Source organism: Lissotriton helveticus, chromosome 6 (assembly GCF_964261635.1).
Source record: "Lissotriton helveticus chromosome 6, aLisHel1.1, whole genome shotgun sequence".
Taxonomy (NCBI): domain Eukaryota; kingdom Metazoa; phylum Chordata; class Amphibia; order Caudata; family Salamandridae; genus Lissotriton; species Lissotriton helveticus.
In genome coordinates, this window is record NC_136067.1 from 805,086,147 (window position 1) to 805,374,504 (window position 288,358).

Here is a 288,358-nt window from a genome sequence, read left to right on the forward strand (position 1 = left end):
TGTAGCCTGGTCTCGAAGGATCGTTTGAGGGCTTATCGCAGTCATCCCAGCCGAGGATTGACTGCCGACCAGGTGGTAGCTGTGTTATTTAAAATTCCCCTGCTCAAAGTAAAGCAAAGTAAACCGGTCGGTGAGACCATAGTTACCCAATCAAACTCGAGGGTTCCTTCAACACTTGAGAACTTATAAGCACTGCATTTTGTCTACCTTGAAAAAATGCTTACAACTAGAAAAAAAACAGGAATTTTTATCGTTTTGGTCTTGTTTTGTTCAGAACATAATAAGCTATTTTTACAAACTGATGTGGAGTCTTTTTATGGTGTATGGATTGTGTTATTGTGTGTGTGTGTGGGTGGGTGTGTGTGTTTGGGTGTATTGCACAAATACCTTACACATTGCCTCTTTTGATAAGCCTGCCTGCTCTCTACTAAGCTACCAAAGGGTGAGCACAAGTCATCTCAGGTGTGCATTTAGCTTGCCCTGACTAGAGTGATGGGTTCTGCCTGGCTATGGCGTGTACCTTAAAGCAAACACAAGGAGATGATGAACAGAGCGCTGAAACTTTCCAGACACTCACCCCAGTCACAGATCTGGGTTAAATCCATCATCGTTCTTTAGCTCACTTGCCACCTCAGTTCAGACACAGCTATACACAAATCAGTCTTGACCCTGTGCCTCATGGGAACAGTCTAGCCCGAACTGCCAAGGCATTTCTTCTCTAGACTGGAAACAAGCATCCTGGGATCGGTTTCGGGCTAACAGCCCTCATCAGCCAGGCTAGCTTGAATCCACTGGCAAAGTGAGCAGGGGACCACATCTGGGCATACCCTGCCAACTTAGGATGAACAAAGCAAAAACAAGGAGATGATGGACGGAGCGCTGAAACATTTCAGACACCCACCCCAGTCACATATCTGGGTTGAATCCATCAACGTTCTTTAGCTCACTTTGCCACCCCGCTTCAGACTCAGCTAAATGCAAATCAGTCTTTACCCTGTGTCTTGTGGGAACAGTCCAGCCCAAACTGCCAAGCCATGTTTTTCCATGGACGGGAAAAAAGCATCCTGGGACCGGTTTCAGTGTAGCAGCCCTCATCAACCAGGCCAGCTCGAATCCAGTGGCAAACTGAGCAAGGGACCCACGTCTGGGCATACCCTGCAAAACTTAGGATGAAAAAAGAAAACACAAGGAGATGATAGACGGAGCACTGAAACTTATAAGACACTCTCCCCCAGTCACATATCTGGGTTGCATCTATCATTGTTCTTCAGCTCACTTCGCCGCCCCAGTTCAGACACAGCTTTATGCAGATCAGTCTTGACCCTGTGCCTCATGGAAACAGACCATCCCAAACTGCCAAGTCATGTCTTCCCTGGACCGGAAAAAAGCATCCTGGGACGGTTTCAGGCTAAGAGCCCTCATCAGCTAGGGTAGCTTGAATCCAGTGGCAAAGTGAGCAAGGGACCCACGTCTGGGCATACCTTGCCAACTTAGGGAGAACAAAGCAAGCACAAGGAGATGATGGACGGAGCACTGAAACTTTTCAGACAATCAACCCCAGGCACAGATCTGGGTTTGAATCCATCATAGTTGTTTAGTTAACTTCACCACCCCAGTTCAGACACAGCTATGTGAAAATCAGTCTTAACCCTGTGACTCATGGGAACAGTCCAGCCCGAACTGCCAAGCCATGTCTTCCCTGGACTGGAAACAAGCATCCTGGGACCAGTTTCAGGCTAACAGCCCTCATCAGCCAGGCTAGCTTGAATCCAGTGGCAAAGTGAGCAAGGGACCCACGTCTAGGCATACACTGCCAAATTAGGGTGAACAAAGCAAACACAAGGAGATGATGGACGGAGCGCTGAAACGTTGCAGACACTCACCCCCAGTCACAGATCTGGGTTGAATCCAGCACCATTCTTTAGCTCACTTCACCACCCCAGTTGAGACACAGCTATATGAAAATCAGCCTTGACCCTGTGCCTCGTGGGAACAGTCCAGCCCGAACTGCCAAGCCATGTTTTTCCCTGGACCGGAAATAAGCATCCGGGGACCGGTTTCAGGCTAACAGCCCTCATCAGCCAGGCTAGCTTAAATCCAGTGTCAAACTGAGCGAGGGACCCACATCTGGGCATACCCTGCACAACTTAGGATGAAAAAAGCAAACGCAAGGAGATGATAGACGGAGCACTGAAACTTATAGGACACTCTCCCCCAGTCACATATCTGGGTTGCATCGATCTTTGTTCTTTAGCTCTATTCACCGCCCCAGTTCAGACACAGCTTTATGCAGATCAGTCTTGACCCTGTGCCTCATGGAAACAGACCATCCCGAACTGGCAAGCCATGTCTTCCCTGGACCGGAAACAAGCATCCTGGGACGGTTTCAGGCTAACAGCTCTCATAAGCCAGGCTAGCTTGAATCCAGTGGGAAAGTGAACAAGGGACCTACGTCTGGGCATACCCTGCCCACTGAGTGCGAACAAAGCGAACACAAGGAGATGATGGACGGAGCTCTAAAAGTTTTCAGTCACAGATCTGGGATGAATCCATCATCCTTCTTTAGCTCACTTCACCACCCCAGTTCAGACACAGCTATATGTAAATCAGTCTTGACCCTGTGCCTCATGGGAACAGTCCAGCCCGAACTGCCAAGCCATGTCTTCCCTGGACGGGAAGCAAGCATCCTGGGACAGGTTTCAGGCTAACAGACCTCATCAGCCAGGCTAGCTTTAATCCAGTGGCAAATTGAGCAAGGGACCCACGTCTGGGTACCTTGCTAACTTAGGGTGACCAAAGCAAGCACAAGGAGATGATGGACGGAGCGCTGAAACTTTTCAGACAATCAACCCCAGGCACAGATCTGGGTTGAATCCATCATAGTTGTTTAGCTAACTACACCACCCCAGTTCAGACACAGCTATATGCAAATCAGTCTTAACCCTGTGACTCAGGGGAACAGTCAGGCCCTAACAGCCAAGCCATGTTTTCCCTGGACTGGAAACAAGCATCCAGGGACCAGTTTCAGGCTAACAGCCCTCATCAGCCAGGCTAGCTTGAATCCAGTGGCAAAGTGAGCAAGGGACCCACGTCTAGGCATACACTGCCAAATTAGGGCGAACAAAGCAAACACAAGGAGATGATGGACGGAGCGCTGAAACATTTCAGACACTCACCCCCAGTCACAGATCTGTGTTGAATCCATCATCATTCTTTAGCTCACTTGGTCACCCAAGTTCAGACACAGCTATATGTAAATCAGTCTTGACCCTGTGCCTCATGGTAACAGTCCAGCCCAAACTGTCAAGACATGTCTTCCCTGGACCGGAAACAAGCATCCTGGGACCGGTTTCGGGCTAACAGCTCTCATCAGTCAGGCTAGCTTGAATCCAGTGACAAAGTGAGCAAGGGACCCACGTCTGGGCATACCCTGCTAACTTAGGGTGAACAAAGCAAACCCAAGGAGATGATGGTCGGAGCGGTGAAACTTTTCAGACTCACCTCCAGTCACAGATTTGGGTTGAATCCATCATCGTTCTTTAGCTCACTTCACCACCTCACTTCAGACACAGCTATTTGCAAATCAGTCTTGACTCTGTGCCTCATGGGAACAGTCCACCCCGAACTGCCAAGCCATGCCTTCTCTGGACCAGAAAGAAGCATCTTGGGACCGGTTTCAGGCTAACAGCCCTCATCAGCCAGGCTAGCTTGAATCCAGTGGCAAAGTGAGCAAGGGACCACATCTGGGCATACCCTGCCAACTTAGGGTGAACAAAGCAAACACAATGAGATGATGGAGCATTGAAATATTTCAGACACTCACCCCTAGTCACAGATCTGGATTGAATCCATCAACGTTCTTTAGCTCACTTAGCCACCCCAGTTCAGACACATCTATATGCCAATCAGTCTTTACCCTGTGTCTCGTGGGACCAGTCCAGCCCGAACGGCTAAGCCATATCTTCTCTGGACCGGAAACAAGCATCCTGGGACCGGTTACGGTGTATCAGCCCTCATCAGCCAGGCTAGCTTGAATCTAGTGGCAAACTGAGAAAGGGACCCACGTTGGAGCATACCCTGCCAACTCAGGGTGGAAAAAAAACACAAGGAGATGATGGACGGAGCACTGAAACTTTTAAGGCACACCTGGAATGCAATCATGGTGTATATCTTTAGCAAGAAGAAACCCCATTTCTAACACATTTTTAGTCTACATTTGACCGTGGCCAACTTTGGTTGGTTTCTAAAGTCTTGCCTGAGCAAGTTCCTAATCTATGTGCCTATAAGACAGAATTATTCATCCTCTGTGGGTCTTGCATGTAATTGAAACAGCCTTATGTATCAGATTAACATTGCTTGATTGCAAGTTCCAGGTGTGTATATATTGTGCATATCTATCTTTTAAGTGCTTTGTGATGTGGCCCTATTGAGCTCTGAAGATGATGGAGAGCAATTTGTACTTTTTCATTGTGCCACCAGGTGCCATAGAAGGACTTTAAGTGCTGGTGTAGTATGTTGGAATGTTCTGAAATGTAAGCATAGCATGGCATCTTGGTTTTGCATTCTGTTGCATTTGTTGATCTGATATCGATGCCACTGTTGTAGTTGAGCATAGATAGCAGCAAGCCCTGGGCAGGTTTGATACACTATGTTGTCTGAGGAAATATATGCTTTTTTTGGATAAATAAGTATGGGCATGGGAAGCCCCTAAAATTGTACATCCAAAATCTTACCTCAACAGCATGCCTATGGTGGTGAATTAGAGATATTGTTAAACCTCAGTTTCATTAGGCGAGGTATCCCAGAGATAAGACACCAGACAGCATGTAAAATTAAAGTTAATTAAGAAGGATGAGACTCAATAATTGAATTCTAGAGCAGGAATACAATTTAAAGATGTATTACAAAAATTCAAAAGCTGTTGGGCAGATATGGTAAATGCAAATGCATAACGTTATTGCCGTTAAGGATGCCAACAAATAGAGGAATTCAGAATATATGCAGAGATCAGAAAAAATCTAAGTCCCAAGTAAATGACTTCTGGCTCACTATCAAATCGGGGGTTTATATATAGTTTTCTGGCATAGGAAATCATCAATTTCTGAAAAATACTCATAATGTGAGCAAAAGAAATATACTCTCTGCAGATCAAAGCACAATTCTATGAAACATCATATTGCCTTAGCATCTAAGCACTATCCAACTACATGAATATTGATTCTGCTCACTCTACTCTAATGTTATCCAGAGGGCAAAAAAAATAGTTACAATAACAGCAGCAAACTATTGTGAATGAATGCAGTCTATGGAGCTAAAGGAATGGACTTGGAAAATGCAACAATACTATGTCCATGATGGAAAGTTTTCTTAAAGAACATCAAGAACAACATAAATTGAAATAAACAAACATGACTCTGTTTGGCTGTGTGCTGTCGAAATAATGAACAGTCAACATGCAGGAGGAGACAACTATTTTGAACAAGATTGCATTGAGACCTAGATTGAGGCCTAGTTAACATAAAGGAAACCACACTCTAATAAGACATAACAAATTTGTTTCAAATTTTATAGCACCCTGTCAGTGCTTACATGTAATTTCAAGAATATATCCATATTCTGCACATTGTTAATAATGCATACAAATATAAATGCATAAAAAATGTAACGTGAGGTAAATATCAATCTACACCATGGAAAGGGTTTCAAATTACAGCTTTGACACATTCACACAACTGGCTGTCATCTTCATCCACAAAGGTTTTGAAACGCAATCTTTCTCCCCTGTTTCAAGGGTTATAATGCCCGATCATCACATCATTTTGAAGGTGATAATTACATCACTGTCATTGCTTGTTAATAAAAACTGCAAGGCTATTACTGCCCTTACAACCTGATACTCAAATTGAGGCGGCAGGCCCGGTGGGGTTGTAGGCAGCTTGCTGTGTACTCCCTTACCTAATCACCAGGGGCCAGATGTATCAAGATACACTTTTGCGATTCTCAAATAGCGATTTTTAAGGAATCGCTATTTGAGAATTGTAAAAATGGTATGTATGTAGAAATTCGCTATTTTTTAGCGATTTCTTAAAATTCCTTAATTGCGATTAGCAAATAGCTAATCGCAATTAGGGAATAATTTCCCATTCATTTCTATGGGCCAGGAATCCCATAGGAATGAATGTGAAATTATTCTCAATTTGCGATTCGCAATTTGCTAATCGCAACTTGAGAATAATTTCAAGGGTGCAGGGGTGTCCAAAGGACACCATGTTGCACCCCTGAAATAAGCATGGGTGCACATGTGGTGCACATACATGCCGTAAAGGGCATGTATGTGCATCACATGACACTTTGAAAAATGCCAAAATTGGCATTTTTCAAGAAATTCGCAAATTACCACCAACTTGAAGTTGGTGGTAATTTGCGATTCTTTGGGACAATTAGCAATTTTTTTGCATCATACATTGCATTCAAGGAATCGCAAATTTTGCAATTCCTTAAATGCAATCGCAAAATAAGGAGTCGCAAATTTTGAGATTCCTTCATTTGCACCACATTTTGCTTAATACATTCCATTTAGCAAATTCGCATTCGCAAAGGCTTTGCGAATGCGAATTTGCTTGATACATATGGCCCCAGATCAGCTAGGCGTTTGCTGTATCGCAATGCCTGCCCAAATGTGGATGTAGGCAGTATGCTGTGTTTCCTATCCTTTTGTCACTAATAAAGGTTTAAAACAAAAAAAAAACATTTGGAGTTGATAGCTCACACAAAGAAAATGTTACCATATAAACAATTGTGAGACTACAGTCTTGGCAAATTTGTATTGTCTTCTTTTCTCTTTACGCAGTGTTAGGAAAGTACAGAAAAATGGTGACATTGCTAGGGGAACTTAGCCAAATAGAAACATGAAAATGTTGTTACAGATAGTCTGAATCTGGTTCTTCACTGCTAAGATGTAACAACATTGAAAACACAATAGTTGCTTTACATAAATGCAAGTTACGATACTCCCACAGCTTCCCTATGATTCCAGAGAATAAAGTGAAGTTGGAGAATGGTTACTAAAGGTCTAATTCCCATTTTCCTACCTATGTTAAGTCTCCAGAGACCCAAGGGAGCTGCAAGAACATAAGCAGCATTTTGCATCTGCCAACCGCTATCTCTAATTTCAGCTGTGGGTCTCTGCATACCCACACTAACTAAATTCAAACCCACACTGATATGATTCTCCGAGGGTCTGTCAATGTGGTGACAGCTCTCAGCTCGGATGAAGAGAGAAGAGTGCATTTTTGGGTGGTAAGAATGAGGAATGCAGCTGAAGATGGTATGAGAGGGTTTCAGGATACAAAGTATTTTACATTGGCTAAGTGTGATGGGTGTATAGCTACAGAGGGAGGTAGGTAAGAGTGGCAGGAGAAAAGTGTATATTTTTTCCTAAAACAAAATCATGGTGGGGTGTTTTACAGGGTGGTGCTGATGGGTGGGAGGATGCCAGCTATATTATTGGTTTTTGATGTGGGGATAAGCACAAACAAGAGTGGGGACATTGGTGATAGCAACACCAGGTAAATGCTATTGTTTAGGCAAATTTGGGGAGATGAGTTTAGCGAGACTATGTTTCCTCTCGGGGTATTGATGACCGAATACCTTCGTTTAGGTGCTGCCCCAGCCAGTTTGATATTCAGGATTGAACCTTAAATATTCTTGGAGGAGGAGCAGTTCTGGGTGAATTGGAGTTACATCGCAAATAAATGCACCCGGGACTGGCTAATCCTGATTATCGACATGACCAAGAGACTTAGCAAATAATTATTAAGGGAGATTTTAGAACTTGAAGAGGCGATCAAAAGGGACTTTACCATCACTGATACTAAAGAACAGCTGATACGCATTCAGAATGATCTTGCTGACTATAAAAATACTGTGGTCATTCAGAAAATTAAGGGTTTGAAATGCAACCTTGACCGGTTTACACATGAATTAGCTTTTCCATATGTGGAAGACAAATATTATAAGCCAAGCATGAAACAGGCATACCATGGGAGCTATCAAAGAGGAGGACATAGTCAGGCTAGGAGAACCTCACAAAACTGGACTTTTGATGATACCAGCTGTGAGGAAAAGAGGCAAGTGAGCAACCCTCTAGGTCCAACCAAAACAGGGTCAGATTCAATCCACAGAATAGAACGAATGAAGATCTTGGGGCTCTTTTGAGGTCTTTTTTAGGCCAGAATCAGAGAGGCAACAGAGGGGGTGGCCAGAAGGGAAGAGGCAGGGGACGCCAAAATCCAAAGCAAACATGGCAGACATATTCGTCCCGGATAAACCGCAGCAGGGGCAGAACGCCCATTTGAAGAATATGCTGGTCAATTTGTCTGACCATCAACTTACATCTGGAGAATTGCAGGTTTTAAATAAAGGTTTATGATATGTAACAACTCCCAAACCTGACACCTTCAAATTTAGGTTGCACTGCAAAATTGTGGTATCCCGGTGCACACAAAATCAAATAGTTAATTCCTAAATATTTAAATAAATCTTAAAGTAGGCGCCACATCCGACGCACGTCGTCCAAACGTGCCTTAGAAATACTGGAGCTGTGGAGTGAGAAAAGCAGTTTCTCACAAAGATGTGCGCTCTAAATAAACATGAAACTGTGGAGTTTCTGAACAGTTCAAAATGCGGATTTATCCAAAATAAATGTTTCTCAATCAAAGCAGTTGATTGCTTTCAAAGTTTATTCCAAAAGTTTTCATTTCAAATGTTTTCATTCACATTTTGTTGGGGTACATTCCCAGATTATTGAAAACGTCTTCAATTTCAAATACCCAATGCATTTCGGGTCGTAAAGCGGGGACCCTTCATCAGGGGTCTATGGAAAGAGGAAATACAGGACCAGGGTCAGTATATAAGGTCGCTAGCTTACAGCGTGTGTTGCATGCTTAAAACGAAGGTGAAAAGACGAGAGAAAAGACTCGATACCCGTGCGTTAGGAAACACGAAGTGCGGTGGAATATTGTGTGACTGTAGTTTAAAAACGTAGTTTAAAAAAGTGAAGTACGGTGAAAAGTCCAACACCAGGCAGACTTGAACAAAAAGTAAGAGAAATAGATGAATAAATGAATAAATCAAGCCACCACCAACATATAACCATTAGGTCAGATGCGAAAGGAGTAGAAACTTACATTAAGGTCGGACGACAAGCGTCTCAAGCGTGTGCTCGGCTCAGCGACAGTTGAAAACACCCGGAGATGTGCAAAGTCAAGAGAGTTTGGCGTGTGACGTAGTGTCACGTGATCGGGAGTAGCGAAAAACGAACACAAAAGCAGGACTAAGAATAACTGGTGCATCACAGCAAAGGGACTAGAACGCGTCAAATACCGACGTAGCTTGCAACATGGACTCATAGTGCATAAAGTACTGCAACATACACAAAATAAAGCAAATATAAATGAAAACGATGCAAATATAAATGAATCAGAATATGATGATAAAGGTGAAGGTCAGCAAACATGTAAGACTGGCAATAACATTCACATGCGAAATGAACATACTACCAAGGGGGGTAAACAGATTAGACCGAAAAAGACAAGGCTGCATATTATAAAAAACAAGAGTATTCCACCCTGTCATTAATTCCGAACGGTTGTAAAGCATTCAATTTTTTAATCCAAAAATATTCGGCCTGTAGTCTTTGTTTAACCGGATCAATGTCTCTGCGTTGTGTGAGAACCTCAAGGATGGTGCAACGCAATTGAGCAATTTTATGCCCAGCTTCTTTCCAGTGATTGGCCACTGTGGATTTGGTGTTCAACAATCTGATGTTACTCTTATGTTCGGTTATGCGTACTTTGAATTTACGCTCGGTTTGTCCCACATACACTTTGCCACATGGGCATTTGATGGCATACACGGTATTGACCGTGTCACATGTACTCGAATGATGTAATTGGATGGGATATCCTTTGGTTGGGTGAGTGAAGTGGCAACATCTTCACTCACCCAACCAAAGGATATCCCATCCAATTACATCATTCGAGTACATGTGACACGGGCAATACCGTGTATGCCATCAAATGCCCATGTGGCAAAGTGTATGTGGGACAAACCGAGCGTAAATTCAAAGTACGCATAACCGAACATAAGAGTAACATCAGATTGTTGAACACCAAATCCACAGTGGCCAATCACTGGAAAGAAGCTGGGCATAAAATTGCTCAATTGCGTTGCACCATCCTTGAGGTTCTCACACAACGCAGAGACATTAATCCGGTTAAACAAAGACTACAGGCCGTTCGGAATTAATGACAGGGTGGAATACTCTTGTTTTTTATAATATGCAGCCTTGTCTTTTTCGGTCTAATCTGTTTACCCCCCTTGGTAGTATGTTCATTTCGCATGTGAATGTTATTGCCAGTCTTACATGTTTGCTGACCTTCACCTTTATCATCATATTCTGATTCATTTATATTTGCATCGTTTTCATTTATATTTGCTTTATTTTGTGTATGTTGCAGTACTTTATGCACTATGAGTCCATGTTGCAAGCTACGTCGGTATTTGACGCGTTCTAGTCCCTTTGCTGTGATGCACCAGTTATTCTTAGTCCTGCTTTTGTGTTCGTTTTTCGCTACTCCCGATCACGTGACACTACGTCACATGCCAAACTCTCTTGACTTTGCACATCTCCGGGTGTTTTCGACTGTCGCTGAGCCGAGCACACGCTTGAGACGCTTGTCGTCCGACCTTAATGTAAGTTTCTACTCCTTTCGCATCTGACCTAATGGTTATATGTTGGTGGTGGCTTGATTTATTCATTTATTCATCTATTTCTCTTACTTTTTGTTCAAGTCTGCCTGGTGTTGGACTTTTCACCGTACTTCACTTTTTTAAACTACGTTTTTAAACTACAGTCACACAATATTCCACCGCACTTCGTGTTTCCTAACGCACGGGTATTGAGTATTTTCTCTCGTCTTTTCACCTTCGTTTTAAGCATGCAACACACGCTGTAAGCTAGCGACCTTATATACTGACCCTGGTCCTGTATTTCCTCTTTCCATAGACCCCTGATGAAGGGTCCCCGCTTTACGACCCGAAATGCATTGGGTATTTGAAATTGAAGACGTTTTCAATAATCTGGGAATGTACCCCAACAAAATGTGAATGAAAACATTTGAAATGAAAACTTTTGGAATAAACTTTGAAAGCAATCAACTTCTTTGATTGAGAAACATTTATTTTGGATAAATCCGCATTTTGAACTGTTCAGAAACTCCACAGTTTCATGTTTATTTAGAGCGCACATCTTTGTGAGAAACTGCTTTTCTCACTCCACAGCTCCACCTTCAAATTTAGGACAGAGTTCTTTGAACTAATGAGGAAGATCAAACTACAAAAGTTCTTTCCAGACAAAAAGCAAGATTCCCCATCTGTCTTCTCAACAAATTTACATCTTCTCTCAATATTCTGTCCTCCAAGTTCCTCTGTTGGACCGGAAGTTCTGGTTTTTGAGCAACGGGTGCTCCAAGATATTGCTTTACTAGAGCAGTCTGAGAATCAACACACCTTATGCAAGACCGGCAGACAAAGGCAGAGCTGTGGTCGTGATGAACACCAAGGATTATGAAGCAGAGGTCCTCAAACTATTGGCAGTTAGTGCGAATTACCAACCGCTGACGCGTGATCACACGGGGGAGTTACAAGATCTGATCAGGGCTATGTTGGCAAATACAAAAGAAAAGAAGTGGATTACTCACAAAGAGGCTGATTTCCTTGTGAGCCTGAAGCCCAGGACACCGGCATTTTACATTTTACCAAAAATCGACAAGATCTAATGCCCGCTCCTGGGTCGCCCAATTGTAGCAGGGATCCAGTCCATTTTGGAGCCCGTGTCTCGGTTCGCAGACTTCTTTTTGACGGAATCTGTCATAACAACCCTCATTTGTCCAGGACACCACTGACATCCGAAACATCCTGGGCACTGTGGAGTATGATCCGGAGCACCAGTTTCTGGTGACTATAGATATCGAAACCTTGTATACCAGCATATCCCAAGATGCCACTCTTGTGGTAGCAGCACGGGCACTTGGGGGAGAATGGTTTTATGACACACTGCAATCCTTTGTGTTGCAGTGTGTGGAGTTGGCCCTTACGAGGATTTTTTTTGGGCAACAAGAACCAGCTGTATCTACAGGTCTCGGGGATCTCTATGGGGGCTATATTTAAACACTACATTGGTTGCCCGTGGTGCAAAGAGTGCATTTCAAGGCCCTGTGTCTCACCCACAAAATCCTTCATGGAAAAGCGCCATCAATCCTTAAGGACCTGGTTGTCCCATATACCACGTCCAGAACTCTCCGTTCTTCGAACGCTCATCTAACTCAAATACCCAGGATCAAGAAAGCTCGCTCCGGAGGCCGGCGTTTTTCCTATCAAGCGTCCAAATTGTAGGACGCCCTCCCCTTGACCTTCGTGCCCAACACAATCTGCTTCCTTTCCGAAGGCTTCTAAAGACCTGGCTGTTCCCGTAACCATCTGCTCCGCACTCGTCTAAATCCATCTTATGCATCTATTAGCGCTGGGACGCTCACGGGCAGCCATGCGCTCTAGAAATCTCATTACAATTACAATTACAATTACAATTTGCACCCAATTCACGCCTGAATTTATGTGGGCCAGTTTGAGGAGAATTGTGTCCATTGTGCCTCCAACACCTTCCAACAGAACATCTCGCACCGGAAGAGGTTTATTGATGATGTGATATGCATCTGGATGGGACCGGAGACCGAACTCCTGGAGTTCTTGAAATGGCTCAATGAGGCAGATAGGTGCCTCAAGTTTACATGGACAATCAGTACACATTTTGCTGTCTATTTAGGTCTGGACATTACTGCAATCGAAAATAAACTTCATACAGCTGTTCATCAAAAACCCACTGATAGGAATGCACTTCTACATTATTGCTCCTTCCACCATTAGGGCCCTGCGGGATAACCTTCTCATAGGGCAATTTTTACGATATTGTGGAAATTTTACATCAACAAAAATGTACATGGAGCAGTCTGAGAACCTAGTGATGAAGCTAGAAAATTGAGCCTATCCTCCTAAGGCGGTGAAAAAGGCTCACAAGAGGGCACTCAACACTCCCCGTGATGCCCTCTTGGAAAGGAATGAAAGGCATAAGGACATCTGCCTGCCTGTGGTCACAACTTTTGACCCGCTGTCATCGAGAATTCGACAGAATTTTAGAAAGCATTGGTCATTGTTGGAAAAAAGTGAGATTAAAATGCCACCCCCAAGGTTTGCATTTAGGTGAGCCCCTAACTTGAGAGACCGACTGTTCCATACCCGCTCCCCTCAACATACAAAAGAATCTGGAATACCATCAGGGCACTTCACTTGTGGTAGTTGCTCGGTATGTGATTTAACTAAGTCAACAAAAGTGCGCAGTTGGTGAATGGCAAGACATTGCACTTAAATAGATTCAGTAATTGCAATACCTCCAATGTGATATATAGACTTACCTGTGCATGTGGACTGCACTATATTGGCTTAACGTCCCGTAAAATCAAAGTAAGAATACAAGAGAATGTCAGCACACTGAAGGCAGGAAAGTTGACCACACGACTAGTCCACCATTACCAAGAACAGCTACACTGTTCAGGGACTTGAAATGCATAGTGCTTGAAAGAGTAGTGGGAGATGCACAGAGTATGAAAAGTATGCTGTCTAGGAAGGAGGCACGATGGATCTTTTCAGAGAGGGTGGACCAAGTTGGCCTGAACGATTGCATTAAGTGGAATAAAGCAGGCCGATAGCCCACTACAGTGGTATAATATCTGTTGTTTGAACCACTGGATGGGAGCACTCTGATCAGCGAGCATTGAATATAACAAGATGAATCATGGTATTGGGACCTATTAACTAAACAGGACCACTCAACCCAGTCCTATTATGGTGGCTAGTGACCGCCGAGTACTTACTCTGTACAATGAAGTATACCGGCGTACACCAACATACTGTAGCACTACCACACAAGTGTGGGTAATCAGTGTGAAGCCCTTTGGTGTAATCTTGTGATGGGATGTCATTAAGTGCAGTTTTTGGAGAAAGATCTAAATATAGGGAACATCTGTAGCAACAACACCCCTTTACGCATAATACTGGAACCTCTAATATCTTTGCCAAAAATGATGGTAGCTGTCCCTTACACCGGCAGTACCCAGTTGTGAAAATATTGTCAACATGTTTACAACTGGGTACTGCCGGTTGAAGAATAAAAATAATAGTTTGTCTGTAAAATGTAGCAGGAGCATGAATGTATTAGCGAGTATTACACCCATCCAATATGGCGTCAGAATGTACTGTATATGTGTAAGTGTCCACACCCCTTGAGGCCAAACACTGGAAGGTCTAGCGCTTCTCTCCCCACTGATGCAGTTGTTCCCTGCAGAACTTATAATATCTGTAACTGAGATTCGCCAATTATGAATATAAGTTAAAGCATCAGCCAGTCTGTAATAAGCATTACGAACATGAATTTGAATTTATGTACGTGCATTGTACATCTTCTTAATATGGCGCCGAAAGAGGAACATGTCAGGAAGTTGTCCATAGGCCAAGCGGTGGGGCTATCAGGGCCCTTACGGTAATCGCACTTGAACGTGTGCGCGGTTGTCCGGTGTGTTTGCGTTGAATGCAAGCTGGACGCACCCAGAGTTAGCGTTCAGAGTATGTGAGCATGAGGAATTGTGGAGAGAGTGCACAACGAATACTAAAGAGTGGCTGTAGACCTAGGTCAGCATGTTTGTGTCTGGAGGGTTCCTAGACGCGGGTTAGCATGCTCATGTGACATGCTTTGCTAAGTCGTGGTATCAGTGTCTCGGGGTCAGTTTTATTAAATCAAGATAATCCTAACCCAGTGACAGTATGGTTGAGTGTCGAATATGGGACACCGTACAATAATGTCTCATGTATGTTGTGATTTAATTGAGTGGAGGGTGACCTGATTGATTATTCCCTCTGTTGCTCCTTATTGTGCATGTTTACAACATACTCCAATGCCCAGTATCCTTCTAATTGGAGACTTCAATTTGAACAGCGAAGAATAACCCTGATAGTTCAAAATCTATACTGGGTAGTTCCCATTCAACACACAAGGGTAAATATTCACTGTAACAAAATGGGTGAATATTTCATAAACAAACTAGAATACATAGGCATGAGGGTGTAAAACAGTAAGAGTAATGACAACAGCCCACCGTATTTCATGTATCATGGGCCAAGCCCGCAATCAATTATTGACAGAGTTATTTCAGTAAGAACTCTTATTAAATTAATTTAAAATAGAAATAACTGTTGGCAGTGACACCCCCCCTTGAAGTCATGGAATTTACCTAGCTCAACCTAGGCTTCTGGCACCTTCCCCTCCCAGTCTTAACCAAATGAAGCAGGAAAAATCTAGTATAAGAAGCACTAATGGGAAGACAAGAGAGTCCAGTCAGATGGCTCTTACACCAAGTTACTTCCAATCAGTAAATAACATTTTTTTTAAACTTCTAGAAAATAGTAAATTAATTTTCAAAACCGACCAATTCCCTGATTAAGTCTCCTTTATGACTGCGGAACTAACCAGAAGACCTGCAACCACAAGGTACACTCTCCAAGACTGACATAAAACATCCAAGGCTGTCGCCAAAGAAATTCTTGTAGGCCTCAGATGTCAAACTCATCTCACAAGCGAGGTGGGATAGTGTCCTGGACCAAATGGTATTCCTTCTGCCATAAATAAAGAACACACCTTGTTTTGGGCCAGTAAACTAACCTCTCTTTTTAATCATGCGTTTACCTCCATGATCAACCCGATATTTGAAGTTGGTGATAGATCCAAATCACAAAATTACCATCTTATAGCATTGTTGGGCAATAAGGCCAAGTAGTTCACCTCCTATCTATTGGTAGACCTCACAGCACGGTCAAGATAAAATAACGTACTAATAAATCAAGCAGGTTTTTTAAAAGGAGCTGGCACTCTTTCAAACATTCTGGCTCTGGCACTCATCATCGAAAACCCCCAAAAAAAGAATGGTTCAAGGAAAACCATGGGCAAAGCTTGCAAAATGGGGTATACCTGCACCCCTGCTGAGATGCATCCAACAGCTCTACACAAAAACCTAGGCCAGCATAAACATAGGGAATGGTACTGTCTTTTCAGGAAAATAATAACAAACCAGGAACTCAAACAAGGATTCATGTTTGCACTGGTTCTCTTCAATCTTCTTATCAGACCTGCCAAAAGTACTTGACTTGATAAATTGCCATTCTCCACGGCTGGGATCATTTTGTTTAAATCACTCCCTGTACAAAGATTATGTCTTCCTATCCAGTTCTGCAAGAGTTGGTCTCCAGCAACTGATAGATGCACTACTTAAGTATGCTTGTAAAAACGCATTAGAAAATGATAAAAACAAGACAAAAGTCATGTCTATTACACGGTGATCAAAGTGTCATACATCATGGTCACTAAACAAGCAGCACCTTGATAATGTGGATACATATAAATACCTGAGCCACCTTATAGAAAACTAGCGGCCCGTCCCGACGTTGTCCGGGTATGAAAAAGAATGTCTGCAATGTCTGCGCCGGGAAACCCTTGGTGGGTAGCTGCTGCGCACAAAAAATGCAATAATAATAATAATAATGGTCAGAATAGGAAAGGCAAATTTATTTCAAAACTTCATGGTATACATGTGTGTGCTCTGCGGTTTGTTGTCCTTGCCGCAGAATGCGAACGTGTGTGTCCGCTCCCGCTGACGCCCCTGATCGGTCCTAGCATGCACACTGAGGGCGTGTGCCTTGGTAGGTTCATGCGCTCCCCCAAGATGGCGGTTCACGCACTCCCCAAAGACGGCGCGGTGCACTTAGACACTCCACATCGCGTCAACGGCAAACGCCACAACTCCAAGAACGCTATTCCCCCGCTTTGCAATACTTCCGGCGTCTCCGAAGGCACACGCCCACATCAATGCTAAATGACACGCCCACTTCATTTCGTGTCAGAACGCTATTCTCACACAGAACGCTCTGCTGAATGTCTCCGAAGGCACACGCCCACAACAATGCTAAACGACACGCCCACTTTAAGACGTGTCCGAATGCTATTCTCACACAGAATGCTTGTCACAATGCTGAATGCACACACCCATCGATTTAAGACGTATCCGAACGCTATTCTCACACTGAACGCTTTTCACAATGCTGAACGCTATTCTCACACAGAACGCTTGTCACAATGCTGAATGCACACGCCCATCGCTTTACAGCAGAACACCCACTACTTTGTCCCAAACGGTCTTTTTGCCTTCTAGTGGATATGTTGGGCTGGTGTATAGCCTATGTCCATCTGCTTATACTCACCTTTCCAATGCTGTATGCGGTGTTCCGGTTGGGGCTGTGGTTCCGGAGCTTACCCGCCTTAACGGTTTGGGCTCTCTCTTTATAATATTAGTATGGATAAAGGCAACTTTCTTCCCCAAAGGCAGCTACAAATAGGAACAGGTAACAAGCTTATTGCAGCCTTCTGCACACTTTCAAACAATTTAAAAGGTCCAGGTTTTCAGCCATACTGACCGTCAAGCAAGCAAAACTTCTCGTATGGTAGTGAGGTCGTCTTAGGTCGAGACTCAGGCTCTCTCGATGCTTTAGTTGTTGAGGCCTGCAGACGAGTCTTTAAGTTCCCAAAAATGCATCACCGGCACAGATTTGTTTAGAATTTGGCCTTTTAAGGCAAATAGTTGCCAGACAGTGTGATTATATAAGGTGTTGTTATAGGTTGAAGTACTCCAGTGAAAACTCCCTCAACAAAATACTTTAGTCAACCATACCCATTCCTAGAAAGTTCTATAGCAACACTTCAAGTGAAAGTTTAATGGGATCAGTTATTACCCTTTGAGACCTTTAAAAGGCTTTTAAACAAATTATCTCTGACAAAAAGACCACATGCATGGATGCTAGCCATTAGTTATAAGCATGCTTAAACTGGCCTCATATCTTACATTTACATATTCCGCCTTCATGAAGCAGACATTTTTGATCCTCCATTACTGTCCTCTTCGCTATTTGACAGAGAAAACATTATGGTAAGTGTAAAATGGCACCATAAATCTTGTCTCTGTGAGAAAATATCCGGATGTAACTTCCAATCGCTAGAATCCCTGAGGTATCTGCATTTCCAGTCTGCCCTTGTGTTCTGAAGCCCTGGAATGAATTTTGCTCATAACACTGTCTTCTGATCCCAGCAGAAAGACCAAATTTGTTCAGCTAAACTTGAAAGCATTGGTGATTTCGTTCCCCTAGACGATTTATATATGATACAGCTGAGAAACTGTCTAATCGAATCAGTGTGTTGGAATTTTGTAGGAAGGTCTTGAAGATCATAAGGGCATTCAGGCTGGCTAACATTTCCAAACAGTTTTTGTGGAGTGACTGTTCCTCTATGGACCATCTCCCTCCTGTTTCCAGATTGTCTAACCAGGCTCCCCAACCCCAGTTGCTCGCATCTGATTCTAGGACAAAATCTGGTACATTTCTGAATATGGCCTTGACATTCCATGCCTCTAGATTGTTTAGCCACCAGTTTATGTCTTCCCGAGCCTCTTGACTAAGGGTAATAGAATCTCCGTACCACTGGCCCTTCTTTAGACTTAAGGCTTTTAATCTCTGTAACCCCGTGTAGTGGAGGGGCCCTGGGGAAATTGCCTGAATCAAAGATGATAAGAGACCCCAGACTCTTGCGAGGTATTTCAGTATTACTGACTCTCTGGATAGGATTGACCTCATCTCTATTTTTATCTTTAATACTTTTTTGTGTGGTAGGATTAGTTGGGATTGAATAGAATTCAATTGTAATCCCAGAAACTCTATCTTCTGTGTGGGAATCATGACAGACTTCTCTGTATTTACAATGAAACCTAGGTTCTCTAAGAGTACTATTGCCCATGATAGGTGTTTTAAAACTTCTGGCCTGTCTTGTGACATTTATTTAAAAGGTTTTATATAGCGCTACTGGACCCAAGGGTATCAGAGTGCTTTACAAGGTCGGTAGACATATAAGAAAAAGTCAGTTGTGTGCATTATTCATGGAGGATAAAAAATTATACGTATATTATTTGATACATCACAAAAAGAAAACTTGAAATCCATATTTAAAATCCTAGATTGACAAAGATAATAATCATAAGATTGTAAAGTCAGTTGTGTGCATTAATCATGGAGGATAAAAAACAACACATTCAAATGAGTAGACGGTAGATATATAAAACAAAATTAACCGTGTGCATTAATCATGGATGATAAAAAATTTTTTAAAAAACATAGCATATAAAAGAGTGAATGGGCGACTAGGCGAACTCCCCTTTCTCTGAGATGACTGACCACTGGGCGTAGGACTTTGGTGAAGCACCATGGGGCCGAGGATAGACAGAAGGGTAGGCAGCGGAACTGGTAAGTCACACCTCTCCAGGTAAACCGTAGGTACTTCTGGCTGTCCCTGTCCATCAGTGTAGTAAAATAAGCATCTTTGAGGTCTAATTTTACCGGCTAGTCATTGACTTGTAAAATGTCTCTCAAGATGTATCCCCTCCATTTTGAAGTGTCGGTATAATAGGAACCTGTTTAATTCTTTTAGGTTCATGACAGGTCACCAACCCTTGTCTTTCTTTTTCACCCCAAAATTTGTACTTATAATATCCTTTATTTTTTCCTGATCTGTTGTCACTTGTATTAAAGTGCCTTTTTCTAACATCTGGGTCCACTCCTTGTCTATTAGACTCATCTTTTCTTCATCTAAGGATAATTCTTGGGCTCTTATCGATTGGACTGGGTATATCCAGAAATCTATCTTGAAACCTGCCGTGGTTTGCAGTATCCATGGATCTTTTGTTAACCTTTTCCAATTCTGAATGAATAATCTCAGTATTCCCCCTTATTTTCTGGTAGGAGAAATAGTATTTCTCACCTTGATATCCATGGTTTGAGGCTCCTCTGGCTCTGCCACCTCGGCTTCTCTGGTTTTTCGCTCCTTGAAGGTAGAAATTTGCGCTCTGATGGTAGCCCCTTCCATAATTGGTGAACCCTCTGTGTTCCTGAGGGCAAAACTGGGACCTGAATGTTCCACAGCTGGATGTCAGTCCCCTCCCGTGAGCCCTTCCAAAAAGGGGTCTTGATCCAAGCCATCTGTGCATATTGTTTTGTGCTTTGCTAAAGGCTGTAAAGGTGGACAAATATATCCCCAAGGTTTTGACAAAGTCATCTCCAAAAAGGAGGCCCTTGATCTCACCCTTATTTTCCTTGGTTGACAGGTCTGCAAGTTTGGGGTTCATCCCTGTTAAGAGGGCTTTTCATCTTTCTGTAATCAGCTTTGCGTTAATGATGCCTCCATATGGCCCGTTGGGCCCAGCCTCTTAAGAGGTCAACAGTAATAGTGGTCCTATTACCTCCAGTGCCTCTGCCATGTTGAAGATACGAGTAAAGGGTTCTACAATGTCCAGGACTTTGTCCTGGCATTGTTTGAGGCATTCCTCAATTCCCTTCCTAGGGTCCTTGCCAAATTTAAACAGAAAGTTAATAATTCTGGATCTAGATTAGGTGTGTTGCAAACCTTGTCCAGTGTAGAGTGTCTTGGGCATTCATTTTTAATGAGGATACAGGTCTTCCTGTCTAGGTTTTTTTAACCAAATGGGACAGATATTTTGAAACGTGGTCCATTGGCCACTGCTCCGCGCTTTGCAGATGTCTTATTTTAGTAGGATTAAAAATGTCGCCCCCACAGGGGTCTTTGATTTCCTGTGATGTAGAGGGCTGTTCAACATCCTCCTCTAAGCTTTCCAGGGTCTCATAATTATCCTGGGGATCGAAAATTAATTAGTCCATCTCATCATTATAAAAATAGTCCTTTTGTGCCAGGAAGGTCACTCTTTCTAGATATGCCGCTGAGGACACCTCTTCCTTGTGCCCCGTCCAGGTGGCCAGTCTCTCTTGTGCTGCTACGAACACCAACTTCCATTGCAGCTCGAGGGCTGCCATTGCCAAAGGTGTCGTTAGAAGCCTTATCAAGATGTTTTCACTTGTGAGAAACCTTTCCCCCTCTTTGGTGTTCGCCGTCTGAAAGAGAGCAAGAGATTTTCTCTACAGTGGAATCCCTCTTCCTCTTAGCCAATGCGGGTTCACCTCCTCTCTTACAGAGGATCTGAGCTCCTCCTCAAGTAATTTCTTAATGCTATCCCTCATTATATTTTGTGTATATTGGGTTGTAGGGTTCCTTTCTCCCATAATCTTTTTTAGTCAAGATAAATATAAATATAAACCAGATGAAGGTAAGTATTTATATAACCTGAGTAATATATACCAGATGATGGTATGTATTTATATAACGCACTGTTTTTTTATTCCTTTGTTAGTAATGTCAATATAGCTCTGTATGTTGATCGAGTCACTCAGAGCTGTGCTCCTTACGATCTCAAATTCTTGAAGAGGAAATCATTTCCTCGGTGTTTAATCACTAAGCAGCCATCAGGTGGCAATAGCGCGTTGTTAAAATATATATTTTTATTTCTTTGTAAAAAGGCGTTTCTTCGTCAGATCTGGGCGGCCGTTGCAGCTTGGGGAAGCTGTTAACCTGGCAACCGCGTTGCTAGTGTGTAGGCATCAACAGGGAGGAAGCACTACCGTCATTCCTGCCTATGCTGACATCTAAGAAGGGGCAGACGACGCGCAAGATGAACGAGACATGTCCCCACTTTCTGAATGCAGTGGGTGGAGACTAATTTACAAGTTTGAAGTTGATACTTCTTTCTTTTGACCCATAGGCAATGATTCCTCCATGGTAAAGTAGTAGGAAATTGTAAAAAGCATATTAAACTGGAGGATGAATAAGTAAAGCAATTTTTAAGTTTAATATGATTGTAAATTAAAATAATTAAAATAAAAAAAATGGTGCATAATTATTAAGGCAATTTTTCTAACATTGAATGACATTAAAAAAGAAATTCCGCAGATTTAAATGTGAAAAATCTCAGCCGACTATAAAATGTATATTTACATATTATTTAGAATAATATATTTAAAGTTGCATATAGAATTTATTTGAATTAAATCTAAGGCTGGGCGAAGTGGGCAGATTTGCTCCACGCAGAGCACCACGGAGTTGGCGAAAATCTCTGTGGAGCTCCGCCACGCCCCTCCCACCCCCTGCAATAAATATTTTCGAAATTCAATCTTCATATAATGTAAAATAAAACTACACTTACCTTATCACGGCATCCCGGTCTGCCCTCCTCCTCGCCGTAATCCATGGTAGGACTGCGAATACGCGTGCATGCGCAGTACTACCATGACGTATCACCAACGTAGGAGATTACGGTAAGGAGGAGGAGGGCAGCCCGGGAAGTTGGAAGTTTTGCAGAAACTTCCTGTCCTCGGCGGAACTCCGAGTATGCAAAATTCTACAAACTCCACTAACGGAGCGGAGTTCAGTACCCAGGGTTAATTAAATCAAGTTTTTTTTAAAAACAAATGCTTACAGTATTGTGCAGTTCAACAAAACATTTAAAATAAACTAATATTACGTTTTATTGATAAATCATTTTTTTTAACATCAAATTTAATTATTTTGTGTTTGTAAAAAGATAAAATGAGTTCCTATAGGCTTTTGTTTTCCGTTATCTTCTATAGGAAGTACCAGCAGTCGAGTTTATGTGGTACTGCCTTACTCCATCTCTGAGTTGGAGTACACTTACAACTGTTTGTGACTTCTTTTACTTTAGTAACTATAGAAGTGCAGTTTGTGAATAGCAGTCGGATTATTATTTTGTGAGTGGGTTCACGTGCCTCCATAAGCCTCTCTCTGGTCCTTCCTTCAACCTCTTACCCCTACCTCAACTCCGCCCATTTCTCTACATATAGTCCCCATTTTCCAGCCACCCCTCCATCTCTACCACATCTGAAATGTATACCTCCATGTGTGGAGATCTCTGCAGTTGAGGCGGAGATCTCCACACATAAAAGATAGGAGTGGCAGAGGGTTAGAACTCTACATGTAGATTAGTGATTAGCATTTTTTTCATTAGTAGTACTAATGTAGTAGTGAGAACGTATTTGAAAATGATGTTTGTGACCAGCTTCGTTATTTTTTCATGAATATTCTAGAAAAGGGTACGCACAAGTGCTCTGATTAGGCATAGTGCAAACTCCTCGTCAATTTTATGTCAGTATACAACAGGTATTTCAAAAGACATTCTTCTACCTTAGTTCAGCACATTGCCCCTGTGCCACCACTCAATTTATGCAGTGTATTACAGATTTCCCGCTCTCCAAGATGCCCCCCAACATATGCCCAACAACTGGAGCGGCCGGCAGGCGATACATGCCCTCTCCACCAATGATTATTTCAGACGCGAGCAGGCTGACATGGAGAAAAGGAAAGTGAGGAAAGGCGAGGCGGAAAAGGACGGAAAAGAAGACTGGCAAAGGATCCGAGCTACCAAAAAAGAAGAGGACACAGAGAGGACAGAGCGGAGCAGCAGAGAAGTCAGAGAATCATGGAGAGGAGGCGAGATCGATTCCAGGGAAATCGCCAAAGTACCCAGACATCCCGGAGGAGCTCAGGACACCGAGATACCCATTGCTGCTGTCCCAGAGGACCATGGCTCCAGGCAAGTGCCTTGGTTGAAGTATTTCAAAAGGTTGGCAGGGAGTGGGGCGAAGGGGGACAGAGCATGACCAAGGGCATGGTCAATTGATACAATGTTCCTCACCCCCTTTTCTCTCCCTTTTGGTGCTGTGTAGCTTATTGGTGATGGCACACACTCTGGGGAAGTAAAACAGGAGACTGACCCCTATTTTTGTTCTTATTCTCTTTTGGCCCTGCCCCGTTCCCTGGAAGACAGGAGTATCCCGGGAGCACAGGACATGCGAAGCCCCAAGAGGACCTGACAAGAGGGCCCCCCAGTTGGAACTGAGACCCACAAAGACTTGTATTGATAACTCTGCCATGCCATAGAGACTAAAATAACCTAAGGACTCTTGTTTTTTCCCTTTTGATAGTAGTGATGTTTTTGTAAACCAGCAGGAAAAAGCAACTGTTTTGTGAACCTCCCTATTAAATAAGTGAGCCCTGAAGAAGCCTTTTATTCCTAACCTCGAGTTTTATTGTGGCTTCACCCTAAAACTGGTAATCCCTTGCACAAGACCCTCCACCCCCACCTTTGGGCTGAAATTTACAACATGCACTTTCTAGAGGAGTCCTAATAAATATATCGTGCACAAAAGATCGGTGACCCTAAAGTCGTGATTATTTTTCATGGTATGTGTTGGCTAAGTATTTGTCTGCATATTTTAAGGACAAAATAATAAATGATTGATGTGAAATGTGCCTGAGCTTCCACATTGCTCAACTTGCCCAAAATGAGGGACTCAAAAATATAAATTAGAATACCCTTGATAAAACATTGGTGGTATTGATTGAGCAGTATTATGCTTCATAAAAAAGAAAAAGACAAATAAAGAGTCACACCAGCAGTAAGTGAAAAGTAAAAATCCTAAGTCCCCCTAAGTGGCTGGCATGTGAGTGCGTACAGTCAGATTCAAGTTGTAGGTTTATTGTGGTAGAATACGTTTGACTTTGGAAATCAAAATACATGTGAGGCAGAACCAACTTGGATGTTGTGTCCAAACAAAGCTACAATTGCTGCCAGGAGCCCTTCTGAAAAGCCCAACAGCTGGGTAAAAAAATTCAAGAAATGACAAATGGCAATTTAAGGGCAAAACATGATTTCATGTACACCTGAAATTTGTATCCCTGCTCAGTCAAATACTCTGCACCATGATGCCAAATAAGCAGGAGAAATTAACAAACACATATATGGACTTTTCACAAGCTTGAAATACAGAACCTTTTTGTCCTGCAAACAGGAAAAATACCCCTAAATGAGGGTTTTCATGCAAAATTAAAATTCCGTGTTAGTTTTCTTGAAGAAATCTTCTGCAAAGAATCAACAAGTTCTCAACACTCTTAGATAAAGTTGTTGTACTCTGCGCCATTCAGGACATGCAAGACCTGTTCTGCTAACTATTTCTCATTGTTGGATAGAATGCACTCCTATGGTGATAAAAGGGATATAATAGATCATGTATTTAAATGAAAAGTGTGCAATCACTCAGAAATATTGTTTCTTCTGTGGCCAAATGAATCTGCATTATCCTCATAGAATCATGAAAACATCCATGTTCATATTTCACTCATCTGTTTCCACATGCTGGCAGTCTTTCACCTTATATTTTTCAAACCTTGATACCATGAGGATAATGCAGCTAGCACAAGGCCAAGTATGAACTGGTGAAAATGGCTGTTTAAGTTATGGAATTGTTTACATTGCTAAAACTATGGAGAAAAAGCAATTGATTTTATTTGTAACGTTCTACAAGTAGAACGGTGATGGGTTAAACCCAGATCTGTTGACTGGGTGTGAGTGTCTGATTGGTTCAGATGCTCCGACCATCACCACCCCCTTTTGTACCGCTTTGTTCGCCATAAGTTGGCAGGGTATGCTCTGACGTGACTCCCTTGCTCACTTTGCCACTGGATTCAAGCAAGCCTGGCTGAAGACGGCTGTAATGCCAGAAAGCGGTCCTAGGAAGCTTGAATCCGGTCCAGGGAAGGCATGGCTTGGCAGTTCGGGCTGAACTGTTCCCATGAGGCACAGGGTGAGACTGATTTGCATATGGCCATGTCTGAACTGGGGTGGCAGAGTGGGCAAAAGAACTGTGATGGATTAAACCCAGATCTGTTGACTGGTTGTGAGTGTCTGATTGGTTCAGATGCTCCGTCCATTACCACCCCCTTTTGTACCGCTTCATTCGCCATAAGTTGGCAGGGTATGCTCAGACGTGAGTCCCTTGCTCACTTTGCCACTGGATTCAAGCAAGCCTGGCTGAAGACGGCTGTAATGCCAGAAACCGGTCCTAGGAAGCTTGAATCCGGTCCAGGGAAGGCATGGCTTGGCAGTTCGGGCTGGACTGCTCCCATGAGGCACAGGGTCAGACTGATTGGCATATGGCCATGTCTGAACTGGGGTGGCAGAGTGGGCTCAAGAACGGTGATGGATTAAACCCAGATCTGTTGACTGGGTGTGAGTGTGATGGAGCGAGATAGAAAACAAAATTTTGTTTAAACTCGCAAAGTCACATTTCCATAACATGAATAAAATTATTAATGATTTGTGATATGTTGTGCTAATACAACCTAGATTAAACTTTACACGTGGGGGGACTAACATGTGTGCTCATAAACGTGCATAAATGTTGCATCTTTTTGTTCGTGCAAAATAATAAAATAATTTATTGTTTTCGTTTTTGTCATTACTAACTGCTGCATATTTAAAATAAGCATGTGCTTGTTTTGCTTATTCTTGTCTGTATGATGTCATTTCTACTATTCTAGGTGCATATGGGTCTCATTGAAAAACGGAGACTGGTAAATATAAACGCTGCTTTATTTGTTTGCAATGGCTAGGTAACATTTTGATTAATCGGGTGGGTTAATTATTTAGTAAACCATGGGGTGGATACAGAATATACTTTATTTCTTACATTAATACTTTTCTTGTGTTTGTTTTATACTAGAAAACATAAGTTGCCTGCTTTTGGGCCTAACTATTTGAGCCGCACAAAAAGAGCTAATTCATATTTCTGCAGAAAGTCACGAGACGCCCATTCTGAATTAAAACGTTTATTGAAGCTGCATTCACAAAGCAAAAACTGATGAGCTGACATCATTCTGTCGGACATGGCCAAGGTCGAAAGTGAACTTTTTGTCAGTCCTTAACTTGGCATCCGCGGAAGTTGCACTGTAAGACTATGGAAGCTGCGAGGATGACTTAAAACAAAGTTGCAATCGCAGGAAGCCTCTGGCTTCACGTGGAAGAGACAATGGTCTTTGTAAGACATGATTTTGTGGAACTTTTTAAGAATCGGGTGACATGTCACTTGTCACTCTCAGCCAATGGGACGTCGAGTATTTCTGAAAACTTTCCTTTGCTAGTTTAGTTAGCGTAGAAAGGTATAAAAAGTCATGCCCTTAGGGTTGGGCTGGCTGCTGCTTTCTGACTTTCCGATGAGGGTGATGTGCTGCTGGACTTTGCGTGGAGCACGTAAGAATCCTCAAAGATCTTTACTTTAATTTCTGTCTATTTAGCTCAGTTAGGAAAATATGTTTTAGAAATGCTAAACTTTATATAATTCTTTGAAGTTAATTCAATTGCTTAAATTGTATTTTTCTTATTTCTTACCATCATGCTTGCTTTATTGCTAATAAATTTCATTTATAAAACTTTCAACATATATACCAAAATTTAGAAAATAAAATCTTACTTTTGACAAACAAGCTGGTCTTGGTTATTCAGAAGTGTAGGTTACCTTTAGCTAGATCACGTCGCCTATGGTGGTCGTTTAAATGATTGGGTTTTATTCTAATGACAATATTCTTTCTGCAAATGTATAAATATGTATATAGTGTGTAGATAATGTGTATATAGATTTATTCTGACCACCTGATTCAGTAGGCCCAAAATATATCAGGTTTATAAATGGGTCCATAATTAGTATAGAATTTTGTTTATAGGTTATGAAGTTGGGTAGCGTTGTTATGATATATTTTCTATAGCCCGCTGGATCAATTATCTGGTAGCAGAAATTGATGGTTGCTAAGGAGTAACCAAGGTAACATGTTGGTTGCTAAGGATTGCGTCATGGTATGCAAATAGGATTAATGTTTTAACACTTGTTAAGTTCGTTTTTCGTGCCTATCTGTAAGCTATACCGGTATAGATTGTGTGGCGAGAAATTAGTCACGCAAGCCATCTGTTCGTTTGTAGTGATATCGCCGAGTATCACAAGAGGTATCGCCGTGTACCATAGTGTTGTCGCCGAGCAGCACAGTTTTAGGGCTAGGTCTGATTCTTGTATAGTGAGGATTTTCTAAGAAATCAAAGCAGCATGAGAATAGGGACAAAGCGCCTTCCATAAAACTCACTGTGATGAGAGTATTAGTTATATCCAAGCTTGAGTGAAGGGTAAAATTTAACGTCGGTGCATGATTATCTATAAACAGGTTAGAGTCCTGTACGGGTACATGTTTCATATCTATAAACAGGTGAGAGCCCTGTACGGATAACGTCGTTATTTTGCTAACGGTGCATGATTTCTATAAACAGGTGAGAGTCCTGTACGGATTTCGTGTGTGTTTGAATTTAGGGAAATTTTCCGTGTAAAAGTGCGAGTTTGAATTGTATTTTATGTTCAAGTGGAACTCTTAGAACTTTCACTTCGCGGTGGGTTCAGAGCAAAGCGAGTTCATAATTATACGTGTTAGAAGGGTGGGGTAAGGTTACTCTACTGACAATTGAATATTATCCTTAGTGTGAATAGCGCCGTCTATTCCGAAGTGTGGATACTTGAATGTGTGTAAACTATCCTAATTAGTGAAACGAACAGATGTTGTCTTTATAAGTCATTGTTAAGAATTAATTTACACTGAAAAGTGTTCTTAAAATGGCGTTGTGAAAAGATTTTGTGAAGGAGGGGTAAGCGCCAGGAGTGAGAAGCGAGAAACCGCAGCTGCTGTGTACGTCACAGAGCCGCGCTGGGATTGGGTGACCTACGTCACAAGCTGTATTCTGATTGGCTCCTGAGTCTCTGACGGCCTGTGAGCTGATTGGTCCTTAGGAAAATCTCCAAAATTATTGGTCGAGCTGAAAAGTGACGCAGCTCAACTGCCATTGGCTTGTTGGTGTGTTTCGTGCACAGATTGGTTGTTTTGCGGAACATCCCGGAAATATTTTACGAACGATTTTGTGAATTAAATTTTACTTTTGAAAATGAGTTATCATTTTAAACATGTTGAGAAAAAGACAACATTATTTCAGAAATTTAAGAATTTATTTTCACCTGACAAGAAAATCGAAACGCGAGGTGGTAAACTACTTCATAAGTATAAAACACCTGCAGCATACATGGAAGGTGAATACGGATATCATACTGTCTTATGGTTCGACAGTTGGAAACGTTATACTAAAAACGATGGTGTTTTGGCTTGGCCTGATGATGGTTCATTTAATGTAAGAGTTTTAAGAAACTTACGAGAGAAAATGAATGCTCTTGTTCCAAAACCGAGACCAACTCAATTTGAAGCTTTAGTTGAGTGGGAAGATGAGATGTATCAGTTACAAAGAGAAGCTAGTGGAATTAAAAGACCTTCTAAAAATCCATCATGGAAAAGAGAAACTCATGAAGATAGATTGCGAATGTGGAGACAGGGAAACATGAGTGAAGGATTGTATTTAATTCATGAAATGGTAATGGGTTCTCCTACAGGAAAATCTATGGAAAGTGAATCTGAGGATGCAATTATGGAAGAAATATATACAACTGCTAAAAATAAACAGCCTAATCAGCCTTTGAGACCTCCTAGATCATGGTCTACTCCGGTGGTTTCTACTGAAACTTCACCGAGTGCACCTCCAATTAGTGAAGCTCCTAAACTTTATCCAAATAATAGTGAAATCACTGAAACTCCTAGAAGATCAGAATTTGAGAATGCTCGAAATGAAGGTAGACATTTTTCAATGACTCCAAGAGCAAGGGAACCTCCAAAAGATTATGCAAGAGAGACAAGAAATGTTGAGGATGATGATTATAATGAATACTTAAGGTCTAAAGAAGAATTAATTAAAAGAATGACTAAAGGCATGGAAGCTGTTACAGTTCCAGTAACAATAGGTCCTGTTCAGCCTGTATTTGAACAAAGAAATACAAACAAAACTGGATTAACTATTCCTTTAAATACAGAAATTCAAAAGCCTGCTGAAAAATTTTATTCAGATTTGACAGAATTAAACACTTCTAGATCGAGAATGCCTGATTTAACTTTCAATGAGGATTTATCTCCAAAAACACCAATGGGTGCTATGTCAGATGTAGGAAGTCCTGAAGTCAGGGTAACTACACCAAAGCTTGATGTGGCCAAATTAAAAGCAAATATAGAAGAATTAATAATTGGAACAATTGGCCCAGATAGTTTAAATTACTATCGGGATGATGAACTACTGTTCATTTGCAAAAGTATTCAGTGGAAAACGAAAAATAAATATGATCAATTAGAGGATCTAGCTGCAGAACTTGAAATCGATGTGAGTAAACAAAAGAATTTTGCAAAACATTACAGATTAGATTTCTCAGAAAGCGACATTGAGAGTTTGAACTCAATGGGAAGAATAGTTCACATTAAAGATTTAATTGTCTATATCAAAAAGCTAGGAGAACTGAACAAATGGAGAGTTAAATGGACCAAAAGAAAGGAAGATGAAAGATTAGAAAGAATGTCAAAACAATTTCCAATGAGAGAAGTTGCAGGTGGAGGATATGTTCATGTCCCATGGTCAAGACAGGACATTCTGTTATTCACAAATGACTTTCCAAAATTAAGAGAGAAACCTGTTGAGTGGTACAGGCAAGTCGATAGATTTATCAAAGTGTCAAAAGTTCTGTGGATTGATTTGGATGGATTTTTTGACATTGTTGTTCCATCTGATCTTTGGACAGAATGTAAAATATCTATTAGTTGGCCAAAAACAGAACCTGAGCGAATCAAAGAAACAGGTGCCCCAAATCCACTTGTAATGGATTTTTATGAGAAAGTAATTGTTTGGATGAAAAACAAAATTCCACCCAAGGAAGTTGATTGGGTTAAAATAGAAAGAACAGAGCAGGAAACAAAAGAATCAGTTCATTCTTTTTATGAAAGGCTACTGTTAATCTTTAAACAATACAGTGGTTATGAAAAATTAGATGAGAAAGACATGAGTCATTTTATCTATAGATTTGTTTATGGACTAAAACCTGAAATTGGAGAAATGATCAGAACTAGTATTGTCGGATGGCAAGCACTATCTATAGATGATATTCTGAGAAAAGCAAAATATTGTAGCGATGAATTAGAAGTAAAACAGAAGAAGCTAAAGGAGAAAGCCATGTGGGCACAGGTAAAAGTAGCTGAGCAACAGATTGCCAGCATGGGAAATAAGAACACTAATTTTGTTCAAACTGGAAATACGAACCAGATACAAGGAAAGTTTAAAGGTAATAATTTCCAAAAGAAATTTAGCCCAAAGATAGAAGAACTGAAACAAAGATTACCTTGTTTTAATTGTGGCGAAATTGGACATTGGAGGGACGAGTGTCCTCATCCTCCTAGAAACTTAAAGAATCCCTTATTGAATCCACAGATGCAGAATGGTGTTAACGTGCAGCAACAGCTACAGATGCAACAGGGGTTAAATGAATTTAATATTCAGCGACAATTACAACAACAGCAACAACAACAGGTGAATAATCGACAGGACCAGTTGCCACAACCACCTTTTCCGAATTGTGGGGGAGTTCAAAAATATAATCCAAAAGTGGGATTTCAGGGATGTGAACAGGTAATAAAACCACAAAAACAGCAAAAGCAGCAAAGGGTTCAAATGCAAAATGCTTCACAACAATTTTTATTAACAGAAAGCCAAGACAGTGATTCTGATGATTATTGCTGACGGTGCCCGAGAGAGGAGGAAGAGTGTGTTGTTGGAGCCACTCTTGAGGTTGACCAGTCTGGTCCTTATGTAAACGGGAAAGTTAATGATGTAGACATCACTTTTCTAGTGGACACTGGTGCTACCCGTTCTACTGTTAGATCAGTGGAAATTGAAAACCTACCTCTCTCTGGGGATACCATCCAAGTTGTCGGAGTAAGTAATCAGCAAATTAAAACAGACTTAACTGATCCAGTACCAGTTGAAATTGGAAATTACAGAGACAAACACAGATTTGTGGTTTGTAATAGTAGTCCAGTAAATCTATTAGGTAGGGACATCCTATGTAAAATGAATTGCAGAATATATTGTTCTCCTGAAGGAGTTGAATTACAAACAATGGAGGAAGATGGTTTGTACAGAATGACAATGATGATGATGGAAGCAGAAGAAACAAAATTGTTTCCTGCATTTGAAGAAAAAGATTTACCTGAAGAGCTAAAAGAAACAGTGAAATCTGAAATATGGGATTTTACTGGGAATGAGATGGGTCTGATGAAAAACGTAGATCCTGTTAAAATTGCATTGAAGCAGGGAATAGAATTTCCAAACACTCCACAATATAAAATGAAAACTGAGACAATTGAAGGTATTACACCTGTAATTGAAAAATTAATCAAGCAAGGTGTATTGAAAGAAATGAAGAGTAGCTCTTGTAATTCACCAATTATGGGAGTTAAAAAGGCTAACGGAACATTTAGGATCGTACAAGATCTGAGAAAGGTTAATCAAATTGTTATTCCATGTTGTCCTGTGGTTCCAAATCCAGCAGTAATTCTATTTCAGATTCCATATGATGCTGAATGGTACACAGTCATTGACCTTTGCAATGCATTCTTTACTGTTCCTCTACACCCAGACAGTTATGAAATCTTTGCTTTCAGATTCCAAGGTAAGACCCTTGGATGGACAAGAATCCCTCAGGGCTATACAGAAAGTCCTTCAATCTTTAACGAACTGTTAAAAAGATCATTAGAAGATTTAGACTTACCAGGTAGGTCTACGCTGGTGCAGTATATTGATGATTTGTTAATTGCTGCAAAGACAAGAGAAAATTGTGTAACAGACACAATAATTCTGTTAAATCGCCTTGCAGAAGAAGGACATAAAGTGTCCCCAGCAAAACTACAGTTTTGCAAACAGGAAGTGAAATATCTTGGTCACAGAATTGCAAAGGGAAAAAGACAAGTAACAATAGAGAGAATAAAAATGATTCAAGCAATGTTACCACCAAGAACACAAAGACAGGTCAGAATGTTCCTGGGAATGGTAGGTTACTGTCGACAATGGATAAGTGGATTTTCGGTAATTGCGAAACCACTACAAAGACTGACCAAATCAGATGTAAAAGATCCAATTATTCTCAATGATGTTGAGATGGAATCTTTTGAAAACTTGAAAAAGAGCTTATGCCAAGCTCCTGCTTTGGGTATGCCAAATTATGAAAAAGATTTTGAACTGTATTGCAGTGAGAGAGAAGGATGTGCATTATCTGTGTTAATTCAGAGACATGGAAACCTAAAGAAACCTATTGCATATTTCTCTGCAGTTCTTGATCCAATTGCAAAAGCATTACCAGGTTGTTTAAAAGCAGTTGCAGCTACAAGTATCAGTCTTGAACAAAGTGAAGGAATCATTATGGGATTTCCTGTAAAAGTTTTTGTGCCTCATTCAGTTGAAATATTACTGACAAGAGGTAAGACTCAACATTTAACAAGTAGCAGATTGACAAAGTATGAGAAAATCATACTGGGAGCAGATAATGTTTCAATTTCAAGATGTTTGAATCTGAATCCTTCTACATTACTGCCTGATTCTGAAATTGTTGATGACATCGAGACAGAACATGAATGTTTAGATGTCATGGAATTCTGCACAAAACCAAGAAAAGACATCAAAGACAGACCTTTGCCTGAATCGGATTTTGTCTACTTTGTAGATGGCTCATGCTTAAGATCCGAAGGTGGTGTCTTGAAAGCTTCATACTCAGTTTGTACAGTCGAAGATGTTGAAGAGGCATCATGTCTTGAAGGAGTTCGTTCAGCACAAGTGGCTGAATTGATTGCTTTAATTCGTGCATGTGAAATATCAAAAGATATAAGAGTTACCATCATTACTGATAGTCAGTATGGGTACGGAGTTGTGCATGATTATGGACAACTCTGGTCACAGAGAGGATACATGACATCAACAGGGTCACCAATTAAAAATGCAGTTTTCATTAGAAGATTAATTGAAGCAATACAATTGCCAAAAGAAATTGCCATAGTCAAGTGTGCAGCACACACTAGAGGGACTGATTATATTTCCAAAGGAAATGCCTTCGCAGATGAAACAGCAAAGTACTGCGCAAGGAAAAATTATTCTTACAATCGGAATAGAAGTACAGAAACTGATTCAAATTCATTAATGCTAACAACTATTGTAGAAACATGGAATGAGATTAGAGATTTACAAAACGAAGCAGATGATGAAGAAAAAGACCAGTGGTTAAGATCAGATTGTAGACAACGTGATGAAGATGGAGTGTGGGTTTACAAAGATGGGAGAGTAGTTTTACCAAATTGCATGATTTCTGACATGGCCAGATTATATCATGGTCCTGCACATTTAGGAAGAGATTCTATGGTCAGACTGTTTAAAGAAACATGGTTCAATACCAAATTTAGAACCATTGCAGAATCTTTTTGTCAAAGGTGTTTGTCATGCCAACAAATGAATCCTAACAGAAAATCAGTGGTGGGGACAGGAATAATTGGTCGAGAGGGTGGTCCCTTTACCAGGTTACAAATAGATTTCATTGAAATGCCCTTACACAACTGTTTGAAATATGTACTTGTAATTGTATGCTTGTTCTCAAGGTGGGTAGAGGCTTTTCCTACACGACATTGTGATTCAATTACAGTAGCAAAACTAATGCTCAGAGAAATCATCCCAAGGTACGGTTTTCCAGTCACTATTGAGAGTGATGGAGGAAGTCATTTTGATAACAAACTGTTGAAATTAATTTGCGAAGCTATGAGTATTGAGCAGAAAATACACTGTGCATACAGACCAGAGGCATCAGGTGTAGTTGAACAAATAAATGGAACTATCAAAAACAGAATTGGGAAAATGTGTCTAGAGACAGGAGTGAAGTGGACTGATGCTCTTCCACTTGTTTTGATGTCAATAAGAAGTACACCAGATAAAAAGACAGGTTTGAGTCCTCATGAAATTTTGATGGGAAGAGTTATGAGGCAAGCTTTTGTACCTGTAGGTAAACTGTTGAGCATAAATGACAGTGCGATTTTGGATTACTGTAAAAGGTTATCTGATATGGTAACTTCTGTATCTAATCAGGTGGGAACTGAAGCACAATCAAATGACAAAGTTTTGACACATGATCTGAGACCTGGAGACTGGGTCAGAACGAAAGTACATCGGAGGAGGAATTGTCTATCTCCTAGATGGCAGAAACCTAGGCAGGTAATCTTGATCACTACTAATGCTGTAAAGTGCAGAGGATTGAAGCGTTGGATTCATCCAAGTCATACTATTCCAATACCAACTCCTGAGAATTCTGATGTTGAAAGTGATACCACAGATGACTCTGATTCTGAAGCAGAAGACAGAACAGAAGGTGAAGTAATTCCAGATTCTGAAGATCGACAAGAAAGTCGACATCTGGAAACTGTGCCGGTGAATGGAAATCTGGCAAGAAAAGACTTAGAAATAATTGAAATAGATTCTGAAGGTGAAGAGAATCTGTTAAAAGGAAAGATAACTGAGGATTCGGTTGTCTATATTGAAGACAAAGAAGCTGAACCAAAAGAAGTTTCAGACCAGGAGAGTATCGAAAGGCAGAGAACAAGCTCTGAAGTAAGGAACAAAAATCCGAAATCTGGGAAGCTAAAGGTAATTGAGGAAGAGGAGGAGAACGAATTACCGAGTACCAGTGATGGAAGACAAAGTGAAGTTCCTGAAGGAGTGAAATTGCCATATAGAGAAGTTCCTGAGTCAATTGAAATTTCAGACTACGAAACTGAGGAAAGTGACGTAGAAGGTGGAAGTGAAAACAGAAAGAAAAGGACTTGGAAATCAGAATCAAATAATTCTGAACCAAAGAAAAAGTACGTGAGAAAAGCAGACTACTGGCCTGGTGGAAGATTGAGAGTCAGATTGATTAAAAAGCCAATAGAACAAGTTGAAGAAATCAGTAGTCAAAAGAGTCCTGGAAAAGAGGTTGGAGTTGGAAGGAAAATAGAAGTGATATCAAGAAAAGGGAAGAGAATAATTAGACCAAACCAGAAATACAAGTCTCCTGAGTGGACTTACTTAGTAATTCCACCTGTTATAGACATATATGATAGTAGTGAAGAAGAAAACGAAATCCAAGAAATTAGTGACAATGATTGAAGTACAAATTTATTAAATTGGCATAAGGCTGAAGAAATCCTGTTAGTTGACACAAGGTCGAAGAAAAACTGTCTAGTAGAAGAAAAACTTATGTATGACATAAGGTCGAAGAAATCTTGTTTAGGGTTATAAAAAGAAAAATATTTTAAAAGGGGGGTGTATATAAATTTTAAAATTTATTTTTATTTTTAATTTTATTTTTGAGGCTAAAACTAACCTAAAAATGCCTTACATTAAGGAGAGCACTTCAAAATGCTCTGTTTTTAAAAGATGCTGTAAGATGACTCTGGTGTGTCTGCTCATTTTAGTTCTGCTCTGGTTGATACTAGCTGTGATTATACCTTTAGAAATGAATAGAGAATTACACAAAGTTAACTTAACAAGCAAAGCTCTAGTTAGCCAAACTAAACATAGTGCATCTGCTAAAGTAATTGATCATCAACCTAACATTCATCAAGATAAATCAATAGGTGATTTTTCAAGCAATACATTCACAAAGCTTTTGAGTGAATATGTAAAGGTAATGGATGCAAAGGATTGTTATGTATGCGTTAAGTTACCCGCTTCTGTTTCTGAGGGAGTAACATATAATATGCTTCCTCTCACTTATGCTGTTACATGTAGTGTATTAACTAGTTTATTTTATCAAACTGGTCGTTTAGAATATTACTATTCAAATTATGATGAGATTTTTGCTAATGTTAAAATTGATAATGCTTTAAATAAGCATAAGAAAGCTAAACAATTAAGAGAATATTTCCTTGTTACTAACGAACTCACTTATGAGTATGCTTACAAGAATAATCTAACATGTAAATTAAGTGCTGAAGGGAAGAAATTTCTGAATATGGTTGAGGAGAGAAGAGCAATTTATAAGAGAAATGAATTAGTCAAGCAGACTAAGTCATCATTCTGGCAAAAAGAGGATGAGAAACTAAATGGTAAAATGCTTGAAAATATTGCAATTCACATAGACAAACCTGTTAGTGGAAAGCTTTGCATTAGAAGAGATAACACACTTTTTGATAATTATTTTGTAGGTGCAAGCAACTGTGAAGATACTTATCAGATTATGGGAGGTTGGGGATTTAAAGGTGGAAAAGATCCTATCTTTCCTGGAATTTATTTTGTTTGTGGTGATAAAGCCTACTACAACCTTCCAGACCATTGGTATGGAACTTGTTATGTGGGAATTGTTTTTCCTAAAGTGTTTCATGTTGACAGAGATTCAGAAGGATTATTTAAAATTCATAATTATGTAAATAGAGCTAAAAGAGAAACTTTTACTGAAGTTCTGGGAGATATTTTTCAAGCTGTAATACCTTTTGTTGGTATAACCCTAAATGCAGGGAGAATCAGAAAATTGTCCACTATAGTTGATAGATTATCAACTGACACTGCTGATGGATTTCAATTAGTGAATGTTGAAGTTATTGCAATTAGATCCATGGTAATTCAAGACCGTCTTGCTTTAGACATACTCCTAGCAAAAGAGGGAGGAGTCTGTGGCATTTTACATGTCCAACATTGCTGTACATATATACCGGATGAAAGTAAAAATATTGAAATGTATATTAAGAATATTACACAAATGCATTCTGAAATAATTCCTTTAGAAGAAGAAGATTTTACTGGGAAACTTTCAAATAGGTTTCAAGCAATTAAAAACTGGTTTCATAATATCGGAAGTTCAATTCTTGGCAAGATTCTGGCACCTTTGATTATAATTATATTCATTTTTATTTTGACTAAAGTAGGTTGTTTGTTGCATAAAAGAAAGAAGCATTTGAGAGAAAAGAAGAGAATTTATAAACTCAGAAAAGAAGAGGAAAGGGAGATTGAGTTGCAGGAGTTACATAGAGAGCGTCATGTTAATTGCAAGGATTATGCTGAAACAGACTTTTAGGTTTACTAATACAATGAATTTGAATCGATTTCTTATAAATTAAATTTACCAAAATTTTGAGTGCTGGTGTGGTGATTTGTTAATCACCAGATGAGGGAGTTGATGGAGCGAGATAGAAAACAAAATTTTGTTTAAACTCGCAAAGTCACATTTCCATAACATGAATAAAATTATTAATGATTTGTGATATGTTGTGCTAATACAACCTAGATTAAACTTTACACGTGGGGGGACTAACATGTGTGCTCATAAACGTGCATAAATGTTGCATCTTTTTGTTCGTGCAAAATAATAAAATAATTTATTGTTTTCGTTTTTGTCATTACTAACTGCTGCATATTTAAAATAAGCATGTGCTTGTTTTGCTTATTCTTGTCTGTATGATGTCATTTCTACTATTCTAGGTGCATATGGGTCTCATTGAAAAACGGAGACTGGTAAATATAAACGCTGCTTTATTTGTTTGCAATGGCTAGGTAACATTTTGATTAATCGGGTGGGTTAATTATTTAGTAAACCATGGGGTGGATACAGAATATACTTTATTTCTTACATTAATACTTTTCTTGTGTTTGTTTTATACTAGAAAACATAAGTTGCCTGCTTTTGGGCCTAACTATTTGAGCCGCACAAAAAGAGCTAATTCATATTTCTGCAGAAAGTCACGAGACGCCCATTCTGAATTAAAACGTTTATTGAAGCTGCATTCACAAAGCAAAAACTGATGAGCTGACATCATTCTGTCGGACATGGCCAAGGTCGAAAGTGAACTTTTTGTCAGTCCTTAACTTGGCATCCGCGGAAGTTGCACTGTAAGACTATGGAAGCTGCGAGGATGACTTAAAACAAAGTTGCAATCGCAGGAAGCCTCTGGCTTCACGTGGAAGAGACAATGGTCTTTGTAAGACATGATTTTGTGGAACTTTTTAAGAATCGGGTGACATGTCACTTGTCACTCTCAGCCAATGGGACGTCGAGTATTTCTGAAAACTTTCCTTTGCTAGTTTAGTTAGCGTAGAAAGGTATAAAAAGTCATGCCCTTAGGGTTGGGCTGGCTGCTGCTTTCTGACTTTCCGATGAGGGTGATGTGCTGCTGGACTTTGCGTGGAGCACGTAAGAATCCTCAAAGATCTTTACTTTAATTTCTGTCTATTTAGCTCAGTTAGGAAAATATGTTTTAGAAATGCTAAACTTTATATAATTCTTTGAAGTTAATTCAATTGCTTAAATTGTATTTTTCTTATTTCTTACCATCATGCTTGCTTTATTGCTAATAAATTTCATTTATAAAACTTTCAACATATATACCAAAATTTAGAAAATAAAATCTTACTTTTGACAAACAAGCTGGTCTTGGTTATTCAGAAGTGTAGGTTACCTTTAGCTAGATCACGTCGCCTATGGTGGTCGTTTAAATGATTGGGTTTTATTCTAATGACAATATTCTTTCTGCAAATGTATAAATATGTATATAGTGTGTAGATAATGTGTATATAGATTTATTCTGACCACCTGATTCAGTAGGCCCAAAATATATCAGGTTTATAAATGGGTCCATAATTAGTATAGAATTTTGTTTATAGGTTATGAAGTTGGGTAGCGTTGTTATGATATATTTTCTATAGCCCGCTGGATCAAGTGTCTGATTGGTTCAGATGCTCCGTCCATCACCACCCCCTTTTGTACCGCTTTGTTCGCCATAAGTTGGCAGGGTATGCTCAGACGTGAGTCCCTTGCTCACTTTGCCACTGGATTCAAGCAAGCCTGGCTGAAGACAGCTGAAATGCCAGAAACTGGTCCTAGGAAGCTTGAATCCGGTCCAGGGAAGGCATGGCTTGGCAGTTCGGGCTGGACTGCTCCCATGAGGCACAGGGTCAGACTGATTTGCACATGGCCATGTCTGAACTGGGGTAGCAGAGTGGGCTAAAGAACGGTGATGGATTAAACCCAGATCTGTTGACTGGGTGTGAGTGTCTGATTGGTTCAGATGCTCCGTCCATCACCACCCCCTTTTGTACCGCTCTGTTCGCCATAAGTTGGCAAGGTATGCTCAGACGTGAGTCCCTTGCTCACTTTGCCACTGGATTCAAGCAAGCCTGGCTGAAGACGGCTGTAATTCCATAAACCGGTCCTAGGAAGCTTTGATCCGGTCCAGGGAAGGCATGGCTTGGCAGTTCGGGCTGGACTGTTCCCATGAGGCACAGGGTCAGACTGATTTCCATATGGCCATGTCTGAACTGGGGTGGCAGAGTGGGCTAAAGAACGGTGATGGATTAAACGCAGATCTGTTGACTGGGTGTGAGTGTCTGATTGATTCAGATGCTCCGTCCATCACCACCCCCTTTTGTACGTCTTTAAAATAAAGGAATCATCTGAAAGATCCAAGTGCGTGCTTTTTATATTGATAGAGAGGGATGTTTCGTATTTTAAGAAGGCTTTTGTGGTATCGCCTCCACCTTGCATCACTAGCAATTATGAAGCTCTCTAGCAATTCCACAAACATAAATATATATATTCACTGAAAAAGCCGAAAGTTACAGGACCGTTCTAGTTAAGCTCAGGATTCACTTTTACAAAACCATTGAAATTCAGCCATTACATTTAGTGAGCTCCCCACAATTCACTGCTTATGACCTCTCATATTACATCACTAATGACATGGTCAGTAACATCACTGATGACATCACTGGTGACATCTCAAATTATATCACTGATGGCATCATCCAGTGACATTGACTATTTTTTAAAAGTTTATGAGTGTTAAATATATATACCAAGGTGTTTTGGTGAATCTGTGGGAATATGCGTGCGTGTATGGATGATTCAGTGGGTGTGTAACTGACTGTATAAGTGAATAATTAGGTATCCTAGTGAATGTATGGGTGAGTGACTGGTTGAGTGAATGTCTGTATCAGTGTGTCAGTTGGTGTCTAAGTGGCTGTATGGGTGTGTGAGTGGGAACATGAGTTGCTATTTAGATCAGTGATTGGGTGTCTGAGTACCTGTATGGGTGTCTGAGTTTCTGTTTGGGTGGGTGAGGGGCTGTGTAACTGTCTACATGGATGAGTGAGTGTGTGTATGACTGTGTCAGTGAGTGAGTGGATGTATCGGTGGTATATAGGTGAGTAATTGCATATGTGAAAGGCAGTATAGGTGAGTGATGGGGTATAGGAGTGACTTTATGGGTGAGTGGGTGATTGTAAGAGTGGCTGCATGGGTAACTGTGTGTTTGTGTCAGTGACTGTTTAGGTGAGTGAGCATGTGTTAGTCTCTTTATGAATAAGTGGGTGTGTATGTAAGTGTATGAGTGAGTAAGTGGCTGTGTGAATGACTGTAGTGGTGAGTGAGTAGGTGTGTGAGTATTTCTATGGGTGACTGACTCAGTATGTGATTGGCTGTACGGGTGTATTAGTGAATATGTCAGTGGCTGTATTAGTGAGTGAGAGGGTGTATGAGAAGACAGTATTAGTGAGTGAATGTGCATGTAGTTCTAACAGAAATCCTTGACATGATGGAATTTGACATTGGGGCTATGGTGCCAAGTAAATGTAGACCAAAAAGCAAACATTGCACGGAATTACCTGTGAGTAATAAGATCAATCTATTTAAAGTGGGCAAAATCATCATAATGGATAAAACAATGCATGTATCTGAGGCATGTCAGCAGTTGAGAAATGAACAAAATTATCAAACAGTAAAGAAAAGACCCTTAAAGATGATGGAAAAAGGGAACCATGCAATAATATACAAATGATTACATGATGGCCTCCTTGAATTTGAGGAATTGGAGGAATACTACTATCTATAGGTCACAAATGCAAAGATAGCAACTACCTATTTCATCCCAAAAATACACAAGGATGCCTAAAGACTGAAAGGGAGACTCATTGTCAAAGGATCTCCATTAGAAAATATTTCTGGATTTGTTTCTTCTTCCATATGCAGAACATTTACCATTGTATTGAAAGGATTCCGCTGATTTCTTGAAGAAAATAGATGAAATATCATAGATACCTAGCTACATATTGGTAACACTTGTTGTATTATCTTTGTATACATCAATAAACCATAGTCACGGAATAAATGCTAGCTGCTACTTTTTTAGGGATAGACCAATGGAGCTTCTTCAACAAACTCAGGTAATAGTCCAGATGTTGGAATATTGTCTTCCCCGTGACATTTTTCTGTTGGACAACAAAATTCATCTGCAGTGACAGGGTACAACAATGGAGACCTACTTCACCCTCACCTACACAAATATTCAAGGGGTGATGGGAGTTCGAGAAAGAGGTCACCTGGGCAGATGAAAATAAGTACTTCATGGAACCTGTTGTAATTTAGACCCATTTCATTGAAGATCTTTTTATTTTATGGGATGGAATCCATATTGGAGCAACTCACTGAAACTGAACCACAATGAATTTAACACCAAATTCCCCAAAGTGTATAGTAAGCAGCATATTCAATTCTTAGATTTGGATTTGACCATCAAAGAGAATATACTGTGTACAAGCATCCATAGGAAAGCAACTTCTGTGAATTCCATGCTTCATGCCAATAGTTGACATCTACATGCATGCTCTGGTGAAAAATGCTATCCACTAGACTTTGTAAAACGTACTTGTTTAATACTGATCAAGACTAAAACATGGCATTATGAGTTCACTTATAGCACTGCATGGAGATGAACAAATTACCATGGTGATCAGCGCAGTTGGCTGTAATATGTTTCAGCTGAATTTATTTTAAACATTCCACACAAAATATATTGGCTGAAACATGATATTGAAACTCACACACAGCAAAATAAGAATTTGGCTATCACGAGTTGGCTGGTTTGTACTTTCACATAGCACATCCCTAGACAAGAAAATGTAACATCTGTTAAATGTACTGTCCTATTGTGCAAAAAGTATATGTGTTCTGTCCTTGTGAAATGTTGTTTATCCAGAAGCGTGTACATGTTTGACTCTATTGGCCTAATTACGATGGAGGTTCGACCAACGCATTACAATGCACGCAGTCGGAGACAGCAGTCGTAGGGACTGACCAATGCTTTCCAATTGGCTTGAGCCTGTTGGTTGGTTGGAAACGCATGATAATCCCTTAAAGATGGTGTTTCCGCCATCAGGATTGTGATGTTGGTTTTTGACAGCCATTCCTTGTCGGCCTTTCCAACATGGAAAGGCTGTTGGAAAGCGATATTGGGGGCCTCTAGCAGGGCCTGTCCCTCTACAGCCTCTGCATTTGGGCCGCAGGCTGCATTAGGTGTCTGACACACGGTGCAGGGATTTTCAGAAAGTTTTATTTTTCAATGGGATCTTGTGCTGCAGGTGTTTTCAGTCTGCCGCACAAGCCCCCATCGACAAATCGAAGTTCCAACCGCACAATGTGTGGTCCCATTATAATTGGGGTGTCGGACCCACCAACCTGTATTCGGGCGGTTCCTTCCCCACAGTGGTGTCAGTCAGACGCAAGTTTGACTGACATCATAATGAGGGCCATACTATTATTTTTTCCAGTGAAATATAATCAAACAAAAGGAATACGTTGTCGATGTGAACCAGGGATAGAAAAAGATAATGTTTTACCTGGTTCCATTGCAGAACTGCCTACCTGCCAAATTAGGGCATTTTCTCACAAATGTATCCCTACAAAATGAATTGCAAGAGATGATTATCTCCAATGTTTAATGGGTTTTTAAGTACAAACAAGAATTTCTTATACCATAGTGCACATTGCTTGTTGGTCCTGTTGAAAGCCACGTTGACCTTGAGAGGCAGATAAAAGGTGCCTGAAACATGTGGACCACACAAGGATAAGTAGGATCAAGTTAGTATCCCACAAATATCTGCCACAACTTTTGACGTTGACCGGGACCTCCACTACTATTACAATATTCAGAATTGGTGATAAGATCTCCCAAAAAAATTGCTCTGCTGTAATCAGGCATCGTAGCACATCCTGGAAACATCCAGCGGCCAGGGTGGGAACCCAATGATGAAGCATGTCACCAACTAGGTTGGTGAGTGAGGGCTCTTTTAAAAACCACCCTGTGGGTTCCAAGGCATGGTAGCCTTGAAGATTATGAGGAACTTGTCTTAGTAACAACAGTATGAACACATTGTTAACTTGTTTTTCTTAGATTACATTTATCATTGGTCGGTAAGGTGAACGAGTTCTTAATTACCCTTCTCTCTCACTCTTTTTTGTTTATGAGCGTAATTCATATGTACATGGGAAACATACATGGAATCTCATGACAGCAAACTTTTCACATAAGAACATACTGTGAAATGGTATGCACATATGCACAAGCACATTAGGGGATAGGATAGAAGACGTTGCACACACACACAAAGCACTTTATATGAGAGTTCTTGTATGTACAAATACTTTGCTATTAGTATGGATGCCTTTAAGGCATTTCTAATCATATAAAGCTCTTACGCCCCTTTTGGGAATCATACAAAAAGAGTCACTCCTAACAGAGCATCAGCACTTCAAAATCCAAGAGTGCATTGGATCATTGACTGTTTCAATAGATTAAATAGAACCTCAATTAGTATATTTTGTAAACATGACAGTAAAGGTATCCATGCAGTTTACTAAATGGGGTATCATATGAGGCTTTGAATTTGCAAAATTAATGAAAGTAACTATGGTGTAACTTTTCTAGTTCAAATCGTTTTTATTGAATACACAGAAGGGAGGACAATACAAAAACCAAGCTGTACAGAGCTGACAATCAAGGCATAAGCACATCCTGGAGAAGAAAACAAAATATGTATAGTACCTTCATATTTTGTTTTCTTCTCCAGGATATACTATGGTGTAACTTTTGAAAAAAATAAAAAGATGTTAAAAAAACCTGTTGAAATTAATTTAAATTTTGAGTAAGATGGCTGCATCACGAAAAACTGATATTAAGTACAATGTGTAAAAAAGTTGATATCGATATATTCTGCATTAATTGAAAAAGGGCATTGATTATATGCAAAGTAATGGCTGCTATGGAATGTTTTAGCCCAGTGGAAGGCATTGTGCCAAAACAAGTCGGCCAATAATACTTGTGATTTTCTCTCCAAGTGTTATTTCAATAAATCAATTAAATCTTTTGGTGTGAAAAATAGTGGATTTCTGACACCCAGGGATATGTGCCGCCATGCAGCTCCTGTAAAAAGGAGACAAGTGGCATGGAAACACATATATAGCTATATGTATGTATTGTTTTATGTGATAATGCACTTAATTTTAACAGAAAATTAAATAAATGCTTCTTTTTAAAAACATATAAAGCTATTTACGTTAGTTAAATTCATTACTTTTAATGAACATGAGGCGTTGCAATAAACATAAAATAAACATAAAAAACAATCTCCAATTCAAAGTCAGTCAAGTGGCCTGGCAGCTAATTTTATGATAGCAGTAAAAATTGACTTCCCTAACAAATTCGTCTGAGATGCACAAATAAAATTCAAAGTTTATGTAAGATTTATATTCATCTGTCTGGGGCAAGCAAGAAGAAGTCCAAACACTTCCCAAAATTCTAGCCAAGCTAATAGTCTGCTTGTAATATTACAGGACTTCAGTTTGAACCCGTTTACTGAATGGGACCCAACTGAAGCAGTAGTTTGTAACAATTCATTCTAGAGGATACATTTAGCCTTTCCAAAACAATGACTTGACAGTCTAGGAACCAACTTAATGAGCTCTCTTAGGACCAAATTACTAGTTTGGCTGTGTGGCACTGGGTCCGCCCTGCTGCCACACCACTAAACTAGTGTTGAGGCCACCTCCAGATTAGGGGTTTCCTCCTGTCTGGTGGGCCTTTTTTTTGCGTTCCCATGTAGTTGTCTCTAAAAATGGGAACCGTGATGCGAATGGCAAAAACAGCTCCTGCACGGCATGGACTGAAAAGTCCATGTTGTGCAGGAGCTAGTACACATGCACACAGGGTGTGAGGTACCAGGGGCCCCTTAGGGCCCCCTTTGTTTTTTCTCTCCAAGGGTTGTCATGGGGGACAAACCACCATGAAAACCTTAGTGGAGAGGAAACTCCTAATATGCTTGGCCGAACCACAGTGCTCCCCCCAAACATCTGAATGCCTCTACACCACCGCAACACAACTAGGGAACAGCAGTTCCCTGGTTGCTGTGGTGGGGCTGTAGCAGTCCCACTGCGCATCTCTAACCTTTGGCCCAACACTTTTCCACTGGAAATACGCAAACCTGTTTGAAACGTCTCATTGTAAAAATATGGACAACTACCTGACACCTCCTCCCAAGCTCAAGTGTGCTTAGAATTCAAACTCATCTAGCATGAGCATATTCTGAGATCCTTTTTTATATCAGATTATGTGACTGGCATCACAGGGGTCACTAAAAATGTTTTGTGGCACTCAAACTCCACTTGGGATTATAAAACATATGGAACAAGAATTTGACAGACTCACTAGCATTCTTGCACTTTAAGAATGTTTGGAACTTGACAGGGCCTCTTTAACAAATAGAAGAATAGCTATAAAGCAAGAACAACTGATTTCACCAGCAGAGGATTACTCCATTCACAAAAAAAGAAACATAGCTGGAAGACAAAAGGCACAAATGAAAACAAGAAACAACTAACATTTTAGGCCCTTCCCTTCAGGTTGTAGAAGAAATGATTTAATCAGATTACAATTCCGGTCTGTTTCCCAAAGAGTTTACCGCTTTGATCACTTGGGAAGCAGAAAATATACCATATGTCACCATTGGAAAATTGACCACGATTCATTATTTCACATTATCTGCATTTGGAAATTTTTGCTGCAATCTTTTTGCGATTCCTCCCCAGGAACCGTAAGTAAGTAGTAAAAACATACTTGAGTCGTGTAGACCCCAAACTGAATGGTGGCTTATTAAAATGTATGGACACAGTTTTAACTATGATAGTTTAACTGAATTTATATAAAATGTCAAATACTTTCTTTTTTTTTTAGCTCTGACAAGGTGTTTTTTTTGTCTTTTTTAATTTCCTATTGTATTCCATTGCAGTGAATTAAAATAATTGTGCGATAAACACTTGCTTACTTTTTATTTAAACCCTATTTACTACAAATTAAATAACAATTATAATGTTTTGGATTACTTTACATATAGATTTTAGAATAAAGTATATTTCAATTCTTCAATATTTTTTTTTCAATAAATGAACTTTAAGAAATGATCCTATATTTTCACCGAGGGACATCGCCACTGTTTCTGTGGCGAGCAGGGAGCACACCACAATCACTGTCCTCATTTTATTTTTTACACATTAAATGCCTGATGTTTAACTATGTGAAAAAGTATGGGAGTGATGTGTATTTTGAAAGATGAACACCAGAGGAGACCATGATGCTCTGGCTATCTCTTTTCTCTCTCTTTTCTTTTCCCACTTCCCTTCAGAATTTGGCACTGCTATCCATGCTTACGCACATACAGGCAGTACTGTGCCATGGGGAGTTGGGCAAATTGACATCAGCCTCTGTCATTCAAGTCCCGCAAATTGTGACACTAAGCCACTCTTGGCCCCATCAGCCAGGGACTGGAGTGCCACATAAGGCCTTACAATGGGCTACGCAATTTGAATATGGTGTTTGGTCATGCACCAGAGAGGGCAGGGGCACTACCAATGTATCAGAAAGTGTTCTTTGGGCTGCCAGAAGTTCAGCAGCATCCAATGGAGCCTTACATTGCTTTCTCAAAATCATCCCTCAGTGTCCCAGGAAATAGAATTGATATTCCCAGCAGGAGTTGCAATTTGTTTTAACCCTGAAACTGGGGTGTTTTGGCTTGTTCCTTTCTGCAGCGTCATGCCCAAACTTGTTGCCTTCAACCTCCTCTTTTCTGATCCTGGTGTTGTTGTTTTGTCTGTTAATCAGTGCTAAAGTGCATGTGCTCTCTTCTTTAAACATGGCAGAATTGATTTACACTGAATTGGCATTTTTAATTTGTTTCTGAGTCCCTAGTAAAGTGTTACTACATGTACTTAGGGCCTGTAAATTAAATGCTACTACTGGGACTACGGTACAAAAGATGGTGGTGATGGACGGAGCATCTGAACCAATCAAACACTCACACCCAGTCAAAAGATCTGGGTTTAATCCATCACCGTTCTTTAGCCCACTCTGCCACCCCAGTTCAGACATGGCTATATGCAAATCAGTCTGACCCTGTGTCTCATGGGAACAGTCCACCCCGAACTGCCAAGCCATGCCTTCCCTGGACCGGAAACAAGCTTCCGAGGACCGGTTTCTGGCTTTACAGCCGTCTTCAGCCCGGCTTGCTTGAATCCAGTGGCAAAGTGAACAAGGGACTCACGTCTGAGCATACCCTGCCACACTTATGGCAGCCAAAAGCGGTACAAAAGGGGGTGGTGATGGACGGAGCATCTGAACCAATCAAACACTCACACCCAGTCAAAAGATCTGGGTTTAATCCATCACCGTTCTTTAGCCCACTCGGCCACCCCAGTTCAGACATGGCTATATGCAAATCAGTCTGACCCTGTGCCTCATGGGAACAGTCCAGCCCGAACTGCCAAGCCATGCCTTCCCTGGACCGGAAACAAGCTTCCGAAGACCGGTTTCTGGCATTACAGCCGTCTTCAGCCCGGCTTGCTTGAATCCAGTAGCAAAGTGAGCAAGGGACTCACGTCTGAGCATACCCTGCCACACTTATGGCGGCCAAAAGCGGTACAAAAGGGGTGGTGATGGACGGAGCATCTGAACCAGTCAAACACTCACACCCAGTCAAAAGATCTGGGTTTAATCCATCACCGTTCTTTAGCCCACTCTGCCACCCCAGTTGAGACATGGCTATATGCAAATCAGTCTGACCCTGTGCCTCATGGGAACAGTCCAGCCCGAACTGCCAAGCCATGCCTTCCCTGGACCGGAAACAAGCTACCGAAGACCGGTTTCTGGCATTACAGCCGTCTTCAGCCCGGCTTGCTTGAATCCAGTGGCAAAGTGAGCAAGGGACTCACGTCTGAGCATACCCTGCCACACTTATGGCGGCCAAAAGCGGTACAAAAGGGGGTGGTGATGGACGGAGCATCTGAACCAATCAAACACTCACACCCAGTCAAAAGATCTGGGTTTAATCCATCACCTTTCTTTAGCCCACTCTGCCACCCCAGGTCAGATATGGCTATATGCAAATCAGTCTGACCCAGTGCCTCATGGGAACAGTCCAGCCCGAACTGCCAAGCCATGCTTTTCCTGGACTGGAAACAAGCTTCCGAGGACCGGTTTCTGGCATTACAGCCGTCTTCAGCCCGGCTTGCTTGAATCCAGTGGCAAAGTGAGCAAGGGACTCACGTCTGAGCATACCCTGCCACACTTATGGCGGCCAAAAGCGGTACAAAAGGGGGTGGTGATGGACGGAGCATCTGAACCAATCAAACACTCACACCCAGTCAAAAGATCTGGGTTTAATCCATCACCGTTCTTTAGCCCACTCTGACACCCCAGTTCAGACATGGCTATATGCAAATCAGTCTGACCCTGTGCCTCATGGGAACAGCCCAGCCCGAACTGCCAAGCCATGCCTTCCCTGGACCGGAAACAAGCTTCCGAGGACCGGTTTCTGGCATTACAGCAGCCTTCAGCCCGGCTTGCTTGAATCCAGTGGCAAAGTGAGCAAGGGACTCACGACTGAGCATACCCTGACACACTTATGGCGGCCAAAAGCGGTACAAAAGGGGGTAGTGATGGACGGAGCATCTGAACCAATCAAACACTCACACCCAGTCAAAAGATCTGGGTTTAATCCATCACAGTTCTTTAGCCCACTCTGCCACCCCAGTTCAGACATGGCTATATGCAAATCAGTCTGACCCTGTGCCTCATGGGAACAGTCCAGCCTGAACTGCCAAGCCATGCCTTCCCTGGACCGGAAACAAGCTTCCGAGGACCAGTTTCTGGGACTGCAGCATTAGTTGTCCCAGCCACTTAAGTTGCCTTTCTAAACATGTCTTACACCTGCCATTGCAGCCTAGGTGTGTAGTTTAAAACTCCCATTTCGACCTGACAATATAATCATTTTCTCAAGCCTGAGCCTTCCTTTTAATTAATATATATATAGGTCTCCCCTAGGGTAGTCCCTAAACAGCCCATAGGACGGTATGCAGTGTATTTAGAACGTTAGACATGTATTTTTAATGTTTTACATGTCTTGGTAGTGAAAAAAATCACAAAATAATTTTTCAACACCACATGGCCTACCTTTCCCTTAGTATAACATTGAGTTACCTATTACATTTAATAAGGGATAACTTTAAATGGGGAGCAGATAGGAACGTCAACTTTGATGTCTAGAGAATTATCATTAAAAAAACGTCTTTAATGGTAAAGTCGGATTTTAGGCCACAATTCTGAAAATGTCACTTTTGGAAAGTTGGCATTTTCTTCTCCTCATTTTTCTGGTACCTGCAGCCTGTATCCTGTTTCACATGACTAGGTGTAACTGGCAGTTGGTCTTTGTGTATTGCTCCCAGTCAGTAAGACAAAGGGGGAAATAGGTGTTAGCAGGATGGGCCATCTTTGGCTTGATAGAGGGGCAGAGCTGCCAACTACAACACTTGCACATCAAAAAGCTTCTGTCTGAGATCACTCACAAGAGATTTGACACTAGTCTGTTGTGTCTCCAAACAAGGTGAGGCCAGGGTAGGGAGGCAGGGAATTCCAAGCACCTCCGGGGTTGGGAAGCTCTAGAAGCTTCTCTTACTTCAAACCTGGCACCAAGTATAGGTATTGGACCAACACACAGCTCTTCAATACACATTTGGACATGTGGAAGATTCAGAATAACTCCTGTGCTACTCTGCAAAAATAATTTCAAAAGTGTTGTAAATATTTTTGTCCACCCTAAGCGTGGAAGGGTATACTCAGATGTGAGTCCCTTGCTCATTGCACCATCAGGATTCAAGCAAGCCGGGCCGAAGACGGCTGAAATGCCAGAAACCGGTCCCCGGAAGCTTGTTTCCTTCCCAGTGTAAGAATTGGCTTTTGTAGTCTGGTCTGCCCTGTTCCCATGATGCACTGGGCCAGGGACAGACTAATTTGCATACAGCCAGGTTCTGAAACTGGGATGGTGCAATGAGCTAAAAAACGGTGTTGGATCTAGCCCTGATCTCTTGACTGGGTGAGAGTTTTCTGCTTAATTCAGAGACTCTGTCCATCACCACCCCTTGTTGTAAATATTTTTGTCCACCCTAAGCGTGGAAGGGTATACTCAGATGTGAGTCCCTTGCTCATTGCACCATCAGGATTCAAGCAAGCCAGGCCGAAGACGGCTGAAATGCCAGAAACCGGTCCCCGGAAGCTTGTTTCCTTCCCAGTGTAAGAATTGGCTTTTGTAGTCTGGTCTGCCCTGTTCCCATGATGCACTGGGCCAGGGACAGACTAATTTGCATACAGCCAGGTTCTGAAACTGGGATGGTGCAATGAGCTAAAAAACGGTGTTGGATCTAGCCCTGATCTCTTGACTGGGTGAGAGTTTTCTGCTTAATTCAGAGACTCTGTCCATCACCACCCCTTGTTGTAAATATTTTTGTCCACCCTAAGCGTGGAAGGGTATACTCAGATGTGAGTCCCTTGCTCATTGCACCATCAGGATTCAAGCAAGCCGGGCCGAAGACGGCTGAAATGCCAGAAACCGGTCCCCGGAAGCTTGTTTCCTTCCCAGTGTAAGAATTGGCTTTTGTAGTCTGGTCTGCCCTGTTCCCATGATGCACTGGGCCAGGGACAGACTAATTTGCATACAGCCAGGTTCTGAAACTGGGATGGTGCAATGAGCTAAAAAACGGTGTTGGATCTAGCCCTGATCTCTTGACTGGGTGAGAGTTTTCTGCTTAATTCAGAGACTCTGTCCATCACCACCCCTTGTTGTAAATATTTTTGTCCACCCTAAGCGTGGAAGGGTATACTCAGATGTGAGTCCCTTGCTCATTGCACCATCAGGATTCAAGCAAGCCGGGCCGAAGACGGCTGAAATGCCAGAAACCGGTCCCCGGAAGCTTGTTTCCTTCCCAGTGTAAGAATTGGCTTTTGTAGTCTGGTCTGCCCTGTTCCCATGATGCACTGGGCCTGGGACAGACTAATTTGCATACAGCCAGGTTCTGAAACTGGGATAGTGCAATGAGCTAAAAAACGGTGTTGGATCTAGCCCTGATCTCTTGACTGGGTGAGAGTTTTCTGCTTAATTCAGAGACTCTGTCCATCACCACCCCTTGTTGTAAATATTTTTGTCCACCCTAAGCGTGGAAGGGTATACTCAGATGTGAGTCCCTTGCTCATTGCACCATCAGGATTCAAGCAAGCCGGGCCGAAGACGGCTGAAATGCCAGAAACCGGTCCCCGGAAGCTTGTTTCCTTCCCAGTGTAAGAATTGGCTTTTGTAGTCTGGTCTGCCCTGTTCCCATGATGCACTGGGCCAGGGACAGACTAATTTGCATACAGCCAGGTTCTGAAACTGGGATGGTGCAATGAGCTAAAAAACGGTGTTGGATCTAGCCCTGATCTCTTGACTGGGTGAGAGTTTTCTGCTAAATTCAGAGACTCTGTCCATCACCACCCCTTGTTGTAAATAAAAAAATATATATATATTTTTGTCCACCCTAAGCGTGGAAGGGTATACTCAGATGTGAGTCCCTTGCTCATTGCACCATCAGGATTCAAGCAAGCCGGGCCAAAGACGGCTGAAATGCCAGAAACCGGTCCCCGGAAGCTTGTTTCCTTCCCAGTGTAAGAATTGGCTTTTGTAGTCTGGTCAGCCCTGTTCCCATGATGCACTGGGCCAGGGACAGACTAATTTGCATACATCCAGGTTCTGAAACTGGGATGGTGCAATGAGCTAAAAAACGGTGTTGGATCTAGCCCTGATCTCTTGACTGGGTGAGAGTTTTCTGCTTAATTCAGAGACTCTGTCCATCACCACCCCTTGTTGTAAATATTTTTGTCCACCCTAAGCGTGGAAGGGTATACTCAGATGTGAGTCCCTTGCTCATTGCACCATCAGGATTCAAGCAAGCCGGGCCGAAGACGGCTGAAATGCCAGAAACCGGTCCCCGGAAGCTTGTTTCCTTCCCAGTGTAAGAATTGGCTTTTGTAGTCTGGTCTGCCCTGTTCCCATGATGCACTGGGCCAGGGACAGACTAATTTGCATACAGCCAGGTTCTGAAACTGGGATGGTGCAATGAGCTAAAAAACGGTGTTGGATCTAGCCCTGATCTCTTGACTGGGTGAGAGTTTTCTGCTTAATTCAGAGACTCTGTCCATCACCACCCCTTGTTGTAAATACTCAGCAAAAATGACTGCTACTCTGCTGCCCTCCTGCCTGAGTAAGAAGGAATTGACTTGTAACTTGAACCCAGGACCAACAGAGGTACTACAAGGGCTTGTTATCTGGACTCCTGATCAGAGCCTCAAGAACAGACAAGACTCCAACCAACTTGAATTCAACACCTGGATCCTGCCTGCTGTAAGCCCTGCCCCTTCCCTCCCCAGTGGTGCCACCCCAGTCCTGAATCCTTGGAAGAGGACCTGAAGGTGCTCTGGCTGCCCAGCTATGGCCTCTTAAGTTGAACCAATGCAGCGCGACTCATCTTCTCGCAGCTCAGCCTCTGTACCTCCAAGGTATGACTCATCCCACAGCCTGCAACTTTTTGGAACCACCACCGCATGACGCTTCTCCAACACAGGAATTTGCATCGCAAGCCATCGTCAGCAGCATCCTTCATGACGACACAGGACCTCACATCACAAGCCCATTTGACGGCCTCATTGGAACTGCCTCTACCTGTCAAATCTCTGATGCAGGACCTCTCATTGCTGCCATCATGGAACCGCTGCTGTACAGCACGTCCCCAACAGAGGATCTCAGAGCACTCCACAACCAGAAGTTAAGGTATTTTTTTAGCAGGCCTGACTTGGTCCCTGTACTCAGCCCATGCTCCATCGTAGTCGGCCTGAACGTGTAACTTTTTCCCAGTCTGGCGTGACGAGATACCCGCAGTTTGCACTTTATGCTACTAATTACTGTTTACACTTAAATCTTTAAAATGTAATATCTCTAGTACTACGGACTGAATTTTGTTATTTTGGTCTCACAAAATTTATAAAAGTTTACTCTATTTTTCTGAATTGGTGCAAAATTCTTCTTTTGTTGGGTTTTCAATTTATTATTGTTTGAAGTGCTGCATGAATACTTTGCACATTGCCTCTAAGTTATACCTGAGTGCTTTGTGCCAATTTACCAGAGAGTTAGTCTCAGGTTCATTTGGGGTTTAGTTATACCATGATAAAAACTGTGGTTGCTGCTTGAGTAGAGCCTCACCCCCTCAAACAGTAACCCAATATCCTGCACAATTGTTTCACTCCTATCTAGAGCTAGGCACAGACTCAAACAAAGCCAGTCATCTTGACATTCAGCATTATTCAGCTGCTGTCTCTGGGTCCTCTTTGTTCTCACCTATAAAAGCAGACCAGAGCAGGATTAGAACAGTGGTTCCAGGAAGAAATTTAGGAGCTGTCGGGGTCAACTCTGGCATAGGCTTGCTGTCTAAACTACTCTCTTTTGTATAGTGGAAGACAGCCTTCCCCTTCCTGTCTTCAAGAATTAAGAAAAAGCCTTCTCAATCCAGGACCTATATGCATCTCAATAGTTTCTCTCTGTACAGTACTGTCAGGCCACTAAAATCTATGTTATTTTATTTAAATCCAACATGACAATAGTCTAAAAAGTTGGATATAAGCTCATTGTCTCTTTGAGGGTATCCAAGGCATTACATTAATTACCAAGATTAATATAGGCAACATGGAGCGTGCCCTAAGCATAATTTTACCTTGGGATCAAGGAACGTAATCTGCGGCATCCCACAGAGATCCTTTCTATGCCTTACCCTTTTCAGCACTTACATGGCACCCCTTTGCCATCCTGGTCAGATTCCACAGCATGACCACAATTTCCTACACTGACGACACTCCGCTCATCCTCTCACTCCTCTCTGACACGACTAACACCAAATCTAATTTCTACAGATGCATGGCCAGCTTAGCAGACTTGAAGCATAGTAGATGCCTCAAACTCAACACAGACAAAACAAAAATGCTCATCTTCGGGAGCAGCAACTCCCTGTGGGATGACTCCTGGTGGCCAACGTAGCTCGACCTCGTACCCACACCCACAGATCACGCAAGACACCTCGGAGTAATACTTGAGAGCAAATTCTTGATTAGGAAGCAGATAAATGCTGTTTCATCCTCCTTCTTTCTCACCCTGCTCTTGCTCAGAAAAATATTCAACTGGCACCACTCCAACACTTCATGCACCATTACCCAAGCCCTCACCACCAGCCGACTGGACTAAGCAACTTCCTCTATATGGAAATCCCTGCTCAACTACTAAACAGACTCCAGACCATCCAAAACACAGCAGCCAGGCTCATCTTAGACCTCCCAAGGCAGACCCACATCTCCCCTCACCTCAAAGCCATACACTGGCTCCCTTCAGCAAACAATGTCAGTACAAACTGCCCATGCACACCTACTAAGTCTTTCACAACAAGAGCCCAGTCTACCTCAACCACGGGGTGAACTTCCACGAACTCACCCACAAACTTTGTTCTTCATCTCTCTTCCTGACCCACAGCCCCAACATCCACAAAAGCAGAAGCGGAAACCAAACCTTGTCACACCTAGCAGCCATGTTCTGGAACTGCCTCCCCGTCCATATGTCCCCCACTCTACAGGAGTTCAAGAAGGACCTGAAGACCTGACTAACTCATCTCAGCAGCCACATCCACCACCACCCCCAGCGCCTGGATACCATCAGGTGAGATAAGCAGCCTCTGCAAATTGTATTTGATTGATTGATTGATTGGTTCAGAGTCATTAAGGCTGAAATACACCCTGAAAGAATTATAGGGTCAATGACACCTTGGTGGATGTGGAATGCCTAGGTATCATAATAGCCGCAATGAAATATATGGAAGAATAAAATAGGAAACAAAAAAAAAATCAGGAATACAAGATAATCAACAGTCATGCAGGGGGATCAGTTGCACTTCTAAGCTTTTTCAGGGTAAATGAACTATCATGGACTGTTTCATTCAATAATAGCAAAGCCAGTATACAGTCAGGGATCCTATCCAATGAAAGGAAATAGCGTAATCGGCTCTGATTGCTTTTCCCTATGAACATCTATGCTGAAATAGAATACACCAAAAGTCTGTCTACAAACCTTGTAACTGCACACTTAACATATTGTGAACCAGCCACCACAGAGCTAAGTACTCATTGTTTTAAAACTAGGCATTTGGGGGCATATGCATCAATATTGCATTTTGCGATTCCTTAATTGCGAAAAAGAAGGAATCGCAATTAAGGAATTGCAAACTGCAATGCATCAAGAAATCGCAAACAAAATAGCGATTTCTTAAATTCTTTAATTGCGATTCTCTAATTGAGGATCACAATTATGGAATACCTCCCCATCCATTCCTATGGGCCTAGAGGACCATAGGAATGAATGGAAAGACATTCTTAATTTGCAATTCACCATTAGAAATTCGCAAATTAAGAATGCAATTTCAAGGGTGCACCCCTGAAATCTGCTTAGAAGTACATTTTGCACACTCAAATGCCCCAAGGGCATGTGTGTGTGTAAAATGGAACTTTGAAAAATGCACTTTAGTGCATTTTTCAAAGTTTTCGCAAATTACCATGAAGGTCAACTTCAGGGTAATTTGCTCCCCTTATTTGCGAATTCGCAAATTTTTAAAGTTTGATGCATTGCATTTAAGGAATCTCAATTTGGGATTCCTTAAATGCAATCGCAATTTAAGAAATCGCAATTTTGCGATATCTTAAATTGCGAAAATTACAAAAATGTTAATGCATCCCAAAAATTGGAATTGCATTCGCAAATGGCCGAATTTGGCGATTTGCACCATTTGCGAATGCAATTTCCAATGATGCATGTGCCCCCTACTTCTTTAATCTTATGGCAACAATATTTCTTTTAAATCACGGGTTCCTGTCAAACAAATTATGGCTGGCTGGAGTCAAGAGTGATATAACCTGGGCTGAAACTTTTGTTCCCATACATATGTACCTAGGTTAACCCTTTTTTGGGTTGGATGTGGGTTTTATCCCTGTTACAGTTGCGTGCCGTACAATTGTACATCCCTTCATGGGTGTTTCTATGGGTGATGACCCATTTGTCTTTGTTTCCTTTATTCTTGGGGTTGAGGTTGTAGGTTATGCCATTTTTAACACAACTTTATGTTATTATTTTTGGCATTTGTTTTGTGGGATCTCTTACCCTTTGTGTTATAGTACTTAGCCCTACAGTTAATGATAAAATGCTACAAATTGCATTTCTTATAATGCTACAATTTGCTTATGCTTCAAATTGGTTTATAATTTCTTATTTGAGAGGATGATGGGGCATATTGTTGCTCATTTGTTTGTATGCTGTATCTTTACCATCCTTTCTTGTCTTAATGGTTCTCTCTCTTATGATGCTCTATCTTTATTGATGCATTCTAGAGATTCACACCATTATTCATTTTTCCTGTTCATAGTTCTTGCCTGTTGTAACATATCTTAATTTTTAATTTTCTTTGAAGAAAGCGGGATAATATTATATCCTACTCAGTTGTATTTGCATGTACTCTAGTTGTATTTACATGTATTCCAGCCCTGCTGCCTCTAGCTGCTCAGCCAGTGTGAGATGGTCATAAAATATTGGTGTGCCTGTGATGCGTGGAATGCCTTGGTGTCTGAGTGGATGAGTGTTGGCAGTTAGAGGGGGGCTGAGCAGCTAGGCAGGCTGCTCGTGGTGGGTCTGGTACCACACTAGGCTGGCTGGAGTCATGAGTGATGTAACTTGGGCTGAAACTGAATAAAGAAGACTTAAATATACATCCTGGCTCTTGGTGTCTATCTTTACAGGACACAACACAATGCCCTCAAAGGTTTGTGGGATTTATAACACAAACAGAACTTAATCAAAATGTGCCCTGCAAACACTTTCTGGTTGGAGGTGTTTAACTCAGTCAATCAGTGTCCACAGAATTTGTATTTAGGGTCACTCACTTGCATCTGCCCTGGAAGCCCTTGTTATGCTCTTGTCGTTGTGGCGAAAATCCAGGTGCCTCCAATTTGACGCAAAGCATCGGCCCAGGTTTAGATTATGGTTTGCATAGTACATGGATATCCAACATGAACACATTTACTTAAGCGCAGTGAACAAATGAAATAAAATCAGACATTATTTGAGTTGATTTAGCCAAAAGAATCAGATAAAGGTAACCTAATTAATCTTGGGATTTACAGACATAGATGTGCATCGAGATGAAGACCCATGTTTTTGACTACTAAAGCCATTGTCTGGCAAGGTCCAATAGTAAGAATTCAGTCATAGATAGTATTCTCATACTGGAGAATTTTGATAGCACATCATTCATTTCAGCCTTACTGCCCTTTAAGTTTATGAAAGTTAATTAACTTCCAGCATCTGATCAATGATGAACCAGAATGTATAGGGCTCACATAGACCACAGAATCTCCGGATCACTTGCCTATCGTTCAAATATATGGAAAACTTTACTTCAGTACAGATGTTACCAAAATAACTGGAAAGAAGATGAAAACAATGAATGGAGTAAAAGGTGAATAGTAAAGTGGTAGCCAAGTTGGAGGACTTTCAAAAGAACCTTGTTCCAAGGAAACCTACTAGTCCATTAAAAAAGTATGTATTCATCATCCTGAATGATAGACCTGTCCTAAAAAAGTGGTGTGATGTTGCATAAAAGAACACAGTGTGGTATCGTCATTTACCACACACAGCTAATGTGCACAATGAATACTTATCGTTCTATTTAAAAACAAAAAAATCAAAGTAGGGAACTTTGCATTCACATTAGTACCTTCATAAATTGTAGCTTCAAGTTGGTCGACTATGAACAAAGTTGAGATGTTCTTTTAACACAACTTTATATATAAAGACATAAATAATGCAAATGTCATTAGTATTTTATGAGTGTGTTTGGTATTTATTCATGCTGCCATCAGCCGCAACCATAATCAAGGGCTTGCAACACAGATTAAATTGCCGAAATCTAGTCCTGTCTGGAGTCCCCTTCCCTGTTGGCTCTCATTATGCGAATGATCTCATTTAGTAAATTACCCAAGTTATAGTGTACCAGCTCTACATACCATTTAAATACTGATATATGTAAAAAATAATGATTCTCTGTTTCCTTAGCATATGCATATATTAACAACCCTCTACATTAACTTTGTCATCACTAACCCAGAAGTAGAAGGTCACAGAAGCACAGCGTGATAATCTGTGTAAAATCATAAACTAAATATTTCTCAATAAGGTTCCAATACAGTTCAGCATTAAATACATTTTAGTAGCAGTCATTTACCTCACACTAGGTATGACTGCAAAAATATGCAATAATTAAAATAACACATGTGGCACCGAGTTTACAAAAGGCAATTGGAGGGTTTGTGGGTTTTTTGGGATCAAAGAGAAATATGTCATCCAGTTTTTAAGGTTTGGTTTTCACCGAGGTGTAGAACAATTTAGAACGTAAATTGTTACAGTTTTAATGATCCGCATATCTATTAAACCGAAATGCATTATCTGCAAAGTGAAGCCATTCAAAAAATGTATCTTGCCAATTGTTTACTTTCCTGATTTACTGTCCCTGTAAAATGTTGCGCAAATTGAAAGACTGCAATTGTGGCATGAGGCGCTGTAAGGCTTGGAAGATGTTCAGCATTTTTAATATGCTTTTAAAATCGGAAAAGCTTTTATATCGTTATATAATATTGAGAATTCTATTTAGAGAAAATAGTTAGGAATAAGAGACAGGATGAGATGCCTCTCTGTACTTTTCTCTACCTTCACAGTTCTTTAAATTATGACCAGAGCTGTTGTGAGAGCAAAAACGTAACCCAAAACGAGGACAATCCAAAATGCAGACACCCCAAATTGTTACCTCATCTGGGTCTCCCACAGAATAAGGCACCCTCATACATAAATTAATAGAGAAAAACTGTTCAAATAATTATTGAGCTCACGCAATTAAGTTCTAGATCAACAAAAGATACAATGTGTTATTACAAAACTTAAAAATAAGCGGTACAAATCTCATGCCATAAAGGCTCTCAGGTGCAATGTTACACAGTTTGTAAAATAAGAAATAATTCAAAGTCCTAAATGAGCAGCTACATCAAAAAGAAGTTGGACCACATCCCTATTAGAACAGGAAAGTATTCTGTCTTACCCCAAAAACCAAAGTGTACTTATGCACAATGCTTGTATAACAAATTAGATTAACTGCAAAATGATCATGTTGTGAGCAAAAGTGTCATTTCCTCAGCAAATCAGAACACAAGAAAATTGCACGTCATTACCTTAACACACAAGTACCATCTCATTCCTAAAAACGTGTTCAGAACCCAATATACTAATATCATCTGGAGATGATATTACTATATAGATGTTCTAACTAAACTCAAACATTAGACAACAACATTTACAGCAAACAAATGGACTAGTATTCTCAAAGGAAGGCAATGGAAGGGACCGTGACAATGTTTCAAATCACATAGAACAGAGAAAGGTTCATTGAAAACAATGTAATCATAACAGTGGAAATAAACTATTACACGTCTGCTTGACTGTGCTCTGTGGAGCCTGTGGAGAGAAGATATATGCAGGGGGGGAGCAGGAGCGAGTGATAGAGATGGCATCCATCTTGTCTAAGATGATGGCTAATAGGAAATGTCATATAACTAATACAAATTCACGAACACACTTCTACACATCAGATGATGTTTGTTTTAACTGTGTTAGAATGGAAAATTCATGGTTGCGCATTATTCTATGCTGCGCCATTTTCTATTCCGCCGCCATTTTGGGTTATAATTAGGGGTGGGTGGACAGCTCCGTTCCGCCCACTGAATGTGTGAAGATTTGCCCTTCCGCCTTTGCGCAAAAAGGGTGGAAATTTGCAGCAAATCTCCGCACATTCGGGGGCGGAACGGAAGTTGGCCGCCCGCCCACCTCCCGACGCCTTATTAAATTATATTTGAAAGCCAGTAATGAAACTTGAATAAAACTTGTCTTATTGCTGGCGCAACCTTCCCCATTGCGGACTCATCTTGAAAACTGCGCATGCGCGGGAGCCTGCGCCTGTGCAGACCTGGCGAGGAATGCGCATGCGCGGGAGCCTGCGCATGCGCATTCCTCGCCAGTTTCCAGATGAAGACACGATGAGGAAGGTTGCGGCAGCAATAGGGTAAGTTTTATTCAAGTTTCCTTTCAGGCTTTGAAATATAATTTAATAAGGTGGGCGGGGGCGCGTTGCGTAACGGAAATTTTTGCGGAGAGGCACGGAGTTTGGTTCAATCTCCGCGCCTCTCCACAAAAGTCCATTACGTGACTTCCTCCCACCCCTAGTTATAATCGAAACTTATCCTTCGCCATTTCTGAGAAGAGGACTCAGTTAGGTTTCATTTCTCCGAGGCCCGAATTCACCTCACTTATGAATACACTGTTATTATTAGCGTATACTTTTCCCTCTGGATAGAGGTCTTCTCCCACTCATCTAGAGGCAGGGGCCAGGCAGTACGACCTTGGATAGTAGACAGTGTGTACCCGGCCTTAGAATCAAAACTTAATTTTTTTGTATTTTACTGTTTTGCTGCATCTGCTTCGGAATATCCATTGTGGGTGTGCCTTCATTGATTCTGAAATGTACATAATGTATCTCTATGCTTGCTGATGTCAGTTCCTCTACAGCACTCCTAAGCTACTGGGCAGACTGAGCTCCAGTCTGAGTGCACCTGAATAAATAGATATTGTTTTGTATTCTCTACTGTCTGACTGACTCTTCATTTGGTGTGGAAGGCTGAGAGGTGGTCATGAGTGACCCGGGTGACCCTAAACAGGCCACTTCCTTCAACTGTAACCATGTAATGTCAGCCTATATATGCAGAATCAAATGCCTAAAGGCATATTATTTGCCATTATTGATACATAAAAAATAAACCCCAGAAAAAAATCTAACACTGTGTCTGAATGTTTGGGAAGACCTATAAGAACTCTGGAAGTCTTCATCATGATTAAATATTTTTCTGGAGACGCAGTTAGTCTTGTGCAACTCTTTCCTACTTGTGTTCTCATGACACCTTGACTACTAGTAGGTCTATGTTCAGTTCCCAAAGTTACCTTCCAGCCTGTGTAGTTTTCGGAACCTTTCCTTACACAGGTGCAGCATTGTACTGAACATTTTCACAGAATGGAAAGCAAAGGCTACCTGAGGTGGAAAAAATTGGCCGCACTGAAATGAAATAGGGCATTCAGACATCATATATACTATAGCCCTGGTGATAGATTTAGCAATGTCACAAGTACGGCTACAAGCACCTATTGATTGACTGCCAAGGTCAGAAATTAGTACAGATATTAGGCAAAATAATAATGATGAGTATTAATGTTCACATCATTTGGTAAGTGGGATCTTTAGATATGAACCAATATATCCCTTACGACATGCTTTGCCTCACTGTTTGGTAGCCTTGTCAAGCACAATGGCTACTACTTAGAGATGTTAAAGATGTGCAAAGGTAACAATGCTTCAAACAACAATACAGTCAAAACAAGTTTTAATTACAGATACGATAAATGCATCAAGTAGAAAACTCTAAATTTGGGCCTGGTACTGGCTTTTCAGTTTTAAGTACTGGCGATGGCCCCACATTCGGTGAATAAAATTACATCTATACAAGGCTACACAAGCTTGAATTGTATCAACAAGGGTTCTTACAGGCATGTTATGAGACGTGGATTTTGTTTGATTTGCGATCACTCTTCAATATGTGTAGTTAGGAGGCTTTGCGGTAAAATAACTAGTCTGTCGCCTGGGCAGTCATACCCACACTGCTATACAATTGCTTCTTTGAAATCTTCAGACTAGGATGACTAGAATGAATGAACTTGTCTCACCTCAATATAGCTCCTGGAAGATTACTGCAGTTTCTGCCAAATGTCCTTTGCGACCACTACAGAGGTCAGCACTGCAGGGTCTGTATACTTTAATAGGGACTAAGGCAGAAATACCAACACATCTAATAATGTTCTTCAGTAGGGAAAAGGAATCTTCTTTTTTTTCTTTAAAAACTTGCCTGAATGTAAGTGGGTCTAGAAGGACATTTTTTAAGGGGCCACAAATATTCAATTTCAGGGCAACCATAACAAATGTAACCAATTCTTAGCTGTCACTAGGGTGATCAGCACACACACATACCTTTTACCACTGCATTATGTCATTTAAAATCTTTGAAAGGCAAGTTCTAATCAAAGAGATTTATTTGCTTCCTCTCATCTCCAAAATAGCATACGCCTCTCCTAGAGAAAAAGTCTACCCTCCTGGTCAATGTTTCCAACTTCGAACTTCAGTGACTCTTTTCAACTCCCAGGTGTCAGACACCTCTCCCCATCACAGCAGTGAATGCCAGTGTGTGAGCCATGGCTGCAGGAATCTAGAGGTGGTAGATGTCAGATTGCTTATCAACTCCATGGTGGTTTTACTATAGTTAGACCTGTCATCCTTAGGGTGGTCTTCCCCCTACTTTTTGCCTGCTTACCTTTACTTTTTGCTGCACCTTTTTCTTGGCCTTAGGACACTGAGCAGTTTACCAATGCTGATCAGTGCTAAAGTGCATGTGCTTCTCCCTTAAAACATGGTGACATTGGTAAATTCATTATTTGCATATTTACTTTACTTGTCCCTTCTAAAGTGGAATACCACATGCCCAGGGCCATTATTCTAATTCTACTAGTGGGTCTGCAGTCCTGATTGTGCCACCCACAAAAGTAGCTTTTAAAACCTATCTCAGACCAGCCATTGCAAGGCCTGTGTGTGCAGTTTACTGCCACCTCAACTTGGCATTTAAAACCCCTTGCCAAGCCTTAAACTCACCTTTTATTACACATAGGTCATCCCTAAGGTAGGACCTAGTTAGTCCTATGGGCAGGGTGCAGTGTAACTAAAAGGGAGAATATGTACCTTTAAGTTTTACATGTCCTAGTAGTGACAAACAGCTACATTTGTTGTTCACTGTTGTGAGGTTTTCTCCTCTCATAGGATAGCATCAGGAATTCCTTAAAACACTTTAAAGCTGCAATTCCTGAATAGAAAGGAGTAGACAAATCATGTTTCATATCTTTGGAATGGTTATGCAAAATCCTCTTTAGTGGTAAAGTTGGATTTGACATTACTAGTTTAGAAATGCCACTGTTAGAAAGTACACATTTCTCTGCTCTAAACTTTGATTGGTGTGCCTGCAGCCTGTCTCCACTACATATCTGGGATGGGTGACAACTGCACTTTGTGCATTCCCTTCAGACAGCCACATACACGGGAAGGTGAGGCTCATCTGCATTCTGAACACTCACTATACTCTGATGGGTCTTCCTGGGCAGGGAGGAATGGGAGGTGCTGACAATTACACTTCAATAGGTAGTGTCCTGTCTACACACAATACACTGATTCCCCCCACACAGTTAGCCTGACAGACATGACTGGGTTGAAAGGGATCTTTGTGCACCTCAGAGAACTCCTTTGAAGTCGGCCCCTACATCAAATGCACTTTTGGGTATAAGTGCCAGGGCTCTGACGCTACCACAACAGCACACTACTGGACCTGGGAAGAACTCTGCTGGAGTAAAGACTGCTGTGCTGTAAGAATTGCCACTTTGCCTTAACTGCTTCTCTGCTTTGCTGAGCTATCCTGCTGTTTGCTGATCTCTGCCCTGCTGAGGACAAGGACTAGACCGATCTTACTTGAACCCAGAGTGACTCCTAGGACTTACTGGTTTGCCTCCTGTTCTCTGAAGTCTCAGGGACACAAAAGACTTTGCTGGGATCTGCCATTTGTGAGTCCCACCCTTGCCGGGGGTGCCCCTCCATTCTTGGGCCTCAGAAGTGCGTTCTTCAACTGATTTCTGCAAAAGCCGACGCATCTCACCGACTGCGTGAGAAATTCCACCACATCGCCCTTTGATGCCGACACTGAGGCTGGTCAACGATAGTGGATCCACAGCCGCGCAGATCGACAATGACACCCTCCGCAGCTCAGCGATGACACATTGCATTTACTTCAACTGAGCTTGATGACGACGCACTACCCCCTTTGTGCAGCTCGACAATGATGCAGTAGGCTTTCAATGTCAACACTTGCTCCATCCCAAGGTATTTCTTCAGCAGGACCTTTCTGGGTACTGTAGCCGGCCTTCTATGCACATTATATATACTTTCACAGTATTTCCTCCTATCATTTTATAAATTGTATTTTCCAAACCCTTTAAGCCCCAGTGGGCAACAGTTACTGTGATTAGAAAATTGCTAGCTGACAGCACTTTTGCAAATAAATTAGGATCCGCCAACATCCACCTCTGAAACATCAAATGTAAAGCGCATTGCTATCATCATTTCCCATCTCAAACTTGTACTTGTGATAAACTTACATCTGTGAAAAAATTAAAACCAATAAAGCTCATCCACTTAATACTTATTTCTCTAAATGGCAGGAATAAAGCCCCTTCATTAATTGTCAGTGTTTTCTCTGTACTTTCTCCCTATTTTTCCTGTTCGTACTGTTTCTTTACAGGTGCATATAGAGGCCCTCTTCCATATTCTAACCCCATGGGGTCTTCGTATTTAATTCATTTATATACCTTGACTCCAGTTGCCTTAACCTCCTTTCTCTGTGTCCTCGCAGATTTAATGGAACAGCATCCAACACAAAATAAGGTAGACCCATAATTTTTCCCTAATGCTGTTCCTCAAAGTACCTCACTACTGGGTAACCCTGATCATGATTTTTTATAGCCCATTGATGCTGGAGAATTCTCTTAAGTACGGGTATGAGTGGGCTCCCAATGTATGACAGATGACATGGGTATCTCAGCAGGTACACAGCATATTGGTCTAAACTGCCCTTTAATTAATTTAGTGCAGGTCAAGAGTGGCAAAATGTATTGTGTTGTATATTTCCCATGTTGACATGCTTTGCATCTCCCAAAATTTTGGATACCTTTTTTGACAGCCAGCCACATAGTTATATAACCTCTTTCCTGTTCTCAGGGCTGCTGCTCACCAGATCTTGTCTCATTGATTTAGCCCACCTAAAAGTGATACCCGGTCTACGTGTGGCTACTGTACTCAGTAATGGATAATTTCTGATGTTAACGGTATTTGTGCATGATTGCTCTTATCGTTGCCTCTTTTGTGTTGTAGGTGTTAATGAGCCTAAAGTGGGAGTCAAAAACCTTCTGTTTCACTTTGTTGTTGCCTTTGAATAAGATTTGCTCTCTAGCTTTGGAAATATCTTTTGAAATGAAGGTCTGAATGCAGTCTTCTGTATCTTACCTAGTTCATAATTATTTTTCTCAGGTCACTTACTGCCTTCTCCTCTTCTGTCCTAACACTACAATTACATCTGACCCTTAGACTTTCCCCATTAGGGATCTGTTCAAATAAGTTATGTGGATGGAAACTGATCGAATGCAACAGCGTGTTCCCAGCTGTAGGTTTCCTAACAAGTATTATTTCCAGCTGGTTCCCTTGAATGTAGACTGTAAGATCTAAGAAATTCACATCTGTCTTACTAACTATGCTGGTAAAATGTAAGTTGAGGTTATTGGCCTCTATTCTGTGCATAAAGGTTCTGTCGCTCTCCTCTGTGCATTTCTATATAATAAAAAATCGTTGATAAAACAATCCAGTAAAAGACATGTTCCTCCCGCTCATCTAGATACTCAGCACAGAGCACCTGCTGAATGCAAATTTGCATAGCTATGGGAGAAGCAGCGAACTATCTTTTTGCCGCGCATCTGCTGAAACAGCTCCCCCTTAAACAAGAAGAAGTTACTGTTAAGGCAAGTTGCTCTCACACCTAGCAGCATTTTATTGTGCTGCCATAAATGCAAAGGTCTAGTTCCAAGAAAATGTCTCATTGCTCTCATTACGTCAATGTGCTGAATGCTTGTGTATAATGAGGTGACATCAACTGGTACTAAGATATAATCTATCTCCCATTAGAGATCATACATTTTCTGCAAGAAATTGCCTTTATCTTGAATGTGAGACAGGAGATATCACCCAGGAAGTTGGCAACATATTTCTATACATTTTCCAATCAACTATTCATGGCAGAAATTATGGCACTTCCTGGGCGGTTGTCCCTGTTTTTATGAGTTTTAGGTATCAAATAAAACACAGGTGTAACTGGATGATCTTTCTTTAAAAACTGATACTCATTCTGGCTTAATTGGTCCTGATCTCTTCATGATTTCAGATCTGAGTTCACTTTGGTAAGAGACCTTGCCACAATATCTTTAGTGACACGACAATAACAATCCTAAGCATTCAACTGTCTGTAGGTCTCAGCCAAATACTTCTCTTTTTCCACACAATACTATTGTACCACCTTTATCAGATTGCATAATTAACCACACATTCAGTTTTCATTTGCAATGTATTCATCAGGTCATTATAGTCCTTCTCTTGTTGACTCTATACATCTCTTCTACTACTTTCACTATAGAGGGGTTTTAATTAGTTGATGACAAGGTCACTAAAATATCAATGGAATCCCGGGCCATTACTGGTACAAATTTGGACTTAGGCTTAAAGTTCATCAGAACGTTACCATACGTTTCAAATCCGTGTTCCCAACCAACGTTCCTTCACTCAGTTGTGTCTGAATCTCTTCATTGGCCATTTCCAGTTCTCGTAGTCCTAACATCAAGTTAATATCATCAACTTGTAGTATACTGGAATAATCCACCGGATTTGTTGTCATTTTCGATTTGTTTTCTTTGGCTGAGTCATGAAAAATATCTTTAGTTTCATAGACCGTACTATATTGAAGAAATCAATTCTTGTTTTTTCATAATATATGTCTTTATTTGGGCAGAATGAGAGTCCGAGCTTGAGTATATTGACCCCTTTTGTTGTCAGTGTAATATAGGTAAGATTAATGACTGATTTTTCTGTACCTGAAGCTGGCTCATCTACTTCTTGGCCCATTTCCCCGTCTTCTCCTACCATTGGTTGTTGTTGGGATTTCCTTGCTCCCCTTCGCCTCTTCCACCTCTGCCTCTTCCTCTTGGTGGCTTGGTGTTTTCGTGAAATTGTCTTGGGCAGAGGTTGAACTGCCTGACCTGCCGTAAAAAAAATCCAACTCTTCAATCACTGAAGGGATTGCATCTCTTTGTTGTACCATCCTATGAAAGGGGTAGGCCTCACAGTAGTGAAAAACAAATTTGGAAATGTTCCACTACCAGGACATGTAAAATAGTACATGTCCTCTCTGTTGATTACATTGTACCATGCCCTATGGGCCACCTAGGGCCTACCTTGGGGGTGATATGTTTAATAAAAGGGGAGTTTAAGGCTTGGCAAGGGGGTTTCAATGTCAAGTCAACATGGGAGTGTACACTGCACACACAGACTCTGCAATGGCAGGCCTGAGACATGTTTATGGGCTCCTGGAGTGGGTAGGACATGTGGTGCTGCAATCCCACTAGTAGCATTTGATTTACAGACCCTGGGTACATGTAGTGCACTTTACTAGGGACTTATAACTAAATTAAATGTCCAATTGTGGATACATCAATCAAACTATGTTTAGGGGAGAGGGCACAGGCACTTTAGCATTGGTCAGCAGTGGTAAAGTGCTCGGAGTCCTAAAACTAACAAAAGTGAATGCAAAATATGAGGCGAGTAGGCAAAACGTGTGGGAGAAGACCACCCCTAGACTGTCAGGTCTAACAGATGTGTTCATATCAAATTATGATACACACATTTCTTCCCTGAATATGCTTCTTAGACATCTATTAAACCGGTTTTCTGTCTCGGAGCTCTCAGACAAAACAAGTCGAAATAACTGAAAGTTGTTCTACTGTCCACTTACATAATTCATTTTGTTATAGGCAAAATGTGTCTCTTTAAACTCATCTTGAAAATTATGTTTGATATAATCAGAATAAGAGTGTGAACCTCTGCACAAGATAAATGTAATACATGTGTTGGTCAAAGTACGGAATTTAACGATCTTCAGGATGACATTTTGCTTCCTTTCAGATCAGTTCATATAAATGCAAAGACAACTCAGCAGCAAACATGTACTCTTCATACAAAGAATCTGTTTGGGATGACATTCCCAGAATTAAAGTCTTTTTTTAGACATGAGAACAGAGGCCTTGCAGTTATTAAGCTTGCATCCACAGCATCTAGTCAGTTCATGTGGTTCCTTTTTGCCCATGAAAAAGACAGAATCTCATAATGCTCGGACATCTGAGTAATAAAAAATTCAAATTTTTTAACTTTCAAACTGATTGTGCCTGATATTAAGAACTGAGGATTACATTTATTTTACAAATAATTGAGGGTGTGGTTATATCATTAAAGTCACAATGCTCTCATAAGGAAACATAATGAGACCTCCCCAATCCCACTTACCCACCTACTTCCTTGTCTCAAAAATAGTGCCTTAATAAATGTAATGAATTTCTAGCAAATGGGTATTTGCTTAAATAAGGTCCAAAGAAATTCCCTGAAACCCTTTTTGAATGCTTTCTTGACATCCAAAAAGCTAATTGACAGATTTGAATCTTCTGCATCAATGACATCAATTAATATCACAACTGTGTAAGTAGGAGTAGAAATAAGTATGCTGTATTGGCCAAAACGTTCAGATTTTGAAGGTAGTCCCACCTCAGTAACTTCTCAAAATGAGTTTCTGGGCAAAATTTGTGGTGTCTAAAAATCCTTCTCAATTATGTCATTGAGGAAGGAGATAAATATTTTCATTATTGAGTCCAAGACCTTTAAGACCAATGATGTATTAGATCAACATATGGGCCATTTCTAAGGCAGCAGTATTGCAGGAAGACATGAAAAAGCTTCTTTGATAGATGATTGCTGAAAAATACCTCGGGCAAAGTTGTATTAATGAATTGACAATCAGCTCTATATCAGATCTTGATACAATAGGTAGAAAATCTATAGTTCCCATTAAGGATCATTTTTTAACAAGGATGCTGACTTATTATGTAAGTGTAAGAAAATAGGTTGCTGGTTGATGGGGTGAAACCCTACTCATTCAGGAACCACAATCCTTGTTAGGGTGAATTCATAAGCAAACCCTAAATTAGCCTGTTCTCAACCATCGAGTAGCTTGGCACATAGCAGTCAGACTTAACTCAGAGGCAATGTGGAAAGTATTAGTGAAACTCTTGAAACAGTAATACAATGAAAACACGCCACAAAAGGGATCTCACAACATATTACAAAAATAATAGTAGTCTTTAATAAATGAAATAACACCAAATTGATAAAAGTCCAATCAATAGATGCAATGATGGACACGCAATTTCTGACTTTAACAGTATCATTTATTATCCATCAAAGGCCTGACACTTCAAGAACAGCATACATCAGCAGCCTCCCTTGTAGCACATCACCCATCTTTTCGCGCACCAGCTCCTGCCCCTGCATTTTAAGTTACAACACAATCTACTTGTCAGTACGAAGTAACATCAGGGACACAGTATGACATCTTTACATTTCCATATACATCACAACACATCCCCTCCCGATCTAAAACATGAATAAATCAAACAAATAATGACATTAATAATAATAATAATAATATGCAAGATAATGAATGCAGCAATAAATAAATATTGGTAACTCATTCTGTTCACTTATTAAAACTCAGTGTTTTTCTCAATACTTACACACACAGCCTTTGAACTTGGCAGATTTATTAATTCTTTTACTAAGTCTTGCTAGTTTTGCCTCATCATTAGTCATGAGGGAACTCCTACTGAAGGGTGACCCACACTCTTATTGTGTTCACTGAACAAAGGAGTGGAACACTTACATTCCACTTGATCATTGCCATCATTACCATCATCGCCACCTGCATCTCTACCACCCATAACACCCACCACATCACCTGACTTCTGAAGCCCATCTAATAGCCAGTCTGAACTTTTAGACTCTGATTCTCATTTCTTGTTACTCTAGGGAAATATGACTTAAATGCCATACCGTACCATCATTAAGCAAAACTGAATTGCAATACACTTTGACAACTTTTAATGGAGGAAAGAATCTTCCCTTGCTTTTTGTATATATACTCCTGTTTTTTTTACTCTCACCCAGTCACTTTGCTGTATTTTTTCTTTTTTACAGTTACTTCTTCCATCATAATATCCTGTGCAACTTCTTTTCACCTCAGACAGTTGTTTGTTCACCATAGTAGATGTCCATTTTCACATCCACCCCAAATTGTCTTACATGAATGGGATCCTACCTCTAAGTTAAAAATAACTGACCCTGTGGACCTACCTGGTGATACCCTTGTATGACTCTGTTCAAGCACTCAACAGCACAGTTACCTGCTGGATGATATATAGAGGTGGTTGTGTGTACTGTATAATTTATTTTTAAGTATGAGTGAGAACTGGGTCCCATTGTGTGTCAAGATCACTTTCATTAACGCTTCTCTCAAAAATAGTTTGTCCATGAAACACACTGCAGCTTGGGCATCCACCTCAGATACTATGTCTATGTCAGGTCATTCTGCAAAGTAATCAAATAGTACTATGAGATATGTATTCTCAACTCCTTCATAAATTGGAAAATTGGACCCAAAATATCCTATCCTATCCTTTCCCAGGGCATTTCTTGGCTCCTGATGGAACACAAAGGAGGCCTACAATATACAAGAGTGTCTTCTTAATTCAAACAAAACACACATTCTCAGACTTTCTTCTCAATTTACCAAGTCCAATCCTGGCCACCAAGATAAGGTTTTAACTCTACTTTTCATTTATGTTATGCCCAAACCTCCTTGATGACATATGTTCAGCAATTTGTCCTTTATTAAATCTGGTAGGATTACTCTTTCATTTCGCAATACTTTGCCTTCCGCAACTGATAGCTCATGTCTCAATTCCCAAAATACACATAGACCTTCCCCAAGATCTTTTTAGTAAGGCCAGCCCTCTATCACCCACCTCTGTATTTTCTGCAATATAGCAGCTTCTTTCCACTCATCTTCCCCTTTGCCACCCTATCCCTCTGCAATCTCTGCTACAAAACACTTTTCTTACTCATCTACAGGCTTTGTTTTTTATAGAAAGTAGCATCCGGCTTAAAAAAATATGCATTTTTATTTTCAATGCCTGGTACATAGTGCACATCATATTTGTAGTCTAATCATTTGATGGACTGGCGAGCCAGTTGTCGAAGGGATGCATTACACAATCCTTTCGTGCTCAACACTTTGGTTAATGGCGTACGATCACTTTGCAGCATAATGCGTGAGCCCCAAAGGTACACCCTGTAGTGCTCCAACCACCACACAGAGGCTACATGTAGTAGTTTACACAACACAAATGTAAATTCAGGCTTCTTTATTGTCTCAAAGTACAGCAACCGCCAGCAACTTCCAGCTTCCACTAACTTCCAACTCCAGGGCTTTTTCCCTCAACATTCCATGTTACATCACCAATAGGAAAGTTTCCTACATATCTCCCCCCCTTACAAAGAAACACAACTAAATCAACAATTTAACATATATTATAAAATATACAGGGTAGAATAGATATATAACTAAGAGGGAAGAACGTACAACAGGAACTTTCAGGACCAACCACTTTGCTCAGGGTACTAAAACTCCATTCCTTAACACCTTCCAACACAATCATATTTTTTCTCGCCCCAACCACTCTACAAGGTTGAGAGTACTTACTCTCCCCTTTTTTTTACAATACCTCCCTTCTTCATTACCACCCAATCTCCACATTGCCAGTGAGTAGATTTTACTCCTTTGTTATGATCATACACTTGTTTGCACATGCTCTGCTTTACTAGAATTACTAGATGCACTGCTAAAACAGCACGAAACTTACCGGTCCCATAAAGAGACTCGTCAGGACCCGCGTCCACCTAGGTGAACACTTCGTGTTGGATCTGTGTACCCAAACCCACGGACCAGAGACAAATTAATTGACCCTGTCTAGATACTACCCCAGCAACGGTACTCACCGGGCAGCAAGAACGGAAGGCCTCGGACTGGACTGGACTGCTACGACGACGGACTACGAACTTCGGACTTCAGTTACAGGTGGGCCTCCGGATACCTCGGACCTTGGACTCTCGGCTTGGGCTCTGGTCGGGACTCGCCGCGTTCCTCACCGCCTCGTCTGGATGCTGGACCGCAACCTCCGTCTCCTCCGTGGGCCTGAGAGATACTTGAAGCAGAAATATCTGCACGTGCACGGTATGGTTCCGTCACGGCTGCAGAGGATCAGGGGGCCTGCGTGGCTTCGCCGGCGCGTGGGGAAAGGGCAAGTCCCTATTCGGGCACCATTATGTGGTAAATAAATAATTAATTACCGGTACTATTTTTCATATAATCAATAAAACAGGTAGCTCAATAAATAAGAGTCAGGATTCGAGGTATCTTGAGTCGACAGGCTTTAATCAGGCATAAGGACAGGAACAGGACAGCCTGCAATAGTACGGGATGGCAGCTGCCAGGGAAGGGACAAGGGAAACTGGGTAACTTTTTGTAACAGTTCATAGTATATATATCAAAACAATTTCATTACATTCAATACAGTAGGCGTAGCAGTAGGCGTGACTCGTAGCAGTCGCGAAAGATAAGGGCAAAATGATGTAACAAGAAGGCGTGTACAGGGCGTATACATAGACATGTGATGTAAACGTAACAGAAGTGTCATAAACGGGGGGGAAACATGGAGGGGGCTACCTGAGCAGCTGGGACCTCTAACCTAGTGGTGCGCGAAAACGGGCAATGACGTGTTACCAGAGAGAACTGGGGGCTATGACTTCTGTGCTAGAAGAGGAGACTAAAGTCTGGAGTGTCAGAGCGACATGTACCCAAGGCATATCTGGTATCTGGTGTTTAGAGTACATGTTGATAGAATCCAAAAGTTATCAGGGCAAAAGCTAATAGACTCTAAGACTGGTGCATGCATAATTCTACATGTATTGCGTGTGCGAGGAATATTCTATGAATATTAATACAGTATTTCTCTTACATGGAGACAGTAAGGCTAGACCATGACGGAAACTATTGAGGCGATTCAGTAGTTTAGGAATGCAGAGAAGGAGGGCCGGACTGATAACTAGAATCATAACATACTCTTGGCAGACTGGGAGGCAGAGCCAGGCCGGGCCGGGCACTGCGAGGCATGAAAGTAAGCTAGGGGTCAGGGATGCAGGTAGGGTCTGTATCGCTCCTCGGAGAGGGTTCAGGAGACAGGAGCTGAATCTGAGTCTGGGCCCTTTTGAGGCCTAGAAACGGGGACAATGAATGAATTAACGTGCACACTGTAAAATGTGGCAACGTAGGTTTACATAGGCTTAATATTCGTTGCTTTCACAAGGACTGGAAACTGGCATACTAGAGATGGACACAACTTGTAATTGCGTCTTTAATCGATCAGAGGGGAATACATGCATATCGATCATGCACATATAGCATAAGATGGGGAACACGTAGGCACATACAACATGGCAAAATGTACTTTTCCACATTCCCTCCTTGTGCCCTACGTTTCCATCAGGAAACATCAATATTCATGATACTATCTATCATTTCATATAGCATCATTTGCTCGTCTCGAATTGTCTTGGAACGGGACTTAGGACTAGGAATACAAGAGGTAGCGCACATGCCGCAAATCGCAGGGCCACATTGTATACAGAGGCAGCAACTGAATATGATCATTACTGTAATACCCAGGAATGACAGTACTTTCCATCCCCAGGCAGATAAAATACTCCAGAGCCAACCGGACCATGTCCAGGTGCCTGGATTCTGGTGCAACTGATGGGCAATTTTATGAAGTCTGGTTATAGCTGAATAAACAGACGGCGCGTTATTAGGAATGAAAATGCAGCAACTAGATCCGATGACTCTACATGCTCCTCCTCTATCGGCCAGTATGACGTCAAGAACGAGACGATTTTGGAGCACGACAAAACGCATAGCAGATTGCTCTTCGGTTAAGTTACCTAGAGCAGAAGTAGTCTCATTCACTACTGCTTCTAGGGTTCTGGTTAACCTACGTATTAACTTACTATTCTGGATAGGTCCTATAAAAAAGAAGAAACCTTTATTAAAGTCTTGATACTGTACTAGAGTAGTTTCAGTTTGATCGACAATCGGGGACTCGATCTCCCTTCTATGTCTAATGTGTACTAGATGTGTGTTTCTGTGATAATCAGATGGGGCTAGAAAAACTGGTGGCAGTAGGAAGGCAATGTAACATGTTCCATCCCAATCGAGAGGCAGACGAACATATGCGGTCTGACCACAAACAAAATAAGAATGACGTGAGGCTTTGAAAATAGATTTCCCACTGTCACTATACTCGACAGTAGTAGTACAATCACTATGTCCTACATGTGCGGAAGCATTCTTTCTGACACATAATTCGCCTTTGACTGGTAGTACTGAAATAGCAGGTAAATTTGGAGTAGTATCTGACTGAACATTCAGGACCATGAAATTCGAAGAATAATTACCTAAATCATATACTTCATTTTCTAGATCTAACCCTGTTCTATGGGAGAGACCTTGCTTGTCTGGAAAACATGTTCTATTCAGAAGGGACATATCAGTTGAGGATGACGTTAAAGTGGACCATGCTCCACACGAACCATTATGTGAAAACGGATAGGAAAGAGTGGCAGAACTCCCTTCGGTGTCTGGAAAGGGGGGAGTCGACCACATACCCAACAATTAGTGGCATTGCTGGTCTGGTGTGAATAGTGTAACATTCGGATGAATGTATTATTTCGCATAGCAAGACGATAGGATAACTCGTGAGTCGGCAGATCACTAAATGTGTGCTCTACTGTATCATTAGAAAACATATGTACATGTGAAACTGGAAAACATAAATGTAAAGCATAACTTGTGCAGGTAACCATAAGACTTAAAAATAATAGAAAACTTAGAACAAGAATACATATTTTAGAGTTTCGACTAACTCTCTCACTGTGGGGGTCTATCTCATACATGTCAGGAACCTGTCTAACCGTTTCACCCGAGAGGGACTTAGACAATTAAACTGGCTGACTTATTTTACTAGACCGGAGCTTCTGTTTATACTCCTGTTGCGGAGTTTTCTCTAACAGGGGAACTTTGAGTTCAGAGTCAAGTTCAGAGTCTGTTTTTAGGCAGTCTGTCGGAATAAGGCAGTCCTTAGCAAAAGTCTGTTTACGTATTCCATGGAACTTCTTTATGTGGCTCAGGTGGACCCACCCCTTCCTGCCCTCGAGCTTTACGGCGATCCTTGTTGTTAGTAAGATCATCCGAGGCTCCTTCCAGCGGGGCTCCAGCGGACTTGAACGATCAAAATTTCGGACGAATACGAAGTCACCGGGGACGACTTCATGCGGTTTCACCTCGGTGTTGTCTGGAAATGCGGCGGCAACCTGTGAACGACAAGAGTGTAGGGCAGACATCAAGGAAGCTAGGTAATCTGTCAGCATATTACTGGAAACATCTGTAATACTGCGGGGTCTAGGTGTACCCCACATGTTTGGGGGGCGGCCGAATACGACCTCATACGGGGACAGACCTGATCTGGAATGTGCAACCATCCTCATATAGAATAAAGCAACTGGCAGAGCTACTAGCCAGTCTACACCTTTTTCTCTACATACTTTTGCTATGCGGATTTTCAAAGTTTGATTATGTCTCTCTACGAGACCGGCTGCTTCAGGATGGCGCACACAATGGAACTTCCACTGGTACCCTAACAGAAGGGAAACATGTTTCATAAGCTCAGATGAGAATGGCTGGCCGTTATCTGAATACACGACCCTAGGGAGTCCATAGCGGGGAAAGAATTCACGAACCAACTGCCTGGCAGTGGTCGCGGCTGTGTAATCTGGAACTGGATATGCTTCTGTCCACCTGGACAAGGCGCATACAACTACGAGGACATACTTGAAACCTCGACATCGCTCCATCTGAATATAATCCATCTGGAGGACTTCAAAAGGGTGGTCAGGAGGTTGGAATCCACCTTGTTCCACCGGGACACCTTTACCTGGATTGAACTGACAACATATCATACAGGTACGGACTTTCTGCTTGGCTGCAGCTCGTAAATGTTTGTTGAACCAAAGGTTCTGAATACTGTCTAACATAGCTTTTTCTCCTAGATGTGCTGGACTATGTGCGGTATTAATAATAACTTGAACCATAGAGTCGGGGAGAAACCATGTGGTTTTTCCCTTCGTCAACCATCCTTGATCTGTCTGGACCCCTCCTTGTTCGGACCATTTCTTGATTTATTCGGGAGTAGCATGTAACTGTATGTCTATGACATCTTGTGTAGGGTCCTTAATTGTCATACAAGTAGTCTGATCTTTAGTGAGTGTCTGTGTCGTGTTAACTGGAACGTCTGGAGTCTGAGCTGTAAGCTTGGCTGTTCGATCTGCTAGATCGTTACCTTGGGAAATGATGTCAGTAACTTTCGTATGTGCCTTGCACTTCATGATAGCGATAGCTGTCGGTAAATGTATTGCATCTAACAGAGCTTGAATGAGGAGACCATGCTGAATCTTGGTTCCATGAGAAGTCATGAAACCTCTCTCCTGCCAGAGCACTCCAAAGTCGTGTACAACTCCGAATGCGTAACGTGAATCTGTATATATGTTTACTTTCAGGTCCTTGGCACGTATGCAGGCTTGGGTCAGAGCTACTAGCTCTGCTGCTTGAGCAGACAAGGTGTCAATACGATGTGTTTCTATAACTTCGGTTTCAGTAGTCACTGCATACGCGGCTACTAGTTCTCCTGTACTTGTTCTCATACATGAACCATCCACATAAAGTGTCAGGTCAGGATTAGGTAATGCAATGTCTGTCAGGTCTTGTCTTGGTTTTGTCATAGTGTTAACAACTTCCACACAGTCATGTGTGGCAGTATTTGAAGTAACTGACGGTAACAGTGTAGCTGGATTTAGAATATTGCAGCGTCTGATTTCTATGTGTGGCTGGAACAGTGTCAGTTCATAACCTGTTAAACGTGCAATTGTCAAGTGCTGAGTCTGTGTTCAGTTTAAAAGAACTTCCACGGAGTGTGGAACTTGTACTGTCAGGGAGTGTCCTAACACTATGGAATCACTTTGTCTGATAGCTAGAGCTGTGGCTGCAACTGATTTGAGGCACGCAGGCAGAGCCCGGGCTACTGGATCTAATGTGCTCGAAAAATAAGCACAGGGCTTGTATTGTCCTGCTTGATCTTGTGTGAGAACAGATAATGCAGTACCATCACGTTCTGTGACAAAAAGTGTAAAAGGCTTACTGTAGTTGGGTGTTGCTAGAACAGGTGCTTGACATAAGGCTTTCTTTAATTCATTGAAAACAAGTGTATGTTCCTGGGTCCAAGGGAGGACAGTCGATACGGCTGCCTCCTGTGTCGTTAACTGTATCAGTGGCTTGGCTAGAAATGCATACTGTGGAATCCATTGTCTGCAGTAAGAAGTGAGGCCAATAAAAGCTCGTACCTCCTTCTGTGTCTTGGGCTGTGGAAGACTCGCTATTAACTGGATACGGTCTGGTGTCAACTGCCTACCCCACTTGGACAGTAAGTGTCCTAAGTATACCACTTGCTGGACACAGAATTGTAATTTGGAAGGGGACACCTTGTGCCCCTGCTCGGCCAGAAAATACAGAACTGTAAGTGACGCACGCTCGCAGTCACGTTCAGAACGGGCTGTGATCAGTAGATCATCGACATACTGGAGCAGGGCAGTGTCAGTTGGCATGTGAATATTGTCTAGTTGTCTCTTAAGTGCTTGACTGTAAATACTAGGGGGCAGATTTATGATGGGAATGCGCCACGTTTGCGTCACGCAACTGCGGCGTAAACGTGGCGCATTCCTACGACCCATTTACAACGTGACGCATCTAGGCAGATGCGTCACGTTGTAAAGCCCTGCGCCACTTGTGGGCGTTCCGGCGCAGGGTGGGCGTTCCGGGGCAGGTGCGCCTCGCAAAAGTGGCTGAGTGAAATCTATAAGATTTCACTCAGTCACTTTCAGGCCGATGTTGCGTCAAAACCGTGCGCCTGCTTGAAGCAGGCGTAGGTCTTGACGCAGCATTGTATAGATGGGGCACCCCCGAGCCTTGCTGGAGCTGTGTCGCGCTTGCGACGCAACTCCAGCAATGCGCCACCTTTACGGCACAGATGCGTCACGCATCTGTGCCGTTTTTGCCCCATGGTGCGCCGCATTGTAAATGCGGCGCACCATGGGTGGCGGAGCAGCGGCGCAAAATAACTGGCGCATCCCTGGGGATGCGCCAGTTATCATAAATCTGCCCCTAGGACTTTCTGTGAAACCTTGAGGAGCTCGTGTGAATTTATAGCTCCTTCCATTTAAACAAAAACCGAAAAGGTACTGGCTGTCTGGATGAATGGGGACACTGAAAAATGCGTTCTTGAGATCGATAACTGTGAAAAATGTAGCTTCAGAATCAATGGCTGTCAATAGGGAAGAAATATCTGGGACTACTGGATACTGAGGAATAATACATTTATTAAGCTCTCGAAGGTCAATCACTAATCGATATACTGGGGGTGCATTTGGATCAGTACGTTTCAAGACTGGAATGATAGGAGAATTACATACATTGGAGTCAGTTTCTACAACCACTCCTTGAGCAATAAGCTCGTCAATAATTTTGGATAAGGCTGCTACAGCCTCAGGTGGCAATCTGTACTGTCTGATTCGTGGCAAAACTACACCTTGTTTGAGAGTCACACGATGGGGTGTGATATTCATACAACCTACATCAGTTGGACCTTGCGCCCATAAATGCTGTGGTACATTCAATAATCTTGGATCAAAATCACGTAATACATAGTGACCTTTAAAGTCTCTCAGGAACAATCGGACCCCTTCTGGGGAGCAGCAAATTACCGCTCCTAATTCTTTTAGTGTCTTAATGCCTAACAAATTTTCTGGACATGATTTCGTGAGTAACAAATCAGTAGTTCGGGACAATGGACCAACTTCTAGAGTAACTGGTTTCGAAATTTCATTAACAATCGGCTTTCCTGAAAATCCAAGGGAAACATTTTTAGAGCCTGAGAGCGGAGCCCCTGGAACCTCGTCATGACTGATAGTAGTCCTACTTGTCCCTGTATCAATCAAAAACTTTCTGTCTTTCCCTAATACTTGACTGTGTACATAGGGACCCTCTTGATCTACAGGTATCTCGATGAGAGGCAAGCCTACCTCCCTCTCTAGGCTGTTTCATGGATAAGGCTGATAATCTGGATACTCTGTCTGAGCATACTGGTACATTTGCTGTGTAACATGCTGTGTTGCAGCAATAGGCTGCGGTGCTGGAACTGTCTGTTGTGCATTCTGTGGTGGCTGAGAAGTCTGTGAAACTTGTTCATGTCTAGCCGGACGTGGTCTTTCTTTAGTCTTACCAGTAGCTATGTTGTGTTTCAGAACTGCACACTCGTTTATAAAATGACCTGGCTGTTTACAATAATTGCATGTCCCTTTAACGGGAGCTGCAGGATGACTGGCTTGATTCGGACCCCTCTTCTGACTGTCTTGTGGAACAGATTGTGCAACTAATACTTTCATTTTTGTGTCTTTCATACGTCTCCTTTCGTGTTCTTGCTCTTCCCTGATTCTATTCTGGTGATACTGGAGCATCTGTAACATTTGTGACGGAGTATTAGCTTGCCAACTACTTTCGACTTTCAATACTCGATTTTTAACTTGTGGACTTGAATTCTCGACTAGTTTGGTAACAAAAAGATGAGGGTACGATTCACTACTTGTTTTTAGACCACTGTTAATAATAAAACATTTTTCAAATCTAGAATAAAAATCACTAGTGTCTTCATCCTGTTTCTGTTTACAAGCTGAGATTGCATCCCAATCTTCCTTTTTCGTGGCTAGTAACCTTGGCAAAACCTGTATCAATAACTCGGGCAATTCTTTAACTTTACCCCCAAGACCGGTACCTGGTACTCGTGATTTATCTTCAGCTTCTAAAGCTGTCCAATCTATCTTTTTCTCTCCCACCTCCCATTCTTTTTCCTTGAGTTTTTCATATACCCCTGCGGGCAACAGGACCTTTAACATTTTAATGATATCAGGATAAGTGTATTCTCCCATACGGAGCATGTCTTTTAATTCTCGATGGAACCCTGCTGGATCTTTGTCGTGACAGGGAATTCACTTTTTAATCTCTAAGAGTTCCATCTTTGTGATAGGGGTGTAGACAAATACTCGTTCTAGTTCACCACCCGCTGTCCTAACTGGGTGTACTTCTCGTAACGGATGCTGTCTATCTATGTAAAATGATTTACTTTCTGGAGGTGAGACATGAACAAAATGCGGATTCAAAAACGTTCGATATTTGTGGCGCTGTTCTAGAATGATACTAATTAAATCGGTACCTAGACCTCTCCATCTATACTGGAGTAACTCGTTCAGAACATCATGTAACGGACCTGGATCAGAATGCTGTCCCTCATACAGTGTAATGAGGTGCTGGATCATATACATACCCACCAGTCGCTGCTCGGCTGGGGGCAGTTTCAGAAACATTTGTGCCACTATTTCGTCTGGAAAAGTGGTAGAATCAGTAGTCCATCGGACTGCTGATCGGGCTAGTTCTTGTTCATGCATGGTACTAAGTTCACTATAACCGATTCGCGATTTCAGAATATGATCGGTAGCTTGAAATACTTGTTCAAGAGAACCTTGTTCTGGTGCTGGAGGAGGGAAAACTTTCTTGTGATCTAGGCATGAATGTCGGTCGGGAAGTCTAGTTCTACCTACATACGCTATTCTGGAGGGATTCTCGTCGTCTACCTCTTCAGTAGAAGAGTTGTCTTCTTTCTCGGTTACTTGTGCTGCTTCTCGTTTCTCGTGTATCTTTATTATTTCCTTACGGATTTTCTTGTACATACTCTCTATACAGTTCTGTGTCTTGTGTCTTCCCTCGGCTATATGGTCACTCCACCTGGTCAGGACTTTCATTTCTTCCGGATCTTTATCCGGATAATCTTGTTCCCTTATTAAACAATTAATTAGAAACTTTAAAAGCATGAGTTGAATCTCGACTTTCCTTTGAACCATGGCATCGCCAATACTTCCTGGATCTACTCCTGTACGGATGAAACAATATATTCTGTCTAGATAACCTTTCATATTCGGTAGGGTGTCCAAATATTCGGTCACCCGTCTTACACGCAATGAATATATGACCATATTACCATCGCCTGAAACTGGATCATAACGGCATTCAGTAAGTGCTCGCTTGATATCTGTAAATGTCTGAATTTTTGGCGAACGCTGTAACGCTCGTTCATGTAGCTCAAGTATCGTCATACGTCTGTGTTGAGGCGGGGTTCCAGGAGGACTTCCCCCCGTGGCCCCTAGACTAGAATCGTCGGTGTGTACTGTACGTGCTGGTAGAGTGACTGATGTAGCGGGTACATGTACTGTAGGCTGGACCGGGGGTACCGTAACAGGTGCTGTAACGGGTGCCCCGTTGGGTGGAGGAACAGGAATTACATTATTTACGGGAGGTGGCGGAACAGGATTTGCATATGCTGGGACTGTGTCGTCCAAATAGGACGAGAGAAAAATATCAGCTGCAGTCGGTTTGTGACGTAACTTAATCGGAACTAATGGCGGCGGAAAATTACATGGTGCTTCCGGGGTTGCTCTCGGCAAGCCCTCGGCCAGAAGAGGATACATACCCTTAATAAGGGCATTTCTCTGTCTGTCTGACTGTTCGGCTTTAACTCGTTCACCTACTTCGATTAATTCCCTTTCTTGGGCTCTTTCCGAGGATTCTCTACTTAATTCTGTTTTTCTGATTTCTTTTTCGGTTCTTCTATGAGATTCATTGCGCCATAACTCGATGGCATCTTTCTGGGACTGTCTGGATTTCTTTTTCCATAATGCTTCTTCTATTCGCATGATGCACTCAGCATCCCATGTACCTGATACGGGCCATCTATATTTCTCCTCTAATTCCTTGGTGTACTCCACCCATAAGTCTAGATATAATATGGCACTTAAGCCATGCTTATGATACATAAAATGACCTGGACTGTCCCTAGGCGGGACAGGAACTGCTTCCTCTAATAACCCTTTTCTGGTTTTTAACTGACGTAACTTCGAGAATAGAGGCATAGTTTAGGCTGGAGTCTGGACACAATACAATACACGATAAACACAATAATAACTGGGAAAACAAATCACTCATACCACAACATTGAAAACACATGGAATAACATTTAAAATAACAGTTCGGACAGAATATTACCTGATATACTGAGAACAGAACACATGAATTTCTCGAGAACGGAACTTACTAGAATTACTAGATGCACTGCTAAAACAGCACGAAACTTACCGGTCCCATAAAGAGACACGTCAGGACCCGCGTCCACCTAGGTGAACACTTCGTGTTGGATCTGTGTACCCAAACCCACGGACCAGAGACAAATTAATTGACCCTGTCTAGATACTACCCCAGCAACGGTACTCACCGGGCAGCAAGAACGGAAGGCCTCGGACTGGACTGGACTGCTACGACGACGGACTACGAACTTCGGACTTCAGTTACAGGTGGGCCTCCGGATACCTCGGACCTTGGACTCTCGGCTTGGGCTCTGGTCGGGACTCGCTGCGTTCCTCACCGCCTCGTCTGGATGCTGGACCGCAACCTCCGTCTCCTCCGTGGGCCTGAGGGATACTTGAAGCAGAAATATCTGCACGCGCACGGTATGGTTCCGTCACGGCTGCAGAGGATCAGGGGGCCTGCGTGGCTTCGCCGGCGCGTGGGGAAAGGGCAAGTCCCTATTCGGGCGCCATTATGTGGTAAATGAATAATTAATTACCGGTACTATTTTTCATATAATCAATAAAACAGGTAGCTCAATAAATAAGAGTCAGGATTCGAGGTATCTTGAGTCAACAGGCTTTAATCAGGCATAAGGACAGGAACAGGACAGCCTGCAATAGTACGGGATGGCAGCTGCCAGGGAAGGGACAAGGGAAACTGGGTAAATTTTTGTAACAGTTCATAGTATATATATCAAAACAATTTCATTACATTCAATACAGTAGGCGTAGCAGTAGGAGTGACTCGTAGCAGTCGCGAAAGATAAGGTCAAAATGATGTAACAAGAAGGCGTGTACAGGGCGTATACATAGACATGTGATGTAAACGTAACAGAAGTGTCATAAACGGGGGGGGAAACATGGAGGGGGCTACCTGAGCAGCTGGGACCTCTAACCTAGTGGTGCGCGAAAACGGGCAATGACGTGTTACCAGAGAGAACTGGGGGCTATGACTTCTGTGCTAGAAGAGGAGACTAAAGTCTGGAGTGTCAGAGCGACATGTACCCAAGGCATATCTGGTATCTGGTGTTTAGAGTACATGTTGATAGAATCCAAAAGTTATCAGGGCAAAAGCTAATAGACTCTAAGACTGGTGCATGCATAATTCTACATGTATTGCGTGTGCGAGGAATATTCTATGAATATTAATACAGTATTTCTCTTACATGGAGACAGTAAGGCTAGACCATGACGGAAACTATTGATGCGATTCAGTAGTTTAGGAATGCAGAGAAGGAGGGCCGGACTGATAACTAGAATCATAACATACTCTTGGCAGACTGGGAGGCAGAGCCAGGCCGGGCCGGGCACTGCGAGGCATGAAAGTAAGCTAGGGGTCAGGGATGCAGGTGGGGGCTGTATCGCTCCTCGGAGAGGGTTCAGGAGACAGGAGCTGAATCTGAGTCTGGGCCCTTTTGAGGCCTAGAAACGGGGACAATGAATGAATTAACGTGCACACTGTAAAATGTGGCAACGTAGGTTTACATAGGCTTAATATTCGTTGCTTTCACAAGGACTGGAAACTGGCATACTAGAGATGGACACAACTTGTAATTGCGTCTTTAATCGATCAGAGGGGAATACATGCATATCGATCATGCACATATAGCATAAGATGGGGAACACGTAGGCACATACAACATGGCAAAATTTACTTTTCCACAGTGTGTCAAGATCACTTTCATTAACGCTTCTCTCAAAAATAGTTTGTCCATGAAACACACTGCAGCTTGGGCATCCACCTCAGATACTATGTCTATGTCAGGTCATTCTGCAAAGTAATCAAATAGTACTATGAGATATGTATTCTCAACTCCTTCATAAATTGGAAAATTGGACCCAAAATATCCTATCCTATCCTTTCCCAGGGCATTTCTTGGCTCCTGATGGGACACAAAGGAGGCCTACAATATACAAGAGTGTCTTCTTAATTCAAACAAAACACACATTCTCAGACTTTCTTCTCAATTTACCAAGTCCAATCCTGGCCACCAAGATAAGGTTTTAACTCTACTTTTCATTTATGTTATGCCCAAACCTCCTTGATGACATATGTTCAGCAATTTGTCCTTTATTAAATCTGGTAGGATTACTCTTTCATTTCGCAATACTTTGCCTTCCGCAACTGATAGCTCATGCCTCAATTCCCAAAATACACATAGACCTTCCCCAAGATCTTTTTAGTAAGGCCAGCCCTCTATCACCCACCTCTGTATTTTCTGCAATATAGCAGCTTCTTTCCACTCATCTTCCCCTTTGCCACCCTATCCCTCTGCAATCTCTGCTACAAAACACTTTTCTTACTCATCTACAGGCTTTGTTTTTTATAGAAAGTAGCATCCGGCTTAAAAAAATATGCATTTTTATTTTCAATGCCTGGTACATAGTGCACATCATATTTGTAGTCTAATCATTTGATGGACTGGCGAGCCAGTTGTCGAAGGGATGCATTACACAATCCTTTCGTGCTCAACACTTTGGTTAATGGCGTACGATCACTTTGCAGCATAATGCGTGAGCCCCAAAGGTACACCCTGTAGTGCTCCAACCACCACACAGAGGCTACATGTAGTAGTTTACACAACACAAATGTAAATTCAGGCTTCTTTATTGTCTCAAAGTACAGCAACCGCCAGCAACTTCCAGCTTCCACTAACTTCCAACTCCAGGGCTTTTTCCCTCAACATTCCATGTTACATCACCAATAGGAAAGTTTCCTACATATCTCCCCCCCTTACAAAGAAACACAACTAAATCAACAATTTAACATATATTATAAAATATACAGGGTAGAATAGATATATAACTAAGAGGGAAGAACGTACAACAGGAACTTTCAGGACCAACCACTTTGCTCAGGGTACTAAAACTCCATTCCTTACCACCTTCCAACACAATCATATTTTTTCTCGCCCCAACCACTCTACAAGGTTGAGAGTACTTACTCTCCCCTTTTTTTTACAATACCTCCCTTCTTCATTACCACCCAATCTCCACATTGCCAGTGAGTAGATTTTACTCCTTTGTTATGATCATACACTTGTTTGCACATGCTCTGCTTTTCCCTTAGACTAGATTTCATGGCTTGCTGATCACCCAGACCGGTCCATTGTCTTGCAAGTGTAAATTCAGTCTTCTTTATTGTCTCAAAGTACAGCAACCTCCAGCAACTTCCAGCTTCCACTAACTACCAACTCCCAAGCATTTTCCCTCAACATTCCATGTTACAATCCCAATAGGAATGTTTCCTACACTAGGGTCTCTCTTTCATTCATGGAATGTATTCCTCCTGCCTGAGTTAGTGAGTGAGATGTGAATGCAATCACACATTTATTTCCCCACATATCAATTTGTGTAAGCACTTCACCCAGTCCCTTACCACTCGCATCTGTGGTTACCACACTTCCTAACTTGGGATCAAACTCTTGTAGGCAGGTGCATAACATATGTCATTTTTGATTATATGAAATGCCTCCTGACAATCATTTAATCATAAAAAATATACCTTTGTTTTTTGACTGTTACCAGGAAATGCTTTACTCGAAAAATGATTTACATATTTGGAGTGGAATTCTGCCATAGCTATGTACACTCTCATTTCATCTTTGTTGGTTGATGTTGGGGCATTCTTTATTGCTTCCACTAGTGAAGCCTTAGGTTCAATACCATTCAAGCTCATCTCATGACCTAGATATGTAACAGTATTTTTTGCAAATTTACATTTAGCATATTCCTCACTGATAACTCTATCTTTCAATATATCTAGAGCCTCTGTAAGCTTGGAACAGGCTCTGCTCTTGTCTTCCCCCATAACCAGAATATCATCCTGAAAAAATATCACCCTTTTGATGTCCTTATATAACCTAAACGTCAGTCATTGGAAAACTGAAGATGCAAGGCCAAACAGCACTCTCACAAACTGGAAACACCTAAATGGGTGCTAAAGGCCATCAATCAGGGACTCTTAGAGTGCAAAGATACCCAGTGGATTGCAGAGATTAAGGGTTAGATGTAGGTAAATCTATTTTACCACTTCCTAAACACCGAATTTTACCGATTCGGTATTTAAGAAGTGGTAAAATAGAGAGGGGGTATGTAGGTATTTCAGAATCGGTAAATACCGAATCGTTAAGATTCGGTATTTTCAGAATCTGTAAATACCGAATCGGTAATGCCCATAGGAATCAATGGGCAATACCAAATCAGTATTTACCGATTCGGTAAATACCGATTCCAGCAAGGGTACAGGGGGTGTCACTTTGACACCCTCTAGCACCCCAAATACAGGCATGTGCGCCATGTGGCACACAGACATGCCCTAAGGGCATGTCTGTCTGTCACATGGCATAGGTGTGCATGCACAGATGTGCATGCACACCTGAATTCGGTATTTTACCACACAATAGGATTGCGTGGTAAAATACCGAATTCTGAAGGCCTGTAGCACTGTAAACAGTGCTACCTACATCTTGGATTTACCGAATCGGTAAAATTACCGATTCGGTATTTTACAGATTCGGTAAATTTACTGATTCGGTAAATTTACCGAATCTGTAAAATGATGCCCCTACATCCCAAAAACCCATTTACCGGTCGGTAACGGCCGAAATCGGCCGTTACCGGCCGGTAAATGGCCACCTACATCTGGCCCTAAGTCTATTTTGGCAAACCCCTTAATTCCTTTTGTTACAGCATCATTTAATTATTCCTTGGGAGAGGAAGCTGGTCAACTAATATATTCTTATTCAGGTCTCTTAAGTCTATGCATAATCTGAGCTTGCCAATAGCGCATCAAGCCACAACCAACAGGGCTACCCAATCGGAAGAATATATTGACTCACTGATACCTGCGTACTGCAAATGTTGCAGTTCCTTGGACACCTCTTCCCTGAAACACATGGGAATGTTCCTTGCTTTGTGAATACAAGGAATAGCCTTACCTTTTAAAATATGTGTATGCTGGAACCCCTTGAGTTTCCCTATACTACCGAAAACACTTACGGCTAGAGTCCCAAATTTGTGTATCTTCTCTTGAATTAGTCTAAATAACTAATGCTGGTTCTAGACTTCTGGGATCCAAAATAATGCTTAGGTCACCCTGATCCCACCACCCCAATACCAATAGACCTGTCCTAGAGACATAGAACTTGCACTCTGTCTCCTGATTCTTCTTTCCAAATAGCAATTTCCTGTAGCCTAGTGAAACAATTGTTTTCTAGTGAAACCTTTGGGAGAAATATCTGGAGATTCCAATCTACCTTGTATTTCTGGTTCGAATTTCTCTATTCACACCTTCTCATTACTTATGGTGTATGGTGACCCTGAATCTGCTGTGACCGTTATCATCACCCCACCTATAGTCAACTCACATTTGGGTTGTTTCTTATTATCCTGAACTTTCAGCACCTCTGATGTGTCATATCAATGCTTAAAACACACATGCTAGCATGGTTCTTATCACTATCTTGTGAATCTGATTCAGACTCACCCTCCAATTTTTTTACTGCACTCGTACCCTTTCTTCTCTAAAAATTTAAAAAATTCCCAATTATACCGCAACTCGAACATTTTCTGATTTCGAGCAGGACATTTTTTTCAGTTGCTAAATGACCTGTGAACCCACACTTGTAACATTTGAAATCAGAACTATATTCTGATTGGTTTGTTTTGGAACCTGATTTCTGGAGATTATTGTATTCATCTTGAGTTGGCGTTCCCACTTTCTTGTTTGATTTTATCTTATTGACTACACCTCTAGATTCCTATTTATTGTCACTAGTGAGTTATATACTATCATCCAGTACTACCTAAGGATACATCCCTGTAAGTTCGGCTCATTTTACGGCCTCAATTATTTTTGTAGATGAGCTTCTCCTTTGGCTCAAAGATTACCTTGTATTGGTGAACTGGCTGCATGCAATAAAATGTAGTCCCTAATCAACTCATCAGTAATGTGCCAAATCTTCATGTTAAAGCTAAGAACTTTAAAGCAGAGACATACTCTTCAATGGATTCTTCTACTGATTGATTCCTCTGGTAAAATGTATACCTGTCTATTAGCACACACACAGCGGGAGCTTAATATATATCCAAATCTTCTTGTGCATTAACAGAAACATCTCCCTGGCCTGGTTGTCTTGTTTTTTTTTGCAATGTGATTATATATTCTCAACCCAATTGGCCCTTAAACAATGTAGGAGTATTTTAATATTTCTATCAGGGGTGAAGTCCTCATCTTCGTCACAGGCACAAATATAATTTAAAAGATTCTACCTCCATTCTAGCTATTTTAGCGAATTCCCCCAGATGATGATGTGAATGGTTGAGGTGGGGTGAAGTTTAATGTGTTTGCAGAAGCCATGACAATCGTGGTGTACACTACATCCAAAAGAGAAAGCCTGGATCGTTTTGGTAACAATTTGTGAAGTACTAGTATATTATGAAATACACAGGTACCATAACTTCTCCTCGCTGTCCCTATTAGCTTTTTATCAAAGCGTGCACTGGTGTCACTTCAATGCGGTGCATTATTTTGAGAAGCGTTGAATATTGTGTCTTATGTTTTTATGAAAATGTGCTCTCAACGTCAAGTAGCTATTTCAAAGTGCCCCCACCAAAGCGAACTTTGTATTGTAGACTTGTGATGGGATGGAGTAAAGCACAGATCGAAGCGAGGGCAAGGAGCCGCCGTGAGTGAAGCGCAGATCTGAAGCAATGGGAATCCAAGATGGTGGATTCACGCTGCAGATATGAATGAACCCGCTACATTACTCTTTTTGCATGTTGACGCAAGCAGAAGAAGAAGAGCACATATGGCACTGTGACGCTGCTGCTCTGAAAGCAGTGGCACAGGGAGCTCTGGAAGCCCTGATGTTGATAGAATTCTCAAGAAGTTAGAGTCTCACTGCGACCGTCTGGTGATCACTGTTCTGCCTGATCATCAAATAAAAGGCAAATACATCACCAATATAGTGATGCTGTACTTTGCATTCTTCAGCAAAGTTGAATAGTACAAAAGTTCACTTACGCTGCTTTTCTGTTCTGTAACTTTGTAGTTATATAACAGATGTTGCCGCCTGCGCACAATCAAGATCGATGCATAGGTTCTTACGTCAGGGCGGCTTACCGCTACAATTATAGTGATGGACACGCGCTCTCTGACTTTGAAAGTATAATTTATTATCCATCAAAGGCCTCGATACTTTAGGAGCAGTGTACATGAACTGCCTTCCTTGTAACACGTCAACTGTCCTGTCACCCACCAGCTCTCTACCTACATTATAAGTTACATCAAAATCTACTTGGTGCTATGGAGTAACATCAGGGACATTGTATGACATCAGTACATTTCCATATACATCACACCAGTACAACCTGAGATATGCAATTTTGAGATTTCAGTGGAAATAGCAGAAAAAAGCACAAAGCGCCAACTTTGGATATCTGGTCAGGCTAGACCGGAGCCCAGTCACAAGTTCAGGCTGACAGTGACATGGCTGGCTAGAGGGACCCAGTTACACCTGCTGACCAAGAGTTCCTTAGAACTTGGTTGCTGAGTGTTGTGAAATCCAGAGGTGATGCTACGGTTCTGAGGACAGTGAAGCTGCAATGCAAGGTCCTGTGTCATCAAATATCCCATCAGAGAGGGTTTGTTGATGTGTAGTCCGGCATCGAGGAAGCATATACAGTTGAGGTGATGCATCGGTTCTGAGGAGTGTTGAAGCTGCAATGCAAGAACCTGCATCTTCATTTGGGCTGCGTTTGATGAAAGATTTACGATGCAAGAACCTGCATCAGGAAGGCGTCATGCAGCAGCAGTTCTGATGTGGGATGTCTGTTGCTCACATTTTGTCTCTCTCTCACTTTGTTTTTCTTTTATAGCCGCATTATTGTTTCTATTTTATTTATGTTGGGTTCCCTCAATGAGTTTTTCCAACTTGGGCTGGATCATTTTTCTTTTTCTTTTCGTATCTGTTCTCCTTTTGACATGTCTGACTATACACATATGTTGATGTTTTTGTTATGTCGCATGTTCCTTACTATGTCAGCCTTGAGAAAGCCTTAGGCCTTTGTGCCAGTAAGGGGCAAAACATGTGTTGGCTGTTCTGTACACATTGCTGTTCACATCTTGGAATGCTATCCAAGTATAAGGAATAATAAATGACTTTACACAAATTCAGGACAACTGATCTGATGAATGTATCTGAACTACAAAAATAACGCACAATATAGCTACTTAGCTTTGTATTTTATCTTTCTATGGACTATGTTTTAATAGGTGACCTAAGCATGGGCTGAAAGTCCGTTCTGCACGTGGAATTTGCAAATTATTGGCAATTTCGTGGTCCGCGAATCGCGCAAATTTGTCAAAAAATTCGCAATTTGCAAGCTGGCGGATTTCTTTGCTTGGTCGCGCTTCAAAAATACAATCTCGCGCGCGCGGCGTTGATTTACCGTGATTCTGAGTTCGCCGAGTTGTTTTCCTCCCGGTTTGCGTGCGCTGCTCCATTTTTGGATCTGGCTGCGTGATCGCGCGAGACTTTTCAACCGCGACTAGTTCATCGCGGCCCGCCATCTTGCACTGCGAGAGTTTGAGAACGCGACGACGTCATAAGGGCCCGCGATCACGCATCACGAGAGTAAACAATTGCGAACAAGTAGATGTGACGTGCAGCTAACTTCCGGCGGGAGATTTGAACAGCTCGCTTTCCCGAACTTCAAAAAATGCAATTCTGCACAAGATATCCACCGCAGGCAGCATAAACCTTCTAAAAAAGATGATTTGGATCAGAATAACTCCTCAGATTGACATTTGGCTGCTGCTGGATATTTTTATTTGAGGACGCTTTGTTTGGATCAGTTTTGGATTACTTTTGGATTTGAGATTTTACAAGTAAGTTGGTGTTGTTTGTTTAGGGCATTGCAGTTGCCGCAACTACAATTTTTAAACTTTTTCACAACTTTAAAAAAAATATATTGTGGATAGGCACAGTATCCAGTAGGCCCAGGGATAGTCATGGGTGCATGATACAACTGTTTCTGTGAGTTTTGTTGAACTTAAATATAATTTATGTCATGGAATTGATGAATAGCTCACTGTTATATGTGGATTTTTTTTTTAATTTTGGGGTGCGTGTAAAGCCACACTAGCCAGTAGGCCCAGAGGTAGTCACTCAGTGGTGCATGGACCAAGTCTTTCTGTGGGGTCTCTTGAATTTAAACATCATTTAGGGCATGGATGGCATTGGATTGTGGTGATTTTTGTGTGTTTTTAGTTTTTTGGGGGTATTGTTGGGGCCTGGCATTGTGGGTGGGGCCATTTTTGGCCTGGTGCAGGCAGGGCCTGTTCATGTGAGTGGGGGTCAAGGGGCCAGGCAGTGTGCTTTGTGCCATAGGCCTGCACCCAGTCTGCCTTCCTTTCACCCATTATGCCCAGGGGTAGTCAGTGGTGCATGGAACAAGTCTTTCTGTGGTGGAGTCTTGAATTTAAACATAATTTAGGGCATGGATTACATTGGATTGTGGTGATTTCTGTGTGTTTTTCGATTTTTGGGGGTGTTGTTGGGGCCTGGCCATGTGGGTGGGGGCCATTTTGAGGTCTGGTCCAGGCAGGACCTGGCCATGTGGGTGGGTGTTTTTCAATTTTTGGGGGTGTTGTTGGGGCCTGGCCATGTGGGTGGTGGCCATTTTGACGCCTGCTCCAGGCAGGGCCTGGCCATGTGGGTGGGGGTCAAGGGGCTATTTTGAAGCCAGCCAGTGTGCTTTGTGCCATAGACCTGCACCCAGTCTGCTTGCTTTCACCCATCATATGCCCTGGGGTAGTCAGTGGTGCATGGACCAAGTCTTTCTATGGTGGTGTCTTGAATTTAAACATCATTTAGGGCATGGATTGCATTGGATTGTGGTGTTTTATGTGTGTTTTTTGATTTTTTTGGGGTGTTGTTGGGGAGACCTGGCCATGTGGGTTGGGGCCATTTTGAGGCCTGGTCCAGGCAGGGCCTGGCCATGTGGGTGGAGGTCAAGGGGCCATTTTGAAACTAGGCAGTGTGCTTTGTTCCATAGGCCTGCACCCAGTTTGCCTTGCTTTCACCCATTATATGCCATGGGGTAGTCAGTGGTGCATGGACCAAGTCTTTCTGTGGTGGTGTCTTGAATTTAAACATCATTTTTAGGGCATGGATTGCATTGGATTGTGGTGATTTTTGTGTGTTTTTCGATTTTTTGGGGTGTTGTTGGGGCCTGGCCATGTGGGTGCGGGCATTTTGAGGCCTGGTCCAGGCAGGACCTCGCCATGTGGGTGGGGATTAAGGGGCCATTTTGAAGCCAGGCTGTGTGCTTTGTGCCGTAGGCCTGCACCCAGTCTGCCTTGCTTTCACCCATTATATGCCATGGGGTAGTCAGTGGTGCATGGACCAAGTCTTTCTGTGGTGGTGTCCTGAATTTAAACATCATTTTTAGAGCTTGGATTGCATTGGATTGTGGTGATTTTTGTGTATTTTTCAATTTTTTGGGGTGTTGTTGGGGGGGCCTGGCCATGTGGGTGGGGACCATTTTTAGGTCTGGTCCAGGCAGGACCTGGCCATGTGGGTGGGGGTCAAGGAGCCATTTTGAAGCCAGGCAGTGTGTTTTGTGCCATAGGCCTGCACCCAGTCTGCCTTGCTTTCACCCATTATATGCCCAGGGGTAGTCAGTGGTGCTTGGACCAAGTCTTTCTGTGGTGGTGTCTTGAATTTAAACATCATTTTTAGGGCAGGGATTGCATTGGATTGTGGTGATTTGTGTGTGTTTTTTGATTTTTGGGGTGTCTTTGGGGCCTGGCCATGTGGGTGGGGGCCATTTTGAGGCCTGGTCCAGGCAGGACCTGGCCATGTGGGTGGGTGTTTTTCGATTTTTTGTGGTGTTGTTAGGGTGGCCTGGCCATGTGGGTGGTGGCCATTATGAGGCCTGGTCCAGGCAGGGCCTGGCCATGCGGGTGGGGGTCAAAGGGCTATTTTGAAGCCAGCCAGTGTGCTTTGTGCCATAGGCCTGCACCCAGTCTGCTTGCTTTCACCCATTATATGCCATGGGGTAGTCAGTGGTGCATGGACCAAGTCTTTCTGTGGTGGTGTCTTGAATTTAAACATCATTTAGGGCATGGATTGCACTGGATTGTGGTGTTTTATGTGTGTTTTTCGATTTTTTGGGGTGTTGTTGGGGGGGCCTGGCCATGTGGGTTGGGGCCATTTTGAGGCCTGGTCCAGGCAGGGCCTTGCAATGTGGGTGGGGGTCAAGGGGCCATTTTGAAACCAGGCAGTGTGCTTTGTGCCATAGGCCTGCACCCAGTCTGCCTTGCTTTCACCCATTATATGCCATGGGGTAGTCAGTGGTGCATGGACCAAGTCTTTCTGTGGTGGTGTCTTGAATTTAAACATCATTTTTAGGGCATGGATTGCATTGGATTGTGGTGATTTTTGTGTGTTTTTTGATTTTTGGGGGTGTTGTTGGGGGAGCCTGGCCATGTGGGTGGTGCCATTTTGAGGCCTTGTCCAGGCAGGGCCTGGCCATGTGAGTGGGGGGTCAAGGGTCCATTTTGAAGCCAGGCAGTATGCTTTGTGCCATAGGTCTGCACCCAGTCTGCCTTGCTCTCACCCATTATATGCCCAGCGGTAGTCAGTGGTGCATGGACCAAGTCTTTCTGCGGTGGTGTCTTGAATTCAAACATCATTTTTAGGGCATGGATTGCATTGGATTGAGGTGATTTTTGTGTGTTTTTCGATTTTTGGGGTGTTGTTGGGGGGGCCTTGCCCTGTGGGTGGAGGCCATTTTGAGGCCTGGTCCAGACAGGGCCTGGCCATGTGGGTGGGGTCAAGGGGCCATTTTGAAGCCAGGCAGTGTGCTTTGTGCCATAGGCCTGCACCCAGTCTGCCTCCTTCCATCCATTATGCCCAGGGGTACTCAGTGGTGCATGAAACAAGCAACTCTCTCTGTGTGGTCTCTCTTCTATTAATGTAAACATCCATTTTTGATTAGAAATAATTGCAATTTTTATCTTTGGTCTTTCTGTTTTTGGGAGTGTTGTAATAATAATAAATGCCTAGTTGCAAATATTAATTGAAGCACGACACATGCAACATTTATTTAACTGATGTTCCTCTGGCTTCCTTTGCTTTTAGGTGCACAAAGAAGAGAACCACGAATCATCGTCATCGTTCATCATCAGTGCCAGGAAGAAGTGTGTGCAGCACAACGTCACATGATGTCACTTGTGGCCACAGACAACTCTGCAACTCGTGCAACTGCGGCCTGCTGTTCTGACATCTGAAGAAGATGAGCCCAAAGAAAGGTGGCCGTAGCTCCTCTACCAAGAAAGTTGCCATTGCCACTGCCAGTAAGAAGGAGCAGAAGAAGCAAGTGGCGCCACTTACCAGGGAGACTGGTGTGCCCACAGACACTTTTTTGGGTATAAATAAAACTACGCCTGCAGCAGCGGTGTCCGCCGGGGACCAAGCTGGGAGCAGCACCTCAGCTTCATTGGTCTCAGTGCCACCACGCCAAGTTAGGCCCAAGGCCATGAGTGCCGCAGAGGCAGCCACTTTAATATCTCAATCACCATCGACCAGTGATGTTGGCTCATTGCAAGAAAGTAGCATCCAATCAACGCAGGGTGTAACTCATCTGACGAGTGTTCAACCGCAGCCGCAACGACAACCACAGGTGCAACAAGGAGAGGCGCAAGGAGAGGCGCAAGGAGAGGCGCAAGGAGAGGCACAAGAAGAGGCACAAGGAGAGGTGCAAGGAGAGGCTCAAGGAGAGGCGCAAGGAGTGGCGCAAGGAGAGGCGCAAGGAATGGCGCAAGGAGTGGCGCAAGGAGAGGCGCATGGAGAGGCACAACTGCCCACAATGCGTGTTCCTCTAGAAGTAGGGGCACATCAGGACATCGAGATTCAAGCGGAGGTATCATCCAAGCAAGCCACTCCTCCTGATGAACCATTGTCTTCCAGATCCCCAGCAAGAAAAAGGTCAAGGAGGGCTAGTACAAGTTCTTCAAGCCCCCTTCCTTCTGATGATCTAGATCAAGATTGGAACCCACCATGTGAGAGGGAGGCACGCCATGATCCCACAAATGTAGCTAAGCCTAAAAGGAAGGTTCCCGCAAGGCTTCCACTTATGGGTGATGACGATGAACAAGAAGTAGAAGTGGTGTATTCTGCTGCTGATGAACAGTCTGATGATGACAACCCAGTCATCACAGTCGTCACTCCAGCCCCAGCGGGCATGCAGCAGACAGACATTTTTACCCTATCCCGAATTTCTGCAGAGCGGGATGTGGGCGGTGTGGCACTGGTACCACCACCAACACAGGTAACCACTACACCAACACGACCTACAGCTGCCATATTTACTCTTCAGAAGAACCGGCAGGGACCTCCATCCAGCTCGACCTCCGTTACCTCAAGTAGTGGTGCTGTAACTGTAAGTGCACAACAGGGTCAAAATTGGCCACGCCCATCCTCCACTTCATCAGGCATTGAAAGTAGCACCTCCACCACCACCACCAGAAATCTCATCTCCCCAGTTTGGGACTTCATTAGTATTAGCAAAAAGGCAGAAAACCTAGTTGTTTGTCCGATTTGTAAAACTGTAGTTAGTCGGTGTAAGCTTCGTACCAACTATGGTACCGGAGGCCAGAGAGGTCATCTCCAAAAACACCACACTATCCAAGTAAGATCCGGGAAGCCAAAAGTACAACAAATCCAAATGTATCCATTGATATTGCATCTGATGATGACGAGGGGCTAATTGTGCAGGGGGGAGGTGAAGAAGCAACAGACTTTTTTTCTGGTACACACAGTAGCCCTGGCAGCAGCACTGCAGGGGCAGCGCCCACACCCTCTACCCCAGCAACATCTATGAGGCACACTAAGAGTCTGAGAGAGACATCAATGCGAAAAAGTACATCAATGAGCCTAACTGGGTTGAAGAAGTCTGGATCATCATCATCACGTATGAAAACGGTCCAGACCACCATTAAAAGCATGTTTTGGTCAGAGGCGCCATTTGAACGCAACCACCCAACGGTACCCTGATAGGTATTGCTGCATAGCGCTCGCGCTGCTGCTAGCGCTACCTCATTTTTAAACTCACCTTTTATGCTATTTGCTTTGTTATTTATTTTCGTTTTCCCCCCTGTTTTTAGCGGGGTCAGGCTGGGCTTAAGATCTCTCCCTCCCTCACACCGCATTTAAAGGAAAGCGCATCGCCGTTTTCGGCGAGTCCGGGTCCTGGGGTTTGCCCTGCTTGGGGGCCATCTTAGGTTGGGATCACTACTACAACTACGGGCGCCATTTTGGAACGCCCTTGTGACCGAGTTGAGCCTGGAGTGCCTATTTAAGGCGATTACTCCTTCACCTCTGCCCTGATAGGTATTGCTGCATAGCGCTCGCGCTGCTGCTAGCGCTACCTCATTTTTAAACTCACCTTTTATGCTATTTGCTTTGTTATTTATTTTCGTTTTTCCCCGTTTTTAGCGGGGTCAGGCTGGGCTTAAGATCTCTCCCTCCCTCACACCGCATTTAAAGGAAAGCGCATCGCCGTTTTCGGCGAGTCCGGGTCCTGGGGTTTGCCCTGCTTGGGGGCCATCTTAGGTTGGGATCACTACTACAACTACGGGCGCCATTTTGGAACGCCCTTGTGACCGAGTTGAGCCTGGAGTGCCTATTTAAGGCGATTACTCCTTCACCTCTGCCCTGATAGGTATTGCTGCATAGCGCTCGCGCTGCTGCTAGCGCTACCTCATTTTTAAACTCACCTTTTATGCTATTTGCTTTGTTATTTATTTTCGTTTTTCCCCCTGTTTTTAGCGGGGTCAGGCTGGGCTTAAGATCTCTCCCTCCCTCACACCGCATTTAAAGGAAAGCGCATCGCCGTTTTCGGCGAGTCCGGGTCCTGGGGTTTGCCCTGCTTGGGGGCCATCTTAGGTTGGGATCACTACTACAACTACGGGCGCCATTTTGGAACGCCCTTGTGACCGAGTTGAGCCTGGAGTGCCTATTTAAGGCGATTACTCCTTCACCTCTGCCCTGATAGGTATTGCTGCATAGCGCTCGCGCTGCTGCTAGCGCTACCTCATTTTTAAACTCACCTTTTATGCTATTTGCTTTGTTATTTATTTTCGTTTTTCCCCCTGTTTTTAGCGGGGTCAGGCTGGGCTTAAGATCTCTCCCTCCCTCACACCGCATTTAAAGGAAAGCGCATCGCCGTTTTCGGCGAGTCCGGGTCCTGGGGTTTGCCCTGCTTGGGGGCCATCTTAGGTTGGGATCACTACTACAACTACGGGCGCCATTTTGGAACGCCCTTGTGACCGAGTTGAGCCTGGAGTGCCTATTTAAGGCGATTACTCCTTCACCTCTGCCCTGATAGGTATTGCTGCATAGCGCTCGCGCTGCTGCTAGCGCTACCTCATTTTTAAACTCACCTTTTATGCTATTTGCTTTGTTATTTATTTTCTTTTTTCCCCCTGTTTTTAGCGGGGTCAGGCAGGGCTTAAGATCTCTCCCTCCCTCACACCGCATTTAAAGGAAAGCGCATCGCCGTTTTCGGCGAGTCCGGGTCCTGGGGTTTGCCCTGCTTGGGGGCCATCTTAGGTTGGGATCACTACTACAACTACGGGCGCCATTTTGGAACGCCCTTGTGACCGAGTTGAGCCTGGAGTGCCTATTTAAGGCGATTACTCCTTCACCTCTGCCCTGATAGGTATTGCTGCATAGCGCTCGCGCTGCTGCTAGCGCTACCTCATTTTTAAACTCACCTTTTATGCTATTTGCTTTGTTATTTATTTTCGTTTTTCCCCCTGTTTTTAGCGGGGTCAGGCTGGGCTTAAGATCTCTCCCTCCCTCACACCGCATTTAAAGGAAAGCGCATCGCCGTTTTCGGCGAGTCCGGGTCCTGGGGTTTGCCCTGCTTGGGGGCCATCTTAGGTTGGGATCACTACTACAACTACGGGCGCCATTTTGGAACGCCCTTGTGACCGAGTTGAGCCTGGAGTGCCTATTTAAAGCTCCTCTCTACCGTGCAGCGGGACGCGCAGATGGGTCGCCCTCGCTTAGCCGGAGTCGTGCCTGAGTCCTGCCCGTCTGCGCCCGTCCGCGCTGAGGACGGGCTGCAGGACGGGCTGTCCACTGCCATCGTGACCTCAGGTATGTTAACTCAGGGCAGTCGCGTGTATTATTCATCTGCGGCACTCTATTTACTGCGACCTTCTGCTTCCTCTCATTGCGCTACCTGCACTCTGCCGTGCCATAACTTCTTATGCCCCAGCTGCGGCTTTACTACTGGCAAAATGCAGCTCTCTAAAACCCAACAGTATATTAAGCACTGTAGGGGGAAACGGAAGCCTACGAAGGGTGGTACTTCCCCTCCCGCCCCGCTCCATTTATGGAGCCTAAACTGTAGATCGCTCCCTAAGAATAATCTAAACATCCATGATTTCATAATTGAGGAATCTCCTGATGTTTTATTCTTGACCGAGACCTGGATTCATGCCAGCTCAGGTCCGGATATCGCTACTGCGATTCCTTCTAATTATGTTATGCTTCATCAGGATAGACCCTCAGGTAAAGGGGGTGGAATTGCTATCATCTTTAAATCCACCTACCAATGCAAACTGGAGGCATTACATCTCCCAGGTAGTGAAGCTGCATTGTTTAAACTCACGATTAATCCCCGTTTGACACTTTCGGGTCTGTTAATTTATCGGCCCCCGGGGAATGCTGCTTCTTGGATTCCCTTACTTGTTGATTGTCTATCAGCAATACTCCTGAAATCAAATAACTTCACCATACTTGGTGATTTAAATATTCATTTAGACGATGTTAACAATCCCCTTACAAAATCTCTTCTTTCTGATTTAGAGGTTTTTAATCTCACACTTTGTAATACTGGAGCTACTCATATTGCCGGTCACCTTTTGGACCCAGTTATTTCCACTCTTCCATTTGAGTGCTCTCATCTGGCTCGTCCGCTGGTGTGGTCCGATCATTATGCCGTACACTTTGTGTTACCGCCCGGTCTTTACATAACCAATGTTTATGTAGAGGAAACAAAACCCTCTTATCGATGGGACAAAATCGATATAGCCACTTTTAATCTGCATCTGACGAAGACTATTCCGTCTCTCAATAATACTGAGCAGAATTTGAATGCCCCTATTATTAGGTGGCTAACAGATGCAGTATCTGTGCATGCCCCCCGTTCGGGCAGTAAATTTCGATCTTTGCGTCCCCCAGCACCTTGGTACTCGGATGAGTTAAAAATCCAACGTGCTAAATGTAAAGCCTTGGAGAGGAAGTGGAGGAGATTCTATTCCATTCCCTCTAAACTGATTTACAAGGATGAGCTAAAAGCCTATCATGCCAACTGTAAACGGGCCAAGGCAGTTTACATTACCTCTACTATTATTTCAGTGCAAAATTGTCCTCGGACTCTTTTTGCTACTGTTAATAAACTCACAGGTGCTGACACTGTTCCTGTGTTGCCGGCTCTGGATGGCAAACATTGTAACGCTATTGCGGACTTTTTTATATCGAAGGTTCAGGACATTCACCAATCCTTAGTTTCCCTTCCGCCCCCTACTGATCCCTTCCTATCTGGCTCTTGCTGTAATGTCTCTGTCCCTCCTACTGAGTTTCTGCACAACTGGAAATTATTTGATGATGTTTCCTTCCTGTCGTGCCTAAAAAGCATTAAGTCAGGATCTCCTCTGGACCCTGTCCCTATGAGGATATTGAAACAACTTGACCTTGAACCACGTAGATTCCTAATGAGGTTACTTAACACCTCTCTTAGTGAATCTCGGGTGGAACAGGAATGGAAACACGCCATGGTCGTTCCCTTACAGAAGAAATCTGGTATGGACATTACTAACCTGGCCAATTTTAGGCCTATATCCCTGCTGCCAGCTTGTTCTAAGATACTAGAACGCCATGTCAACTTTCAGCTAAACGAATTTGTTGAAAATACGGGATATCTCCATCCATCCCAATCAGGCTTTCGCGCCAATTATTCCACCGAATCCGCACTCCTGGGGGTGACTGAGCGACTCCGACACGGTATTGATAGTGGTGAGACCTTTGCGCTTATACTATTGGATTTAAGCGCGGCTTTTGATACCGTGTCGCATTCCATCCTCCTAGAGTCCCTTCGCTCCCTTGGTGTTGCTGGATCTGCGCTTGCCTGGGTGGCTTCATTTCTTAATGAGCGCACCTTTCAGGTATTTTCAACTAAAGCTGAATCGGCGATCTGCTCATCTGCTTATGGCGTTCCGCAGGGGTCTATATTGAGCCCTTTATTGTTCAATATTTACATCAGACCCCTTGCCACGATAGTAGAGGACGCCGGTCTGTCTATTTATTCCTATGCAGATGATACGCAGATCGTGTTCTCCCTGTCTGACAGTAGGTCTCAGGACACCTCTGCCCTTAAAATCGGCCTTTCTCGGGTTGCAGCCTGGATGCAGGTCAACCTGCTAAAACTCAATGGTGAAAAGACCGAGGTTATCGTACTTGGCAAACATAAAGATCTGTGGGGTTCTAGACACTGGCCTAGTGACATGGGTCCACTGCCTACCCCCGTGCCAGTTGTTCGTAACCTCGGCTTTCTAATCGACGAGAAACTCTCGATGCGTCAACAGGCAACTAAGGTCGCTGCAATCTGCTTTAACACTCTACGCTGGTTGCAGAAGATCCTATGGATGCTGCCTGAGTCTACTCGTCGAACTGTTGTCCAGGCTCTTGTAATGTCCCGTATCGACTACGGCAATGTGCTCTATCTGGGAGCTGATAGAGCTACAATGAATATACTCCAGGTTGTGCAGAACTCAGCTGCCCGCCTTCTGTGCAATGTCCCACGCAGAATGTCTGCAACACAAGCCCTATGTGACCTTCATTGGTTAAAAATTGCTGACCGTGTAGCTTTTAAAACTTTGTGCCTTATGTTCAAAATCCGTCAGGGTTCTGCTCCCACATACTTGCACAATCTTGTCCGGCCATACCAGCCAAATCGTTCCCTTAGGTCATCAAATCAAGCCAATTTTGTAATTCCTAGAATTCGCTTGACAAAAATGGGAGGCCGCTCTTTTGCCCATTTGGGGCCGAAGATGTGGAATGCTCTTCCGCTGACGCTTAAAACGGAGACCAATCTTCTGGCCTTTCGCAAAAAGCTAAAAACTTTTCTGTTTTAGTTGTTCAAATGTTCTCTGCTTCTCCTGTTTCAGCAATTACCTATCTTTCTTCTTTAGGCTGTCCCTGGCGCCGGGAAACCCTCTACGGGTAGCTGAGCGCAATACAAATTCAATAAAATAAAATAAAATAAATAAAATACGTCTTTATAATGCAGTGCTGGATAAAATGTTAGCGCTAGACCTTCTCCCTTTTTCTTTCGTGGAAGGGGGGGGGGGTTTAGAATTTGTGGCAACAGTCTGCCCTAAATGGCAGGTTCCTAGCCGGTCCTATTTTGCCAGAGTTGCGGTTCCAGCACTACATCAAGATGTGCTGGAGGTGATTGGGGCAGCTTTGCAGAAGAGTGCTGTTCACACTATCCACCTGACAACAGACATGTGAACCAGTTGCGAAGCCCTTGATTACATGTGCATCACGGCACACTGGGTCTCTTTTGCAGGGGTTAGAGACAAGTTATATGCAGGTGTTGACAGTGACACCGTTTTTCAAGCTTGTCGGAAACATGCAACAGTAGCCATGTTTGCCATGGAGAAATCTCATACTGCAGTAAACATTTTGGAGGAGTTGAACAGTAAGGTCTTTGAATGGCTGCATCCAAGAAACCGCATGATTGGTTATGTTTCCACAGATAATGACAGTAATATAGTTAGGGCCATGAATGATGGTGGCTATTTCAGAGTGCTGTGTTTGGCGCACAGTATTAACCTAGTTGTTCAAGATTTCTTGAAAAAAGAAAACAAAGTCAGCAAGTTACTGACCACCTGCCAAAGAATCTGCACACATTTCAACCATTCTTTTAAGGCCCAAAAGCATCTGAGTAACATTCAACGTGACCGTAGAGTGCCAGTCAGAGGACTCATCCAGGAGGTGGTAACACGTTGGAACTCAAACTTCTACATGCTTGAGCGTCTGTCTGAGCAGCGCTTGATAATCAATGAGTATGTCTTTGTACTGGGTTCTACTATGAAAGACATGAGGCTAGAGTTGGAGGAAAGGGACCTAGTTAAAAGCCTGACAGACATGCTTCGTCCTTTTGAGGTCTTCACGCGTGAAGTCAGCAGGGAGGACTGTACTTTGGGCAAAGCTATCCCATTGTTGCGCATGCTAGAGCACCAACTGAAGGCGGTGTCTTCAACGTTCAAAGGTGATACTGACAAGCAAGACGCATATCAGTTGGCTGTGAGCTTATTAACCCGCCTAGTTGACAATGAAAGGTTTAAAAAAATACATACAGAACAACATTACATTTCTGCCACTATTCTGGATCCACGGTACAAAAAGGCAGTGGCCAGCAAAGCAATATTCCTTTTAATGAAGCAGATGTTTCAAAGTACAAACATTGGCTAGCTCTGTCAGCCACTCGGTTTGAAAAAGAGTGGCAGGAAATTGAAGGAACCGGCAGAAGTACTACTGAATCAGCAGGCCATCTGGCGTCAAGGTCCACTACTGTGGCCGAAGGCAGTCACTTTCCCTCACAACCGTTACCGACACCAGCAACCATATCATCATCCTCACCTGCACCAGGCCCAGCCATAAATAATATTGTCGGAAGCGGATTGGCTAACTCAAGGGTTTGCTCGTTCCAGTGTTGATGCAAAGGCCAGAGATGGTACACAAAGTGGAGCACCCCTGGAGAACCTTGAGTGGATGGTGCAGGCCTATCTGGATGACCCAACGGAGGTCTTCTTTAATCAGAACCCATTGCTGTATTGTATGGGAAAAGGGGTCAATGGCCACTGATCACCAACCTGGCTCTAAATTATTTGTCTTGCCCACTCGCAAGCGTGTCTTCTGAACGTGTTTTCAGTGCTGCTGGTGCCGTTGTAACTTCAAAAAGGACCCAGCTCCCGCCCAAAAATGTGGCGAGGTTAACAATGATCAAGATGAATCAGCACTTCATACCACCAGATTACAAAATACGTGAATCCACGCAGGAAGAAGAGGACACCGACTTAGGTGACGGAAGTTCTTCTCTGTTAGCTGACCTACTCCCGTCTCAATTCACAGAGTTTGAGGATGAGCTCTACTTCCTTGACACCTAGGCCTGAAACTGACTTCCTTTTTTTTTGTCCTGACTCCTTATTCACTTTTACTCCTGTGTGTCTTTCTTTGTTTTGCAACTTTTATCACAACAAAACTCTAATCACAACAAATCCATCAGCAGCACTGTCTACGTCTTATTTCCTTATTGAAGGTGCCGCTGTCTGCAATCCTGAAGTTCACAAGTTCACAACTCAGTCAGCTCCTCTATCCTCCTCCTCCAGACTCCCCCTATCCATTTCCCTCAAGGCAGATGGCTGGATTACGCAGAATGAAGAAACTGTTGCTTCATAGACGAGTCCCCTCAAAAGAAGTGGGACTGGAATTACTGACTATATGCTGATTGCTGACAGTTACTTCTGAAATTGACATGAGAGGCTGCCCTGTGGGCCTCCACTTTAAGAACAAGATGCGGACACACAGAGGGACAGGTAATGAATAATGAGATGGCATGCAGTGGACAGCACTGGCTGTCTGGCTCTGATAAAAGCAATTGCTGTTTAATTGTTGTGCATGAAATTAATCATCATATGTCTTCTGTTATTATTTAATCTTTTACACACTAAATGTAACTCAAGTCTACTCTGTTTTTTTACCTTGTTTATTTCAAATTCTACGTCTACTGCAGGGGCCACTATGTTGCATTTTTTAATATGCAAAATGTCCTTGGACTCAATGTGTGTGTAGACTGCGACTGGATGAACAACATTGAATTTGCCAATATACCATGATGATGATGAGTCTTGATGATCAAAGTTACATAATATCTTTTTTCTTTACAGTCACTCACTGGGATAGATGGGTCATCATCGTCGGTTTACGGAAGAACTATGGCCATTTCGTGAGTGGCAAACAGGTAAACCAGTCAACAACAACTACAGCAGAACTACATGTCTGTCTAGTCGTGGTATGGAGTGGTCGAGCCAGTGTAGTGTTGTTATGCCAGAGTCCAGACAGCAGTTCACGTAAAATTGCGGCTATGTGGCTTGCTGCATACAATTAGATATGCTTTGTCTGTCTGTGTCAAAGAGGTATGCTACATCAGGTTGCTTCACTCAGTGGTGCCTGCCTTGACCGTCTGCATGGCCCTGGCCTGCTGTGTGCTAATTACTATCCATGAAAAAGAGACTCAGAGTACGCACTTTAGAAATGATGCTTGTATGTAATACTGTCGCCTCTGAAACTGAAAGTGGTATTTTTGCACTACACACCATACCTTATATTTTTTTCTCCGTGTTGTTTTAATATCACTTCCTGTTTTTCCATCAACAATTACAAGCCGGATTTTACCCTGTGCGATGGGAAAAACGATTACCTCAGGCTTACCATTAGCGATGCGCAATTCCACATCCGTCAGGCAGGCAGTGGACAGTGTGTCTGCTCACCAAGATTGATCGACGGAGCGTCAGATGGAATGGAGGAGTACCGCAAATAAGAGGAATGGCTGGATGCATGCAACTTCCCAAATTGAACAGGACAACTACAACATACAGTTACAGTATCCTCTTCACTTCTCCTTATCTTTTAAATAATATTATTGTTGTGAACTTCTATTAGTGTGTGTTTGTTTGGTCTCTGCTTCAAATTCATCCCTCCAGCTATTTGATAAGTTTCTTTGGTATTGTTAAAACTAATTTAATGTACTAATAAGTGTTTATTCTCTCAAAAGTGCAGCTAGGCAAGTGAAATTGCGTAATTACTGCAGCCCTGTACTGTCACATTGTTTCTTCATGGTTAGTAAATTGTAGTAAGTACTACTTTTCAGTAAGATAACCATCCATTTAGCAAACAACTTCATGCATGCAGTAGTGCATGCACTTCCTTTATGTCCCATAAAAGATTTATGGATATCTTCATATCCAAAGATTTGTTTTTCTTTATTTGTTGTTTGTACAAGCTGTGTTTCTTTTCCTCTCTCCACAAAACTTTCCCAAAAAACCCCATTCCCATCCAATTTTCAATCCCTAACCCTCTTCCCTCAGGCTGTGTGGTTTTTATTGAGGTGTGACTAAATGACAACAATAATTCCACACACTTGCTGGGGAGGATACGGTCAAAGCAACAGAAAATAAATTTCAAGGATGGTGAAGGAATCCGAGGATATGTTCTTACTGTGTACTGTACTATATATCGTACTGTTCAAATGCTACGCTCAAGCCACTCAATGTTTCATTTTCTTTTTTTTTCATATGCTGCTACTACCAGTGTGTACCACTACTACTACCACCTCTACAACAATGACATTTCAGATGCCCAGGATTCCAGAACCAACCTTAATCGCCATTTGCCATGCACCCAGCCCTGTGCATAGCCCTATTCTCAAACACGAATCACAGGTAGGATCAGCATTTTGGGTGAGGAAGAATAATGGAGTTGGAGGAGAGGAGAAACTGATGGTAGTACTAGTAAAGTAGTAGGACAATTGAATTCACAAACTCTGTCAGTGGCACTTTTCTACAAATTTGGGCGATTAGACAATTTGAATCAACCACACAGTTAAGTTTCAGGAAAACAAATGTACAGTTGAGTTAAACACCCCTGCCTCCCCCACAAAACAGTAAAAACGCGTATGCTATGTTTAAGTTGAAAATAAATAATTATTTACACCCTAACAAAAATAAACTCTCCCACAAGATCCGACCCACCCCCCTCCCTAACCCCAGCCAATGTCCATGAAATGTCCCGAAGAAAAGTTCCAAAACCCCAACGCCCAATTCCCACCCCCACCAAAAGTCTTTAAAAAAGGGGCAAGGGACAGTCTATCCTCTACTTCCGCCGGCGGTGTCCTTTGGCCAGGTGGTCACGATGCTCTCTGCGGAGGACCTTGAGCAGGCTTTTCAGCCTCCCCACCTCCTGCTCAAGGTTGGACACCCTGAGGGTCAAGCGGTGCAGACGAGACTTGCACCTGCTTTGGGGAGCACCTGATTTTTTTGCTGCTTGGCGGTGGCGGGTGGCTGCGGGACCACGGCTCTGTACCGGCTGAAGGCTTGTGCTGATTGGATGACCCAGGGTGGGCGGAGGAGGATACAGCTGTTGTGGATGTTGATGTTGACTGCGACTGCGTGTCTTCCTCCTCCTGGGCCACCAGCCGCCGATATTCGGTGACAATTGCCTCCAGTTTCCGTTGCCGGGCCCGTATAGCCAACTCCTTCCGTGTTAGTTTGGAAGGAGTATTTATATGAAGAAAGAAAAACATACTGTAACCAATGTTCTTTAAGATTAACACAAAAAAGTTCAGCAGAAAGTTGTGTCACAGTAGCACTAGCAACTTGCAAGCACAGTACATCACATTTGTGGCACGTATCTATATAACCTCCCACTTCGTTGCCCTCTGCTCTAACATTAGTGGAAGTTTCAGGAATTTTACTAGTACTATATGCACTCACTACATTAGACTCAGACAGTACACCAGTCTTCTTCTTCTCTCTTGTTTAGCGAAATTGGTACGTAAACTTGTGGAAGCCGGCATAATGCCAGCGCAGTCAACTTGCACCCGAAAAAAACAGACGCAAGCCATGATGACACAGACTTGCGTTACTGTTACCAGTCCAGTACATGCAGGTGGTGAAGCTCTTACTTTTCTGTTAAGGGTGACACTGGCCATACTCTGTTACAAGGGCTACTGCTTAATTAATTTAACTTTCACCCTGCCCTGCCCCTGACTACTACAAAAGGAAAATGAAGAAGATAATATGATCATCTATCCCTTCACAGGATATTTGCTTACATATGGTATGACATTTAGGTGCTTTGTTTTTGATTGAGTGAACACCGAAAGGCCACACATGAATGACAGAGTTGTAAAAAAATTATTAACAGAGGTAATGAGTGAGTGGTCACCGTAATCGCCGGATATATGCTGTGCTTGCACACTACTGTTACTAGTCATGGTAGTATTCTGAAAAATTACAACTTCTACTTTCCTCGGCTTTGCTACTCTGGCACGAACATGCGGTGTTACATGCTCTTCAAAGTAACACTCTTCATATGACCGTCTACTCTGTCTACATACACCTATGCTAACCATGAGGAAGATACCATCCAGGCACTCAGGCATCCATCCATTCAAAGTAAATGTCAATCATTCTTCTTAATGTCTGACTTTCAACTGGACAAACCTTACTTTTTCTCACCGAAAAACAACCTTTTGCTTTTTTTTGGGAAAACGCCAGCCATGCATCCGTGCTTCACTTGCATTTGAATTTGAACCAAAGGATATATTGCGCACACATACAGTTTCTGTTTCACCCACCCAGGCAGTCCTATTTTCTTTCCACCCATCCTTTATTCAGCCTTCAAACGGCCATGCATCGGACCATGAACAGATTCCCAGCCACCTTGGGCAGCATTCAAAAACAAGTATCATTCTTTGGCAGTCATTAATTTTCACCCACTCGTCCTTCCTTACACCCTTCTTTCCCTTTGCGTTCATCTCATCCATCAAGTTCATCTCTGATCTGACTTGGCTTCTCGATAAAACATTCACAGCGAGTTGAAGTCAAATTTAGAGGAGGCCATTGGTTACTCGTCAACTCCCGCCACTATTGCTAATGAGAAGTCAAGGGTGACTATCTTCTACCTGGTTGACAAAAACTTAGTTCTAAATTTGTAAGTCTTCTGAACAGTAAAGTGTACTTGTACTGTACAACATATACACCCCTGCAGAGAGCCCACTCTACAATCTCAATAAGTAAGGAATATAATAGCTTACCAATGCCGGCCACTACAGTGGCATCCCCCACAGCAGTTCCTGCTGGCTGTGGCACTGCATCAGACCCTGGAGTGCCCACCTCCGCGCTGGCCCCGGCACTGGTGGTTGGCTGTTCCGATGGTGTTACGCCTCGAAAAAACATTTAATATTTTTAGATGCCATATACACCACTCCCTATTTTGTCTAGGAATGAAAAAAAGTTATTAGTACTACATAAACATATTTAATAATTTGTGACTCTCTAGTCTAAACTAAAAATGTCCCTTTCTTCAGGGAAGGGTGTTTTTTATGTATGCTTAGCTTGTGCTGCTGTGCCTTGCACTTCTGCCCAAACCGAGCACCGGAGGCAGCTCTCCTCCGTGGGTAGCGCCATTTTGGGTCGGGAGACGGGCGAGCAGTCTAGTGCTCCGCCCCTCCCGCCCTTTCCTCCTTAAATGGCTCCCCTCACTAGGAAGCGCAGTGGACGAGCGCAGCGGGCGCGCCGGCAGCGCGCCGAAGGCACGCCAAAGGCGAGCCCGTCTGCGCCGGACCCGCGCCTAGGGCCAGTCCCCCTGCTTCGCACAACCCCCATCCTACCTTTAAACATCTATATGATAGAGAGACGCTATGGGCCTTAAACAAAAAGAAAAGTAAGGAAACCAGGACTCAAAGCCCAATTCAATACCTCTTATTGCGCTAACTGCCGGCAAACCCTGCCCAAACCACTTTGGCAATCTATAGCACCCCAAGGGAACCAAAAAAACATCCCATCTAGGGGAAAAAACCATTCGGTCAAATGCCTTCTTCTTAACACGAGATCTCTGGTCAAACATAGTTTGGAAGTAGCGGAGGTTATCCAAGAGGAGGATATAAAGATAGCATTTATCACAGAGTCATGGACTGATGCAGCATCAGGTCCAGACATAGTCAAAGCTACCCCCCAGGACTGTGTGTGCCACACCCAAAATAGGGACAAAAGGAGAGGGGGTGGTTTAGCGATCATTTATCATAACACCATCAGAGGCTCTTTTCAACCCGGTCCCGCCGGCCTTGATGAATCATTGCTTTTTAACCTCACTCTCTCAGATCATCAATCCTTTAGTGGTTGTCTGGTTTATAGACCCCCAGGTGGGAAAGCCCAATTTATAACAGGATTAAGTAGGGCACTCGAAGCCGCAGCGTCTGCCCAAATGTTCACCCTTCTGGGCGATTTTAACTTCCATTTGGAATGTGAGGCGGACACAGATTCCCGGGAGCTAATCGACTTACTGAGGGGGGTTGATATGACTCAACGGGTATCTGACCCAACACATAAAGCAGGACATACCCTAGACGGGATTTTTACGAATCATCCCAGCCTAAAAGTGATATCGGTTCTTCCAGTATCCTGGTCTGATCACTCAGCAATTTATTTCACGATTTCCCTCCTCACCCCAAAGAAACCACTTAGCACAAGAAACGCTCCGAGACAGGTCAGAAAATGGAAAAACATCAAAGGGGACAAGCTGGAAAACATGTTAAAAAACTCCCTGACCCCGATCCCCGACAATGTGTAAGAAGCAGCCACGTCCTATACAGCCTGGCTGGACCGTGCCTGCTCTCTCTTGGCCCCCCCTAAAATCACTTACTCCACCCGGGCAATCCCAGCTGCTCCCTGGTTTACAGAACAAATCAGGGAACATAAAATAAGATGTAAAAAACTGGAGAGAATCTGGCGAATGAATTACAGCGAGCTAGACAAACAAATTCTTAATTCAGAACAAAGAAGCTATAGAGAAAGAATCTTGCAAGCAAAAAAGGCTTTCCTTACTAAACAGATAAAAGAAGCCAGCAACACCACCAAATAACTATTCCAAACGGTCTCATTATTAGCAAACCCTAAAACCACAGAAATTCCCCCCAGTCTTCCACTCTGTGAAAACCTGGCCAGTTTCTTTCTAGAAAAGATAGAAAACATCTTCTTTTCACTAGACAACCGAGTTAAGACACCCCCTCTGAGGGATGGCCCGGAGACACTCGGCCCTTCAGTCAGACTTCAACAATTTCAGCCCATTACTGAAAAGGAAGTGGTAAAGCGCCTATTAAAAATAAAATCAGGCTCCCCTCATGATCCCTGTCCCACTGGTATAGCCAAACTAGCCCCAGACGTCATTGCAAGTGGACTTACCCCACTCTTCAATCAGATGTTGGAGAAAGGAGAATATCCCTCCATCTGGAAGCGAGCATCCATCCTGCCACTGCTAAAAAAAAACAATCAAGACATCACCGATTTGAATAATTATCGACCGATAGCTCGACTTCCCCTCCCCGCAAAAATCATGGAAAGCAACCTCAATGCACAACTTAGCGCCTTTTTAAACACGGGGGACCACCTTGACCCTTCCCAACACGGGTTTCGGGCGGAGCACAGCACAGAATCCGCCCTGATTAAATCAGTGGAAGACATCAGGCAGGTGATGGACACAGGAGGCAGAGCGGCCCTGATCCTGCTGCATCTCTCCGCGGCCTTTGACACGGTCCACCACAAACTGTTGGTGGACCGGCTGAAGGCCTGTGGAATCCAGGGAAAGGCACTAAATATCCTACAGGCCTTCCTGTCGGATAGAACCCAGGTAGTGGCACTAGGAGATTATGAATCCCATCCGTTTGTGCTGCCTTGTGGAGTCCCTCAGGGGTCTTCACTCAGTCCGACCCTTTTTAATGTTTATGTTGCGTCTCTTGCCCCGGTGATACGAGCGTTCGGCTTTCACCTCACAGCATATGCAGACGACACTCAGATAGTGGTGTCTCTCTTACCCGGAAACATTGAAAATACAGCAGACAGATTTAAAAACTGCATGCGTGAGGTGGGCTGCTGGATGGCACAAAACTGTCTAAAACTTAATTCCACGAAGACAGAAGTATTGCTCTTCGGAGCCAGGGATAACTTCTGGTCCCTGAGATGGTGGCCAGATGAAATGGGTCCTCTCCCCTCCCCGGTGGGCAAAGTAAAAAACCTGGGCATTTTAGTGGACAATTCCCTGTCCTTTAAACCCCAGGTCCACGCACTCTCTTCCTCTTTGCATTATGTTCTTAAAACCATTAGAAAAATTCTTCCCTATGTGGAGAAGGAACATAGGAAAACCATTGTTACAGGTCTAGTCCTCTCCCGCCTTGACTATTGTAACAGCCTGATGTTAAACGCCCAGCAGAGCGTCCTTAATAAACTCCAACTATTACAGAATGCAGCTGCCCGCCTGATCACTGACACTCCCAAATTCGCATCAATAACTCAGGATCTGGTAACTCTTCACTGGCTACCAGTCCGCAAGAGAATTGTCTTTAAGGCGCTATGCATGGTCTTTAAAGCCCTGCATGATACAGGCCCCAGATATATGAGACTGCTCTTTCGCTGGCATAAACCGGCACGAACTCTGAGATCAGGGGAACTGGCCCTGGTCACTGTCCCTAGAACTAAAAGAGCTCGCTGGGGAGGCAGGAGCTTCTCCCTTGGGGCAGCAGAGGCCTGGAACAAACTTCCTCTCGCGCTCAGACAATCCCAGGACTTGATGGCGTTCAGGAGAGAGCTCAAGACCTGGCTCTTTACCCACTAAGTCCATCCACTCAGACCAGCACTAGCAGCCAGCGCCAGGACACCTCCGGGTAACAGAGCGCTCTACAAATGTGATAATAAATAAATAAATAAATAAATAACATGTGATGCTACACTTTTTGACACAACTGATGAATGCTTGCTTTTTAACACACACCATTTTTCTCATAACAGACAGAAGCTTCCCTTCTAAGAATAAGAGCATGATCATCATCATTTCTTAGTCGGAGTCGTCAACGATTCATCCCCACAAAGAATTTAAGTTCCAACCAGGTGAGGGGTCTCCCACAATTAATGTGTGAAATCAGCCACTTGTTTTCAGTTGTTCTCCGTTTGTTATATGACATTGATTTTAATAAATGTTTTTATATAATGCACAATTAAAATTTTTACAAAGTACACACAGAGCTACTTGTTTTACTTTTAATAAAGCTTTAAAACTTACATAGACTCTCTGGTTTTTGGTCATGAGTGAGTGAGCGAAAGGGTTTGCAATTTGCAAGCATGAGTCTGTGACTCTGAGAGGTCGTGACTCTGACTCCATAGTCTTATGTTCTCTGGGTTGTATAATCATTGGGGATCATCGCTGCATTCTGGAGCAAAATAATTACTCTCTGACACACTAGCTAGTCACTAAGGAGATTGGGGGTTCAACTTCTGGTATGACTGAGGTATGTGGAAAGTCTAACTGCGCCTATTATAATTTATAACCAATGCCCTATTTCTTGTCCATATTTCTGTATGTGCAGAATAGTCCCTGCAACAGTAGTAGTATGTCCTCCTATCCAATCAAAAAGTAAACTTGTATCTTATTCTTGGTGGCCATTGACATTTTATTGTCAAAGCATAAACATTTAGAAGACTTCAATAGACATTATTGTAAACTCAGACGACTGCACTCAGTGACTAGAGCTATTGCTGATTAGGAGTTTTGTTTAACAGTACACCTTTTGCCAACTGTGCAAGCTTAGCTAGCTACACAGACAAACTAATAATAATCTAGTAGTAGCACAGAGAGTCATAGTAGAGGCATGATAAGAATTTAGAAACAGTCTACAAGAAGATCAAAGACGATTTAGGAAAAAATTGAATTATGAGGAACGTTTGGAATAAATAGGTGCTGTAAAAGATAGGGAAGTATAATAAATAACATTAACAGGAAAACTTACTGGGGCCAGCAGAGGAGCCCTCGGCGGACCTATCCTGGCCTTCCTGTTGTTGTTCCTGCTCCACCGGCGCCGCTACCTCCTCCTCTGTCCTCTTGCCCCTGGGGGAAGCTGATGTACAAACATGAAAGAAAGACACAAACATAGATGATTGTTGTCTACCAAAGCAAACATTTAAAAAAACAAAAACAAATTATTTTGGGGAAATAGACAACAATTGCTTGTTTAATTCAAATTCTACGTCTACTGCAGGGGCCACTATGTTGCATTTTTTAATATGCAAAATGTCCTTGGACTCAATGTGTGTGTAGACTGCGACTGGATGAACAACATTGAATTTGCCAATATACCATGATGATGATGAGTCTTTATGATCAAAGTTACATAATATCTTTTTTCTTTACAGTCACTCACTTGGATGGATGGGTCATTATCGTCGGTTTACGGAAGAACTATGGCCATTTCGTGAGTGGCAAACAGGTAAACCAGTCAACAACAACTACAGCAGAACTACATGTCTGTCTAGTCGTGGTATGGAGTGGTCGAGCCAGTGTAGTGTTGTTATGCCAGAGTCCAGACAGCAGTTCACGTAAAATTGCGGCTATGTGGCTTGCTGCATACAATTAGATATGCTTTGTCTGTCTGTGTCAAAGAGGTATGCTACATCAGGTTGCTTCACTCAGTGGTGCCTGCCTTGACCGTCTGCATGGCCCTGGCCTGCTGTGTGCTAATTACTAGACATGAAAAGGAGACTCAGAGTACGCACTTTAGAAATGATGCTTGTATGTAATACTGTCACCTCTAAAACTAAAAGTGGTATTTTTGCACTACACACCATACCTTATATTTTTTTCTCCGTGTTGTTTTAATATCACTTTCTGTTTTTCCATCAACAATTACAGGCCGGGTTTTACCCTGTGCGATGGGAAAAACGATTACCTCAGGCTTACCATTAGCGATGCGCAATTCCGCATCCGTCAGGCAGGCAGTGGACAGTGTGTCTGCTCACCAAGATTGATCGACGGAGCGTAAGATGGAATGGAGGAGTACCGCAAATAAGAGGAATGGCTGGATGCATGCAACTTCCCAAATTGAACAGGACAACTACAACATACAGTTACAGTATCCTCTTCACTTCTCCTTATCTTTTAAATAATATTATTGTTGTGAACTTCTATTAGTGTGTGTTTGTTTGGTCTCTGCTTCAAATTCATCCCTCCAGCTATTTGATAAGTTTCTTTGCTATTGTTAAAACTAATTTAATGTACTAATAAGTGTTTATTCTCTCAAAAGGGCAGATAGGCAAGTGAAATTGCGTAATTACTGCAGCCCTGTACTGTCACATTGTTTCTTCATGGTTAGTAAATTGTAGTAAGTACTACTTTTCAGTAACCTAACCATCCATTTAGCAAACAACTTCATGCATGCAGTAGTGCATGGACTTCCTTTATGTCCCATAAAAGATTTATGGATGTCTTCATATCCAAAGATTTGTTTTTCTTCATTTGTTGTTTGTACAAGCTGTGTTTTTTTTCCTCTCTCCACAAAACTTTCCCAAAAAACCCCATTCCCATCCAATTTTCAACCCCTAACCCTCTTCCCTCAGGCTGTGCGGTTTTCATTGAGGTGTGACTAAATGACAACAATAATTCCACACACTTGCTGGGGAGGATACGGTCAAAGCAACAGAAAATACATTTCAAGGATGGTGAAGGAATCCGAGGATATGTTATTACTGTGTACTGTACTATATATCGTCCTGTTCTAATGCTAAGCTCAAGCCACTCAATGTTTCATTTTCTTTTTTTTCATATGCTGCTACTACCAGTGTGTACCACTACTACTACCACCACTACAACAATGACATTTCAGATGCCCAGGATTCCAGAACCAACCTTAATCGCCATTTGCCATGCACCCAGCCCTGTGCATAGCCCTATTCTTAAACACGAATCACAGGTAAGATAAGCATTTTGGGTGAGGAAGAATAATGGAGTTGGAGGAGAGGAGAAACTGATGGTAGTACTAGTAAAGTAGTAGGACAATTGAATTCACTAACTCTGTCAGTGGCACTTTTCTACAAATATGGGCGATTAGACAATTTGAATCAACCACACAGTTAAGTTTCAGGAAAACAAATGTACAGTTGAGTTAACCCCCCCTGCCTCCCCCACAAAACAGTAAAAACGCGTATGCTATGTTTAAGTTGAGAACAAATAATTATTTACATCCTAACAAAAATAAACTCTCCCACAAGATCCGACCCACCCCCCTCCCTAAACCCAGCCAATGTCCATGAAATGTCCCGAAGAAAAGTTCCAAAACCCCAACACCCAATTCCCACCCCCACCAAAAGTCTTTAAAAAAGGGGCAAGGGACAGTCTATCCTCTACTTCCGCTGGCGGTGTCCTTTGGCCAGGTGGTCACGATGCTCTCTGCGGAAGACCTTGAGCAGGCTTTTCAGCCTCCCCACCTCCTGCTCAAGGTTAGACACCCTGAGGGTCAAGCGGTGCAGACGAGACTTGCACCTGCTGTGGGGGGCAGCTGATTTTTTTGCTGCTTGGCGGTGGCAGGTGGCTGCGGGACCACGGCTCTGTACCGCTGAAGGCTTGCGCTGATTGGATGACCCAGGGTGGGCGGAGGAGAATGCAGCTGTCGTGGATGTTGATGTTGACTGCGACTGCGTGTCTTCCTCCTCCTGGGCCACCAGCCGCCGATATTCGGCGACAATTGCCTCCATTGTCCGTTGCCGGGCCCGTACAGCCAACTCCTTCCGTGTTAGTTTGGAAGGAGTATTTATATGAAGAAAGAAAAACATACTGTAACCAATGCTCTTTAAGATTAACACAAAATAGTTCAGCAGAAAGTTGTGTCATAGTAGCACTAGCAACTTGCAAGCACAGTACATCACATTTGTGGCACGTATCTATATAACCTCCCACTTTGTTGCCCTCTGCTCTAACATTAGTGGAAGTGTCAGGAATTTTACTAGTACTATATGCACTCACTACATTAGACTCAGACAGTACACCAGTCTTCTTCTTCTCTCTTGTTTAGCGAAATTGGTACGTAAACTTGTGGAAGCCGGCATAATGCCAGCGCAGTCAACTTGCACCCGAAAAAAACAGACGCAAGCCATGATGACACAGACTTACGTTACTGTTACCAGTCCAGTACATGCAGGTGGTGAAGCTCTTACTTTTCTATTAAGGGTGGCACTGGCCATACTCTGTTACAAGGGCTACTGCCTAATTAATTTAACTTTCACCCTTCCCTGCCCCTGACTACTACAAAAGGAAAATGAAGAAGATAATATGATCATCTATCCCTTCACAGGATATTTGCTTACATATGGCATGACATTTAGGTGCTTTGTTTTTGATTGAGTGAACACCGAAAGGCCACACATGAATGACAGAGTTGTAAAAAAATTATTAACAGAGGTAATGAGTGAGTGGTCACCGTAATCGCCGGATATATGCTGTGCTTGCACACTACTGTTACTAGTCATGGTAGTATTCTGAAAAATTACAACTTCTACTTTCCTCGGCTTTGCTACTCTGGCACGAACATGCGGTGTTACATGCTCTTCAAAGTAACACTCTTCATATGACCGTCTACTCTGTCTACATACACCTATGCTATCTATGAGGAAGATACCATCCAGGCAGGCAGGCATCCATCCATTCAAATTAAATGTCAATCATTCTTCTTAATGTCTGACTCTCAACTGGACAAACCCTACTTTTTCTCACCGAAAAACAACCTTTTGCTTTTTTTGGGAAAACGCCAGCCATGCATCCATGCTTGACTTGCAATTGAATTTGAACCAAAGGATATATTGCGCACACATACAGTTTCTGTTTCACCCACCCAGGCAGTCCTATTTTCTTTCTCCTTCCACCCATCCTTTATTCAGCCTTCAAACGGCCATGCATCAGACCATGAACAGATTCCCAGCCACCTTGGGCAGCATTCAAAAACAAGTATCATTCTTTGCCCGTCATTAATTTTCACCAACTCGTTCTTCCTTACACCCTTCTTTCCCTTTTCGTTCATCTCATCCATCAAGTTCATCTCTGATCTGACTTGGCTTCTCGATAAAACTTTCACAGCGAGTTGAAGTCAAATTTAGAGGAGGCCATTGGTTACTCGTCAACTCCCGCCACTATTGCGGAGAAGTGTGGCTCAGGGGTTAGAGGCAGCAGACCCGGAAGCTGAGATCGGTCCTGGACCAGGGTTCAATTCCCCACCTCGGCGGGGTCTTGGGCTAAAAATTCCACGGACTCGATAATTCTCGCCCCGGTGCCTCCTCGACTCACGGGTTCACACTCTGCGACTCTGGGCAATAGCTTGCTTAATCTCCACAACGGCCCCTCGCGGCGGGATGCCTGACTTTCACCTTGTGGATACCCTGCTATCTCACAGGGGAATACCAGGAAGGGTTCCCTAAGCAAGCGCCGGGAAACCCACTGTGGGTAGCTCTGCACTATATAAGCTCAACTACATTTACATTTACATTGCTAATGAGAAGTCAAGGGTGACTATCTTCTACCTGGTTGACTAAAACTTAGTTCTAAATTTGTAAGTCTTCTGAACAGTAAAGTGTACTTGTACTGTACAACATATACACCCCTGCAGAGAGCCCACTCTGCAATCTCAATAAGTAAGGAATATAATAGCTTACCAATGTCGGCCACTACAGTGGCATCCCCCACAGCAGTTCCTGCTGGCTGTGGCACTGCATCAGACCCTGGAGTGCCCACCTCCGCGCTGGCCCCGGCACTGGTGGTTGGCTGTGCCGATGGTGTTACGCCTCGAAAAAACATTTAATATTTTTAAATGCCATATACACCACTCCCTATTTTGTCTAGGAATGAAAAAAAGTTATTAGTACTACATAAACATATTTAATAATTTGTGACTCTCTAGTCTAAACTAAAAATGTCCCTTTCTTCAGGGAAGGGTGTTTTTTTATGTATGCTTAGCCATAACATGTGATGCTACACTTTTTGACACAACTGATGAATGCTTGCTTTTTAACACACACCATTTTTCTCATAACAGACAGAAGCTTCCCTTCTAAGAATAAGAGCATGATCATCATCATTTCTTAGTCGGAGTCGTCAACGATTCATCCCCACAAAGAATTTAAGTTCCAACCAGCTGAGGGGTCTCCCACAATTAATGTGTGAAATCAGCCACTTGTTTTCAGTTGTTCTCCGTTTGTTATATGACATTGATTTTAATAAATGTTTTTATATAATGCACAATTTAAATTTTTACAAAGTACACACAGAGCTACTTGTTTTACTTTTAATAAAGCTTTAAAACTTACATAGACTCTCTGGTTTTTGGTCATGAGTGAGTGAGCGAAAGGGTTTGCAATTTGCAAGCATGAGTCTGTGACTCTGAGAGGTCGTGACTCTGACTCCATAGTCTTATGTTCTCTGGGTTGTATAATCATTGGGGATCATCGCTGCATTCTGGAGCAAAATAATTACTCTCTGACACACTAGCTAGTCACTAAGGAGATTGGGGGTTCAACTTCTGGTATGACTGAGGTATGTGGAAAGTCTAACTGCGCCTATTATAATTTATAACCAATGCCCTATTTCTTGTCCATATTTGTGTATGTGCAGAATAGTCCCTGCAACAGTAGTAGTATGTCCTCCTATCCAATCAAAAAGTAAACTTGTATCTTATTCTTGGTGGCCATTGACATTTTATTGTCAAAGCATAAACATTTAGAAGACTTCAATAGACATTATTGTAAACTCAGACGACTGCACTCAGTGACTAGAGCTATTGCTGATTAGGAGTTTTGTTTAACAGTACACCTTTTGCCAACTGTGCAAGCTTAGCTAGCTACACAGACAAACTAATAATAATCTAGTAGTAGCACAGAGAGTCATAGTAGAGGCATGATAAGAATTTAGAAACAGTCTACAAGAAGATCAAAGACGATTTAGGAAAAAATAGAATTATGAGGAACGTTTGGAATAAATAGGTGCTGTAAAAGATAGGGAAGTATAATAAATAACATTAACAGGAAAACTTACTGGGGCCAGCAGAGGAGCCCTCGGCGGATCTATCCTGGCCTTCCTGTTGTTGTTCCTGCTCCACCGGCGCCGCTACCTCCTCCTCTGTCCTCTTGCCCCTGGGGGAAGCTGATGTACAAACATGAAAGAAAGACACAAACATAGATGATTGTTGTCTACCAAAGCAAACATTTAAAAAAACAAAAACAAATTATTTTGGGGAAATAGACAACAATTGCTTGTTTAATTCAAATTCTACGTCTACTGCAGGGGCCACTATGTTGCATTTTTTAATATGCAAAATATCCTTGGACTCAATGTGTGTGTAGACTGCGACTGGATGAACAACATTGAATTTGCCAATATACCATGATGATGATGAGTCTTTATGATCAAAGTTACATAATATCTTTTTTCTTTACAGTCACTCACTTGGATGGATGGGTCATCATCGTCGGTTTACGGAAGAACTATGGCCATTTCGTGAGTGGCAAACAGGTAAACCAGTCAACAACAACTACAGCAGAACTACATGTCTGTCTAGTCGTGGTATGGAGTGGTCGAGCCAGTGTAGTGTTGTTATGCCAGAGTCCAGACAGCAGTTCACGTAAAATTGCGGCTATGTGGCTTGCTGCATACAATTAGATATGCTTTGTCTGTCTGTGTCAAAGAGGTATGCTACATCAGGTTGCTTCACTTAGTGGTGCCTGCCTTGACCTTCTGCATGGCCCTGGCCTGCTGTGTGCTAATTACTAGACATGAAAAGGAGACTCAGAGTACGCACTTTAGAAATGATGCTTGTATGTAATACTGTCGCCTCTAAAACTAAAAGTGGTATTTTTGCACTACACACCATACCTTATATTTTTTTCTCCGTGTTGTTTTAATATCACTTTCTGTTTTTCCATCAACAATTACAGGCCGGGTTTTACCCTGTGCGATGGGAAAAACGATTACCTCAGGCTTACCATTAGCGATGCGCAATTCCGCATCCGTCAGGCAGGCAGTGGACAGTGTGTCTGCTCACCAAGATTGATCGACGGAGCGTCAGATGGAATGGAGGAGTACCGCAAATAAGAGGAATGGCTGGATGCATGCAACTTCCCAAATTGAACAGGACAACTACAGCATACAGTTACAGTATCCTCTTCACTTCTCCTTATCTTTTAAATAATATTATTGTTGTGAACTTCTATTAGTGTGTGTTTGTTTGGTCTCTGCTTCAAATTCATCCCTCCAGCTATTTGATAAGTTTCTTTGCTATCGTTAAAACTAATTTAATGTACTAATAAGTGTTTATTCTCTCAAAAGGGCAGATAGGCAAGTGAAATTGCGTAATTACTGCAGCCCTGTACTGTCACATTGTTTCTTCATGGTTAGTAAATTGTAGTAAGTACTACTTTTCAGTAACCTAACCATCCATTTAGCAAACAACTTCATGCATGCAGTAGTGCATGGACTTCCTTTATGTCCCATAAAAGATTTATGGATATCTTCATATCCAAAGATTTGTTTTTCTTAATTTGTTGTTTGTACAAGCTGTGTTTTTTTTCCTCTCTCCACAAAACTTTCCTAAAAAAACCCATTCCCATCCAATTTTCAACCCCTAACCCTCTTCCCTCAGGCTGTGTGGTTTTCATTGAGGTGTGACTAAATGACAACAATAATTCCACACACTTGCTGGGGAGGATACGGTCAAAGCAACAGAAAATACATTTCAAGGATGGTGAAGGAATCCGAGGATATGTTCTTACTGTGTACTGTACTATATATCGTCCTGTTCTAATGCTAAGCTCAAGCCACTCAATGTTTCATTTTCTTTTTTTTCATATGCTGCTACTACCAGTGTGTACCACTACTACTACCACCACTACAACAATGACATTTCAGATGCCCAGGATTCCAGAACCAACCTTAATCGCCATTTGCCATGCACCCAGCCCTGTGCATAGCCCTATTCTCAAACACGAATCACAGGTAAGATAAGCATTTTGGGTGAGGAAGAATAATGGAGTTGGAGGAGAGGAGAAACTGATGGTAGTACTAGTAAAGTAGTAGGACAATTGAATTCACTAACTCTGTCAGTGGCACTTTTCTACAAATATGGGCGATTAGACAATTTGAATCAACCACACAGTTAAGTTTCAGGAAAACAAATGTACAGTTGAGTTAACCCCCCATGCCTCCCCCACAAAACTGTAAAAACGCGTATGCTATGTTTAAGTTGAGAACAAATAATTATTTACATCCTAACAAAAATAAACTCTCCCACAAGATCCGACCCACCCCCCTCCCTAAACCCAGCCAATGTCCATGAAATGTCCCGAAGAAAAGTTCCAAAACCCCAACGCCCAATTCCCACCCCCACCAAAAGTCTTTAAAAAAGGGGCAAGGGACAGTCTATCCTCTACTTCCGCCGGCGGTGTCCTTTGGCCAGGTGGTCACGATGCTCTCTGCGGAAGACCTTGAGCAGGCTTTTTAGCCTCCCCACCTCCTGCTCAAGGTTAGACACCCTGAGGGTCAAGCGGTGCAGACGAGACTTGCACCTGCTGTGGGGGGCAGCTGATTTTTTTGCTGCTTGGCGGTGGCAGGTGGCTGCGGGACCACGGCTCTGTACCGCTGAAGGCTTGCGCTGATTGGATGACCCAGGGTGGGCGGAGGAGAATGCAGCTGTCGTGGATGTTGATGTTGACTGCGACTGCGTGTCTTCCTCCTCCTGGGCCACCAGCCGCCGATATTCGGCGACAATTGCCTCCATTGTCCGTTGCCGGGCCCGTACAGCCAACTCCTTCCGTGTTAGTTTGGAAGGAGTATTTATATGAAGAAAGAAAAACATACTGTAACCAATGCTCTTTAAGATTAACACAAAATAGTTCAGCAGAAAGTTGTGTCACAGTAGCACTAGCAACTTGCAAGCACAGTACATCACATTTGTGGCACGTATCTATATAACCTCCCACTTTGTTGCCCTCTGCTCTAACATTAGTGGAAGTTTCAGGAATTTTACTAGTACTATATGCACTCACTACATTAGACTCAGACAGTACACCAGTCTTCTTCTTCTCTCTTGTTTAGCGAAATTGGTACGTAAACTTGTGGAAGCCGGCATAATGCCAGCGCAGTCAACTTGCACCCGAAAAAAACAGACGCAAGCCATGATGACACAGACTTACGTTACTGTTACCAGTCTAGTACATGCAGGTGGTGAAGCTCTTACTTTTCTATTAAGGGTGGCACTGGCCATACTCTGTTACAAGGGCTACTGCCTAATTAATTTAACTTTCACCCTTCCCTGCCCCTGACTACTACAAAAGGAAAATGAAGAAGATAATATGATCATCTATCCCTTCACAGGATATTTGCTTACATATGGCATGACATTTAGGTGCTTTGTTTTTGATTGAGTGAACACCGAAAGGCCACACATGAATGACAGAGTGGTAAAAAAATTATTAACAGAGGTAATGAGTGAGTGGTCACCGTAATCGCCGGATATATGCTGTGCTTGCACACTACTGTTACTAGTCATGGTAGTATTCTGAAAAATTACAACTTCTACTTTCCTCGGCTTTGCTACTCTGGCACGAACATGCGGTGTTACATGCTCTTCAAAGTAACACTCTTCATATGACCGTCTACTCTGTCTACATACACCTATGCTAACTATGAGGAAGATACCATCCAGGCAGGCAGGCATCCATCCATTCAAAGTAAATGTCAATCTTTCTTCTTAATGTCTGACTCTCAACTGGACAAACCCTACTTTTTCTCACCGAAAAACAACCTTTTGCTTTTTTTGGGAAAACGCCAGCCATGCATCCATGCTTGACTTGCAATTGAATTTGAACCAAAGGATATATTGCGCACACATACAGTTTCTGTTTCACCCACCCAGGCAGTCCTATTTTCGTTCTCCTTCCACCCATCCTTTATTCCGCCTTCAAACGGCCATGCATCAGACCATGAACAGATTCCCAGCCACCTTGGGCAGCATTCAAAAACAAGTATCATTCTTTGCCCGTCATTAATTTTCACCCACTCGTTCTTCCTTACACCCTTCCTTCCCTTTTCGTTCATCTCATCCATCAAGTTCATCTCTGATCTGACTTGGCTTCTCGATAAAACTTTCACAGCGAGTTGAAGTCAAATTTAGAGGAGGCCATTGGTTACTCGTCAACTCCCGCCACTATTGCGGAGAAGTGTGGCTCAGGGGTTAGAGGCAGCAGACCCGGAAGCTGAGATCGGTCCTGGACCAGGGTTCAATTCCCCACCTCGGCGGGGTCTTGGGCTAAAAATTCCACGGACTCGATAATTCTCGCCCCGGTGCCTCCTCGACTCACGGGTTCACACTCTGCGACTCTGGGCAATAGCTTGCTTAATCTCCACAACGGCCCCTCGCGGCGGGATGCCTGACTTTCACCTTGTGGATACCCTGCTATCTCACAGGGGAATACCAGGAAGGGTTCCCTAAGCAAGCGCCGGGAAACCCACTGCGGGTAGCTCTGCACTATATAAGCTCAACAATATTTACATTTACATTTACATTGCTAATGAGAAGTCAAGGGTGACTATCTTCTACCTGGTTGACTAAAACTTAGTTCTAAATGTGTAAGTCTTCTGAACAGTAAAGTGTACTTGTACTGTACAACATATACACCCCTGCAGAGAGCCCACTCTGCAATCTCAATAAGTAAGGAATATAATAGCTTACCAATGCCGGCCACTACAGTGGCATCCCCCACAGCAGTTCCTGCTGGCTGTGGCACTGCATCAGACCCTGGAGTGCCCACCTCCGCGCTGGCCCCGGCACTGGTGGTTGGCTGTGCCGATGGTGTTACGCCTCGAAAAAACATTTAATATTTTTAAATGCCATATACACCACTCCCTATTTTGTCTAGGAATGAAAAAAAGTTATTAGTACTACATAAACATATTTAATAATTTGTGACTCTCTAGTCTAAACTAAAAATGTCCCTTTCTTCAGGGAAGGGTGTTTTTTATGTATGCTTAGCCATAACATGTGATGCTACACTTTTTGACACAACTGATGAATGCTTGCTTTTTAACACACACCATTTTTCTCATAACAGACAGAAGCTTCCCTTCTAAGAATAAGAGCATGATCATCATAATTTCTTAGTCGGAGTTGTCAACGATTCATCCCCACAAAGAATTTAAGTTCCAACCAGGTGAGGGGTCTCCCACAATTAATGTGTGAAATCAGCAACGTGTTTTCAGTTGTTCTCCGTTTGTTATATGACATTGATTTTAATAAATGTTTTTATATAATGCACAATTTAAATTTTTACAGAGTACACACAGAGCTACTTGTTTTACTTTTAATAAAGCTTTAAAACTTACATAGACTCTCTGGTTTTTGGTCATGAGTGAGTGAGCGAAAGGGTTTGCAATTTGCAAGCATGAGTCTGTGACTCTGAGAGGTCGTGACTCTGACTCCATAGTCTTATGTTCTCTGGGTTGTATAATCATTGGGGATCATTGCTGCATTCTGGAGCAAAATAATTACTCTCTGACACACTAGCTAGTCACTAAGGAGATTGGGGGTTCAACTTCTGGTATGACTGAGGTATGTGGAAAGTCTAACTGCGCCTATTATAATTTATAGCCAATGCCCTATTTCTTGTCCATATTTCTGTATGTGCAGAATAGTCCCTGCAACAGTAGTAGTATGTCCTCCTATCCAATCAGAAAGTAAACTTGTATCTTATTCTTGGTGGCCATTGACATTTTATTGTCAAAGCAAAAACATTTAGAAGACTTCAATAGACATTATTGTAAACTCAGACGACTGCACTCAGTGACTAGAGATATTGCTGATTAGGAGTTTTGTTTAACAGTACACCTTTTGCCAACTGTGCAAGCTTAGCTAGTCACACAGACAAACTAATAATAATCTAGTATTAGCACAGAGAGTCATCCGCCCCTGATCTCACTGATCTTCCCCTCGAATCTCGGGCCAACGCCATCAGCATATGGCTATCTTCTTCGTGTGACCTAGTGGCCCCGCTCAGAAAGATCAAAGCAGTTCGCCCCTACGATTCGCACAAATGGTTCTCTCCATAGCTTAAAGCGTTAAAACTCGACCTTAGGCGGTCGGAACGCCTCTGGAGACGGAAGTATTGTCCCTCTTTGGGCGCTAAATACAAACAACTTCTCTCCGAATACAAAAAAGCAACTTTAGCGGCCAAAACCTCCTATTTCACGGAGAGAGTAGCTCTCTCCGCTAACAAATCCCATGAAATTTTCTTTTTGGTTCACAATTTTGCCACCTCCGATCGTTCTTCCCCTAGCTTGGTTCCCTCTCAGTCCCACTGCTCGTCACTCAATGACTTTTTCATTGACAAGATTGTGAAGATTAAAGCTAACATTCCCACTGTGCCTCAACCCAGCCTCACCCATCCCCTCACCCCTCCCTCGTCCTCCTTTGTTCTCTTCCCCCCTATTTCCCCTGATTTATTTTTTAAATATCTGCTCAAAGTCAAGTCGGGCTCTCCCGCGGACTGTGAACCGGCACGCATTCTTAAAACTCTCTTCACTAACTGTCCTGCCCCCCCTCTCGCTCTTCTAAATTCTTCTTTGGCTCTTGGTTCTGTCCCTTTATCTTTCAAATCTGCAATCGTTCTCCCTATTCTAAAAAAAAACTGGTTTGGATCCTTCTCTCCCTTCTAATTTTCGACCCATCTCTCTTCTTCCCTACCTCGGTAAGATCCTCGAGGCCCATGTCACCTCTTGCCTCTCCTCGTATATCGAAGAGAATGGCCTCTTGGCATCCCATCAGGCGGGCTTCCGCCCGGGCCACTCTACGGAGGCAGTGGTCCTCGCGGTTCTGGATGAACTCAAGGGGAAAGCCGACTCTAACCTTCCCCAAGCCCTGGTCCTTCTCGATTTGTCCGCTGCGTTTGACACGGTTGACCATTCCATTCTTCTCGACCGTGTCAGCGCAGCGGGCATTCAGGGCGCGGCCCTTTCCTGGCTCGCGTCCTTTCTTCGGGATAGGTCCCAGGCTGTTCACCTTTCCGGTTTCTCTGCCCCTTCCCGTCCGGTCACTTGTGGTGTGCCCCAAGGTTCCTCCCTTTCCCCTCTTCTCTTCAATCTTTATATCCATCCTCTCATCTCCTCCCTTCTTGAGCTGGGGGTCTCTGTGTACAATTACGCCGACGACCTCCAGCTCATCTTCGATCTTTCTTCTTCTCCGGACTCTCTTCCTAAATTTCGTTCCACCTTAACCTTCATTTCCGAGTGGATGAGTGCTAACCATCTCAAGCTCAACCCTGACAAGACGGAACTTGTCCTCACTGGTGGTCCCTCTACCCCTTGGTCCTCTGCACACTGGCCCCTTTCTTTTGGCCCCCCCTCACCTGCCTCCTCTGTTCGCACCCTTGGTATTAAAGTCAGTCATGACTTATCCATGCATAGTCAGATCAGCTCCGTCGTGTCTTCCTGTTTTCTATCCCTCCGCCTCATCCGGTAAATCTTGCGATTCTTCTCCATCGACGCACTCAAAACCATAGTCAGGGCTTTAGTCACCTCTCGCCTTGACTATGGGAATGGCCTGTACGTGGGCATACCCGCCTACGAAACCCGCCGGCTTCAGGCCATTCAAAATCAGGCTGCCCGCCTCATTTTTTCCGTCCCCAAATCCTCCCATATCACTCCCGTTCTCAAATCCCTTCACTGGCTTCCCATTCGTTTTAGATCCTTTTTCAAACTGGCTTCCTTGGCCTTTCGGGCTCATTCTCGCTCTGCCCCCTCTTTTATCACTTCTCTCATCTCTTCTCACGCCCCTAGCCGCACCCTTCGCTCTTCCTCTCTCTCTCTCTTGCACATCCCCCGCTTTCGCAAATCCAGAACGGGAGGCACTCAGTTTTCGGTCCTGGCCCCCCAGTTCTGGAATAGCCTCCCACTTTCTATTCGTTCTATTCCGATTTACACTCACTTCCGTAAGGCCCTCAAAACTTTCCTCTTCTCTCAGGCATTCCCTTCTTAGTTACTCTGGTTTCCCTCTGTGAGCTCTGATCAGGTCCCCAGCGCCAGGAAGCCGCTTGGCCGCAGTGCGCTCTATTAAATACTTTTTTCATTTCATAGTAGAGGCATGATAAGAATTTAGAAACAGTCTACAAGAAGATCAAAGACGATTTAGGAAAAATTGAATTATGAGGAACGTTCTGAATAAATAGGTGCTGTAAAAGATAGGGAAGTATAATAAATAACATTAACAGGAAAACTTACTGGGGCCAGCAGAGGAGCCCTCGGCGGACCTATCCTGGCCGTCCTGTTGTTGTTCCTGCTCCACCGGCGCCGCTACCTCCTCCTCTGTTCTCTTGCCCCTGGGGGAAGCTGATGTACAAACATGAAAGAAAGACACAAACATAGATGATTGTTGTCTACCAAAGCAAACATTTAAAAAAACAAAAACAAATTATTTTGGGGAAATAGACAACAATTGCACTAAATTTATTGACCTTTCTGATGTGGTCTACTAGGATATTAGTATTGCTGGATTCGCAGACCGTCTACTTGGAAAGTTATGTAACTCACTAAACCAACTACAAAAAGGTTCTACTAGGACTGGCAATCAGCACTCCGCAGCACGCAAAGTGACAGACACAGTCCGTCATGATTGCAGACCACTAAAAAGTTTCCTACTAAATAACCAGTCATAATATACTCAAACTATCAATCCACCACCACTATCTCTTGGCAGAAGTACAAAGGAAGGACTGGACTTGAGTCTCTAGTGTCTAGCATTACGCAGTTCTGTAAAGTACTCACTCATACATAATCACTCAGGCCAAATGAGCACAAAATTGAAAACAAGTAAGCATAGTAGCACCCCAAGTGAGCAGGCGAGCACCTGCAATCACAGAAGCTTTTGAAACATAATTTACCTGCAATGTAATCGGCAGCATTCTTGCTCTTTGGAAAAAACAAATTGCAATATCACACAGAACAGGAGAAAACAAAGTAGTGATTAAATACTAGCTACTACTACTCACCAAGGCCCGGGATCTCGACTCCAAGCAGGTCGAGCAGGTCTTGCTCCCGGTTCAGATCTCGGACCACCGGTGTGTCGCCTGGTTGTAGGTGCGCCGGACCCCAGACTCCTGATACATGGCCCGGCACACCTTCCCCCATAGCTGCCGATGCTCCCGGAGCCCGTACCTGGCACCGGTCCTGCCGCAACGGTATTGGGGAGGTGGCGCTGGACGAAGAAAACCAGTGCAGCCACCTCCACTGCACTGAAGATCTCCCGGGCTACTACTGCCTCCCCCCTTAAGCGCCCGCAAGGGAGCCGGGTACGGGGTGTGGGACCCTTTCCCTTCATGTTCTTCCCGGCTCCCTTTGCCATGGTCCTGGGCAGGAAACAAAAATAAAATAGGAAAGAAAGAATAGGGAAAAAGTAAATTAAAGAAAAGAGTTAAAAAAAAGAAGTTTTAAGTAACCAAAAGTAGAAAAAACACAAAATATAGATGTACAAAAATAAAGAGATAGGTAATGAGTAAAAAAAAGTAAAATAAAGTTCAAAGAAACAAAGGATTGCAAAGATTAAGGGAGGATTGAAAAAGCATGCCCAGAAACATACCAATGAATGAAAAACAAGATGGCCGCGCCCATTGCGACCACATTGCGACCAGCGGCTAAATTGTGGAACAGTCTGCCTCCTGAAATCCGTCAAATCTCACAACTCCTCCCCTTTCGGAAATGCATTAAAACCTGGCTATTCCCTTAAAACCCATTTTTACTTGCTCCTCGCCGTCAGTCCCCCTCAGTTATGAGTATTCTCCAGCGCCAGGAAACTTGCAAGGTGTCAGCCGCGCTTTACAAATGTTTAAAATAATAATAATAATAATAATTGTGTAATATTTCCACCGTGAGCACGCAAAAACACACGCGAACATGTAATTGCACCCCGCACGTAGGAAATGCCCAACGCGAGCATGCAGCTAGCACCCAAAAATGGAAATACGCAACGCGAACACTGAAAACAAGATGGCCACGCCCATGTATGACCGCATGGGTAACTTCGCGGTCGTTGCGCTGAAAAAAAAACCGCGAACACGCAAAGCGCCACGCGAACACGGAAAAAAAATCTACAAATTCGCGGATTTTGCAGACCACGGATTCGCAAACTTCGTCCATACTTAATGCAAATATGCCAAGGCACACCAGAATACGTCCATACTGTAATATAGGTTGTAACCAATGTAGTAAGCAAAGGGAGTACATAAGATATCCTTTTCTCTTTATTTTATTTTCTTCTCAAAATCCAAATACAAAACACACTGGCGGCCGACACGTGTTTTGTCCAACTGACTTTTTCAAGGCTAGATGGTATAGGCAAGGACACCCGGCCCCTCCAGTGTAAGAAACTGGCCTATATATATTACACCAAAATGAGGTATAGTGTGTATAGAGTCCAAGTGTCTCCAGAGGTAGGCAGAGGTTAAAGTTAGATAGAACCTTACTCTCCAATAGTGGTAGCTTATTCGAGCATTAAGGCAGTATCAGAGGATAGTGTTAAGCATTTGATATACTCACTCAGTCAGTCAAGAACTGAACTCTAGGCCAATTGTTTTTGTATAAAAATATATGGTTATTTATTGCTAGAAACAAGCAAGCCTGGTACAGGTAAGCATTAACTACTTTTCAGTAATAAGTTACTGGATATAGAACAGTTTGAAAATGCAATAGAAATTGTACTTTGTTTGATTTACAGAGGAGCAGTAGTATGCAACACTTAGCAAATACAGCACTTTGGAATGAATAGGCTTTTTCAATAAATTGCAGGTAAGTTACTTTTACGTTACTTTTTCTAACTCAGTGCTGGATTCCTATTTTCAGCACTGGGACATGTCCTGCAAACTGGTGAGAAAACGCATTTTGGTTATTTGTACGATTTTTAAATATCTTTAGTTTTCAAAATTCTACACCTAATCATTTTTTGGAGGGGAAATGATCCATGTTATCCTATGGAGAAAAAACAGGTTATCGGTTTACAGGTAAGTAAACAACTGTGGAAGTTAAGGTTCTGGGGTAAGACTCAGGGGTCTCCCAGGGTCAGTGATGCACTAGAATTGCACCCTCAGCAGCACTAGGGCGGCCAGGTGCAGAGTGTTGAGGCCCAATGTTATCCTATGGAGGATAGGGGGTCTCCGGTTGGTGGCTGCAGAAAGTAGGCCTCAAGGTTGTGGGAGCAAAGCTCCTAGGGTTACGGACCAAAGTAGCAACAAAGGTGCATCCTTAGCGACACTAAGGCGGCCGGGTGCAGGGTGCTGTTTTGAGGTTGGATGCCCTGTTGTTTCCAATGGAGAACCTCCGGGACAAAGAAATACTCCAGGCTTGGGGACAAGGATCTTCCAAGTCGGACCACTACTTTGAGAGGTATGTTGGGATGTTGAGGGTTGGTTAGGCACCATTGGTTTAGGATAATCAAAGGAGAGAGTAAGGGTTTGTCCACAACACCGGTTATGGACCAGGATTACTCCTATTCCCCTAGGGCAAGTATTTCTAGAAACAAAAAGAGGAGTATCCCCCGCAGATTGTAGAGTCAATAGTCTGGAGGGTAGACCGGATGGTATAAAAGGAAAAAATCTCCTTTTATTTAAAACCCCTCACTCACCAACCTGGTGGTGACATGCTTCATCATCGGGGTCCACCCTGGTGGCCTAGCGTCACCAGGGTGTGCTTCGACACCTGAACTACAGTGGAGCGGGTTATGTCTGTAGGTGCAAAAAAATGATATATGTTAAAAAATTGTCCTGGTTTAACTCTTAGGAAAAAACTTTATTATAGAGTAACTGAACAATGTTTAAAAAATTAATTACGAGATGGTAGTGGGCAAGTTACGACCGACTCATCTCTATATGTGTTGGTATGTGTTGGTCGACATGTTTCTACCAATGGGACAGTGCCCAGTTTCATCAGGACCAAAATACAGGTGGACAGGCGGTGTGGGCCCCCTAAAAGGCTCACCCTACCTTGATCCCCTGTTAAACCCACCGGCAAAATTGCTAGGGGTGTGAGCGCTCAACTAAATAAGTGAGCTTTACAAAAGAAAAAAGAAGAAAAAGAGACCTGTGGAGAGAAAGGATAAAAGCAAGTGTCAATGGTGAACCTTTATACTCTCCTGTTACGTCGTGGAGTGTCTCTGTTAGGGTGGAATGATTATGCCAGTTCGATATCAAGTTAACCCTCCGGGTGAAAAATGGTGGCACCAAAAGATGCTGCACATAGTCGATTGATCAATATGGGCGTGCGTTTGATGCATGCGGTAAACTGGTGGTGATATTTAGCCACCTGAATGGCCCCTTATCGTATGTGAATAACACAGCTATTAGAGGTGATTGGGCTGTGCTAAAGAAGGGCTAATCACCTTGGTGCATAGAATAAACGTGACTATTTGGAAGATAATGCTTTGCGTGCATATAGTTGTTGGTTTATCATTTTACTTTGTGAAAATAACCGTAAAAAATAAACACACAGGACTAACATACATTTAACATGTAAAAAAGTACACATGGGCTTTTTAGGCGTGAATCATAGGCTTACTGAATGGAGAGCTCTAGTCTGCTTCATCGGACAGGGCGTAGGCTCTTCGTATCAGGCGAACATATTCTACATTTGCAGAGTATGTGGGGAGAAAAGATGGCGCGTTTTAGTAAAAGAAGCGGAGAAACGGGCGCTGGGGAGAACCCACACCTAACTCGGGTTGTGTTGGTTCAGCCCCTCCGCTTGGGGGCTCGTTACTTACAGTTTGCTTGCGAAGCGATCGGCTAGTGACCTACTGCCTTTGGTCCTTGTCCGGCTAGTGTGGTCGTAGGCTGCTCGGGAGAGTATGTAGGCGGCGGCCGCTTCCGGGGTGGGCGCGGTCGCGGGCTTGTCCGGGGGCGTGGTCACGATAGCATGCGTGATGACGCTGCTAGGACCTGGCACGCCCCGGCTGGAGGTAAACACACACTCGAGTGCGTTTAGGCAATTGGGCATGAGGGCACATACCCAGTAATGGGCAGTGGGGGTAGTTCAACTATGAGGTAGTAACCCTGTGGGTGATGCGCACATGGCGAGGAGTACGGGCTAACCATGTAGGCGCTCGATGTATATACAGAGTGTGGTCCCTGTGGGGACACTGTTAGTTATAAAGCCTGGCACCTGGCGGGGAAAGGGAACATTTGCTAGCCCTATCGGCACACTTAGCTAGCGCAGATTGTGTGGAATGGAGAGCAGCCCCTGGGGGAGGTAGACTCAATGGGGAAGGACATATGTACCCAGGGGTGAACTTAGACCCAGGTCTGTTGTTTAGGGCCAAGTCAACAGGGGTATCTCCGATTCTAGGGCTAAGGGATCAGACCTACTGAAGGGCAATAAGAGCCTAGGAGGGGTCAAGAATTATTTCAGGACGGAGGCCCACGGAATATTATCATTGAGGCCCGTCTTGTGGCTGGACAGTCTGTATATCCAACGCTGTTCTTTCTCATAAAGTCGTGCTTGGACATTGGGACCTTGTTGGATTTGTTCTATGACAGTCCATCGCATATCATTGGGGGTGTGATGCGCTGTCAAGAAGGGGTCAGTGAGTTTGGTGTTATTCTTCTTGCATCTCACTGTACTGCGATGCTCAGATATGCGCAGCTTCACTTTCCGGGTTGTCATTCCTATGTAAGGAATTCCGCAGGAGCATCTGATCAGATATATCACGTTGGAGCTGTTGCAGTTTGTGTGTGATCTCTGTTCCCACGTTTTACCTGGTTCTAGGTCCAGGGTTTTTGTGTTGGCAGTGAGGTGGCAGACACTGCAATCTCCACATCTCGAGTGTCCAGTCACTGGTGGTAGACCCCAAATTGCAGTGATAGTGGGGTTTGTGTCGTTGGTGGTCTTTGGCCGGGTGTTTACCAGGCTGTCTTTAAGGCTGCGTGCTTTTTTATATGAAAAAAGGGGGTTTTCCCAGTTGTATTTGCCTGTGCAGAGTATCGACCAATGTTTTCGTATACTTTTGCTCACTTGGTTTGACATTGCGTTGAATGTTGTGACACACGTGAGTGGAATGTTTTCAGTATTTTTGGGTGTGTCCTCGAGTAGAGCTTCTCGCGGTTGGTTCCTTGCTCGTTTCTGACATCTGTTGATGATTGTTTGGGGGTAGCCACGGTTAGTGAGTTTAATGGTGAGGTATTGCGCTTGTTCCTTGTAGTCAGAGATTTTGCTGCAGTTTCTTCTCAGCCGTAAGTACTGTCCATAGGGCAGGTTTTCCCTGAGTGGACGGGGATGGAAACTGTCAAATCTCAGGAGGTTGTTTTTAGCGGTAGGCTTGAAATGTGTTTTGGTAATCAAGCTCTCATTTTCTTTTTGGATGACAATGTCCAGAAAGACCATCTTTTTAGTGTCTATGCTGTGTGTGAATCTCAGGTTAGGATCACAGGTGTTCAGCCAGGAGATAAATGACATGAGTGTTTCTCGTGACCCTTGCCAAATGGTGAAGACGTCGTCTATGTAGCGCCGCCAGAATTTGATATGTGAGCCAAAAGGATTGTTCACTGACAAGACGAATTTTTGCTCAAAGTCGTAGACGTAGAGCCCCGCTACACTTGGGGCAAAAACACTGCCCATGGAAGTCCCCCCTGTTTGGAGGTACAGGGTGCCCTGGTATTCAAAGAAGTTCCTCTTAAGGGCCAGGATGGCACAGTTGACAATAAATTCCCTGGGAGTGCGGTAGTTCCACTCACAATTGTCAAGTGTTTGTCTTAGTACCTCAATTGTCGCATCCTGTGGAATGTTAGTATACAGGCTTTCTATGTCAAAGCTTACCAGAATATAGTCTTCTTCCATTATGATGTTATCCAGAAGGGTCAGTAAACTTTTGGTGTCCCTTAGGTATGTACTTGTACCCTGTACAATTGTTTTCAGGAAGAAGTCGCAAAATCTAGACAGTGGTTCTAACAATGACCCTATTCCTGAGACGATAGGTCGTCCGGGTGGTGGGAGTTTGCCCTTGTGCATCTTTGGCACCACATAGAAATAAGGGATCTTGCCCTCAGTCGTGCTCAGGTAGTCAGCTTCTTGTTTGGATATGTCTCCAGCGGTCTCAGCTGCTTCTACCATGTTGATAATTTCGATGCGTAGATCTTCCGTTGGGTCATTTTGTAGTACTTGGTAGTTGTTGGTATCACTCAGTAGGCGTTTGCACTCTGTATCATAGTCATCTGCATTCATCACCACTAGGCCTCCGCCTTTGTCGGCTGGTTTGATTACTATGCTGGTATCCTTCTTCAGATCTGACAGTGCTTGGTTCTGGGCCCTGCTGTTGTTATTATATTGAGCAGTCTGTGTGAGAGCTTCAATGTCGTTGAACACAGCCTGTTCGAAGGTACTGATTTCCACCGGGATGCTGTGTGGGGGTGGTGTGAAGGTTGATCTTGGTCTGAGACCAGTCTCATTGGTGATTTCACTGGATTCGTCCGAGGTGTTCTTCTCAAAGAATGCTTTGAGTTTGAGTTTGCGAAAGAAGCCTGCTAGTTCGCAATGTAACTTGAACTTGTCAAGAGCTGCTGTGGGCACAAATCCTAGTCCTTTGTTGAGGACTTCAGTTTCTGAGGTGGTTAGTGTACGTGAGGATAGGTTCGTTACTAACTCCTCGCATTGCTGGGGCCTGCTTTGTTCGCTGCCGACTTGCTCCTGGTGGTGCTGCCTGTTGTGTCTTCCTCCTCCCAATGTACATTGTTCCCTCGTTTGTTGCGTCCTCTTCCGCGCCTGCCTCTGTTTTGAAAAGGAGGACGGAATTGGTTTTGTGGAAACGGGAATTGCTGGAATGGTGGTTGCCATCCGTATATGGGGAATTGTGGTGGTTGTTGGAAATGGTTCATTTGGGGATGCTGAAAAGGATGGTGCATGGGGTGGTTATAATGTGGCCACTGGTAGTTCCCTCTGTATGTGCCTTGCTGTCTTTGTCGTGGAGTTCCGTTGTTGGACCCTACGCTGCTGCCAGAGCTATTGGAGTTGTTACTTGATGCATCCGAGTCCTGATCCGGGATTCCTGTTGTTTTATACTCTGGGTCAGAATAAGGGTAGACCTTCACAAACGAGAATTTCTTAAGGTCTTTTTGAAATTTTTGTACCTTTTGTTGTGTCAGATTTTCCCGATACTCATTTATTTCTTTATTTAGATCATCTAGTTTTTTCTTATAGCCTGTGATGGTGGCTTTTATTTGGCTTTCAGTTAATTGGATCTCTATCTGAATTTTTTCTGATAGTCGTACAGCTGTTTTTAGGATCAGTACAATCCAATCATGCGTGCAGTGCCACGCAATATGGGCCCAGTCCTTTCTAAATTCAGCATCGTCCAGAAAAATGCGTGGGGCGTTAGTGACTAGTAAGCCCTTGGGGGCTATGCTGTTTGTGAAGTACTCCTTCAATATCGTGCCATGTAGGATGGTTCTAATTCGGTTCCGCTTCATCTCCGTCAGTTTCTCCCAGTCAGATGTTTGGGAGATGGTGTTGCTGATGTTAGCATCAGCAAAAACGCTCAGGTCACCCATAATTGCGTCTATTTCCTCCGTGGAATAAGTTAGGCCCGGATTCTCAGCCATGGTTGCTGTGATGTGTACTTGGTGAGTTCTACTGATAAAAGATGTACTCTCGCAGCTGTGCGCTGCCAGGAAATAAGATAATCAAAGGAGAGAGTAAGGGTTTGTCCACAACACCGGTTATGGACCAGGATTACTCCTATTCCCCTAGGGCAAGTATTTCTAGAAACAAAAAGAGGAGTATCCCCCGCAGATTGTAGAGTCAATAGTCTGGAGGGTAGACCGGATGGTATAAAAGGAAAAAATCTCCTTTTATTTAAAACCCCTCACTCACCAACCTGGTGGTGACATGCTTCATCATCGGGGTCCACCCTGGTGGCCTAGCGTCACCAGGGTGTGCTTCGACACCTGAACTACAGTGGAGCGGGTTATGTCTGTAGGTGCAAAAAAATGATATATGTTAAAAAAATTTCCTGGTTTAACTCTTAGGAAAAAACTTTATTATAGAGTAACTGAACAATGTTTAAAAAATTAATTACGAGATGGTAGTGGGCAAGTTACGACCGACTCATCTCTATATGTGTTGGTATGTGTTGGTCGACATGTTTCTACCAATGGGACAGTGCCCGGTTTCATCAGGACCAAAATACAGGTGGACAGGCGGTGTGGGCCCCCTAAAAGGCTCACCCTACCTTGATCCCCTGTTAAACCCACCGGCAAAATTGCTAGGGGTGTGAGCGCTCAACTAAATAAGTGAGCTTTACAAAAGAAAAAAGAAGAAAAAGAGACCTGTGGAGAGAAAGGATAAAAGCAAGTGTCAATGGTGAACCTTTATACTCTCCTGTTACGTCGTGGAGTGTCTCTGTTAGGGTGGAATGATTATGCCAGTTCGATATCAAGTTAACCCTCCGGGTGAAAAATGGTGGCACCAAAAGATGCTGCACATAGTCGATTGATCAATATGGGCGTGCGTTTGATGCATGCGGTAAACTGGTGGTGATATTTAGCCACCTGAATGGCCCCTTATCGTATGTGAATAACACAGCTATTAGAGGTGATTGGGCTGTGCTAAAGAAGGGCTAATCACCTTGGTGCATAGAATAAACGTGACTATTTGGAAGATAATGCTTTGCGTGCATATAGTTGTTGGTTTATCATTTTACTTTGTGAAAATAACCGTAAAAAATAAACACACAGGACTAACATACATTTAACATGTAAAAAAGTACACATGGGCTTTTTAGGCGTGAATCATAGGCTTACTGAATGGAGAGCTCTAGTCTGCTTCATCAGACAGGGCGTAGGCTCTTCGTATCAGGCGAACATATTCTACATTTGCAGAGTATGTGGGGAGAAAAGATGGTGCGTTTTAGTAAAAGAAGCGGAGAAACGGGCGCTGGGGAGAACCCACACCTAACTCGGGTTGTGTTGGTTCAGCGCCTCCGCTTGGGGGCTCGTTACTTACAGTTTGCTTGCGAAGCGATCGGCTAGTGACCTACTGCCTTTGGTCCTTGTCCGGCTAGTGTGGTCGTAGGCTGCTCGGGAGAGTATGTAGGCGGCGGCCGCTTCCGGGGTGGGCGCGGTCGCGGGCTTGTCCGGGGGCGTGGTCACGATAGCATGCGTGATGACGCTGCTAGGACCTGGCACGCCCCGGCTGGAGGTAAACACACACTCGAGTGCGTTTAGGCAATTGGGCATGAGGGCACATACCCAGTAATGGGCAGTGGGGGTAGTTCAACTATGAGGTAGTAACCCTGTGGGTGATGCGCACATGGCGAGGAGTACGGGCTAACCATGTAGGCGCTCGATGTATATACAGAGTGTGGTCCCTGTGGGGACACTGTTAGTTATAAAGCCTGGCACCTGGCGGGGAAAGGGAACATTTGCTAGCCCTATCGGCACACTTAGCTAGCGCAGATTGTGTGGAATGGAGAGCAGCCCCTGGGGGAGGTAGACTCAATGGGGAAGGACATATGTACCCAGGGGTGAACTTAGACCCAGGTCTGTTGTTTAGGGCCAAGTCAACAGGGGTATCTCCGATTCTAGGGCTAAGGGATCAGACCTACTGAAGGGCAATAAGAGCCTAGGAGGAGTCAAGAATTATTTCAGGACGGAGGCCCACGGAATATTATCATTGAGGCCCGTCTTGTGGCTGGACAGTCTGTATATCCAACGCTGTTCTTTCTCATAAAGTCGTGCTTGGACATTGGGACCTTGTTGGATTTGTTCTATGACAGTCCATCGCATATCATTGGGGGTGTGATGCGCTGTCAAGAAGTGGTCAGTGAGTTTGGTGTTATTCTTCTTGCATCTCACTGTACTGCGATGCTCAGATATGCGCAGCTTCACTTTCCGGGTTGTCATTCCTATGTAAGGAATTCCGCAGGAGCATCTGATCAGATATATCACGTTGGAGCTGTTGCAGTTTGTGTGTGATCTCTGTTCCCACGTTTTACCTGGTTCTAGGTCCAGGGTTTTTGTGTTGGCAGTGAGGTGGCAGACACTGCAATCTCCACATCTCGAGTGTCCAGTCACTGGTGGTAGACCCCAAATTGCAGTGATAGTGGGGTTTGTGTCGTTGGTGGTCTTTGGCCGGGTGTTTACCAGGCTGTCTTTAAGGCTGCGTGCTATTTTATATGAAAAAAGGGGGTTTTCCCAGTTGTATTTGCCTGTGCAGAGTATCGACCAATGTTTTCGTATACTTTTGCTCACTTGGTTTGACATTGCGTTGAATGTTGTGACACACGTGAGTGGAATGTTTTCAGTATTTTTGGGTGTGTCCTCGAGTAGAGCTTCTCGCGGTTGGTTCCTTGCTCGTTTCTGACATCTGTTGATGATTGTTTGGGGGTAGCCACGGTTAGTGAGTTTAATGGTGAGGTCTTGCGCTTGTTCCTTGTAGTCAGAGATTTTGCTGCAGTTTCTTCTCAGCCATAAGTACTGTCCATAGGGCAGGTTTTCCCTGAGTGGACGGGGATGGAAACTGTCAAATCTCAGGAGGTTGTTTTTAGCGGTAGGCTTGAAATGTGTTTTGGTAATCAAGCTCTCATTTTCTTTTTGGATGACAATGTCCAGAAAGACCATCTTTTTAGTGTCTATGCTGTGTGTGAATCTCAGGTTAGGATCACAGGTGTTCAGCCAGGAGATAAATGACATGAGTGTTTCTCGTGACCCTTGCCAAATAGTGAAGACGTCGTCTATGTAGCGCCGCCAGAATTTGATATGTGAGCCAAAAGGATTGTTCACTGACAAGACGAATTTTTGCTCAAAGTCGTAGACGTAGAGCCCCGCTACACTTGGGGCAAAAACACTGCCCATGGAAGTCCCCCCTGTTTGGAGGTACAGGGTGCCCTGGTATTCAAAGAAGTTCCTCTTAAGGGCCAGGATGGCACAGTTGACAATAAATTCCCTGGGAGTGCGGTAGTTCCACTCACAATTGTCAAGTGTTTGTCTTAGTACCTCAATATTCGCATCCTGTGGAATGTTAGTATACAGGCTTTCTATGTCAAAGCTTACCAGAATATAGTCTTCTTCCATTATGATGTTATCCAGAAGGGTCAGTAAACTTTTGGTGTCCCTTAGGTATGTACTTGTACCCTGTACAATTGTTTTCAGGAAGAAGTCACAAAATCTAGACAGTGGTTCTAACAATGACCCTATTCCTGAGACGATAGGTCGTCCGGGTGGTGGGAGTTTGCCCTTGTGCATCTTTGGCACCACATAGAAATAAGGGATCTTGCCCTCAGTCGTGCTCAGGTAGTCAGCTTCTTGTTTGGAAACATACCTAAGGGACACCAAAAGTTTACTGACCCTTCTGGATAACATCATAATGGAAGAAGACTATATTCTGGTAAGCTTTGACATAGAAAGCCTGTATACTAACATTCCACAGGATGCGACAATTGAGGTACTAAGACAAACACTTGACAATTGTGAGTGGAACTACCGCACTCCCAGGGAATTTATTGTCAACTGTGCCATCCTGGCCCTTAAGAGGAACTTCTTTGAATACCTGGGCACCCTGTACCTCCAAACAGGGGGGACTTCCATGGGAAGTGTTTTTGCCCCAAGTGTAGCGGGGCTCTACGTCTACGACTTTGAGCAAAAATTCGTCTTGTCAGTGAACAATCCTTTTGGCTCACATATCAAATTCTGGCGGCGCTACATAGACGACGTCTTCACCATTTGGCAAGGGTCACGAGAAACACTCATTTCATTTATCTCCTGGCTGAACACCTGTGATCCTAACCTGAGATTCACACACAGCATAGACACTAAAAAGATGGTCTTTCTGGACATTGTCATCCAAAAAGAAAATGAGAGCTTGATTACCAAAACACATTTCAAGCCTACCGCTAAAAACAACCTCCTGAGATTTGACAGTTTCCATCCCCGTCCACTCAGGGAAAACCTGCCCTATGGACAGTACTTACGGCTGAGAAGAAACTGCAGCAAAATCTCTGACTACAAGGAACAAGCGCAAGACCTCACCATTAAACTCACTAACCGTGGCTACCCCCAAACAATCATCAACAGATGTCAGAAACGAGCAAGGAACCAACCGCGAGAAGCTCTACTCGAGGACACACCCAAAAATACTGAAAACATTCCACTCACGTGTGTCACAACATTCAACGCAATGTCAAACCAAGTGAGCAAAAGTATACGAAAACATTGGTCGATACTCTGCACAGGCAAATACAACTGGGAAAACCCCCTTTTTTCATATAAAAAAGCACGCAGCCTTAAAGACAGCCTGGTAAACACCCGGCCAAAGACCACCAACGACACAAACCCCACTATCACTGCAATTTGGGGTCTACCACCAGTGACTGGACACTCGAGATGTGGAGATTGCAGTGTCTGCCACCTCACTGCCAACACAAAAACCCTGGACCTAGAACCAGGTAAAACGTGGGAACAGAGATCACACACAAACTGCAACAGCTCCAACGTGATATATCTGATCAGATGCTCCTGCGGAATTCCTTACATAGGAATGACAACCCGGAAAGTGAAGCTGCGCATATCTGAGCATCGCAGTACAGTGAGATGCAAGAAGAATAACACCAAACTCACTGACCACTTCTTGACAGCGCATCACACCCCCAATGATATGCGATGGACTGTCATAGAACAAATCCAACAAGGTCCCAATGTCCAAGCACGACTTTATGAGAAAGAACAGCGTTGGATATACAGACTGTCCAGCCACAAGACGGGCCTCAATGATAATATTCCGTGGGCCTCCGTCCTGAAATAATTCTTGACCCCTCCTAGGCTCTTATTGCCCTTCAGTAGGTCTGATCCCTTAGCCCTAGAATCGGAGATACCCCTGTTGACTTGGCCCTAAACAACAGACCTGGGTCTAAGTTCACCCCTGGGTACATATGTCCTTCCCCATTGAGTCTACCTCCCACAGGGGCTGCTCTCCATTCCACACAATCTGCGCTAGCTAAGTGTGCCGATAGGGCTAGCAAATGTTCCCTTTCCCCGCCAGGTGCCAGGCTTTATAACTAACAGTGTCCCCACAGGGACCACACTCTGTATATACATCGAGCGCCTACATGGTTAGCCCGTACTCCTCGCCATGTGCGCATCACCCACAGGGTTACTACCTCATAGTTGAACTACCCCCACTGCCCATTACTGGGTATGTGCCCTCATGCCCAATTGCCTAAACGCACTCGAGTGTGTGTTTACCTCCAGCCGGGGCGTGCCAGGTCCTAGCAGCGTCATCACGCATGCTATCGTGACCACGCCCCCGGACAAGCCCGCGACCGCGCCCACCCCGGAAGCGGCCGCCGCCTACATACTCTCCTGAGCAGCCTACGACCACACTAGCCGGACAAGGACCAAAAGCAGTAGGTCACTAGCCGATCGCTTCGCAAGCAAACTGTAAGTAACGAGCCCCCAAGCGGAGGCGCTGAACCAACACAACCCGAGTTAGGTGTGGGTTCTCCCCAGCGCCCGTTTCTCCGCTTCTTTTACTAAAACGCGCCATCTTTTCTCCCCACATACTCTGCAAATGTAGAATATGTTCGCCTGATACGAAGAGCCTACGCCCTGTCCGATGAAGCAGACTAGAGCTCTCCATTCAGTAAGCCTATGATTCACGCCTAAAAAGCCCATGTGTACTTTTTTACATGTTAAATGTATGTTAGTCCTGTGTGTTTATTTTTTACGGTTATTTTCACAAAGTAAAATGATAAACCAACAACTATATGCACGCAAAGCATTATCTTCCAAATAGTCACGTTTATTCTATGCACCAAGGTGATTAGCCCTTCTTTAGCACAGCCCAATCACCTCTAATAGCTGTGTTATTCACATACGATAAGGGGCCATTCAGGTGGCTAAATATCACCACCAGTTTACCGCATGCATCAAACGCACGCCCATATTGATCAATCGACTATGTGCAGCATCTTTTGGTGCCACCATTTTTCACCCGGAGGGTTAACTTGATATCGAACTGGCATAATCATTCCACCCTAACAGAGACACTCCACGACGTAACAGGAGAGTATAAAGGTTCACCATTGACACTTGCTTTTATCCTTTCTCTCCACAGGTCTCTTTTTCTTCTTTTTTCTTTTGTAAAGCTCACTTATTTAGTTGAGCGCTCACACCCCTAGCAATTTTGCCGGTGGGTTTAACAGGGGATCAAGGTAGGGTGAGCCTTTTAGGGGGCCCACACCGCCTGTCCACCTGTATTTTGGTCCTGATGAAACCGGGCACTGTCCTATTGGTAGAAACATGTCGACCAACACATACCAACACATATAGAGATGAGTCGGTCGTAACTTGCCCACTACCATCTCGTAATTAATTTTTTAAACATTGTTCAGTTACTCTATAATAAAGTTTTTTCCTAAGAGTTAAACCAGGACAATTTTTTAACATATATCATTTTTTTGCACCTACAGACATAACCCGCTCCACTGTAGTTCAGGTGTCGAAGCACACCCTGGTGACGCTAGGCCACCAGGGTGGACCTCGATGATGAAGCATGTCACCACCAGGTTGGTGAGTGAGGGGTTTTAAATAAAAGGAGATTTTTTCCTTTTATACCATCCGGTCTACCCTCCAGACTATTGACTCTACAATCTGCGGGGGATACTCCTCTTTTTGTTTCTAGAAACCATTGGTTTAGGCACACACAGCTGTGAGGCGTCGGGTGCAAAGGTGCCTTGGGACGTCAGAATTTCTTACCCGCTCTGGTTGCGGTAGGGAGGGTCTTCTGTATTGAGGCTGCAGTCGTCATCTGGAGGCTTGAGGAAGGTCAGGGGTCACCGAATCTTGGGTCAGGATCACCGGGGGGACTTCCTCATGGTATTTTTCCACTCGAGCTCGGGCCGGATTCGGCGGGTGCAGAGTGGCCTGGATTCGCAGTTTCTGGTTGGCACCAGAAGCTGCAGTTTGAACAAGTCTGGTGTTCACTGGAGATTCCTCTGAGGTTTTTGAGGTTGCTGGATGCAGGACACACCGGGATTTTGCAGGAGCAGGTTCGAGGGGAGGCAGGCCTCTAGGGCTCAGGCCAAGTCAGTAGGTGTCATCCTCTTGTTAGCTCTGCATGGCTTTTCGTCCTTCTTATTATCTGCTTTTTTTGTGGTTTCTGGATCTAAGGAAGAATGGTTCAGGGTGCCCCCTAAATACTAAATTTAAGGGTGTTACAGGTAGGTAAAGGGCAGCGACCAATGGGTCCCTTCCCTGGGGTTGGTATACCCCCTATTCTGCAACCCTCCAGTATGAGGGGGGCAGCAGCCTGTCCCAGGTTGGCTGAGTCCCCCCATCCTGAAGATGGCGGGGACTCCAGGTTGTGATTCACCTTGCCTGCCCCACCTGAGGGGTAGAGTTGGCAGAGGTGGGCACACCTGCTTTCCTCACTTGTTTTTCCCGCAGGTTCTTCTGCCCAAAGTGGAAGGTAGAACCAGTGGGTACCAGTTGGTGAAAGCAGCAAATGGTCTGGAGAGGCTCATAAAGGCCTTTGAAGCCTCTCCTTCATGAACCCTGCCCATCATGGGGAAGGAGGCTTGGCACCTCCTCCCAGGATGTGCATTGTTTCAGGCCCCCGAGAGCAGAAAGGTCTTGACCCAGGGATCCAGAAACATGTCTGGTGGTGGCAGCCTAAGCAGCCACTCAGTCAGGTCACTAGGAGTGGGTGGACTTTCAGGGGGCATCTCTAAGATGCCCTCTGTTGTGCATTTTACATTAAATCCCACACTAGCATCAGTGTGAGTTTAATGTACTGAGAAGTTTGTTACCAAACTTCCCAGTCTTCAGTGTTGCCATTGTGGTGCTGTGGAGTTCGTAATGACAAACTCCCAGCACCATATACTCTTAATGGCAGCACGGCACTTACAGTGCCCAGGAACAGACTTGGGCACTGTAGGGGAACAGGGATCATGTACCTGTACCCTCACCACTGGCATAGGGCACCCAGCTAGAGGAGTGACTGATGTATGCCAGGAAAGTGGTTTGTGGGCATGGCACACAGGGATGTGTGCCATGTCGACTTTTCACTTTGTTCTGCACCAAGACATGCAGCCTGCAAAAGCAGTGTGTGAGTGTCAGGGTATAGGGCCTCTAAGGGTGACATACTAAGTGCTGCAGCCCTTAGAGGCCTTCTCCGGTCACAGTGCCCTGGGTATCTGTGGTACCATTTACCAGGGTCTGACAAGTGGCCAGAGATGTCAATTGGGTTGGTTTTGGGGAAAGAACACAGCCCCTGGGAACCTGATCAGCGGGGACCCAGGGCACACCAAGTAAAAGTGCATCAGTAGTCTGGCAAAAAGTGCGGAGCTTACTGCAACAAAAACCCACTTTCCTACATCGAGTAACAGCGTATCGGAGGTAAAAGTGTCAATGTGAAGGTTCTATATGCTGAAGAGACCTGAGTGTCTGTAAGTAGACGCCAGTCATACAACCGTTCACAGTGTTCAAAATGGTGAAAATGGAAATAGTTCAAGGTATCCAATAGTAATAGATATGCCTGTGGTCCATGGACTCCTTCTGGTGTACCTCGGCATTGGTGCATGTAATTTGTGAACTTGACGGAGACCTCTTTCCTTAGAGTTTTTTCTTGCCTCTTGGAGGGTGGGGAGATGCTTACTGCTTTGAGAGCATCACATTGTATTGTACACCAATATTACTTTCCGGTTGATTGATTACAGAGATGTGCATTCGCAAATAGGCATTGCCACCTCTGTGCCTCTGTGTAATATTTTAATAGGTGAAGGGGTTTCCCATTCCTAGGACAACTGAGCAGCTTGATTCAACCCATGCATCAAGGACGGACACCAGTTTCTTTTCTATTTATACACCGAGGCACCTAAACTATCTATTGCGTGTGCCAGTCTAGGAGGAATACACAAAGCCCATCTGTCAGCTAACCGAGCCATGTCACCCAGAGACAGACTTTAAGCAATTAAAGTCTAAGGTAGGAAATGCCAACTTTCTAAAAATATATATTTCTAAAATTGTAACTTAAAATCTAACTGCACCATAAAAGAGGATATTTTATTGCAATTCAAAAGTCATCAAATATGAACTGGCTACCTTTTCCCATTTAGGCGTTCCAGCCTATTAAATGTAAATAGGTAACCCCAATGTCACCCTATCAGAGAGGTGGGACTTACAATGGTGAAAAACAAACAAGTTTTTCATTACCCGAACATGTAAATTTAAAATTACCTGACCAACTTTTTAAATACATTCCATGCCGCCTGTGGGCTCTTTAGGGACTACCTTAGGGGTGATTTTTATGTATTACAAAGGAAATTTTGAGCCTGGAAAAAGATCAATTTTTCAGGTCAAATAGCAGTATACAACTGCACACGCAGGCTGCAATGGCAGGACCGAAACATGTTAAAAAAGGCTACTCAAGTTGGTGGCAAAATGAGTGCTGCAGGCCCACTAGTAGCATTTAATTTAATTTGCAGGCTGTGGGTATACATAGTACTACTTTACTAGGGACTTATAAGTAAATTAAATATACCAATTGGGGATAAACAAATGTTGCCATATTTTATTCTATTTGCTGACGATACCCTTCTGATCTCCAAATCCCCTGTGGGTCTACAGAGCCTTCTGGATAGTTTTCAGTCTTTCTGTATAAGTATGGGGCTTTAAATTAACACTAATAAGACAAAATATTTGGTATTGAACCCCCTAAAAAGCTCGGACGGCCTCCTGTACTAAACCAGGTGCCCTTGGAAAGGGTCAAGGAATTTGATTATTTAGGCATTCGTCTAACTGATACTATGCGGTGGAACTCTCATCTTCAGAAGATGTTGCTAAGCCACAAAAGGGTTGTGGGGGCACTCCTTAAAGAACAACGCTCGTCCTCTTTCAAACCTATTGCCCCTGTGATAGATATATATAAGGCGAGAGTGGTTAGCGCAGCCCTATATTGGGCGGAACTCTGGGGGACTCATAACGTCGACCAGCTATCCAGTTCTGAGAATACATTTTTGAAGGACTTGATGGCTCTTCCACAGAGTACCCCGACGTTACCCCTGCTACTTGATATGGGATGCCGTTTAATCAAAAACTAGGCTCAGTTCCGTCCGTTACTACTCTGGGCCCGCTTGTGGAGAGTTCCCGAACTTGCCAATTATGCGGAAGGTTTGTCGGAAGTACTGACGTTGCCTGGTTGGTCCAAAATTAGGTGGCTTAGGGACGTTAAATACCTCCTGGGGGAGTTGGGGCATGGGGATGCTTGGGTTACTAGATCTGCCCCCCCTAAATCTGTCCTTTAAAATATCTATTGGAGCTGGGTATCTGATAAGAGTAGCTCCGACCCTAAGCAATGTAGAGCAACCACTGAGTTCCTTAGGGTTAAGGACGTGGCCTTCTGAGAACCCTACCTTGATTTAATTTCAAATTCGGCAGATAGTGCTCTGTATTTTAAGTTTAGAGTAGGTGTTCTCCAAGTTGGTGAATTGACTGCACGTTGGAAAATCCCGGCCCAAACTTCACCCTTTTGCTTATTTTGTACGTCTAGAGTCGAGTCTGTTGCCCACTTCCTATTTGAGTGTCCAGCTTATAAATCCCCGAGATCTGGGTGGCTAAAACCATTGTGTAGGGAGATGGGCACCAGACATCACATAGACGCACTGCGAATTTTGACGTCCGGCACCCGGCCTTTGTTCGTGTGTGGTATGTCAAAATTCTTAAGATGGGCCTGGTCGATCAGATCTAAAGGGCTTAATGAAATTTAATTATGGTCATTGCAGCTAGACCTTCTTAATTATTTATTGTTGTTATGTGTATTATTTTAACTGACTGGTGGGTGTATTTTATATGTCATGGTTTTTAACTTGTTGTTCTATGTAATGCTTTTAAAGATATGTTTTATCGAAATAAAGCCCATTGACTGACTGAAGTAGTTAGTGCATACACATGAGCACTGGCTAGCAGTAATAAGTGCACAGAGTCCTAAGGCCTGCAAAAACAAGATCAAGGGTGACGCCAAACTTTTGGGAGAATACCACCCCAAGGCTGAGAGGTCTAACATGTGCCCTCCCAGCTGAAAGTGGGGACAGCTCCCACCCTTCTGGGAGGTCTCATCACTAAGGCAGAAAAACCTTCCACCATAAAGTCCATTCCCTGTAGGGCGATAGACCACTGTGACACGGGGGGTTCAGAACGGAATGAAGAAAGAACAATTGTGGACTGGTTATAGTGGACTACGCGACCCGTTTCCCAGAGGCTAATCCTCTAATGGCGCCTACCACCCGGAACATTGCAGATAGGATGGTAGAGCTCTTCTTGAGGGTGAGATTCCCAAACAGAGATCCTCACGGGCCAAGGCACACCCTTTGTATTCCGCCTGATGAGGGAAGTATGTCTCTCCTTGGATTTAAATCAAATCCGGACATCCGTCTATCATCCCCAGACAGACGGACTGGTAGACCGCTATAACAGGACGTTGAACACCACGTTGAAGAAGATGCTCTCAGTAGAAGGTAGAGAGTGGGATCGCCTGCTACCCCATGCCTTATACGTAATTCGAGCACAAGTCCAGAGTAGCTTGGGGTGCTCGTCCTTCCAGCTCCTCTATGGAAGGCAGCCTTGATCCTTGTTGCATATGACAAAAGACGCATGGGAACAGGAAGAAACCACAGAGACTCAAACGGTGCTAGAATACACCCAACAGCTAAAAAATAAAATAGGAAAACCCGTTAGATAGCGTACTCACACCTAGAACACCGTAAGAAACAGCAGAAGGCCTTCTATGGCAAGGGAAAAAATGTAGAAAACTTACCTTAGACGATTGGGCACTAGTCCTCCTCCCTTCTTCTACTAGGAAATTCCAGTCCGAATGGCTAGGTCCCTACAAAGTCATAAAAATTATAGGGAAGACGACATATCAGCTACAGATAACTCTGACGAAAAGACAGACCTATCACATTATTTAAAAAAATGGTTGTGCCCCATACCCAATAATGCCCACCTGATCTTACCGACCCACGAACCCCTAGGAAATACATTAGGGGAACCGGTCATCAATGAGGACCTCACTGGGAAAGAACAGGAAGAATTGCTCACAACCCTACAGCCTTTTGCTTCTACATTTTCTAACATCCCAGGAAAAACAGATCTGGCCAAGCATTGCATAGAAACGATCCCGGGGAAGATCGTTAAGCAACGTCCATACCAAATACCTGCAGCCAAAAGGGACATGATACGAAAAGAGGTACAAGATATGCTGCGGTTGGGAGTCATAGGACCCTCCAGAAGCAACTGATCCTCCCCAATAGTAATGGTACCGAAACCCGACGGGTCCACCCATTTCTGTATGGATTTCTGCGCCTTGAACGACATCTCCTCTTTTAACGCATATCCAATCCCTAGGGTCGATGAATTGATCGAAAATCTGGGGGATGCTAAATACATCACTACCATAGACCTGACCAAGGGATATTGGCAGGTACCCATAAGGGAAGAAGACCGCCGCAAGACAGCCTTTTCCACTCCGGACGGCCTATATGAGTTTAATGTGCTCCCCTTTGGACTTTATGGAGCGCCAGCTACATTTCAACGATTAATGAATACCGTCTTACAAGACCACCAGTCGTTCTGTCCGGCCTATGACATTGTGGTCTTCAGCGATACGTGGGAGACGCACCTAAGACCCCTCCAGACCATCCTTCGTGCCCTCGAACGAGCTGGGCTGCATGTCAACTCCAAGAAATCCTGAACAGCATTTCAGAAAGTTCAATACCTAGCCTACTTTCTAGAAGACGGGGCAATAGCACCTCAGAAAGAAAATATTAGAGCCATTGTGGAAACATCATTCCCCACTACTAGAAAAGAAATGAGAGCCTTCTTAGGTCTGGTAGGGTACTACCGCTGCTTCATCCCACAGTTCTCAGAAATAGCGGCACCCCTAACAGACACCCTAAGGAAAGAAATAAGACCTCGTTGCCTAATAAACCCAACCTCCCAAATGCTAGAAGCCTTTCATGCTCTGAAACATTCCACCACATCCAGTCCAATCCTATCTGCTCCCAACTTCAACAAACCACATGGATGCATCAAACTATGGCCTGGGTGCCGTTTTGTCCCAGGTAGCAGATGATGGGATTGAGTACCCAGTGCTGTACATAAGCAGGAAGTTGTTTCCTAGGAAGACCAAGTACCCCACCATTGAACGGGAGTGCCATTAAGTAGGCAATAGATGAACTCCGCTATTACCTCGAGGGCCAACCATTCACCTTGTACACAGAACATGCCCCTCTAAAATGGATGGCCCGGACCAGGGCTCAAAACCCTAGGCTCCTCAGTTGATTTTTATCCCTACAACCCTTCTCCTTTAAAGTGTTACATAGAAAAGGGAAGGACAATGGGAGCGCTGATTTTCTACCACAGGTGTTCCCTCTCCCCGATCAGGAGAATCCAGGGGGGGGAATTTGACAAGGGGGGTCGGAACAGGATGAAGAAAGAACAATTGTGGACTGGGGGAGCCCGACACCCCTATCTTCCCCTCTTGTTCCCCTGGACCTCATCAACCTGCCATACGAAGTTTCATCACGCAGAAGGATATGGTGGGCCCTTTAACTTGGATTGCCCGGAAGAGATAGACACTACTTCCCAATGAAGTCATCCTGCTAAGGTCATTAAGGGGTTGGAGTTCCCCACCGATGGTGTGTCGCTACACCGGGGAGAGGAACTCGGAAGATGAGGAAGACGCCAAGAACGAGGAGAGAAGACCCGTACAGAGAGAGGATTGGAGCCATGCTGTCAGAACATCGGATGCCCCGGGAGAGCCAGGAGGCCAACGGCACCGCTCTTCACCCAGCCACCCTCCAGGAGGTACGTGGCTTACCCAGGTACAAGCGTGTCTCAAGGGCTGGGTCGGGAGGAGGGAGAACCCCACAAAATAGCCTGGGGTCCCTTTCGGCATTAACATTTGCGTGTGCCCTTCCCCTTGTACTCTCACTCCACTCCTACAGCCATGCACCCTCACTATTACAGTAGAAGTGATTCACAAGTGCCTTCCTCACCCTCTTTCCCTTACAAAGTATGCACTGTTACACAACACTTACAACTCCTCTCTCCTTCCTTTCATGAGACGGAGCTGAAGCTATTCCCCCACAGACGACTTCGGGACGGGAGGACAGCGTGAACTCCAGAAGAGGAGAGACCCCCTAGCAAAGGAAGAAGTTCTCTGAGTGGCTCTTAACCTTTAACCCTGGCTTCTCATAAAAGGGGTGTATTAGGGAAAATAAAACCTTCATTGCCTCGAGTCAGCATACATGTTCCTTATTCCATCCCTCAACAACCACCTTAACAATTTGTGATTGTCCCTACTCATCTGTATCAACCATCTTAGGGGCTTGTGTTATGTCTGAAACTGAAAGTGAGTCTCAAACAGGAATGGTCTCAGCTTCTTCAGTGCCAAGACCACAGCAAAGGCTATTCTCTCGATATAACTCCCCCTCTGTTTCTGGGGATTTAGCCTTCTACTGATGAAGGCTACAGGCTGGAATAGGCCCTCTTCATTTAACTGTGACAACACTACCCCAATGCCATGCTCTGAGGCATATGTTTGCACAAGACATTCCTTGGAAAAGTCAGGGCCTTAAGTACAGGGGCTGTACACATGGCGTGCTTGAGGGAGTCAAAGGCGTTCTGACAGATCTCTGTCCTGATCACCTACCTTCACTGCTTCTTCAGAGTCAGCTCAGTCAAGGGGGGAACAATGGTTCCATATCCCTTGACAAATCTCTGGTAGTAATCAATGAGGGCCAGGAAGTCCCTCTCTTCGATCTGCATTTTGGGGGCTCACGGGCCATGAAAGTTTTTATCTTGGCCTGAAGGGGCTGCATCTTCCTCCATCCACCAGGTTTCCTGAATACACCACGACCCCTGCCCAATCTGCCACTTACTGTATTTGATAGTCAGGCCTGCCGGTTGCAGAGCCTGAAGGAGTTCATGGAGGTGAAAATGGGGGTCCTCCCAGCTGCTAGTGAAGACAGCTATGTAATCCAGGTAAACAGCACTGAAGGCCTCCATTTCAGCCAAAACCTGGTCCACCAGTCTCCTAAAGTTGGCAGGGGAATTTTTCAGGCCAAATGACATTATCTTGAATTGAAAGTGGTCCTCTAGTGTGGAAAATGCTGGCCTCTTTTTAGTCCCCTCAGTTAGGGTGATCTGCCAGTACCTTGAAGTCAAGTTAGGTTAGGTAGTTTTATAGAGTGCACAGCTGCCCCAGCAAAATGGCATACTGGCGCTAATAGCAACAAAAAGGCAACAGACAGCAGACAAGAGCCAGTAATCACCAAAAGAAGGAAGCCATAGCAACTTAAGAGGCCATGGGCAGAACAAGAAGAGAAAAACAGCAGCAGGAGCCTATTGTGAAGGGAAGAGGTAGGTCTTGATAGACTTACTGAGTGAATTCCAGAGTTTAGCTGCCAGGGAGCGAAAGGAACGCCCACCGGCGACCGCCAGGTGGTGGCTCATTGAGCGAAGATGGCGGGCAGGGGTGTACAGGGAGAGCAGGCTGACAAGGATGCCAGGGGAGGAAGAGTTCAAGATCCTGAAGGCAATGCAGAGGAACTTAACCTCCACACGTCTATCCACGGGCAGCCAATGTAGCAGGCTAATTAGCACTAGAGGTGGAGCAGAATCTAGGCAAGCCAAGGAGAGTTCAAGTACCTGCATTTTGAACTCTCTGCAGTCTCATAACCTCCGGCTTGTTCGCACCCAGGTAGAGCAAGCTGGCATAGTCCAGTCTCGACAAATCGGATGCCTGGACAATCACCTGCCTAATGGATGGGTGAAAAAAAACAACAGCCGTTGAGCCCAAGTAGATTCCCAAAGCACATCTCCGGCACCTTCTTGGTTTGGGTCTGAAAATTAAGAGTGAATCGACCCACACACCTAGGTTTTTCACCACCTGTTTGGGGGTGGGTGCAGGACACAAGGTAACAGGACACCAATGTTCACTCCACAGGTCAAGATCTATTCCTACCAAACTTGCTGGCACTGAGCTGGAGGCAGCTGGCAGTAATCCAATCCGCAACCTCAGCAAGACCGCTCCGAAACTTCACAGCGTCATGCAGATCATCATCGGAGAGAGCAACTACCAACTGCGTATCATCTGCATATGATACTATTGTCAGACGCCTGCTCTTGGCCACTGCAGCTAATGGCTGAACATACAGATTGAAAAGTGTTGGACTCAAAGCTGAGCCTTGCGACACTCCCTACTTGATAGTATGGACCTTGGAGGTGAAAGGAGAGCCGACACCTGGAAGGTCCTTTCTGAAATAAAAGGAAGCAAACCAATCCAGTGCAGAGTCCACAATACCAGCCTCTGCCAACCTCCGCAATAGAATCTGGTGAGAGACCGTATCAAACGCGGCACTGAGATCCAGTAGAATTAGTGCTGAAGTATGTCCCTCATCCAGTGCTGCTCTCAGGTGTTCAGTCACTGCTAAGAGAGAAGACTCTGTGTTGAGGACTGGACGAAAACCACACTGGGAGGAGTCCACTATATTATTCTCCTCCAGAAAGCCTGATAAGGTGGAATTTATATAGGCTTCAGCGATCTTGGAGACCCATGGCAGAACAGAAATAGGACGGAAGTTCTCAGGTTTAGCTGTATCGGGTGGGCTTTTTTTAAATAGAGGCACCACCCTGGCCTGCTTCCAAATCCTAGGGACAATAGCCCTAGACAGAGACGTGTTGATAACTTGGCCCAGAAGAGAAAGAAGCACAGGTAAGAGTCTCATAAATTGATCAGACTTCATGGGATCAGCAGGGGAACCAGATTTCACCTTACAGCAAAGTAAGCACAGCGCATCCTCAGAGATCGGCCGAAATGTGGCAAGCATGTAGGTGGGGGAGATTGTAGCCCCAGGACTAGGGTCCATATCCAATTGAGGTAAGGTCTAATAGAGGTTTTCCACCTTGTTAACAAAGAAGGTGGTGAGAGCCTCGCAGTGCCCATTTGATATGATAGAGGACACAGCAGTTGCCCCAGCTGTTTTGAGATCTTTAAGTATGTTAACGATTCTCTTGGTGGAGTTATTGCTCTTCCTGATCTCAACTGTAAAATAGGCTGCCCCATCTTTCTGGACAGCCCTGTGGTATTTCCTAATGGCTGAAACTATCAAAGAGAGAGTGAGGATTAGAGAGATAGTCCTTATCCCCTAGGTTATATGTTAAATCAATGAGAACTAGTCTATCAAGATGTGATTTGAGACTCAGAGCTGTGTGCTGTTAACAGAAAAAGAGAGAAGAAAGTCTTCTTTCTTTTTCATGAAGCCCTCATCCACCAACCTAGTTGGTGGCATGCTTCATCATCGGGCCCACCTGGTGATACTGAGTGTGTCCCTGGTGTGCTGCAATGCCTGTATTACAGCAGAGCTGGTATATTACTGAGTGTGCAGTGTCGGTGATGTGAAAGTGAAGTTTAGAACTGTCCAGTGGTCCAATTTACCCAAAGGGATTAACTTTAATATTTGGGCATCTGGCAGTAGTAAAAACAAGGCAACAGATGAAGGTGGAGTGGTATTTAAGAGACTCCTGCATCCAGTGAATGGTCTACTTGTTTCAGCCAGGTCTTTGTTATGTTATGTTATGTTATGTTATTAAATTATTTATTAAGCGCACTAACACTGATTAGTTTCTTGGCGCTAATTTAAAGTATACTAGCTTTCCTCAGGACCTAGAAATTTGAAGGGTGCCATCTGTACTATCTGTTTTGTTTAGATCGGGATATGTGTAGCACACGCTAAGGTGCTCTATATGTGAGAAGGCAGTTCCTTCTCAAAACATACCTGTACATACAGACATAAAAAGACAATCAACACACAGATATTGGTAGGTTTTAGGCACAATAGCATAATCACATCAGTAAGTAATGGCTGTGACGTTAGTGGAAAGAAAGGTAAAATAACGACGCGGTGGAGACGTCGTGATAAAATTAATTGAAGATTATCAATATATGCGCTATTGTGTGTGCTAAAGCACATGTTGAGTGAGCATAATAAGGAAAAAGTTGATATTCTCACACCAGCAATTATCTATGAATGCCCCATGAGATTCCGGCAGAGGTTATGGCACTGTGACGGGGAGAAAAAAGAGAGGGGGGCGTGATTGCCCTACGTGAAAGCCTGAAAAGGAAAGGTCTTAGTGCATTTGTGGCGGGAGCTACTCTGGTAATCTACTCACTGCTTTGATGCTCAGGACCTGCTTAAACACCTGTGTTGCTGCGTTGGGTCTCCGTGGGTAATGGATCTCGGAGAAGTAGCTGTTTAAATACTATCGTAGTTGCACAGCTGTCCCTGATGATCAGGTGCAAGTGAATAGCGTATGTCAGGGAAAAAGAACATAAAGAAAAGACTTTGCGCTCTAGGCGTGGCCCCTGCTGGTGACATAGTGGAGACTGTGGAGGGAATGACTACATGCTCCAGGTGGGGCCTTGTTAGTGATGCCGAGGTCGATCGTCATGACAACTAGTGTATACATTCCCTGTTAAATGTGGTATAAAGTAAAGTAAAAGCAAAGCATCGTGTAGAGGCATTATACTCACAGATGAGTAAACATTATTGTGACAACCAAATGGCATCTCCTAAATGAGTGGCATTCTAGAGTGAGGCTATGTGTCAGCGATGGCGTCTGCAGAAAAAATATCGGACATGGTCGCACTAGTGAGGTTGATTATGCCCAGTCAAAAGTGTGGTAAGTTTAGTGGCCTGACATCACACGCTTTAGCGTAGTCATACGCGTTGGTAAGCACGTGTAAAGGTGTGTGTATATGCTTATAGAATTTAACTAATTCGTGCATATCTGGCTCTTGCCTGAGAGGGGCCCACTGTGCTTTCACGTACTGTACATGCCGGATGTACAGGTGGTCTGGGACTCCTGTGTTCCGGACAAAGTTATTGTAATCCAGCAAATGCCCCTCATGGAACAGATCTGCCACTGTGTCGACTCCTGCATCAGTCCAGAGGGCAATTGTGCGGCGTGTTATACGTCCAGTCGCCAATGGTATGCCTAGGAGGGGGATGTTGCCTGCATAAGCAGGGGGTGTGTTTGTGTAAAGTAGTGCCGCTTTCCTGCATTGTAGTGCTATGCGCAATAATGTAGGGAGCTGCCGGGGGAGTTTGCAACGTGGGAGCAACAGTGCGTGCAACGCTCCTGTTGCTATGTCGAGTTCAGTGAAGCCTATTTCCTGGAGGTTACGTCCTGCCCCCCAAAAAGAGAGCCATTGTAACTGGCAGGCGTAATAGTATGCCCTGAGGTCAGGAACCCTGAGTCCCCCTTTATCTGTGCCAAGTTGGAGCTTCTGGAGGCTAATCTCAGATGAGGTCAATCAGTAAAGAGTTTAAAAGTTTGAAGGTACATTGTGGGAGCAGTTTAGGTAGATTCGTAAAGTAATAGAGCAATCTCGGGAGAACAACCATTTTCGTAAGGGCTATCCTACCTATCACAGACAGCAGCAACGTAATCCAGAAGGCAATAGTAGCGCGGAGGCCTCTAATTGCCTTATGTAAATTGCCATCTAATAGGTCCGTAGGAGTCCGGTACACTTGTATGCCCAGTTATTTAAATGTCTGTGGGGCTACCTGTATCGCCATTGGCCCGAACAGGACAATCATGGGGGTTGGCTGCTCACGGAAATAAAAGGCATACGACTTCCCGGGGTTAATGGCCAATCCTGATATATATTCAAATACAGTAAATATCTCTGCCATAGGTGTTAGGTCTGATCTGAGATCATTGACATATAAGATTATGTCGTCTGCGTAGGCGGAAAAAAGATGTATGGCGTGACCTATGGGATACCCAGGTCCAGCACCTCTTCCCGCAGTTTAATAGCCAGGGGTACCAGCGCCAGTATGAATAAAAGAGGCGACAGTGGGCATCCCTGTCTCGTCCCTCGTAAAATCGGATGTAGATCTGAGATATGGCCCCCGGTGCGGACACGAGCCGTGGGAGCATGATACAACAGACGGAGCCACTTTAGATAATTATCTGGGAGCCCGAATTTGCCCAGTGCTTAAAATAGATATTCCCAATTCAATGTATTGAACGCCTGGCGTAAGTCTAAGGATACACAGCCGGCATGAGTGTAGTGTGGTGGGGTGGCCGACATCAGGGAATGCAATCTCCTAATGTTCAAAGATGTGCTACAGACCGGTAGAAACTCCATCTGATCGATATGTGTGAATTTATGCAGGAGTGGTAGGAGTCTGTTCGCGAGTACCTTACTAAGAATTTTGTATTCCGTCGCCAGAAGCGACAGTGGACGGTAGCCTGCCATGTCAGTGGGGTCCCTGCCTGGTTTGGGATGTGTAACTGTCAGTGCCTGCGCCATCGTATGTGGTAATTCACCTCTTTCTAATGCTGTTTGATATAATTCCAACTGGGGAAAAAGTAAATCTCCATAGTTGACATAAAATTCTGCGGGCAACCAGTCTAGACCAGGGGTTTTATTTCGGGGAAGCCCGTTGATTGCCGTTTTTATTTCCGCCCTTGTGACCGGGCCTGAGAAAGCCTTGAGTGTATCCGGGGTCGGTCGTGGGTATGTGAGTGTGTCTAAAAATGTGTCTGTCTGTGTGCCGGAACGATCTGCGGGCTTGTCGTAAAGCATAGCATAGTAACGGAAGAAAGCCGTATTAATGTCGTGTTGTGTATGCGCCGTACCACCCTCTAACGTAGAGACCTCACTAATCACCGTCGCCGGGGGGTCATCCTTTATTAATTTAGCCAACAGCACCCCTGATTTGTCTGCCTCAGTGTGGGTCGTCTGTGTGTATCGTTGGTAGTCTATGTTGCGAAGCGATTCAAGTAGCTCCGCATGTTGAATACGCGGTTCCTGGAGTGGCCCTTGTTTTTCCCTATCGCGCACCGCTTCCTCGTCCAAGCGGTCCATCTTATGTTCCATGTCCAGAAGAGATTTATTAACCTCCTGCCAAGCACCGACAGTCGCGCCGACGGCTCTTCCGCGTATCACCGCCTTAAAGGCGTCCCATTGCTCTCAGGGCCAACAGGCATATAGAACCGCATCCCTCCCCAAATTCCACAATACTCGGTCCGGTTGAAGAACTATACCGGACCACTAAACTTAACACAAAGACCAGGACAACGCCCTGTACTACAACAGCATTCGCCGATTGGGGGACATCGCCAGTGCCGTCTACTGAGCGTGGGTCACGCACCATCGTATGCACAAGTTCCGAACTGCACGGAACCTGGGCTGAAGAAATGTGAACTCATTACACTGCATAACTGAACATACCGTTGCACTATACTTACATCATATCAATAAACAACATGGAAAGCAGACCTATGAATAAAGGATGTATGACGTTACAACGCATACTTTTACAACGCCTACCTTTACATCGCAAGTTTTACAACGCATACCATTACAACGCATAGTGCTTTTAGGCGCTGGATAGTGAATAGTTTAATTTACTATTCCAACTCCAGTCGCCGTGGATAGTAGGAAAGGTGTTGGATAGTACATTAAACCTATTCCCTATCCTAGAGCGCCCCCCAGCGCAATGCGTTGTAATGGTTTGCGTTGTAAAACTTGCGTTGTAAAGGCACTGCGTGGTAAAAGTTGTGTTGTAAAGGATGTTGACCATGAATAAAGTCAATTCGTAAAGAACCGCACCATACCAGTTTCAGCCAAACAGTCCATTCGCTGTTTGAGGAGTGACAGAGGGAAAGAGAGCCACACTACCCTCAGAGTCCGATTTGTTCAGTTCATCGTCTTCTGCTGAAGAGGCCGAGTCTTCCACAGGCAGAGATTGTCGATATTTATGGGAATTTGTAAAGCGCGAACATTCGCTCCCATGGGAGCATCTTGGCGCTGAGCTTGCGAGCAGTAAGTAGATGACAAATGGAGTAGGTGAAACGATGGAACTAAATGGCTGCCAGTACGGAGGTATCTGATTGTTGGTACACCCAAGTCTTAAGGAGTTTTCTGAAAAGGCCCTCCTTTTCAATTTGTCTGAGGTTGGCTGGTAGGTTGTTCCATGCCTTGGCTGCCAAGACAGTGAAAGTTTTCCCACCTTTGGTTTTGTATTTAAATCTGGGAATCATGATGAGATTTGTCCCAGAGGATCTCAGACATCGCGGAGGATTATAACGCATAAAGCGATTTGCAAGATAGTGGGGACCTGTGTTTTGCGTAGATTTGAAAACGGTGAGAAGCAATTTAAAAAGAATTCTTTTATGCAGTGGTAGCCAATGCAGAGCTCCTAATGCTGCTGAAGCTGATGACCTTCTGGGAAGTTGTAGGACCAGTCTCGCAGCTGCATGTTGTATACTCTGCAGCTTCTTAAGGGTGGACTTTTTCACTCCAGCCATTAATCCATTGCAGTAATCAAGTCGGGAAAGTATTAAAGCTACCGCGACTGATTTTCTAGCTGCAAGGTGGAGGAAATCAAAGAATTTTTTCAGTGATTTAATGAGACCAAAACAGCGTCCAGCCGTAATCCTGATGTGGTCATCGAAAGAAAGGAGTGAATCGAATTGCACTCCTAAATTCCGTGCTGATGATACTGCACTGGGGGGGGCCTCTGATCCCAAGGGCCACCAGTCTTTCGGACAGAAAGATAGATCTTTACCCAGCGGTATAATTTCTGTCTTAGCACTGTTGCATTTTAAATGGTTTTTATTCAACCATTGGAAAACATCCGAGAGGCAGTTTTTAAAACGAAGATCTGCATCCGGCCACTTTTTGTCGATGGTAACGACAAGTTGTGTGTCGAAAAGTAGCAGCCGCTACAAGAGCCTGTTCCTTGTCCCGCATTATTGCTGCAGTGTCGGAGAGGCTGTTGTGAAGTCCCATGTAGGCGTCTGCTGCGACGCACGCCGGTCCGGTCCGTATGGCTGGAACCATCTTGGGTACTCTGGGAAGCGTGATCACCAGCCTCCGAGGAATCATTTACCTCTAACCATTCCTCAACGTCCTCCGGACTTTCAAAGAAATACGTTTTGCGGTCATAAATGATTTTTAAACAGGCAGGGAAGAGGAGAGCCTATTTAGGTTCAGAGTTCTCAGTTTCTTCTTCACGGCCATGAACGAGCAGCGCTGCCGCTGTGCCATAAGCATGTAATCCGGGTACAAGGATATTCGAGCATTTTCAAAGTTGATCTGGCCCAGCTCACGTGCCATCTGCAATAGTGCGTCCCTGTCCCTTTAATTCAATAACCGGACAATGAGTGGCCACGGGGGAGCACCCGGTTTAGGTTGTCCAGTGGGTATTCTATGTGCACATTCTATGCAGTATTGATTAGAGAGCCCTTCCAGGGTAATATGGTCACGGAACCACTGTTCCATGTACGTCGCCGGGTCATGCCCCTCGCATCGTTCTAGCAGGCCAATCACTCGGACGTTGGTATGGTATTATTCAACCAGCAAGGTTTGCTGCTTCAAAGTAAACCTCTATCATCCGTGAACCTTCATGCAGGAGAGACCTTAGTACTCACCCACTCCATAGGTCTAACATTTATGTATCCAAGGGACATAGCCTTGCAGGTCAGGGTTTGGGGCAAGCTAGAGGGAATAGATTGAACACAAATGAGCCATTTAGAATTTACATGGTTAATGTCCCAAAATTATCACGTCACACTGCTAATGAGAATGCAGACTCATTGATAAATAAAGCCATCCATTGGATCAGACATGTGAGGGGCTGTCAATCATTGATTAGGGAGGACATCTTGGCCGCACGTCGAATCTCGTCACGGGATCAACCTTTAGATAGTATTGAACTGTCCCTGAAAAGTGCTGATCTCGTTGAAGATCTTTTCACTTTGGAATTCCGCACAACCGGCCCACAACACTCAAGAAAACAATTTAGGTGTTCTCCTTTTGGTTTTGGGGCTGAGTCCCGTCAGGGATTCCAAAGACTCCAAGGTTCATCAAGCCTTGAGTCAAATGATTGACTAAACCCATCGAGCACCCCAATGGATTTGATTATCAATACTTCTACAATCCTCACCCTCAGGCCTGTAGAGAGGCCGTTGTCTAACAATATTTGTAATGGGGTTCCACATATAAAGGGCAAAGGGGAAGCTGGTTCAGTAATTATCTGCAAGTCCAATCTATCTATGCCCCAGATCCTAGCTCCTAGCCACCCTGAAAGTTTCATAAGCTACCAAAAGCATGTAGCTTCCTGAGCTGGAATATTGCTGGCCTTAGCTCGAAAATATCCTCACCTGAATGGAATACTTTTATTAACATATGATATTTGTGCCTTTCAAGAGACCTGGGCAGTTACACCCATGTTTTGTGAAGGGTATTTGAATTTCTCTATAGCAGCTGTGAGGGAAGGGAAGGGCAGCGCCTCGGGAGGTTTTACAATAGCTCCAAGCAAATATCCAGGCCATTCCAACTCAGAATAAGGATATCCAAGCGATACAACTGACCACTAATACCGATCTACCTATTGTGTTAATCAATATCTACATTAGAGGTACTAGGGGGAAGCATACCAAAGTTTTAGTGGCTCTGGAACAGCTACTCGATACACTACCAGGTAACACTAGGATAATGTTCATGGGAGATTTTAACACAACATTTGAACCACTTACCTTAGAGGATGCCACTTGGATGGAGGCAGAAGATAGGAGTTGGTCTGTCCCATCGCTTGGGGTTGTTGCCTAGTAGGAAGTGGTCCAATGTGAATATTCAGCTAAATAGCATTTGCATGGAACGAGGCCTTAGGGCCCTGAACGGGCGCACTAAGTCAGACAGAGCAGGGGTACCAACATTTAACAATGGATACTTTGCAAGCAGGATTGATTATATCCTGGTGAGTCTGAGTCTCTGGTCTTTGGTGGGGGATATGATGATCCCTGATCGGTTGGAAAGTGATCACAACCCGCTTTGTTGTTCTATGTTTCTAACTTGTTCCATGACAGATAGGCATCTGAGGGACAGTAATCCTATTGGGGAGGTTGTCTCCATTAATGACTTAAGGAGACTTAAGTGGACTCAGGTAAAAGTGCCCCCTACTCTGCTTGATAACATAGAGCAAAGCCTGCAATTTGCCATTAAGGAGCTTGAGGGCTGTGCATCGCAGTTAGGAGACCATGATAGACCAGGGTGTGCCCACACTGTTTTTTTAAATCTTTTACGTACATTATTTGAAAAGAAGGGAAGTAAGCCTAAAATGTCCACGCAGCCAGAGGGTCGATGGTTTAATGATTATTGCCAGAAGGCACGTGAGGCTTTAGGGAAGGCTATCAAGGGGGGAGTTCCATCTAAGGTTCGTGAAACAAGAGCCCTGTACAAGGCTGCTCAACTCAAGGCCAAGAAAGCCTAGGAAGTCTAAAGATGGCAGGACTTGAGGAAGACGTGTGTTTCTAAGGACCCTAAGCTGTTCTGGAACATTTACAAATGGCCAATTGGGGGTCAAACTGACAAAATATAAAGTCCCTAAGTGCAGAGAGCACAACTTCTCAAACTAGCCAAAAGAAAGATATTCGTGCCATACTGTTACATAAACCACTTTATAATCTAAATGGATCAGAAAAAAACGCAAAGTGTTTGCTTATTATACCAAGGTATATCTGTTCATTTTATTAAATATAATACATATTAAAAATAAATTTTTACTCAAAAGTAATCATATACATTGCAAAAAAATACAGGTTAAAAACAGCTAAAAAGTTCCAAAACATAAAAAGCATTGCATTATACTAATCACAATATTCATGAAAGGTATTTGTCTAAAGAGACATTACATTATACGAATTACAATATTCGTGAAAGGTAGTTGTCGACGCGGCGTTTTGGTATTTTTAAAAATTCTTACACCTTCTTCAGGACAGTTTCTAAACAGTAGAAAACACAGAATTACTTATATAGCCTGGTTACATTTTTTTTATAAACAAACAAAGCACAGAATTTTCACACAAGTGGTCAGCAGGCAGATTCTAAATTAGATTTTCCACAATACCCATTGGGAGTAATTCATGGTTCTCATCTGTGGCAGCTAAATCATTTTGTGCAGTCTACCAGTAGATAGCCAATGGTATGGATGAATAAAAAAACAATTATATGTAAACAATATGTAATAAGGGGCTCTCTATTCCCCTATGGTCCAACATATTTACAAAATCAACATTATGGAATGATCTGTAATCTATCTATTCATACTCTGCATTTTAACTGTAATAGTGAAAAGTCACTGATAATGTTGGCGATTGCTCCAATATATATGCCACTCAGGGATTGCCTAAACATTTTAATTGTAAATACCCTGCTGTAATTTCCACACCTATTACATACATTAATAGGTGAACACTTTAAAAGATGTTCTTAATTAGGATTGGAAAGGTAGGTTTGGTGATGAACCTTTTGTTGGATGTATATTAGATTCTGTTATTTACATCCAGTCGTTCTGGTCGTACTAAAACACAGAGGTGTACACCTATTACAGTTCTATTATATACAGTACATAATACTCAATATCAATAAGATATGAGTAAAAAATCTACCTCAAATTGTAGTTGTAAATTTTCCTTTTCATCCGAGGGAGCCACCAATCTTTGTGGGTAGATACAGGATAAAATCTAAAAGAATATATAATAACGTGGCTTTTACAATTATTATTTCTGGCCACGACTAAAGATTTGTGAACTAACATTTCTCAGAAACGTACTTGCCAAATGTAAATCAAACAATGGTTTCTGGCGCCGCAGCCTTTCTTGAGATACTGCTTATTTCAATGGCATATGGTACTTATTAATTGTACTCTTAGGCTCTGATTGGTAATTAGTATCCAATCTGTAACAAGAGGCAAAAAGATTTTTATTTGAAATCTATTTACAAAACTGCATTATCATTTGATGTTACTGGGTTAACTTCTGCGTTTCATAATTATCGATCGTTGCAGAATACTCGATTTAATTGGGGTATTCTTTATGTTTTTTCATTAATCAACCCAAATGTAGTGAGCTAGTATCGTTCGCTCTACTTAATACCAACTCATCAAGTCAGAGGCATCCCACTATTTTACACTCGCTCTCTGGGTAGGTCGTATCTGTGAATTGAATATATATAATCTACGCCCACCCAGTTTCGTTTTGCATAGGCATAAAATCAATAAGAGGGCCGCAGTTGTTCAACATTAACGTGGTCCTCTCTTCGGAGTTAACTGACTAGGCAAAAATACGCCAAGAGGAATTTATAGTAAAAACGGGTCATATGCCAGTGGCCTGTTATAGCGGTTAACGGGTTTGGGTGTCGAGTCAAATGAGAAGTTTTAACATCGTTGTCTCATTACTGGTTTCTACCGTGTCGTAATACGCGGGCTTACCTTGATACAGAGTGCCGGCCTCCCTGCTCCACCTGGCGTGAAATTGACATTGCGCCGGTTCCTGTGTTTTCGGCATTTAAATAGAATACGAACACGGATTGGACTACGTCCCGCTCACGTGACCAGAGTAACAGCCAATCGGGTTACTTCTTAGAACAGCATCCCGGGAAAGCAACCGAGCAAAGATTGTACTTTTTTTTCCCTAAGCTATGCAAAACTTTATCAATTAATGCATACATAGCAACCAAAACAATGCACTATTTGCTGCAATGTGTGTCTTTATTTGTTTGTGCATAGACAAATAACTCTGTCACAACGGGGTCATAATTAAAGGTAGGTATCTGGGTGAAGGCATAAAGGCTATAAAGACTATCTAATTAACAAAAAATCCAACAAACTCAGGAAGGACATTAATAACTATAACCCTGAATTTGTGTATCCTTATTTACAAAAGGACTTCTACGATAGACCTAGAGACACACCCCAATCGCGCAGACAGTGACAACCACAACCAAAAAATTTCCCTAAAAAGAAAGTTAGGTTCTTTGACACATCCTACACAAGCTCAGAATCGGACAATGAGACCCACAGTGAGACCCGTACCAACAAAGATAGAGAGACATCAAGTGGTCCCAATAGAGACAATTTGTCTTTGTCTTTTTTGGACCAACGCCATCAACATTTTAGTGCCCCCAAGGGGAGAGGAAGAGGGAGGGGCAATTATGCTCCCCAACCCCAATTCCGTCAACGTCCCTATACACGGAGCCAAAAGACCTGGGAACAATGAAAAAAGCACCCATTATCAATCTCTCTAACAAAACTTTGTCCAGTACAAAAGAAAGTGTATTAGAGAAGGGATTAGGATATGCCATTACGGCACCAATCAATAGATATGCATTAGAAAAAGACTTACAAAGCTTCTTCCGCAAAATTAGATTAAATGCTTTTTTCGAAGATAAAGAGAGACCCCCCTAGTAATAACAAGTCAGGCCTTAAATCTAAATCATCCTGGACCCCACAGATCAATTTAGTAAAAAAGGAGATTGAGGCCTTTGAGATAGCCATTGACAAAAGCATAGATGACCTCTTAAAACAAAGGAATTGGGTAACAAATAATCTAGAGAGAGATGAAGCCATTGCTTTAAAAAATCTTGAACAAATGCATGAAATAACTATAAAACCAGCCGATAAAGGCGGGAGTATAGTTATTATGAATACTGAAGACTACAATAACAAAATGCTTTTACTCCTCAATAACAAAGAACATTATAAATCATCTAGTAGAAATGAATGGATTGAACTTACAGAGAGTATTAAAAGACTTTTATATCAAGCCAGAGATTATGGCATCATCTGTAATGAATAATTTGTGTTCCTGTATAACACTAATCCAACTATCCCAGCACTGTATGGTATACCAAAGGTACACAAGAATATTAATGATCCACCGATGCAGCCAATTTTGTCCAGCATTGGATCTTTAACAGAACCTCTTAGCAAATATGCAGACGTGTTTCTTCAAACTTTGGTTACCACCCAGAAAGCCTACTTAAAAGATACCACGGATATTATTAAAAAAGTAGAGGGCCTTATCTTTAACCCTGAAACTCAATTTTTAGTCACTTTAGATATAGAAGCCCTATATACGAATATTCCGCAAGACAGTACAATCAATATGATTGAAACACTCTTTAGCCCTGATGGATTAGATCTGAACGCACACCAGATTTTTATTATTGATTGCGTCACTATGGTTCTTAAAAAACAATTTCTTTCTTTTCAAAAAATAGTTTTTTAGGCAGGTGAAGGGGACCAGCATGGGGGCCACCTGTGCCCCTAGTCTGGCCTGTCTCTATGTAGCACAGTTAGAGAAGACACATATTTTTAACCAGTTAGCCCCTTTTTATGAGAACGTCTCCTATTGGTCAAGGTATATTGACAACGTCCTTTTCATATGGACAGGTTCATTAGAAAACCTTCTAGAATTTATTGATTGGTTGAATATGGGTGATATCAACCTAAAGTTTACATCATATATAAGCAAGGATAGGTGTGAGTTTCTAGATATTGTTATTAAACATGTTGATGGCACTTTAAATGTAGATCTGTACACTAAACCATCAGACAGAAATACAGTGCTCCCTTTCAACAGCAACCATCCACCTTGCCAAAAGGATAATATCCCATTTGGCCAATTTCTACGACTGAAGAGGAATTGTACAAGTATAAAAGATTTTGATATACATGCTGACGAACTAAAGAAAACATTTTTAGAATGAGGATACCTGAAGCGTTTGGTCCGACACGCCTATAAAAGGGCTAAATACTTTAATAGAGAGAACCTTTTTGTTGCAAAAAAGCCTAAGCAAATGGATCAAAAGCTGATTTTTGTCACTAACTTTAATTCTATTAGCAACAAAATCAAAAGCATAATAAACAGAAATTGGAACTTAGTGACTAATAACAAGAATGAGCAATTGCCTAAACCAATGTTCTCCTTTCGGAGAAATCGCACCATAAGAGACACCTTGGTCCATACTTATAGGGAACACAAATCAAACAGTCAACCATGTATTAATAATGCACCTTTACCTACTGGTACATTTGCATGCAGTGGTTGCCTGAATTGTCAGCATATTCTTAAAGGTAACTGTATCGTACATAACAATGCTTGATCAAATGCCCATGCAATTTTGCGTACATAGGTGAGACTTCAAGAGAGGTTTGTGTAAGGATGAACGAACATAGATCTGCAATCAGAAATCGCGAGATAGGTGCTCCCCTGACCGAACACTGGAGAGAGGCAGGACACACGAGTGATGATGTCACTTGGTGTGAACTGGAGGTCATTGAAATGAATAGCCAGGGCGGTGACATTAATATCAAAAGAAAAAAACGAGAGCAATGTTATATGTCCCGTCTTAATACTGTTAGAAATAGCCTTAATAGTAAGGAGGACTGGGAGCGAAATATTTAACCATCCGTTACTGTAACTTTTAATTTTGACCTTACTGCCTTCACCCAGATACCTACCTTTAATTATGACCCCGTTGCGACAGAGTTATTTGTTTGTGCACAAACAAATAATGACACACATTGCAGCAAATAGCGCATTGTTTTGGTTGCTATGTATGCATTAATTGATAAAGTTTTGCATAGCTTAGGGGGAAAAAAGTACAATCTTCGCTCGGTTGCTTTCCCGGGATGCTGTTCTAAGAAGTAACCCGATTGGCTGTTACTCCGGTCACGTGAGCTGGACGTGGTCCAATCCGTGTTCGTATTCTATTTAAATGCCGAACACAGGAACCGGCGCAATGTCAATTTCATGCCAGAGGGAGCAGGGAGGCCGGCACTCTATATCAAGGTAAGCCCGCGTATTACGACACGGTAAAAAACAGTAATGAGACAACGATGTCAAAACTTCTCGTTTGACTCGACACCCAAGCCCGTTAACCGCTATAACAGGCCACTGGCATATGACCCCTTTTTACTATAAATTCCTCTTGGCATATTTTTGCCTAGTCAGTTTACTCCGAAGAGAGGACCACGTTAATGTTGAACAACTGAGGCCCTCTTATTGATTTTATGCATATGCAAAACGAAACTGGGTGGGCATAGATTATATATATTCAATTCACAGATACGACCTACCCAGAGAGCGAGTGTAAAATAGTGGGATGCCTCTGACTTGATGAGTTGGTATTAAGTAGAGCGAACGATACTAGCTCACTAGATTTGGGTTGATTAATGAAAAAACATAAAGAATACCCCAATTAAATCGAGTATTCTGCAACGATCAATAATTATGAAACGCAGAAGTTAACCCAGTAACATCAAATGATAGTGCAGTTTTGTAAATAGATTTCAAATAAATATCTTTTGCCTCTTGTTACAGATTGGATACTAATTACCAATCAGAGCCTAAGAGTACAATTAATAAGTACCATATGCCGTTGAAATAGGCAGTATCTCAAGAAAGGCTGCGGCGCCAGAAACCATTGCTTGATTTACATTTGGCAAGTACGTTTCTGAGAAATGTTAGTTCACAAATCTTTAGTCGTGGCCAGAAATAATAAATGTAAAAGCCACGTTATTATAAATTCTTTTAGATTTTATCCAGTATTTACCCACAAAGATCGGTGGCTCCCTCGGATGAAAAGGAAAATTTACAACTACAATTTGAGGTAGATTTTTTAATCTCATTGATAATGAGTATTATGTATTGTATATAATAGAACTGTAATAGGTGTACACCTTTGTGTTTTAGTACGACCAGAACGACTGGATGTAAATAACATTATCTAATATACATCCAACGAAAGGTTCATCACCAAACCTAATTTTCCATTCCTAATTAAGAACATCTTTTAAAGTGTTCACCTTTTAAGGTATGTAATAGGTGTGGAAATTACAGCAGGGTATTTACAATTAAAATGTTTAGGCAATCCCTGCGTGGCATATATATTGGAGAAATCACCAACATGATCAGTGACTTTTCACTATTACAGTTAAAATGCAGAGTATGAATAGATGGATTACAGATCATTCCATAATGTTGATTTTGTAAATATGTTGCACCATAGGGGGATAGAGAGCCCCTTATTACATATTGTTTACATATAATTGTTTTTTATTCATCCATACCATTGGCTATCTACTGGTAGACTGCACAAAATGATTTAGCTGCCACAGATGAGAACCATGAATTACTCCCAATGGGTATTGTGGACAATCTGCTGACCTCTTGTGTGAAAATTCTGTGCTTTGTTTGTTTTAAAAAAAAAAATGTAACCAGGCTATATAAGTAATTCTGTGTTTTCTACTGTTTAGAAACTCTCCTGAAGAAGGTTTAAGAATTTTTTTTAAATACCGAAACGCCGAGTCGACAACTACCTTTCACGAATATTGTAATTTGTATAATGTAATGTCTCTTTAGACAAATACCTTTCATGAATATTGTGATTTGTATAATGCAATGTTTTTTATGTTTTGGAACTTTTTTGCTGTTTTTAACCTGTATTTTTTTGCAATGTATATGATTACTTTCGAGTAAACTTTATTTTTAATATGTATTATATTTAATAAAATGCACAGATATACCTTGGTATAATAAGCAAACACTTTGCGTTTTTTCTGATCCATTTAGATTATAAAGTGGTTTATGTAACAGTATGGCACGAATATCTTTCTTTTGGCTAGTTTGAGAAGTTGTGCTTTCTGCACTTAGGGACTTTATATTTTGTCAGTTTGTTTACCCCCTGTCCCTGATCGGATTTATTAGGGGTCCTCTCTCTGTTTTTGTTACCAATTGGGGGTCAGTCAGAGCGCCCACAGAATCATGTTTCAGTAACATCCTGGGTAAATCATTTTAAACCCCAATATTCTTCTACCCCCCTGGTGGGGGAAGTTGAAGTTATAAATTTGTTGTATCAGGGGGAAACTTTTAGCATGAGGGAAGCAGAGATAGCACTTAATTCTATCTTACCAGGGAAATCGCCTGGGCCAGATGGGATACCGGGTTATACCCTGCTATATGATAAACCTAGTTGGTGCCGTTATACTTTTCTGCTTTCCAATGCAATTGCACAAGGGGCTTCGATTCCTATATCATGGAAAAATGCAGAAATTATCCCTGTCTTCAAAAAAGGGGACAAAGATTGTCCGGGGAACTACAGGCCAATCAGCCTAACTGACTGCTCCCAGAAAATAGTTGGAAGGATGGTGCTAAACAGACTCCAAGGGTGGATTGAGGAGTTCGGAATGTTATCATCTTCCATTTCATCTTAATCTACTGGAAGGTAGTTACTTTGGGCAAAGGTAGCCTCTATGCCGCCTTTGTAGATCTTAGGGCGGCATTTGATTTAGTCCCCCGTTGGAAATTATGGCTTGTCCTGAAACAACTAGGCCTTCCACTGGACCTCTTAACTCTGATTCGTAGACTTCATGAAGATAACAAGGCCCAAATCAGATGGGGGGGATACGGGGAAGTCACCGAATCATTTCCGGTGGAACGTGGTGTTAGACAAGGCTGTGTTATGGCTCCTTCGCTGTTCACGTTATATATTAACAGAATAGCTGAATGCGTGAGCAGCATATCTACAGATACCCCCAGTTTAGCTGGTGAAAAGGTACCCATCCTGATGTTTGCAGACGACATGTTGATCCTCTCCAAGACCCCTAGTGGATTAAAGAAAGCTCTAAAAATCTGTGAAGATTTTTGTTGTGAGAGGGGCTTGGAGGTCAACGTGTCGAAGACTAAGTTAATGGCGTTTAACGCGCGCAAGGCAAATACGAGAGGCTTTGTTATGAAGGAAGGACCCCTGGAAGTAGTTAATGAGTTTACTTATCTAGGAGTTAATTTCCAAGGTAGTATGAATTGGGACCTGCAAATTGACTTAGCCTCTCTCAAACTTAAACAGATATCTAGGGCTCTCTGTCAGGAGTATAACCGCTCCCAATTTAAGCCAATCAGTCCAGCCCTTGAAATTTATAATTTGAAAGCTGTCAGCTCAGCATTGTATGGTTCGGAGGTATGGGGCTGTGAAAACCTCGTAGCCCTTACCACAGCTAAAAACAGGTTTTTAAGAAATATTACAGGACTTCCCCAGAGCACTCCAATGTGTCCGCTGCTATTGGATCTGGGTAAGAAACCCATAGCAGCTGTAGCCAAATTGTGCCCCCTCCTGTATTGGAGGAGATTATGGACTACTCCCGAACTCGCTGGCTATGCCCAGGGTTTTTTAGATATCATGAAGGCAGACAAACTGCATCACATTAAATGGCTAGGGGCAGTCTGAACCCTCTTAGGGGAGCTAGGATTGACAGCACTGTGGACAGATCCCGTAAATTCTATTTTTCCATCAAAATCTTTGCTGAAGGCTAAGTACTGGGAACTGTTCCTAGTGAAAGGTGCAAGACAACACGTGTCTACTTCCCTTACTAGTCAGTTTATGGATGACATGGTGGCCCCTAGGTTGGAATTATATTGGGATGCAATTACTAAACCGATGGATCGCAAATTGTACTTTCAGTACAGGGTGGGGACTCTGCCTGTAAGATCCTTTACGATGAAATGGTCATCTCACTCGTCGGCTGGGTGTCCGGGATGTAGTGCCACTATTGAGTCTATAGAAAACACAGAGAAGGCCTCAACCACACTTTCTTAAGAAAAAAAGGCTTTCAAGGAATGGAAAAATATTTATTCAATCCAAACCTGGCAAAATGATTTATTGCCAATTATTTTATATTTCATCAAAAGATACTTATGTATTTAAACAACAGAAAAAACACTGTGCATTGGAATATTAAACACTTTACAACATACAAACAATATTTGCACCATTATAGCGACATCACACATCATACAAAAACTCAATACATTTCATAAGACCACAAATAAATGGACGAACATTCAATGAATAAAGAAATCTGATATATGGGGAATATTGTCAAATAAATGACAGTAGTCGAATATTCTACTGGACTCGTAAGTCCTAGTTATTATCAGTAATGAAATTGTATTCCACCAAAGCGGCCGATGCGTTTCAAGGCCAGGACAAGTGTCCCTGGTCTCTCATCAGGGCTTTTAATCTTTGTATCTGTAAGATGCAAAGGAGAAAAGCAATTTTAATGTCTTAAACTAATGGTAGCCTCTAATATTTTGCATCAAATGTATTGATCATTAAAAATGAAGAATCAATACATACCAGGCTCTTTATATTGGGAGGAGGAGGTATAGACATCAATTTCTTAGGGCACCGGGAGCTTTAATCGCATTATTTTAGGCAACCTGCTGAACAGAATCAAACTATGTCTAAATCTGACAGAACGCAGCATTTCTCAAGTCTGCGGCGTCATGATAAATAATGAAAAAGGATGAAAAAGGAACCGACCTTCAATGGGCCGTCTAGCGACTAAATGTAGGGGAAAGTGTAACCATGAGCCCGTAATCTGCAAAACCATTCAAAAATACGTATCAAGCTGAGGAAGGCCCTTCGTGGAAAACATACAAGAAAGGGCACATTGGAAAGCATACCTTGTTGCTACTTCGTATGCCCGTAAGCTCGGTGATTCTGCCGCACGCATGTACCTGGCGAGTAAAAAAGGGGAAGCTTATGACACTTCTTGCCAGTTCGGTAATTAACAGCGGAAAGGGGCACTACTGTGGAGGCCTCTTACCTTCTCACAACGTTCTTTCTCTGCACGTTATTCCGTGAAATTCTAATCAAGATGGCCGGCTGTCGGTATGCCATAATTTGTATGAATTGAATCCAGATGCATTGTGGGCGTTGCGGTTTTTATTAGCATAGGGCGCCTCAAGCTTTATGTTCGATGTCGAAGATATGGGGGTGAGGGGCTTGTAAAATCTAAAGCAGCCCCATATTCAACCGGGCTAACTTCATCCTGCTAATTCTGTCTGAAGTAGCAAGTAATTGAAGGATCAGTGCTTGAAAGTATTTTAACAAGTACGTGTATCGAACCGTACCTGCGCCTGACTTGTGACTTATTGTCATACAGTAATGAGAAGAAAAAATTCAGCTAAGTGATGGCGTGCCCAAAAGAACCTCGGTGCAATTTTTAAAGAATGATTTCTGAACTGTGAGGGGCATGACGCCTCGGCGAGCCTGGTGAGTCACAAACTGCAGCAAGTCACTCTTTCAAGAAGGAATCTTACAAACGCGCTATTTCAGAAAGGTTGTTTAACCCTGTCTGGGCGCTATTGAACTTTAAAATCAAATATGCCTCTTTTTGGAGCAGAATACGATCAACATGTTGGCAACGATTTTTAGAATTTACTGTGTACAAAATGGACCATCTGAAGTCGTGTTCAGTATGGCCCCTTTCCAAAAAATGCTCGACCATGGGAGCCGTAGTCACTTTCCTTTGAATCCGAGATCGATGTTGGCTGATTCGATGATTGATTTGTTGGTATGTCTTACCAACATAAATCTTGGAGCAGGGCACAGTAGCACGTAAACCACATTTTTTGTCCGAAAATTAGAAAATTCAGTGTGTGACCATTTAGTTCCTTGGTGGGTAAACTTCTTGCCCTCAATTGTGGTCGGGCACCCGACACAGTTGCCACATTTATGGTGGCCCTCGATAGGTTTAAGTTTCCATTGTGACAGCAAGTCATTTTTTGGCTTTGGTATGGTCACGTCGGCTCTGATCAGCTGCTGGCCTATGCTGCGATTCTTTTTATACGCAAAGATAGGCTTTGGAAAAGGACAATCAAGGCCTTCCAAAAGGTGCCAGTTTTTAAGCACGGCTTGCCTTAGTTTGTCGGTATCAGGGCAAAATGTCATGACGCAAACAAATTTCTCAGATGGTGTACGTTTTCTAGTTTGTAATAAGCATTCCCGTGGCGTGTATTTAGCACGTTTAAAAGAATGCTTGAGGAGCTTTTTAGGATAACCTCTTTGTTGCATGTCCGAGCAGAAATTGCGGGCATGTTTGTCGTAGTCATTCATGTCAGAGCAATTCCGCCTGATCCTAAGCAGTTGTCCATAAGGCAAATTCGCCTTGAGGTTTCTTGGATGTGCGCTTCTATGATGTAGGATGGTGTTCCTGTCTGTTAGTTTTTTAAAAAGAGATGTTTTAAGTTGTCCTTGGGCGCACGTGAGCTCGACATCTAGAAATGTAATGCGGCTAATGCTGTGTTCAATGGAGAATTGTATATCTCTGTGCCTTGAGTTAAGCCAAGCACGGAATGTCATTCATTCGGTCTGGCTCCCCTGCCACAGGAGCCAGACGTCGTCAATATAGCGGTACCACTGTACAATGTGGTGTCTGAAGGGATTATTTTCCTCCATCTTGATTCGAATTTCACGGAATAACGTGCAGAGAAAGAACGTTGGGAGAAGGTAAGAGGCCTCGACAGTAGCGCCCCTATCCGCTGTTAATTACCGAACTGGCAAGAAGTGTCATAAGCTTCCCCTTTTTTACTCGCCAGGTACACGCGTGCGGCAGAATCACCGAGCTTACGGGCATACGAAGTAGCAACAAGGAATGCTTTCCAATGTGCCCTTTCTAGTATGTTTTCCACGAAGGGCCTTCCTCAGCTTGATACATATTTTCAAATGTTTTTGCAGATTACTGGCTCATGGTTACACTTTCCCCTACATTTAGCCGCTAGAGGGCCCATTGAAGGTCAGTTCCTTTTTCATCCTTTTTCATTATTTATCATGACGCCGCAGACTTGAGAAATGCTGCGTTTTGTCAGATTTACACATAGTTTGATTCTGTTCAGCAGGTTGCCTAAAATAATATGATTAAAGCTCCCGGTGCCCCTAAGAAATTGATGTCTATACCTCCTACTCCCTATATAAAGAGTATGTATTGATTCTTAATTTTTAATGATCAATACATGTGATGCAAAATATTAGAGGCTACCATTAGTTTAAGACATTAAAATTGCTTTCCTCCTTTGCATCTTACAGATACAAAGATTAAAAGCCCTGATGAGAGACCAGGGACTCTTGTCCTGGCCTTGAAACGCGTCGGCAGCTTTGGTGGAATAAAATTTCATTACTGATAATACCTAGGACTTACGAGTCCAGTAGAATATTCGACTACTGTCATTTATTTGACAATATTCCCCATATATCAGATTTCTTTATTCATTGAATGTTTGTCCATTTATTTGTGGTCTTATGAAATGTATTGAGTTTTTGTATGATGTTTGATGTCGCTATAATGATGTAAATATTGTTTGTATGTTGTAAAGTATTTAATATTCCAATGCACAGTGTTTTTTCTGTTGTTTAAATACATAAGTATATTTTGATAAAATATAAAATAATTGGCAAAAAATCATTTTGCCAGGTTTGGATTGAATAAATATTTTTCCATTCCTTGAAAGCCTTTTTTTCTTACGAAAGTGTGGTTGAGGCATTTTCTGTGTTTTCTATTGAATAAGGTTCAGCCTTTACCACGTATATAGACCTATCCCCTTAGGGACACAACTATTGAGTCTATGGCACACATCCTTTGGGTTTGCCATTCCTATGCTGCCCCACGTCAGGACTGGCTGATACCAATCTGTAGGCTTCTAGGCACTAGGGAGGCTGCGGAGGGCGAACGTATATTGGGTACCGACACATCACTGCCCATTGCAACAGCTCTGGCAACATTTTTAGGCTGGGTATGGATCGTGAGGGTGGGCCTAATTGCTCAGTGTCCTTGATCAGACTTAATAATTTTTATGCTGTAATATGTGCACATGTTTTAATCTTTTATTCCTTTAACTCTTGGTTTTAAGGTTTTAATGGATGTTTTTATCTCTGGGGCTGTGTTTAATTTTATACCTTGCCATCGGTTTTAAAGTGGGATTCTGATGTGTTTGCTGTGTTGCACATGCTTTTATGATTGTAAAAATCGAATAAAGATTTATGAACTTGAACTTGGTATTATCCTTCACCTTGTCCACCAGTTTCATGTGCTCCGCCTTAAGTAGCGTGAGGTCTGTTGTGAGCGCACCGATCTGTAATTCAATGGTGTATCTTGAATCCCTGACCTCCTGCAAGATGAGGTCTAGTTTATCCACCGGTTCCTGTTCGGCAGTAGGCGGGACGCAGCTGGGCAGCTGTGATACCCCACTGAGGTCCACTCATACCATGGTGGAGTCCGGGCAAGTTCCAGTGTCCTGCTGTTTTCCTCTGTTGCGGCCCATTACCGTCAGGTAACCTCCAGGAGCTCGTTGGCACATTCCACTGCCCCGGGAGAGAGGGCCGCCAAGAGTCCAACGTGTTACAGTGCAACCAGAGGGACCGCATAATCACAGCGGGCACACTTCGGCAGTTATAGCTACAGGAACAACAACAAGGCCCCATGTAGCAACAGTGACACGGTTGCCTCAGAGCGTCCGTAGGGCCAGGCTCCTCGGGCCCCAGCACATCACGTGCAGGCGCCCCGCTAGGTATTAATCAGGCGCTCTAGAAGTCTCAACAAGCAGGGGCCCAATCAGTCTCTGCCAAGCATGCGGCGGGCCACCACTGTTATGCGCGTTCAGTCATCCCAGGTATGAGGTCGAACTCACCGCCTCCCAGGTCCAGCAGGGGTTTATGGGGTTCTCACCACAATGGTACCCTCCAGGCCTGCGGTGAATCCCCCAGCCAGCCCGCCCCCAGTGCTGTTCCAGCAGGTCACAGTCCTCCTCCAGGGGCGTGTGTGTGTCTATACCGGGGGCCCCACCCCCATGTGCGGTTCAGTGTAGCAGGCTCACCCAGTCCAGTCGCTCCTACTTCGGCCAAAGTTGTCTGGGCACGCTGCCCCCTCCAGACCAACGTCACCGGACCCTCCTCAGCAGCGCAGTCACCTTACAGGTCAGCTTCGGTCCGCAAATCCAGTCGGCGGGCCTCCGATGACAGGCCGCAGGCGGCAAATAGGGTCCACAAGGCCGCGCCCCACGGCCAAAGGCAGCAATAGGCAGGTGCGACAGGGCAAGTCCAGCGGGCAACACAGTCCCTGTTGAGTAAAGGTAAGTCAAGTTATTGGGCCCCTGCTGCAGTTGGCAGCCGCCCGCCCAGCAAGGAAGCAGTGCCTTAGTCCCTGCGCATGAGTCGAAGGCAGAGACGCATCCCCGGGCTCGCATGAAGGAACCCCGGGGACCATGTTCAACGTGCGGCTGCTGTCCTCCGCCTCTCCCAGTCCGGGCCGCCAGCGAGCAGGCAGTCAGCACAAAGGCACCTCACCGTCGTCTCGGATCTCTGCAGCGGCCCCTCAACACAGGGCAGAGACCACCAGGGTCAGCCCCGACACACCAGGCCAGCAGGCGGCTCCCGGCCCGCCCTGATCACACAGGCGGCAGGGAGGCCTCGGGCACCAGCACGCTCCGAACTCCGGTAACAAGAAGGTCAATGAACAATCCGACAGTCGCCCCAGTCCAGCAGACAGTGGCGGTTCCTTTTCTGGATGTAATTGTGCAACGTTAGTCGGATAGTCTCAGGATATAGGAGCCCGGGTCCGGAGCTCTACTAAAACGCAGCTGCCATGCTTGGCTGTCGGCCATGCCCCCCGGCCCTGAACCAGTTGATGCAACTGACAGGCCGCTACGTGTGCTGAGAGTCAAAAGTAGTAAGGAACTCAGCAGCCCCCAACCGATCAATAAGCCCATCAGCTTAGGGAATGGGTGAGCATCAGTTTTTGTCACTGGATTGAGCCCCCTGTATTCCACCTCATACATAAAGGAGCTATAGGGGTAGAAAATAGGTCATCCCCCACTCAATATCTCATATACAAACAAGGACCTGTTCACACTGTGAATCTCCTCCTCGGACCCCCACCCAACTATTGAAATGTCTGTGGGGGCAGCAGCTAGTGAGTGAGAAAGAAGGAAAGAAGGGTAGAGAAAATGTGTGAAAAGGGATGGTGGAGCCTCACGGGAGTAACACCATGGGGGTAAGCAGGATGGTACTCGCCTGCTACCTTAGGTTCTCATCATCAGCGTCCACCAAACCCCAAAAAAAAATTGTGATAGTGGACAAAGAAAAAGAAAAAAATGAACACAGGTGCTAAGATGTCAAATCCTGCCTGTACATCATAACAAGACCGATGTCCCCCAGGATCCTTTTCACACATTTTCTCTACCCTTCTTTCCTTCTTTCTCACTTGAAGGAATCTCTTCACATGAGGAGAGGGATTGACGGGGGATGACAACGGTGGAATACAGCGCAACATTTTTTAATCAGTTTTAAATTCATTGAAAGTGATGACCCAGATTCATAAGTCACAGTCGGCATAACGCTGGCCGCTGCCCCCACAGACGCCCCCTGTATTCCACACAGGACCAGAGTTCTGGTGTGGTGTTGGGGGGGAGCGTTTGGAACCAGCACCCCTGGCCAGAACCAGGGACTACTGAAGGGCTCAGTCACTCCCAACTCCAGCACCTTAGAGACCTCTTCCTTGATGCTGGCTGCCACTCACCTTTTTTTTCTGACAGTCTGTAGGTTTTGTTTTTGGCAGGGTGACTGTCATCAATGTCAATATTGTGAGTACACCAGTGTATAAGCCCCGGGGTGGGGGAGAACAGAGAGGCGAACTGCCCCAATATCTGACAACAGTCCATCTGCTGCTCTGGGGTTAGAGTAGGGGAGAGGTTGACACCTTCCATTGACCCATTTTTCTCCTTGGATGACAAGAGATCAGGGAGAGGTTCACTCTCCTCCTCTACTCCATCATCCATCACCAACAACATAGCGATCTCAGAACTCTCATTGTGGCATTTAAGCCCATTGAGATGGAGGACACATAGGGGGTTTCTGGGGGTCTTGAGGACCACCAGGTAGGTGGACTCCCCATTCCTCTCAATCACCTCATATGGCCCTATCCAACGACCTTGGATAGCCCTGGGTTCCATCACGCGCATCTTCTGGGTAGGCTGAAGCTCCCCCAGAGTTGCATTCTGGTCATCCCATTGCTTCATCACCTCCTAGCTAGCTTCTACTTTCTTGGAAACGTTCTTCCAGAACTTCTGCATTTGGTCATGGAGGACTAGCATAAAGCTAACCACATCCTGAGGAGATTTCTTGGGAGCTTGCTCCCAACCCACATTCAACAAACTGAAATGATGTCCCCTTACAGGTGACCATAGAGAAGTTCAAAGGGGCTATACCCTCCCCCTTTCTGTGATACAAAGAGTAGGCACAGCAAGAGGACATCGCACTTCCACATCATGGGCTCAGGTTGGTGCATGATTATGCACTTGAGGGTTTTGTTGAACCTCTCAGCAAGCCCATCAGTCTGGGGATGGTAAAGTGTGGAGAACTTCAAGGTTATCCCACATTCCTTCCACATGGACTTCATGTACGCATACATGAAGTTCGTGCCCCTGTCTAACACCACTTCCTTGGGGAAAAACAGGTAGGTAAAAATCTCGATCAAGACCCTAGCCACTGCAGGGGCAGTAATGATCCATAGAGGGATGGTCTCTGGGTACTGTGTGGCATGGTCCACCAAATTCAGGATAAACCTGTTTCACAATGCAGTTTGGCGTCCGAGCACCAAACAATGTCAATGCTCACCCTCTCAAAGGGGTGGCAGGCAGAAAAGTCAGGGGAGCCTTGAGCTTCTTCCCTTTCTTCCACTGGGTTGGCAGGTGATACAAGTCCTACAGAAACAATCTGAGACTGTCCTCTTCCAGGGCCAATAAAACTGGGTGACAAACCTGTCAAAGGTCTTGCTCTGCCCTAGATGTCTTGACATGGTTATCTCATGAGCCAGACCCAATAGAAAGGCCCTGAAACTTGAGTGAACCACCAGCACACATGCTGGCCCATGCACAGACACCTTAGTCTCACTGTAAAGGCGATGGTTCTCCCAGTAAAAAAGATGATCTCCAGAAGTGTCACCAGCTGCTTGGGCATTGGCCAGCCACCTCAGCCCCTCTAGGGTCAGACACTCTCTCTGTGCTTTTCAGCACTCCTTCCTGGTTACCCCCCTAAACTTACCACTAAGCAAGCTCAGGGAGGTCACCTAAAGAGGCAATGTCCTCCCTGGTCAGCTCTGGAGCGGCCTCCTCAGGCGCCCCATCTACCAGAACAGTGGGAGCTTCAGAGGCTGGTTTCCCATGCCTCCTCCCCTTTACTTTCTTTAAAGCTGCCTGTGTCATTCTTACAGGCTCCAGACTCTCTTGACTCTCAGATCAGGTAGCCATGCACCCACTTAGCGAATCCCAGAATTTCCAGGTTCTACTTGAGCACCACCTGAGCACCACCTCCTTTCAGGCACGGTGTTCAAAGTCATTCCCTATCAAACAATCCACAGGCATGTCAGGGCTCACAAATACCTTAAGAGAACCTGAGACTCCCCCCCCCCATTCAAAGTAAGCCAGAGTCACCAGGTAGTGGCTCTCACGGTTGCCTGCTACTACAACTTAAACATGTACAATTGCCTGCCCTGCTATTCAAAAATATTGAGCCCTGTCTGTGGGATGTTTAGGGTCTACCCTAGGGGTGACTTATTTGTATAAAAAATGAAGGTTTGGGCCTGGCAAAGTGTTTTTTTCCCAGGTCGAAATGGCAGTTTAAAACTGCACACATATGATGCAATGGCATGTCTAAGATAAGTTTGAAAGGACTACTCAATTGTGTGGCACAATTAGTGCTTCAAGCCCACTAATAACATTTATTTTACAGGCCCTGGGTACATGTAGGCGCAATTTACTAGAGACTTATAAGTAAACTAAATATGCCAAATGGGAATTAGCGAATGTTACCAAGTTTTAAGGAGTGAGCAAATACACTTTAGCACTTGTTAGCAGTAGTAATGTGCACAGATTCCTAAAGCCAGTAAAAAAGAGATCAGCAAAATAGGAGAGGTAAAGGCAACATGCAGTTAAAGTATTTGAAACATAAGGCCTGTGTAAGCAGGGGGAAATATTTGGACGGGGCTAAACGATATGTTTTCCATTCACTGTATTTTATGTGTAGTTTAAGGGCTTTGCAGTTGAACATCATTTGTTTATAAATTGGGAACTGTGTCATCAGCCATCATCATTACAAATGAAATTAATACATTTGTTTCATTCTTTTACCCGTATTATGCTGCTTTAAGAAGAGAATCTTGAAGCTATTACTTGTGCAAATAGGAGCTGTAAATAGGTTTGATGGAATACTAATTTAAAATGCTCTTGAACATGTGCAATTCGCCACTGTAAAAGATGCTTTGACTTATGATCAGTTGGTTTTAGGGGTTTTCACATTTTTAATTGTCTCTGTGATTAATATTGTTTCTTTACTATGTGAGGTATTTTTTGAACAATTGTTATCTCAATTTTTATTTTAATCAGACATAAATCTTGTAATTTTAAGTGAAGCACCTCATTCCCAGCAGGCACAAGTGCAACTTGACATTGAGACTTTTTAATAAAAATAATTTTAGTAAGGATATTAACTATGAGTTTAAAAAACCTTTACTGTTAACATTAGGCACTGAAATGGGTAGTAAGATTTTAATTCAATAGTTCCCACTTGCTTCTACATTTGATATGGGGTGCTTCAACCATTATTTGGAATTTGCAGTTACATTTTGAATGAATAAAAAAAACAAAGGTACTTGCAGTCCACAAGCAAAGGGCATTCGTTGTGCGTGTCCCTCAAGTATAAAGTTGGTTGCCATCAGCTTTTCATAAATTAAGATTTTGGAGTTCCTACCATGGTAATAAGTATTCCACATAGACGTTAAAAAAACTTGGAGGCAAAAATTGAATAACAATGGCACACTACTTTACCCAGGTTCCTCCAACATGCAAAACAAAGAGAGATTAACTGAGTAGAAAGGGGTAGGCTGGAAACCAGTTCACAACTTCATACTCTAGACTCCTTCAGGATTATAAAGGTTGGAAAAGGGTGTTTGGTGTTAAAGCATGTTGGACATGGCCCTTCTTAGGGAATTTCCCTAAACTGTTTACCTTTTCTCCTCCTGGTTTTTGCGGATTCTCTTTTCAAGGCCTGGGCGCTTTCCGACTGTAATGCAATTTGAATGCCCTTCCTACTCATGCTAGGAAGAGGTGCTTACTTGATTGGTTCAGGTGCTGTATCTGTGAGTGTAATCACCCACCCCTGACGGTAGTGGTAGGTTCTGCCTGCTAGAGTCTTGCCTCAACATTAAACAACAACACCCAATTTTTAGAAGTAAAGATTATGCTCTTGAATATGATTTTGTGATTGCAATTCCATACAACATTAAGGGCATCATGTGTAGAGCCTTTTTGTGATCGCAAACACTGTGATTTTTTAAATCACAGGGTCTGCGACCCATTGGGGCTTTTCTTTATTCACAAAGCCCCTTTAAGGGGTCAGAAAATTATTTCTGACTTGCTAAAGGGCTTTTGCAACTCCGATTGGCAAATGAATGGGCATGTGAACGTCCCGCCCCCTCTTGTTTATGAGTCAGAGATGAGTGCATCAATGGTTTGTGACCGCAATTACAGTTATAAACCATTGATTAGAAACAAAGACCTCAACGGGGGATCTCCTTTGCACCCCTTCCCCTTTGTGAAGCTTGAAAAAAGTTTTAGGAAACATTGGCAGTGATCCTGTGAAACACTACCAACTGTCAATTGCAAACAGTTCGTATCGCTAAAAATGGGTGTTTGTGGAGGAGGAGCCTAGCGCCAGACGAAGATGGCTGCGTAATCTCTCCGCTTCATCACTGCCTTCCCCTGAGTCCAATATCCTGACGATTATACTATACCTAGAGAGTGGGCATCAAAAGAGAGAAGCCCGCCATACCCCCGTGTGTGACTGCGGTGTCCCGACGTGACTGTGAGCTGAAGTTGAGGCTCCCGCAGGATTGGGCCTGTACGCCGTGTTCAATCTGGGGACCAGAGTGAAGAGCGAGCCACCCGAGGACATCAGGGACTCGGCAGCCTGGACCGGAAGTCGCAGGTAGTGCAGACGCCGCAGTTTCTTGGTGCCCTGAGTTCAGCGGCCAACTAAGCATCAAAGCCAGGGCGGTGAAAGGCGCTCCCCCCACCCCCCTCCACAACGGCCATCGCATCGCGCCTGCCCTTTCCGCCTGCCTCTCCGAGGCAGTAGCGGGGTGAGCAGAATCAGCACGGCACCGCCGGAGCCCACCGCGGGGCGGCAGTTACATCGGGGCTCGGCGGGCCCAGAGGCAAAGAGGAGGTATGTGAAGCACGCTGACAGGGGCCACCTCCCTCAATTTCGGAGGGGAGCAGCAGTACAGAGCAGCAGCAGCCGCGAAGATAGGCCTTCCGGGCTTTTTGCCGCCGTCTTGGGGAACAAATTAACAACCAGCCCGGGATCCGTGACACTGAGAAGGCGCCGGTGCAGGTGGGGAACGGCAGGTGCTGCTTCATTTGAAAGTGCAGTTAAATGAAGCCAAGCATTGACCGCAGAAGCGGTCTGTGTAACCCCCCCAAAAGATAAGTGGTAGAACGTGGTGAGGATGCTCTGGTCACTCACTGTACTGTACGCGCTGGACAATTTTCTTAAACTATAGTGGGATCAATGGTGACTGGGGCTGTGAGACTTGAGGTGATTGGGGCTGCTTCTCCCGGCGCGACTCTTGGACACCCATGGGGTAGTTGGTGTGCTGTCGGTTGGGACCCCACCCTGGTTCAGCCTGTGCCAGCAACGGGTGAAGACAGTGGGACCGGCCTACAATGGCGACGAAACCAGATAACGACAAGACTCAGTCTAGGGCCACCAAAGGTATGCAGCAGAATCAGTCCAACAGACTAAACCGCTACACCCTGCCTAAGGGATCACCAACGGACTCTCGGCACGCACCACTGGAGGTGGGGGATACCGCTGGTCACACTACGGAACTGACCCTGCAGGACGTGATGGCGGACATTGATGGGGTCAGAACATCCCTGGGGAACAAAATGGAGCCGTAGGATCATAAATTAGACACAGTCTCAATTGAAGTGAACCTTATTAATGCTGATCTCACTAGGGTCAACTAAAAAGTTAAGTCACTGGATATAAAGACAGCTAGCTTGATGGAGGACGTGACGCAGCTCCAGCAGGCAGTAAGTGACTTGAAGTCTTTCTGCGCAACAGCCGAATGGAAACTGGACGACTACGAAGGGAGATCCAGATGTAATAACAACCGCATCTTCGAAGTGCCTGAAAAATCAGAAGGCCCAGCTCCCGATCTGTTCGTCGACGAACTTATCCTGCAAGATCTCAAGCCCAAGGGACTTGGCAATTCTTCACTATTGAATGGGCACATAGGGTCTCGGGTGGGGGACCAAGGCCTGGAGATCCCCCGCGGCCAAAGATAGCGCAGGTCCTAAACTTCAGTGACAGAGATGCAATCCTGCAGGCTGCCCGAGCGGCGTCCCCATTGCGCTATGAAAATGCCACCCTGTCATTCTCTCCAGACTTCACGCATCTGGTGCAGAGACAATGCAGAAACTTCCTCGCCGTCAAGAAGAAACTTACAGACAAAGGACTTAAATATGCTATGATGTTCACGGCGAAACTCCGAGTGGAGGTGGAGGGCAGAGCATGGTTCTTCAATAATCCGGAGGTGGCACCTGACTGACTGGATAGTCGTCCCCCTGGTGGTACTGGGGCAAGAGCAAATGGAGAAGAACGTGCAACGCAGGAACAAGATTGAGGACCAGTCGAATAGAAGCACAGATGATGGTCAGGTACGGGGGTTGGGAGCCCCACGAGTGGACACAGCCTTGCAAACTTCAGGGACTAATATGCTCATGTGACTGGACTTGGGGGTTGGAGGCGGAGTGCTGGCCTTCCTCCTCTTTACTGCCTTTAGTTATTAGTTAGTGTTTGTGTGTAATGCAGCAGGCACTCTGCCAGTTTTGTAATGGGTGGACACCGCGAGCAGGGGTGCATGGAGGGGGGAAATTGGGTGGGGCGTATATTGTTTTTCAATTTTGCATTTTTATTGTTCACAGTTTTCTTTGTTTCGACATTATCAAACAACCTTGCGGAGCAGGGGATACTTCCACACAGATATAATGACGAGTGATGGACGGGGATTGGGGATAAGCGTATTGAATTGGAATGTGAATGGGCTGGGGACAAAATCAAGAGGGGGATGGTCATTCAGTTTATCAGAAGATACGCCCTGGACGTGGTCCTTTTTGCAGGAAACACACTTAATTAGGAACAAGTGCATGGCCTTACATAGAGGAGGGTATAAGTTGGTGGCGCATGCAGGATTAACCTCTCGGTCACGAGGGTGGGAATACTAATTAAGAACTCCTTCCACCTTACAATACAGACCACGTGGACTGACAAGCGAGGAAGATATGTAGGGATTTTGGGCCAATGGGAAGGGAAAACAGCTACGTTTGTCTCAGTGTTTTTCCCACCTGGCCTGCAGACAGATACGTTCAAAGACCTGAGTTCGATTTTCTTGACACTGCCACTGGGCCTCTTAGCGCTGGGTGGGGATTTCAATGCAATAATGGAAGGGGCCCGCACAAAGGTGGCTCCCTGAATTTTTGGACAAAATAGGGCTGGTAGATGGCTGGCGAGCACTCAACCCGGGCAGAACACAGTACACACACATATCATGCTCACACCAATGTTTGTGGAGAATAGACTATATACTCGCTCCGGCAGCCAAGGCCCATGCTCTCAGGGAGGTACCTCACCTGCGTCGGGGCATCTCAGATCACTCCCCAGTGTGGCTTAAGATGGAATTTGATCATGTAAACGCCGGTAGGGTCTCCTTCATTAACCCCTGGTACTTGAAAGACCCCAGTACAAGGAAGAAAATCACCACAGCCACGGATAGATACTTCCAGGAAAACTGGGGTACGGTTGAGTCAGAGAAAACCCTGTGAGAGGCATACAAAACTGTTATTCGGGGTGAGGCCCTCTCCTTGATTGCAGGGAAAAAAGGGAATGACAAGCTGAGCTTGAGAGAGCGGAAGAAGACGTGTTAAAATCGGAGAGGAGATGGCCCAAGCGGTAACCCCTGAAGGCCTTCACCTTTTGGGGCCAAGGCGCAGAGTAGAGAGGTTCAGAGTAGAATTTATGAGCACGGAGAAAAAGCAGGTGTTGGAACTGGCCCTTCTTGCAGGGTCATCCCCAAACTTTTTACTTCTTCCTCCCTTATTTTTCCTGACCCATGGCTGTTGGCAATAGGACGCTGAGCACTTTACCACGCTGATCAGTGTTAAAGTGAATATGCTCTCTGTGTAAATTGTTATTATGATTGGATATACATGATTGGCATATTTGTATCACCAAGAAGTCCCTAGTAAAGTGCACTGGGTGTGCCAGGGCTGGTGATGACAAATGCTACTAGTGGGCCTGTAGCACTGATTGTGCCACCCACATGAGTAGCCCTAAAATGGTGTCTCAGGCCTGCCACTGCAGTGTCTGTGTGCAGTCTGTGAACTGCCATTTCCTCCTGGTCAGTGTCCCCACTGACCAGGCTCTTTCTGTGCACATTGGTCACCCCTATGGAAGGCCCAAGGTACCCCCTTGGGCAGGTTGCAGTGTATGTGAAAGGTAGAGCATGTACTTGTGCAGGTGACATGCTCTGGTAGTGAATTACAGCCATTTTTGTTTTTCACTGCTGCAAGGCTATCTTGCTCCATAGTCTATCATGGGGGATGCTGGCTACAGTGGCTACCAGCATATTGTCCCATAAGAGCAAGATAGAACATAAAAGTCTGATATCCCTGAACTCAAAATTTAATAACACATCTTTTAGGAAAGGTGGTTTTTAAACTTCTGTGTTTGAGAATTGCACTTTTAGAAAGTTGCTGTTCTCTTGTTTGACCTTTCTGTGTGCCTTGGCCTGTTTGTGAACTGACTGTCTGGCTTGAGAGTGACAGGGGCTGGGGATTCCCCAGGAGGCTGGCTGAGTCAGCCCTAGACTGAATGACTGCATTTGCAACTTGAGTGGTGGGAGGAGATAGCACCTGGGCATGAATAGGGCTGTGCCTGCCTTCCACAATGCTGGCTCCACCTCCTGCTGGCGTCGAGACTGATGCCTGAAGTGCAGGGGGAAGTTTCCAGAGCTATTACGGACCCACAGGCCGTAGCAGATGCGTTTGCAGATCACTATCCGGTGATATATAGTACGTTGGGCAGGTTCACGGAAATAGAAAACAGGGAGATGATTAGGGATATTAAGCTACCCACGTTATTGGGTGAAAACCGAGATTATTTGGACTCCCCGCTGACAGACGATGAAGTGGCCCAGGCCATCAGAGGTGTACACTCGGGGAAAGCCTCAGGACCCAACAGAATCCCTATCGAACTTTATAAATTGAGGTCAAATGCGCTTGCCCCACATCTCCGTTCCATGTTTAGACAAAGCAAGGAGAAGGGGCAGCTCCCATATGATCAACGAGTAGCCAATATCATGGTCATATATAAAGAAGTCAAACCTAGAACCAGTTGCGTGTCCTACAGGCCTATATCGTTGCTTGATGTGGAGCCCAAAGTCCTTGCGAAATTGCTGCCGACACGGCTGTCAAAAGTCATCACCACCCTGATACACCCAGATCAATTGGGCTTTATGCCCCACCACAATACGGCCCTCAATTTGCGTCGCTTGCATGGGGTGCTGGGTAGGACCCCTACGATAGTGGAGCCAGCAGCCTTGGTATCCTTAGACGCCACCATGGCATTTGACATCGTCGAGTGGCCATATCTGTTTGCGGTATTAGACAAACTGGGTTTCGGTCTATATTTTACGGGCTGGGTACGCCTCCTGTATTCTGACCTGGTGGCCCGGGTGGTGGTGAATAATCGCAAATCCCCTGATTTCTGCCTGAGCAGGGGCACCAGACAAGGTTGTCCCCTTTCTCCGCTTCTTTTCGCACTGGCCCTGGAGCCGCTCGTGGCATGGGTCAGGCAGGACCGGTCTATACATGGAATGAGGTGGTCGTTGGAGTGGGAAGATAAGATCTCCCTGTACGAAGATGATATTCTGCTTTATCTCGCCAATCCAAGTCGGTCGTTAATCTGCCTCCTGGACGTGCTGGCGATCTTTGGCAGATACTCTGGCTTTGCGAAAAACTGGTCCAAATCAGTGCTATATGTTCTCCTGGGCGACCCGCCGGGTATTCCAAATGCCTGCCCCATCCACATTGCCCGTGAAGGTTTCAGATACCTCGGTATCTACATAACATTAGACTCGAAACTCGGTTACACCAACAATCTGAACCCTCCCTTATTGAGGCTTAGGAGTGACGTCGCTCACTGTAAATCCCTTCTGCTCTCCATGCTGGGTAGAGCGGTGCTTTTTAAAATGATGACTCTGCCTCGGTTCTTGTTTGCACTTCATAACACAATGGATCCAGTCCCTGCGTCCTATTTCAGAGAAATCAAGGGTCTCCAGAGACAGCTCCTTTGGGATGGTAAACCTCGTATTGTGTTTTCAAAGTAAACTCTCAAATGGTATGATGGAGAAATTGGGTTGCCTGACCTAAAGAAATATTACTGGGCGTCCCAGCTTGCGGCTATCAATCACGAGGTCTACGGTTGACCAAATGATCCGGGATTTGCCATGGATAGGTGGCATCTTCCCAGGGGAGAACATACCAGAGCATTATATGCTGGCCCACGTAGGTTTCCGCTGACTGGACCCACGGCACACACCGTCCAGATATGGTTTGCAGTTAATGGACACCTAAAGTGAGAAAACAAGCTTACACAAGCCACCCCGCTCTGGAACTCGGAGAAATTAGGGAGCCTCTGGAAATCCAAAGGTTTTGACAAGTGGGAACTTATCGGGATCTCGCGAATACAAGACATCTGGGGAGGGGGAACAGTCCACACATTCGAAGCACTTAAGCAACAGTTCAGTTTGAATGACAGTGAGTACTTCTGTTACCTTCAAGTTCGGCACGCACTACTTTCCTAAATCCCCAGGGACACAACACTTCCGGACGCCTCTTCCCTAGAAGATAGGGAACTAGACGGACACCTTCCAGAAAAGACCATCTCTCTGATTTATTGGAAATTAATAAATAATATGGAAGATCCATTATTGAAATTCAAAAGATATTGGAACGAAGATGGCTTGGAACTAGACGATGAAGAATGGCGGTTTCTTCCCCACATGTTTTTGCAATCCAGGACAGGCTGCGGTTAATGCAGCATAAAATTCTACATAGGATGTATGTCACGGGTCCCCACCTTGTGCGAATGGGTTATTCAGAGAGTAGTGTGTGTAGAAGGGGCTGTGGAGAACGGGGGACGTTTATCCATATCTTGTGGCATTGCCAACATGTGCAATCATATTGGAGGGAGGTCCATCACACTATGCGGGTGGTTCTAGGGATTGATTAGCAGCTAGAGGCTCGTAGATGCTTAATAAATGTCTGGGAACCCACAGACCTCAATGCTTACACAATGCAGTGGGCAACATTGGCATTCATGGTAGCGAAGCGTAACATCGCCCAACTGTAGGGAGCTAGCAAAACGCCTCAGATCGGGAAGTGGATGGAAGACCTGGACTGGTGCATGTTCAGGGAGAGATCAGTCTATGTTGCTTGGGGATGCCCGGGGACATGTAATAAGGTGTGGGAGGCTTGGAACTTCCAAAGAGGGGATATCTGTACCCCACCAGAATGCCAGAGGGAGGCGGATGCGCTTGAGTCCCCGTGATCCACCTTTTGCAATAATCGTGTACTATTTTGAAATGTGTAAAAGCAATATCGCAGATTTTCTCAAGTATTTGCAATTTTTTGAGATTTCCAATTTCTCGATTTTCAAAACTGCAAATCCCTATTTGTGGATCACAATTGCAGAGTCGTAAAGCTATGTATGAATAATCATAATTTGTGAATAAATAAGGAATCACAATTTTGCATTCACTAAATACCACCAAATCAAACTAGGTGGTAACCAGGTGAAAATAATCAAAATATGTGGGAAACACTCGGGAAAGTATTTAAACAGGCCGAGAGGCCTCAGAATGTTTCACAATGGCAGAGCTCTACGTCATGGCAAGGAGGATGATGCTTAGAGCCGCAGCACAGAGGAGGAGGAGGATGCAGGAGCGTATTTTCAGAGTGCGCGTTACTCTTTATGAAAAGTATAGATTAAATGCAGCAATGATACATGATCTGATTGCAGAATTAGACCCACTACTGCAGCGTCAATCTCGCAGGACACATGCCATCCCCACCCATGTGCAGGTCCTGTGTTTCCTGCTCCTCCTAGCATCTGGTAGCTTCCAGGGGGTAATAGCTACAGCTGGCAGTGTTTTCCAAAGTTCACTATCGTATTTCTTCAACGGGTTCCTGTATGCTATGTTGCTAAGGATGCACAAACACATCAGATCCCCAACTAGCCCACAGGAATTGCTTTAAACTAAAATGGACTTTTACCAGATAGCCAACATCCCCCATGTAATTGGTTGCATAGATGGGACACATGTGGCCATATGTCCACCCTCATAGAATGAGTATATCTTCAGGAATAGGAAGTCATATCATTCACTGAACATACAAGTGATATGCAATGCGAAGTACACCATCACGGACATAGTGGCAAGATACCCAGGGAGTACGCATGATTCCTATTGTTGTATATGAATTTAGGACCTTAGTGTAATCTTCCCGATTCATGCCCATATATAGGTATAAGTCACCCTATCCATATATATAGGCATAGAAATCATAACCATATTTAGACTTAGCCTATGCAGTACAAATACGGCAGGGCTACTTCCACTAGTTCTGAAAATCCACAACGATTTCTTGGAAAAACCCGCCTTCAGCAGACAGGGACTTCCCCTTGCTTGAATATTGATTTAACCAAGAACTCATGGAGTTTTCAAAGAACTGAGTCTTTGATGACGTTATTATGTCCAACCTTACGTCAAACTCGGCACCTTCAAGGTATAAATATGCCCACACTTGCCCAGACAAACACACAGTGGTTTGGAGCAGTTTGACTATCTACCTACACGACACAGCTCGCCCCAGCAGACGCACTGAGAGAGACGCTGTGTTTTCTCTTGCCGAGAAATCCAGCTCCAGTGTTTCCAAGCTACCGTTTAGAAGTGTTGGGAAATCGAGTCATGAGAGAGAGAGAGATTCCAGACCTCCTTCATTCTAAAACCAAGGACCCCTAGAGAATTCTTGGATAGGTCCTTGGCAAAAGAATACTGAAACTAAGCTACACCTCACTTACTTCTTCCCTTGTACTAGACCTAGGTTAGGTACACCGGGGTCGACGTATTTTAGAAGCACCAGTTGAGTACTTTTTAGTCTTTATTTATTAATGTATGTATTCTATATATTTTATGGCTTAGAAACCATATCATGCTTTTACAGGATTATTTTATAATACTCTTCGTACTGTACGCATTGTACTTTGCAACCAGTATTACGATTGTAGCAGTTCATTTCCTCTGCATGAGAATGAAGACTGTTCAATAAATACCTTTTTATTGAAAATGCCCGTCTCTCTATTTCTCTGCACCTCTGGTGAAACGAAGCATGCACGATTGACTGAGTGAAATAACTATCTATTGTTTCCGCGACTCTAGAGATACATTTCTTATTCTTGGGAAACAAAGTTGTCATGTTTATGTGGTTGTCAGAAACGAATCCCTTCTTGTTCATTCGAGAAAGTTTCTAGTGACCTCTGAGCTAGCTGGCACTCACTATTAAGTCTAATATATTTGATAGAGACCTAGTGGACCTAAGTCCTACGTCAAAACTATAGTATATATTATTCCAATACGCAGAGCCTATTGGGAATATAGGAACTACACTACATGGCGCCCAACGTTTGGTAAGGCGATAATTTAACGCTAGATACTAGAGTAACTTAGCCGTGCTTTTCATACAGACCCCTTTTCCCCGTAAAATGCTCCAATAGACATCTGGAGTGTGTAAAAGGATATAATATCCGCCATAACTGAGTAGGACAAAAATCCTATGTATTAGTTTTTGGTTTGTTCAACGTTGAAGGATAGAGTGTTCCGAAAATATTGTGCACCTTATCTTTGTTTCCTTGAAACTTGCTCTGCAAACTTTCAGTCAACAAAATGTCAGAGAGTGACGACGAAAGGGAGAGAGCTGCAGCAGCAGCTCAGGCAGTTTTAGACGGCACAAGTCTCCAACAAAATGACCCGGAGGCTATACACATCCCGGTAAATATAAGGAAAACATTCACTATAAAGCTTATAAATAATGGAGTATCATCAATAGGTGGTAAAGTAATCTTTGTAATCGAGGCACATGAATATCGGCAGACAGAGGTATTCTATTCATGGATTCTGTTCCCTGCAGCAAATCCAGGAACACACAAGTTCCAGTAGTACAAAGTAGAGGAACCTCCAGCGGAATACGTTCCTTTCGAGGACGTTGAAATTCCACTAACTTACCAAGAGCATCAGCTCTGGTTTAAAGGCGCCCTACAACATCAAAATCACATTACCAGGCTCGGTCCACAAGGTAGACCAGGAGCAACATAGCCGGTATTAGCCAGCTATACACCGCATCCTGTCATTGAACAAATGACAGGTCCAGAACTATTAGCTCAGCGAAAACAATTAATTAAAATACATAGACAATTGGTTCAATATATGATGCAGACTTTAACAGTCCAACCTGCTATAAGGATTCCACAACACACCCCTCATCAGGGGAACACAAACAAAATTACACCACAGACTATACAATCAGTCATTGGTAAATTGCACGCAAAAAGGGAACAAATTTCGTTCTGGTTAGCTAAAAAAATTACTCAAATAGAGGCAGTATTTCCCGATAGTACACCTCATGAGAAACAGAGGATTCTTACAATCTGTTTACCAATGGGGATTGCACCACACGTAGAGGACTGTGACACTTTGGGTACAGTCTTTGCTTCAATCTACACAAAAACACATGGTGTTCCAACCATGGCAGTAAGACCAGACGTCCTAAGACAGATTCAAAATGAATACGGACCAGAAACTGCCTTAAATCTTGGTATGAAGTTACTAAAAGATTTTAAACAGGTTTCGGCTATACTATTAGCTAACATGAAAGGTGAAGCAGCATCCGTGGCACTCCGCCAAAAACTAAAAGAAACTGACATAACAGAGCAACCATATGAACTTGCAAGAATTATTGAAAAATCCTATGAAGAACTAGGAAGAGATAGTTTGGGGGGGAACCAGTAAAACCCGAACTAACAGAAAATCCTGAAAAGGTTTTTATTAAAAATAATCTCACTACTCCTAAAAAGAAGTGGGAAAATAGCAAACAGACGCTTCCTAAAGAGAAGCACTCCCAGTCCAGAGGTAGGTCTCCTCAAAAGGAGCCCTCTGAAAAGAGGTATAATCTCAGAAATAGGGATAATTTGAGAAAACCTGATAAATATCAAGATATTGATACACGTTCCTCTCGTACCTTTCAGACTTCCTCGCAGAAATCTGAAAGAAGAGGACGATCAGAAAAAAGGAAGAACGCGTGAAGTCCAAAGATGAACAGCACGTTCCGAAAAATAAGAAGACCCAATTCACCAAAAAGAAGGTAGCAAGTCTAAAGATCAGACATGCCGAGGATCTTGAGGACACAACTCAAGGACGGGGAGTGGGCCCAGACAATGCTAGACAGCGCAGCAGAAGTCACCATAGCTCGCTAGATCTTGAAGGATCATCTGGAGACAGTGGACTTGAATGAATGCATTCAAGTTGAAACTGCCGACACAAGGGTTAGTGTACCCCATAAGTTATATGAAGCAACACTCCGGATGGAGGGGGACATAACTAGGAAAATAAAAGCACTTTTTTGGGAGAAGCTTCCTAAGGGTTATGACATTCTTCTAGCTGAACAAGACTGGCCACCTGAATTTGTCAGGGAGTGCCCACATGGCGAAGAGATAATTATGCCAGCCTTCTCTAATCATATTCTATTAATAAAAAATACACCTATGCCAGAAAATGGGTTGTTGCCAGGCTCCAGCATTATATAACAATCATGTGGGATGGGATGAGGACTCTCCATACCACAAAATCCAGTTAAAAAATCAACCTACTGCTCAGAGGCAGTATTCAGTAAAGCAGGGAGCTAAAAAACAAGTCAGGGAGATCTTAGATCAACTTGAATACCAAGGGGTGATTAAAACATGCACCTCATCTATTAACAATCCTTTGTTTCCTGTCTTCAAACCAGACAATACATATCGTCTAGTTTTGAACTACAGACACTAAAACTCTTGTTGTAAAACTTTTGCAGTACAAAATTCACAAAGTGTAGCACTGATGAATTGTGAGGAAGAAATATAAAACCACATTAAATATTTCTAAAGGTTTCTTCTGTCACAACATTGCACCAGAAAGTACTTGACCATTTTCTCAATAATGGGGACCCAATGACAATTTTGCCGTCCCCCCCAGGGATTCAAGAATAGTCCAGGGTTATTTTCAGCCAGAGTAACAGAGTTACTACAAACGTACGATGATGAGGCATTATCTTATGTCAATGACATCTATCTTACAGACGATGATTTGGATGTGCACTTGAAAAGAGTGAACACCATAATACTTGGGTTCGCTTCTTGAAGGGTACAAATTCAATTTTAAGAAATCACGAATTGCTCACCTCAACGTCCTATTCTTAGGCTACGAGTTATCAAGTGAAGGCAAAAGCCTGGCAACCAACTTTCTAGAGAAATGTGCGCTGCTCCGACCTCCAAAAACGCTAAAAAACGTACAGTTAATTCTAGGTTTCCTGAATTTTGGAAGAACTTATGTTCTAAATTACGCAGAAAGGGTTAAACCTCTCTACGAACTAATAAAACCTGATTTTAAATCAACTAATTGGACTCAAAAACACACAGAAATTTTACGTTCAGTGCAAACAGACATGTTAGCAAAAACACAATTACAGACACGCAACAACGTACGCAACCCTGTGATTCGGATCATCCCAGGGAGATGCGGATTCACATACCTAACCTTTAATGAAGGTGAAAAGGTACCAATAGCTTACAAATCAAACTTGTACACACAGGCTGAAATGAAATACACTTCAACAGAATAGATTCTGACAGCGGTTCAAACTGCAGTAGCAAAAGAGAGAGCTTTCACACAGGGCAAATGCATAATGATCGTTACACCTGTACCTGCCTTAGAGGCAGTAACAAAAGCAAGCATTCCAAATGCTAAGGCTTTACATCCGCGATGGATACAATGGGTTAATTCTCTTGCTGCAACAGACGTTGAATACGTTTTTGACCCCTACTTAAAGACACAAGAATTTCTACAATACGAACACGAATGTCCTCTGCCAACTGAGATTTTGCCTCTAGAACATTACGGATGTATAATCTATACAGGCGGATCAGCACAGCCCGCGATTGGGGATAAACAAGCCTATAGTGCTGCGTGCGCGATTGTTAAAGGTCGCTGGCGCAAAGGTAAATTTAGACCAATGGTCACTAAAACTCAATCACTCAGAGACTGTACAGCTCAGCGAGCTGAACTACAGGCTTTCAAGATGGCGCTTGAAAATACTGATCGCTAATTCACCACACTCATAGTGTGCGATTCGTATTACTGCGTCCAGTCTTACAATGAATATCTGCAGAACTTGGTTTAACACGGTTTCAAAGACGTAAAAGGTGGCACAATTAAGCATAAAATGCTTTGGGAACAAGTAGTTCTATAACAAAAAGAGCTACAAAAGACTTACGTGATCCATACACTGAGTCATCAGTGTGATGGCGTTCACATTGCAGGGAATTCATTGGCTGATGAAGCCGCAAAGGCAGCTGTGCAAACGGCTTCCTTAGCTGCAATCACTCGTTCAAAAACAAAAATCAATGGTGAAACAATGCTAGCCGTAAATGCCTCAATGAAAGGCAGCTATGCAGCGTTACCTCTAAATTATCCACTTGGATATACATACATAATTGATGCAAACTCAGTTCCTTTTGCTTGAATCCCTAGAGTGGGGGATAGAGTAATTCTATACAGGAACCGGAGAGGTGCTTTGGTTCACAAAGCACATATGGGAGAGGGTCTGACACATCAAGGGATTTTAAAATCTCTAATAGAATTAGAAGAGATGTACTGGTGGCCAGAAATGAGCGTCCAAGTTTATGAATTCAAAGTTAATTGCGATGTCTGTTACAGAGATCATAGCTTTGAAAATCTCCAGATACCTGACTACAGTGTAGCCAGTCCAGTTCAGACACCATTGTTAGACAGCATTAAACTATCTACACGCAAACGTCACAATGGACGAATGCGGTCCCACAACTATTAGGACAAGATTAATTTGGATGTGACCTCAGCGCTCGGCTGACGCCCGAACTGTTATAAAAGATTTGCGAGTCTTTATCGGCACATACGCAATCGGCACGCTGCATTCTGACCAGGGTCCAGCGTTTAGCTCTAGAGCTTACAAGGAGGCCATGGCTAGTTTGGGTGTTGCATTGCGGTACTCAAGTCCATTCCATCCTGAGGGAAATGCGGTAGTGGAAAGAAAAAACTGTGACATAAAGCAATCTATATCAGCTAGGGTATTAGGTTCGGGGGACGGGTGGGTCAAACATCTCATAAGCGTCCAACGTAGTCTTAATAATCTGCCAAGAAATTCTCTGTGTGGAATCACTCCATATAAATTACTATTTGGGACTAGAATGATCATCCAGGATCTTGATCGTCAAACTTCAGTGGTGGAATAAAAACCCTTTGACATCAAAGACCGTTTGGCTGTTTTACATGACTTAAATGAAACAAGAAGACGTCTGAGCAACACAACACAAAACCAACGACCACTGAAGAGAAACCACCTGTCACAGCAAGGCCTGTCTGGATTCCAAAGATTGGGGATCTAGTCAGAGAAAAGATCGCGGATAAGAAGGAATTTGGGCCTTCTTACAGAAAACCAGTACCTGTGCTAGCAACTCCACGGATCAAGAACAGTGTTACTGCAGCCCCTTGCCTGAAGAAAGGAGAACAGGTCTGTATCCATCGACCTGGTAAAACCACATCATGTGGCCGATAATAAGTAGTAGGCCCAGTGGAATCCCGAGATGTAGCAGTCAACCAAATCTTGCTACAATACAAGAGGTTCAAACTGAAAGACTTATCACCTTTGATAAACCTGCAGTAAGAAAAGAAGGACTATGCAACAAAGCAATGGAACTTGTGCCTCTTGAGACCCAAAGAGTTTGTCAAGAATGTCCTGTCTACAATGATATAGCCTCTGACTATACAAATATGACAAAGGAAGAAGCAGCTCCAACGTTTTCAAACAATCCTGATGCAATTCCAACAATTGACAGAACTGCCTCTGGCAATTTCATCAACTTTGATACATTTTCTGAGGATCCCAGTGAACCTGAAACTACGCCAGCAAATAAAACTTTCAAAGAAAAAATCACTGAGCTCATTCATCAGCTTGAAAATACATACCTGGTTTCACCATGGGTTGAATTTTGGATTGTGTTAGGTGTACTTTTTCTCCTACTTTGGCTCATTCTTGTTTTAAGTTTGGGAAAGATGATAGATGGAAAATACAGTACAATGGACACAGCAAGTAAGAACATCAACTTGCTCCTGAAACCTGACAAATCATCTCATTGTGGGCGAAGAGACCTGTCATCAGTGAACATCACAGCCGTTCCTATACCTGGTAGTATGATGGGACACAACTGATTATGACATTTATGGCCCGGTGGAACTGTTGAAGATTCCACACCAGTTTAAGGTTTCTTTGAGTGACTTTGTCCCACCCAGCACGTTTTCTGATGATTGGGACTTTGAAACGATTAATAACCTGATGACAGATTTAGAAATGTCAGCTAAATTCACAAAACATGAATACTTAGAAGGTTCATTAGATTATGAAAAAATGTAATGTTTTAATCATTATGGTCACCATTATTTGCACAAATCTGCAAACCCTAGAAATGTTTTTACTTATAATCAATGGGAACATTGTCCAACACCGCCAAAGGGCAGTTCAAAAACATTTTATGAAAAGTTTCCATACTTCTCAGGTTTTAATGTCACAAATCCAGAAACGTTTTATTTCAAAATGTAAATAAGACAGGAATGAAAAGCATGCTAACCAATACTAAACAAATTTATTCTGCGAACTTTTATGCTCAGCTGCCTACATTAGGTTTTAACTTTTGGAAAGATAACATTGAGACAAAAACTGTCTGGGGTACAAAAGACTTCCAGGTACAAGGTTTAGAAGCCTTATTCAGAGCCTGCATTATCCCAGAACAAATAATGTTTTTAAATGATACTATTCAACAAACATCTTGTCTTGGCTTGGCTAAGATGAAAGAGTTAAAAAACCAATCCATACCTAAGCCCACAACTGACAGTAATAGCACTGCAGATGAGGAGGTAGACGTAAAACAGATTTTACAACAGAACAGAACTAATCCTGATTGGAAAAAATGGTTAATCTGGCCCACAGACACGAATAACTGTCAAGACAGATTCCTGAACAAAACTCAGGGGTTCAAAGTAACTAGGCCAGATCCAAGATATTCCCAGAGACAACATCCAGATATAGTTACAACATACAGTTTAGGAAAACTATGCCTTGAGTGGCTACAGAAATCCACACATCCAGAAATTAAGCAACACTTAACTTTACTTAAAGAAGGCGTTGATTTGCGAAACTTCCTACTTGGACCTCGTAAACCACGTCAAAAACATTTCATATATGCCGGTATATACTCTGCTTACAATGAAGCATGGAAAGTCACGCAAATGGAAACAGCAGAAAGAATACGAGAAATTGATTGTATTAATTTAGAGAAAGCTCTCTCTGTAGTGGACAATGGGTTAACGACTCTGTCCTCCAGAATGTATTCTTTGGACAGCATTGTATCCTCTGCCATTGACATAATAGAGCAGGACTTGCTAATGTTACAACATGGCCAGTCTCAATTATGATCTAAAATGCTGCTAGGCTGGACATTACAAAATCTCCGTTCAGGCTACGTGCCATGGCGTCTAATCAACACCACATCATTGTTTACTGTCTTTAACCTTACAGATAAACAAATGTCTTTGGCACAAAGAGGAGCAGACTATACGGTGCTGAGTATAGAAAAACTGGAAAGATTACCATTAACTGTTTCTGAGAAACCAGTCGTGGAATGGATAATACATGGCACCATCACGATACCAGTGACAATTTTCCAGTTTCAGTATTGCTTAATACACATACCAGCGGGCCTGTATGAAAGGTTGGGGAAAGAGTACATTAAGTCGACCAGGAATTTGCCATACACACACCAATGTTGGAGTGGGGGAAAGGAGGTATTTCTTAGTGGAAAAAAATTGTAAGAACTTGCTAAGCAGTACACTTTTATGTCAAGGTAATAATTTACACGGAGCCTGCAAGGGTTCCTCAAATAACCTTTCTTGCCACCTGCACGGTTCTCCAGCAGCAGTGATAGACCCAGTTTTAAGGCAGCTATCCAATGGTAGCTAAATAATGTTGAGCGATCACAGCTGTTGTGGAATGATGCCAGGTATAGTCTATCTCGTTAGTGTGTCAGCCAGGGTCACATGTTGTATGCAAGTATTGTTTCCTAAAAGCAAGACAGACGGGGAGTCGCTGTTATGGCTTTCACTGAATATCTCTTCTATATGAATAGATACTTTAAGCAGAATGAAAGCCATTCTTTTGCAAAAAATTGTGCCACTGACCTCGTCCAGAGAAACGTATTTATGCAAGTCGCAAGGACTTCCGCGGAGATACATGCCCTATTATCAACGAACTGCCCAATACATTTTGCAGAAATGTTAGGTCGTATCTTAAACATGTCTGATACCAGTGGTATTGTACATGTATTTAAGGCAGTGTTTTCGGGACTGTTAGCACCCTTTGAAGCAGTCCTAGGCATTTGTCCAACTTTCGTGCACTCTGTGTTTGGCGGCCTGCCTCTACTTTTGGGACTCTTAGCGGGAATTCTATTTTTGGTTCTTCTGCTCTGATATGGCAAATCCAGTCACCAACGATACCCAGACTACCATGGAGAATGCTCTCCAAGCCATGCGGTACTGTGACAGAATTACACAGATTCTTGGCTTGGCTCGTTCAAGAGATCTGAACACAACATGGTTTCTCTCATTCAGACTAATCTGGCAAGATTGTATCTTACCTGTTCTACAATGCCTGTTTTGCGGAGAAGAATGCGTGTTGGACGTTTGTCTTACACTTCCATCAGCACTGCCAACGGATGTTGGCGTTTTGCTAGGTCCGGTAATGGCTCATGCATCGTGTTGCCCCCAACGGCTGCCAATCCTGATGACGGCATTCGTGGAGATCTCACCAGCAACTACAGCTAATGGGGAGGTACTTGGAATAACAGGCACACAGGTACCATCTGCTGCGAACATTGCTAAGGCGAATGACGCTGACGGCGATGCTTCTCATCTGTGCACAATTGATCTACTTAATGAAGTAGTTCCACTTTCACCTACTGTGGTAGACAATTTCTTTGCCAGCCTAGATGATTTGATGTTTTCTCCTGACTCCGAGAATAACTTTTGAAATCTGCACACAGCGTTCCATAAACTCTGAATTCGGCCTTCGTTTTTCAGAAACAAAGCTTCTGACTTCTGGAAACTCTAATTTTTCTACTATTTTGATTTGACTTTTTCCAAAATTGAACTCTTTTTGGCACAAAGTGATCTGCTTGAAGTAGATCTATTCTTAGAGAACAGGAAATTCTTTTCGAACACTTCCTAGAGACAATATTTTACCTTGTCCCCAAAAACAATAACAGTCTATATATTCTGCAATGGAATGGCCTCGACCTTTCTTCTCTAAACCTAGAGCCATTTCATAAAAATGTACACTCATGATTCATTCAGGTAGCATTGCCGAGATCATACTACATGCTTAGGATGAAATAATTGCTTTTATATGCGTACTGTACAAATGCTCATTTTTTCGTGTGCAACCTTATCAAATGCATTTTGTGTATTTTGGGTGGGATTGTAAACATATGCTTTAGATATGTTTTAGTACTTATAATTTAGTAATGTTAAACATAATAAAGTGGAGTGGGTGTTGTATATGAATTTAGGACCTTAGTGTAATTTTCTCGATTCATGCCCATATATAGGTATAAAGCACCCTATCCTTATATAGGCATAGAAATCATAACCATATTTAGACTTAGCCTATGCAGTCCAAATACGGCAGGGCTACTTCCACTAGGTCTGAAAATCCACAACGATTTCTTGGAAAAGCCCGCCTTCAGCAGTCAGGGACTTCCCCTTCCAAGAACTCATGGAGTTTTCAAAGAACTGAGTCTTTGATGACGTTATTATGTCCAACCTTACGTCAAACTCGGCACCTTCAAGGTATTAATATGCCCACACTTGCCCAGGCAAACACACAGTGGTTTGGAGCAGTTCGACTATCTACCTACACGACACAGCTCGCCGCAGCAAGTGCTGAAGGAAGCCGACCCTCCAGCAGATGCACTGAGAGAGACGCTGTCTTTTCTCTTGCCGAGAAATCCAGCTCCAGTGTTTCCAAGCTACCGTTGCGGGTTGTTGGGAAATCGAGTCATGAGAGAGAGATACCAGACCTCCTTCATTCTAAAACCAAGGTACGGAGCTGATTAGACCCTTAGAGAATTCTTGGATAGGTTCTTGGCAAAAGAATACTGAAACTAAGCTACACCTCACTTACTTCTTCCCTTGTACTAGGCCTAGGTTAGGTACACGGGGGTAGGCGTATTTTAGAAGCACCAGTTGAGTACTTTTTAGTCTTTATTTATTAATGTATGTATTCTATATTTTTTATGGCTTAGAATCCATATCATGCTTTTACAGTATTAACTTATAATACTCTTCATACTGTACAAATTGTACTTTGCAACCAGTATTACGATTCTAGCAGTTCATTTCCTCTGCATGAGAAAGAAGACTGTTCAATAAATACCTTTTTATTGAAAACGCCCGTCTCTCTATTTCTCTGCACCTCTGGTGAAACGAAGCGTGCACGATTGACTGAGTGAAATAACTATCTATTGTTTCTGGGACTCTAGAGATACATTTCTTATTCTTGGGAAACAAAGTTGTCATGTTTATGCGGTTGTCAGAAACTAATCCCTTCTTGTTCATTCGAGAAAGTTTCTAGTGACCTCTAAGCTAGCTGGCACTCACAATTAAGTCTAATATAGTTGATAGAGGCCTAGTAGACCTCAGTCCTACGTCAAATCTATAGTATATATTATTCCAATGCGCAGAGCCTATTGGTAATATAGGAACTACACTACACTATATCTTTAGGCACCATGGCATACATACACGTCTTTTGGGGGGTGAATTTAGAGAATTATTCCTGCTTGGTAAACACATGTCACTCTCTTATGCAGATTTTCATTTTCCTGTGAAACATGGCAGTGACTAATGTATTGACTGTTTCTCCATCGGTGACAGCACATATGCTGTGCACCCATTCATCTTGACACCATACCTGAATCCAAGCACACCAAGTGAACACTGGTTCATTGCAGCACACAGGACAACGTGCAATGTGATTGAGAGGACCTTTGGACTGCTGAAAAGTCGAATTTGCTGCACACATAAAACAGGCGGTACTTTGCAGTACAGGCCAGACATCTGCTGTAAAATAGTTGCCACGTTGCATAACATAGCAACTGTCAGAGGCATACCACTTGAAACATCGGATAATGACCCTGATGAGGACAAGGAGAACATACACCCACAACAAGCAGGAAGTGCAGCGAGTGCAGCTGAAGGGAGACAGCGACGTGCAGAAATTACCAAGAATAATTTTGAGATGGGTATTTATCAAATCAAACACAAATCTGTTACTTTGCCAACTAGATTTATTTAACCCAACATAAACAATAGTGTTATTGCTAACTTGCAAATCCTGAAAATAATGATGTGTAGACATAATGGTATGTCATGGTACTTTACATCAGTCCATACAAATGTGTGTTTCTGGTTGCTTCACCAAAAACGATTCCTGTGGACATGGCCACACTATTTCCTGCATCCTCGCACTCTCAATGCCCGTTCTTTTCTGTGTGCTCAGACACATCCCTTTGCGAGCTCTCTGATCCTGGTGTATTACGTATGCTGCATTCCAAGACTGGTGCCAAACTGCTACTGTGGCTGGATGCATCCTCACTATCCCCCCCATGACACTACTGGCAGCAACAGCATTGGTCTGCATCTGCTCCACAGCATTTGTGACTTGAATCATTGCCCTGGCAACAACTCCTCAGCAATGGCTCTTTTCCAACTGCACTCCTATTGCACGTAGGGATAGTTGTGCAGTTGTAGTGCTAAGACGGTTGATGGCCTTATTCTACCCATCCAAGCGTCCAAGAAATTGGTGATGTTTTTTGCGATGGAACACCTGATCATTGGCTTCCCTGCAACCTTCCTGCACAACTGTTGTTAGATGCTTGATAATGTCACTCATGTCCCCCATTTAGCATGCAAGAGTGGAAAGGTTTGCCTGCATTGACCGCATGTGTTTCAATTGTTGGTGCTGTACCCTTAACATGGCACTCTCTAGGCCATCATAGGATGTGGAATTCTCGCCTTTGGCAGCTCTCAGCATTGCAGCTGCCCTGCTTCTCCTGAATGTCATGTTCCTACGTTGCAGCTGTAAACGTGGTCTTGATGTGGGTGTATTCGCAGACTCTGCTGGGTAGGCTCGGGTTGTCCCTCATCCCCTGTTTGCAGTGCAGGCAATGGTGCCACTGAGATCCTGCATTTTTATGGAGCTGGTGTTGTGGGTACTGGTGACACTGCTATGTCTTATCCTGACTGAGACACCCTCTCTGGTGGTGCATGTCCATCACTGTCCCCTGACTCTTGTTCATGTGCATCGGTGATGTTGAACAGTGCATGATTAGTTTGCATATTCGGACATGTTTTCACTTTTGTATATTGTTTTGTTCAATAAAGTTATTTTGAAACACACTGTGTGTGGAGACAGACTTGCCTGTCACAACAGATATTAACTGATCTAGTTGGCTACCCATCAGCCTTCCCTTGTGGTTTTGCTGACTGCAATTCCCATAATGCATTTGTGTGTTACAAGTAAAACATGGTCTGGAATACTATGTTCTGCACTAAGCCAGATCTGAAATACACTGTTTGTTTGCTAACACTGACATGTGGATGTAAATTGGCATGCATCTTGCCTTGGGAGGTACTGGATGGTGCTGAGGAATCTATTGTGGTTACTCCAACAATTGCCTCTGGCTGCAGGGTGGGCTTCACATGGTCCTCCATAGCTGTGGGTGTTATGTGGGTGAATGGGCCACCTCCAGTTTTTTTGGCTTCAGCAAGCCTTTCTGCAACCCTTTCATTGGCATGACTACGCAGGTCATACCACCTTTTGCACAAATCTGCTATGTTGTGCTGAGCAACTCCCACTGCATTTATTTTTCTTTGCATTTCCAGTCACAATTTTCTTGTTTCAGAATCTGGGACCTGCAGTGACTGTTTTCCAAACAATTTACCATGGCTCCTCACCACTTCTTCTATTAGTATTTCCAACTCCTTTTTACTGAATTTCTTTTGCCTTTCTCGCACCTTCTATGGTGTTTCTGAAGCCATGCTGCAGAATGCACCAGTTTAAAAGTCCCTAACTTTTCAAATTTGCTGTTCTCCAAAAGTCTGCTTTCTCCTCCTCACTCTCGGAATACAGGTAACAGCATGTGCATGGTCACTTCCTGATTCTGACATCATCATGCTGCATAGTATTATAGGGATCGCAATTTGAGAATCGGTCATAGCGATTTTGCAAAATTTACGAGTCGGTATTTCAGGATTGCAAATAGCGATTGCCAATATTTCCAAATCACAATTAATTAGAGATTCTTTTCATGCATTCCGTTTTGCGATACGCAAATTGCGATTTGGTAGAATTTGCAATTAGGTGATCGCAATACGCAATGTCGATTCATGTGCCCCTTAGGCCTTTTTCCTGTAAAGAAAATGGGCTACATTTTTAAACAAGTTCCTTTATTTAAACACAATTACAGATGGTGTGGTCTGCTGAACATTTCAGGCCACAATCTCTGTGATTGTGGGCAATCACAGGGAGTTGTAAATTCTGACCTTCCTAATGAATATTCATTAGAAAGGCCATTCTGTCAAACCCTCTAAGTCAGTATTTAGTGAATCGACCTATCTGTATATAGGTTGATTTGAAAAATTAGAACCGATTCGTGAAAAGTCGGTGTACAATTTGGGACCACTTTTTGCAAAGCAATTTTTAGTACATGAGGCCCCTAAAAGAGCAAATTAAAAGATGGAAGAACAGTTATAGATTCAATGTTGGCAAGATCTTGAAAACCCTTTTTTTTGTTGCTTAAACACAGAAATGCTGGACCTCTTACCGTGGTTCGGGGGAAGGGAGTTGCAATCAGTAAATTATACCTTGCACTAACAGACGGTGGTTGGGGTTTAGTTAGTTCTGAACTTTATTATGCAACTGTGAAATTGCAATGGCCCGTAGGGTGGCAGGGAGGGTCTGCATACCCGGAAACATGTGATGTTAGAAAACACCTGGCTGGGGCCACGATCATTGTCTGTTTGATGGGAATGGATTGTGGGCACGCTACCACTAACTTACTCTTGAGAGCAGCCTACGTGAGATGCATTACATAGGCACAAGTACGTTTTTGTTATATATTGCGCTGGTGTGCTGGCTTAGGGATGTCTGGGGGTGGGCATCACGGACCTTACAACCTCTAGTCATCTCTATGTATTACTGATATATGGTATGGTCTTTGCAGACATGCAGTTACTTTCTTGTACGCGGCACTCTTACAGCACTTCACAACAAAGACTGGGTACCTTAAAGAGTGATTGGGTCTGAATTATCTGAAAAGCAATAAGTGACATGTTTAAACACTGTTAAATTGATCTCTAGAAACTCAAGACTTCAATATGTCCAGTTTAACTACCTACACTACACCTATTTGACACCGAGATAACTAGATTGTATCATCCAGGGAACTCCGAATTAATATCCTAGGTGCGGGGAGGACAATGCAGATTGTACACATGTGGTGTGGCACTGACTGATTATTTTACGACCTGGGATGAAGAAATTCAATATATGTATGACCTAACGGGCTGGCACACAACTAAATATATAGCTACATACCTACTCAGGCTGACGGTCCTGTCCAAGAAAACCAAGCATGTGCTTAAATTCGTAGATGTGGCATTAATACAGGTGAAAATATGTATCACAATGTCCAGGAATTCAGTATTGGCGCTGCCAATCAGGGAGTAATTGAAGAACATTCGCAGGTGGAGGTGTGGAGATTTATATATTATTGGGCCCTCTGAACCAAGGCGGGAGGAGTAAACGACAGACTAACTTGAATATTTACCTGGAAAAACTGGAAGCCTGTCACTTTTCAATTCTGGCCTGAAAGGCTTCTCCAGGATATCACTTGGCTTATGTGGAAAGGTTTATGAATGATTGTTTGTTTGCTTGTCGGCCATTGGTTGAGCTCTGTCCCATGCTAACTTTACAGTGGTGACTGTGATGCTCTTTCACAAACTGTTGCAGTCTTCCCACACATTGCTTCAGGTGTCATGAGCACTGTGGCTGTGATTTTATTTATTGATTATGCAACATATGTTCATCTTGTAAAATTAATAAAGAACTTTAAATGCAAAGTCAGTTGATTGGAAATCTCAATATGCTAAACAAACTGGAAGTAAAAAGTAAAAAGAAATAAATTACTAATCTCTTATGAAACAAGCCATCATCACAACCCTAATTAAGAGGCATATTTATGTTGTTTTTACGCCATCCTTACGCCATGCAAGGGGGCTCAAGGTAAAACAAGCCCCTTGTGTGACCTGCATGGCTTGATATATCCAGAGTAACGCAACACAGCGCAAATTGCTGCATTGTGTTACTGTTCCATGGGAAGGTGTTACATGGGTGGAGTGTGGGTGTGGCCACGTATTCACCTATGAACCTTGGCGCTTTACCAGATTTACCAACACTGGTAAACCTGGAAATGCATCAAAATGTAGGGCGATGCTCCTCTGCCCTAGCGGAGGAGCCGTCACTGGCACCTAAGATACCACCGGATGACCCTGTGGTTTGTCTGACTTTTACATTTTCCCGAACTTACCCTTTTCCACCAAGATCATCAAAAAGGAAACACCCTCTGAGCACTCAGAAGTAAAGGACATGTGACACTTAGGCCAATCCAAAGTTCCTCAATAAAACAAATAAACACATAAAATGCCTGGCATCAGACACCTATGGATTAACTCAGGATGCACCCACATTTTTGCTGTGCCAGAGCTCCCTCAAAAATTGATTACAGCTCCATCTCCATCACTGACTAACTGAGCTACAGATAAGCTGTATTACTTGGGGACTGGAAAATATTTATCTTGATTTCCTTAGTTCATCACCTCCCATATGGTCAAGATCCAGGAAGCAATTCTTTTTTTGTCTGTAGATGTTAGCCTTCTGATAATTTAAGATATCCATGTTTCCAATTTGCTTCTGAATTACATTGTATTTATGTTTAAAGTTTATCACAGTTTTCTCCAGTGAAGTGTTAAATCCACATGACTGACATATCCTGACTGCATAGGGGTTAAAGTACTCCCTACTCTACGATTTTTAGGTTGCCAAGCAGTTTCATAACCAGAACTTATTTATGAGGCCTTGCGTCAGTTTTGCGCTTCCGATGCGTCACTTTTTGTGACGCATCATCGGCGTAAAACATGCCTCCTGTTGCGCTCTATTTACAAAGTGACGCATCTACGCAGATGTGTCACTCTGTAAACCCCTGCGCTACATTATACCTGCCTCAGGTATAATGTATGCAGGGGGGGGCGTTTCCCTGCAAAAAGCTTCATAGAAGTGACGCAGTGAAATCTATGAGATTTCACTGCGTCACTTCTAGGACACCGTTGCGTCAAAATCTTGCGCCTGCCTCACAGCAGGCGTAAGACTGACGCAAGCCCTTTCACATAGGGCTTGCCCCATGTGAAAGGAAGCATTCTGGAGTTGCGTCACTTTTGTAACACACTCCAGCAATGCGTCACTTTTGCGCTTACAGAAACATCAGAAATACTGACGTATCTGTAACTCCTTGCGACATGATGCGTCATACATTAAATATGACGCATCAGGTATGTCGCAAGGAGTGCGCACTGAGAAGTGACGCATCGCTGCTTTCACGCAGCGATGCGTCATTTCTCATAAATGAGGCCCAAAGAATGCATGCTGCGTCACTTTATTTGTCATGCAACTCCAGGGTGACTTGCAATATCCTTAAATATATAAAGCAATTCAGTATTTTATTGCAAACAGAATGTGAGCCTGTTTATACGGTTACCTGCCAAGTGGCCATGGATAGGCTGGGGAGTGCTTTCATAGATGCATGGTTTGCTAAAACCCAACAATGAAAGCGCCTCACAGAAGTATAATCATGACTTCCGGTAAATGTGGCTGGTGTGAACGTTTTGTGAAGGAAATGGGAAGTGGGTAGGGTACTGAGGGAGGAGTGTGAGGCAGAGAGAAAAGGGGGGTGGGGAGAAGGCAGAGGCACAAGAGACAGAGAGGATGGTAAGATGAAGCGAGAGGAGTGTGTGACAGAGAGTGAGAAGAGCGAGCTGGAGAGTGGAATGGGTACAGGGGAGTAGCCAGAAAAAAGAAATTACCCCTCACTCTAAACCACGTTTGGCATGACCTTGAGTGAGTGAACATGGGAAATGCGCAAGGCCAATTTGACCTAGGAAAGTTCAACATGGTGGGCTTTATGCATTATAATTAGTGAAGAATTTAGCAAAAAGCTTCACGTTTTCCAGGCATTTTTTGAAAAGTACTAAAAATAATACTCATGGTCTGCTCACTGAGGCTGAATTTCCACAGAGTTATTTTGAGGGGTACGTCCAAGAACTTAGGGCTGCCTTTAACTTTAAAACATCTAAATGGTGTATCTAACTAATTTACCCAGAGCAGACATCCAATCTGCTTTCATCCACTCTGTTATGTCAGTTTTTCCAAGTTAGAAATGCAGCAACCAGTGCATATGGACATTATTTGTTTGCTATCTCAAACAAAATACCCTGGGTGATACTAATCTTTGAAGACATATTACTTTAATTATTTCATCATTTAAGGCAGAAAGCTGCTGAAAGGGAATTTGGCCATTCAAAAACTATTACTTTCAGGTAACAGGCTGGCACAGCACAGTTGAACAATCTGCTGGGCATATATTAAAGCTTTTGTCCATTCAACTTCAACTGCAAGAACAAGGAAGAAAAGAAAATAACGACCCTGTGTAATTCAGCCTTGTTGAGAAGGGACATAGGTTTGGTTTGCAGCAGTAAATTTAGTAAAGCCAATAACGTTAGTTTATTTTTATTCCAAACGAGAGAGGACAAACACATTGAACCAATGAGTGGCTCTCACTTGCACTATCGATGTAGAGTGGCATGTAATGTGGCAAGTGAAAACAAGCATCTGTTGCACTTCTCACTCACAAAATAAGTTGTAAAAGGCTCTCTTGAGAAGGACATTCAGTTTGTGGCAGAAAGCTTCTGTAAAGCAGCAGTGCTTCAGTCAGGGCTGGCTTTAGCATTTGCCCAGTGCAGAAAGATTTGTTCGCACCCCAATACCACAAACCTTTTTTTTAAGTTGAGCTATACGTTTTCTCGGACACTTAATAAAGATTTACCGCATAAAGTAATAGTATATAAAGTGTCCTGGAGCTTCAGGAACAGTCTGTGTTTTACTAGAAGATATATTTTAAAAGCACTTGTTTTAGATTATACAAATGCGTGCACATTTTGCAGCAGCAGCCTAGCCTATACAGCGTGTAACACAATTTTAGGATAATGACTTACACATTCACAGTGTTTTCTGTCACAGACTGGGATCTATTACCACTATAAATACACAAGTTGCCAGTCCCCAATGTGCTAACAAGGATTCAGTTCTGTGATTTGGTGATTAAACACACAGACATATGCAGTGACTGCACTAACCACCTGAGATGTCATAACAAAAGTGTGTTTCCCTGAAATTGTTTTACCTTTATTTATTTTTTATTTTAACATGTGTGTGTTGTTTTATCTGAAGGTGAAAGACCGAAATTGTTTTTGAATGGTTGTTTTTGGTTATGTCTTAGACCGTGACTCCACATTCACTGACTTGCTCGCAGTGTTCCCGGGATCGCAGATCTCATACTTCTATGCATGTACTTTCATCGCCATAGCAGCTTCCACAAACATAATGAGGCTGACCTGAAAGACCTGGTCTGCCTGAAGCTCGGAGCTCAGCTATAAGTGTTGTTGCCACTGCAAATTATACAGGGAGACCTGAGTAGAGGGGGATCTTTTCAATATCCCCAGGCAGCCCTGAGATTCAGCCAAGAAGAGATCCCTAAATGTGCACTGATAGGCCATAGGACAGACCTCCCAGCCCCAACCGCATGGGCTCTCTTGTCTGTCTTTTATTACCACAACACCTGATGTCATGGAAATGAAAAACGGACAACGGTGTAAAGTGCACCTAGGTATATGGGTGCACTCATTGATTGGGGCCTATCTAGCCGGAGGCAAAAAGTAGAACACCTGACACACTTATGGGTTACATGTAATCAACCATGAGTGCTGGTTGCACCTTTATGTATTACGTAACGCTGTAGCATGTAACAAAGTATTTTAGTGCCAGTTGGCTCACTACATCCCTCATAACCTTTAATAATAGAAAAAACAACAACACTAAGACATGATGTGCCAAAACATAATGTTAATTAGGTTTTCATTTTCTCAGCAAACAAAGTATTTCAGCCTTTGGTAGGCCGGGGATTCTCTGTTAGCTGATAGGGATACTCTCTTTGAGACGACGTACCCTTTCGAGTTTGAGGCACACTGATTGCCTGACTGGGAGAATTATCATCTGATGTTTCATTTGGTTTCTCATTCACCCCTTCTTCCTCCTGACTGGGCACTTCCTCTTCTTCATCCTCTAGAATAAGTTCCATTGGATGTTTCACTTCACCATCGCCGCTGCCCTGGTCTAGCGGGGTTTGTAATTTTATTGAACCATGACACATTCCTTGATAGCAACCGCTCTCCTCTTTTGACAGTGATCATGGTTCCTTTCACTTCTAACACATACAATGGCTCCCTCTCAAACGGTGTTCTGAATTTCCGTCCCGGGGGCCTGTCTTTGACTATTACCAAGTCTCCTGGATGCATCTCCACTTCGCAAGCCCTCTAATTCTGGCTGGCCTTGTCATTATTCCATTTCTTCTTCGCCTGAGCAGCCTCACCATCTAACACTCCAGGTGTCCACTTATTCCTTCACTGGAACTAGGTCTTGCACCGCCCTCTTCATCATCAGCTCACTAGGCGAACATCCAGTGGTACTGTGTGGTGTTTGTCTGTAGGCTCTCAGAAATTGTTAGAGACACTGTTCCATTTTGACCCATTGATCAACTCCCATTCTTAGTGCTTTATTTGGGGCTTGCATAAATCTTTCAACCTCCACTGGGGGGTCACTCGCCGGTGTCTGATATTTAGATAGTGAAGGTAATCTCTAAACTCCTGGCCGTGAAACTGTGGACCATTATCCGTCCGGATCTCATCTGGCAGCCCTAACATGGCAAAGATATTCTCCAGCACTGCCTTGACACACTCAAAGGCCGTTAATTACACTATTTCCACTGCTTGAAACTTGGAGTGACTGTAAATCATGACAAGCGTCATGGGTGCATCAGGAAAACACCAGAAATCAATGCTTACAGATGACCATGGTTGTGTGCTGGGAGCTTCAGTGGTTATCGGTCTGACCCATGGCACTCCTCCGGTAATTAGATAGGAATGGCATCCTCTCACCAGCTCTTCAATCATCCAGTCTACGCCAGGAAACCACACCTTGGCCCGTAACCTTGCTTTTATTTTGGCTAGACCCTGGTGGGCCAGTTCTGCCATCCTCCTCCATAAACTCTGGGGTTACACAAGTCCTTCCACGCTTTCGCTGAGCTCCTCCCTGCACTTCCAGAGGCTTGTTCTAGCCTCTCTTTCCTCATCAGTCAACCTCCCTACTCCATCTAGGAAATTCTTCCAGCAATGTTCTCGTAATGCTTCTTTGACCACACACAGCCAGTCATCTTCTATGGTGGCGCCCACTACCTTGGCTAGAGACAGTGGTCTTGGCCATGCTAATTCTGTGAACAATTTCACAAACCCATCAGCCCCTCGATTGAGCTCTTGCTGACGCCGGGGGTCCACTGCCATGATGTGGTGCGACATGTAGTCCGCATAGTTATTGATTCCTGGATGGTAGACCACTTCAAAATCATAATGTTGGAATTGTTCTGCCCATCTTTCGATTAGTGGGGGCCCATTCCTCGCTGTTCCGCCGAACAGCAGTACAAGCGGCTTGTGATCAGTTAGCACACAGAACTTGTGCCCACATAGGTATATGTTGAAATGTTGGCACACCCACCTGATGGCCAGTGCTTCCCTTTCAATCTGTGCATATATGTTCTTGATTGCGCAATGGGTAGCCATTCCCTTTGAAGGTCTAGCTGAAGGAGCACCAGCCCTAGTCCCATGGAATTGGCGTCCACTTTTAGCTCTGTGGGCTCCCTGGGCTGAAATACGTTATGGTATCTCCCTGCAGTAGGGCCCCCTTCTCCTCCCGAAATGCTTTTGATTTGGCACTTGACCGTTGCCACTTGGTCTTCTTCTTCGTGAGAGCCCTCAGAGGCTCCGAGATGGTTGCTAGATGAGGGATAAATCTTCCACAGTAATTCACCATCCTCAAGAAGCTCCTTATCTAGTTCGGCTTCTCGGGAATGGCGGCTGCTCTTATGGCCTCATCCTTCGCAGGATCCACTTGTAGACCCTCCTTGGAAAACTTGTATCCGAAGAACTCCACTTCATTGGTGTAGAAGGGGTACTTGTATCTGTGTAAAGCTATCCCTTGTTCTACCAGTTTTTGCAGGGTCGCCCTTAAACACACATGGTGTACCACCAGCATCTGGGAGAAAATCAAAAGATCATTGCTGATGTTTTGACTCTTATCAATCCTGATAGGGCCTCTCTGATTGCGTCCAGGAATATCTCTGCCACCGAGCATACTCTGAAAGTAAGCCATTTGAATCTTCTCAACCCTACATGCGTTGAAAAAGTTGTTATGCATCGACTTAACACATCCAACAGCAACTGATGGTATCCAAATTTGAAGACTACTTTTTTTGCCCCATTGTTGTCAATGACGATTTCATTGATGGTAGGTGTGATATGCCACACTCTCTATATTGCCTTATTTGGTAACCACATATCCACACACAGTTGAATCGCTCCTGGCTGCTTTGGATTGGGAGCGATCACCAGCGGAGACACCCACGGTGTGGGTCCTGAAACCTTTTCGATCACCCTAGCTTTTTCTCGTTTCTCCAGCTCCGCTTCCACACGGGGTTGCAGATAAATGATATTCTTCTGTGGTGTAGAGCCACAGGCTTGACCAACCGGTTGATGTGTAGTTTGAACTTGACGCCTTTCAGGCAACCTTGTCCTTCAGAGAGCTCAGGTAACTCTGACATAATTTCGGCAGCATGGGATTGATGGACTTTACTTGCATACATTACTAACCCCAGGTCCTCAGCTGAGTGACATCCGAGTAGTGTTCCTGCGCTGTTCTGGGTTACGTGAAATTTGGTTTTCGATTATATTTTTCCATGGGTGACCGCCACTTCAATGACTTCTTTTAATGGAATGGATGTGTCACCCCCATACGTGAATATTTTTGGTCTGGTGACCATCAATTTCAGGCGGGGTTTTAGATGGAAATAGTGTTCCACATCTAGGATGTTTATGAATGTTCCTGTGTCTAAGAGGGCTGTTACGATTCAATTTGTATTTGGCACATGGGAGGGGGCCATTTCCTCTGATTTGTTCGTCTGTAAAGGAGATCCTCTTCTTTGTCGTCCTCCTCAAAGAGGCGCATCTGTTGGCACAAGATGTCTAGGTAATCTGGCGTTTCAACACCTTATGCAATCTGTTTGACCCGCCCAAACCTTTTGGGTTTTCCTCTGGTGTTGGATGTCCAGGTGCACTCTGACACACATTGCGAAATGTCCTAGTTTTGCGCACTTCAGACATGGTTTTCCATTGGCTGGGCACTCCCATGGCGGATGACTCTCCATCCCGCAGTTGCCACATGCCTTCCCTCCAGGGAGGGTGCTGGTATTCCCCTTACCTTTTCCCGTCCATTTCTTGACAGCCTCTACCCTTTCCTCTTTAACAGTGACTGGGCTTGTCTGTTGCAACCAGGACATTCTTCGTGCTAACGCTGATTCCATTTCTCTGGCTCGTGCAAAACCTAGCTTGTGTGATCTGCCCAGTATTAGTATGTCATCCACAGATATGCCCAGTTGTAGTTGTATGAGTTTCTGCAGTTCTGTCAAGCTACATCCCTGGATCAACTGTGCCTTGATTTCAAACTGTTTCTCAATGCCTGTACTAGAGCTTGCTAATTTGTGTACCCTTGCAAAGAACATGTCAACAGTCTCTCTCTCTTGCTGCGGTGCTAGTCATAATTTGGAATTTTCAAAATCAGGATTTGACTGGGGGTCACAATGCCACCTGAAGGCTCTTACTACTGCTTCATAGTCATGCACATCACTTGTGTTGGGCAAGTTCATACAGTTCATCTCCTCCCATGTGCAACATTGTTGACCTCTTACCAGCGCCATCAGTCTCAGGAGCAGTGAGGAAGTCGTTTTCTAGCCATCTAATCCACTTCCACCATGCTGGTGCTGCAGTGGCTGGGTCTGTCAATTGACTGAAAGGGGGTAGTGCTGCCAGTGTAGAATGTGAGCAGTGTTCTGTTGCCCTTGCTGCCTCCTTTGGGACTTGCACTGCCATGGTGTCTCCCTCCTCCGTGGATCTACGCAGCAGCTATAGCCTGCTCCACCTTGCACGAGCTTGCCCTATCGATTGGTCAGTACTGCAATTCTCCTACCGTGCCACCTCCCCACACGCTCCTGCAGAGGAGCCTCACCGTTCAACCAGAACTTCGGTGATCTCTTTGCCAGGACTACACCTTTGTTTGAAATGCTCCTCCCAATGTCATCAGGGTAAGTGTTCATTTAGTGCAGCACCTGGAATAACAGCCCTTTGGGGACTCGTGCCCCTCCTATTACTGCTGCTTAGCTGTGAGATTATCTTTTTTTTTCTTTATTAGGATGTCCTCTCATCCCTTTCTGAGGACATTGCAGTGCCACTTGCCACCACTAGGGGGAGCCTCTCCTCATTGGCAGGCACAGGCCCCTTTACGGCAGTCACTCTTGCCTGCTCAGGGCTCGACTCTTCCCTTCCCATGGGCCTCGCACTGACGGTTCCTTTGCTGGTGTTGCAGAGGCCGCCGCACCCGCCCGTAGGGGGGGGGAGGCTCAAAGGCCGGCGCCATAACCCACGCGGTGCCAACAGTGGAGGGTGAACTGGTTCTGGGCGCCCCGAAGCGGCCAGGAACCAGCGGAAGCAGGGTGCACCCCAGCCACCCCGACAGGAAGTGACCTTGTGACCTGGCCCCCCACAAGGGGCGACCAATGAGCAAACTGGCTATGTTTGAACCCCCCAATCAGAGGGGGTTCACCGGAGATCCCCTAGGGGTCTCATGAGCATTTAAGCACCACCGCTCCCCAGCAGAAGCACAACGTCTTCAGGGAGCTGGGAGAGCGGCGCGACAACGACATCGTCTGAAGAACCGGGGGAGCGGTGCAACGGAATCGACTGAAGAAAGGCGAGACCCTGTCGGCGAGCTACAGGACGAAGACGAAGTGGAGGAAGTCGAGACCCGGTCGGCGAGCTCCAGGTCGCGGACTAACTGAGAAGCTCGGTACAGCACGACGACCGCACTCCCATCTCCTTGGGTCAGCACAAGAGGCTTGAGGCGTCGAACACGGCAACGAGAGGTAACCCGCCCTCGCTTCTCCCCCCCCACCCAACTAGCGCGCATCGAGCCGCTACGGTGAGAGGGGAACCAGGATGGCCAGAGAGCGGAAGAGAAGACGATGAAGTGCAGAGCGACCCCCCAGCGCCCCAGGCATCGATGGAAGAAAACTGTCACGGGTGGCATCCAGACTCCGAGGTGGGCAGCGCGCCGGAAGAGACGACGGCGAAGTGCAGAGTAACTCCCCCCGGCTCCCCAGACACCGAGGAAAGAAAAATCTCGGCTCCGGCGACGAACAAGGCGGAGCAGGGCAGCTGTAGTGGCGAGGTAAAGTAGCAAGGAGGGGTTAAACGCTAGCTGCAGTGGGGCATGATTAAGTTGCTGACATGAAAATGCATTCAATTGTTAAAGGCCCCGTCTTCCGCCGCACAATAGGCAGGCAGAATGTAACACGTGCGGAGTCCCAAAAGTAGCCCCTGTGTTTGTTGAAAAGCGCGTCCATTTCAATACACCGTCGCCCAGCCCGCCCAATGCAAAGCTTTCTTGGTAGTGCGGATCTTAGTGTCGGCCACAACCGAGGTGTTGAAAATCCTTTGGTACGATACTTTGTATACTTGGGGGCAAGGTGTTACCAAGTGATCGGGTAAACGGGAGTTATAATTGTTTCTGGCCGACCGGGCGTGTGCAAATGGCCCGCGTCGGGTAGTATTTGACAAGGCCATCAGACTAGCGGCAAAGTGGTAGTATCTAGGAGCTGGAATTACCAAATGTGCTTCCTGGGTGCTCGTAGCTACGGAAAATGCATACCTAATTAAGGGTCCAGGGTGGCACACACTAAAGTACGCATTTGCCCCCCCGGAAACCTCCAGAGGCGTGCCGCCCAAGGGCGGGTTTTATCCGCGAGTTGCCCAGGATAATACTGGGGGGGATTGGGCAGAAGTGTTGCATCCCGCCGACTTCCCCCGTGTACAAGAAAAAATAAATAAATAAATAAATAAGGGGAAAGGGATGTTGCTTCGCGCGATACAACGGGCGCCCGGCGAGGCTATATGAGACTTAAAATTATTCTCAGCCCAATATATGTTGGCGGCGGAGGTTGGTTGCACCAATTCATAATGTGCCTGTGTGTTGGTTGCACCAATTCATAATGTGCCTGTGTGGTGCAAGGGTTATTTCAGGACCCGCAGTCTGGCCCTGACATGCTGATGCCATTAAGATAAGGGGGCGGGCCCAAGAGGCTGGACGTGAAGCAATCGGCATCCCGACCCCCCCCAGGCCTCCCCCGAGCCGCGGCAGACTCCGCGGAGCCTGCATTAATGACATTTCGCAGTCCTGTGCCTCGTTCGGGACACTGGCATCAGCCAATCGGAGACGTCCTATTCAGCACTGAAGGCATTAGCCAACCCTTGCAGCGTGACTGTGGTATACCCCAATCCGAGATGTCTCATTGAGCAAAATAAATATATGCCCCCTTGGGCATGCAAGGGCAAAACAAACCGCGTTTAACAATTAAAGCGCACCGACGATGATTGACCGTGTCCCCGTAGCACACCCAGGCGAAATCGTGCAATTAGAAACAATTTACAGAGGATGCGCTGCTAATAAAAAGGGTTACATGCAGGGTTTCTGAGGAACTTGTTTCTAAGATGCAGGCAGTGCACAGAGAAATACAAATGATAGGCGAAAGATGCACGTACTCAGTGCACAAGGAAATGGTCTAGTGCGGGAGAGGAGTTGTAACAAGCACAGCTTCCGTTGTATTAGGAAGTTTGTGGAGATCCAGAGGCGCACGTGAAACCCGTGGCACGGTTGGATCTGTGCTTTGCCCGCTTCAAGTCCAGTTAACTAGTTGCAATTGGTGGCTGCGGCCCCAGTTGTGTCATAGTGTTTAACAGTATGGACAATAAATGAACTGCGCACAGCGGAAAGAGTTAAGAAAAAAGCAACCGCACTACTTCATTTCAGTACCCCGGACCACGGTGCAGGTGTCTCAGACTGGGTTTGCTTGCTACGTAATTAAGAAACGGATAGCACAAAAACGGGAAATCCATATTTTCCATTGCATTCTGGGACTCGTAGTCCTGTTTATGCCTCTTTGAACAGAGGCCTGCAAATAACGAATTAAAAGGAAATCCTGAGTGAGCTAGTCACACAACAACGAGAGCCTTGACTGAGTGGGGTTACACTGTAAGTAACTTACCTCTGAACGGCCAGAGGTTTACAATCCTCCTCCAAAGTAACAATTTGCACCAGGGTGCTCCATGCAAGGGGTGCAAAAACCACCGCGCTCAAGGTTATCAGGTCAACACGCGCCTAGTTCATCCTCAACTTGATTTTGCTTTGCATTCTGGGTTGCCTCACTCCCGCACATCCATCGCTTTATTTATCTACAGACGGGCGTGTGCATTCATGGTAAAAAATGCACATCAAGCACTTGTGAGTATCGTCAAAGATTCCGAGTAGGGTGAGCCCCCTACAGCTGCAATGGGCACCACGTTTACACCCCATCAGGGAACACCCAGGTTCCAAATCCTTTTGGGCACAGAACGCGTTGAGAAGTTACCCCCACCTGGCAGAATATCCCCACGCTTACAGACCCGCAATGCCCTTATATATCAGCAGACGCTGGCCCCCCCCCTAAAAAAAAAAAAAAAAAAGGGGCTCTGGGATTTGCGTGGCAGCTGACTTATTTTGCCAAGTGAAGTTTCTCTTGGGGGGTCAAAATTTGCTTATATGTCCCAAAAAAAAAAAAATATATATATAAAACACTGCACTCAAATATCTCACACAATTGAAAAACTATTTTAAACTAGTTCACGGGGATTCCCAACATAATCAAAAAAAAAAAAAAAACACGAATATCTACTGAGATGGGTTAAAATGCTACATATGAATTGCATCTAAACAATGGCGTAGAATGTAGCGGGTCTACTTGACCTTACCCAGGGCTCCAACGAGAACTGTGGCCTACCAACCCTCTCAATCCAAAGGGAACGGACATTACTCTACTTGGGTCCGCGAGGGCTTGTCTAATGCCCGGAGCACGATTCCCGGGTAGCTTTTGAGTGAGCTGCATCCCTGGCACCGCTGTGGGTTATTGTATCGTTTCATCAGAAAATTTTGGGAATCACCTAGCCCCGAATAGAGCGAGGGGAGGGCAGGCCTTGCGTGTCCGGGACTGGCTGGCCCCATACAAAGACTGAGGTATGCACTTCAAGAACGTGAGTGCTTCACGAGCGTGAGCCCCTGATGGGGGACATCTGAGACCTCACCACCTGCATTGATTTTCAGTCCACGCGCCCCGGCGGGAAGCAGTCTGCTCTTACAAAGCTGTTTGTCCGAACAGGTCTATTGATAGTAATGATAAAAAGGGGCAACTGGGACCGGGCAGCAACAAAATGCTTGCAAGCGCTGCCCTTCTTACAAAAAAAAAAACAAAAAAAACGCCGGCCCGAGAGCCGCACACAGCAAAACATGGACCAGAGGAGGGACAACTACAGGTATGTGGACCCTGATTACGGCCTCAGTTGACCGCCTACTCCATTAACCGGTGTGGGTAGGTGTAGGTTTTACCAGTGGTAATCCACCTTCATGCTTTCTTGCCCCTCACTCATTCAGGATCGGGGCTGCAGCCTCGGCATCGCAGCATGGCATGCCAGAGGAGAGGATCCAGGCCATGGGCAGGTGGCGTTCCAGGGCTTACAAGTCATACATATGGCCACATCTTAAAAAAAAAAAAAAAAAAAAGAGGGAGCGGCCGCCTTGGGATGCCGCACGGCAGGGTGCTTTGTCCCTCAACCTAACCCGGTGCGCAGCAAGCCACCGGGCCCAAAGCGACGTACATCCGCTGGATAGGTGAACAAGGTATATGAGATGGGAGCAGCTGCTGCCAACGCTGGATAACCCCATGGCAGACTCGGCGTGGCTGCCCGACGTCCTGATCATTCACCTTGGGGGCAACGACCTGACGCGACTGGGGCGCAAGGCAGTGGGGCAGGCCATCCAAAAGGACCTCACCGAGGCGGCGACATGGCTGGGTCCAACGACAGTGGTCTGGTCGGAGATGAGCAGCAGGAAGCACAAGGCGGTCGATAATGCAAGGTAAAAAAAAAAAAAAAAAATCCACCCGGACTGCCCAGAGCTGTACGCCCAAGGTGGGGTCCATCTCTCTGACAAAGGGATGAAGGTGTTCTGGGATAACCTGTGGGGCGCAATGGCACCCGCAGGTTGTCTTTAAAAAAAAAAAAAAAAGGAAAGGAGGGGTGGGTAGCCGCGAACCAGAGGCAGGGGGGAGCCGCAGAAAGACGTGAGCCTCCCTGCGGCGTGGCGGAAATCCTACAATGGTTGGCTAACCAAACACACCGGCGGGCGGTGTGTAAGAGGAGGGCCACTCACTTTTGAATGCCGCACGGCAGGGTGACGTGGCCGCACAAAGGAGGGGAGTAACAGGTGGAGACGGCACTCGCGGCCCAGACCCGGCCGGACGGCAGGGCGCAAATGGTAGCGAGCTGGGGACCTAACTCCAGACAGATAAGCTCCCCTCCATGACACGCAGAAGGGCGTGGCCAATCAAAACACCGGAACACCAATAGACTAACTAAGAACTGGTTGTATACAAGTGCCATTTACGAACTGTGGAGTGCACAAAAGGACAGACACCTGTTACCATAAGAGGGTGTCATAAGCTGTAAATGTAATGTGCATGATTGATGAATAGAGTTCGCAAATGGAAGATTGGACAACCAGTATGTTATCAATATGTGTTTTGATATTAATAAATCTGCGGCCAACAATGACCACCAATAAGAACTGCTATTGTTGGCTGACATTATTGTATAATGGGAGAACAAGATGTATGCAGAATTCAGACCGTTGAGTAAGTATGTGTTGGTGCCCACGGAATAGGCACATGCGAGGGTTATTGCAGAGGCCGCCGCACCCGCCCGTAGGGGGGGGGAGGCTCAAAGGCCGGCGCCATAACCCACGCGGTGCCAACAGTGGAGGGTGAACTGGTTCTGGGCGCCCCGAAGCGGCCAGGAACCAGCGGAAGCAGGGTGCACCCCAGCCACCCCGACAGGAAGTGACCTTGTGACCTGGCCCCCCACAAGGGGTGACCAATGAGCAAACTGGCTATGTTTGAACCCCACAATCAGAGGGGGTTCACCGGAGATCCCCTAGGGGTCTCATGAGCATTTAAGCACCGCCGCTCCCCAGCAGAAGCACAACGTCTTCAGGGAGCTGGGAGAGCGGCGCGACAACGACATCGTCTGAAGCCCACCCACCCACACCTAAGGAACAGCAGAGTCGCAGTGCTGGACATTGGGGGAAGGCGTTTGGCGGAAATCCTACAATGGTTGGCTAACCAAACACACCGGCGGGCGGTGTGTAAGAGGAGGGCCACTCACTTTTGAATGCCGCACGGCAGGGTGACGTGGCCGCACAAAGGAGGGGAGTAACAGGTGGAGACGGCACTCGCGGCCCAGACCCGGCCGGACGGCAGGGCGCAAATGGTAGCGAGCTGGGGACCTAACTCCAGACAGATAAGCTCCCCTCCATGACACGCAGAAGGGCGTGGCCAATCAAAACACCGGAACACCAATAGACTAACTAAGAACTGGTTGTATACAAGTGCCATTTACGAACTGTGGAGTGCACAAAAGGACAGACACCTGTTACCATAAGAGGGTGTCATAAGCTGTAAATGTAATGTGCATGATTGATGAATAGAGTTCGCAAATGGAAGATTGGACAACCAGTATGTTATCAATATGTGTTTTGATATTAATAAATCTGCGGCCAACAATGACCACCAATAAGAACTGCTATTGTTGGCTGACATTATTGTATAATGGGAGAACAAGATGTATGCAGAATTCAGACCGTTGAGTAAGTATGTGTTGGTGCCCACGGAATAGGCACATGCGAGGGTTATGCAGCCATGCCCACGCGTCACAGACAGGAATCAGCAGTGCGCCGTGGGCTCCCTCACTGGCCACCTCACCTGTGATCAGCTGGGCCGTCTCAGCTCCGGCCTCCCGCCAGACATGGCTCACGTGTGCAGATGTGACCAAGTACCGCTTCGGATAGGTCACCTTCACCATGCACGTTGCCGCCCTGAGATGCACAGTCAGCCTCTCACCGGCCATAGAGCTGCTCCCCGGAACGAATCCATGACCCATGGCAGTGAGTGCGTAACTCTTCTTTGGGGAACATATTGCCAATGATGCAGGGCAGCACACGTGGTAGGTTCGCTATGGCTCATCGTCAATGCAAAGTGCTCTTTGGTATATGGATGTAGTCACTGATTGGGGCCTATCTAGCCGGTGGCAAATACAGAACACCAGACACACTTCCGGGTTACGTACAATCAACCACGAGCGCTGGTTGCACCTTTATTTATAACCTCGGGTCCAAGCCCAGCCTGAGGCCGTAGAGTGTAACAAAGTATTATAGTGGATGGATGGCTCACTACAAGCGTTGCTCATAGCAAAGGCTTTAGGGCAATGCAAATGCTACCAGCTTATTTCACAGTGTGAATGGCGCTTCCTAACCTTGGTGCCTGGTGCAGTGGCACTGGTCGTACCACCCTAACGCTGGTGCTGGCTTCAGTCACTGAGAGGTACAATCCAAACGGGGCTATCTATCACTGATAGAGTTGCTTGATTCTGCCTGCCAACAGCTTAGAGGGCTCAGCAGGAGCTTCCTAGACCCCACTTAAGCTGTGGGAGCGGGGACCTCACGACACCACTGGATGGGTACACTGAGGGAGGATAAAAAGGCATTGAGGAGAAGAAGATGGTGAGATGCAAAGGTTGAAGTTAAGAGGAGACGAGAGAGGCAGAGACGATGAGAAAGAGACAAGGAGAGGAGGCAGATGAGAGAGGAGGGAAAGGGAAAGGGGAGGATAAGGTGTAGATAGTAGAGGAGAGAGAGAGATAGGAGGAGACAATAGAGACATGTAAGGTGGCTATAGAGGTGACTGACATGGGGAAGAAAGAGGAACTGGTTGAGACAAAAAGAGAGTTGGAAAGTGAAGTGGAGAGAGGAGATGGGTGAATCAGAGAGAGAGAGAGTAGTAGTACAAGGTAGAGAGCAAGATGAACCGGGAGGAGAAAGAGAAGAAAAGTGAGGCAGTGCGAGAGGAGGTGAGTGAAAGTAGAGAAGACAAAAATGAATCAAAGAGGAAGAAGGGTGAAAGGGAACAATGTGCTGTAGATTGAGGATGGACTGGCACAGAGGGAGGATGACAAAGCACAGAGGAAGAGTGGAAAGGTCCAAATGGGGTTGTGAAGAGAAGATGGCACGGTGAAAAGAGAGAGGAAGAGAGTGAGATGGAGAGGTGGAAGCAGAGAAAGAGGAAACGGGTGAAGCAGATAAAGGTGGAGGTGGAGGGTGAGGTGGTGAGAGGAGGAGGATTAGAAAGAGATGCTGCGGGCAGGGTAGGGAGTGAATTGAAACTAGGGTGAGAGAGGGGAAGCAGGTGAGTTTGAGAGAGTGGAAGAAAGCAAGGGAGACAGAGAGGAGGAAGGTAGGGCAGGGACCGATGTCCAAGAAGAGGGAGAGGCAGTTGCCAATACAAAGAGAAGAGGAGGGTGGGGTGGAATTAGAGGAGTCCAGTGAGATGGACTGAGAGGAGACAGACAAGGCACTGAGGAAGCGAGCAGGGCTGAGAGGAGGAGGGTGAACAGAGAGAAAATAGAGGTGAATGAGTGGTGATAGAGCCTTAGAGGATTATGCAGAGGGAGAAGAGGAAGGTGAGACAGGACATGAGGATTATGCCAACAGAAAGGTAAATTGTGAGGCAAGGAGAGAGAAGGAGAGTATGGCAGACAGAAAAAAAAGTGGAAGGTGAAGATGAGAGAGAGAACTAGAGTGAATAGGTATTGAGATTGATGATGCACATAATGAAGTTGATAAGGCACTGAGGGTGGGTAGTGATTCACAGAGGTAGGAAGGCCCGACAGAGAGGGAGAGGAGAACAGTGAGGAAAGGGAGAAATATGTGCTAGTTAACGGAAGGTGAGGTGGAGAGAGATAATGAGGGGGAGAGGAAGGTTAGGTAGAGGGAGTGGAGGATAAGACAAAGAAGGGAATAAGGTTTGATGAAGAAAGGGACGATGGTGAGGCAGAAACAGAGGAGGATGACACCGAGAGGGAAGAGGAAATGTGGAGGGAGAGATTGGTGCTGCAGAGGTAGGATGGGGAAGGAGAGGAGCAGGGGTTCATGGAAAGTTAAAGCAGCAGGGGGAGGGAGAGGAGGAGGGTGAAGCAAAGGAAGAGTAAATTGAAGAGAGGAGGAGGTTGAGGTAGTAAGAGGAGGTAAAGCTGAGAGAGGAAGAAGATTAGGCAATAATAGGATAGGAGGGTGGCAGGGAGAGACGAAGAACAATATAGAGAGAGCGAAAAGAAGCAAAACATGGAGAGATAGTCATGGGTGAGTTAGAGAGAAGAGGAGGACAAGTCAAAGAGAGAGAAGGGTCAAGTAGAGAAAGAAAGGTCGGACGAGTCAAGGAGAGAAGAGGAATGTGAGACAGATAGCAGAGGAGAGTGGGCAGAGAACGAAACGGGCAAATGAGGCAAAGAAAGGAGGATCCCAAGGAGAGAGGACGAGAATCAGCTGAGAGAAAGAGGGTAGGACAAACAGATGAGGGGGTCAGATTGAGGGAAAAAAGAAAGGTGAGTTGGAGAAAGAAGAGTAGAGTGTGGGGAAGAGAAGGAGGAATGGAAGACATACAGAGAGGATGAGGAGGTGGTGAGAGGGGTGGTTGGTGAGGTTCAGATGGAGAATGGAGGAGGATGAGCCATTAACAAAGGAAGGATGATGAAGAAGAGAGAAAGATGGAAGGGTGAGATGCAAAAAGTATTGAGAATGAGGTAGAAAAAATGAGTGATGAGGTTGAAAGGAAGGAGGGAGAAACAGTGAGGTAGAGGCGGCTGAAAATGGGGAGGAGAGTGCTGTGGAAGGAGGATGGCTAATCACATGGAGGATGGTGAGACATACAGGAAGGATGCTGAGGCAGAGAGGGATAGGAGCATAGTGAGGATGTGGTGAAGAGAGAGATGACGGGTGAGATGGGAAGGTAGGTAAAGAAGGTGAGGCAGAGAAGGAAGAATAGTGAGTTGTGGAGAAAGTAGGAGGGTGAGGCAAAAGCACGGAATATGTAGCAAATAGATGTGGGAAGGAAGATGAGGCAAAGAGGGGAATGGTGTTAGTAGGCAGAGCGGAGGAGGATGAGATGGAGAGAGTAGAGGAACTTTAGGCAGAGAGAGAAAGAGTGATAAGATGGAGAGAGATACGGGTAAGATGGAGAGAGAGTTGGACAAGAAGAAGAGAGAGAGAAGGGTGAGGTTCAGAGAGAGAGAGAGAAGGCCAATAGACAGGGAGAGACGATTGGGGGTAGGCAGAAAAAGAGAAGGAGATTGAGGTGGCGAAAGAGGAGGAGTTGAGGTGGAGAGTAGGGTAAGCTGACTCAAAGCAGAAGAGGGGCTTGTGATGAAGAGAGGATGGTGAGGTGCAGACAGAAAGAAGAATGTTTAAGCAGAGAGAGAGGAGGGTGAGGCAAAGAGAGAGAAGAGGCGGGTGAGGTTGATAGAGAGGAAGTGGAGGAGGTCATGGGAAAGAAAGAGAAGGGGCAAAGTGAAGAGATAGAGCTGGAGGAATGCAAAGCATAATGTGACTGAGAGTGATATACAGCTGAAGGTGAGACTAAGTAAAACCGAACTTGACAAAGAGACTGAGACTAACAGTGATGGCAACAAACTGGAAGACAGTGTAACGGAGCATGATGGAGACTGAGCGATTCAGAGACAGAGTAGCACAGACAAAGTGACTAGGGAACTTAGACAGTGATGGAGTCTGACTGCAAGCTCCTGAGATTAAGTGACTGATTGTGAGAGTGAAACTGAGAGCCTGAGGATGAGACTAGGTTTGATTGAGACTAGTAGGAGTGGCTGAGAGTTGCTAAGGTGAGACTCAGAATGACTAACACTGACTGACAGCAAGACCAATAATGTTTGAGACTAGATGATTATGAGACTAACAGCCTTATAAAGTAAAGAAGGGTATACCCAATCTGCTAGTCCATGAACCTGGGGTGATAGAATATAACTGACAACAATGGTTCACTGTAGACTTATTCAGAAAATATCAATTAACTAACTGACCGGTGGCACCCTTCCAGTAGACCAATTATCATTTAACACTTTTCCTGATTTGTATGTGTGTTGCAAAATGCAGCACTCATGCAAACTAGAAAAAACGAGGAGGAAAAAACATATTTATTTTTGTTGCACCTCTCTTGAGGAGGCATAGGATTTTGTTTTGGTGGACATCCTTCTCCACAAGTATTTGTAGATAGGGATGTGCATCAAATCCCACAGGTGGTTGCATGGGAACACCAATACACCATCCATGGAGAGTCCGCTTGATGCAGTGTAATGCATAGTTGCACTTTGCACTACTTTGTTTACTGTGGGAAACTATCCAAAGCAAATCCTCTTTTGCATTTGCTAGTTAATTCCAACATAACACTTTGCATTGTTTTACAAAAGTAATGCAAAGCCGTCCCAAAGCATTAGTAAGCATGGGCCTTCGATTGCATAGATTCAGACTGTCACCTCACTCACCAGTCTGCCATTTATAGTTCTTATTTTAATAAGACTTCATGTGAGCACCCTGGCACAAGTGAGGTGAGGGACAATGGGGCTCTAATGGAGATGATTCACATTGATAAAGGAGTTAGACAGGGGTGTGTATTAACACCTACCCTGTTCAACCTGTTCATTAATGTTGTCATTAGCTTTTTGAGCAGGGATGGTTGTGATGCTCCAAAAGGGCAACGGGCCCCCACTCTCCTTTTTGCAGATGATACTCTGCTTATATCAAAGTTGCCACAAGGGCTCCAACAGCTGCTAAATGATTTTCAGGCATTTTGCTTGGAATGGGGGTTGGAGCTAAATAGCTCCAAAACAAAATGTATGCTTTTTTCATCAAGCTTAAAGACTAAATGCAAGAAGCATCTGTATGTGGGTGGTGCCCCCCTAGAACTAGTGATAGAGTTTGATTATCTTGGTATCAAAATTACACAGAATATGAGTTTGCTCCCACAACTGGAAAGAGTGCAACTATCCTTAATTCATCAAACGGCGAATATAGTTGAAATTCCTAGGAAAACCATATCCAGAAAGTTGGCACCTGCTTTAGAGATATATAACGTCAAAGCCCTAGGTACAGCCTTAAACGGTGCAGAGGTGTGGGGCTGTTCAAATTGCAGCAATCTCTCAGTAAATGAAAAAAAAGTTTTTTAGATGCCTATTGAATCTAACTGTGTCCACCCCATTGATTCCACTCTATTTAGATCTAGGATCTAGACCAGAAAAGAATTGCCCATACAACTGTTCCTAGAATACTTATGTTTTGGCACCAGCTATGGTCTACTGTAGCACTTGCTTGCTATAGGGTGGGCCTCCGTGAATAACGTCACCAACTTGTGTGCACAAGATTCCTTGGATGTGCACAGTTAAGAATATGCTACAAAAACTACAATAAGATGCATACTGGAGCCAACCAGAAATCCTTAGTCAGATTAATAAACTCAGTCTCAAAGCTGCATAGTGGGGCAATGTTGAGACTGATTTGATAATGAATTGGAAGGGTTCCCTTTCAATTGCTTTTATGAATTTTAAACAGACATTGTCAATTGAGGCCACAATAGATGAAATCGAACCCCCGGTAGCAAGGAAACTATACCTACAGTTTAGGTATGGTTGCCTACCTGTAATAATATTAAAAGAAAATGGTGCTAAGTAGGAGAGAGAGTTGAAGGAAATTACCCCTGTTGCCAAGGGATACCTGAGTCACTTGAACACTCTACTTTTTTTGGCCCTTGTTCGACTAATCTCAAACTAAATGGATAGCCCCACTATGCAGAAATCTGGGCGTAAGAAAGTACAAGGAGGCTTATAGAGTACTGCAGTCAAACACAACACACATGATTGTATTCTGTACAGCCAAGTTTTAAATCGCTATGTGGATCAGGTGTACTAAGTACCCCTCGATAGTTCCTAGGCTGTACCATACTGTATGGCTCCTGCTAAAGTCGAATTGTGGGCCTTGTGCTATTTTTAAGTGAACGCTGTTTTTTTATATCTTTTAAGCCCTTTAATATATCTTATTGCTGTTTTTAGAGTATTTTATAATGACGTTTTCAAGTACAAAAAATGATGTAATATTTATTGTTTCACCATGATGCTCTTCCAATGAAAAATATTTATGCATTGTGATCGCTCTATTATCCTGCTACTACTTTGATTGATTGATTGAGTTTTTACCAACCCACCAAGAATATTTAAAATTACATTCTCCTTCTTCATCATTCAGTAAATTGAGATCAGGATCGGTTTGGCCACAACCCAAGAAGAGAGCAGCATGATTATCAAAGTGCAAGCCTCTGATATTGTGTGTGTGCTTCTGTGCATGCAGCTGCTCAGGGGGGTGACATTGCAAAGGTCTTTCAGTACTGTTTTTGCTGCCTTAATGGTCTGTGCATGTTCTGGGTGTTTTGTGGTTCAGGTGTTTTTCTGGGTGCCTGTTTCATTTGGAATCCTATGACATGAATGTTGTCTCAGATGCCTGCGTTTTCTTCTGGTCAGATGGCAGGTTCATGGCCCTGATTACTTAGTTTTTGTTTCTCTTCTTGCTCTATTCATTCTGAGTGTGATGTGCTTCTGGCTTTTCGTTCTGAATCCATTTCACTTCTTTTCACAGTATTTCCATTCCTTTTTCTGAGGCTGCTTCTGGAGATCCATGCTACAGGTGTTTGGTTCTCCAACAGGCTGTGGAGGCTCCTGTTTGTCCAGGAAAGTTTCCATGTCCCAAGTTTCGAAGAGGTGGGCGTATGCCATGTTCTTGTGAACCAGTGAAGGGCCAATATAATTGACAGTTGCTGTACTTCAATATTGGTATTGCAAAAAAGTAGCAAATTTAAATATCGATGCATCACTGTCATCCATTTTCGACACTGGTGAAATCTCACAATTTAGTCAGAGCCTCATTGCAAGTTGGCTGCTAATTGGGACGATATTTATCGCACATAATAAAGTTCGAATACCCTAGGTCAGAATTTATTGCGTGCAATAAATGCCATCCAATTATCAGTTTTTCCCTGATAATAGGAAATACAATGCAAATCTTGATGCTTACTGCACCGAAAACGCATGTTGCAGAATTTGCCAGACATTTTACCCCCAATCAATTTTGGTTCAACTTGCTAAAAGGTATCTGGCCGATGCGATTTTAATCGCAATGCTCATAATTCTGATACATGAGGTGACAGGGGTTCCAGCACATACCTGAAATTAATGGCAAACTTATTTATTATTTATTTTATTATTTGACGATTTGTAGAGCGCCTGGTGACCCGAAGGCATCCCCGCGCTGTAATGGTTGTGATATCCAGAGGAGAGGGAAGGTAGGGGAGGGGACGTTTATTTAGGGAATAGTAGTGCTTTCAATTTTTTTCTGAAGATCAGATAACTGGGTTCCAATCTGAGGGTACGGGGGAGGCCATTCCATCCGGTGGAAGCCTTCACGGAGAAGCGTCGGCCTCCAGTACGTGTCTTTTTGAATTTAGGGATGTTGGCCAGATGTTCATTCTCAGACCGAAGGGATCTGGGGGCTTTATAAGGAGTTATCAGGTCACTGAGGATCGAAGGGCCAGCTCCATTAATCAGTTTGTATGCAGTGCACATGGCTTTGAATTCCACCCTTTGGCGCACTGGTAACCAGTGCAGGGCCTTGATGGCTGGTTTAGCTGACACTCTGGGGGGAAGATTCATAAGTAGTCGGGCTGCTGCATTCTGTGTTCGTTGCAGTTTAGCCATGGTGGCCTCTGGGGCTCCCAGATAGACCATGTTACTGTAGTCCAACCGTGACAATATTAGCCCTTGGACTAGGAGTTTTCTGGATGCGGGCGGGAGTAAGGGGAGAATCCTGCGGGTGGTGCGCATGAGCCCAAAACAGGTTCCTGCTGTTTTGGCCGCTTGCGTTTTCATTGAAAGCTCGGGTTCTAGCCAGACTCCTAGGGTCTTAATTTCTTGTTTCGGGGTGGGGATTTCCCCGAACACGTCTGGCCAGACCGATGGGGGGATGGTCACCCATTGCTTTCCCATGAGCATAACTTCGGTCTTTGACCCGTTTAATTTGAGTGATGATTCACACATCCAGCTGTGGATTTCCGTGAGGCAGTTTGCCAGATTATCTGGGTGGTCGTCCAGTTGGGATAGAGAGACGACCAACTGTGTGTCATCAGCATAACTCACTATTTTGATCCCGAAAGGTGTCACCACATCTTCAAGGGGGGCCATATAGGCGTTAAAAAGCGTAGGGCTTAGGGATGATCCCTGGGGAACCCCGCTCGTGAGGGGGAGGGTGGACGAATGGTGATTGCCGTCCCATACCTGGAACGAGCGCCCGGCAAGGAAGGACTCTATCCACCTGAGCGCCGTCCCAGTGAGCCCTGCTGCCGCCAACCGATGGAGAAGGACACGATGGTTAACTGTGTCGAAGGCTGCACTGAGATCCAGGAGGATCACTGCCACTGACCCTCCTGAATCCAAGATGCGCCTTGCCTCCTCGATGACGGCAAGAAGGGCGGTATCTGTGCCATGGCCAGGGCGAAACCCAGTTTGGGATTGCCGTAGGATGTTATTCACCTCAAGAAACTGAGACAGTTGTCCATTAACCAATTTCTCAGCTACCTTGATAATGCCAGGGAGGAGTGAGATTGGCCGGTAATTTGCCATGTCTGCTGGGTCCAGCTGGTTTTTTTTTAGGAGTGCTTTCACCACTGCGCTCTTCCAGCTGGTGGGAACAGATCCTTGGGCAAGCGAGCTGTTAATAAGCTCTGTGATCGTAGGAACGATGACGGGGGCTACGGTTTTAAGAAATCTAATGGGTGCGGGATCCAAAGGTGATCCGCTTTTCATTTTGGCCATGGTTACGTCTAACTCGATGCAGGTTACTGCCCTGAATGTTGCTAGTTGGGGGCGCATGCAGCTTCCTGTCTGGCTGAGGGGTGATTCATTGTCCATGTGGTTAGAGAAACAGGGAGGGGGAAGGGATGCTAATATACGGACAATTTTGTCATTAAAGAAGGTGGCTAGTTCGTTGCTTCGGTCTACGGGGGGGGTGTTGGAGAGGGGAGTGGTTGGTATTTTCAATAGCTCTTTTACTATTAGGAAAGATTCCCTAGCTGAGTTGGTGGATTCTTTTATCCGAGTGTCGTAATGGGAAGCTTTAGAGCGCTTAAGGGCAGATTTATAAATTCTAACTGAGTTCTGGTAAGCTTCCTTGCTGGCGTGCTGCCAGTCTTTCCTCCATAGCCGCTCGGCTCTCTTGCAACTTTTGCGTAGCATCCGAAGTTCCGGGGTGTACCACGGGGCGGATCCTGGTTTCCCCTTTTTATCCTCCCGGGTTTTAAATGGGAGTACGGAGTCCAGGGAAGTAGTGATCCACTCTCTGAATTTACTATCGGCGATAGCCGGATCTACTGAGTAGGCAGGGGTAGTTGACTTTAGGGTCCTGGCCCAGTCTTCCGTGGGGAGCTTGGACCAAGCCCTGTCTCTGGTGTAAGTGGGAGGTTTTTGAAGTTTCCTGAAAGGTCCTGGTAGTTGGAAGGGGACTAAAAAATGGTCCGTCCAAGGGAGGGGGATGGACTCGCTAGCTTGCATGGTGAGGGTGCTCGTGAACACCGGGTCCAGCAAGTGACCTTTGTTGTGTGTGGCTCCGGAATTTAAGAGGTGGAGGTCGAAAGCCGCCAGGTCAGTGATCAGGTCGGCTGCCCCAGTATCAAGAGGGTCATCAAGATGAATATTCAGGTCTCCTAAGAACTTGTGATGAGGGCTTCATTGTCTCACAGTCACTCCAAAATTGTAGTCTCATATCTGGGGCCCATATTCCAAATTTGTCAGAATGAAGGTGCTATTTATCGCATCTGATAAATAACAATGCTGTGTGGTTCGTTGTTTATCGAGTGTGATATATAGCAAATTCGTTGAGTGTTTGGGGAATAACATATAGATGTTGGTACCTACTGCAGCAACATCTGCATGGTAAATATTGTATAAACTACGGCAACTTTAACCTGCAGAAATGTAATGAACAGTGAGATATTTAACGTACCTAGTAATTACAGGATGCAGTGAATATCATACAGATCAGAATTCTGATCCCTGTGCATATAGAGGTTTACACTGAGGTGGGACAATTCCAAAGTACTTGTATGTTGAAGGTCCTGCTTTTTGACTTTTGAAATCTGGATATTTCTCTTAAATTGTGAAAACCAGCTTTGACTTTTTGCTCTTCTTTAAAAATGTAAAAATGTGAGTAGTAACTTGATGGCAGCCACCTTTTTTCAGTTATTTTGTGTAATGTTGTGGTGTGCTTCTGTTGTGCTAATGCAGTGGTCTTTATATTACACCCCATCTACATATTCGATTAGCACATAGTCTGTTAGCACAGAGCAACATATAGTTAGACAATAAAATTGGGAATTCAAACCTTGCTCGTACACCGTTTAACTTCTTTCCATTTGCCATAAGAATAAATAAATATTGTTCATTTTGTTTTATTTAAATCACTATGATATGTGTATGCACATTAGGTTAGCGTTGGTCAATGATGGTCTTTAGAGGAGTTTTCTACCACTAAATTGGAAAACACCATAAAATTAAATCGTAAAAATAAAATTTGTGACAAGGATGATATTTTTTCTTCCATTGAGCTCCTGCATATTTTATGAAAACTAGACGAACATCAAAGCAAGCTTACAACCTTGAACTTTGGTTTTAAATCTTTAAAGTAATTAAAGTGTCCTAAATTTTAATGACAGTGATAACCCTGTCAGTTAAGAAGTGCAGAAGAGAGCCATCTGCTCCCCGCATAAATTCAAAGCCTCGCACACGAATTAGAAAGTATTTTAACTGGCCCCTCTCGATGTGTCTTCATCTTCATAGCATAGATTCATTAATAGTTCAAATACCGGCAGCCTGCTTACATATCCTTGGATAATTTAAAATAAAATCCGCAGAAATTTCAAAGCTCACTTACTATGCTCTCATCCACATTTAGAACTCCCAAGTTTATGGATATATAACCAATGTCAAAAACATTTGCTTAATTGCAATACGTGTTCATGTTTAATGTTGCAAAATATTATTTTTACTTTGATTTCGTGACATGCGAATTTAGTAAAATTGCTAGCTCACAACCAGAAATGTATGAACATCCTTAATGAACGCTGTAGCCTTGTCACATTCTATAAAACATGCCAGCTTTATAACATATTTGAAAAGAAAAGAAAGCAGACAGGAATGAACAAATAAATATTTCTGAATACTTTGAAGTGAAATGATCTTTTCTAAAATTATGTAATAATGATAATAATAAAGTTATTTGTAAAGTGCCTGGTTACTTCAACGGAAGTGTGCCAGCGCTAGAATTTCATATTCATACAACACCGAAAAGGCGAGTTCCAGAATGACTTTAAACCAGTCCATATAACCAAGCTTGAAGTTTCTTTTGAAAGATCAATTCAGAGCTTTCTTGCCTGACTACCAGAGGCAGGGCATTCCACTGTTTGGTGGCCAGCCAGCTAAATGACCATTATCCATGCAAGCTCTTTTCACAGTAGGGGTGATGGGTGGAAAGGCCCCTACAGACCTAAGCCTTCTGCCAGGTAGGTAGGGTTTAATAAGAGAGTGCAGATACCAAGGTCCTTTTCCATTCAATATTCTGTGACAATATCACAGAGCTTTGAAGGACACTGTCTTGCCCAGTGGCAGCCAATGTAATTTGGCATGAGCTGGACCTGTAAGTGAACGCCTCGGAAGCTTAAGCAGCAGACACACTGTAGCATTCTGCACCCTCTGTAGAATGCATTGTGAGACGACCAGATACAGCACATTGCATTAATCCAGTCTGGACATTTCTGGCGGCTTCTAGTAGAAGTGTCAGAATCCAGAAACATTTCCCCACTAAACTGGTGATCTGACAGTTGAACTGTGAGACTTGCATCAAACCAAATGCCAAGGTTCTGGACTTTCACTTTGGGATCAGGTTCTGGCCCATGTGCATCTAGCCACCAGGCAAAATACCAGATTGATGCTTGCTTCCCTAGAATGAGTACCTCTGTTTTGCCGGCATTTAGTTTGAGGCAGCGGTGGTTCATTCACTCCTGCCAGGCACGATCTCAACAGAGCTGCAGTGCCTCTTTCATCCAGGGACAGGGTAATAATGAACTGAGTATCATTGGCGTACGACACAATGTTAAAGGTGTGGCACTTAATGATATCAGCTAGGGGGCACATGTAAAGGTTGACTAGAGTGTTCCTCAGTGCTAAGCCCTCTGGCACCCCCTGTTTCAGTTGAAAAACCTCAGATCAAAAAGGTTTTTGAAACACCTGGAAGGTCTGATTCACTAGAAACGAAGCTAGCCACCGCAAGGCATTGGTTCTGATACTATAGTTGCACAGCAGTTTGAGCAAAAGGCTGTGAGACACGGTATCAAAATCCACACTGATACCCAGAATAATCAGTGCAGCAGTGTTCCACACATCCACGACACGCCTAAGGAATTCAGAAGCTAACAGCAAAGCAGTTTCTGTACTGGACTGCAGTGGGAACCCCGACTGGGTCCCATGGAGCCATTCCCTGGCCTCAATGAAACTCAACAGCTGTTTATTTACATGCTTCTCCACCACTTTAGAAAAAATGGGCAGCAGAGAGATGGGCCTGAAGTTTTCCATCTTCATAGGGACCAGTAGAGGCTTTTTAAGGAGTTGAATAATAATATAATAGCATGTTTCAAGTTCATGGGAACCTGCCTTGCTCCATGGAGTTACTAAGTAGATCACAAAGCACAAGGAATATTTTCTTCGTCCCTTGTTCCAAAATAGCAGGCGAGGCAAGATCGGATGGTGATCCTGATTTAACTTCTGTCAACAGAGGGAGAAAGTCCATTGCAGTTAGGGTGTTAGGGATGGACAGTCCTGCCCCAACAGTGGATGTTTCAAACCATTCTTCAAGACATGGGGCATCTCTGACTGCCTCTAGAAAAGTAGCATAAATAGCAATGACTTTGTCAGAGAAAAATTGAGGGATCGAATTACACCCGACTGCGGAGGGAATAGTAGACGCTGACACTCGGTCCAAAGAAGATGGTGATTTTACAATAGAGAACAGTTAACGGGAGGAGTGTTGATCCTGCTCAATTTTTTTCCATGTAGAAATGGCGGTGTGCATACCTGATCTATTTGTGGTATACCTTCAGAGAGTTAAAAGTTTCTATGCCAAACTCATTCTAGGCATTTGCAGGTCCTTTTTTAGCAAAAGTAGCTCCTCATTTAACTATTCTGCCGAGTGTTTGGTGCATCTGACCGTGTCATTAAGATGGGTGTGATTTGATCAAGTGCCTGATTATCCATTCCTCCAGTTGCCTATTAGCTGTGCCTACACAGTCACTCAAGATGGAACGGTTCTTTGTCAACACCTCTTTAAAAGCCGCAGGAGTATCCTTGGCCCATTACTGTTTTTTAACCTACTTGCCTACATTAGATGTTTGTATTGGTGAGGTTAGAGACACGTGGAAGGCTATGGCACAATGATCAGACCAAATAAAAAGAATAGGTGGGTTTGCTACCAACCTTGACCATTTAGAGAAAATGAGATCCAGGTAATGTCCCAATCTATGAGTAGGGGTATGTACCACCTGAGCAAACTGTTGTTTAGTAAATCCATTGTAAGTTAAGGAAGGACATAGCATTGCCTTGCATTACCTTACGGCAGTGAGGCCTTCCATTGGTGGAGTGTGGGGTGTTCCCATGCATTCTGCTGCATTCCAGATTTGCAAAGAGTTATAAAACTGGGAATGTGGCAAAATGGTACACCTCCCAGACCCAGACGCATTCCACATCACAAATGTAAAAAGAAGAATGTTTTTAAAGATTGGTTTTGTGCAGGATGGCGTCTCTTCTTCCACTGGTGACCAAATACAAGAAAGAATAATACAAGAGTCAGTAGTACAAATGGTAAAAAGGGTCTGGGATAAAAACAAGCTTTTGCAATGCAATCGGTTTCGCATTTGGGACCTTGTGTGTATTTTGCTATGCAGCACATTAGCCTGGATGCTGAGACATCTACTGTTCTTTAACATGGACGGAAAGTAAGCACCAAACTGCGCGACACGCCAGGTATGGGAACACATAGAGAGAAATATTGGTATAGTCCAAAGCACTGATTTAATACAAAATCGGGGCCTTCAGTGGGTATATCACTAAATACAAGATTTGAAAAATATATTATTGTCTATGGGTGCTCGTGGAAGACAATTTGTATGACTGGAATCAAGAGAATGCTAAAGTGATTCTGGTATTTTACTGACCTCTGCTGGTCGTTTTCTATCTAGAAAGTTAAATAGAGGCAGTTTCCAGAAAAATAAAAAAAGAAAGTCCCTCAGCAGAAAGCAATTCTGGTATTTAACTGACCTCTGCTGGTTGTTTTCTATCAAGAAATAAATACAGGCAGTTGAACAGAAAAAAAGTCCCCACCCTGAAGCAGACAAGTCCTAGGGCTGATCTCCAGAGCCCACAAAGTACACACACTTATAAGTATATACTAAAGTATATAAGTATATACTAAAGTATATACAAGAGGTCTCGAATGCTTGACCTGAAAAGAAAATAGAGAGAACAGACTATCAATCTGACTTGTCACTGCAGCCTGGCACTTATGTCTGCTGTTCAAGGTGATTATCTAAAGACAATAGGGGAGATCTTACTAACCTGCTGTGATAATCATGCATCAAATTGCAACAGTGAATACATATTCTGTGATAGTATATCTATGTAATCAAACATCTATGATCTGATAGAAAACTGGCTATTTCTGAAACTAAAACATACAAGAGCTGAATTTATTAGCTAAGTGTTTATCAACACTTCTCAGTATCAGTAAGATAACTACCTCAAGTTCAGAACTGTGCACTTTATGATGATTATGTGCTTAGTTACTATTTACAATTTTGTGTCACTGAGAAAGTAATGAAAAGGTATTAATATTTTGTGGTTCCTTATCATAGCAAATAATGTCTTCCTTTTAAAGCACTCTTAAAACCTTTATGCATAGTAATGCACACACACACACACACATATATGCATAAACAAATTACCTATTGGTAGTCTCCAGAAGGTAGTTATAGTTAGGACCATGTTTCCATAGGGAAAGCTCTTTTTGATTTGTCTATAACTTTCGTGCCATTTGACAAATCTTCACAAAACATTCCAGAAATGTATGCTGGTGATTCTACTTGTCCATGGAAAGGTTCAGGGTGTTCTGTCAAGCAGGGGCTGAGAAAAAATGGGGGTCCAAAAAAGTAAGTTTCCTATGTAAATTCCCATAAGGATTTTGAACATGACTACTGCCCAAACCGCTAGACAGAATTACACCAAGTTTGGCAGACAGCTAGCTCTTGGTCCAGAAAGAGTGCTTTTTATTATTTGGTGTAAATCCATTTAGCAGTTATAGAGCTTTTAAAAGAAAAACAAATGTGTATATCTAGGGATGCATATCGTTCACAATGACAATGTGGAGCTTTATGACCCCTCGTGCCAGGAGAAGTGCTGTGATTGGGAGGCTGCAACCTATGTAAAAAGTTGTGGCTGCCATTCTACGAAGGGGGACACAGTCCTGGGGATGGCAAATATGGTTACAAAATATGAAAGCGGGCCAGGTTAGGGGTACCCTGACCTCATGGGTGCATTTTACAGCTCTGTGTGGAAACTTATGATTTAAAAAAATGGGAAATGTGTTTTTCCCATGTGGTTCAAGTCGTGTACCAGTTGTAATGCTCAGTGTGGCCCCCATGTATCATCGTGGCAGAGTCGCAAACCTTGCCAAAAAAAAACAACATTCACACATTCCCTCACACACTAATTCATGCACTCACAGACTCACACAGTCACATACACTCAGTCCTACACTTTCTCAGAGATTCATGCATTCAACTCAAAGACCCAATCAGACACTTGATTAATCAATCAATCAGTCATTTGTAGAGCACAGCAAATCACCCGTGAAGGTCTTGAGGCACTGGGGATGTTCGCTGTTACATGGATTTGATTACTCAAGACACTTATGCACCCACTCACTCACCCACTCGTAGACTCATGAACCCACTCAGAGACTCACACCACCATTCACAGACCCACTCAGACAAACATGCACCCACAGACGCTTATGCACTCAGTCACACACTCATTATCAACAGTTACAGGTTAGAGCTAGGAAATACAATTTAGAAAATCTAAGAAATTCACTTTAAAAAACCAAAGGTTACAGGGACACTATAGTTGGGAAATAACATTAACAAAACCTTAGGAATTCACTGACAAAACCAAAGGTTAGAGGGACGTGATAGATAGAAAATAGACTTTGGAAAAAAACTTTCAAATTCCCCTATTTTCTTTCTTTTTTTTAAAGGCCTGCCCTTGGGGAAGTCATGGGAGGCCCCGCTCCCTTTCTCAACCACTCTGCAAAAGGGCTTCATGGTGCAAATCTGGTTGGGTATGTAGTCCCCTTAGCTGATAAGGGTCCTTGGGGACCAACAAAACTTCCTGTTACCTTCAGTAAGATCCACAATGCAGGATTGCTGAGAGGTCATCTGAGGTCTCACCACCTTTCTTCACCACTCTGCAAATACACCTCCTGGTGTACTACTGGTTGGGGGATGAAGTCTCCTTAGATGCTGAGGGTACTTCGGGGCCAACGGCCCACACAGGGGGATTGTTCAGAGCTCAGTGGAGGCCCTGCCCTCTTTCTTTACCACTCGGAAAACGCACCTCCTTGGGCACAACTGGTTGGGCGATGAGGTCCCCTTTCATTCTGAGGGTCCTCGGGGGCCAAGAACCCCTCTTTCTACCTCCAATAAGTCCCACACAGCTGAACTACTGGGAGCTCATCTTAGGCCTGCCCCTTTCTACACCACTCTTCAAACACAATTCTTGGTGCACTACTGGTTGGGGATGAAGTCTCCTTGGATGCTGAGCATCCTTGGGGCCACGAACCTCTCATGTTACTTCCAATAATACCTCCAATAATTGCCTAACTGCAGGATTGCAATAGCTCATCCGAGGCCCAGTTGAGGAAGCGCGGGGTAGGCAGCCTGTAGATGAGGTTATCCGTGGAGGGTCATTTTGGGGTTGGTCTGGATCTGGGAGTGGAGGTGCCCCAAAGAACAACTAGAGTGCTAACAGTCTAACTTATGGCAAGATATGGCACACCTGAAGCCATCTTGATTGAATCAAAGCAGTAAAACTTAAAACATTTAATTTAGAAAAAAACACAATGAGGGGGTTCATTTTGTCTTGGAAATGATGGCTACTTCTGTAGAAAGTAAAATGAGGACACGTTTTAAGTGAGATCTCAAATATCTTCCTGTTGTACTTCAACAGGAGCAGCTTGTCAGTTGATTAGCTTGTGTTCTACTGCAGCCTATTAGAGTGTTCTAAAGAACAACCAGATCACAAACAGTCTTACTTATGACAAAAGGATAGCACACCTGAAGCTATCTTGATTGAATCAAAGTGGTAAACCAAAAAAAACATGTAATTTAGAAAGGAAAAAAATGAGGCGTTTCATTTTGTCACATACAGTATGGTTTGTGCTGTAGAAAGAAAACTTAGAACAGGTTTTAAGTGAGCTCTCAAATATCTCCCTCTTCTATTTCATTAAAACATTCTGACATATAGACTGAAACATGCACAGATTGCCAGGTAACTCTCTGGTGATCAGCAGTTTACTACAGTGTTCTGATGAGCAACTAGAGTGTGCATTCTGAATTTATGTCAAAATATGGAACATCTGACTGCCATCTTGATGAAATTGAAGTGGAAAACTAAAAACATTCACAACAAATAAGTCTCTCAAAGTTGATAGTGGAGAGAAAAGAGCCCAAATGTACCAGAAATATCACCCACATGTAGCTCAAGCATAGCTCCATGTCAGAAGTGTGCAAAACACCATAGAGATTGAGCTTCTTTATAAAAGTACATGAAAGGGTTAACACATACTAACCATTCAGGAATGAAGTGACAAAATAACAAAATGAAAGATATGTTTTTAGTTGCTGCCTGCCCCACTATCAAAGGGTGAAACGTTGAAAATCCTGCCATTAGTTATGGCTTTGAATGAGACTGGTGTGCTATTCCTATGCTTAGTTTTTACATTTCCTGACAACATTGTCTCTATCTGATAATATTTGCTCAACTAACTCAATGTTCAGATTTATGAATTACATTTAATTTAAAGAAAAAATGACTAAAAACGACTGTGAGAATGTTATAATAGACTATCAAATATTTTTGAGAACATTTTAGAGCTCTATGAGGTAAGGTATGAGTGGGTTTGTGAGTGTCTTTGTATGTTTAATAACAGATGAGTAAGACGCTTTATGAGTGCATGAGAATGTAACTGTCAGATTTGCACACTAGGTGTGTGAGAAGTTGGTTTGCAATCTCTTGCTTTGACCACCTATGTTGTACATTTGCTGTTTACTACATGGTGTAATAGGTAGTAAAAAAATGTAGCTCAAGAGTTAAACCTTTAGTTAGCCAGGCATTAGAAGATGTGGAAATATTTATGTGTATATATGATGTGCTGTTCTCAATGAGTGTTTTCTTTGAATTCTGGGTGCAGTAGTTCTGTTTTTCAAACAGCTACAGAAGCACACATACATTCAGTCACTTGCCCAGAAACTACTTGTGCATGCAGCAGATTCAAACACAGTTGTAGTCACATCTACATTGCTCTCTTTTCTGTAACTCAGGCACTGAGGTGTTTTCTTATAGCCACTTACATAGATATTTAGAGAGTCATAGAGACAGTAAAGTAGACAGTCACATACCGGCATGGTTACTTAAATGTCTCATGGCACTGCTACAGGTGAACACATCAATGTATCAGATATATTGGCAAGTACTGACACAACGTTCTGATTCATGTAGCAAAATACTATTTCAACATGGATGATCCTTGGTAGTACAGGTCCTCAGTGTGCACTTTCACTTGCAGATTCATTTGCCAGGTAAAAGCTGTTTGTGAAGTCTTGAATCCAAGTTTCAGAATGCACAAGTCACATGTGAGACATGCTGTAGATGTGCTATAAAGCATGCTGGGTTGTGCTTAAATGAAAAGAGATGTTCTTTTCAGTTCACTGATGATGTAGGTGTGCTGCAAAGCAAGCTTGTTTGTGCTTAAAGATGAACTTATTTCATTTATGTACAGCAAGTTACTTGTGCACTCGCAACCCCCTAAGCATACTACTACATAGACTATAACATTCCTAAAGCAATTGACATATATGTTCAGAAAAAGATAAAGCCTCTGTTACAACTGTTGAGACAGCTACAGAAGCATGTACATATTTAGTCACTCACCAGAAAAAAAGTCTACATGCTGCAGGCTCAAAGGTAGTTGCACTCACATCTATATCTGTATTGCCTAACACAAGCACTGAAGTATTTCTACATCCACTTATATACACATTTAGACAGCCATCAAGGTAGTTACATACCAACACATATACCTAAACATCTCATGGCACTGATAAAGGTGTACTTCTACACTCTGTCAGATAGGTAGGCAAGTGCTGACACAATCTTCCCAACCATGCAGAGAAATAGTATTTCAAAATGTCTGATGGCTACTAGTGAAGGCCTTGTCTGTGTACTGTCACTGTAAGCTTCACTTGGCATGGTAAAAGTCATTCTGAAGTGTCACTGACCATGTCATGAGTGATGTAATATGTGAGGTCATAAGCAGTGCATTGCGGGTGCGTACGTTATAGTTATCTCAGGTAAATATAGCTGCCAAATTGCACTAGTTTTGTACGAAAGAAATGTAAGCCTAAAAATAACGTACCTGTTAACCTTTGTTTTTTTCAGGAAATTCTAAGGTTTTATTTTATTCTACTTCCTAACTATAAAGTCCCTGTAACATTATTTTCAGTAAATTTGTATTATATATATATATATATATATATATATATATATATATATATATATAATATATATATATATATATATATATATATATATATATATATTTATGTATTATAAAACATTTCCTTGAGATTTTACAGAATCAAAACCCAAGTTTAAATTCAACTGACTTTACATTGCCTACTAATGTTGGAATTTCAATGTTAAAAAATAATTCAAAGCTTGTTTTCCCATCACGGTCCCACTTTGGGAATACTTACTTGTATTCCCAAATGTCCTTCTACAGACTCCTAAGCAAACAAATTATTTCTGCAACAAAAACATTCTGAAACCTCGTAGCAAGGTCCTTGCTGGACCATCATCGTATCACAGTTGCTTAGTAGGGACACAGTAAACAAGAGGAGAATTACACCTGATATTCTTTAATGGCTGCCATCACAGTCTTCCAATAGCATGAGAGTTCAGAAATTGCTGGAAACTGTAGTTCACTATTGGAGTGGCATCGCTTAGTGCATTCTCCTCACATGCAAAGCATCACACCCGACAGTGCTGGCACTCTGTGTGGACTATCAGCAAGTCCCTCTCTGAGATAAATTCAGAGCAGCAGATTTTGGCAATTGTGTCAGGTTTCACTAACCTTGTGCACAGGTTCCAACTGAAGCATGTTGCTTTCCATTACTCATTGTCTCTCACCAATGACCATCAATGCTAAATATGAGGGCTAGTGCCAGAAGCAGGAAAAGAGGACTATGATAAGAGAGAAAACTCAGACATAGGGCACTACACTATCCCTCGTCATTTTTCGGGTCAAGGAAGTCTGCAGGTTGTAGCGGCACTATTAGCAATATCTCTGTATAACCCACTCTGTATGCTTCAAGAGGTAACTGGGAATTCCTGACAGCTAAACATGGAGAAATCAAAATACCTAGAAAAATACACATGCACTCACATCTCTTTTTAAGTTTAGAATAACTACCTCAAGCTGTGTTACTATCTTTTGTGAAAGATAAGTGTACTTTCTACTTCTTCTGAACTGCAACATAATGAATACCAATACAATCCTGTGCTTCCCTACACTTACCAATATATACACATAGATTTGAAATCTAATAACTTAAACAGAATGTTAATAAATAAATATACATATGCAAAGTCCTATGAAGAATCCATATTGTTGCTTCATATTGACTTTAACAAACATCTATCTCCGTTAGGCATGCAGATAATTGTAACCCAGTCTTAAGAGTTTGAAATAATTGTGCAATGAATTGTTCAAAGTTTTGTGTAATTGTTTACGGGTTTAGGGCACCTTTCTGTGTTCTAAAATACCCTCAGAACAGTTGCTTAGGAAACAATATGTTTTGAGATTGCAATCTAACATCCATATAGGGAAGTGCTAGCTGCAGCAACATTGTAAAATGATTCATAGCAAAAGGATGCCAGAAGGAAAAGGGATACCTGCAGATCCAAGATCAAGACAAGAGAGTGTTTGTGGCCAGCTAGAATGGTGTCCACTGCAGTCGCTGTCTCAGTCAGCAAAGTCTCTGCTTGCATGCATCCTGAATCTAGTCAGAGCCAGTAGACTTTAATGAACACCAGCCTTATTCAGTAAATGGAACTTAACTCTGATTATTTCAAAGGACTGCTCTCACTCACTTGGACCATACCAACGGTAAATTACTCCTCCAGCCCTAATTCCTAATCTATTGCTTCTTAGCGACTGACAAGTCATAAGCAGAAAACCATACCTTCCGGCATGCCGCTTGACAGTCTCCATTTATGCTCGAGTGCATTCCCATGGTGCATTCTATGCTATGTGCTGCATGTGCTGCAGGACCAGCTCCCATGAATTTTGAACATTAGAAAAAAAGACCACTCCTTTAGTGTGCCTGTGCTATACTGCCAACTCTACAATCTAAACTTAGTGAGATATGTCACATAATACCGTTTTGTATGGTATGTAATACAGTTTGTGTAAAGAAAACCATTCGCCATTTTGTGTGGACTATGGGTGCTCTTGGCGGTCTATTATGCTGACAAATGTCAGCTGATTTTGGTATATTCAAATAGAGAGTGTCTGTAGAAGGGACATATCTAGCAACTGTCCACAAAATGCATGTAAATGTGAACAGAATGCATGTGTGTCAATATCTCCCACTTGCACTTTGTAAACATGTCAGCTCTCTCTTAATGACAGTTATTCCTTCTCCAGTTTTGTGTGTTCCCCTTGAGAGAGATGCACCTTCTCTGTCGAAGCATCAATCTATTAGCAATTAATGATCCCTGGGCAAACCTATTCATGTTGTCGGCCAGAAGGTCTGATTTTAGGTTGATGGGTCACTTTCTCTACATAGGATCCATCTGTCAATATCCAGGCTAAGGTGCGTGAACCCCATTCAGGATGTAGCTGAAGATGCATAGAAGATGCCGATAACATGTAATTAAAATTACAGAACCTAGTTGGAAAGATAATTCACTTTCGAAAGGAGAAACATCGCCATCATTTTTCCAACTGCATTCTGTAATTTTAATGTACTTTAATTCCTTATATCACTTTATAATTGCAAGTTACATCATACATCAAAGATAGCAACGCTTCCGAGCTTATGCTGCCTGACCACATTCTAAAATAGAGAATCCAAATGTTAGCACATCCAGTTCAACAGATTTTATCTCCAAATGATCATTTCTGTTGGATTTCCTGCAAGAAAATATGGGGCATATGTACAAGCCCCTATCGCCCATGCCACACTCTAGCGCTATATAAATAAATAAATAAATATGTTTAGCATGAAAGGGGCGTACAGTGGGTGTTGTGGTGGGCGTTCCACCACAACACCCGTTGTATTTGACGTTGCCCCCTATGTTCAAGGGTGGGTTACATAGGAGACGGGGCCAAAATTAAGACCAGGAAAAACCTGGTCTTAAGGCGGAGAAACGAGGAGAAATGCATTATTTCTCCTAGTGTTTGCTTTTTCCATGTGCAAAATGCCATGGTTTGTTTATGTACAGGAAGGTGTTCCTTCCTGTACATAAACAAACCTTTTTTAAAATGCCATTTTGTAACTAACGTGTGTGTTGAATGAAGCAGCACACATGAAAGTTACAAAATTGCATTTTAGGATTGTTTATGTGCAGGAAGGGACACCAATCCTGCCCTGCACACAGACACCCTTGCACTCTGGTGCAAGGGTGCAAGGGTGCCTGCGCTGGCGCTAAGTTGTGAAACTTAGTGCCATCGCAGGGGGAAACGCAAGGCTGAACCCCATTCTTGTAAATATGGTGCAGCCTTGCATTTCCGAAGTGGCGGAGCGTGTCATTAAGCCGAGGAGGCTAACAACACACTCTGCCACTTCGTCATACATATGGCCCAATGTTTTTAGCTTTCGCTTACTTGAGCTCCAGCCACTCACCAAAACACTGACCACTGCACTGCCTGAGCTTGTTATTTGTATGTTTAGTTTTTATTGCAGATTCCATATCACTTATACAAATACCAGATATAAATTATTTTCTCCATGGCTTGAATAAGAATAAACTGCCAAATTACATACTAGTAAAAATTCAGTTAAAATCATAGTACCATTGTATAGATTAATTTTACAGTCTCTTCTTCCCTTGATGGGTATCAACTTTCCCTCCAAATATTTTCAATTTGCCTCCACTGTTGCATCTCCTAATGCATAGAGGCATTCATAATTTCTGGTCTTGACAAGCTTGCTATATCATATGTCACAGAATGGTGATAGCAGCGAAGACTATATGTGATGGCTGATCGTGCTATCAGCATGATTACAGCTATACATTTCCGTTCTCTCACATTTGGTCACTCCACTTGGAGAGCGATACCTAACACACTAATAAGGGGGCACAGCTCAATAATATGATTTAAGGAGGAGCCAAGATGGCGATCGGGATGGCTGCATAACCGCTTGGCTCCGTGAGCCCTCCCGCCCCGCACATATATCCTGGCGATACCCCTGAGCAGCATTTGCTAATTTAAGTAGGTGAAGGGAAGCATTCACTTACCGTCTGCTTTTGAGGCTCCACCGCGCAGTAGACCCGAAGAACTGTCCCTGTCTCTTTGGCGGCCTTCGAGGTGCTGAGGCCGGGATCTTGAGTGCAGAGAGTGTCCGGCCGCGATTGCAACACCAGCGGCCCCTGGTTGCGATGGGAAGCCAGTCGGAGAGAACCTGAGATCTGCGAGCCGGAAGGGGTGACACCAACCCACTCCCAATAGTGGGTTGCCCTGCGGGAGGTGCGCCGTGGCTGGGACGGAGAGAGTCCATGATGCCCAGTTCCCCTTCGGTGTGATACCCGGTTACGCTAACAGCCCTCCCTGGGAACCGGTGGGTGACTCCCGGGCAGCGGGGAGCTTGTTTAGCCTTTTGGTGACTCTCCTTTCTGCTGCCTGCCCTGACTATTGAGATCCCGCTGTAAATCCTGCTGATTCCGGGGGTCGGACCCGCTCATGAGGTGCGGTGGAGGGGAAAGAGAACGTGACGGCTGCAATGGCGGATGTTACTATCCCGTGCACCCCTCACCCGGGCAGAGTTACCGGTGCACAAGAGAATCCCGGGGTCTGGCTATGTGAGAAACCGCCCACGCTCAACCGTGTATTGGCTGCACTAACAACCCTGCAGACGGCCCTGATCCGGGCGGCCCGAGATTTGGGACAAAGGATGGCCGCCATTGTTGTGCCGCCATCTTGTAACGGCACGGATCGCTCTCAAGGAGGCACCGATGTGTCTGCCTCTGCTTCATCGACGTATTCCCCGGATGAGTCTCCATTCTTTGAGCCGTGGATAGATTTGGTTCGTGAGCTTACTGTGGATGCCCCTGTGGCGCATGTGATTGTCTCACCGGGGCCTTTCTCTGATCGGCAAGTGGAGGAACAGCTTCGATGCACGGCTTGGGCGGTCCCGCTGGGGTTTTGGCACTTCCCGCATCGTGTGTTTCCCTTTCCGTGTCTGGTGGGACTGTGTTCGGACTCGAGACTATTGGCGGTGTTGACATTGTTCCACTCAGACTTCCGCCATGCCTCATCGGGGAAATTTCGGTGGCTGGGGTCCTATGGAGCGGCGACACTGCCTGACCCTCCCGGTGTATTCAGACCCTTTGTGCTACTTTGTATCCCGTTTGAGGGATGGTTCAACGTTGGTACTATTGACAAACGAGGCCAGGGGTGAATTCGCTTGGAACAGCACTCATGGCTGGTTGATGGTGATTTGAGGGGCGCTTAACGGGGATGTCATTGATTGCGTTATACGTGATTGCTGCTACCTGTACTTCTTCTACTATTACTGTTTATACGATTTTTGCACGCGGAGGTGGGAGGTGCCGGACAACCAGATCGTGGGCCCTTCTCCTGTAATTTTTTTTCTCTTCTTTTTCTCTTTTTCTTCTCTGTATTTTGGGTCTCTTATTTAGGGCGACAGGCACGCTGCTGGGGGGGGTAGGCCGTAGCCTTTTGCAGGGGTGCAGGGTTGAGGGTTGGGGGATGGGTTTGTTATTTTGTTCTATCTTTGTTTCTATGGCCCTTTGCCCTTATCCTTTTTCGATGTCGTCGTCTTCCATGTCTCCCATGTTGTGTTTCGCCTTGAGGGGTGGGGCTAGTTCGCCATGATTGCTTAGTGTTATTGCATCTATCCTGACTCGTGTACCCCCTCCCCCGTTTTTTTCATTTATGTACATCACTGGCGTAAAATCTTTTGCTTTAGATAGCTGTATTAGGGGTGTGTGTGATTATGCGACATTGATTTTTATTTTATTTTTCGTTATTACAAAATGAACCGTCTCAGCTCATTATTCTCGCATGGTACTTTAATTATATGATATATCCTGGATGCTACTCAGCCTTTGAACTCCGGACCGCTGTATGTTTTTATATTACATTGTTTTTTAATCGATTTTAATAGCGGCCGGCCGGACTGGTTGTAGGCCCATGTTTGTATCTCCGTACTATAACAATAAAGTTCTTTAAAAAATAAAAAAATAAAAATAACAATATGGTTTAAACATACACTTGTAAAATGAACTGACAACCAGTAAGCGGCTATACTGAGGGCAATCCAGGTAATCTGAACATAGACTAAAATATTATCTATCTAACATATAGAACAATTGACAGAAATGTTAGTATTAATCCTATGAAGATACTGAGGTGTACAGTGAAACATCCATTTGACATAACACGGTATTCATCTCAAACTAATCCTTATCTGCACAATGATAGTGAGCCTGTGCTCTCTGTGCCGCTTTAGAAATATATACATATCTCCACTAGAATTAAGTGGGTACTTGTATTTAAATATTTGTGCCACTTCCCAGCCTCTTAAAATATTGGTTTTAGGGGGAAAAATTAGTTTATCTTTTTAGCAGTGTGCTATATCTAAACTAAGGCTAAGGTGCTAAACACACTAAAAAATGTGTTAGCTAACAAAATTCCATCATACTCACAGAAAAAACTTGTGTTTTTCAAATTTAGGAGGACAAGATAGGATGGCCACTCCTTTTCAGTAGCGGCCGCCAAGCTATGGAATTCCCTTCCCACTTTGAACTCTAAAGCGGACTCCTATCAGGTTTTAAAAAAACATCTTAAAACCTGCCTTTTTTTGTCCTATGTTGTGGCCTCTGTGCCTCTACTCTGTCTCCGCTTTGTCTGCTATAGAACTATGGCACCCTCGCGTATAAGCACAATCTATAAGTGCTATCTTATCCTACCTTTTGCCAAAGCGAATCACAAACTTTTACTAAGGATTCCAACAAAAGGTCACCAAAGTGACCAAGGCCAACCTTTCCACACATTCTGATAAATTAATCAGCAATAAAAAGAAGCCTACCCAGACAGCCACCTAGCCCAGTCTCTGCAGGCACACTACCAATATTAAACATCCCATAGAAGGCTACTTTCCTGGTATTTAGTGAGGCCAATGTCTTATAACGAACTTCTATGACATAGTCACAATATGCGTGAACAAGTTTGACCGCAAATGTCATTAAAAGGCTTATCAACATAAAAGTGGTACTACTGCCATCTTACCATTCAATCTCTACTCATTGGGGATAGTGGAACAGATAGAGCTTTCCAGGGCCCCATAGGCCTCTTGACGTACTCACCAGTGGAATACAATTCAATTATAAAGATCATAGTATCTTTAAAGCACTCAAATCCACTAATATCTCTTTAGTCCGACCTGGTTTCTAACACATCTGGAACTTTTCAGAAAAGTTAAAGTTGGAGTTGAATAGTGGAATATCTGTGTCCCTCACGTTTTGTTCTGTACTCTGTATTCTCACATCAGTGTAAAACTCTGAATATCAGTATCTTGCCCAGTGCGACAAAATCGAACATAAGTAGAGCAAAATGGAAAATAAATAGAGCAATAGATGAGAAGAAATTGAGCAAAATTGTTTGTGCACGTTAATTTTGGGGAGGTGGTAGGAAGTGGCAATCACAGACGGAACTGTTCATCAAGATTGCAAGTGGTTCTACATAACAATCAAAAGTAATTGAGGGCATTGGACATGCTGAAAAGCCCTCCTAGTACATTTGACCAATTCATCCTCTTTGGAATTCGTCATAACTGCTACACAGGACGTTTAATAAAGAAATGATCATTCCTTTGTGAGCTGGGAGTAAAAACACTATTCTAATACAATTATAAAAATACACTTGTAAGTCCCTAGCATCAAGCAATGTTATAAATAACAGCATAAACAAGGTTTTAAAAAAAATATATATAGATCAATTGCTTTGATCAAATATTTTGTTTGCTCACAATGTGATTGCCTGGGAAAATGTGCTGATCTTTTTAATTCAGACATTGGGCAACATTTTTAATTTGAATTGTGAGTCATGTAACAAATATTCTGTAGTCATTATTAGCCAGAAAAAAATAGTCTGTGAGACCCTTTTTCAAAGTTGGTCAGTTGCTATACATAGATCAAATTTCAGAATGAAAAGAACAGTGCATCATTTTCCCAGCTAGGAGATTCCTGGCCAACTTAACTAGGAGGGCTTTTTTTTTTTTACATCTAGGCATATTTAATAAAGCTCTGTTGGATAACTATCGTTCTCAAATGCCTCCCAGATAGAAAGACTAGCAATGACCCCACAGTTTTTTTCTCCGTGAAGGGAATTAAAAAAGTGATGCCTGCGTCCATTAAGAGTTGGTTTGTGCCACATTCTAATCTTAAATCATAAAGGGGTGAGAGGAAAACTGTAATGAGGTGAGTGACACAGCATTAAGATAACTACAATGAATGGCCTTAATTCAAAAGCCCTGGACCATCTGTAACTAACACATCTTGACCTGTAGAAAATTTCAGTTAGTCCAGCATTTAACACAGTGTATTTCCTGATACCTTTTTAATACAGGAAAGTCTTCAACCAAGATAGTTGATGAAAATTAGATCTACCAGCCAGTAGCCGTTGACTTCTTTCAAAAAGTATTTTATCACATAAGGCAAAAACAGAAGATGAAAATAAATAAGAAGGGACACAAATATTTAATTTCACTTGTTTGCCTGCCTTCTTAGAGGCTTCTTATTCCCATAAAACATAGGGCTGATGTGGTTCCATCTCTATCCTAACATCGATAAGATGTACAATGTGTAAACATGGACCAGAGCAAAAGAATTTTGAAACTCTGGACAGAGCTTCAGCTGGCAGTTTGGGATGGACTGTTCCCATCAGGAGTGGGGTTGGTACTGATTTGCACCTGGCAGGCCCTTGAGTTTCATGGTGAACAAAACACATTGTACTGGGAATGCCGGCCCTAATTTGTCGCTAGTGGCTGAGAGTAATTAAAGCATTTCATCCATCAACTTATGGTCCTTGAAACATGTGGAAAACATGAAACAAACTCTAAAGCATAACAAAATAATTCACTTATAATGGAGTAGTCTACAGGTGATCTACAACAATAAATTGTATGAATAAGGTAAAAAAAAGCAGCTGTATAGGTGTGTATCTGGGGAGACACCACAAATGTGTCCGCCAAGCAACTGAATTTCAGAACTGAAAAAGAACTGATTACATTGCCAGACAGTCCTATTAATTACTGAGGAAACCCATTCTCTGCAAGAGTCTCCTCATCTGGTGATTCATTCAGTTTGACAAATAGAAGGGAGATGGACCAAACAGCATATCCTTGCATATAGCAAATCCTCTATCATCTTACTAAATGACAGGTCAGGACAAGGTGTTTCACTGCTCCAAGAAGCTGGTGTAATACACATAATTACCAGAATAATCATACTTTCACTGCAAATGAATTGTCATGGACAACAATATAACAAAGTAGTATATACCTGAACCACAAGTACACAGCTACACAAATTTGGACCCCCAACACATAACGATTGAATTCATATTAACACAAACATGTAAATTATATTTAGTATATTTTGGGCTGTGTGTCAGAATATCAGTGTCAACTACATTAACCAATAAGAATATTGGCAGCACAATATCGATCAGCACTATATTGCCCAGTTAAGATTATATATAGGGAAGAGTACCTAGGCAAGTTTAACTTCTTCACACGTGCTTTCCTTGGCAATTTCTCCTCCTTCACAAAAGATAACAATCACACCCAAACACTATGGCAAAACTAATAGTGAGGAAGACTTTCTCGTGTTATCTCTAAGGAACCTCCATGCTCATGATCTGATAAGAAGTGATCAATGAGATCACCCTTAATTTCCATTTTATCTGTATTATGCTTAAAACCACAACCATAGCAACAGTTCCCACCAGGCTGTGTGCTTTCACGACTACCCAGCCTCACTCACGAAGCCTTCCACAGAGAGGAATGAAGCGCTGATACAGCTATACCTGAATAATGTCACCTAAAGTCTGGGAATTATGGAGTCTCGTTTACAATTAAATTGTTCCCTCTTATAGGCCCTCGTATTGAGAGTTTGACACGGAAGTCACATTGTGCACATTTTAGTGCACTTTAGAACGTCCCACTGCATGGAATGTACTGCTTTTTAACTCTGATTGAAAATGATATCTAATAAAAGGACAGAGTCCTACATCCTTAGTACTCAACGGATACCGTTCCATAGGTTAATTTAGACTGATTAAAGAATGTAACTAATAAACAGATTGCCCTACAACGCCACCTCAGATGTATAAAGCAAAGTACAATCTGCTGCATGTCAATTGTCACTAAGAAGTTCAGAGACTTCACAGAGGAATTAAGTCAAACTATTACACTTCATCAACATATCTTCAATCATTGTTTCTTTCCCACTTATATGAACAGATACTGCTGTGGCAATGTCCATCCATCAACTGTGTGTCTAACGTACAGTGCACAGCAATATTCACCACGCACAGCAAGGGGTTGGGTGCCCACAATGGGTTGGGTGCAGGGCCTGGCCGGAGGAAACCTTATTAAATCCTGGTTGATGATTCCCCGACAGTTATAAAATACACAAACGGACTGCTTCATGAATCATATTGAGAGGATGTATACTTGTAGATGGTCTTGAGTCCTGTCACCCCATAAGCAGGCCTATAGCTGATTTGCCTGTTTGGTCCTAAAGAAGGTGGTGAGTAAAGAACAATTGGCCACCAAAACGAAAATAAAATAATAATAAATGAAATGTTGTACTGTATGGAAAATACTTGATGGACAATGTAACTTTTCAAAATGACGAGAAAGAAAAATATGTAACTGTATTGAATACTCTGTGTCACTGATCATTTGTTTACTGCATTGTTGATGAAGTAATGAGGTTGAGCAGGAGGTTTTAGTGTCCATCGGGTCAGCAGAGACCTTAGCCTCCACCTCAGTGGTGTTTCAAATACATATTTAAAACTTACAAACTGTTTGGAAGGCATTTTTGTGCCAAAAGGACATCCACTGGTGGGATGGATACACTGTAGGCCCATCTAAATTCTGGGAAGGTGTCACACATTTGTTGCCCTCTTAGTGTTCTTTTTTGTTTTTCATCAATAAGTTCTCAAAGTGAGAGTTTGCTGGAAGAAAACACAAAATGTGTGGACCGACATACCGCGCGTCTTCTCAGTGCATGTCGGATCAATTGACTATTATGTCTGCTTAGGTATGCCAAGGCCATGCCAGGAAGAATCAGTGGCAATGGCCCTGCCTTTAATCGGTGGGTCTCTACCACTGTGACCGGTTGGCTTTGTTGCTAAGAGGCAGTCGGGACAAGGGTTTCCTACAGCAGGACCCGCTGTAGTGTCATTATTTAAAACCTAGTAAAAGAAAAGAGTGGTTCCTGAGAGTTAATTTCAGCACATTTCAATTTGAGTCACAATTAATGCAAATTCATGCTCAAGGGATTCATACTTTTAGACAGATTTGAGGTTTATACCAGAAAATACACAGTTCTGAGAACCATGAAAACAGAAGCAATGTTGTTATACAACATTTAAGGATGGATTGGATAGAAGGAAACACGCTAGGTGAATTGCAAAAAAAAAAAACATATCAATAAAGCATTGTCAAAAGCAAGGAGTGACCATAAATCCAAACAACAAAATACTTGACTTGAATCTAATCCGATTTTAGTTTACAAAATAGAAATGAATATATCACTGTTAGTTCCGATGGCACATGCCATCCACGTTTCAGCTGATATCATCGGCATAACAGTTATGAGTGAAGCCCGAGGACACATCTGGAAAGGAAGACAGATTATAGCACAAGAAAACCAGGGGCCTCATTTATGAGGCTTTGCGTCAGTTTTGCGCTTCCGATGCGTCACTTTTTGTGACGCAACGGCAGCGTAAAACATGCCTTCTGTTGTGCACTATTTACAAAGTGACACATCTAAGCAGATGCGTCACTTTGTAAACCCCTGCGCTACATTATACATGCGTCAGGTATAATGTATGCAGGGGGGGCGTTCCCCCGCAAAAAGCCTTTTAGAAGTCAGCCGCGGTCGGTGGTAGGAGTTCATGCAGGGCGGTGACGTGGGGAGGGGGAGGGGCAGGGGCAGGGTGGGGGGTAGTAATGTGTGGATTGTGAAGTTTAACAGGTAAGTAAACATATAAATAAATAAAACGATTTTCGTTGCGTGTACTGCATCACCAAATGCGATGCAGTGCGCGCAATGTAATTTGTTTTATTTATTTATATGTTTACTTACCTGTTAAACTCCGTAATCCATACATTACTACCACCCACCCTGCCCCTCCCCCTCCCCACGTCACCGCCCTGCCGGAACTCCTACTACCGACCGCGGCTGGTAGAAGTGACGAAGGGAAACCTATGAGATTTCACTGCGTCACTTCTAGGACGCTGTTGCGTCAAAATCTTGCGACTGTCTCACAGCAGGCGTAAGACTGAGGCAGGCCCTTTCACACAGGGCTTGTGTGAAAGGACGCATTGCTGGAGTTACGTCACTTTTGTGACACACTCCAGCAATGCGTCAGTTTATCGCTTACAGATACGTCAGAAATACTGACGTATCTGTAACTCCTTCCGAAATGATGCGTCATACATTAAATATGACGCATCAGATATGTCGCAAGGAGTGCGCACTGAGAAGTGACGCATCGCTGCTTTCACGCAGCGATGCGTCATTTCTCATAAATGAGGCCCCTGGTATTTCCTCCATCTTTAAATGAGGTGGGGTAATGTGGATCCTGTGAGGCAGTTGATCCACCAATTTATAGTGCAACTCCAACTCCATTCAACTCGAAAATGTCAATTCTAGCACGGAGGGAGTTCAATCAAAGAATTTGTTTGGAATCCCTTTCTACAACTGAGAGTACATCTAGTGTTATTTCTTACACACTTACTACTGTCCAATTTGAACTCTAACTTTTGGTGCAGTGACAATGATCACATCCTAAACGTGTTTACAGATGATTCTTATCAGCAGTGCATCCACTGTACTTCTATGCAGATATACTGACATTTCTGGATATAGAAACATGTATTTTAACATGACAAATATTTCCGACATCCTACGCAACTAAAATTTAACGAGAACACACTTGTTAAAGGTAAAAGGATGATTACACTTTACTGGATTGTCAATAATGGAGAATTAATTTCATAATATAATGTTGGCTTAATATTTTCTGGGAATGTATGGCTAACGTTTTTCTCTTATTTTGTTAGAACCCTAAATCTTCCACGAGAATGGCATTTAAAGTTTGAAAAAGTAAAAGTAAAACAGCATGGATAAAGTTCGCATGAATGCTATTTCAGGTAAAATACTCGACTGTGCCTATCCTTCAAATGGGTTAAGAAAAAACATATCAGCACAGGTGGAAAACTCACGCGTCTCCCTTGAATTGTGTTAATAATATTGTTGTTGATAACAAACAATCATACATTTTTAATATAGTCATCAAATATACAGACTAAAATAGCTCGCATTTCCAATTAGGGCTTTCTTACTCAAGCTTTTGAAAATGGCATCCGCGTTTTTTATGGTCATTATGCAGTATTTATCACCCAGATGAAGGTATGGCAGTAGATTAATCAGTCCTTGAGTTATTTGTTAATTTTTAATACGCCCCCTGGATTGATGATAGATACGTATGTGTCTTGAGGTAGATGGTGTCTATGTGATTAAATTCAATTTGCAAGCTACGATTTAATTGGAATAATAGTGAACTGGACAGTCTAATAGGATAATAATGCTTGTCACATGCAGTGCGTGACTAGTTTACCTAAGAGTAAAATTAAGCTACTGTTTACATTATTCCTATTATAATCAAATGTGATTGTTATGGAAGTGTTTAAATTATGTGGAACCTGGCGCTCAAATAAAAGTTAGGTATGCTTCCGTTCTTTCTTAACCTGTTATCAATGTCTCACACATGAAAACCTAATGTGCCTTTGGTGTGTTCAAGTTGGTCGTGTCCACTCCCCTATTTTCACATTTCGAATCAGCTTATAAACGTAGAGCCAACTGTTACTACTAATACTAAAGGATGAATTTTAGGTAATTTGTTAGTTTTCTATCTGCCAACTATTTGGGCAGATGTCTGCTAGCGGTCAGCTTCTTCCTCCATGAGACAAGTGTTTTCTGCCCACAGGGGCCCAATCCCCTGGGTGCCGCTGTGTAATGGCAGATGTCCCGTGAGCAAAGACACATATAAATGGTATTTGGGGAAGAGCAATGTGTGGGTCCCTTTTCACTGAGGTGTATCCTGCCCCATTGGCCCTTCATCTCTCCTGGGGCTGCTGCTGTTGCAATCGGGTTCCTGGGACTCATCCCTGGGACTACAAAGCACATAGATTTGGGAGGCTTGGCACCACACAACCCCCATATTGTGGTGGGCACTCCCGCTCCCTGCGTGTGGGGGAGCAGGGGTACACTGCACATCCATTCCCTGCATGGACCTGGCAGGAAGGTACCAACTTCCAACGTGGTTAGCACAGTTCATGTGGGCTCAGCACACTGCCATTAGGCAAAACAAAAAGAGAATGCTCTGAGTGCTCCAAGTGGGACCGGGCACTCAAAATCATTAAACAGCAATGCAGGAGTGCATTCCCTACACTGCCATTATTTGTTTAAAAAAGGCTCTTTGTGCACTGAGTGGAACCAGGGAACCCAGAACAACAAAAAAAGCATTAGTCATGGCCTCACCACTTCAGTATTGAAGCAGCAAGGTGCTCATTTAATATACACTGTTCCCTCCCAGGAGCGCCACACAATGCCTTGTGTGGGCTTTGTTTACAATATTGTAGTTCTTGTGGTGCCCCAATGAGGGATAAGGGCACCACCCTCAATTCATGTAAGTGTTGTGGGGGGCTGCAGGGAGCACAGCAGCCCCCTAGAAATGGTAAAACACAGTGCGACTCCAGTGCCATTGAATGCATAACTCAGGAGAGATTATTAGCATTATTAAAGCACTCAAAGATAGACAAAGCTAGACCTGTGGTCAGCTGCACTGCGGGACCCCTTCTGTTTGGTCCTATGGCTGCATTTTGTAGCCTGAATAGTATTAAAGAAAGACTAAAATATAGTCATTTTAAATAAAAATGCATTATTTTAAACATTTTTGTGCCAATTGTTAATATTCTACAATAAACAAATGACCCGATAGGATTTTATAGATATTGCTAAGCTGTATCTAGATAATCAGTTCTAAGTACATGTGATTTATTTCACTTGATTTCAAAACAATTTTCACAAATTTGGGAAAAAACATTTCATCATGGCATAGAGAGGCACATCAAATTTACAATGTAACCTAAATGGATACAAAAGCGTGAATTTACAAAACATAAAAAAGTGAAAAAAGCTTAAATATCACAAAATATGTACAACATGACCATCATTCGTATTCTTGTTGTCCTCCTAGAATTTGGAGGGCACCAGTCCTTGCATGAAGCACACAGAGCAGAAAACTATATACAATTTCAAAAAGATCCTCCCTGCCTGCATGCTATGCTAAAGACAATAACATTAATACATGGGTCCTATCACCAGTGGGTGTTGGTTGCTTAAATCAATTCCCATGTGTGGCCCAACAAACTCTTTAGCTTCAGCCAAAGCTGCAAATGCATTTCAAACCCTGCTGTATTCTAGGGTTCTCCTCAGGGCATGGACTGGAGAGGTCTTTACTGTAACAAATGTAAAGAATGTGGTATCATTAAAGTTTTATAGACCAACCTCCACGTAGTTACATATGCGCATAGATTGGGAACAATCTTAGAGCAGGATGCAGTACCTGATTTTAATCGAGGATCCTATATACTGCTTTCAGATTCATGAGTCAACCGGTCATAAGTGTTAATCAGAGTGTTGGAAGGCAAAAATAACATCAAAGTAGGCATGGGAGTGACTGGAACAGCTGTGGCCGCCCATGGCTTTCAACTCAAACAAAATTGTATCGTACCTTCAATTGAAGGCTTCATGTCGGCTGATTAATGTGCCAACGTTGTCCTCGGGATGTTATAAAGGTTCAGTGATCCTTTATTCTGTTAAAAAGAAGTTCTGCGTTAGACCGGCAGTACGAGTGCATTTGTGAAAAAAGGGAACGTTTATGAAAAAGGACTACGGGGCGCTGAAGACTGTTATCGCCCTAATCTATTGGGCAGCGCCGTTCTGTTGTAACCATCCCTAACAGAGTTGCGGGGGAGCGAGAATTTGAATGGCCGCGAACCGTCTTATAAACAATTCAAACAAATGCATGCAGCGTGTATTGTGCGTCTCAATAAGTGCCGAGCCGATTGTTGACATTCAGCTTCGAGCTGCTTGCCTCGTATATTCTCATTACTCTCCTATCATCACAACAGCTTCAGTTTATCAGCGTGTCCTCAACGAAGTGAGGCACCACAGAATAAAGCTTTGCCTAGCCACGGTGCTGGCCAGCTGCAAGCCATAGACTGGAGTAACAGCTCCAGTGTATTCTGGGTATTGTAGTTCCTATTACAAATGGCCAATTTCTTAAAGGTAATTGAGGCAGCGGATGGCAGAGTCAAATTTCATGATAAGAAATGCCTCCTTTTGGGATACCTGCAGAGTCAGATCCCGCCCTATTCGATGGTTTTATAGCAGCTAATACTATCCATTTGAAATCATTATGAGTATGACTCATTTCCACAAAATGTTCAACCAAGGGAGCAGATGGTGTTTTGTTCTTGACTCTTGACCGGTGTTGAATTATCTGCTGCCGGACCTCCTGGCTGGTTTTCCCAATATACACTTTATTGCAAGGACACAAAATTCCATATACAACATTCTTGGACTTGCAATTAGTAAAGTCATTGTGTCTCCAATATTTTTTGCCACCCGTAAAAAGGTTTCCTTCAATAGTTATGCTGCATACTGAGCAAGTCCTGCATTTATGGTGACCTTGTACTGGCTGGAGGTCGAAAAGGGTGCACTGCTTCTCTTTTGTTGTTGTTTGGAATGTGGAAGTACTAGTAATCTGTTGGCCAATGCTCCGATTCTTTTTTTAATGCAGATAGAGGGGGACCTACATCCGGAATCGCCCCTTCTACCAGATGCCAGTTGTTTCTGATGATCTTTTTGACTGGCTGAGAGTGTGCACCGAATGTGGAGACTCACACAATGCGTTGTGTTGATGGTTTGAATTTTTTCAAACCATCGACACAGTGTCCATCGCGCTCTTTTTAATGAATGTCTGAGCAATTTCTGCGGGTATCCTCTCTCCTTGAGTTTATTATACAAAACTTCAGCTTGTAAATCAAAGTCTTCTATTCTGGAGCAATTTTTCCTGACCCTTAGGAATTGTCCATATGGGAGATTATTTTTAAGGCTTCTAGGGTGGTAACTATGAAAATGAAAAGCAGTGTTTTTTTCCGTAGGTTTTATATGCAAAGTGGACATTAGACCCTCAGGAGTGGCTTTTATCTCTACATCCAGGAAGGATAGACTCTTGGAATCATATGACAACCTGAATTTAATATCAGGACTATGATTATTCAGCCATTTATGAAATTCTTTAAGCAATGGTACCGGCCCTTCCCAGATACTACACACATCGTCAATGTACCTTAGCAACTGTTTGATGTGGGTGTTATATGGAATTTTGTGGTATACAAATTTCCCTTTGTACTGGGCCATTTCAGCGGCGAGAAGGGACAGCCCATGGCTGTCCCCTTTATTTGTATGACGAAGTCATCCTCCAGCTTGAAAGAATTGCGTCGGAGGGCCAACTATTCGAATTTCAAGATCCACTCTGTTGGGACCCGGTGTAGTCTGGGTCTCGTTTCCAAGCATAGTTCAATCGCGTCCAACCTATCCTGTTGGGGAATTGGGTGTATAATGATGAAACATCCATTGTCACCAGGACGTGAATCTCTGGATTCAACGGGAATCCCTCCACTTTAAGGAATTCAATAGTGTCCTGTAAATGGGAGCGGACTTCTGGCAGGAAGGGTTTAAGAAAAACGTCCACATACTTGGACAACGGTTCCAATATTGAGTCGCACCCGGACACGATTGGACGGCCCGGTGGTGTAGATGCATCTTTGTGCACCTTGGGTAAGAAATACAGGTGCGGTATACAAGGATATTTCTTCATCAAGTGAAGTAGTCTGCTTCTTTCAGGCCAAGAATGCCTTGATCCTTAGCTTCTGAGACTATCATGGTAACCTCATGCATGATGGCCTTGGAAGGGTCATGTGCAATTGGTCGGTACCATTGTTGAATATGTACATGGCTTCTGCCTTCTGTCTGATAGGCTTCCTTTGACCATAAGACCACAGCCCCATCTTTGTCTGCCGGCCTGATGACTGCGGCTTGTTGATTCCTTAAGGTTTTGATAGCTTCTTTGTGGGAATGCGAGAGATTTTGTGTGATAAATGAGATTGAGTGATGATAACACTGTGTGTTCGAAGGAAATGATTTCCCTGGGAATACTATGAGGTGGTGGACAAAACGTAGATCTGTTACGTAATCCAGAGACCTCGGATTGTGTTGGACTATCTCTGTCTTTAAAGAAAGCTCTTAATCTGATTTTTCGAAATAATTCAATGACTTCCATTTTCACCCTGGTAAAGTCCATCATGGCTCCAGGGACATAGGAGGGGCCCTGCTCAAGTACCTCAATTTCTTCTTTGGAAAAATATCTATTTGTCAAATTGATGATGGATGATTTCTTTACGATTTGTAATGTTGCCTCCGAGTTGACTTTTCCCATTGTTGGGGTTTGAATCTCCCGCGCGGTTGCTGCTGGCCTTGTCCTAAAAACGGCTTCTTTTGTTGATTCCTATTGGAGGGGCCTGCTACTTGTTCAGAATCTCCTGTAGATTCGGACAATGAAGTATCAGAAAATGTGAGGAAGTTCTACCTAGATCTTCGTTGATAATTTGAAAGAAACCTAGTGGACTCCGGTCTAGTGTAGAAATCTTCTTTAAGGTATGGGTATACTGTCTAAATGTTGAATGTTTTTTTTGTCCTTTTCAAATGTATTGATCTTAAAGTTGTTGGTATGATCTTTAAACGATTCTAATTCCCTGGCCATCTTCTCCAGTAATAGTTTAGCTTCTGAGGCAGTGTGACTGTCTTTGATTGCTTGGAGTTGCTCTTCTATTTCCTCCGTTTCTTTTTTCAAATTCTCTGAGCTGTCTCGATGGTAGGCACCATTAGGTCCCTGCTACACTTAGTATTAATGAAGCTGAATCCTTTCTTGTATGCTGGGTCCTCAGTTAAGATGACCGGAATGTTCTTCACTTGAAGTCCCCAAGGGATCGTGCCAGCCTTTAGATGTTCAACAAGGAAGTGGCCATGGAGCTCGGTCCTTATGTATTTCTTCTGTAATCTCATTAACTGGTCTGAAGCATTCTGCTGTTTGGCAGTGCTACTCAATGTAACTGAAGAAAAAAGGGAGGGGTCTGAAATTTAAATGAAAGTGTGTCTTTCTCAGCCATATTGAATGCCCTGGGTGTTGGAAAAAAACCAAGGAAAGCTAGTTCCGAATGTTAGGCAACAAACTCACGGTAAGCAGCCTTGTGGACCGCGGTCCGCTCTACTAATAGGGCTAACAACAAAAGACTTGAGACCTGTCACTACCTGGCCTACACCACTATAGTATCTACAACAAACAAATGACCAGATAGGATATCATAGATATTACTAAGCTGTACCTGGATAATCAGTTCTAAGTACATGTGATTTATTTCACTTGATTTCAAAACATTTTTCACAAATTTTGGAAAAAAACATTTCATCATGGCATAGAGAGGCACATCAAGTTTACAATGTAAACTAAATGCATACAAAAGCGTGAATTTACAAAACATAAAAAAGTGAAAAAAGCTTAAATATAAAAAAATATGTACAACATGACCATCATTCGTATTCTTGTTGTCCTCCTAGAATTTAGAGGGCACCAGTCCTTGTATGAAGCACACAGAGCAGGAAACCTCTATACAATTTCAAAAAGATCCTGCCTGCATGCTATGCTGAAGACAATAACAATAATACATTTGTCCTATCACTAGTGGGTGTTGGTTGCTTAAATCAATTCCCATGTGGGGCCCAACAAACTTATTAGCTTCAGCCAAAGCTGCCAATACATTTCATACCCTGCTGTATGCTAGGGTTCTCCTCAGGGCGTGGACTGGAGAGGTCTTTACTGGAACAAATGTAAAAGAATGTGGTGTCATTAAAGTTTTATAGACCAACCTCCAGAATGCGGTACCTGAATTTAATGATGGATCCTATATACTGCTTTCAGATTCATGAGTCACCCGGTCATAAGTGTTAATCAGACTGTTGGAAGGAAAAAACGACATCAAAGTAGGTATGGGAGTGACTGGAACAGCCGTGGCCGCCCATGGCTTTCACCTCAAACATAATTGTATCATACCTTCAATTGAAGGTTTCATGCCGGCTGATTAATGTGCCAACGTTGTCCTCTGGATTTCATAAAGGTTTAGTGATCCTTTATCCTGTTAAAAAGAAGTTCTGCTTTCGACCGGCAGTACAAGTGCATTTGTGAAAAAAGGGAACGTTTATGAAAAAGGACTACAGGGAGCTGAAGTCTGTTATCGCCCTAATCTATTGGACAGCGCCGTTCTGTTGTGACCATATCTAACAGAGTTGCGGGGAAGCGAGATTTTGAATGTCCGCGAACCGTCTCAATAAACTGCAAAGGATCCAGAACGCCACGGCCCGAATCCTCACCAATACCCCGTTTAGATCCTCTGCAAAACCAGCCCTGAAACACCTACACTGGCTTCCAGTGAGCGAGCGAGTGAAGTTCAAAGCTCTATGCCTGTCTCACAAACTCCTGCAGGACAAATGCCCCCCATCCTAAAAAAATTCATCAGGCCCTACAAAGCCCCAAGATCCCTTCGATCTGATCATGAATGCCTCATCACCATCCCCAGAGTGAAGAAGGTGCGCATGGGGGGACGACGCTTCTCGGTCAACACAGCTCGCCTCTGGAACTCCCTCCCCCGCGATCTCAGGACGGAACTAGACTATCTCCGATTTAGGAAGCGGCTGAAAACGCACCTATTCCCCTGAGCGTCCTTTTCCCTTCTCTCCCCTGTTACCCTCTAGCGGTTGGGATCTTAGCGCTGGGATACTTACGGGTGACTACGCGCTTTACAAAATCTAATAATAATAATAATAAACAATTCAAACAAATGCATGCAGCGTGTATTGTGCGTCTCAATAAGTGCCGAGCCGATTGTTGACATTCAGCCGCGAACTACTTGCCTCGTATATTCTCTTTACGCTCTGATCATCACAACAGCTTCAGTATGTCAGCGTGTCCTCAACGAAGTGAGGCATCACAGAATAAAGCTTTGCCTAGCCATGGTGTTGGTCAGCTGCAAGCTGTGGACGGGAGTAATAGCTCCATTGTATTCTTGGTATTGTAGTTGCTATTACAAATGGGCAGTTTCTGAAAGGTGATGGAGGCAGCGGATAGCAGAGTCAAATTTCACGATAAGAAATGCCTCCTTTTGGGATAGCTGCAGAGTGGGATCCCTGCCCCTATTCGGTGGTCTTATAGCAGCTAATACTATCCATTTGAAATCATTATGAGTATGACTCATTTCCACAAAATGCTCAACCAAGGGAGCAGATGGTGTTTTGTTCTTGACTCTTGACCGGTGTTGAATTTTCCGCTTCCAGAACTCCTGGCTGGTTTTCCAATCCCAATATACACTTTATTGCAAGGACACAAAATTCCATACACAACATTCTTGGTCTTGCAATTAGTGAAGTCATTGTGTCTCCAATATTTTTTGCCATCCGTAAAAAGGTTTCCTTCAATAGTTATGTTGCATACTGAGCATGTTCCGCATCATGGTGACCTTGTACTGTCTGGAGGTTGAAAAGGATACACTGCTTCTCTTTTGTTGGTTTTTGGGAATATGGAAGTGCTAGTAATCTGTTGGCCAATACTCCGATTCTTTTTTAATGCAAATAGAGGGGGACCTACATCTGGAATCGCCCCTTCTACCAGATGCCAGTTGTTTCTGATGATCTTTTTGACTGGCTGAGTCTGTGGACCAAATGTGGAGACGCACACAATGCATTGTGTCGATGGTTTGATTTTTTTGGTCAACAGATGATCTCTGGGTGTCCAACGCGCTCTTTTTAATGAATGTCCGAGCAATTTCCATGGGTATCCTCTCTCCTTGAGTTTATTATACAAAACTTCAGCGTGTAAATCAAAGTCTTCTATTCTGGAACAATTTCTCTAGACCCTAGGGTGGTAACCATGAAAATGAAGAGCATTGTTTTTGTCCGTAGGTTTTAAATGCAAAGTGGACATTAGATCATCAGGAGTGGCTTTTATCTCTACATCCAGGAAGGATAGACTCTTGGAATCATATGACAAACTGAATTTAATATCAGGACTACGATTATTCAGCCATTCATGAAATTCTTTAAGCAATGGTACCGGCCCTTCCCTGGTACACCACACATCGTCGATGTACCTTAGCCACTGTTTGTTGTGGGTGTTATATGGATTGCTGTGGTATACAAATGCCTCTTTGTACTGGGCCATATACAGCACGCTCATTTCCGGCGGGGGAGGGACAGCCCATGGCTGTCCCCTTCACTTATAATAATCAGAGGGGAAAGGATCACTTGTCCTGCACAACCTTAGGTATCTAGCAGGAGCGGGATGTGTGTCCCAAATTAAAAGACCCTCATGCACGTGATGGGTATGTTGACGTTGTAGCGGTGTATCTTGATTCTCCGCTTTTTAGTCACGTGTGTGCATAATCATCAGGTCGATCAAGTTATGCAACCTCCACCAGGAGGTATTGACCCAAGGTTGAAACAGTAGTGAGCCAGTGATAAGGGATTGTTAAAAAGGCCCGGATTACCAGATAATGAATTTTAATAAGTCTGGGTTCGGGTCTGGTAAGCTCTGGTATTGTGCATCATGAGATACTTATTAGGAGTAGTTGATGCACTCAGAGTATCGTTAAAAAGGATTTTGTGAAGGGAAAATGAATTAGGTCGACATGTTTCTGCCTTTTACGCCTTGATAGGACTTACAGGCTTTCATCAGGACCGTTATGTGAAATAACGTGAGGGTAATGGGTGTGGTCAAAGTGCTCAAATGAAGTGATAAGAAAAGGTATATTGACCTGTCTCTTGTTTCGATTGAGGTCACAATGTGCCTGTAGGGGAAGAAATATATACATATTCGTTTTTCAACACACAGGGGAGAGGGTACAGGGGGAAACACCAAACAGATAACTGTATCTCAAGTAAGCATGGGCGGATTTTGCGGATTGGCAATCCGCGAACTTGCGTATTTACGGATTCGCAATCCGCGAAGATCCGCGAACTCTAGCGGATTTGCGGATTTTTCCGTTTTTTGTGTTGGCGCGTGTTCGCGCCGATTTTGGGACAAGTTCGCAATTGCGAACTTACTTTTCGGCTTGCAACGGCCGCGACTATGTTGTTTCTACGTCTGGTTTATCATCACAGGTTCACAGCACCCTCTGTTTCACCACTGCCACCCTCTGGGACACCTATGCCACCCTCTAGTACATCCTCACAGGCACCTATTAGGTTTATTTATTACTGTAGATTATGGTGGTTGAAAAAAGCTAGCACACCTGCCCTTCTTCAACTGCCATCAATTAATTTGTGTTTCATTAATGTGTCAGTAATTTTGAAAGTTCCAGTCTGGCTGGCACCTGCTTCCTTCCTTATCTGTAATTTGCTTTTTGTTGCAGTGAAATTTTTTTTTTACAGGACCTTTATGGTGCTATTCTATGAGCCTGCTGTTTGGGTCATAGCAGGGTCATAGAATTGTTGCAAACTCTGGAGGGGCCCATCAGGAAGCACTACCTTGAATGTTACTAATGTTAAGTTTGAACTTTTGCACCTGCTCATTGCTTTCATTTTAGCTAAAATCGTTTTTTTTGCAATTTCGCGCGTTATTTGGGGCGCGAATCCGTGCGAGATCGATTTCGGAAGCCGCGAATACGTGCGAATACAAAATTGTTTTTGTTGCGACGTGTATGTTCGCGTGATCTTGCTCGTGTTCGCGAGGCGCTTCTAGCTATTCGTTTGCCAAGTTACCCTATCGGTCGTACACGGGCGCGGCCATCTTATTGGCGTGACGTAATTCCGTTTCCGCCCGCTATGTGTAATCTCGCAAAGTGTGCTGCTCGCGAGTACAATTTCGCGCGTACTCGCAAGGAAAATCTCGCGCGAACTTACCCACGCGGTCGTGAACGGGCGCGGCCATCTTGTTTCTCATTCATTGCTATGGTTCTGGGCATGCTTTCTGTATCCTCTCTCAATCTCTGCCATCCTTTGCTTGTTTGAAGTTTTTTTGATCTAATTTTACTTATTATCTAACCCTCTATTTTTCTAGCTCTATATTTTTGTGTTTTCTGCAGCTTTTATTTACTTTTAAACTACTTTTTTAAACTCTTTTCTTTTCTTCTTCACTATTCTATTTCTTCTTTATCATTTAAGTTTATTTCTGCCCAGACCATGGTAAAGGGAGCCGGGAAGCACCCTGAGAAGGGGAAGGGTCCCGCACCCCGTGCCCGGCTCCCGTGCGGGCGTTTAAGGGGGGAGCAAGTGGTCCCGAGGGAGATCTTCAGCGCGGAGGAAGTGGCGGCACTGATCTTCCATGTCCAGCGCCGCCTCCCCAAGACGATCCTGGGAGGCGGCAAGATCGCGACCGGCTATGGCATCCGGGAGCGCCGCCAGCGGTGGGAGAAGGTGTGCCGGGCCATGTACAAGATCTCTGGGGTCCGGCGCACATATAACCAGGCCACCCACCGCTGGACCGATGTCATGGACCGGGAGCGGGACTTGCTGGACGCGCTCGGCGTAGAGGTCCCCGGGCTTGGTGAGTAGTAGTAGTAGTACATTTACTACTCTGTTTTATCCTGCTCTGTTATTTGCAAATCTTTGTTCTTTACCAAGAGCAATAATGCTGCCGATTACATTGAGGTAAATTATATTTCAAAATCTTCTATGCATTTCATTTTCAGGTGCACTGCTCTCCTTCTCAGTAGCCTTGCTTGCTACTATGCTTCTTTGTTTTGTATGTTGTGTTCAGAAGCATTTCATTGGCCTGAGAAATTATGTATGAGTGTACTGTAAAGAAAAGAACTGCGTAATGCTAGACAGTAAGGGTCATATTTTCAATTACCGGCGCATCCCTGCAAAGTAGCAGGGATGCGGCAGTAATTGTGTGCCATGCCACCACCACCCATTGGCCCAAAACGTCACAGAAGCCTTACGCATCTGTGCCGTAAAGGCAGCGCATTGCTGGAGTTGCGTGCCAACGATGGCGCAGCTCCAGCAATGCTCTGGGGTACCCTATCTCCCCAATGCTGCATCAAGCCGTACGTCGGCTTCAAGCGCGCAGGGTTTGAGTCATGCATCATTGTCCTAAAAATGACTGATTGACATCTTGTAGATTTCCCTCAGCCACTTTTAGGATTCGTTCCTGCGCAGGTACGCCCTCCCTTGCGCCGGAACGCCCCCTGATGGCGCAGGGCTTTACAACGTGATGCATCGCCCATATGCCCATATGTGTTTTTTTTTTTAATATATACGCCGCACCAACACCATGGCGAGTCTTTTGTTCTGCCGCTGCGTCAGAAAAGGCACGCAACAATGGAGGAAAATCAGCCGCAACTTCCGCAAGGGACTTATAAATCAGCCCCAACAGACTGAAGTCCAGTGTCCTTCCTTTAGACAGTCACATGGCTATCAGAAGAAATAGTGGCGGTGGTGGCGGGTGGATTGATAGTTTGAGTATTCACTGATCTGCAAGCAGGATGGACTTTGTCTGTCACGTGTTGCGCACTACTGCCTGCAGTGCCAGGCCTAGGCAAACCTCTTTAGTAGTCTGTTTATTGAGTTACATAGGAACTTTCTAAGTCAACGTTCCGCAAATCAGGCAATACGAATAACGTAGTATACCACATGAGATAGATCCCGTGGAATAGTTGTCTATCTATTTGCTATTTTTCCAAAATATGTTGTTATTGTTCTTTTGAAATGTTTGATTTGGTTGAAAAATCTCATCCATGTTTTATGGTTTTTCTTTCTTTCATGTTGTACATCAGCTCCCCCCAAGGGCAAGAGGACACAGGAGGAGGGTGCTGAGGATGCAGGCCAGGATCGGGCAGGCGAGGGCTCCTTTGCTGGCCCCAGTAAGTTTACATTTTACTAAACAGTACCTATTTTTTCCTAGCGTTCCTCATTCGATTTTTTCTAAATCGTCTTTGATCTTCTTGTAGACTGGATATAAATTCTTATCCTGCCTCGAATATGACTCCCTGTGGTATTACTAGACTATTCTTATTAGTCTGTCTGTGTAGCTAACTAAGATTGGACATTTGGCAATTCCATTGGACTCCCATTATATTCAGCAATACCTCTATGCACTGTCTCCTTACTGACTAGATAGTGTGGCAGAGTCATTCAGCTCCCGAAGTCACCGATTATAGATCCCCAATGATCTCTAGATTATCGTACGCAGGACAAGAGAGTAGTACGGAGTCACAGCACAGTCAAGAAGTGTCAGAGGCACTCATGCTTGCAAAAATTCCAAAACCTTTAGCTCATCCACTCTAGTCTAGAGGAACAAAAACCACAGAGTCTATTTAAGTGTAAAAGCTTTATTAAAAGTAAACACATTTATTAAAATCTACTTTGTCATAAAACTATTTAACTGTAAACGGAAAAGTGGTTAGTGCTGACGATTAATTGGACACATTTCTTGTGGTCGAGCCGAACTCTCACCTACTTTGAACTTGATCCTGGTCGTGTTCTTAGGACTCAGGAGTCAAGCTTCTGTCTGTTAGGAGAAAAAGTGGTGCGTGTTAAAAATCAAAAGCAAGCATTCATCAGTTGTGCATAAAAGTGCAGCAAGACAACAGCCTTCCCTGGAAAATGGGACATTTTTACTATGGAGTAGACAGTCACAAATTATTACATTGTATTCTGTTTTTTTAACATTTCTCCTAGACCAAATATTATATAGTAGTGAGTGGTGTATTCTAACTTTCTTAAATGTACTTTGTAGGTGTAACATCTGGTGACGGGGCCAGCGCGGAGGTGGCTGTGTTGGACTTGGACTCGGAGGCCTCTGGGGAGGATGCGGCGTTAGAAGAGCTGGTGGCCGTTCCTGTGGGGGATCAAACGGTGGTGGCGGAAACAGGTAAGCTATATATTCCTTACTTATTGAGATTGAAGACTGCATAGTGTGCTTTCTGCACGGGTGTATTACAATTACAAATCAACCAGGTAGTAGCCTCCTCGAAATGTACTTCGACTTAGCTGTGAAGTTTTTGGTGAGAAGAATCCCAATAAGTTCTTAGACGAACGTGATGGATGGGATGAACGAAAAGCGAAAGAAGGGTGTAAGTAAGTGGGACGCGAACTTGTATGATGGCTGACAAAGAAGAACGATATGTGTTTGCTTGGACCCAGAGGTGGCTGGGAAGGAAAGAATATGGTATGGTGCATGGCTGGGTCAATGATGAAGCAAGGATGGGTGGAAGGACAGCAGCCTGGGTGGGTGAAACAGAAACTGTATGTGTGCGTATACTTTGAATGAATGGATGCCTGGAGCATGGTATTCTCTGACTCTTACATAGCAAATGTGTATCTAGAGAGAGTAGATGGTCGCCAGGTGAAGTAAGTGTTACCTTGAAGAGCATGTACCACCGCACCCGCACGTCCGTCCCAGTGCAGGGAAGGCAAGGAAAAGAAATTGTAAATGTGTCCAATACTACCATGAATAGTAGCAGTACTTTGTATTGCGTTTGCATTCACAGCATATATCTGGTTATTACGGTGGACACTCCGTACCTCTCTTAATAACTTTAGTTTACTTGTAGTACGTCATTCATGTGTGGGTGTATCACTGTGTTCACTCAATATTAAGCAAAGCACCTAAAGTCATCTCATCTGTCATTAAATACGTCCCATGTGAAGTGATAGATAATCAAATTAGTTAGCTTCTTCAGTTTCCTTTTCTAGTACTCATTTGCACTGTAGGGTGAAAGGTAAATTAATTAAGCAGTAGCCCTTGTAACAGAGTATTCTCAGTGCCACCCGTAATAGAAAAGTAATAGCTTCACCACCTGCATGTACTGGACCGGTACAGTAACGCAAGTCTGTCTCCATCATCATGGTGTGCAACTTTTTTTCTCGGGTGCAACTTCACTGTGCTGTGTCCATGTCATTCTGCCGGCTTGCATAAGATAACGTACCCATTTCCCTAAACAAGAGAGAAGAAGAAGAATAAGACTGGTGTACTGTCATAGTCGACTGTAATGGAAGTCCATAGTGGTCGTAGAATTAGTTCATTAAACTACCACTACTGTTAGAGCAAGGATGCAGAAGTGGGAGGTTACATAGATACTGTCCTCAATAGTTATGTACTGTGCTTTCAATTTGCTACTTGTACTCTGTGACCCAACTTTCGGCTCAATCACTTTGTGTTATTAATAAGGAGCATTGGTTACAGACTATGTCTTTCTTTCTTCATATAGTTGCTCCTTCCAAATCAACAACAAGGAGGGAGCAGGCTAGATTGGCCCGGCAACGGAGGCTGGAGGCCACAGTCGCCGAGTATCGGCGGCTGGTGGCCCTGGAGGAGGAGGAGGACACGCAGTCGAGCGGGGCAACATCTTCGACTGTGACCACTGCATCCTCCTCCGTGACTAAACCAGCGGGACCGAGCCGGGCTAAGAAAGCCGACCGCCACCGCCAAGCACCCAAAATACCAGCTGCCCCCCACAGGAGCTGCAAGGAACGCCAACGCCGCCTACGAGTCCGCATGTCCAACCTGGAGCAGGAGGTCCTGAGGTATAAGACCTTGGTTAAGGGCCTCCGCTCCGAGCTTGCCACCCTCCGCAAGGAGTATGATGCCCATGCCGCATCATGCACCAGCACCAGCACCCTCCAGTAGTGGAGTGTCCCTTGCCCTTTTTTTATAGACTTTTGGGGGGTGGGATTTGGGAGTTGGGATCGTTTTGGGACGTTTCAGAGACAATCGTTGGGGTTAGGGTGGGTGAGGGAGATTATTTTGTTAGGGATAAATAAATATATTTTTCAACTTTATCTGACCATACCTGTTTTTTACTGCTTTTCAGTCTGGTGGGTGGGGGGCGGGGGTGTAACAGTAACTTTGTTTTCCTGAACAGTCGTAGGACTTTAGTAGTACAACCGTCAATCTCTTGTCTACTCCGAAATAATACTCCATTATACTACCTCCCACCAAACGCTTATCTTACCTGTAATTTGTGTTAGAAATTAGGGCTAGGCCCAGGGCTGGCTCCAGGTGAAATGGGGATTAACGTTGTCATTCCTGGGCGGGTGACATTTCCTCATTGCGGTGTTACTAGTGGTGTGACACAGTGGCAGTTGCATGCCTATGGAAAAAAAGAAAACGAAACCTTGTTTGTACTCCTTACTGTAGCATTACAACGGTTACGGTACGATCGAGAAAATAGCAGGTGACAGTACACTAGAACAGTGCCATAATGTAGCCTAACAAATGGTAAAGTATTGCAAGTATAACTAGTACTTGCGTTGAATTTATTTGACATTGGCTACTACTACTAGAAGATATAGTACTGAAGCTGAGTAAGTCTAGAAGATATCCTCGTATTCCTTCACCAGCCTGTTGCTGCTATCACCTTATCCTCCCCAGCAAGTGTGTGGAATTATTGATGTCATTTTAGTCAGACATCAAGCAAAACAACACAGCCCGGGGGAAGAGGGTTAGGGTTTGTAAAATGGATGGGAATGGGGGTTTCTTTTTGGGTAGGTTTTGTTGAGAGAAGAAAAAAAAAGCAGAGCATGGACAAACAATAATTGAAGATACAGAGTTTACAGACAATCTTTGGTTACAAACTAAAGGTAAGCACATGCAGTCACACTCATAGAATAAAAGACAACAATGGATACTGTATCTGTATTGCGTATGTTGTTGGAGTTGTCCTGTTGAAATTGGTAAGTAAGTTGCATGCAGCAAACAATTCCTCTTATTGGCGGCACTCCTCCATTCCAGCTGACGCTTCGTCCATCAATGTGGTGGTGACCACTGACAGAAGAGACACCCTGTCCACTGCCTGCCTGGCGGATGTTGACTGAAACCCGGCCTGTAATTATTGAACGGAAAACAGGAAGTGCTATTACAATACCACTGATAAATAAATAAAAGGTATGTACGCTGTGTGGTTCAAAAAGTGACACTTTGATTTCCCTAATAGACAGTACAATATTTTTGAAATTGCGTGCTCTGTCTGAGTCACCTTTTTAAGGATCAATAAGTATGGCCAAAATATTATAGCGGATCTTTCCCCTCAAGGTGGGTGTACTACTGTGTTTTAGAACAAAATTTGACCTTCCCAGCAATGCTCCCACCAAGACCCTTACTAAAGCCAGTCGCAAAAATGTAGAAGAACCCAATCATATCTCCAAAAACGATGCCTAGCAGAAAAATGGTTACAAAACGTACTTTGAAAGTAACAGTAGACCCAAATACAGACCGTGGATTGTATTCAAACCACTTGCCTGCAAGCAAAAGTATCCATAGCCAGCATCGCTCCAACAGTGCTCTACAACAACAGAACCGCGTTGCAATCGAACCCCCCTAAACACATGCAATCCTGCTGCTAGGGCTAACCCTAACGAACCCTAACTTACAAAAAGTGCCAAAACTGGTGTTTCCTTATGGATTTTGTCCAACTAACTTCTAGCCGGTATTAGACCTTCCCAGGAATGCCCCAGGCAAGACCCGCCAACCCACCCGCAAAAAAACACCCGACACAACACCACCAAACAGCGAAAAAGCTAAATCTCATACTTACAATGTCTCTCGGCCTTCGGTCCAAACGCGGCGCTGTGCAGCTAGGTCGTCATCATCATCAATCATCATAACTCCTGTTTTCCACCACGGATTTCCTGAAAAGCAAATGCAATCAAGATTAGACTGTCGCAGCAGTGCTTCGACAGAGACCCCGGCCGCAACCCACCCACGAACAGCAGGAAGCCCCCCAAAACGCTACATTGAGCAAGATATCTGAAGAAATGGCAAAAAAAAGGCTGTTCCTTATGGATTTTGTCCAAAACACTTGTATCCGGTATTAGACCTTCCCAGGAATGCCCCAGGCAAGACCCGCCGGCGCCAACCCACCCGCAAAAAAACACCCGACACAACACCACCAAACAGCGAAAAAGCTAAATCTCATACTTACAATGTCTCTCGGCCTTCGGTCCAAACGCGGCGCTGTGCAGCTAGGTCGTCATCATCATCAATCATCATAACTCCTGTTTTCCACCACGGATTTCCTGAAAAGCAAATGCAATCAAGATTAGACTGTCGCAGCAGTGCTTCGACAGAGACCCCGGCCGCAACCCACCCACGAACAGCAGGAAGCCCCCCAAAACGCTACATTGAGCAAGATGTCTGAAGAAATGGCAAAAAAAAGGCTGTTCCTTATGGATTTTGTCCAAAACACTTGTATCCGGTATTAGACCTTCCCAGGAATGCCCCAGGCAAGACCCGCCGGCGCCAACCCACCCGCAAAAAAACACCCGACAACACCCCCAAACAGCGAAAAAGCTAAATCTCATACTTACAAGTTACAATATCTCTCGGCCTTCGTTCCAAATGCCGCGCTGTTCAGCTAGGTCATCATCATCAATCATCATAACTCCTGTTTTCCACCACAGATTTCCTGAAAAGCAAATGCAATCAAGATTAGACTGTCGCAGCAGTGCTTCGACAGACACCAAAAATTACACACAAACCCCCGGAACCCCGCCAAAGAGCACCTCAAAGGCAAGCAAGTCAGCAAAAACGGCAAGAAATTTCCACCTCATATTTGGTCCAAAACACTTTTGTCCATTATTAGAGCTTCACAGCAATGGGCCCAAAACCGTCAACTCACCCGCAAAGAAGTACAACACCCCCACAAGTGCTGAGTCTTTCTTCATTGTGCGTAATCCAGCACTCTGCTTGGAGGTAAATCGCAGTCTGGAGGAGGAGGATAGAGGAGCATGTTCTTCAGAACTTGTGAACCTGAGGAATGTAGACTGCGGCACCTTCAAATCAATAAGCAAACAAGTGAAGACAGTTCTGATGATGGTCTTGTTTTTGGGATTAGGTGATTAAAGTTTGAATTAAATTAACTGTGCAAAACAAAGAAAGAGAGACACAAAGCACACAGGAATAAAAGTGAATAAGGACGAAAAAGAAAGTTCTTGATTGATTGTCTCATTTTCAGGGCTCGGTGTCAGGGAATAAGAACAAGATTTCGTCATCATACTCTGCGAATTCAGGCTGGATGAGGTCAGTGGCACCGAACAGAGAAAAAATCCCCTCATCTACGTTGCTGTCCTCCTCGTCTTCATGTGGCGTGCTTTCTCGCACTTTGTAATCTGGTGGTATGAGGTGCTGATTCATCTTGATCATTGTCAGCCGCTCCACATTTTTGGGCGATAGGCGGCTCCGTTTGGGAGTTACAATGCCACCAGCAGCACTGAAAACACGTTCAGAAGACACACTTGCGAGTGGGCAAGACAAATAGTTTATAGCCAGGTTGTAGAGCTGTGGCCACAATTGTTTTTTGCCATGCCAATACTGCAATGGCTCCTCATTAAGAAAGACCACTGTTGAGTCATTCAGATAGTCCTGCACCATCGACTCAAGGTCATCAACTGTTCCTCCACTTTGCTTACTTTTTGCTGTGCCTGTGACATTTTTTCGAGAACCATACCCCATCAAACTTAGCCAATCCTCCTCCCCAGCCACTGTTAGTGTTGTCATTGTGTGTGGTGCAGATGATCCAGTTGCCGGTGTCTTTAACGGCTGAGAGGTCACTTGTGCCCCAGCCACAGGTGCAGAAGTGGATTCTTGTGACTGCGGATGGCCTGCTGATGCTGATGTACTGGCTTCTCCTTCAATAACCTGCCGTTCTTTTTCAAACCTCTTGGCTGACCAGGCTAACCAATGTTTGTACTTTTGAACATCTGCATCAGCGAAAGGAAAGAATGCGTTGTCTGCCAGCGCCTTTTTGTAGCGTGGATCCAGAATAGTAGCACAAATGTAATGCTGATCTGAGTTGATGTTTTTAAGACGTTCATCACCACGTAGGCGATGTAATAATTTCTCAGACAAAATGAAATGGTTTTTTTTTTTTTCATCTTTTTCAAACTCAGAAGAAACCGCCATCAGTTGGTGCTCCAGTATGCACAACAATGGGATAGCTTTTCCCAAATTACAGTCCTCCTGGCTGACTGCACGCGTGAAGAACTCAAAAGGACGAAGCATGTCTGTCAGGCTTTTAACTATGGCCCATTGCGCCTTACTCATCCGCAGGTCCTCCTTCTGAGATGTAGCCTCTGTCAAGAAATAGTGATCGAGTACCGTATACTGCTCATGCAGACGCTCAAGCATGTAGAAGGTTGAGTTCCAACGTGTTGCCACCTCCTGGATGAGTGCTTTCACTGGCATTCCACGTTGAAGTAGCAGTCTCCGCAGATGCTTCCGGGCCTTAAAAGAATGGCTGAAATGGTTGCACATTTTGCGGCAGGTGGCCATTACCTCGAACGCTGGACTCTCTTTATCACTCAAGAATTTTTGAACTACCAGGTTGATACAGTGCGCCAAACACGGCACTCTAACATAGCCACCCTCCGACATGGCCTTAACTACATTGGCGCCATTATCCGTGGAAACATAACCAATCTTGCGTTTTAGGGGGGATAGCATTGTCAAGACCTTTTTGTTAAACTCTTGCAAAAGGTTTTCTGCTGTGTGACTTTTCTCCAAGCCAAACATGGCTAGTGTTGCATGTTTCCGAGCAGCTTTGAAAACTTGGTCCGGGTCAACACCTGCGTTTAGCTTTGCTATAACACCTGAAAAAGAGACCCAGTGTGCAGTGATGCACATGTAATCATCGCCTGGGCCACTGGTCCACATGTCTGTTGTCAGATGTATTGTGTGAACAGCACTCTTCTGCAAAGCTGCCCCAATCGCCTGCAGCACATCTTCATGTAGTGCTGGAACCGCAACTCTGGCAAAATAGAACCGGCTCGGAACCTTCCATTTAGGGCAGAGCGTTGCAACTAATTCAAGAAAACCTACCGCTTCTACAAAAGAAAAAGGTAGAAGGTCCACAGCTAGCATTTTAGCCAGCTTAGTGTTATACAGACGCGTCAGTGGGTGGTTGCGTTCATATGGCACCTCTGAAGTAAGCATTGTTCTAATGTTGCCCTGGACCAAGCATTTACGGGCTGATAATGACTTCGTTGACCCAATTTTGCTCGCTGGTGAACTTTTGTGCGTTGGTGTCTCACTCGCTCCAACACTCTTAGTGTGCCTCACATTGGGTGTGCTGCTGAGAGGGGTACTGGGTGTAAGGGAAGTGTTTGACACGTCTTCTTCCTGCTCGTCAACATCAGATGAAACATCAACGTTTCCTTGATTTTGGCCTTTCTTGATCGCAGCTAGGTGCGCAAACCATTGGACAGCGTGCTTTCTCTCAAGATGACCACTCTGGCCGCCGGTACCATAGTTGCTACCTGGCTTACCACGACTAACTGCAAGCTTACAAAGGGTACAAATGGCAAACTTTGGATTTTTGGGACAAACAGTAAAGAAGTCCCAAACTGGGGACTTGAAGTGTCTGTGGGACCTGGAGGAGGCGGCGATACTGGTGGTGGTGGTCATGAAGCTAATGCCAGATGAAGTGGAGGATCTGGATTGGCCAACTTTTGTACGTTTTCCACTTTCACCGCCACTAATTAAGGTCGAGGTTGACGCAGGTCTCTTCTTGCCAGAAAGAAATATGGAAGCGGGACGAGTTGGTGTACTACTTAACTCCAATGATTGTGGTGTTTCCACTGCCTCCTCATCGAAAACATCATCATCATCATCATCACGCGCAGCAGCTCTTCGGGCTAGGGTCAAAATGTCTGTTTGCTGCATGCCCGCTGGGGCTGCAGTGACCTTTATGATGACTGGGTCGTCGTTGGCAGAGTCTTCATCAGCAGCAGTATCCGCCACTTCTTGTTGAGCCTCATCACACTCCATAAGTCTGAGACTTTGGACGAGCTTCCTTTTACGCTTAAGTACCTTTGTTGGATCATGGTGTGCCTCACTCTCAGACGGCTGTGGTGCTGGTTCCCAAGTTTGATCCGTATCATCAGAAGGAGGTGTGCTTGAAGAAGATGTAGACACCACCCTTGATCTCTTCCTTGCTAGGGGTGTGGAAGACAATGAAGGATCATCAGGAGGAGTGGCTTCCTCAAATGATACCTCGCCTTGATTGTCGATTTCCTGATGTGCCCCTACTTCGGGAGGAACAACTATTGTGGGCACTTGTGACCCTCCATGCACCTCTGCTTGCGCATCTCCTTGCGCTGCCTCTCCTTCCACATGTACTTGGGCTTGTACTTGCACATGTGATTGTTGTTGCGGCTGTGGTTGTTCAACACTCGTCAGATGAGCTACAACAACCTGTGTTGATTGAGGGACATTGCTGCTGCTTTCTTGCGATGAGCCAACATCACTGGTCGATGGTGATTGAAGAACTATACTGGCTGCCTCTGCAGCACTCAAGGGCTTGGACTTAAGTTGGCGTGGTGGTGGTGGTGGCACTGAGCCCAATGGAGCGGGGGTGCTGCTGCCAGCTTGGTCCCCAGCAGATCCCGCTGCTGCTGCAGGCATACTTTTTTTTTTACTCCCAAAAAAAGGGGCGGGCGGCACACCAGTGTCCTTGGTAACTTGCTTCTTCTGCTCCTTACTGGCACCTTTCTTGCTAGAGGAGCTACGGGTTACTTTTTTTGGGGCCATCTTCTTCAGAGCAGGTCAGCGGGCAGCAGTTGCACGAGTTGCAGAGGGTTCTGTGTCCAGACGTGACGTCGCGTGACGTTATGCTGCACACACACACCGCTGCAGGACTTCTTCCTGGCACTGGTGGTTCTCTTGAGTCTTCTTGTGCACCTAAAAGCAATGGAAGACAGAGGAACATCAGTTCAGTTATACACCCCAAAAAATCGACAAAACACAGAAAAATGAGCACAATCCCATGCCATCCATGATGTTTACATTGAAGACACCCCACAGAAAGACTACGGACATGCAAGTATGCAACACTCACTACCCCTGGGCATAATGGATGAAAAGTAGGCAAAATAAGTGCAGGCACACTGCCTCTCCTCAAAATGGCCCCTTACACCCCAGGCACATGTTGCCTGTACCAGCCAGCACTCAAGATGGCCACCACCACCACCCACATGACCAGTCCACATCAACAGTACACCCCCAAAAAACAGAAAAACAGCCAGAAATCACCACAATCCAACGCCATCCATGATGTTTACATTAAAGAGAGTGAGACCACACCACAGGCACACTCAGTCCATGCACCACCACCCCTGGGCAAAAGGCCACACCAGCAGCCCCCCAAAAACGACAAAAAACAATAAAATAAGCACAATCCCAGCCCATCCATGGCCTCTATTATGTTTAAATTCAAGAAGACACCCCACAGAAAGACTAGGCCCATGCAACACTCACCACCCCTGGGCAAAGGGCCCCACCAGCAGGCCCAAAAAAACGACAAAAAACAATAAAATCAGCACAATCCCAGCCCATCCATGGCCTCAATGGTGTTTAAATTCAAGAAGACACCCCTCAGAAACACTAGGCCCATGCAACACTCACTACCCCTGGGCATAATGGATGAAAAGTAGGCAAAATAAGTGCAGGCCTCAGACACTGCCTCTCCTCAAAATGGCCCCTTACAACCCAGGCACATGTTGCCTGTACCAGCCAGCACTCAAGATGGCCACCACCACCACCCACATGACCAGTCCACATCAACAGTACACCCCCAAAAAACAGAAAAACAGCCAGAAATCACCACAATCCAATGCCATCCATGATGTTTACATTAAAGAGAGTGAGACCACACCACAGGCACACTCAGTCCATGCACCACCCACCACCCCTGGGCAAAAGGCCACACCAGCAGCCCCCCAAAAATGACAAAAAACAATAAAATAAGCACAATCCCAGCCCATCCATGGCCTCTATTATGTTTAAATTCAAGAAGACACCCCACAGAAAGACTAGGCCCATGCAACACTCACCACCCCTGGGCAAAGGGCCCCACCAGCAGGCCCAAAAAAACGACAAAAAACAATAAAATCAGCACAATCCCAGCCCATCCATGGCCTCAATGGTGTTTAAATTCAAGAAGACACCCCTCAGAAACACTAGGCCCATGCAACACTCACTACCCCTGGGCATAATGGATGAAAAGTAGGCAAAATAAGTGCAGGCCTCAGACACTGCCTCTCCTCAAAATGGCCCCTTACACCCCAGGCACATGTTGCCTGTACCAGCCAGCACTCAAGATGGCCACCACCACCACCCACATGACCAGTCCACATCAACAGTACACCCCCAAAAAACAGAAAAACAGCCAGAAATCACCACAATCCAATGCCATCCATGATGTTTACATTAAAGAGAGTGAGACCACACCACAGGCACACTCAGTCCATGCACCACCACCCCTGGGCAAAAGGCCACACCAGCAGCCCCCCAAAAACGACAAAAACAATAAAATCAGCACAATCCCAGCCCATCCATGGCCTCAATGGTGTTTAAATTCAAGAAGACACCCCTCAGAAACACTAGGCCCATGCAACACTCACTACCCCTGGGCATAATGGATGAAAAGTAGGCAAAATAAGTGCAGGCCTCAGACACTGCCTCTCCTCAAAATGGCCCCTTACACCCCAAGCACATATTGCCTGTAGCAGCCAGCACTCAAGATGGCCACCACCACCACCCACATGACCAGTCCACATCAACAGTACACCCCCAAAAAACAGAAAAACAGCCAAAAATCACCACAATCCAACGCCATCCATGATGTTTACATTAAAGAGAGTGAGACCACACCACAGGCACACTCAGTCCATGCACCACCCACCACCCCTGGGCAAAAGGCCACACCACACCAGCAGCCCCCCAAAAACGACAAAAAACAATAAAATAAGCACAATCCCAGCCCATCCATGGCCTCTATTATGTTTAAATTCAAGAAGACACCCCACAGAAAGACTAGGCCCATGCAACACTCAGTCACCACCCCTGGGCAAAGGGCCCCACCAGCAGGCCCAAAAAAACGACAAAAAACAATAAAATCAGCACAATCCCAGCCCATCCATGGCCTCAATGGTGTTTAAATTCAAGAAGACACCCCTCAGAAACACTAGGCCCATGCAACACTCACTACCCCTGGGCATAATGGATGAAAAGTAGGCAAAATAAGTGCAGGCCTCAGACACTGCCTCTCCTCAAAATGGCCCCTTACACCCCAGGCACATGTTGCCTGTACCAGCCAGCACTCAAGATGGCCACCACCACCACCCACATGACCAGTCCACATCAACAGTACACCCCCAAAAAACAGAAAAACAGCCAGAAATCACCACAATCCAATGCCATCCATGATGTTTACATTAAAGAGAGTGAGACCACACCACAGGCACACTCAGTCCATGCACCACCCACCACCCCTGGGCAAAAGGCCACACCAGCAGCCCCCCAAAAACGACAAAAAACAATAAAATAAGCACAATCCCAGCCCATCCATGGCCTCAATTATGTTTAAATTTAAGAAGACACCCCACAGAAAGACTAGGCCCATGCAACACTCACCACCCCTGGGCAAAGGGCCCCACCAGCAGTCCCAAAAAAAAGACAAAAATCAGCACAATCCCAGCCCATCCATGGCCTCAATGGTGTTTAAATTCAACAAAACAGTTGTATCATGCACCCCTAACCAACCCTGGTCCTACTGGATACTGTGGCTACCCACAATATAATTTATTTAATGTTCTGAAAAAGTTCCAAAATTTTACTTGCAGCAACTGTAATGCCCCAAACAAACTTACTTGTGAAAGTTGATTTCTAATCCAAAAGTGATCCAAAGACAGTCAAAAAGGCCTCAAATCCAAATATCCAGCAGCACCCACAAAAAGTAATCCTTCCAGCTCCAGATCCAAATGAAAGTGACCAGGAGATGGACAAAGCACTGGGAGGAGCCTGCTGGACAGGAACAGGAAGTTGGAGACTGTGGGGCACTTCCTTCCTCCCCCCCCCCCCAAAATGGACTCCTTGCAAAAAAAAAAAGCCATGCAAATGTCAACCTGAGGAGTGATTCTGATAAAAATCATAATTTTCAGAAGGTTTATCCTGTTTGCTGGTGATTTTCTTGTGCGAAATGGCAAAATCTCTATTTCGCAAGTGCGAGATTGTTCCTTTCCGCCGCAACTACGTGTTCGCAATTGCGAACTCTCGCGAGGTGTGCTGTGCAAGGTGGCAAGCCGCGAGTACGTATTCGCGGGCGACAAACTCCCGTGGGAACACGCAGCAAGATCTAAAATGGCGCGTCACTCGCAAAGAAAAACAACTCGGCAAACGCTAAAATGACGGAAAGTGAACGCCGTGCACCACGCCGCGCGCCGCAACCAAGCAAAAAATCCGCCGCGAGCGGATTCACGGATTTTCGACAAATTCGCGAGCGTTCGCGGATTGCGGATTTGCCGAAAATCCGAAAAATCCGCGAGCGGAGCGGATTTTACGCCCATGCTTAATCTCAAGTCTATCGATTGATAGATTTTTGTAACAACTAAAAAATGGCAATACTTCATTCATGGCTACTATTAATGGCAATGTCAACTCTCTCTTCAACTCTCCATACTCTGACAGAGGGTAAAGGCATGCTCAGAGGTGGATGTTACATGCATGCAGTCTCAGCGTTTATACCTGTACAATGTATTGAGTTGTGAACTAAACTGTGGGTTTACAAAACCGTGTTGTGCTAGTTTAAAATGTCATTGTGAGATCTTCCGCACACAGGTAAGAAGGCTATCAGGGGACTAGACAAAGGGGAAAGATGTTATTAAAACAGAAGATTCCGTTTCCGGGTTAAAGAAGGCAGCGCGTTCGCAGTAGACGCCAGGACAGGACGAAAGAGGTAGCGCGACTGTAGACAAAACAGTCCAGCAACCGCAAGTATTGCAGCTAACCCCTTTTAATAACATCTTTCCCCTTTGTCTAGTCCCCTGATAGCCTTCTTACCTGATTGGAGCGCTTTATCTATATGCGCGAGGTAAATATACAATGACGCCAAAAAAGCATGTTAGATATTAAGAGCACGCATTGAAAAGTACACGTGTGTCTGGGCACGGTATCACGTATGGTCCTTTGCAATATCGGATACATTTAAAACTATATTTAAGACCATGTGTGCGGAAGATCTCACAATGACATTTTAAACTAGCACAACACGGTTTTGTAAACCCACAGTTTGAGAGTTGAAGAGAGAGTTGACATTGCCATTAATAGTAGCCATGAATGAAGTATTGCCAATCGATAGACTTGAGATACAGTTATCTGTTTGGTGTTTCCCCCTGTACCCTCTCCCCTGTGTGTTGAAAAACGAATATGTATATATTTCTTCCTCTACAGGCACATTGTGACCTCAATCAAAACAAGAGACAGGTCAATATACCTTTTCTTATCACTTCATTTGAGCACTTTGACCACACCCATTACCCTCACGTTATTTCACATAACGGTCCTGATGAAAGCCTGTAAGTCTTATCAAGACGTAAAAGGCAGAAACATGTCGACCTAATTCCTTTTCCCTTCACAAAATCCATTTTAACGATACTCTGAGTGCATCAACTACTCCTAATAAGTATCTCATGATGCACAATACCAGAGCTTACCAGACCCGAACCCAGACTTATTAAAATTCATTATCTGGTAATCCGGGCCTTTTTAACAATCCCTTATCACTGGCTCACTACTGTTTCAACCTTGGGTCAATACCTCCTGGTGGAGGTTGCATAACTTGATCGACCTGATGATTATGCACACACGTGACTAAAAAGCGGAGAATCAAGATACACCGCTACAACGTCAACATACCCATCACGTGCATGAGGGTCTTTTAATTTGGGACACACCCCCCGCTCCTGCTAGATACCCAAGGTTGTGCAGGACAAGTGATCCTTTCCCCTCTGATTATTATATGTACTTTGGAAACTGATTGGATCGGCTTTCCACCTCCCTCACTTTGATGAAAAGATGTCCCCTTCACTTGCATGAAGAAGTTATCCTCAAACTTGAAAAAATTGAGTCAAGTGCCAACGATGCCAATTTCAAGATCCATTCCATTGGTACCCGGTGTGATCTGGGTCTCGTTTCCAAGTATATGTCAATTGCGTCCAACCCATCCTGTTAAGGAATTTGGGTGTATAATGATGAAACATCCATCGTCACCAGGACGTGAATCTCTAAATTGAACAGTAATCCCTCCACTTTGTTGATGAATTCCATAGTTTCCCATAAATGGGAGCGGACTTCTGGCAGGAAGGGTTTAAGAAAAACGTCCACATACTTGGACAACGGTTCCAATATTGAGTCGCACCCGGACACAAATGGACGGCCCAGTGGTGTAGATGCATCTTTGTGCTCCTTGGGTAAGAAATACAGGTGCGGTATACAAGGATATTTCTTCATCATGTAGTCTGCTTCTTTCGGGCCAAGATTGCCTTGATCCTTAACTTCTGAGACCATCATGGTAACTTCATGCATGATGGCCTTGGAAGGGTCATGTGCAATTGGTTGGTACCATTGTTGATTATGTACATGGCTTCTGCCTTCTGTCCGATAGACTTCCTTAGACCATAAGACCACAGCCCCGCCTTTGTCTGCTGACCTGATGATTGCGGCTTGTTGATTCCTTAAGGTTTTGATAGTTTTTTGTGGGATTGCGAGAGATTTTGTGTGATAAAGGGTTGCTTCTTTTCAAGGAGAGTAAGTGATGATAACACTGTGTGTTCGAAGGAAATGATGTCCCAGGGAATACTATGAGGTGGTGGACAAAACGTAGTTCTGTTAAGTAATACAGAGACCTCGGATTGTGTTGGACTTTCTCTGTCTTTAAACCAAGCTCTTAAACCGATTTTTCGAAATAATTCAATGACTTCCATTTTCACCCTGGTAAAGTCCATCATGACTTCAGGAACATAGGAGAGGCCCAGCTCAAGTACCTCCATTTCTTCTTTGGAGAAAGATCTATTTGTCAAATTGATGATGGATGATTTTTTTACCTTTTGTAATGTTGCCTCCGAGTTGTCATTTCCCATTGCTGGGGTTTGAATCTCCCGTGCGGTTGCTGCTGACCTTGTCCTAAAAAAGGTTCCCTCTGTTGACAGTCACACTGACTCAGAAGGGATGTACGATGGTATGACGCATGGTTTTACCACGCGTACGGTTACACTGCGTTTTTTACAACGCAAGTCGTTACCACGACTTGCGTTGTAGGGGTGCGGACTTAGGAATTTTTTAATTTACTATTCCAACACCAGCCTACGTACAGTTGGGAAGGTGTTGGATAGTAAATTTAATTATTCCTTGTCCTGTAGCGCCCTCCAGCGCAAGTCGTGGTTACGACTTGCGTTGTAAAAGACGCGTTGAAAGGGTACTGCGGAGTAAAATCCGCGTGGTAAAGGATGTTCCCCACTCAGAAGCTAAGCTAACACTGGAGAAGATTGCCAAAGAATTAGCAACGTTTAAAGATCCTCCAGATTCTTGAATCTACTGTGACTCTCCAGGGGGCCTTGGTGAGGTCTGTGGCAGATTTGCGAATCGGCAGAATGGCAAAATTAAAATATTTTTTCTTTTTGAATCTAGGGGAGTCCTTCTAGATCGTCCCATATGGTTCTGGGGGCCAGTGTGCCCCCTATCCTGCCCACTTATATTCTTTCTCTAAACGCTTTTCTAGGGCTCAGGGTCCAAGCCCCCGATTTCTAAGATGGGTGTCTCAACCCTTTACTCAGGTTGTGGCCAACCATTGGGATCCTGTGCTTGGAAATTTGCAAGCTATGGTTAGTGAACAAACGGTAAGTTGCACCCCCATCAGGCTGCTTTTGACCTCACATGATACATCACTGATGACAGGTTCAGTTAGATCATTGATGACATCACTGATATCTCAAATTACATCATTGATGACATCACTGATGACATCTCAAATTACATCATCCATATGGATGGTTCATCACTAGGCGTGGGGACAAAGGCTACTGCTACTTGGGGGCCGATTACGATCTTGTCCGGAAAGCACTCCGACTGAATAAGTTCCGAAATGCTTGCCAAATGACTCAGATGGGGGAGTCCAACTGAGCAATTTGGATGCATCTAGATGCTTCCAGATACGATTCCGTTGGACTCCAATTGACTTCAATGGGAGCCTCTGTTTTGAATGAGAACAAAGGCACATTGAAGAAAGGGGTAGTTGGGGAAAACCTTCCCCCCTGTAGCTGGCACCCCATTGTGCCTGTCAAGATTGCGACAGCCATTTTGATCTGGGCAAACCGAATCGGAATGGATGTCCGAATCTGTTTTGGTAATCACCCACTTGGAAACCCTGTACGAATGGCTTTCGGAACCAATTTGGACAGCCCCAATGGTTTCTGGGCATCATAATCGGTCCTTTGGAACTGGGTACGATACGGTCTGAAACAAGCGTTCCGAATCGCATTCGGCAAACAGGAATCCGATTTGGTGCCCTTACAAACAGGATTGTAATCAACCCCTTGGTTGGGAATTGGCTGTTAGGGTAGGAGAGGCACAGAACATAGGCCCAGGCAAAAAATACAACTGCCCCCTGTTAGCAAAAGAGACAGCTACAATTTGCAATTTTGACCACGTGAAGACAAGCTTTATAGGTGTTTTGCAAGGCATGCAAACTGCATGCATTTGTACTTGTTGCATGCAACACACTAAGAGCCCGATCACAAGTTTGGTGGTGTGGGAGAGGAATGCCACGCCTGCAGCCTGCTCCCATATTTCCAACCTGTCGAGCTTAAGCTTGTACACTTCGATCGTTAACCCATTAGGGCCCGTAGCCTTGCCCGACTTGAGAGCACGGATTGCTGCTGCTACTTCCTCATTAGTTAAGTCGCTGTCGATGAGGTCACGTTCAACCTCAGACAGTTTGGGCAAGGCAATGTCGGTAAGCAGCCGGCGGGAATCTTTGACCTGGTACGGAGCAGCTGAGGTGTAAACTTCCTGGAAGTGGGCTGCAAACGAATCTACTATTACCTGTGGGTCCGACAATGAGTCACTCCCAGGACCGTGAAGTTCCGGGACGAGTCTACTGGACCATTCCTTTTTGTCCAGCCAGGCCAGGAGTTTCACGGCCTTGTCGCCCACCTAGTATAATCGCCCCTGAGCTGCTCTGCACATGACCCTCGCCTGGTCCGTCGCTAATGCCCTGAGCTTCTGCTGCTTAAGTTTGACCAGATAAAGATAGTCCGGAACTATGTTCGACATCAAATCTGCCTCCAGCCTCTCCACCTCTGTCTCCCAAGTCACCAACTCTCTACACTGTTCTTTCGTCTTCCCCGAGATGAGAGAGAGTGTCTGACCCCGTATCACCATCTTAAACGCCTCCCAAAGTACCTAAGGGGACTCAACTGAGCCCACATTCTCGTTAAAATAATTCTCAATGGTCTTAAGGAGCTCCCGCCTGATATGGGGGTCCCGCAGACACCATGCATTTATGGGGGCCACACGCCCTACCTGTTGGAAGCCGAGCGTCAAATAGAGCCATAGCGGCGAGTGGTCAGAGATACCCCTGGCTAAATGGCGTAGCTCCCAAATGTGTGAGAGCTGTGAGGACGGCAACAGGAAATAGTCAATTCTATATAAGCTCCAGTGAGCCCCTGAATGAAAGGTGTATTGAGAGGAATCAGGATGAAAAGCCCTCCACCCGTCTGCCAGCCCCACGGAATCTAAAAACTTGGGCAACCAGTGGTGCGAACGGGGGATGTCCCGCGGGGGATAACGATCTAGGTCTCCAGCAACCATTGAATTAAAATCCCCGCCCAACACCAAAAGGCCCTCAGGGATTTCCAACAGCAACGTACTAAAGTCCCTGAAGGCTGGGCGGCACATAAACTGAAAGGAAGGTGATAGAATGGTCCTCCCACCTATCGGAGATCCCCACATATCTACCTCTCGCATCGGACCAAGTATCCACCACCACAAGAGGGAAGTACTTCTTTATCAAAATACCAACTCCCCGCGAACCCGTGGTGAATCCCACGTGAGCTAATAGGACATAGCCCCCCTGTGTAACGCTTTACATGTGCCAACGATCAGATGGGTTTCCTGCAGGAGGACAATATCAGGTGCTTGGCGCTTAATACACTGAAGGACAACACTGCACTTAATTTTGTCCCCCAACCCATTGACATTCCAACTCAGCAGTTTCACCCCACTGCCCCGACCGATGCCATCTCCAAATTCGTTAAACATCACTAAAAATGATATTGCTCCACCAATCAAATTATCCATAGTTGCTGATGATGCAAACCAAATTACAACCAAACAAATAGACTAGCCGTCCCAAATCCCCCCCACCCATCTGCCCTGCCCTCTGGGTTTAACTGCCCATGAAAAACTGGCAGAGTGCCTGTTGCCCCAAAAATTCAAGGAAGAAAAAATAGAGAAAACCCCTATAAGGAGGGGGGGGAAAGGCGGGGTCCGTCCCATCCAAGCCCGATAGTTCTGCGTCATATCCCTACTAAACATATTCCACAGAATTCTTCAAAAAGGCCGCCCACTCAACCCCAATCCCAAAATAAGATCCGCACTCACTGTATCACCCACCCCACACTACTAAAAATGCTAATCTGACCACGGAAAGAATGCCCATAAACAGTAAACAGTACTGTCCAATGACTGGGTAAGCGTCCACTTAGGCCGGTTGACCGCCACTGGTCCCGTCTCCACTCTGTCCCGCCGGATTTCTTGCTCCTCTGCTCTCAACCCAGTCCGCCGCCGCCTCGGGTGTTCGAAGAACCATGCACGCCCATCCGCCTCAACACAGAAGCGGGCATGGAACATCATGGAGTATTTGAGTCCCTGGTCCCGCAGAACCCACTTGATCGACATGAACAGCCGCCTCTGTTGCTGCACCCGCTGGGTAAAGTCTGGAAAAAAGGAAATATCCGAGTTCTCGTAGTGAGGGGAGCCCCAGCTCTGGAATGTTGAAGGATGACATCCCTGTCTCGGAAATTTACGGTCCGCGCCAACATGGGCAGCGGGGGAGCGCCCGGCATGGGACGGCTACCCAGGATCCTGTGGGCGCGCTCAACGGCAAAAAAAATTACTGAGGCCCTTTGGTTGCAGGTGTTTCAAAATTAAGTCCTCCACGAAGAGGTTCGCTGCCTGCCCATCCGCCCTGTCTGGAACCCCAAGAATGCGCAGGTTGTTCCGGCACAAGCG